The sequence below is a fragment of the Canis lupus genome, chromosome 9 (genome assembly GCF_048164855.1).
Source record: "Canis lupus baileyi chromosome 9, mCanLup2.hap1, whole genome shotgun sequence".
Taxonomy (NCBI): Eukaryota; Metazoa; Chordata; class Mammalia; order Carnivora; family Canidae; genus Canis; species Canis lupus.
In genome coordinates, this window is record NC_132846.1 from 3,029,111 (window position 1) to 3,311,701 (window position 282,591).

The window sequence follows — 282,591 nt, forward strand, 5'->3', positions numbered from 1 at the left end:
GAATAGGATTCCTGGAGCCCAGTTAACAACTGTGGTCTTGAAGCAGAAGCCGCCTGGCAAGGTGGTGGCCATGGGAGGACGCCGCTGCCATGGGGACTGCACCCAAAAGTAGGAGAGAGGGACCCTGGCCTTTCTCTGCAAGGTTTGTTTCTTCCAGAGTTGGTATTTCCTTAATGGCCCATCCTCACTACCACTTTGCTTTTGGTGTACTTCTGCCACCAATCAGTCACGTAGTCTCAAATTAATGAATGTCTATAAGAGACTCCAGAAAGGCTGTTTCCTAATCCTGCCTTAATAATCGAAGGCCATGTCCAGTCTTTTCTACCCAGCTAACCATTCCCCCAACCTAAGCCTCACATTTAACTGGTATTTATATCCTCTTGCTTTAATATGCAGGGATGTCAGACAGAGTTTTGGGTACACAGTGGATCACCTGAAGGTAATTAAGACTCAAGGAACTCAAAATCTAGAAGAGATGGACCATTAAGTGGCCAGAAGATGCATGCGAGGTTGGGGCCGAGGGCCATGAGAATATGAAGGAAGGCTTAGTCACGTCTGGTCCAAGGGAAGTCTTGGCCACAGGGGTCACATTGGACTTAGATCTTGAAGGATGAAGTAGGGGTTTTTCCAGGAAGGGGAAACAGCTTGAGCACAGAGCAGAAATTGGAATGTTTTGGAAAACAAGGGCCTAGAGGTGGGTGGAGGGGGGACAGAGCCGAGCTGACGGAGTGAGCTCAGTGCCTGGTGAGATTGGCAAGATGGGTGGCACTGGGTCGTGAGGGGTTCTACATGCCCTGCTGAGACAGCTGAATCTGGGTCCGAAGGTACAGCAGACTGAACACAGACAAATGACGATGGGTCCCCAGACCTTGAAGACTCAACTTTCACGTTAAAATTTAAAAACAACTTTTTTTTTCCCTCTAGAACACAGTTCCCTTGCCTTCTCTGCTCTGACAACAACCTCAGTATCAGCTTCAGCTATGGTGCAGACACAGACCTTGCCCTCACCAGCCTCCCATCCTGTTCAGCCTTTTTTTGTTTTTTGTTTTTTTTTCCCAACTGAACCTGTTCTTCCAAACAGTTAAATGTGAATTTTGGATCTCATTTCTCAATTTCCATTTATTACCAACTGTGGTTGTAAGATTTGCATGATGAGAAGTTGGAAGATGAAATTGTCTTCTCCTCGGAGAAATAATTTGCGCACCTGCCATTTAGAAATCATTCCAAGTTCATGCTTCACGAGGAATGTTACAAATTGCTCCCTGGAATGGAGCTAATGTACCCATGCACAAGTGACCACGCTGGCGTCCGGGGGTGTTGTTAGCTGGAACACCTTCTCGGTGTGGCCTGGGGGAAGCAAGTAAGAGTCATGGATCAAGGCCACCGTTGGGGCATTTATTCATTCACTTATTAAATATTTATTCACCACTGTTTAGGTGCGCAGCAGCGGGCAGGGCATGTGAGGAGGTACACCTACCTGTATGGCAAAGCTCAAGTCTTCCCCTGGAGCAGGGGCTTTGCTCACCTGGCTCACTTGCCAGCACAAAGTGGTGGCCAATCGATATTCACTGAATAAATGAATAAAGGAACAAAAGCATTTATGTTGTAATGGAAAGAAGACAAGACGCCTGGGTTTGAATCCTAGGATCCGATTATGAGCAAGCCAGTAAACTACAAAAATGACCTGCTTGACTTATGAAAAGTGACAGCTTTGATCCTAACGCTCCTGAACACGTATCAAGTCCCCATATATCTTTATCCTTCTGAATGGGAGAAACCAATCTAACAAAACATTACAAATGTCTTGGTTTCTAAAAAAAAAAAAATCATCATCCACTCTCTGGACCCCAGATAATACTAATGGATGCTGGAAATAGGGAAAATTGAGAATCCAGTGGAACAGAGACAGTAAAATATAGAATGAGTAACTGCTTTTTTTCTCCCTTTGTTGGCATGATTTTCAAGAGGCAGGGGAAGAACAGAAGCCCTACCGGTTCCTGCTCTGCCACAGACATACGATGCCAGCTGATGGAACTTTCTCGAGCCCCGCACCCCCCGCCCCGTTATACAATCAGCAAAGTGAGGTGATCAGCAGAGAGCTGGGCTCACCACCCCCACGCCCCTTTGCTTTTGGTCAAGTGAGTCCTGACGGTCAGCAAGCCTGCTCTTCCCGGGCAGCTATGGGCGCCCAGATAATAGGCCCACGGACGTCAGCCCTGCCTTTATCCGCTTACAATGGCTCAGTTCTGCACCACAGCAGTATTCGCAGCCACTTTGACACAGACGCGCCTTGAAACCCAGGCCGCTGGGCCCCTCCACCCCCACCTCTGCTGGGAGCTTGAACAGATACCTTGGGGTCTGTTGGAACCAAGGGGGGCTGCCGTGGGGAGGGGGTGTTCCTGGGGGGGGGGCTGCCGTGGGAAGGGGTGTTCCTGAGCATGAGCCGGCTGCAGAATCTTCATCAGGAAGCCCAGGTGCCAGAGGAGCTTCAGCTTCCCAGCAGCCCCCCCGGTCTCACCTGCTTGCGGAGGTCCCACTGCTCTGGCTTCCCCCAGAACTGCTGGCACCCTGAGGGGACAGGTGGTGGACCCCACATGGTGCTGGGCTCCAGGTCACATGAAATGGGCTCCGGGTCACATGAAAATGCTGTCTTCTTCCTGGCGATCTCCCTCCAGGCCCCTCTTTAGATGATGGAAGGCACAGGGCTCCTCCACCTTCTGTCAGAAGAAGCCTCCCGCTCCCTAGCCCCACCGCCCCCACCGCCCCCACTGCCCTTACAGCCCCTGCGCCCCCCTGGCCCCCCTGCCCCAGAGGTTTTGACTGTGTTGTCATCTGACCCTGGGGACACCCAAGAACCATATTTCTAAGGAGTGATTTCTAACAGGTCATGTTGCTTGGAACCACACCTGAAGAGTGGCGAGGCAGGAATACAAACCCGGGTTCTGATGTCTTTGTGGCACAGGGCTGCCCCAACCCCACCCCCCAGACAGGCCCCAAGACAACAGGAGGGAGAAATACATCTCTGTCTTAGGGTTTGCCAGATTTAACAAATTAAAATCTAGAATGCTCCGTTGAATTTCAGAGAATCAACAAATACTATCAAATATTGCATGAAATATATTTACACTAAAAAAATTCTTGTTTATCTGAAATCCAAATGTAACAGGGTGTTCTGTATGTTATCTGGTAACCCGGCTGTTTGTTCTGCATTCAGGCCAGTGTAGCTCGGAGGCTTCTCTGGCCCCGCAGAGCAGCTGTCTTGTCCACTCACACAGCACCATCAGTAGGGGCCTAGTGCTGGCTCTCACGTGGGGTCCCCAGCATCTCCCCCGCTTTAGTGTCCCCCTGGGTGGGTCACGCTTCTTGTTCTTAATTGTCCTGGGTCCCACATCTGACTCTGACCCTTGGGCTTGTGCTTTAGTCTGTGCCCACATCTTGCTGCAATAACTGCCTGGAAGCCCCAGTGCCTGGTGGGGCTGGAAGCATGATCGCCCCTTAGCACCATTCCTGGGGTGTTGAGGACCTGGCCCAGGCTCTGATTCGTTTTCTTTGGTTATTGTTTCTACCTTGTTTTCCTTCTGAGGCTCTCAACATCCCGAGGGTGGAAGCTGTGTCTTTCTAGCCTCTAGCTCTGCAGAGCCAGTCAAGACCTAGGATAGAATGAGTAGATGGCATTTGTTTAAGTTCAAAAGACTGGATTTTTGTGCCTCCGATACCTGCAAATTCGTATGTTGAAACCTAATCTCTGATGTCAGGATATTGGGGGTGATTTGGTTATAAGGGAGGAGGCTTCAGGAATGGGATCTCAGAGAGCTCCCTTGTCCCTTCCACAGAGCGAAGACACAACAATTAGATGTGTCTCAGCAGATGCCAAGTCTGCTGGCACCTTGATCTTGCATTTCCCAGCCTCCAAATAGGAGAAATAAACTTCTCTTGTTCAGAAGCCACTCAGCGCATGGTAATTATTTATTTATTTATTTATTTAGCAATCTCCACACCCAACACAGGGCTCAAATTCTCAACCCCGAGATCAAGAATCCCAGGCTCTCCCGACTAAGCCTGCTAGGTGCCCCAGTGTATGGTGTTTGTGTTAGAGCAGCTCAAACAAAGACGTGATGTAGGCAAATGCTACTTGGTGCCAAACAGGTCTCCCGCTGACAGCCCCTACTGGAGCTCTGGGTTTACCAAGACCGGTGACCTAACCCAGGCTTACATTCAGGCCCCAGGAGCAGGTGGTATTACACCGGCGAGGCCCTTATGTGGTCATCTTATGCCGAGCTTGGAAGTCCAGACAAACTGGGCAAGAAGCAGAGGCACCTCCGTAGAAGAAAGAGCCCTCACCCCTAACCCTCGCCTTTGGGGTGACTCTGATCAGGTGGCAGGCATGGCACAGTAGCCTCTGCCATTGAATTCTCCAAGAGGGTGGGTGGACACAGTGATAACAGGTTGACCCTTGACAAGGGTCGGAGGCCACACAGGAAGAGAAGTTCAAGGTCTGCAAGACAACTGTCCCAGTCAAACCACAAAGGATCTGTGCCCAAGGTTGTAGAAGTGGCTTTGCAGGAGCAGAAGGCCAGAGGCCTAGGCCAGCTCTGCAGTAACTCTGCAGGCCGAGCATCCCGCCTGAGTGCCCGGGGAGCTATGGTGGGCTGGGTGGTACCTGCCGCAGCCTGGCTGCAAGAAGCCCCGTGTGTCCCCAGCAGCCACATGGCTTCCTGGGGAGCCTGTGGGACCTCCAGGAGCCAGACCTCCCAGCTCTCCCGTCCTTTCCATCCTCAGTGTACAGATGGAGAAACTGAGGTGCTGCGGCTTTTCCAACCAGGCCCAGGCCCCTGCCAGGACAGAGCCCAGGGCTCCCATGTCTGGCCGCTTGTCACACCCTCTGGGGACATTTTTGAAAACGTCGATCTCTGAGCTTTATCCCTGACCTCGTAAATTGGAATTTCCAGAGCTGTGGCCCAGGAAGTTATTTTTTCCCAAGTCTCCAGGCTACGGTGCTGCAGCTGGCCCACGGCCCGGGTGGGGGACTGAAGACCTCCAGCACAGTGCCATGCCAAGTGGGCGGGGGCGGTGGCGGGAGACGGAGCCGTGGAGCTGCAGACACGCCGGCCTGGCTTCGCCAGCTCGTGAGTCCCAGTGACCTGCCGTCAAGAGAGGACCTCGGGGACGGACCCTCCCGAGACAAACACACCAACCCTTTCCCAGGCAAAGCCTTTCCGTGTCGCAGATCAAGGTTACCTGATAAAAGAGTCCAGAAGTTTCCTAATCTTCAGTGTTTATAAGGTGAAATGAGCCGTCCTAGCCCCAGCTGAGGACTCTAACTCATGTTCTACCAGGGGGTCTGGCAGCCGCCCAGCTCTTGGCAACAGAGAAGGCTGGGAGTCCTGTGAGCCTGGGGAGGGATGCCTGCTCCGGGCCCGGCGGCGCTGCCCTGCTGGCCGTGTCTCAGGTGTCGCCAGTGTCCATGGAGTTGGGGGCAGGCCGTGTGCTTAACCCCGCCGCGTGTGGCAGTGCCCGTCTGTGTCACCCATGTGAGGCGTCTCTAGTTTTCCAATAATGAGGGGCTAACACTTCAGGTACTATCATTCCTTTGCGAATCATCCGTGTTCCCTGTCTCGAGGGTGGGTGTGTCCGCGGACCCGTGTTTCCCTCCGATTTGCTTGGACCGCGCTATAGCAGGTTAGCACACGATTCCTTCCCTTGGAAATTAGGACAGGCTGTGCGGCAAGGGGACCACAGGATCTTTTATCCAAGCGGGTCCCTGGGCAACGAGGTTTGAGAGCCACTGGCCTAGAGGCACCAGCTCTTGGAGCTGGAAGGGATCCTGGCCCCAAATCAGGGAGCCTCAGAGTTTGCTACGGTTTCTTGAACACACTAGACCCAGGAGGTGGTTTCTCACGATTTCTAAGACAAAGGCTGGGCACATGGACAGCGGCTGCCTGCCCAGGAACATGATATTTAATTTACAGGAGCCCGAGAGCGTACCTTGTGCGTGTTAATATTGGATTATTTCTCTTCATAGTTAGCTGCCTTCTCGCTTCACCGTTTCCATGGCAACCCTTTGCAAACGCCGCTTCATACTCTGAATACACAATGTAAACAATCCACGGTTGAACATTTCCCAATTTAGGGGTTTGGAGTCAGAGCCAGCAGGCCCGCCATCAAGGATAAGGTTAGACAGCCATCCCAGGAAGCCACGAGGAGCTGCAGGGACAGCTCTGTCACTTGGCGGGGAGGGACCCGAGGCCTGCAGGAGGGAAGTGACTTTCTCATGGCCATGCGCCGTGCAACTGAGCCACGGTCAGAATGACGGCGTGTCTAGGACCTGCAGGCGCTCCCCCGCACGCACGCCGTGGGGGCACGGGGGTCCTCCCTGGTGCTCTGCCCCTCAAACCTACCCTTGCTTTTCCACATTTGGGCCCGGCGCCCTGGGAGGTCACTGCTGGGTGATCCAAAACAGCACGGAAGACCAAGTTTGGTTGCCATTCCAGCAGAACCAGCGCTAGATCCTGCACTACAAAGGGAATGGCGTGAGCGTGGGTCTCTCGTGGGCTCCAGAAGCCAGGAGATCCAGGAGATAAGAAGATAAAGTGGGAGGAAAGTGGCCCCGTGAGCCTCTTCTGTGTTCCAGGAGCAATGGAGGTTGGTGCTTCCATCTGCATGACCATGTCTCACGTTCGAAACTCAGCAAGTCCCCATTTGGGGGAGTCCGGGGCAGGCTCACGCCCAGGCAAGAACCAGCCAGAGGGGCAGAGCCAGGTGGAGGGCGTGAGGGAGAAGCTAGGTGTGGACAGAGCCAGAGGCCTGAGTCCAGGCAGCAGATGGGGAGCCAGACCCTCCAGTGAGCCTGCAGGACAGCAGTGGGGGCCCCAGCCCTGTGCTGGGGGCTGAGTGGGGCGGGGGGAGGACAGCAGGGTTGGGGGCTCAGTGGAGCCCCCCCGGGCTGCATCCCCAGTGCAGGTAGTAGTGTCCAGAGCTCGCCCTCTGGAGACAGAGGCTCCTACGAGATGCTCAGAGCTCAGTGGACAGCGACGGAGCTTTAAGGCAAGACCAACCCCATTGTTCACAGCCAGGAACTGAGGCACAGACAGATGAAGCGATGCTTTCAGCACCATCCAAACTGTGAGCCCTGTGTGAGGCTGGGCCTGGGCCTGCAGACCCTGAACCCTGCTCATTGAATCACTGCCTTGTCACAAGTGCTCCTCCTCTGGTTCAGAGTCATAAAAATAATAGGTGGGAGGGGTCAGCACGGAGGTAAATGGGGCATACGTAGGGTGCGGGCAGGGGAACAGCTGGTAGGCAGGAGTAGAGAGGCCAGCGTGCGGGGTACAGTAGCCTGGCAAGGGAGCCCCCATTTCTCCAGGGATGTGTGCCAGGGCCACAGTGATTGTCCAGAGTGGCCTGATATGGGACCTGGACCACAGGTGCTGGTGACAGTCTCTGAGTCTCTAGTTTTGAGAATCGCCCCCTCCTGACTTTGGGGCTGGGGGGGGTTTCCCGAGGCAGCCCAAAGCCATACCCCTCCTCTGCCTCCAGGGAAGGCACCAGTTCCTCCTGCCAGCCCAGAGGGTCAGCACTGACAGGTGCCATTGGGGCCTGGGAGGGCAGGGTCCCTGCCTGGGTAGCTCCCTCGGGGGCCTTGTCTCTACTCAAGGTAATAGGACACAGCCTGCTGTCCCACCAGCCGCCTAGGACCCTAGGGAAGCCACTGATAATTTTCTTTTTATCAAAGGAACTATTTTTACTTCCAGGCTCTGCCCACACATAATAATGCACATATTTTCCACAGAGTCATAAGCATGACAAGGAGGATTATTGGTTTGTTGTTTCTTTTTTAATAGAAAAACCTCAGACCCTTTCAACTTTGTAGCAATGCTTAGCATCTTCCGACTTCTGGTGAATGACCACATGGCTGCTGGGTCTCCAGCAATGAAGCAGAGGACGCTCCTGGCCTTGGGATGATGAGGAGAGGCTCAGCCAGCACATCTGGGGGGCCCTATGGATTCAGGCTGCTGTCCTTGAGGGTCGAGACATGGGGAAGTTACAGGAGGGGACCCCCCATTTAGCTGCCAAGCAGGCTTTGGAGCTGGCGGGGGGTACGGGCCATCATTTGTGTTTTTTAAACAAGCAAACAGAGAGGGAGGCTGGTTCCTAGTGCAGCCAGAGTAGTTTCTGCCCTTCTGCCTGCATCCCAGGCCTGGAGCAGCTCCACTGGCCCATTGGATCCCTGGCTGTTCTCTTGTGACCAAGGCATACTCTGCAGGTGGGGTTTGCCCATGGCCTGTACCCCTCGAGATGGCCCATCAGGTCCCCCTGATGAATCTGTAGGGTCACAGAACGTGCAAGTGTGTCCCCGAGAGTCAGGCTCGGCCTGCAGGCCCCAGTGTGCAGACTGTGATGAGCTGGTCCTGCCTGGGGCCCTGTCATGGGCAGTCCAGGCCCTTGGAATAGGACCGTAGAGAAAATCTACACATGCATCAGGGCTCTGGGCTGTAAACTGGGGGCCCTGACATTGCCTGTCTCTGCAAACCCTGCCCCTGCCCCCTTGGGGGCTTGGACATAGCTGTCTGCGCTCCTGCGGGGAATTGCCCGGTGCTTTCTGTCCTGAGGGAGGTCCTCTTTACTTATGGCAGCTTGCCACATGGAGATGGCCACAAGCCAGGACCCCAGTGTCTGGCTGCACCACAGACTCACGCTGCACCTCCATCTCCCCATCCGTAAGATGCAGGGATCAGGCTACATGTATTCCTCAAAACCTCAGTTCTACAGGAACATGAGTGGTCTTCGGAGCAAAACGTGTTCCAGGGACAAGGAAGTTGGGGAAATGTTGGATCTGGCAAAGTGAAGGATGCTCCATCGCTGCAGATCTTCTCAGAGCCTTTAATGCACCTTGTAGATCCCAAACGGAGATTTCAGCATAAGGAATTTTTGGAATTTATTTAAACATAGAGCATCTCCATCTTTTCAGCATGAGCATGAGAATTCTCTTTCTCTCCTTGGAGAGGCCAGGAGAAACTAATCTTCCCTTCTCTGAGCATCTACAGCTGTTTGGTCTTTAAGTTGAAAAGATTCTATTTATTTATTCATGAGAGACACAGAGAGAGAGGCAGAGACATAGGCAGAGGGAGAAGCAAGCTCCTCACAGGGAGCCCGATGTGGGATTTGATCCTGGGACCACAGGGTCACAACCTGAGCCGAAGGCAGACACTCAACCCCTGAGCCTCCCAGGGATCCCTCAGTTTATTTCTAAAATACAAACAGTCCTGGTAAGGTCTTGGGAGTAGGATGGGGGCTCTAGAGAGTCCTTAGAAGAAAAGTTTGGGGGAGGGTCCCAGTCCTCCAGAATTTGTGTTCAAATTGCCACGTGTGTTTGTACACCTTCCAGGGGCCCAGTGGGGGGAGGTGGGTAGAGTCTACCGCATTCAGCCAATTTCTGGAGGTTTCTGTACCCCAAAGATGGTGACCCCCTGCATTTAGACTCTTGGTGGAAGGAAGGCCCGACTGTGTAGGCGCTTGGATGTGGAACACACCAGGTGGGACTTGGTGTCTTACTGGGAGCAGGAAACAGAAATGACAGAGAAGTGGGCAGAAGACAAGGACAGGGGAAAGATAAGCAGACCTCCACCCTGTGCAGGCGCCGGCATCCCTAACTTCCCCCCTGGTTCCTGGGGTGCTCCTGAAACCCATCGCCTGGCTCCTATGTGTGCAGCCTGGCCGCTGAGTATTAATGTTTACGGCAAGGAGAGAATTATTGGTGCCTCAGAAAGGCTCCATCTTTACAGGTCACCGGAGCTCCCTTTATGAAATTGTTGCTCGAGGGCCCAAATGTCCTGAAAGTACGTGTCTCCGAAGGCCAGACACTTTCTCTCACTTCCTCAGAGACCCCAGGGCCTTTACCTTGGACTCTTTCTGGGCAAACCCGAGAGTGATGCCGGGAAGCTGAGAACTGGCGGCAGGACACCACCTCCCCGTTACGGAGCACAGTCTGCACACAGGGCCGTGTCCCCAGGCAGCGGGCATTCCTGAGGCGACCGAAGGAAGGTTCTGCTGGAACCAAGACCCAGAGGCGTGAGGTGGGGATCCGCAGAGGGAAGACCGTGAAGAGCTTATTCACAAGCTGAGTTCTAAAGTTCACCATTCTGGCCCGCTGCTGTCTTTTGATCACTGGCCTTCGTAACAGGATCCTAATCATAAGTTTATACATTATTATTTACCAGCAGCCTGAGGGATTAGTGTTCTCTGGGCTCCAAGGGCCTCATGACCGCTCACACGCATGACCCGGTGGAGGCTGGTTTCAGCAGCTGTCGGAGGGGAGAGCAAGACTGTGTGTTGGTCACAAAAGCTCTTTTCTTTCTTTTTCTTGGATATTTTCTGAGGTATCTGCACGTCCCTACCGGAAATATCTCCACCCTGCAGGTGAGAATTTGCTAGAGACTTTGCTTTCAGAACCCAGTGAAAAATGGGGAGAGAGAGAAAGGAGAGGCCCCAGAGCTAGCTAACAACATTCATTGGAAATCCTTTAAATTAATTTAAAACGCTGAGTCATACAGACCCATCCACATTGCATAACAGCCATTAAAGTATTAGTATTACTTTGGGGGGCACTTTATTATGCAATGCGGTGGTAAATCTCCTCTGGGAGTTTTTTGTTGTTTTGTTTTTTAATTCCCCCAAAGACTTGCAGTGTGCGTATTTTCAAATCGCTAAGTCTGTCGCCCTGGCCGTCTATTCAGCGTTCTGCCTCAAAGCAAAAGTGGTGGCCCCTGTGAAAGTTGGTATCTAATGTGAAAACCCTGCTTGATATTATAAAAACACGTTGAGCCACGTATGGAAGGAGAACCAGCAATCCATTCGTTTAACAAGTGTTTACCGATGGCTTATGCATGCGGGAGAGTGAGCACGGCACCCGAAACCCTGAGCCTCCATCTCTCTTTGTCCGTCTGGGTCTCAGTTTCCCCCTGTGTAAAAGGGAGGCTCAGATAGGAAGGCCTGTTCTTGAGGCAGGACCCAGAACGCCTGGCTCTGCATCCCACCCCTGTCACTTGGTAGCTGTGTGCCTTCTGGCAAGTTACTTAACCACTCAGAACCCTCAGGCTCCTTCGCCTGAAAACTAAAAAGCATAAAGGCAGCTACGTCCAAGAGTTGTTGGCAGGATGAAATGAGTCAGTAGACGGAAGGCTCTTTGACCACTGCGTGGCACCGACCCAAGGTAAGTGACTAGGAAATGTCGTCGTGATTGCGCTTGTCGAGGCCCTGCCAGGACATCTGCCCGTGCATGGCCTACACTATTTACCACACCCCTGCCCCTTCTCCCTGGGCACACAGCTGGGCCTCCTGTCCAGCTTCCCTCACCGCCGTGGCCGTGGGGCTGAATTCTAAGCCACAGGACATGGTGGGGGGTTGGAGTGGCCCCCTATGAAAACCAGGTCTGACTCATTAAAACCCCGTATTTGGGCTTCTCCATGTCTCCCTCCCCCTCCCCCCGCTGTCTCAGTGCCGACCCACTGGTCACCTCTGGGAGCCACATGCTGAAGACGCCACAGTCATGAGACAGAAGGGACCGCGACTCCTGGCCAAGCCCATGGAGAAGAGCTGCCTGCCCCTACATCCAATTGGACATCATTGGAGTGAAAAATAAATTTTAGGAATGCTAAGCCAGGGTGACATGGGGCAGTGGAGTTACTCCAGCAGGGCACTGGGCTAGGCTGGGAATTTGATGAAGTCGTAGGTGTTTTTCTGCGGGACCGAACCTAGTTGTGACTATTCAGTTGCTTGACTCTGAGTTTCTGATGCTATCCGGGTGACCAAACCAAAGGACATCCAGTTCTCTGGCTGGGGACGAGAGCTTGCATGCCCAGCAAGTGCTGGCCCTGCTATCTGGCAAGTTCCTTACAGACAGCTGCCCTGGCTGGCTGCCTGGGCTCACTCCTTGTGCTTTGTGGACCGTGCAGACGCCCCAGGGAGCTCCTCAGATTCGCCAGGCACACCACTGTGGTCCCTAGATCTTGGTCTTCTCCAATCTTTCCGGCCCTGCCTCTCCCTTGAGTGGGAATTAGCGGAAATGTTTGTGCAGGAGCCTCCAGAGTGGGCAAAGTGAGGCTTTCCCTCATTAAAACCCCAAAGCAGAGGCTAGAAGGATGCTTGCCGTGCGGAATTGGCTTAGGGTGGAGGGCGACTTGCTGAGACGCACCTGGATGGGAGACGCATCTGCACCAGCAATCAGGGAAGCCTTTAGTGACTCCCCTTGTGGCAGATCCACACTCCCTTTGACGAGACTCTCTGACACGCTGTCTGTCCTTCTCTCCCATTGCTTGTCGTTTTACTTCTGGCACAACCGTCATTTCTTCCTGGGGAATTCAGGCCCTCCCAGAGATACAGAGAGGCTGGGGCTTCTGAGGCCCAAGCCATTAGAGAGAAATGAATATATGTGAAAATAGGGCACATTCTCAGGAAAACAAAAACCCACACTGCTCTCGCCTTTGGCTGTGCAGGACGCGGATTGTAAAGGAAAATCTGTCTTTTGTGCAACATCATGGTTCACACTGAGCATGGAGAAGCCAGTCCAACAGCAGAAAATTAGCAAGGGTCTACACCAGAGGCACCTTATGAGCCATGTCCCTTGCCAAATAGCCCTTCCTAAAGTCTCTGTCTCCGACTGCCAGGAGCTGAGTGACCAGAGGGGCCATGAGTAGAGGGCACTCAGTCATCGGTGCCTTGGGGAGGAGGCTTGGACCTGGGGCACCTTGGACAAACTCCTTATTCTCCTTGAGTCCCCATTCCCCATCGGTGGTGGGGGCCCATAGCTGTCCACTGAAACCCCCTCCTCTGCTCTCACAGTCACAGAATTGTCCCGGGCACATGCTGCCCAGCTAAGCATTTTCTAGCCTTCCTCGGTTAGGTGTGGTCATGTGACTAAACTGTCACCAGCAGAATATGAGAAGGGAGATGGCCTGGGGCCTACGATCCTGGGCCTTCTCCCTCCGTCCCGTTGGCTGTGACCAGGTGCGGTGGTGAACCAGGTTCAACCATACAGCTGATGCTACTGCCCCAGGGGACGGCAGAGCCACAAGATGGCAAGAGCTTGGGTCCTCGCGTGGTGATGAATGTAGAGCCACCTTACAAACCTGGGCTGGTCTGTGGGAACTCCTGTACATGAGAAACTGCTTGTTCTGTAGGTCACCCTGGTGCTGGATTTCCTTGACATAGTAGCTTACTCTGCACTCTGACGTATTCTTTGTAGGCTTGCAGTGTACGGTTAGGTGCTCGGTAAATGTTCTCTTAACAGTGAACAAGGAAACTGGTTGTTTTCATATTCAAATCCAAGCAATCGGAGCAGCAGGCTTGCAAAGCATGTAGCAGCTACATAGCTTGATTTCAGGAAGCCCCGGGTCTAGCCTTGTTAGGTGTCTCTGCTCCTCTAATCAGCCTGGGCTGGCAGTGCCCACCGTGACCCTGGCCGTATACAGTGCCAGGACACCTAGCCTTCTGTCTCCACTTAGACCTGGCTTATCTGACTAGCTAGTTAGCATGCGTGTTGGGACGAGGGGCTGTGGCATGGTGTAGTGGGTGAAGAGCATGGCTCACGGGCAGGTCAGATCCCAGTCACACCCCTAACTCCTTGCTCCAGCTTGAGCAGGCCGCTTCAGTGCAAGGAAACTTATCCAACAGGGATGCTAATTCTGGCTGCGCCTGTTCCTCAGGATGGGGATCAAAAGAGGCAATGAGGGTGAAAGCACCGCGTAGGACAGATGCCAGTGTGAGCACTGTGACAGACCCAGCCACACATGCTGAGTGTGGGCTGGGTGTGCTTTCCCTTCCTTCCTCAAGGATTTATTGAGCACCTACTAAATCCTGGTAGTGAGCGTGGTAGATGTGGTTCTTGTTGCCACGGGGCTCAGAGTCTGGTGGAAACTCTACACAAGCAAATGGGTAATTATACTACAGCCGGATGAAATCTTCAGTAGAAGTACAAAGCACCATAAAAGCTCAGAACTCTGTGGCCCTGTAAGGCTTCTCAGAGGTCATGACAGCTTCCTCAGGACTGGAAGTGAAAGAAGTGGTCGGGCGTCTCAGTTTGGGCGGCCCTTACAATACCATAGGCCAAGCAGCTTATCAATAACGGACATCTATTTCTCATAGGTCTGGAGGCTGCAGTGTCTGAGATCCGGGTGCTGGCAGGTCTTGCGTCTGGTGAGGCCCGCTTCCTGGTTCATGGACAGCCATCCTCCATTGTGACCCCATGTGGCACACGGGGGCAGAGGCCTCTGAGCCCCTGGCAGAAGGGCACGAGCCTACTAATAAGGCTCCACCCACCACCAGATCACCTCTCAAAGGCCCCGCCTCCAGATGCCGTCACAGGGGGCAACAGAGTCCGACCTGCACATTTTGGCAGGGAACACAAACACTCAGCCCATAGTGCCAGGTGAAGGAGGTGAAGGGGGTTTTGGGGGTATGAAGGCATGTTCCAGAAAGATGGGACAAGGGTCACCTCTGAAGAACAAGAAAGGGATTCTGAACGGCTGGAGCCAGTAGTGAGAGGAAGGAATGACAAAGGATGGGGTTCGAGGGCCCGTGAGTGTCTGGAGCAGGGTTCACCACCCTGGCTGCAGCTTGGATAAAATATCGGCATCCAGTGCCTACCTCCCAGAGGCTGAAAAGCTCCCAGGTGAATGTGCAGCCAACTTGGAAAGCCCTGCGTAGCGCAGGATCCTGGGTCAGGCTCAAGAGCTGGAAGTCTCCACTGAGAGCAATAGGGAGTCTCTGAGGGTTTCATGGAAGAACAGGACATAATCGGATTTTTCTTTTTTGGTAAGATTATTCCAGCTGCCAAGTGGAGACAGGAATGTGACGGACAGGCTGGTCTTCAAGATGCTGGTTAAGAAGGCCACTGCAGGGGTGGAGCCCATGGTGTCAATGGTAAGGGCAGATATGGACCCATCTGAGGTCCTGGTGGTGACTGATGGGAGCAAGAGTGGAAGAAGTGGGAGGACCAGGATGAGGCCCAGATTCTCAATTAGGGTGATTCCCTGAACACACAGGCTCAAATTCCTCAGAAGGCCCTGGGCTTCTGAGTCGGCCGCAGAGGGCAGGCAATGCCATCCAGAGAACCCATGAGCTCCCCAGGGGAGGAGAGCAAAGAGTGAGAGGATGAGCCCAGGACTGGAGCCCAGGGGGCTGAGGGAAGAGCTGGCTGCAGAAGGATGAGAAAACCCAGAAGCACGCAGCGTCCAGAAAGCTACAGATGGACTACTTCTAGGAAGACGCGCTCAAGCATGCCAATGTCTCCTGAGATATGGCCTCAGGTCGCCTTGACAGTGTGGATGAGTGGAAACTTAGGGTGCACAGAAGAGCTCAACAGAGCAGGTCCCAACGGGGGCAACTATTCTTTATCTTCTTCACATTACAGCTGAAAATGTGGCTATTTTCTCATTCCCTAAGTATGTATTAAGCACCCAGAGTGCTGGGCACTGTGTTCAGGGCTGCGGATAAGACAGCAAGTCCTTGAGGCACTCGTTCGCCAGCAGGAGACGGACACTCGCTCATATCACAGACCGTGTGGTGGGGATGTGCAGCCCAGGGAGCGGGGAGGACGGGCAGGAGAGGTCCCATGCAGCAGGGGGAGAGGGACATGACGTTCCCGCTGTGCTTGTCCCTGGGGCCGCTGCCTGCCTATGACAGAGTTCAGGTCTCAGCCAGTGGGGAAACAGGGCACAACAGGACCTCAGGGGGGTGGGGTGGGACCCTGGCCCTGGCTTTGGCCAGTGAGTGCTGGGTGGTGGTGAGCAGGTCCCTTCCGGGCCGGCGATGTCCTGGCCCATGCAGGGTCCTCCGGAGGTCTCCCTCTGGCCTTGCCAGCAGCCACACTCCCAGGTACCCAAGGAACTGCCCCTCAGATGCGTACCTCTCTCTGGATACACAGCCTGGGGAAGAAACACTGTTTTCCCTTCACCCATTCTAGGTTCATTGGCTGGAGGCCTAAAAATTAGACCGCGAAAGACAGATTAACAAGAGAAAGACAAACAGAAGATTATTAACACGTGCGTATCATGTGCACATGCAAGAGTACTCGGTAATGAGTCACTCAAAGGGGTGATTATTACTTGGGCTTCTATAGCATCTGAATCAAAGACCAATATGTTTTTTAGCCAAGTGGTAAGACAAAGGAAAAAATGACTCTGAGCTTCTAGGGGTGGCAAATTGTGGGAAGGCAAATATATAGGGGACTAGTAATGGTAAGATAAGGCCTAGTTTTAGCACAATTTGTTAGCTAGGTCCCTCTGGCACAGTCTCTGAGCTGATAAGGATCTAGAGTTGTCATCCATGATTAGCTTCTGTTTTCCCTGGTGGTGGGGGTGGGGGGCTTGGGGGGTGGGAGCACCTTTACAAATTTATGTCTTGCTTTTCCTTAAATAGGGAAAAACACGTATCTTCTCACGTATCTTGCCTTCAACTCAAAATAATCCAAAGTGGCATATTATTTAGGGTTGCATATTTTGCCACCCTGAAGCAAACTTCTGTTGTTTGTCATAGTCACCATGTCCTAAGCTAGCGCAGTGGTCCTCAAAGTGGGGACCTTGGACCAGCAGCCTGAGTGCCACGTGGGAACTGATTAGAAATATAGATCATGGTGCACCCACCGCCTCACACTTACTGAACCTGACGCCCTGGGGTGGGGCTCAGCAATGGGAGTCTTAATATTCCTTCCAGGAGATTCTCAGGCACATCCAGAGTTGAGAACCACTGCCCTAGCTGGTGCTGACTGCGGCCTCCCATCACCTGAAAGGCAGAGCAAGAGGAATTAGAATTTATAGAGAAGGTCATTCTAGTAAGCTTGAAAAAAACAAGTAAGAAGAATTAAGTGTGAGCTTCTTCACATCACAGGAAAGAATTTTGAAGCAAAAAATATTGTATCTATCCCTACAGACTGAGCCTTCCTGTCAAAATGGCCCAAACCACTTGGCTTTGTGGCTGGTCTCCAATCAACGACGTCACATCAGAAGAAAAGCACTGTCACAGAGGGGATACTCCGAGTCAGTCCAGTGGCATTGAAGCCAGACCCGGGGCCTAAGATAAAGCCAGAAATGCGTATTCCGTTCATCCCCATGGCCTTGCTGTTTTAGAAAATGCTCCTGAATGCTTTGAATCTGAAAGGTACATAAAATCCTATTTTCTCTTCCGCAGGGGTGAGTCATTAGAGCTGGAGCGGAGGCTATTTGGTAATGGGTACTATTTAAATGAAGCAAAAAAGTACAATCCAAGTGAACTGCTTTATGAATTGTCAAATAGGAGGAATCCATTTGTGCCTGTGAAATTATTCCAAGGGTTCTAACTATTAACTGAAGGCAGGTGAAAGATGTCAAAGAAAACAAATGTTCTATGAAAGAGCTAGCTAAATGTTTAAAGGCAGACACCAGAGGACTCTTTGGCCTGTTTTGGATTCAAAAATTTGTTTTAAACAGCCTAAGTGAGTACCACGGACAGAAGTTTTAAGAAAACACCATATCCTAGTAAGCAGATGCCATTTTGTTTATTGGAGTTGTTTTAACCGATGTGACCCTGAGGCGGCCTGATGGACAGTACGACAGCTTCTTCACACTTGAACTTTTTCCTTTGGCTTCAGTTTGATGCCAAGGGCCTCTGGCTAGCTTTTCAAATGATATATTTAACACGTTCTATGGTTTTCTATTTGTTATTGATAAATGCATCCTTGTACAGCCTAGTTCAACGAGGAGAAAATGCTGCAATAGTATGAAAAAGTGCCTTTTTTTTTTTGGTCACTGGCAGGGATGCTGGGTTACGGTCAAGCCTTAATGGTAGTTAAGGATCTCTATAGGCAAAACACAGCCCTGCGTGGTTCTATAGGAGACCGACACTGGTCTTTTCCATTCCTTTCTTCTAGGGGTTCCACTGCAATTAGTCTTGTGTTCATGCCTTCAGTTATCTTTGTGGGCACTGAAACGGGGCTGCTGAAAAATAATTAGTGAACCTCCTCCCTCCCTTGGCCCTCTAGGTACCTCTTACTTGTGCTACGATGCCAGACTAAGACAAACACAATTATCCTTGCTTAGACCAAGAGGAACCATGCACATGGCGACCAGCTAGAGGCACTGGGCCAGGCTCAAAAGGGCTAGGCTTCTTACACTTGGATGTGCACACACATCTCCAGGTCTCGTTAAAACAATGCACAGTCTGACTCAGTAGGTCTGGGCTGGAGCCTTCGTACAGCCTGCATTTCTTGCAAGTTCCCAGGCAGTGTTCATGCTCATGCTCATGCTGGTGTGGACAGCATTTTGAGTAGTGAGGGAATCATGCAAGTTCTGCATAAGTGACTTGTAGAAGGACCTATTAAATAGAGGATTAGCTGAGGGTCTGGTTCCCCTTTGATTTAGGGTTCCTGGAAAGCAGGGACTAAATCTTACATATTTTTTTTTTTAGTTGTTTTGTTTTGTTCTCTGGCTGGCACTTGGCACAGGTCCCTGCACACGGTGGGTGTGTATTTATTTAATTAAACAGATCTGGCCTCCTTCCAAAAAGGATTTTAAGTGGACTTAACCCCTAGCAGGCCCTAACTCGGGGCATGCTGAACTGGCCAGGGAGGGTGCAGTTGCCAGGCCGCCCTGTGGGCTGAGGCCCTTCCCCGGCGCCCCCGCCCCGGCCCCTGCGTGCACCGAGATCCCGCTCCAGCTGCTGCTCCTCAGAGTGGCTCCCTCCTGCCCCCTGCCCCCTGCCCCCTGCCCAAGGCGGTTTACGCCAGAGAGCCGCTCGGAGACAAGGAGGACAAACAAAACCAAACCGACCAGGGAGCCCTGCGGAGCGGTACGGCTGCCGCCGAACATCAAAGGCTCCGCTTGGGGCCTCGGAACTCGGTTCCTCCCGCTGCCTGGTCTGGAGCCTTCTGCAGGTCGCGTGGCGCCCCCGCGGCTCCCCGCCCGCCCCAGGGCCCTGCAGGAGCGTCCCCGCGGGCCGGGCGTGGAGCCTGCCGTTAGCTCTGCCCCAGCAATTCGCCGTGTGGCGCTCTGCTGCCCCGGCTGGGGGGCGGGGGCGGCCGCGCGGCCCGAGCTTGTCCCCAGAGCCCCTTCGTGGCCAGAACCTGCGCGCCTCCGCAGCGGCCTCGGAGGGTGGGCAGGGCTGCTCCGGCCTCCCGTGGGAGGGGTGGTGTGGGTCAGCAGCTGAGCCTCGCGGGGGGAGGAGCGCGGGAGAGCGCCCCGGGGAGGCGCACACGTGCCGAGGGGGGGAGGCGAGGCGAGGCGAGGCGAGGCGAGGGCTGCGGGCGGGCGGCGCCACGGCCTCGCAGACGCAGGCGCCGGCAGCGCGAGAGAAAGTTCCCGCGGAGAGCTCGGCCCCGGGAGGGCTGACGTCGAGGCCGCCCGCCCGCCCATCGCGAGGGTCGCGGGCCCGTGGGGCAGCCTGCCCGTCCCGGCGCGCGGGGAAGCGGGAGCGTTGCCGGTGGGCGGCCGCCGCCAAACTTGGAGGGGGGATGCCGCGGGCGGGCGCGGCGGCGCGGGGCCTGGGGGCGCTCTGAGGGCTCCCCGCGGGCGTCCCCGGGCGCGCCGACGCCGAGCCGGCAGGTAGCAGGTAGCGCCGGGCGCCGGGGCCGCGCCACCCTACGAGCCGGGGCCGCCCGCGCCACGGTGCCGGCGTCGCCTCCCCGCCCCGGAGCCATGGTGCGCGGATCGTGCACGCCGCGCGCGGGACCCTGAGCTCCCGCCGCGCCGCGCGCCCCCCCCGCCCGGCCTCGCCGCCGCCCCTGCCCGCGGGCCATGCAGCTCGGGCCGGGAGCCCCTCGCCTCTGAGCTCCGCGCCGCCCGCTCCAGCCCGGCGCCGCGCCGCCCCGGGGAGCACCCGGCCGCCGCAGCTCCGCGTCCTCTCCCAGGCACGGCCCCGGGCGCTCCAGGATGGCCCCGCGCAAAGTTCGCAGGAAGCGAGAGATGCTGCCGCAGCAAGTTGGCTTCGTGTGCGCGGTGCTGGCCCTGGTGTGCTGCGCGACCGGCGTCCTTGGCAGCTTGGGTAGGTGCCGCCGCGGGCCGCCCCGGGAGTCGAGGGGCTCGGGCTGGGAAGCGGCCCCGCAGCTCCGAGAGGTCCCCCGTCCCGGCGGCCTGGCCCCGGGGTTCATCCAGTCCCGCCCCCCCCCCCCCACCCGCGGCAGAGCGCGCCCGGGAGGGCCGGTAGCGAGCTGGGCGCCGTGGCGCCGGCTGCCCGGAGCTTCGCGCGGCCCCTGGGGCTCGGCTGCTGGAGAGCCGGGAGGCCGGGCCCTCGGTGCCAGAGGCGTCCCCAGGGGGCGCGGGGGCGCAGGGGCGCGGGGGCGCGAGTTCTGGCGGCCGGGCGCACCCCCCCCTCCCCGGGCCGCTGTCCAGTTCTGCGGAGCCGAGACGCCGGTGCTCCGCGTTTCGTGTCTCGAAAACCCAGATGCCGAGGCTGGGAACCCAGGCGCAGCCCTCCCCTCGCCCCTGCCGGAGCAGCGCCCTGGGTGTCCTGGCATCCGCCCCAAACCCTGAAGGCATCGCAGCGGCCCCCGGAGGTCGCGGCCTTGTTTCAGGAGCGCGTAACCCGTCCCAGTCCCCGCGCGGCAGAACTCGGGTGTCTGGAGCCGCAGTTCGCACCCTTCACCCAGCACCCTGGGGTTGGGAGCCACCTAGGGTGTGCACGGTCGAGGTGGACAGAGAGAGAAACTTAGGGGGAAAATCTGTTTGGGGGTGAAGTGGGGGATGTGAGCCCATGTGGGATCTTCAGAAGACGTTCACTTGGTTAACACTCTCATTTTTACTTGGATGGGGACCTTTTACTTCTTCTTTTTTTTTTTTTTAATGAAAAATGCAATGGTTTAGCAACCTGGACATGGAGAAAAAGCAGGGGATGCCTTTCTGAACAGTTAGAGACAATCTAGAGAGGTTTACAGCAATAGGTAAAAATCAGGTGGAACTTGATGAAACTCAGGAAACTGCTTTTCAAAACCCCAACTTGTGATTTGAGGCTATAAGGTAAAAAAAAAAAAAAAAAAAGAATTGCACTTTGCAATAGAAACCCAGAAAGGTTATTTGGACATCTCAACCCAGTGCTTTGCAATTGGGCAAGTCAGTGTATTTTTTTTCCCCTCAGTTACATACCAGAAATAACAAAATGCTTAGAGACCCTTAGGTGTCAGCATTATACAAGAGGCATTATTACCCAGCAGAGGTAGACGGATACTTTGAAGGTCTTAAAGGGAGAATCCTTTGTATTTGCTCCATCTGGAATTACCTTTAGGAGTATAACTGTGTTTGGTCATGAGCCTCCACACCACTGATCTCCCTTGTTGCCCTGCAGCCCTTGGACTAGCAGAATTAGCATCACCTGGGAGCCTGGTAGTACAGACTCATGAGGCCCAGCCCAGACCAACCGAAACAGAATCTGCATTTTGGCAAAGTCCCCAGGTGATTTCTGTGCGTAGTCACGGAGGCTCTGGACCAGGCCCCATTGACCTTCTGCATCTTTCTGCTGACCTAATAGCCATTTGTAGCTCCCCTGGGGGCAGGAACACCTGAGCACGTGTTTACTGGACAAGAACTTCACGGTTACCTGTCTAAACACTCTTTGCACCTGTAAGGGGCAGAGCCCTGTCAGCCAAGGTCAGATCACAGGCTGATGCATCTGGGACTAGAAACAATGGAGCAGATCTAGAAAACAGATTACTGTGTGTTAAGCAGGTGTTATTGTGCCTCTAGTCATTGTATCACTCCCTACAGGTGGCTCTAAATAGTCCAACAGGGCTGTTGCTGGTGTTGCCAGATACAGACACGTAAGGTCATTGGAAGAACGCAATGAACGTAGGCACCAGCCTGACCTGATGGTGTTTGTGACTTATGTTCCAATACAGGACATAAAGCAGCGTCCGTCAGCAAACATGCTCTTCCAGACACATGGAAAAATAGAAAGCTGATGGCACCAGTGAATGGGACTCAGACAGCTAAGAACTGCACAGACCCTGGTAAGAGATCGATCTCCCCTTTGCCTCAAGGCATGTGGCCTGGAGGTACCTATGTGAACATTCTGGTAGGAGCTGAGGAAGGTGGTTTGATGAAGTGGGGAAGGGTGGCTGTAAGGCACGGAAGGTAACGTAAAGACATTCATCAGTAGTGCTGCTAAGCAACTCAGGCACTTTCTTTACTCTGCAATGGAAAAGGTCACATTGGAGAGTTTTAAAATTTCTTTTTTTGTTGTTCTCACGGTGCTCCTAAAGCCTCAGTGTTCCCCCGGCTGTCTTGATGTTGCTTGCCTGGGTGTCTTTGCCTGCTTTCCCTTTTGCTCATGGTATCCATCTGATGGTATGCTAGGGGCAGCCAGACCAGCTGCTCTGGTAGATGGCACTTCGGGATGACCCACCCACTGGGGTCACAACATGCCAGGCTGCTCTGCAGCACTGGGGTCCTTTGTCTGCGATGGGAGTTCCCAGGGTATACGGTGCCAGAGCCGGGGATGGATTCTGCTTGCTCCAGGGGGCAGTCTTGATGTTCCCCTTCAGGATTCTTTAGGGGGTCAGGGGCTGTAGGGACCCAGAGATGACCTCTTACCTATCCTGCCGTAGGCAGGTTCTGCCAAAATGGGTGAAGAAGGTTCTCGGAAGTGTGCCAGCAAGCGATGAGGCAAATGGAAGCTGCCCAGGCCTCAGGGAAGTCCTGGGCTTGAGCTGTGGCTTCAACACCAGGGGGTCTTTGTGGGAAGGATCCAGTGGGAGGAAGCATTCAAATGCCCATTGAGAACTTTGAGGTCTTACTGTAGATGGGCACCACTAGGCTCTTCCACCAAGGTTCTGGGCAAGTCACATCCTCTCTTTGCGTCTGCTTTCTAACCTGTGAAATGGACAGTATAGGACTCCCTGTTCTGGGGTGGTGGTTGGGGGAATCCGGTAAGAGCCTGTGTGGGCCGTGTGTACACGGGAATGGAAACTCAGGTTCGATGGCATTCTTCACCTGCTTTCATAGGCAGGTCTTATCTGCATCCTCCAGGTCAGGAGACCTAGGGAAAGGCAGGAGTTGCTCAAAGTCCTAATTCGGTGCATGGTGAAGCTGGAATGGGGACCTCGGCCCGTATGATTAAGATGTTTGGTTGGTTCTACGGGCACAGGGTCAAGGATGAGAAGCTCTGGACCTTATCTCAAAGCCTGTCTACTACACCATGACCCTCAACGGGCTCCGCCGCAAAGCCATGACCTTCAAAGGGCTCTCCCTCAAAGCCTGTCTACTAAACCATCACCCCCCTTCCCTCAGGATGCCCTTCTGAGAAGGCCAAGTGGGACATGGTGGGTAGGTGAGTACAGGCTTGCATAGGAAGCTCTGGGATTCCTTCTGAACTTGGACCATTCGTTCCTGAGAGATCCCTGGTGACCTGTAGGTGGTGGTGCCCACCCCATCATTGATCTCCCTCTGATAGCTCTCTTCATCACAAAAGGGGGAGGCATGGGCTGGACTCACGGGCCAACACGTATAAGGCCAGAGGCTAATGTTGGGGCCTGTGTCTTCCAAGGACCTGAGACACTAGGAGCAGCACCATCCTCGGGAGCTGGGGATGCTTTGTTGCTCTGGGTAAAGAACTGGGGTAGCACCTCCTTGGTTTCTGGCTTGCTGGTGCCCTCCTCTTGGGCAGGCTATGCCCTCTTCCTACAACTTCCATCACGTGTAGTCTGGCTACAGTGTCATAGGGTCTTGTTGAGTCTCGTGTGCCCCCGTGTTGTCCATGCATCTTCAGTGTACTGTCTTACCAAAAATTATCCTACTAACTGTGGAGTGGTCAGTCCTGTTTGGCAGGAAGGCCTGACCTAGGTCCCCCTTTCAGAGCCGGAGATGGAGGGACATTGGCAGTACCTTTAGCAAGAGTGAACACTGGGCTGTGCTTTTTTTTTTTTTTTTTTTTTTTTTTTTAAAAAGATTATTCACTAGAGAGCATGAGAGAACACAAGCGGAGAGGGGCAGGGGGAGAGGGAGCAACAGATGCCCTGCTGAGCAGGGAGCCAGACTTGGGACTTGATCCCAGGACCCTGGGATCACACCCTGGGCTGGAGGCAGATGCTCCACCGCTGAGCCCCCAGGCACCTCGAATCCACACTTTTTAAGAGCTCCCAGATGAGTCCAAGATGAAGCTGGGGTTGATGCTCCCTGGGCTAGAGTTGTGCTGTCCAGTGTGGTTGGCATCACCAGGCAGCTTGTTGGGAATGCACAGTGTTGGGCACACCCCAGGCCTTCTGGGTCAGAATTTGGGTCCTAATGAGGTCCTGGGGCAATGCATGTGTGTACCACGGGCTGCTGAGCCCTAGGCTTGGACCCTGCCTGGTACTTTTCAGTAAGTACTTGAATGGTGAATGAAGGTGAAGACTTGGTGTAACATAGAGATTTTCCCGAGAACCAAAACAAAAAACAACAACAACAACAAAAAAACCTTCATTTTTGACCTCTGAGGCCTTGGGGCAGTCATTAATTTATCTTCCCCCCGAGATCTGTGCCTCTAGGACTTGGATCTTTATTTCATGGTTTGTGAAGAGCAAGCGCTATGAAAGAGAAGTGGGTCCCTCCAAGTGAAATGCATGAAATAAGGACGAGAGGCCATAACTTTGAGTCTTTGGGGGTTTGTCTGCCCCAACATGATCCCAAAGATGGAACGGCTTCGATGACAGCCTCCCCGCATGCTCACAGGCAGAGAGAGAATTGGAGCTCTCGTCTCCCTTCCCCTTGTTACAAGGGCGCGAATCCAATCACGGGGACCCCACCTTCATGCACCACCAAAACTAATTCCCTCCTGAAGGCTGTGCCTCCTGGTCCCACTGCCCCAGCAGCATGGGACTTCAACACAGGGGTTTGGGGGAGATGTGGACTTTGAGGAACCAAAGCATTTCCGCATGTCAGTAGCGGCGGACACCTGGAATGTGGGAAGACAGGTGAGGGAGGAGCTGGGCTTCTGCCACTGAGAAAGCCCCGGGGGCTTTGAGGACCATAAATAGCTGGTGTGGGAGGTCAGAGCTGGTGGCCAGCAGGTGCCGCGGCGGACGCATGGAGCATCTGGGGGGACCATGCTGCTTCCACCATCTTCCAACATGGGCTTGTCACGGACCCTTCCCACGGGCCTCCCCTGACCCTCCTGCCTACAGGAGCCTTCCTGTCACGCCATCACCGTTCTCTTGTTGTAGGTCTTTGCAGGCATGACTATGTGTCATTGTGCGGACTGTGATCTGCCTCCCAACAAGGGTATGAAAGGTGAGCGTCGTGTATGCTTCAGGTTCTCCTTCTGGGAGAGTGAAGGGGGTGATGCTTGCATCCACCTTTGATGGCTGTTAGAAATAAATGAGTTAATACCCATGAAGCACTTACACACATGCTCAGACGGGAGCTTCTGTTTTCATTAACTTTTTTCTTATCTGTTTGCCCCAGACGTGATACAATGTGAGTCATACATACTGGAAAACTCTTTGCTACTTGCATTTTAGGAGGACGGGTTAAGAAGTAAGCATCTTGCCAAACATTAGGGTGTTTTTTTCTTTTCCGGAAACACGTTTTGTTTTGTTTAGTATTTTGAGGATTTGGGATGTTGGAAGATGGCCTACCTTGCAGAATGTGCCTCTGAATCAAAAAACTGTTGGGTTTTTTTTTTTTTTTTTTTTTTTTCCTCTTGACAATGAAGTGCTACTTTACAGGTTGGCTGTCAAGCTGAGGTGGGTCTGCCTCGCCCCTTCTCGTGCTGCCTTTCCCCCCACATTGGAGGCCAAACCAGTGGTCCTTCCTCCACGATGCCACATGTCTTCATTTGGGCTCCCAACATCCTGTGCCCATATTCAAAGAAATAGAAGGGAGCATTGTCCCCCTTCCCCCTACCCCATCGGTATTGGTGGGATTGAATTGTCATGTTTGGTTTTCTGCTTTTCACATGACTTTTGCAATGCCCATGGGCTGCGTGTCTGCCTTTGTTAAGGTTGGGGTGCCCGCCTGGCCAGATTCTGACGGGATCCCTCACTGGCTTGCGGACTGCCCTCATTTTGCTGCCTCCTCAACGTGGCCGGGAGGGAGAGTGAGTGAGAGCCAGCTCTCCGGGGTCCCTTCCTACAAGGCTCTGACTCTGTGGGACCCGAGCCCTGCCCTCGTGACCTGACCTAACCCACATCACCTCCCAAAGGCTCCTGAGGGGAGCAGGGCAGGCATTCCAGCCTGGGAGCAGGGATGGGGCAGAGAGAGAGCCAGCTGGCTTCTTGGGGCAGGTGTCACTGACCACTTTTTCTGTGAGTTGGGTTGTGTCCTCCTGCACATGTAAGTGAGGTCATACAGTATTCGACTGTTTGACTTATTTAGTACAATGCCTGCAAGGTCCAGCCACATTGTCCCAAAGTAGGATTCCCTCCTTTTTTTTGTGGCTGAATGGCATTCTGGTTTATATACCCCTTGTGTACCTGTCTACACAACTTTATCCATCCAGCCATGGATGGACACTTGGGTTGTTTCCATGTCTAGGCTCTTGTGAGTAGCACTGCTATGAACATGGGGGTGCAGATATCTCTTTGAGTCAGTGTTTTCATTTCCTTTGGATACATTCCCAGAAGTCGGCAGCCAGATTGTATGGTGGCTCTATTTTTAATTTTTTGAGGATCCTCCATAGTGGCCACACCAGTGTACATTCCCACCGACAGAGCACAGGCCCCCTTTCTCCACATCCTCGCAGATACTTGTTACCTCTTGTCTTCGGGATATGAGCCATTCTGACAGGTGTGAGGTGGTATCTCACTGTGGTTTTAATTTGCATTCCCCTGAGACTATGATGTTGAGTATCTGGTCATGGACTTGTTGGCCTTCTGTTTATCTTCTTTGCAGAAATGCCTATTCAGGTCCTTCACCATTTTTTTTTAATTGGATTAATTTTTGCTGTTGAGTTGTCCCGAGTTCTTTATGTACTTTGAATATTAACCCCTTATCAGCTCTATAGTTTGCAATTTTTTTTTTCTCCATCCTAGAGTTGTCTTTTCACTTTGTTGATGGTTTCTTTGGCTGTGTGGAAGCTGTTGAGTTTGATGTGGTCTCTTGTTTATGTTTGCTTTTGCTGCTTGTGTGGTTTAGATATTCTATCCAAAAAAATTGTTGCCAAGACCCATGTCTACGAGCTTTCCTTCTGTGTTTTCTTCTGGGAATTTCTCATGGTTTCAGGTCTTATCTTTTAAGTTTTTAATCCATTTTGAGTTGATTTTTGTGAGTGGTGTAAGATCCGGGTCCGGTTTTATCTGTTTACCTGTGAATATCCAATTACTGCAGCACTTACTAAAGTGCTCTTTTTATTGAAGACACTCTCTTCCTCACCAACTATTCTTGGCTCCTTTGGCAATGACTAGCTGACTGTATATATGCAGTTTACTTCTGAGTGCTTAATTCTGTTCCAAGGGTCAATTTGTTTCTGTGCAGTACCATACTGTTTTGGTGACTGTCACTTTATAGTTTAGCCTGAAATCAGGAAGCATGATGCCTTCTGCTTTATTCTTCTTCCTCAGGTTTTCTTTGGCTATTAAAAGTTTTTTTTTTCCCTTTATCCAAACTATTGGGGCCATCTGCTAGCACTCTCTCCTCCCTACTGGGCCATCTGCTACCCCCTGACTTCCAGATTCTCGGCTCTTGACGCCATGCGGCCCTCCAGCAATCCAGACAGCACCCACTCGGCTTCCTCTTGAACTCTGAGAAACGTTCCTCCCCGAGTTAAAAATGGAAATCATTAAGCATTGCCATGTGTTGCCTTGGGTAGGAGAGAGATAGTCCTTCAACTCAACAGAAAAGGTTTAAAAAAAATTTTTTTTTAATTAAACATTGCCCATTATTGAAGAGGACATTGCACATAGCATTTTACTAAAAAAGAAGAGAATGTGCTAGGACAGTTTTCAAAAGTTTCTCCTGAGAGGACAGTGGACGCCCCCTCGGGAAAGGAACAGAAGTCATCATGTGACTGAGAAGTGAGAATGCCCTCTGCCCCACAGATGTCCCCACCTGGACAGGACAGCACAGCCACTCCATTTCTGGGCCTGCAGCACCCTTTACTAATTCAGCATGGTGGCAGTGGCGGCACGGGGCTCCAGCCCTGGGTCTTTCTGTAATCACCTGAGGGAGGAATCAGATGCAGCGTGCATTCTGAGTGTCTACACGCTCTGTACCCTGCGGGGCTCTGAGGCTGGGAGGGACCCAGGGGCCTGTTGTCAGGGAGTGTGCAGCAGCAGAGGGAGTTGGGTTAGGGGGCACACATCACACAGAGCCACCCGTGGCTGTTCCCTGGGAGGGAAGGGCGCCCTCCCTGGAGATGACCTCTGACCCCAACCTCAAAGGATAAGGATGGCAGCAGCAGGATGTTCCAAGCAGGAGGCACAGTGTGTATGAAAATGCTGCCTGGGCGATCACAGCATTGCATCTGTACCTGGAGCTATGCTTGCTAGCAACCGCTGCTCCCTGGCTATCCGAGGGGATAGAGAGAACACCTCCTAAGATTACCACGCAGAACAATAAGTAATGAGGCTTTGGGGATTTAGCAGGAGTTGGTGCTCAGCTAGGGCTGAATCAGATTACTTTTTTTTTTAAACAGAAGGAGGGGGGCTGGGAAATGCACGGGGGCTGGTGGGGCGGGGAGAGCTTGGCAAACCGGTTCACAGTGGCCCTGTTGAGCTGCAGGTAGGACAGTACCTCAGTTCATGTCTGTGCTGGGCTCCATGACAGCTCAAGACAGATGGCGGAGATTCTTGCTAATGGAGATAGTTGCTAGTCTTTCCCCAGTGGCCTGTGAGCTCCTAGAGGGCAGGATTCTGTCCCTGCATCCCTGGCTCTCGGGCTGAGGCTGGAGTCGGCATCAATCGAGCCTGCAGCAAATAATGTCGGCCTGGACAGACCCCCTCAGTCTACCTGTCAGGAAGCTGTGCCCCACAAAAGTGGTTGCTGTCTCCTTGGCTGTCCCTTCCAGCCTGAGGCCCGGGGACAGATCAGGACAGGTAGCTAGGAGGGATTAAGGGGTAAGAATGTGGACTCTGGAGCCAAACTACCCATTTTCCAGGCCTGTATTTGTCTTTCCTAGTTTGGTGACCTTGAACTAGTTACTTTGCCCTTGCGTTCTAACCTCGGGGAAGCCACAGGCTTTGTTTTGTTCACTGATGTAGCCCAAGCTCTAAAACAGTGTGCGGTGGGTGTGTGGGCGTGTGTGTGTGTGTATGCGTGCATGTGCAGGAGGCCACCCAATACCATTAAACATGGTGTTAATCAGTGTAAACTGCTCACTGGAGTGCCTGGTGCAGAGCAAGTGCTATATGGATTTTTGCTGCTGAAATTATTTCTGAGACATAACTTGCATTGAGCTATAGCTGTACAGGATAAATTTTTAGAGCTAACCTCTGATGAAGGATTGAGGGTGAATTTTATAAACATAGCACTTGCTTTATTTCAACTTAAAAATGAACATCTGGGCTTAGGTTTGCTTGTTGTTAATTCTCTGAGGGCCGGAAGCTGTTGACTTTTGCGTGGCTGATGCCAAGAGGCTGCCCAACCCATGCAGGCTGCAGTGACTCTCCCGGAGTGAGTTCTAAATGTAGTCCCTCCTGTTGGTGATGCGGGATGTGCCCAACGAGGAATTTGGAGAACAGTCTGTGGTCTGGCTCCGATGCAACCTGTGAGGTTTCACGTAAGCCACTTTGCTGTGGGAGCCTGCGTGTCCTGCTTGTGAGATGGGCAGAAGGGTGATGCTCTTTATCCTACAAGCTTGTGAGGATTAGGGGCAAAGTGCTGTGCGAGTACTATTACCACTGTTCGCACAACAGTGGTGGATGCTTGGCCCTTTGAAGAATAGCCCTTCCTTGTGGAATGCAGAAAATCAGTCATGCAGGGCTTTTCAGGAAACCATAAAATCACAACCAGGGTTTGTTGAAAGCGTGGTGTTTGTCTCCGGTGAGGCAGTGGGCCTGTTGGGTAGGGTCTGGCTTGCACAGGTAGATGGGAGATCATTTTGATCATCCCCCACATACCAGCTCATGGGATGCTCTCATTGCTTTTTCCCATTTCATGCTGTAAGTGGTCTCACGTGGTCCAATTGTACACGCCAGCTTGAAGGACAAGCCTTTCCGCTGAGCTGATCTCACGCCACCTGGACCCTTACCTAAGCCGTGTTAAAATAATCACGTGTGTGCAAAATTAAGTAGGCCTCCTGAGGGCAGTGGCTCGGTGCTCGTGCAGGAAACCATCCTGTGCTCTAAGCTCTGCTTGCGGAGTGAGTGCTGACTGAGCAAGTCTGACTGCTAGGCCCGTGGGGAAATTAAAACCACCTAGGTGTGGACCCTGCCTCCAGGGAGCTTGCATTTCTAGTTTCGAGGATCTAAATCTGCAAAGCTAAGGCGCCATACGAGGGCGAGAGTGCTCCAATCCCAGTGTTGAGGACAGTGGGGGGACGGTCAGTCGGAGCATCTGGATCAGGAAGCCCCACGTCAAAGGGATCACAGAAGGTGGGTACGTTGGCCTTTGAAGGAGAACCATGGAGCTGACACATGGATCACACGTTCCCAGCGTTGTCTGCACCCCTGCCAGGAGGGTAGGTGCAATTCCCGTCATTGCTGCGATACCCGTTTTGCAAAAAATGTGAGTGGTGGGGACTTGGACTTGGCAGCCCGGCCCCAGAACCTGTGCTCTTTGGGGAAGGAAAGCGGAGGGTCCCTTGGCTGCGGGAGAGGAGGTGCCTGGTAAGTGTGGGGCACAAGGCACAGGGGCAGGTGTGGTTGGTGAGCCGTCCTGCTGGGAGCGTGTGTTGGACCAAGAGCCTTACGTACCCGAGGGCCTTTATAATCCTGTAAGCAAAGGGGGGGGGGGGCACTGTTTCTGAGCAGCTCTGTGATTTAGGAAGATGACCCTGCTGGCAATACGGCAAGTTCGCTTCAACTGAGCTATGTGAAAAAGTTCTTAGCATTATGCTCGGTAAGCTTCTGGGGACCCTGAACAACAAAAAAAAGCACAGACCGAGAAGATAACTGGAAGTGTTGCTCCAGTGTGTAGGCAAGATGTAGGCAAAAGTTATAGTCCCAGGGTGGAGTCGAGGGATAGATTGGGAGGCAGGGTCTCCCGATCTCAGTGCGCCTGGATTCGCAAGCTGCAAGGTGGGAGTTAGCTCTGCTCTCGGGTGCAGATGGATGCTCCCTGGTCCCACCATTGTCCAGGACGGCGGCACAGGCAGTGTGCCCTTCCTTCTTAGATGTAGACGCCTCTCTGGGATCACTTGTCCAGCACAGCGATGGTTTCTGGCCTGGTTCTCATTATCCCTAAATACACACCTGAGCCTCCTGGGACATCGCATGTGGGCAGTGGTTGGGTGTTGGGACTGCAGAGAGAGCTGCTGTCCTCAGCGAACTCCCAGGTCACAAGGAGAAGGGTAGACTCATAATTGGCCCGGGTGACCTGGAATGACCGCCCATGATGCCCAGAGTGGCTGGAAGATCGCATGAAGCATTGGAGCCGCACTCTGACGCAAGTGGGTATTTGCTGGACAGATGGGAGTGTGCGACGTTCCTGGCGGTGGATGTGGTGATTGTAGGAACAAGGTGGGAGGAGGGAGCTGGGCCGGATCAGGGATGGGGGTGGCATTCTCTGTGGGCCTTAGGTTTGGGGCCTCGGGGACGTGGCAGGCCCTGCCAGCTGCATCATGCCAAGCCTGGGCTGCACCACTTTGGGGCCTGGACCCCCTCTGGCTCACATAGGGTTTTAGGAGTGGGGAAAGATCACTCTTACGTCCCTGGTAAGAGCTTACCTTTTTCACCCACATGCAAGGGCTCCGCGTACCCACTGGGCAGGATGCTAAAGGATGCCTGGGTGTGGCTAATGCCTTCCAGGAGCAGGGCTAAGGGCGGCATGGGTCACTGCTCTCCTCATACTCCTGCACGTTGTCCCAAATGCTGAGTGTTGGAACACCCAGTTTATTACACTTTTTGTATCAGCGTGGCTGCATCCCAATAGGACTTTGCAGGGGCTGTTACCACACGCAACACACTGGCATCGACACAAAACCCAAGGGAAGAGTTTATAAGACCTAGAACATGGTTCATACATATGAAAGTGAGGCTGTGAGGTCCTTTCTCTTGGGGAAACAGCCTCCACTCATTGCCTTATCCTGGTTCCCTTTCCTGTCTCTTTCCACCGTCTGATGTACGGGAAGGGGGCTGCTGAGCGCTGGACCTGCAAGAGAACACCCCCCCCCCCCCCCCCCCCCCCCCCCCCCCCCCCCGACCACTGACAGGCCTGTGCTGTGCTCCGGGTGCTGAGGGAGCCTCCTGGTGGAGGCCCCTGAGAGTGTGGCTGCAGTGCTGGGGCCTGTGGGCCGGCAGGGCAGACAGAGCCAGGGGCAGTCCCTGCACTGAGGGTTGGTCTGCAGCTTGGAGAAATCCCGTACCCAAAACAGGTGCAAGTGTCCCAGAGGCCACTTGCACCTGTGGGAGTGTTGATAAAGGCGATTCATGGAGTAGATGGAAATGACTTACAGACAAGATGAGGGGGGCTAAGTGGCTCTGGCCAAGTAGCTGAGCCTGCGCCAAGGAGGGCTGCAGGAAGGGCTGGGGATGGCCTGCCCCTCCCCTACTTGCCCCCCAGGTATCTGCAGATGGGGGTTGATGGGGGGCGCTCGCCTCCCCTTGGTGCCTCTTAAAGGAAATCTTGGCTCTCTTGCCAACCTCCTCAGGAAAGTGGGGGGAAATCCCATGCCCTGGGGTATTTGGATTTGAGGCAGCAGGCTGGAGAGGGAGAGACCCCATGCTGGTGGTGAGGGGACCGGCACTGGTTCTCACGTCTCTTCCCTCTCATTTCTGGGTGACTCTGCTGTGGGCTGCAGGGAAGCCAGGCCCTCACAGGAATTGCTTTGAAATCATTTAAACCAAGCTCGTTTTTCCTGACTTGGCAAAAATCCTGCTGTCGTGTGGTGTGGCTGTGGCTTGTGGGCTTTGGGTGACCCGAATGCATTAGCAGAAAGGAAGGAAAGGGGGCAGGGGTGTGCAGCCCACGTGTCCTGGGGGGTGTGGCTGCGTATTCTACAGCTCCCCACCCCCAGGCTCTCAGTGGATGCTCAGAATTGCACTATCCCTTCAGAAGGGGCCCGAGGGGGAGCCAGCGTGTCCTGAGCTCCAGCTCCTGCCTCCTTGAGCGCCCATGATCACCTTGGGGTCTCACTAGCCTGCGGGTGCAGGCGGAGGTCTGTCAGGCGGGCTGGGCTCTGGGGTTACCAGTGCTGCTTCCCTGCTTCCCTGGAAGCCCCACTTTGGGCAGTGAGAATGTGGAGAGGGCCCCACCCGGCTGTGGGTCCTAGCCCTGATGGGGAGCCATGTGGCCTCGGGCAGGTTTCTGGCCTCGCTGAGCCTCCACTTTCCCCGTCAGCACAATGGGCATCCAGGCCCTTCCCTGGCAGGAGTCTTGGCGGAAATAAGAGGCCACGGGCCTGTGGGCTGCTTTGCTAGGTGCTGGGAGTGCTGCGCAGCCCAGGGTTGGTGATGCAGAGCGCGCGCTCTCAGAGCTTGATCCTGCGGTACCCAAGCTGCTTCCAGGGGCCCCAGTCGCCAGGAGGCCTGCCCCCTTGCCATCGTCTGCTCAAGAAGGCTTCCGTGATGAGATGGGTCTGGGGGAGACCGCAAGGGGTGCCTCTGGGGAGCACAGACTGGGCTGCCCTTGCACGTTCAAGGTCCTGAAATGCTCCTTGGCAGAGAAGCCTTTGCTCCTGCGAGCATTCGTTCCGTTGTGGTAAAATGCACAGAACATAAAATCTACGACCTTAAGCATTTAAAAAGTTAACAGACCCAGTAGGTGGTGTTGCTAAGTGCGATGTCATGCAGCCATCATCACCATCCATCTCTAGAACTTTGTCTTCCCTGACTGAAACTCTGTACCTGTTAAACAATGACTCCTTGTTTCCTCTCTACCCCTCCCCTCTACGCTCTGACTCTGATTTGACTGCCCTGAGTGCTGTGTTGTAAACGCAATCAGGTGGCATCTTTTCTGTCATGACTGGCTTATTTCCCATAGCGTGACGTCCCGAGGGTTCACCTCTATTGTAGCATGCTCCAGAATTTCTCTTTAAGACAAATATTTCATTTGACGTGTGTGACCTATTTTGTTTATCCATTCATCTCATCGGTGGACGCTTGATTGTTTCCACCTTTTTTTTTAAGATTTTATTTATTTATTCATGAGACTCACAGAGAGAGAGGCAGAGACACAGGCAGAGGGAGAAGCAGGCTCCTGGAGGGGAGGCCCATGTGGGACTTGATCCTGGGGCTCCAGGATCACGCCCTGAGCCGAAGGCAGATGCTCCACTACTGGGCCCCCCAGGTGTCCCTGTTCCACCTTTTAACTATGGTCAGTAATTTTGCTGTGAATGTGGGTGTGCAAGTGTCTGAGCTTTACAGTCTTTAAACCTAGCATTTTCCAAATATCTGGGTTGGGTGGGTGTGGATGGAGAAGTGCCTAATGGTTCAGCCCAGTCCCCCAAACCTTGTATGTTTTACAGTTTAAGTGGAACTCTCAGGTCTGTAGCAGGATGTTCAATCCTGGCTGTGCTTTAGATCTACCTAAGGAGCTTAAAAAATAAATGTACCCATGCCTGGTCTCCACCCTGAGCCGCTCAGGCTCCTGCCCTGGAGTTCCTGCCACGGGTCTGCAGGGCACAGGGTGGTGAGAATGGTGTGCCTAGGAGCAAGGGGTGATCTTGGGGTTAGCAGCTTCTCGGCCTGAGGCTCCCAGACATTGACCCGTGTCTGTCGTCTACCTCTGCTGGGCAGGCCAGAGAAGGTCCCATTCACAAGGAGCAAATCCAGTCACCCACACTTGCATGAAGTCACCCACGATGCTGCCGGGTGTGCTCCAGTGTGCGCTTGGCCTGGCCACGGAATGCAGAGCTAAATGCACATTGGGTGGGGCACGTCTGGTGTTAAGGTTTTGTTTACAAAGGGCACCAGAGCATCACACTCAGATACTCCTCATCCAGGAAGATCACCATCAATTCTCCTTGTTGCTTGGAGATGGAAAGATGGCCTTGGTGTGATTAGCCAGACGGCCCAGGCTGCTGAACGCTGCCCCTCCCTGAGACTGTGATTTGTCTCTGAGTTACGTGACCTCAGGAGCTACTCCTGTTCAGTGGCCTGCTGTCCCTCTGTAATTTCCAGGGTCTGCCAGTCTTACTTTGGTCTGATATGCAGTAATGCGGAGGAAAGACTTAAAGACATTTACATTATTATTTTTTAAACATATTACGGGTGTGGGAACACAAGCCACAAGTCCATTTTTTATTCCAGGTTCGATCTTTGGGGCTGCTCTCTTTTGGGGCTGGCTCTGGTTTCCAGGAATGTAGGATGCTGGGGTTTGCCTGAGAGGGTTTGTGGAGGCTCAGCTGTTCACTCACCTCTCTTTCTGGTCTAGAACTGTCTAGGAGCAGTACCTTTGGATGCAATCCTGTGTCTTAATTTGGAGTATCCGGCCGTGTTTTTCTGGTGATAGTTGGCAGACAAGATAAAAAGCAGTTCATAGACTTACCAGAAATTCCTTGTCACTCCATTTCAAGTGATCGTCCTTTGGAGTTGAGCTAATCCTTGAGGCCAGATGTCTCTCCCCCCCCCCCCCCCCCAGCTCCCTCTTGGCCTCTCACACTGATTGGGCTTCTCCACTCCTACATTCCTTGGCTCTGGGCTGGGGGTCTGCTGGGCTCTCTGCTCACTCCTGTATTGACCCATTTGTTCGTTTATCCAAGACACTCAAGAACCTCTGATGTGGGAATCACTTTGGCAAGTGTAGACAAATAAAACAGAGCTCACCCTAATACAGTGCAGGAGGGAGGAGGAAACATGAATCCAAATATCAGCAGGTTGTCATGAGGAAAGGAACTCTTTTTCTGCCAAGGAGAAAAAACAAAAACAACACAAAACCGAAAAAAAATCATAAAACCTCTGAAGCCAAATGTGAACCTAGCTCTCCATAAACCCATTCAGTGATGGAGTTCACTGCTTAAATACGTACTCAGTGCAGAACAGCCTGGGTCCGAAGGCTGATGCTACTTCCCAGGATCCTAAGTTTTTATCCAACAGGGAAGGTCCACTGTGAACTGCCAATAGTGGAAGTGTTCTCTGGGGCTTGAGGGGTGCTCACCTTTACACATGTTTAGCGGCTTGGGATCAGAGAAGCGACAGGTGTTTCCTTGTGGGTCTTCAAGGAGGAACTGGCCCTGAGAGCATTGGCAGCCTTTGACCCCATGGATGGAGGGACCATAGGGATGGACGCAGGGTTCGAGGTAGGGCTTTCTGTAACAGCTTGTGTGTCTGCACTTATCTGCCGCTCAGCCTTCCTGAATTGGTGGGGATGTGCCTTGCATTCTGGGGTGTTCAGTCCATTGACCTCAGATGTGGACGTGTGACCTGATTTTGCCACAGACATGTGAGCACACGTGGCTTAGACCATGTCTGAGTGGAAGTGTTAAAGCCGTGTGTGTTTCTTCTACCTCTTGTTCTTTACCCCCTCTTTCCCATGAGGATGGAGTGTCCTGGATGGGACTCATCCTTCTGCTTGGATTCTAGAATATGAACACACGAGAAGCCAACCCCCTGCCACTAATATGCAATTCGAGTAAGAACAATGTGCGTGTTGTATGCTGCTGGGATCCTGGGGGTTGTTAGCGACGGCACCATGACCAACATGAAGGCTGATGATATGGGGTCAGCAGAAGAATAGTGTGGTTTGCTGAGGAGCAGTTTAACTGGAGGGGGTGCTGGGGGAAGAGAGATCGTCTCCGGTCAGAGGACAGCTAGGAGGCTGGGGCTTCTTATAAGGTAGTGGGACAAGGACCAATCCGGTGAGGTCCATGCTTTGGGGAGATGATGCAGCCTCAGGGCAGAGGAGGGGACTGGTTCTGGGGGATGATTAATGCTGTTTTGAGTGCCCTTATGAGGAGAGGAGGGCCGTGGAGAGACGGCCCAGTTTCAGAGCCTAGATGGTGGTTGCGGGGAGGTGGCAGCTGCCTGAAGGTGAGTGAGGGCGGGGCAGGAGTGGGCTCTTGCCAGGCAAGAAAACTGGGCTGACATGGTATGTGCCCTCTGGCCGGCTTGCCCAGGACCCCCTGCAGTCTGTTTCCAGAGCGTCACAGTGAGGTATCTAGTGGGACAGGCCAGGCGTTGGGTGCACTTGAGGTTCTCTCCTGGCTTTGAGATGTCTTCGTATCTTGCTGCTGCCCCAACGTTGTGCAGACAGTAGGTGAAGTTTCGATATGCAGAAAGAGTGCTGGGGGACGGGGTCTCATCAGGGTGCACGGTGCCCCAGGGCAAGCCAATAAGTGCCCTGCTCCCCTCGTTGGCTCATGAATCCTCCATTCAGCAAAGCGAAGAGTGCAGATTCCAGAAGCTGGACTGCCTGGGTGTGAAACCCGGCTCTGCAGCTCCCTGGCAGTGACCTTAGGCAAGTTACTCATTAATGCTCGGTGCCTCGGTTTCCCCATCCATAGAATGGTGCTGATGACCCCAAGGGGAGTAGTCTTGGTGAGCAGTGCATTACCAGAAGAAAAGCCCTAGGAGCAGGATTTGATTCACAGCCAGGGCCATTGCAGCGGTTGGCACCAAGCACCTGCTATGCAGGGTGCTGGGTATAGAGCAGTGAACAGGGAAGTCCCTGCCCTCATGGAGTTTGCTCTCTTGCAGAGGGCAGAAAATAAATTTGTGAGTAAGTAGATGTATAATGCGAGGTGACAAATATCACGAGGAAAAAAGAAATTAGGATAAGTAGGTCGTGACCAGGATGGGTTTGAGGACCTAAGACCCCAGGGAAGGCCTCTTGAAGGCGAATCCTGCGTGTGGTGAGGGGACAGCCCATGGGGCCCTCTGCCAGAGGAGACCAAGTACTAGGAGCTGTGCTTCTGGCCAAGGGAACAGGAAGTGCAAAGGGCCTACAGAGGCTGTTTCCTGGGCAGCAAGGCTATTGTGGCTGGAGCAGAGGGTGCTCGCTAACGATTTCTTTTAGAGAAATCGAAGCTTTCTGCCTTCTGTTCCTACTTGAGATTTTAGAGCAAACGGGATAGAAAGTCACGCAGGAGTATGAAGGCCTGTTGTTCTCAAACCTTACACTGTTTTTGGAGCTTCTCTTTTTCCGTCTATGAAACGGTTGGCAGGTCCTCCCTGCCTCTCTGGATGGTTGTGAGGAACACACGGGGCCCCGTGTCCTCTGTCCCTGCAGACAGGAGGTGCTCAGTAAACACTCCTTATGGGAGAGTGAGATCTGAGGGCAAGGGTGGACATCCGTCTCGGATATCACACATTGGGCTGAAATCTGAGGTCACGGGGGATCATCGTTGTAACCATCTACTTAGAAAAATTAAAAGGGTTTTATGTTTAAGCTCTTGCACTCTTGCTCATATTGTGGTAATGGCTGCATGCAGAGGTTATTCCACTGGGGAAAGAGGAAAATGAGTGTGACATCGTAAAGTGGCGTTGAGCTAGGGCTGTGGTTTTCAGCTTTAGTTGCTCCTTACAGTCACCTGGGGAGATTTAAAGAGCTGACGCTGAGGCCAGACCCCAGACAGCTGAAGTCCGAATCTCTGGGTATGGACCTAGCCTGCAGTGGTTTTTTAAGGCTCCCCCAGGGATTCGAATGTGCGGCCACTATTAAAAACTACTGAGGTAGGGGCCCCTGGGTGGCTCAGCGGTTGAGCATCTGCCTTTGGCTCAGGACATGACCCCGAGGTCCTGGGATCAAGTCCCTAATCGGGCTCCCTGTAGGGAGCCTTCTTCTCCCTCTGCCTCTGTCTCTGCCTCTCTCTGTGTCTCTCAGGAATAAATAAATAAAATCTTAAAAAAAAAAAAAAAAAAACAAAACGAAACTATTAAGCTGAGTTGGGTGGGGATGTGGCCTCCCAGGCTCTGGAAGATTCCACAGGGAGACTCTAGGAGTGGGGGCTGTGGTTTGGGACTGGAGTCGGGGGTGGTGTTAGAATAAGAGTGAGTTCAAGAGTCAGGGTCCCACCAATGTGCTTCCTGTGCAATCCCCGACTGCCGGTGTGGCCCATTTATGTGGCTGATCATCACTTTGTGTTTAACCTTCTAAAAATTTGATAAAAGATGAGAATGCTTTACAGTGGGCTCTATGCTTCCTAAAAAATGTACAGGCTCCTCAGTAGGTTCCAATATCAATCTCCCAATTTCTTCCTCCTTGGGAGCCAGCATGGGGACGGGAACTATGGTCCATTCGGTGTCCCACACAGGCTCCTTCTGCCTCTCTTGTGCTGCAATGCCTCAGGTCTTCTGAGGAGACACAGGCACCGGGTCTCAGTGTATCACTGTGGCATGAGACCTCACTGATGGCAGAAGGCAGACTTGGGACACCAAAGCTTCAAGGTAAACTAGCAGCCAAGAAGGGTGATTTGTCTCACTGGGTAATGAGATCCTCATTGCTTACCTTGTTTCCTTTATTGCTTTGGCTGCCAGGAAATTTAAAAGTGTTTTATACTCACATATCTTGGATTCCCTTAGCATTTGTTTTTGTTTTTTTGTTTTTATAAAGAAAGACATGATCTATTTGGTCTTCACTGTTACTTCTGCATCCTGTTACTTGGCTTCCAGCCTTTCACTCTGATCTCCAGCCTTTCTTGGAAATTGTTGGGTCATAAAAATATTTTTGTCTTTGTTTTTTTTTCTAAGAAATTGATAACACAAGACAAATTTTATTTTGTGATGTAGACTATATATACCAGACAGGATGCAAAGAACTAGACTAACCTATTAAAAGTATCACAACTGTGAAAATTATTATAAAGAGGAGGAAATAGATTTCATCCAACCTAATTTTCTCCGAAAGTAACATGGTTTTCTAGTGAAAACAGCATTTGGTTCTTGCACGTAGCTTTTCTTTCATTACACTCATTCTCTTTTTGTTTGTTTAGTTGAAATAGAGTTGACATCCAATGTTAATTGATGTTTAGGTGTACAGAAAGTACTTTTAAAGAAAATGCTGCCAGTGTTGACCTTTTAGGGCATCACCCTGGTTCCTGATACCTGACAGGAGAAGAGTTACTCTCATTAAGCTTAAAGGAGTTGTGGGTGTTAGAGCTTTTTTTGTGACCTAGCATGGGGCACCAAATGGAGTCAGGAAGGCACCTCAGCAGCTGTTTTTGGGCAGGGTTTAACCTCCTTTGAACCGCTGTTTCCTTACTTAGGACGTGCAGATCCTCCTAGCTTTGCAGGCTCACCGTGTGGATCAGATGAGCCAAGGTGCACACAGTGGCTGGCAAGGTCCTCGGCACTTCAGAGCTCTAATAGGATAGCATTTTTAGGACGGTTCTTGCTCTGAGTCAGGGGCAGCAGACTGTTACTGTAAAGGGGCCAGACTATAAATATTTTTGGATTTGCTGTCACAGTGTCTGTGGCAGCTGCTCAGCTCCGCCTTTCTAGGGGGAATTGCCAAGGATGGTGTGTAGCTGTGTTGCAATAAAACTTTATTAACTCTGCTTGGCCCCCTCCCCCCACCCTTGCCGGCTCTCTGACCCCCAGCCTGGGTCACAGCATTAGTAGGTGCTTTCCTGATTCCCAGGCTCAGGGACCCAGCACAGGACACAAGAGAACTGGAGACTGTTCAGGCACTAGTTTTCTGTGGTCCATCACTTAGTTTTCTGGGTTCACGTTTTCTCCAAGATTGATGCTGAGGCAAAGTTTCATCCAGGGAGCTTGAAAGCGGGCTCAGCATGCCCGTGTATTTTGTCTGGGCCTCATCTGCTCCATGTGAGGAGAATCCTTCAGAAGCCTGGCATTCGAAGGCCTCCTCCTGGTAGTTTGGAATCCGGGGCCACCGAAGTGTGAAGCCAGGCCCTGTGAATGTAGGGTGGCGATTACTGAGAATGTCAGAAGTCACAGCCTAGGCTCAGGAAGGAGCCCAAACTCTGCACAGAGTTAGACCATTCACTGTGGCTTCTGACTGGAGTTCCCAGCCCTCAGAGGGGGCAGCAAGTTGCGCTGCAGGCCCTGGAAGGCTCATAAAATGAACCATTACAAAATCAGAGGTAAAGAGGAAGGATATCCCCAGTGCCGAGTATGAAGGCTGATGGAGTGACTGCTGTGACTCTCCTGCTTGCCAGTTCTCAATGCACTAAATAATAAAAGTGACAGAGTTGAGCCCCGAGCGGGTATAAGAAACAGTGCAGACAGATTCCTTGTACCATTTGCCTTGTTTTCCCCACTGGAGATATTTTGAGAAACTCTAGTGGGCATTATGGCCAGGATACTCACATGGACACAGGACGCGGGGTGTTTCCCTCCCTGCCAGGATCCCTCATGTGGCTGCAGGGCACTTAAAATACAAGCTTTTGTTGAATGTGGAGGTGGTCCAGTAGGGAGCTTCCCGCAGAGTGGTTCCCTTGTGTTAATGACCATGCAGCTGAGCAGATGTCTGAGCAGACAGGATCATTTAGGGCCCATCATGGAGGGAAGGTGCCTCTCGGGGTGATGCATGTATGAAGTTGGCTGCCAGCTCCCGGAGGCGCTGGACCCCGTTGAAGTCTGTGCGTCTGGAAGACGACAGGGAGTAGTGGCTGGTGCGTGGATCCCACCCGTTCCATCACCTGCAGCTCAGCTGGTTGCGGGAGCTCAAGGAGGCGGATGGGAGCACTCCTGAGCTCTGCCGAGAGCCTCATACAACCAGGTTATAAGGACAGCAAGTGGCGCATACCGTTCTGCCCCATGTCTCACCTTCAGAAAGCAGAATGAAGTCCTGGGCCTCTTTTTGGGTGTTCTGAGCACAACTTGCAGGAAGGGTTGGCTCAAGGGAGAATAGGTAACACGGAACAGTCAGCATTCAGTTACCCGGTAGTCAGGGCCAGACGGCCACCGTCCACCCAGGCCAGGAGCCAACGTGAGACCATCCAGGGATGATGAGGCCTGGGCAGCATCCCTAGGGACACAGGATACTGGCTTCTCTCCCTGGTCACTGGGGATGACCTCCAGGATCTCTTTAACTTTTCCACTCATCCCAAAGGCCATGGAGATTATCGGTGAGCATCCACTTCCAACACCCAGTGCACCAGTTACAGGGTCACTAAATTACCAGAGGGCCCGACTCATGATGCAGATTAGCAGAGCCCCTGGTGTCCATGGGAAACAGGCAGCTGAAGGGTTTGGGAACTTTGCCAATGACCCTGTTCCCTTAGGGCCCCTCTGGTAGGAACTCGGGTTCCAGCAGCTGACCTCCCCCAGGACTTAGCTGCAGTGACACATGCCCACATACCCCTCGTGCCACCCATGGAAAGCTCAGGACGTATTGCAGGTGTCCTGCAAGTGGTTAGAGCTGCCAGCTGGGCTCTGGAATCCGGTCTCCAACACGTATGCACTATGGGTTTGTTGTTGTTGTTGTTGTTTTAACTGTTCTATTGCCCTGTCCATGAAATGGGGTAACAGGACCTGTCTCAGAGGGTTGCTGTTGGGATTCAGTAAATGTTAGTTGCTCATATTAAGTGGGGGAAAAAGAAACATGTCTCAGCTTTCTTCTGCCCCCATGGGTATGAGCAAGACAGGAGTCCTTTGGAGTTCTTGCTGGATGCTCCTTCTCCTCCTGGAAAGTTCCAGGCTTGCATTTAGTTGGAGGTTGGGGTAAGAAGGGCAGGGGTGAGAGAAGTGGGGAAGGCAACTCAGGGGAGCCCCTGCTGTTTGGTCAGCTGTGTTGCAGGTGGCTGTGGGTAATAGCCCTGACCCCGTATGGAAGTGGAGGCTCTAGAGGGAGGAGGGACCTTGAACCCTGAGCCAAGAGTGAGATGAGCTGTGAACAAGTGCAGGAGGCAATCTGAGCCTGAATGGATGTTCGACCTAATAAGAGGAGATATTTAGGGTATAGATAAGCTATACCCCAAAGAGGAGATATTTAGCTCGAGACACACTAGACAAGTAGGAGTTACCCTCTTTGAGAGTGATAGAGGAAGAGGGGTGGCAGGTTTCAAGGCCCAGGGCAGGGAAGAGTGTGGTTACAGCAACACAGCTGAGTTTGCCAAGTTTGGAGTCCAGTGGTGGGGGCGGAGGTGCAGTGAGCAGGACCTTACAGGGCTAGGGGGGGTGAATTTGGACCCAGATGGAGGGCCCTCCCCTTCTAGGACTTTCCATTGTGACTTGCACACATCCTGATTTCAGAAATGGTGTCAGATGTGCGGTAGCTTCATTTTGCTGATGAGACGAAGCCAGGATGTGACATAGTTGGGAAGCCGGGGAGCTGCCCTAAGACTCATTCATTTCCTGGGCCTCCTTTCTCTGTCTGCCGAGGAAGAGGTGTAGCTGGGGTCTGAGGTGCATTCCAGCACAGCGAGAGTGTGTTGGACTTGCAAGGGGACTTACATGGTGGTCAGACCAAGGTCCCTGCTGGACTGGAGGCTGCCTGTTAGACAACAGTGAGGTCTACCCTTAGGGACGCCATCGGCTGTCTGTGAAAGTCAGTCCTACTGTAGTCTCTTCACGCTCTGCTGAAACCAGACCATAGACTGGGAAATTCGTTTCTCAGAGCTGCAGAGGCTGGAAGTCCAGGACCAGGGGCCAGCACAGTTGGGTTCTGGTGGAGGTCGTCTCCTGGGAAGACTGAGGACCTTTCATTGTGTCCTCACATGGCAGAAAGAGGACGAGACAGTGTTCTGGAGACCTTTCTTTTATTTTTTTTTTTTAAGATTTATTTATCTATTTATTTTTATGATAGACACAGAGAGAGAGAGAGAGAGAGAGGCAGAGAGAGAGAGAGACACAGGAGGAGGGAGAAGCAGGCTCCATGCTGGGAGCCCGACGTGGGACTCGATCCCGGGACTCCAGGATCACACCCTGGGCCAAAGGCAGGTGCCAAACCGCTGAGCCACCCAGGGATCCCCTGGAGACCCTTCTGTAGGGGTGAGGGTCTCCCTTGTGCAGGCTCCCCCCTCGTGACCTAATCTTCTGGAGGTCCTACCTGCTGATAACATCGCATTGGGGGGTAATATTTCCACCCCCCAGCACAATGTGCTGGGCGCGGGGGCTGAACGTTTAGTCCATGGTGGTCCTGTTGGTTGAGACTGTGATGTTGCAGAGCTTGGGAAATTCCAAATCAGAATCCTCAAAATTCTTATTAGGATTTCCTGCTGGTGCTTTTGAGACAACTTGGGAGAGTGACTTCAGTTTAGCAGAGGGAATTTTTAAAAACTTGGTCTTTGAGTAAATAATATATGATTCAAATTCAAAGAGGACAAAAGAGGATATAATAAAAATTCTCCCTCTCAGCTCCATCCCGAGGAGACCCAAATCTCTCCCCAAAAGGGACCCCATTCCCAGGCCTCGCCGTGTGTATCCCAGAACCTGGGACTGAGTCAGCTCCTCAGGTCTCACACGGCGAGAGGTGGAGGAGATACGCTGCTCTGTGCACATCCTTGCTGGCAGGCCAACCCCGGTCATCAGGAAATCAGCCTTTCTTCCTATGACATTCTGTTGTATGATGGGTGGTGACCTGTGTGATTGGCTCCCCACAACATGTCCCCCACGCAGGTTGTTGAAGCAGAAGGAGGAAGCAGTGTTGTGATGAGCATCTGCTGGGTGGAGCCCCTGGGCCGGAGGGTACGTGGATGTGTGATCTTGGTAAATGATGCTACGTGGACCCCGTGGAGCTCCACGCCAGCCCACAACCTCTGCCCCACAAGCCAAAGTGGAACATGCCTCCATGTCATCAGACCGCGGTTGCCAGTCTACAGAGAGTCCTGGTCTCTCCATGGAGTTTTTATTTCTGTTTCACTCCTGTGTGAGGTTGAGCACCGGTTCCCGTTTGCTCTGCCTGTGTCTCCCTCTTGCTTGCCATGGCCGGGGTCTTTCCTGTGCAGACTCCGTGTCCGGAGCACCCTCCCAAATGAGGTTCCTGCCCTTATCAGGGGTTCTCCGGGAGCCCTCCTGCACACTCCTTGGGCTGTGTTGTCAGAAAGGAAATTGTCACCATTGGGTTCCCTAAAAATAAGCCTTGAGAACCTCAAGATGAAGGGCCTGGCCCAGCACAGAGGGGAGAGGGGTCTTGAGCACTGGGTTTCTGAGGGCACCGCAACCCTATAGCAGGACATAGCCCCAATTCCACCTGTCCTGCCTGCGTCTCCCACAGGACAACTGGCCCGGGAGGGAGCTCACTCTGATGCGATGGCATAGCGTGGGCATTGCCCAGTCACTGGTTATGAGAAAACAAGCTAAATCACCTGCTTGTTTTGCATGTGCCTGCCAGCGGGCTTGGTTCTAGGGATCTGGCTGTCGGGGATGCAAGGCCAGGTCTCACGCCTTAGCGAGTCCGCTGCCCCTGGCGGACCCGCCAGGGATCACATTCTGCATTATCCCGACCTTCACCACCTTCAGATTATTCATTTATCCGTCATCTCTTAGCACATCTGCAGTGAGGCAGCTGCCTTTGCAGTTTGGGGTCCCGACGGCCACGTGCCTGCCCTGGCCCACACCCTGGCGGGGAGCAACAGGCATAAGAAAGAAGCGAAGCCTACAAAGCAAAGCTGGGATAGAATGTCTCACACTTGGTGTGCACACACGTCCCCTGGGGCGCCTTATGGAAATGCATGTCCTGATTTAGCGGGGCTGCGGTGGGGCCTGGGGTTCTACATTTCTCACAAGCTCCCTGGGGCTGCCACGGCTTCTGGTCGCCAGGCCACACTTGGAGTAGCAGGGCCGTGGGAGGCAGTAGCGGCAATTGGTGGGGGGAGAGCACAGTAAGGGGACACCGCCCTCAAATGGTGTTGGGGATGGGCAGCTGGAACATCCTACAGACTGGTGAGTCGTGGCCTCCCTGAGAACATGGTATGTGAGCATCTGTGAGGAGGAGGTGAGGAACAGGCTTGCAGACCCTGAGGGGGCAGCCAGCACGTGGGCTGCAGTGGGGCGTGCAGGGTCTGCAGAGCAGCATGGAGGTGGTCGGCATGGCTGGGGCTCGGTCGTGGGCAATAGGGGAGGGAGTCATGGGTGTGGGGGGGGCAGGCAGATGGGACCTGGTCCTTCTGCGCCATGGAGGCGTGTGTGGGCACTTGGTTGGGCAGTTGACAGCAGCCCACTGGGGATCCTCACGTGGCTCAGGTGGGAGCTGAGGCTGCGGAGATTGGACGGCTTGTTGGCTGCCAGTCCTGGGTCCTGGGCCTTGGACTGCGGGCTCCACACCGGGAAATCTGACCTCCAGTTCCCGAGGGAATCGCTCTGCCGTATAAAACACCCTGGAGCCAGGCCCAGGCCGGGAAGGGGTGCGGGGCCGAGCAGGGGGGGAAATTCAGGTTTGCTGGGCCCCGGAGCACTGCCTGCCTCAGGTTCAGGGGCATCTGGCCAGGCTCCAGCCCCACGCCCATGCCTTGAGGACCTGCTTCCATTCTCCAGCGGAGGCCTCCCGGAGAGGTGGGGAATGACCCTGGCCACGCATGCCATTGCCAAGGGCAATGTTCTGAGTGTGGCTTGCAGGAAGGCTTTGTACTTGGGGTTCGTGTCAGTGCCCCAGCTCTCCCGTCCCTGACTGGAGTCATGGGTACACTCACAGGTGGGAGACAGGACGGCTGCCCCACACTGTCTACCTGCGTCCCCTGCAGGGAGTGCAGATGGAAGCACAGGGCTCGGAGGGCCTCAGTGGGTCCCTCCCCTGCCTGCCCTTTTCAGCATCAGGCTGAGCCAGCCTCTGTGCCCCTAACAGGCTCCGTAGAGCATCACAAGGTAGTGAAGTTTTATGGTCACAACACAGGCCCTGAAGCCAGAACAGCCGGACGTGTACTCCAGACCATTGCTTACTAGCCATGTGACGTTGGCGGAGCTGTTTGACCTCTGTGTGTCTTCATTCCTCCAACGGAGATGTGGAGATGGCAATGCTGGGTCATGAGGATTATAGAAACTAATAGAATCGAACGAACAGAACGCACATCACGGGGCACAGTGCTGGGCATGTAGGGCGTGCCCAGGAGACTGTCATGGCACGGGCTGCATCCCCCTCTCGACGAGGCCTTGGTGGTCCCATGATATGGGGTGATGTCCAGACTCTGCAGCAGGACACGTTTCAGTTCTCTCTGGGATCGGACTCCTCTCCCCTCATGTCCATTGCCTCCCTGATGACCCAGGTGAGCTGGTCACTCACATGTGTTGGAGCTACTTGTTCTTGAGGACTGGACACTCAGTAGTGCAGAGAAAGCACTCTTGGTGCCGAATGGACCTTCCCCAGGCCATCTGCGGCTGCCTGCAACCAGTGTGGACGCTGACTCTAGGGGGAATCTCTACATGTTGGGCCCAGTGACATTGCTTCTTTTGGGTTTTACCCCCTCTTATTTCTCGCTTTGGTGAGTATCCATCGGATAACGACATTCTCCCTTCCAGATTGTTAGTACCTTTCTGTGTTTGAGACTTAGGGCCATCTCATCGACACAGCTGAACCAAATGTTACAGCCCAACTTGGGAGGTTAAGATCGTCTCCCACCCGATTGTCTCCCTGGACTGGGATCTCCAAGGAGCAGTTCTTCTAAGCTCAGTAAAGATCCACATAGAAAAGTTGGTTGTAAGAAGGAATCGAAAATCCTGGTGTAAAGCCGGAAATTGGTCAGCATGATTACATTTCACTTAGGAGGCACGCCCAGGTGGCTCAGTGGTTAAGCGTTTACCTCCGGCTCAGGGCGTGATCCCAGGGTCCTGGGATCAAGTCCCACATTGGGCCCCCTGCAGGAAGCCTGCTTCTTCCTCTGCCTGTGTCTCTGCCTCTCTCTCTCTTTCTCTTATGGATAAATAAATAAAATTAAAAAATAATAAATTTCATTTAGGAAATGATTCAGAATACTGTGTATTTCAGGCATCTAAGAGACCTCCCTATGCAGAGAAATGTGTATCTTATTGGGTTTTTAAAAAAGATGTATTTATTTTAGAGTGGGGAGAGGCGGGAGGGGTGGAGAGAATCTTTAGCAGATTCCTTGCTGAGCTCAGAGCCTGCACGAAGCTTGATGTCAAGACCCCGAGATCATGACTGGAGCTGGAACCAAAAGTTGGACGCTTTACCAACTGTGCCACTGAGGTGCCCCAGGAAACGTGTGCCTTTTGTCCTTGGGAGAAGCACAGCCCACCTTCAAATGGTAGAGAAATTCTGAGGCAGGAACTCTGTGCTGTTGACCACACCATTTCTATAAGCACCGCGCCCTGCCTGACCCATTGGTATAACTATGAACTGGTCGACCCATGACTAGTCTGCGGAGTGCATTTTAGGAAATAACACTTTGATAAGACAGTTCATATGTATTTTAAAAGTAAGAGGGAAAGCCATGTAAGCATAACTGATTCTTCCTAAAATTTTGGCATATCTCCTGTAATTTTATTATACATGAGGGTTTTTTTAGACAGCTGATTGAAGTTTTATAACTTGTTTTTTTTCCACTTAGCATTTAATTTGTGAATAAACTTTGACTTATGTTTTAAAAGAATATTAAAATTAAAAAAAAATTTTGACCATATTCACCTGTTTCCCTCATCCCTCATCCCCTGCCTCTGGCAGCCACCACCAGTCTGTTCTTTGTATCTGTGACCTTGTTTTTAAAATTCCACATGTAAATTAGACTATGAGGTATTTATCTTTCTCTATTTGATTTATTTCACTTGGCATAATGACCTAAAGGTCCATCTGGGTTGTCACAAATGGCAAGGTTTCATTCTTCCTTATGGCTGAGTAATACTCCATTGTATCTGTTATACTGCATTTTCCTATCCATTTATCCATTGATTGAGACTGGTGGTTTCCATGTCATGGCTATTGTAAACAATGCTGCTGTGAGAATGGGGTGCTGTGTCATGTAACATTCATGTTTTTGGGGCACCCGACTGAGGTCTGCCTTCGGTTCAGGTCATGATTTCAGAGTCCTGGGATCGAGCCCCACCCTGGGCTCCCTGCTCAGCTGGGCATCTGCTTCTCCCTCTCCCTCTGCCCTGCCCCCTGCTCGTTTTCTCTCTCCTTCTCTCTGTCTCTCTCGAATAAATAAATAATCTTCAAAAACAATGAACTTTGTGTTTTTACATTCTCTACATAAATACCCAGAAGTGAAATTGCTGGAGTATATGGTAGTTATTTTTTATTTAAGAACCTCTACACTGTTATCTAGAATGGTTGCACCACTTTACAGTGCCCCAGAGTTCTCTCTCCTCTGCATCTTTGCCAGCACTTATTTCTTGTCTACTAGCCATTCTCATGGATGGGAGGTGGTATCGCAGTGTGGTTTTGATTTGCATTTCCCTGATGATGAGTGATGTGGAGCATCTTTTCATGTGTCTGTTGGACATCTGTTGTCTTCTTCGGAGAATTGTCTATTCAGGTCCTTGCCCATTTTTTTTTATTTTATAAATTTATTTTTTATTGGTGTTCAATTTGCCAACATAGAGAATAACACCCGGTGCTCATCCCATCAAGTGCCTCCCTCAGTGCCCATCACCCAGTCACCCCCACGCCCCGCCCACCTCCCCTTCCACCACCCCTTGTTCGTTTCCCAGAGTTAGGAGTTTCTCATGTTCTGTCTCCCTTTCTGATATTTCCCAATCATTTTTTTCTCCTTTCCCCTTTATTGCCTTTCACTATTTTTTATATTCACCAAATGAATGAGAACATATAATGTTTGTCCTTCTCTGAGTAACTTATTTCACTCAGCATAATACCCTCCAGTTCCATCCACATTGAAGCAAATGGTGGGTATTTGTCATTTCTAATGGCTGAGGAATATTCCATTGTATACATAAACCACATCTTCTTGATCCATTCATCTTTCGATGGACACCGAGGCACCTTCCACAGTTTGGCTATTGTGGCCATTGCTGCTATAAACTTCGGGGTGCAGGTCTCCCCACGTTTCACTGCATCTGTATCTTTGGGGTAAATCCCCAACAGTGCAATTGCTGGGTCGTAGGGCAGGTCTATTTTTAACTCTTTGAGGAACCTCCACACAGTTTTCCAGAGTGGCTGCACCAGTTCACATTCCCACCAACAGTGTAAGAGGGTTCCCTTTTCTCCGCATCCTCTCCAACATTTGTGGTTTCCTGCCTTGTTAATGTTCCCCATTCTCACTGGTGTGAGGTGGGATTTCATTGTGGTTTTGATTTGTGTTTCCCTGATGGCAAGTGATGCGGAGCATTTTCTCATGTGCGTGTTGGCCATGTCTATGTCTTCCTCTGTGAGATTTCTGTTCATGTCTTTTTCCCATTTCATGATTGGATTGTTTGTTTCTTTGCTGTTGAGTTGAATAAGTTCTTTATAGATCTTGGAAACTAGCCCTTTATCTGATATGTCATTTGCAAATATCTTCTCCCATTCTGTAGGTTGTCTTTGAGTTTTGTTGACTGTTTCCTTTGCTGTGCAAAAGCTTCTTATCTTGATGAAGTCCCAATAGTTTGTATCTTGCAAGAAGTTACTGTGGCCAAGTTCAGAAAGGGTGTTGCCTGTGTTCTCCTCTAGGATTTTGATGGAATCTTGACTCACATTTAGATCTTTCATCCATTTTGAGTTTATCTTTGTGAATGGTCCTTGCCCATTTTTTAATCAGATTTTTTTTTTGCTACTGAGTTATGTGAATTATCTTATATATTTTGGATATTAACCCCTAATCAGATATATGATTTGCAGACACTTTCTCCTATTTGCTAGGCTGCCCTTTCATTTTGTTGATGGTTCCCTTTGCTGTGTAAAAGCTTTTTAGTTTGATATTGTCCCACTTATTTTGGCTTTTGCTGCCTTTGCTTTTGGTGTCAGATTCAAAAATTCATCCCCAAGACCAATGCCAAGGAGCTTACCACCTGTTTTCTTGTAGGAGTTTCATAGTTTCGAGTCTTAAATTAGGTCTTTTTTCTTTTAAGATTTTATTTATTTATTTGAGAGAGAGAGAGAGAGAGAGAACACAAGAAGGGGGAGGGGCAGAGGGAGAAGCTGACTCCCTGCCGAGCAGACTCCCTGCCGAGCTCCCTGGGAGCTGAACTGGAGATTCCATCCCAGGACCCTTGGGATCATGACCTGAGCCGAAAGATGATACTTAACCGACTGAGCCACCCAAGAGCCCCTTAAATTCAGATCTTTTATCTTGAATTAATTTCTTGTTCATGATATGAGATAGTGGTCTAGCGTCATTCTTTTGCATGTGAGGCCGTCCAGTTTTCCCGACACCATTCACTGAATTTTCCCGACACCATTGAAGAGAATGTCCTTTCCCCACTGGCTCCTTTGTCATAAATTAATTGGCCATATGTGTGGGTTTATTTCTGGGATCTCTGTTCTATTCAGTTGATCTCTGTCTGTTTTTCTGCCAAAGGTTGCTTTGTATAATTGCATTATATCCTGAAAAGTAGCTACAGCATCAAGTAAACTATTGACTTAAGTCGTTAGATTTTAGGTGGTTTCTAACAGTTGCTGTCGTAAATAAAATGTGGAGATAAATGTCTTCTGTGAAAATGCTTTAAAAAATATTTACAATTGTTCCTTAAGATACTTTCCTGAAAACAGAATTACTTGGGCAGACTACACACATTTTTAAGACTTTGATCTATTAAGCTGCTTTCCACAAGATGCCAGTTTGCCATCTGTAAGATATAAAATTCTTTGTTTTTAAACAAACTTTGGTGACCCACTGTTAATTAGAAAATTCTATTACAAGGTGACTAATTGGTGCTATGAATGTTTTATATCCTTAGCATTAAACTTGTCAAAGTAAGACTATTGTTCAAGAACCATCTCAAGGTGCCTGAGTGGCTCAGTTGGTTAGGCAATCGATTCTTGATTTTGACTCAGGTCATGGTCTCAGGGTATGAGATCCAGCCCCACGGCAGCTCTGGGCTCTGTGGGGTGTCTGCTTGAGATTCTTTCCCTCTCTCTCTCTGTCTGGCCCTCCCCCCGACTCATGTGCACATGTGCTTTCTGTCTCAAGTAAATAAATCTTAACAAACAACCATTCTTTCTCATTTCAAGGTTTGCAACTTTTCTGTGAAGTAAATAACTGATATTTGTTCCTTACCTGTCTGGAGATTTTGTGCCTGTACAACAAATGTGTATCATGTACTTAAACAGATTATGGAAAGGCCTGTCCAGATACTGAGATTCGGCACGGCTGCTGGGTGGTGGGGGGTTGGCTCAGGGTGAGAACCCATAAGGGCTGGACCCCGGTGTGGGGGTGTACTCAGTGTTGGGGTGCCAAGTCCAGTCTAGTGTCTGAGGCCCCCCCTCAAAGAGTCTGTACATAGCTCCTTTTCCTGATCATAGTTGAGCTGATGAGAATAAGAGTTTATTTTTTCCAAGGCATCTACTTTGTAATAACTTCTTGAGGACCCCCTACCCCTAAACCAGGACTCCAGTACATTTATTCTATTTTATCCTTGCCAATACCCTGTGAGGGAGAAAATAATTATCCCTGTCTCAGTTCACGGATAAACTGATGCCCCGCTGGATGGGTGAGAAGGTGGCTCGTGGAAAAGGTGAGTGCTCACTTTCTGGACCGTCCATCATCTCCACTAGATCTGTGACCTTTGGAGGCTGCCCATCCTTGTAAGTGTTATCCCAGCACACTGCCCATCCATCCAGTTCATGTCGTTTGCCATGGTGACCATCTAATGAGTGGAGTGGTAAGCTTGGCCCCGGGATCCGCTGTCCCTCCCTCCAACCTGCCCTGCTGCCGGATCAACGCGGACCCTCTTCATTTCTGTGGTACAAAGATCACCAGCGCCTGACGTGGCTGCGCAGTGTTCTCTTGCATGTCAGATGATAGGCCATTCTGTGTGTGAACGTAATTAGAATAAAGCAGTCGGGCCTTTTTAAGTACACATTTGAAGTGAAAGGGAACATTTTAATCTTCTAAAAAGACATGGTGTTGCCATGCTTCAGGCAAGCAGGCAAGCGCTGGCCTCAGCTTTCAGGTAGGAGGCGTCGAGATGGAAACAGCCACAAGTTCATGGCCAAAATCTGCCTGTGGCTGCTGAGTGGCCCAGGTTTTTCTACATTTGGCATCCTTCCCCACACACTTTCTCATCTTGGGGATGTTGACTGATTATGTAATAGAACATTTTTTGCTGAAGATAGCATTTGAAACTGCAAAAATGCTCCCTGTGCTATCTTAAAAATATTAAAAAAAAAAACAAAAAAAACCACCAACCCACCCAACGCAATGTTTGGCTTCTGACATTCTCCTTGGAAAATGTCAGGGGTAGAGGAGCAGGTGTGGGGCGGGAGGGGACTTGAGAAAGTAGAAGGAGAGGGCACAGCTTAATTTTTGTAAAACCTTGAGAATCTGAGCTGCGTGAATTTCTGGTTGTTAGGTCACTTTGTAAAAATAAAGCAAATGGAGGCTGAATCAAAAAGAAAAGAATGAAGGGCAAGACCTTTCAGAGGCAAGGGGAACTTGGATGTGTTCTCTCAACAAGTTTGGTCTTTGCCAGGTACTGGGGACAGCGATGAGCTCAGAGCCCTCGCCCTTGTGATGCTATGGTCTAGAGTGCAGAGGGAGAAAAACCATAGGCGGTGTGGTATTCAGTGGGAAAAATGAATCAGGGTGATAATTATTGGGGGGGTGGGCGGGGACTCAGAATGACACTTGAGTCAGGGGTGTCTGTAGTGGGGGTGGGCTTAGCTCAGTATTGACATGTGGTGTCCAAGTAGGAACAGGTGCCCAGCTGGTGGTTTGGTTGGAGATAGACCTGGAGAAATTGGGGCTGGGAGGTGGGGAGGGTTGTGGAGCAGGCAAAGACTAAGCCTTTGGGAAGTATCTTATTCTGAGGCCAGGAGGAGAACTGTGTGTAATTGCGGGCTCATAGGTGCTCGGGAAGAATTTGTTGAAGTAATGAATGCTGGTAATGGCCTGAAGCGTGGGGCAGTTAGAGCAGGTGTGCTTCCCTGACTGCGATTTGGGTGCAAGGCCTGGCACTTTCCTGTCCTTGCCTGGCTGGGCTGAACTGGAAGCCTCGGGGCCTCCACTTCCCCATCCAACACCAGCCTGATTCGGGTGGCCCTGGAGTCTGACCTCAGGAGCCCCAGCAGGTGGAATTGACTCCCCTGAAACAGGATCTGGTCAGTGAGCTGATATGTGCATGCAGCCACTACACAGGTAGTGGCTTGGGTGGCTCCTGGTAGAGATGGCTTCTAGCTTCCAGGTCGATGGCAGTTTCACCTTCAAAATAAGGATGCTGTTTGCTACCATTGTGGCGGCTGCCCCAGGGGTGAGCCCCATGCTGTACCGGCCTCTGCTCTGGGGTCGACATGTTCTGCACAAAACCTTGTGTGGAATCAGTGTGCAGAGAGAGGCAGCAGCTCTAAGCTGAATCCATGACACCACTGATAGTCAGCAACCACTGGATACCTACTGTATTCCAGATGCCGGCCCAGGGGCTCCTTTCTCTGCAAGGAGCTCACAGGAAGGGGCTGCCGGCCTCACTGAATTTTTCTTGGCCAAGTTAATGATACTTGGAGGGGACTGGTTTTTAAGAACCAATAACAAAGAGGAGGAGCGAAGGAAACATTTGGAAGGGGAAACTTTCGTCGTGTTAGTCACTTGCCATTGGCCCCCTGGGCGGGTGCTGCAGGCATGTGGGAGCGTGAAGTCAGATGGCGCAGCCCCTCTGGCCTGGAGGATGAGCCCATCCCTGTCCGAATCTCCCAGGTGACGGTTACGGCCCTGAGGACAGAGGACAGGGCCGGCGCGGGGCTGAGCGCAGGTGGGCTGATGGAGCTTACCGCTGGCCGTGCATCAGATCCTGGGGCTGGCTGCGCATCTGGGCCTGCGTGCTGCCACCCTGCGTGCCCCAGTCACTGGGCCGCCGGCTCCTGGCCTGTGGCTGCTGTTTGCCTGGGGCCTCAGCGCATGGGGCACGTGACGATTCCACCCGTGTCGATGGCACAGATGGCAGGCCGCATTGCCCTCTGGCCCGGCATCCCCGAGTCCGTGACCACTCTTCTGAGAGTGCCCATTGTCCACGCCCCTTCTTTGATTGAAGTTTCCAGAAATCCTCATGGCCAGTCAAGGAAAAGACTTCTCAGCCTGGCATGTGGAGGCCCTGGCCATCCGGCCCCTGCTGCCCGGGTTTCCTGGCTTCACCTGCATGGGAGGATGCCCCCTGAACCCTGATGGTGTCACTCCTGTGTCCCTGCTTTCTCCTCCCCAACACAGCGTCCTTCCCAGCATCCTGTCAGCTGGCTCTGACCTCGTTCTTCAACATCCAATTTATTATTTTTTTTAAAGATTTTATTTATTTGCGAGCAAGACAGGGAGAAGAGAGATTGAGATCAAGAGAAGATGGGGCAGGGGGCGAGGCAGGGGGAGAGGGAGACGCAGATGCCTCACTGAGCAGGGAGCCTGATGCGGGACTCGATCCCAGGACCCCAGGATTACATACGACCTGAGTCCCAAGGCAGACTCTGAGCTGCCCCTGACCCATCCATCCACATCCAACTTAAACAGCACTTCCCTGAATCTCTCCTGATGCCCTTGGGCAGAGTGAGTTACTCTGGTTTTTCACTACTGTGTTCATGACATAATTATTAACGGGTCACCTGTGTGTTACTATAAAGCTGCCTTTCTGGACACGTTGTGAGCTCCTTGGCTCCCCGCCCAGCACTGGCCAATGGTTGGTGGTTGGCAGGTGGTGGCCCCGCACTTCCACAGAATAGACTAGATCTGTGGCTGTCGGAGGGTACATCCTTAGGTGCCCCCGCTGCTGCCTCCGGGCACAGCTATCTGAGAGGCCGCTGGGGCCCGAGAGCAGTGGGGAGGATGAGGGGGACAGGCAGGGCAGACTCACAAAGTAAAGAGTGGGAATCACTGCCCTCTGGGAGGAAGGGGGGAGAGGCAGGGAAAGCACAAACACTTATCCATAAACATATGGCAGGAAACAGGTGTATATACAGGACACCTGCAGGGCTTAGCGAGGAGCTTGGGGGACAATGGCGGGGGGCATGAGGAGGTAACCCTGGAGCTCACAGCCCAGGGAAATATAGCGGACTCCTGGCTTCCAGAGGCCTCCCCGTCATGGAGGCTGGAATTGCAGAAGCTGGGAAGGTCCCCGTGTGCACTTGCTGTTCCCTCCCCGGGTACACTTTCCCCTGGTCTTCGTACAGCTGCTGCCTCCTCAGATCTCTTGTCCCTGATCGCCCAGAGCTCAGAGCCACTCCATCTGCCCCTCCAACCCCCGAATGACAAATTGGTGACCAAGATAGTCACGGTTCCTGCTTGAGTGTATCCAGCAGCACCTCGAACGTTACGGGGCACGTGCTTGTTAAACGTATGTTGGCTGTAGCTGTTTCCCACCTCCTCCCCTGTGGGGCAGGCAGCCCACATACATGCCCTGTGGAGCCCTTTGTTCCTGCCTGACACTTGCCTTATGCACGTGGGATGCACTGTTGTGCACTGTTTTCTTTTAAACTTGTCTGATTTCAGGGGTGCCCCGTGTGGCTCAGTCAGGTAAGCACTTGACTCGGTTTCAGAGCTGGTCATGATCTCAGGGTTGGGAGATCAAGCCCCACGTTGGCCCCACGTTGGCCTGGCCCCACGTTGGCCCTGTGTTGGGCGTGGAGTCTGCTTCAAGTTCTTTCTCCTCCTGCCCCTCCTCCCTGCCCCCTACTCTCTCTAAAAAAAAAACGAAAAACACAAAAAACTGGTCTGATTTAAGACTTGAGTGTAGGTAATAGGGGGTGAGTCCAGGGTGAATCTCCCCAAAGTCAAAGTTGCTATTTATATTCCTTTTATTTCTTAGTATCTGTCTAAATATGTTTAGCTGTTGTGTTGTTGTTTTTTTTTTTTTTACAGTTTTTAATAACGGGTATAACTGCTCTTGTTGGCAGGATTATGAGCTTGTAGTGATAATAAATCTCACTTTATACTTTCCTGTGAGCTTGCAGAAGCATCATCTTTTTAGGGTTTTAGAACAACCCTGCAGCAGGTAGGAAAGGGGTGATTAATTCCCCTTCTTTTTCAACCCAAGGCTCAGAGAGCCTGAGTCACTTGCCCAGGGTTGCACAGCTGGTGAGCACCACCCTGGGACTAGACCCAGACCATCTTGTGCTGGGTTCAGGGTTTTCTCGGCCACTCTGCAAAAACCTCTTGCCTAGCTGTGGTTGAAGAATGCACTTTCCATTTGGCTTTGAGGTGTGACACATTACCAGGAGTGGAGCAAGACAGCAGCTAGATGTCCAGGGTGCCAACCCAAAATTGTGGGAGCAGTCTCTGTGTGTCCCCTCAGTGCCTTCTGATGCGGCCAAAAGAAGGACAAGGCACACCCAGACACCCAGGCCTTGCTCAGATGGAGGCTGGGATGTCTGTCCTCCGACCCTGATCATGATGAAGCAAGAGTACAACCAGGTGACTGTGCTCCGTGCTGTTGGTGGCTTGAGAGGGGGGGATTTTCCCATCCAGGGGCTACTGAGTGCTTGCCGGGCTCCGGGCGCTGCTCTAACGGATGTTGTGTTAACTCACAGACTCCTCCCAACATGCTGGAAGATGAAGGCAGAGCAAGGTCAAGTTTGCCCTGTGCCTTGATCAGAACCTACCCTGCAGGGAATGTTCGAGGGCTCAGAGTGGCACCACGATGCTATGCTCCATTTCCTGGTGTTTGTAATACCAAGCCTGGAGTCACCGGCTGCCTTGAGGGCAGGCCTTGAGGGTTGGGGCGCTTTGGGGGATGAGAAAACAGAAGAGGTGATATCACAGCGCAGGGAAAGTGGAGAAGGGCTGGCGAGTGCTGCCTATGGGTTGCAGGGTAGAGATGGAGCATTTGAGAGAAACAGAAGCCCTTGGGGAACTGTTGGTATATTTTTGAAAAAAGTTAAACACCTAATTCTCATGCAAATAGACTGCGAGCATGTGTCAGAGACTTACTGAACTCATTAATGAGGGAACTGGCAGCATGGTCAGGCTCACCCCGGGAAAGATCCAGGAGACACACCTTATTAGTGAAAGGATGCTAGAATCCAATTCCGAAGTGAGATAGGAAACCTGCCAACATCCCACAGGGCGATGAAAACCACCAATAGACAGAAACAGGTGGCAGTCAACTCATTCCCAACAAGTTAACCGCAAACTTGACAAAGTCTGAGCCACGAGGAGGAGGGAATTGTCAACATGATCTTCCTGGAGACATCATGTGACCTTTTTCCTCGGCAGGTTGGCTGATGCTTGTGTGTGACATGGACAGGACAGCTGACAGTCCACCTGCCTTTCTTTGGAGTTCTGGATGGTTATTTGCCTGGGTCTTTGGAGATGTCTGGGGAGAGGTTCCTTTGAATTTCCTGTGGTCGGTGGTTTTGGGACTTTATCTGTTGCTTCGATATTAAAGGGTGCAGACCCACCATTAAGGGTGGTGGGTTGAAAATGCACACCATCTTGGCTCCTTCCTGTTATGAGCTCACCCAGAAGGGTTTTTTAAAAGCTAAAATTCAGAGAGACAAGAAAGAGAAATGGAGTGTCTTGGAAGCTGGAAAACAGACATGTGAACAGGAAGTAAGTTGTCTTGGTGGGATGTGCCACCGAATACAGGAGGGTCTAGAGGAGGTCGGGGAAGCAGTGCAGTATCCTCTCCACCCCTCTCCCGGATTTAGAACAGCCAGACTACCCTATCCTGTGGCAGAAAATCACTGTTTACTTCTTTGAAAGCATGACACTGTGTCCTTGGAGGAGAGGGATTAGGAGGAGGTTTGTATGCTGGATGGAGACCCACAGCTGGCCTCCCCTTCTGATTCAGATCCCCTTGGGGATTCAGATCAGTCCGAGAGGAAGCTTCTAAGGACCCTGACCTCTGTTTTTTTCCACATTTTTGCCAGCACTTGTTATTTCTTGTGTTTTTTATTTTAGCCACTCTGAAAGGTGTGGGGTGATATCTCATTGTGATTTTAATTTGCAATTCCCTAATGATGCGCGATGTAGAGCACCTTTTCATGTGTCTGTCGGCCATCTGGATGCCTGCTTTGGAACATGTCTATTCAGGTCCTTTGCCTATTTTTTTAATGGAATTATTTATTTATTTTGCTCTTGGGTTGTGTAAGTTGTCTATGTATTTTGGATATTACCAAAATACCCTTACCAGATGTATCATTTGCAAATATCTTCTCCAGTTGGTAGGTTGCCTTTTTGTTTTGTTGATGGATTCCTTTGCTGTGCAAAAGATTTTCACTTTGGTGTGGTCCCAAAGAAAACGAAAACATGAGCTTGAAAAGATGTATTCCCTGTTTGTGTTTACCGCAGCATCATTTACAATAGCTAAGATATGGAAGCAACCTGAGTGTCCGCTGATAGATGAGTGGATAAGGAAGGTGTGTATATACAATGGAATATTACTCAGAGCAGCCATAAAGAAGAATGAAATCTTGCCATGTGCAGCAACATGGATTGGGCTCGAGGGTATGATGCTAAGTGAAACAAGTGAGTCAAAGAAAGACAGATACCATATGATTTCACTCATATGTGGAATTTAAGAAACATAACAAATGAACAAACAAAAAAGCCAAAAAAAAAAACAAAAAACAGGCTCTGGAATACAGAGAGCAAAGTGGTGGCTGCCAGAGGGGAGACAGGTGGGGGGATGGGGAGATAAAGAGGATTAAGAGCACTCTTACCTTGATGAGCACTGAGAAAAATAAAGAATTGTTGAATCATAACACCTGACACTAATACAGCATTGTGTGTTAATTATACTTGAATGTTTAAAAATCACCCCAAAAAATAAAGACCGTGACCTCCAGAGGGTTGTGAGCCCAGGCAGCTGAGAATCACCCACCTCTCGGGGGAGCCTTGACTTTGCAAACTGAACAGAAGAAAAGCAATTTGGAGGCAACTGACCCTGTAAGGAGGGAGCCAGTGCATGTTCCTGGGATAAATGTAGACCTCACATTATCCATGTAGTATTCTTAGCAAGGTGTTGAGTGTCAGCATAAACACAAGGAAACCAACAGATCTCTTTGTGGAGTTAGTATATGAGAAACCAATGGGAGACTTCAAAGAGGTGAAGGAGGAAAAGGAAAACGTTGGTCCTCCCCCTCGGAGCAAAGGGGATGCGACCACTAAATGCAATGGTCGGGTCCAGGACTGGGAAAAAATATATTTGCAGAACACATTTTGGGGACAGCTTTGGAAATCCGAGTATGAGCCCTATGTGAGACAATGTTCTATCAAAAGATCAAATTCCTTAAGAGTCATAATGGTGTTGTGGGTATAGGAGCAGGGTCTCTCAACTTCGGTGTGGTTGAGGTTTTAGATAGATAATTATTTCCGGTGGAGGCTGAGCTGTTGTAGGTGTTTAGCAGCATCCCCGGTCTCTACCCACTGGATGCTGGCAGCACACCCTACGTCTTGTCTTGAGACATGCCTCAGGAATGTCTCCAGATGTTGTCAAATATCTCTTTGGTCAGGGAGGGGCTGAAATCACTCTTGGTAAGACCCCATGGAATGGAGGAGAATATTTTTGTTCTAAGGAAAAAGGTACTGGAGCATTTAGGGCAGAATTTTAGGGCATCTGTAATTTACTTGTAAATGGTTTAGCAAAACAAATGTGTAGTATGGAGAAAGTGAACATGGCAAATATGAATCGGTCAATAGGTGTAAAGGGAACATGGACATTCATTGTATGTGTTATTGAGGTATAGCTGGCACACAGGGTTATTAGTTTCAGGTGGACAGCGTAGTGGTTCCATAATTCTGTACATGGCTCAGTGTTCACCATGGGAAGTGGAGTTACCATCTGTCACCTCACAAGGCTGTTACATGATTATGGGCTATATTCCCTTTACATCCCCGTGACTTATTTATTTTATAACTGGAAGTGTGTACCTTTTAACCTCTGTCACCTGTTTTATTCATTCTCCCTGTACCACCACCCACCCACACACACCCTGCAACCGCATGTTCTTTGAATTTATGAGACTGTTTCTATTGGTTGTTTTGTTCATTTGTTTTTGAGATTCCACATAGAGGTGAAACCATATAAGTCTTTCTCTGACGTATTTTGTTTAGCATTTACCCTCTATGTCCATTTGTCCTGAATGGCAAGATTTCATTGTTTGTGGCTGAGTAATATTCCACTGTCTGTATGTACCACATCTTCTTTATCCATTCATCTTTTGGCGGGTTCTTAGGTTGCTTTCCTATCTTGGCTATTGTGAATAATGCTGCAGTAAACATAGGGGTGCATTTTTCTTTCCAAATTAGTATTTTGTATGTTTTTTGAGGAAATACTCAACATTAAAATTACTAAATCATATGGTATTTCTATTTTTAATTTTTAAGGAACCTCCATAGTGGCTGCAGCAACTTACATTCCCACCAACAGTGCACGAACATTCTTTTTTCTCTACCCCCTTGCTCATGCTTATTATTTCTTATCTTTTTGGTATTAGTTAACCATCCTGACTGGTGTGAGGTAGTATCTCATTGTTGTTTTGATTTGCATTTCCTTATGATGAGTGATGTTGAGCATCTTTCCATGTATCTGTTAGCCATCCATGAATCTCCTTTGGAAAAATGTCTATTCAGATTTTCTGCCTCTTTTTTTTCATTGAAATATTTGGGGTTATTTGGTGTTGAGTTGTATGAGTTCTTTATATAAAGGGCTATTAGCCCTTTATCAGTTACATTATTTGCAAATATCGTCTCCCATTTGGTAGGTTGCCTTTACATTTCATTGATTGTTTCTTTCACTGTGCAAAAGCATTTTAGTTTGATGTTGTTTCTCAGTAGTTTGTTTTTGCTTTTGTCTCCCTTGTGTGAGGAGACAGATCCAGAAAAAAAGTTGCTAAGGTTTATGTCTAAGAGATTACTACCTATATTTGCTTCTAGGAGTTTTATAGTTTCAGATCTTACATCTAAGTATTGAATTGATTTTGAGTTCATATTTTTGTAAGGTGTAGGAAAGTGACCCAGTTTCATTCTTTAGTGTATTGCTGTCCAGTTTTCCCAACATCATTTATTGAAGGGATGGTCTTTTCCCCATTGCATGTCCTTGCCTCCTTTGCCATAGATTAATTGACCTTATGTGTGTGTGGATTTATTTCTGGGCTATTTATTCTGTTCTGTTGATCTCTGTATCTATTTTTGTGCTATCCCATATTGTTTTGATTACTATAGCTTTGTAGTGTTGCTTGAAATCTTGGATTGTGATACCTGTAGCTTTGTTCTTCTTAAGATTGCTTCAGCTATTCAGGGTCTTTTGTGGTTCTATACAAATTTTAAAATTGTTCTATTTCTGTGAAAAATGCTATTGTGATTTTAAAAGGAATTGCATCAAATATTTGGATTGCTTTGAGGAGTATAGACATTTTGACAATATTCTTCCAGTCTGTGAGCACGGCATATCTTTTCATTTATTTATATAGTCTTCAGGTTTTCTTCATCAGTGTCATAGTTTAATTGAGTCCTTCATTGGATTTTATTATTAGGTATTTTATTCTTTCTATTCTTGATGGGATTTTTAAATTTTTTCTTATTAACATTCTAAAATACAATACTTTTCTGTATATTATATATCTTGCAACTTTACTGGATTAATATACTCTAATAGTTTTTTGGTGGGGTCCTTAGAGTTTTCTATATATAATATCATGTCATCTGCAAACGGTGACAGGTTTACTTTTTCCTTACCAGTTTAGATGTCTTTTCTTTCCTGTGTGATTGCTGTGGCTGGGATTTCCAGTACTATGTGGAATAAAAGTGGCAAGAAGTGGACATTATTGTCTTGTTCCCAATCTTAGAGGAAAGCTTTTAGTTTAACAATGAGTATGATGTTAGCTGTGGGTTTGTCGTATATAGCCTCTCTTATGTCGTATATAGCCCTCTCTTATGTTGAAGTATGTTCCCTCTAAACCCATATTTAGTTTTTATCATGAATGGATGTTAAATTTTGTCAAGTGCCCTTTCTGTATCAATTGAGATGAATCATATAATTTTTGTTCTCCATTTTGTTAATGTGGTATATCACATTAATTTGTGGATATTATGCATCCCTGGAATAAATCATACTTGATTGTGGTAAAAGATCCTTTTAATGTGTTAAAAGGATCATTGAAAATGATTGGCCAAAATTTTGTTGAGGATTTTTGTAACTGTGTTCATCGGAGATATTGGTCTGTACTGTTTTTGTTTTTGTAGTGTCTTTGTCTGGTTTTGCTATTGGGATAATGCTGGCCTCATAGGATGACTTTGGAAGTTTTCCTTTTTCTTGTATTAATAGTTTGGCAAGGATAGGTATTAAACATTTGGTAAAATTAAGCCGTGAATCCATCTGGTCCTGCACATCTGTTTCCTGGGAGTTTTTCCCATTACCAATTTCACTTAATTACTAGTAATCGGTCTGTTCAGAGTTTCTATTTTTTCCTGATTTAGTCTTAGAAGATTGTATGCTTCTAGAAATTTACCTGTTTCTTTTAGCTTGTTCACTTTGTTGGCATATAAGTTTTTCGTGGTAGTCTCTTGTAATCCTTCATAGTTCTGTGGTGTTGATTGTTACATCTCTTTCATTTCTCATTTTGAGACCTTTTTTGTTAATGAGTCTGGCTAAAAGTTCATTAATATTTGTCTTTTTAGAGAACCAATTCTTATTTTCATTTAACTTCTCTATTGTATTTTTAGTGTATTTTATTTCTACTCAAATATTTTCTATTTTTTTTCCTTCTGACTGGACTTTTTTTTTTTTTTTTTTGCTTGTTCCTTTAGGTGTACATTTAGACTGTGGGTTTGAGACTTTTCTTGTTTCTAGAAGTAGGCCAGCATTGCTATAAACTTCCCTCTTGGAACTGCTTTTGCTGCATCCCAAAGATTTTGAGCTATTGTTTCCATTTTTATTTGTTTCCAGCTGTTTTTCAATGTCCTTCTGGAGTTTTTTTGATGCCTCATTGATTTCTCAGTAGCATGTTGTTTAGCCTCCACATGTTTGTGCTTTTCCCAGTTTTTTGCTTGTAATTGATTTCTAGTTTCATACCGTTGTGGTCAGAAAAGATGCTTAACACATTTAAATCTCCTTAAGTTTATTGCAACTTGTTTTGTGGCCTAACATGGGATCTCTTTTGGGGATTGTTCCATCATTGCTTTCTTTTAGCTTCTCTTTAGCTTTGAAAAGTCTCAAAGTAAGTTAATATTAAAAAGCTTACAAAAGAGAACCCATAGATTCACGTGCAGGTGAGGTGAAGAACTCAAAACATGGTTAAAAGAGAAAATTGAGAAAGTCTCCCAGATACAGAGCAAAGAGAAATTTAAGACAGAAGATGCCTGAATCTGCCACATATTAGCTGTGTGACTTTGGGAAAGTCTCTTCACCTCTGTGGATTCCATTTCTTTGCCTAGAAATACTTCTAGGATAAAACATGATTTTATTATAAACCAAAAAAAAAAAAAAGTAATAAAACTAGAGAATAAGATCAGAATGTTAAAAAAAAAAAAAAGATCAGAATGTTAAACATCAGAATAATATTCTAGAAAGATGGGACAAGAAGGAGGCTGAAATCATTAAAAAATTACTTCAAGAGCTTCTTGGAACTGAATTTCCAAATGAAAAGTATATTTAGGTCTTCAAAATGGATGAAAAGGGCCTCACTAAGGCTTATCATTGTGAACTTGTCCCTGGTGTTTAGAAAAATGTCTAAAAGTTTCCTAATGAAGAAGAAAGAGGTCACATACAAAGGACCGAGACCAGAGCAGCTTCAGACTTGTTGCCAGCAGCACTGACTGCTAGAAGGCTGCAGAGGAATGCCTTGGAAATCCTGAAAGAGAGTTAATCTGGCCTGGAAATCTCTATCCTATGGAGCTCCTAATCAATTTTGAAGGCAGAATAAAGACATTTTCAGACATGCAGGGTCTCTTCCGTATCTCTGTTTCAGTGGATTTGCACACACACACTCTGAACTCAGGCCGTGTCTTATGAAGTGTACGTTTCAGGGGTCATGGCTATATCCTTAGACTGTTGCAGTCTGTGGCTGTGTGGATCCGGAACAGGCAGTGCTGTTGCAGAATCTGAGGATCCAGGGTGTAAGGATGACACGGAGGAAAACACAGGCCATGGTGTGTTTGTATAAATACATCATAGTAAAATAAAAATTTGAGGCTGTGGCAGCCAGGGCAGGCTCTCCAGGTTCTGAGCAGTATCTTGACATGAATTAGGAGCAGTAATTAGGCTGGCACAAGTCAGTATGGGAGAGAGGGTCATCACAGGGAGAAGGGTGATGGTTTCCCGTGAGCCCCTGTGACTGTCTCCGAGTGTGCACAGCTCACTAGACAGACCCCACTTCTCACGGCCAAATAAATGAAAATAGCAGTGTTCAGGGGGCCCGTGACCTGCCTGGCTCTGACCTTGAGCAGCCGACTGCTTGCAGGTGTCTGTGACCCACAGCCTGAGGCTGACACGAGAGCGAGGAGGGCATGGGGCCCCTGGCGCTTCCGAGAGAGGGGCGGCTGATGGGTGGAGCTGCTTTAGGACTGGACTGCCTGTGCTTGCACACCTGGCCCTGAGACTCCCCGTTGCTGAGCTGGGATGTGACAGTGTCATATAAGCAGGAGTCTTGGAGTCCCTGTTTTGCAGCAAAGTGCACCCAGGCTTCCAGCGTCTGAGGATCTGGCCCACTCCCTTGGACCTTCCTCAGGCTCTAGGCCTTTCTGAACTTGCATTTCTCATCTGTAGAGTGGGAATGATATTGATTTAGATATCTCCAGATTTCAGAGACATGCTGAAACGTTGCCCCGCACATCACATTTGCCAAGCCCTAGTGAAGAGAGGGGATCATGGGATCATTTATAAGAACAATAGACACTTGACAGGGAACAGAAGCTTTGGGAGACATGCCTTGCCTGGTTCCATAGCGTGCTAGAGTGAGTAGAGAGGGTACCCGGGGGATCTCTGGCTTCCATCTAGGGGTCAGTGCCCCCGCTGTGGGGGCTGCAGGCCTGCCTTGCCACATTCGCCCCTCAGGTACCCTCTGTAGTCACTTATCAAATACCCTGAGTGCAGGTGTTCGGAGGCTCTGTGATAGTTATTCTTTCTCTCGTCCTTTTGTATATCCGAAAAATTCACCACTAAGAACAAGGAGGGGGAAGATCTGTCTCCATACCCAGTGGACTTTTAGGATGGGGACAGGGAACTCTGGAAAGAACACCCTTCACTTAGCACTATGTTTGTACCTGTTTAACCATGTTTATTTAGCATTTTCTTATTTGTAAAAAATATTTCCTTATGGGAGTGTCTGGGTGGCTCAGTTGGCTAAATGTCTGCCTTCAATTCAAGTCATGATCTCGGGTGCTGGTATCAAGCCCCGCATTGGGCTCCCTGCTCAGCGGGGAGCCTGCTTTTACCCTCTGTTTGTTCCTCCCCCTGCTCATGCCCTCTCTCAAAAAAAAAAAAAAAATCTTTAAAAAAAATTTCATCATGGAAAATTTCAAAAATATAGAGATAATAGTATAACCCCTAATGTATCCCATCACTCAGATTCATGGCCAGTCCAGGAGGTTTTATCAGTACCCCTACCTTTCACCTCTTCCTTTTTTTTTTTTTTTTAAGATTTTTTTTTTAATTTTTTTTTTAATTTTTATTTATTTATGACAGTCACACACAGAGAGAGAGAGAGAGGCAGAGACACAGGCAGAGGGAGAAGCAGGCTCCATGCACCGGGAGCCCGATGTGGGATTCGATCCCGGGTCTCCAGAATCGCGCCCTAGGCCAAAGGCAGGCGCCAAACCGCTGCGCCACCCAGGGATCCCTTTTTTTAAGATTTTATTTATTTATTCATGAGAGACACAGAGGGAGAGAGGCAGAGACACAGGCAGAGGGAGAAGCAGGCTCCATGCAGGGAGCCTGACATGGGACTCGATCCCCGGTCTCCAGGATCACTCCCTGGGCTGAAGGCAGCACTAAACTGCTGAGTTACCTGGGCTACCCTCACCTCTTCCTATAGGATTATTTTGAAGCAAATTCCTTACATCATGTGAGATATCGTTCATAAATAATTCAGCACACATCTCTGAAAGATTTTTTAAAATGACATCACTGCTACTATTGCACCTGGGAAATGATCTGTTTTTATTCTTCGTTCAAACCAGACCTGGGAAAAAGAGGCCCCAGCCAAAAGGCAGAGAGAAGACCAGAAAGTTCATTGCTTCTGTTCTTTCCTGGGTGCGGGTCCTGGAGAGGGAGGAGTGGTTGCAGGGACAGTCAGAAGGGTCTTTGACCGTGTTTGACTTTGACCCCACCTTTCCTGACCCAGGGAGGGCCACTGTGCCACGGTGAGCTCAGGGCTTAACACCCAGAAGGCCAGAAGGAGTGCTGGTGTCAGCTGAGTCCCTCCTAGGGGAGGAGCGCCACACGCCATTCTCTTCCAGGGGGGCAGGTGGTGTGTGGTTCCTGTGGAACAGAGACGACGGAGGCTTGGAGGCTCCTCAGGCAGTGAGTAACCATCCAGGATCAAACCCACGACCATTTTGAAGGGCCTGAGTCTGTCACAGGTTTCTTGGACAGCAGCGTGAAATCACAAGCTAATCTCCGTAGACAGAGGTGGTTTTGTGCAGGTGGGCCTCCCATGCCCAGGGCTTCTCTCAAGGTTCATGCCAAGTCCCTTGTTCCCAGTTTGCAGAGAGCTCAGGCATTCCGGTGACAGATGTCTCCTGCAACAGTCCCCCAGTCCTGCCGTTTCTTCCTTGACTCTCTCCATTGCCAGCTCTGGCCATGTTTTCTCATTATGCTCAGCATCTGGGAGTTGAGTCAGAATTTTAAATTTGTGCTCTCAATATATAGAGCCTTAAAAAATAGGACATGCCAACATCCTATAAACCAGAGTTAGGGGACCTTTAAACATTGGATGCAGTGTTTCACAATTTGCTGGCTTGCCCTATTTTTGTTAATAGATCTTTAATTCTCTTTAAACATTTGCTCCTGTCTTTTGGTTTTATTAAATTTTGAAATGCACATGTATTTTTTGAGTCCTGTGGGTAACAAAATGTCAACAGATTATAGAGTACATTTTTGTTGTTGTTGTTGTTGTTGTTGTTGCCGGTCAGCCCGTAGAGTCCTAACAACCCAGATCTGATTAGAAATGAGGTTACAATCCCCCGGACCCTACCCTAGACCTTCTGAGAATAAGGCACGGTAATGAGGGAAATTAAACCAATGATGATGTTCTCCTCAAATAGTTACATTTTACCAAAGCCTGTTCTGGGAACTGGATTTGATAGGATGAAATGTACTCCAGCCTCCATCCTGCCATCAGTGTGCTGAGCACTAGAGTAAGGTACATTCATGTTTGATCAAGAGAGGGTTTGGGTGATGCTACTTTGAATCCCCGCGGGTGGCTGGCATTTTTTTTCTTCTTCTTCTTCTTCTTTTTTTTTTTTTATGTATTTATGATAGTCACAGAGAGAGAGAGAGAGGGGCAGAGACACAGGCAGAGGGAGAAGCAGGCTCCATGCACCGGGAGCCCGACGTGGGACTCGATCCCGGGTCTCCAGGATCGCACCCTGGGCCAAAGGCAGGCACCAAACAGCTGTGCCACCCAGGGATCCCCATTTTTTTTAAGTATTGAAGATGTGGCAAAATTGAAACCCCCATCCACTGCCAGTGGGAATCTCAAAGGAGGCAGCTGCTATGGAAAACAACTTGGGGGATTCTGAATAAGGTAAACTTCGAATTACCATGTCACCCAGTACCTGCCCAATGGCATCGAAAACAAAGGCTCAGAGACCTGTACGAGGATGTTCCCAGGATGTATTTTCTCTGTCAAAGCCAGAGGTGGAAATGCTCACAGGCTGATGAACGGATGAAGAAACAGTGGTTTGTCCACACAGCAAAGCGTTCCTCAGCCATAAGGAGGCACAGAGGAGATGCTGTCCCACGGAGAAGACTGGAAAATGTGGTGCCAAGTGAGAGAGGCCCCGTAGGGTAGGACTCCGTCATGTGGAGTTGTCCCTGATGGGCAACCCGTAGACCTCTAGACACTGTCAGCTGGTGGTTGTCGGAGGTTGTGAGGAGTAGCTGGTGAATAGGTAGGTGAGGAGTTTTATTTGGGAATGAGGAAACTGTTTTTGCAACTAGATGGGTAGGGGTGGCTGACAACCTTGTGAATGTGCTAAGTGCCAGCAAATCGTATGCTTTATTTTTATTATTTTTTTATTTTTAAAGTTTTGTTTATTCGTGAGACACACAGAGAGGCAGGAACACAGGCAGAGGGAGAAGCAGGCTCCCTGTGGGGACCTGATGGGGACTCGACCCCAGGACCCAAAGCCCAAGGCAGACACTCCACCACAGAGTCCCCAGGTGCCCCCGAATTGTGTGCTTTAGAACGGTGAACTTTCTGTTCTGTGTTTCACGTTATTTGAAGAGAGTGAGACGGTTTGTGTCCTTATAATGTACTTACTATTGTTTACTTGGCATGAGGCCAAGTAAGAAGGTCAGAGGGGATTTTTTTTAAATTTATTAATGAGAGACAGAGAGAGAGAGAGAGAGGCAGAGAAGCAGGCTCCATGCAGGGAGCCCGACGTGGGACTCATCCGGGGTGTCCAGGATCGCGCCCTGGGCTGCAGGCGGCGCTAACCCGCTGAGCCCCCCGCTGAGCCACCCGGGCTGCCCAGAGGGGATGTTTAAGGGCAGTGGTTCCAGCTGCTGTTTGGAGCCCTGCGGGAGACAATGGGCTCTGCGGGGCGGGGGGCTCAGGTCCTGCCCTCTGCAAGCTGCGTGGTCAGGTAGGTTCGCGCCCTCCCTCGGGCCCTCCGCAGTTACCCTCCTGTGCAGCCTGGAGCTCGGTAGTGCCCGCCCGCAGGGGCCCAGAGGACACGGAGCCTGGGTCGGCCCGGAGCCGGCTCGAGCGCAGGCTCGGGTTTTCTCTTGTGCAGAACGGGATGGCCGGGCCGGGACTTCTGCCGCAGGCGACAGCTCGACAGCTCGCTGGCGGCAGGTCCTCGGGCTGGGACCTGGGGTCCGGGGTGGCGAAGCCGCGACCGCCGGCCGCTCCCACCCGCCCCGGGACTCCCCCAGCCCCGGGGCCTCCCCCGCCTCTGCGCGGCCGCGCAGGAACCCCCGGCTGAGTCTGCCGCGCGCATCCGCATCCGCATCCGCATCCGCATCCGCATGGGGCCGCGTGGGGCTGCGGGGCTGCGGGGCTGCGGGGCTGCGGGGCGTGTCCTGAGCGGCCAGAGCCCCCTCCCCGGCCGGCCCGGGGGCGCGCTCCTGGCCGGGTGGGTGCTGGGTCGGCGCCCGGGGGACCCAGTTGGAGGGGGAGGCCGCACCCCCGCGCTGCTGCCGGCTGAGCTCCGCCGTGGGCTCGTGGGCGCAGCCCCACCGCTCGGAGCACGGGGCGGCTGCGGCGGGAGGCCTGCCCCGGGCGGACCCGCGGACCCCCGGACCCCCGGACCCCCCGGCGGACCCTGCTCCGCGGCCTCCCGGAGACGTGGGCGGGGCGGCAGGGCGGGCCGTTGGGCGACAGGCAGCAGGTGCCGCCGCAGCCGGTTTGCCCCGGGAAGGGCAGAGGGAGGGCATGTGCGGTCAACCCCGGGTGTCCAGCTCCAGGCAGGGGGGGTCCTACAAGTAGGACACCGAGGGAGGAGGTTCCAGTGTGACCTGCTGCAGGCCGGCTAGGGGGATCCACCTCAAGGGTTGGGTGGACCTGCCGCCTGGTGTCCCTCTAGCCCCCCACCCCTCCCCTGGCATGGCCCTGGGGCCCCCCCCCGTCCCCATCCCCCCTCCCCCCATTCCCCCCTGCCACCCTGCCACCCAGTCCCCCACCCCTGTCACCACCACCACCACCATGCCCCCTCCCTGTCCCCGGCATCCCCCCACCCCGCCGGCCCCTGTCCCTGTCCCCACCCTCCCACTGCCCCATCCCCCATCCCTGTCACCCCTCTCTTCATCCCTGTCCCCCCATCCCCCCACCCCTTCCCCGTCCCCATCCCTGGCACTCCCTGCCCCGATGCCCTGTCCCTGTTATATGAGACTCTTCCACGTTGTTGTGGGGCGTTGATTTTTTCCCTTTGCTCTGTCACATTCCGTGGACCAGTAGATACAGGACTGGCTGGTCGTCCGTTCCCGGTCTGCGGGCACTTAGGGGGTGTGGAGCCAACTGGACGGTGCTGCAGAGAGTCTGAGCGCCGCCTTGGGGGACCCAGGCCTTCACCTTGGTGCCTGCAGCGGGGTAGGACGCTGTGCCCACCACGCCCCCAGCATCGTTCAGCCGGTGGTTGCCAGTCCAGCCGCGTGGCCTCCGGGAGCAGCGGGGGGTCCTTGTTCCTTCGCATCCTCACCTCCTGAGGTCCCTCCGGGCCCCCGAAGACGGCCGGCCCTGAGCGGGACCTGAGCTGACCTCAGAGTTGTTCGCTGCTCTGCCAAGTGAGGCGTCTTTGTCTGGTTTTCTATTAGTTTCTTTTCCTGATTTGTATCTGGGCAAGTCCTTTTGTCAGATATGGACTGTATCCCATTTTCACCCTTTCTGCTGTGTTTTGGGTGGAAGTTTTTAATTTTAGCAAGTTGCAGTGATGATGGCAGTGAAGTCAGGTCTTTACTGAAAGCGAAGTGGAGTGGCCTCTTGGAGGGACGACGCCTGGTCCCGTGGCTACTGTGGTGTTTAAGGGACTGGAATGTTCTCTGGTTTCATGAGTGCAGAAGGGAAACCGTGGATGTTGAGTCTGAGAACTGCTGTTTGGCAGGCCCCCGGTTCAGGGTCTGTACAGGGGGGCTGCCAGCCCGGCCTCTTGGGGTGTCCATGTTGTGCTCAAGATTGCGAATCTGAGAAACCACCAGGGAGCTGACACCGATGCAAGCACATGAGGGTTTATTTACAAGCTCGAGCTTGGGTCCAAATATACTCCACACAGCGGAGCAGGGGCTTGGACCCCGAAGTGGGTTACGGCTGGGTTTTTTATGGGCTGTCTAGGGGATTTTCAGAAGGGGTGGAGGAATTTTTTTTTTCCCAATATGGGGGCAAGGGTGGGGGAGTTTATTAAGATCTGATATGGGATTCCCTGCCGAGGACATTCTGCAGCAGTTTTTCCTATAAAGTTCAGCTCTTATTCACAGGGGCCTAAGATGGCTGTACTTGTGCTAATGCTAAACTTGAGGTGGAATGGCCTTAATTTTCTCGGCCTTCACAGTCCACAGGGCCCAGGTTGCTCACGTGGGCGAGAGAGCTCCAAAGAGGGATGTGAGTGCTGTTCTGGGAGGTTCTGCTCAGAGCCTGAAGGCAGAGGGGAGGCCCCAGAGCGGCCAGGGCACAGGGGGTCTGGGGGGCTGCTGGAATCCTCGAGGAGGGGCATCTGGCCTGAGCCTGGGTCAGGCTGGGAACACCTCACGTCTCCCCACCTCTTCCCATCCATGCCTGTCAGCCCTTGGCTGGTGGCAGAGAACCGCAGAGGGAGGACAGGGCTGGCTAGCATGCCACATGGGCCATCTTGGTGCTGCTCAGTGATGGGTGGTTTCATCCCCCCCCCAACCAGCGGTCAGGCTGGAAGCCCATGTTCCCCACTTCCCACCACCTCCCCCACACATGCTCTGTGCCAACCACACTGACCTTCCCGTTCCAGGAGCACTTTGCCCATGCCAGCAGCTGAATGTCACTTGCCCGGCCCGCACGTGCTCTGGCCCCTCAGCTCTCCACTCACCCCCACACACACCATATGGTGGCCTCCTTCCCACCCTACCTTTGCCCACCTGTGTATTCCCTGAAGATCCCCCTGAAGCTGGGTTCCGTGGCTACTGGGGTCGGGCTCCCCCTTGGTCCTGCCAGCAAATGCTGGAGGCCACGAACCTTACCCTGTGTGCCAGAGATTGTCCCTGGCCCGTGATGGGGGCTCACAGACCCTGAAGGCAGGGGACACAAGAAGGTGGGGCCTCTGCAGCTGAAGGCGGAACACGTTGGCAGTGATGGAGCTCAGAGTGGGTTCCAGGGTCCGAGGAAGGAGCACCGTACCTCCCACCGCTGCCCTCTGTCCTCATTCACCACAGGTCTGGGAGGGGAATTTTCAGCTCCAGGGGCCAGGCATTTTCCTGGGAAGTGGCCGACTGTGCCTACTTATCCTTCCTCAGTTCTGGGCCTTGGCCAGGGACGGAGGACAGGGACCAGCATTGGTCACATCTCCAGGCCCCAGGCAGAAATTGGCCCAAGAAGGCTGCTTTCTGTACCCCATCCCCCTGCTTCCCCAAGCCTCATGCTGCCATAAAGGCCTCAGTCCTCTGAGGGGCCAGGGCAGGACAGGTGTCCTTGGCGAAGTGACATTGAAGGGTCTGGGCAGACGCTGCCCGCACCCCAGTTCCAGTATCTGCAGTTTTGTTTTTGGCTCCCACCTGGCACCAGTGGTGCTTCTCTGGACTAGTCAGAGCAGGAGATGCTGCTTTTCTAGAAGTGTGGGTTGCTGTGGTGCACATGGGTCCCAAAAGGAGCTTATGGCTTCTGCCCAGGGTCGCGCAGCACCTGGAAAGTGGCCTGCAGGCCGGGCTGGGTGTGGAGGCCTGATGGGCAGAACAGAGGAATTTCTGGGGGCATCAGGGGCTCCGGGTGCTGCCTCTGGTGAGCTGGGCACTGGGATGCGAGAGAGGTGGCTCTGCTGAGCGTCGTGTCTTTTGTGGAGAATGGGGCTGTTTCTTTCTCTGGGGCCTGTTGTGAGAGTTCTGTCAAAACCAGCAGCACTACCTGGGGGACTCAGGGGTCCGGCATCTGCCTTCAGTTCAGGTTGTGATCCTGGGGTCCTGGGATCAAGTCTGGCATCAGGCTCCCTCAGGGAACCTGCTTCTCCCTCTGCCTGTGTCTCTCTGCCTCTCTCTGTGTCTCTTGAACAAATAGATAAAATCTTTAAAACAAAAACAACAGCGCTGTGATGGATGAAGCCAGGGGTGGGTGGCCTCACAAGGAAGATGGCAGAGACGCCCACTGAGCCCCAGAACATGCTTTGATGGGCACATGAAGAATTTTCAGTTGGCTCATCCAGTGCACTTAAGTTCTTCGATTATTTTGTGATGTAATTTTGCTTTGTTTTTACCCTTTTAGGCTAGTGACCCTCAGCCAGGCCTGCATATTAGAATCATCTGGGGAGCTTTTATTTTATTTTTAAAAGGTTTTATTTATTTATTAGGGAGAGAGACTGAGATAGTAACAGAGAGGATGAATAGGGAGGGGAGGGAGAAGCAGACCCTTCACTGACCCGGGAGCCCAACACAGGGCTCCATCCCAGGACCCAGCATCGTGACCTGAGCCAAAGGCAGATGCTTAACCCACTGAGCCACTCAGGTGCTCTACCTTGGGAGCTTTTAAAAACATAAACTAAAAAAAGAATGCCCAGGTGACTTCCCCCAATATTATAATGTACTCATTTGGGGTGTGGCCCAGGCACCCAGATTTTTAAATGTCCCCAACTGATTCTGAGGCCAATAGCCCCTGTGTCAGGCAGCCACCTACTGTATCGTTCACCACCTCTCAGGAATCCATACGAAACCCAGGACAGGTTATTTGAAAATGCACATAAGTTCTTAAGAAAAAAATTTTTTTGGTCTTCTTGCATCACTTTAGACCTACCATCTGGTCTATTATTTGAAGTGTATCGATCAGCTCCCTAGTAAAAATCTCCACCGATTTTGAGTGCTCAAAACCCCTTCCTGCTTCAGGGCCTTCACACTCACTGTTGTCTCACACGCCTCCTGGGTCTGGGTATGGCAGGACCCTCAGACTCTATTTAGGGCCTGGCTTAAATGTCACCTCCAAGAAGTCTTCTCAGACTTTGTGGACTCGAGTTGCCCTCTCTCCAGTTGCACCCCATCCTATCACCCTTCACAGCCAGGGCTGCTGTGATTACCCTGGCTGCTTTGTGTGTACACATGAGCCCTTGAGGGTCTCATGCTGCCTTCCTGCTGGGTCCCCAGGCCTGGCACGCAGGAAGCACCCACTGAATGCTTCCTGAACATAAATGGGATTGAATGTGCATCTTCAGCATTTGCAAGCCCCTCGAGGAGAGGCCTGAGGACTATGCCCCTTTCAGGCCTCTTCCAGTGCCTAGTCCCGGGTAGAGGCCCGGGGGTGTGGGGGGCTGGTGTATAAAGTCTGCCCATCAACCTATTAAATAGGTAAGCGTCTCAGTAGACCAAGCTATCTTAGGAGTTGCTCTAGGTTGTGTTCAGGAAAGGAGACAGGAGTTAGATTACCCAAACTGCCATGCATGATTTTACCTTGGGGTTGTGTAAATACTCTATAATGGTATGTGAGGAGGTCGGCCAAAAGTTGAGTGGCAAGCTCTGGGTTGAAGGATGGCCAGCGGTTTCATTTTCTTCTTTATGGTGACTTGATGGTTTGAAAAATTTTTACAGTGAACACATTTTTCTGTAACTGGAAATGATAACTTTTAAAGGGGATATTTAGATTTTTCAATGCTTCTGGCACAGTGGTTTAAATACTCTGGCTTGCTATAGACAGAGAGAGAGGGAGGTGGATGGATGGATGGATGGATGGAAGGATAGAAGGACGGATGGATGGGTGGATGGACAGATGGACGGATGGATGGAGAAATGGAGGGAGGCAGGGATGGATGGACATGTGGGTGGATGGACGGATGGATAGATGGATGGATGGATAGATGGATAGGTGGATGGATGGGTGGGTAGATGGATAGATGGGTGGATGGATGGATGGGTAGATGGATGGATAGACAGGTAGATGGCTGGCTGGCTGGCTGGCTGGCTGGCTGGCTGGCTGGCTGGATAGATGGATAGGTGGATGGATGGACAGATGGATGGATGGATGGATAGATGTATGGATAGACGGGTGGATGGCTGGCTGGCTGGCTGGATAGATGGATAGGTGGGTGGATGGATGGATGGATGGATGGATGGATGGATGGATGGATAGATGGATGGATAGACGGGTGGATGGCTGGCTGGCTGGCTGGATAGATGGATGGATGGATGGGTGGATAGATGGATGGATGGATGGGTGGATAGATGGATGGATGGATAGATGGATGGATGGAAAGATGAATGGACGGATGGATGGACAAAGGGATGGATGGATGGAGGGATGGATGGATAATGTACATAAAGAAGACCATCTTCTGGCTCTGCAGCCTGCCAGCCAGCACTGTACAAGCTGCTAGCTCCAACTTAGGCACATGGAGTCCTCTGAACCATCTGTTACCACCATCGAGGTGCCGGGCGAGGCTCTCCTAGGGTCACTATCTCAGTTACCCTTTCATCCCCCAAGCCACCTTTGAGGTAGTGGGAGGGAGCAGAGGGAAGGGAAGCAGAGCATAACTTGCCTCTGTTGTTGTCATAGGTATGGGACGCAGGTCAGGCTCCCTCCTCAGGAGCTTGGGCACCGACCCTACACCCTACAGGGAAACAAAGGAATAAGTCCTGCAAAGTCAGTTCTAGAGTGGTTCTTAGAGAACCCTGTGCCCTGCAAGGGCCCCCCGGGGGAGGTTCTCCTGGCTGTGACTGCGAGGGCCCTGCCTTGGGCGCTCTGCTCTCTAGTGGCAGACTTGGGAAGTGCGTTTCTTCCAGGCACCGAGCCTCCTGGGGAGGGGCAGGGAGGATGGGGGAGGAGCCCGGGGTTCCCTCAGAAAGTCACTCAGTGGCACTGAGAGGCCAGGGGTTGAGGTTGCTCAGCCTGGTTTTGTGACACTCTGAGCAGACCCGGGCCCTCCCCACCGTGGCCCCCCTCCGCTGCGGTCGCCTCTTCTCCTTCCCTCCCTCCCACTTCCTAACCCCAGCAGGTAGGTCCTGTTGCTCTCGCCTGTAAAGACCCTGCGGGGCCTCGTGGCAGGGACAGACCTCACCTGGACGCTGGACGGATGACACACCCTGTCCCCCCACCCCCATCCCGCTTGCTGGCCTCATTTTGTGACTTTGTGCCCCTCTCCTGTTCACCTCTTGCATCCATGGGGGTGGGGGTAGGCACGAAGGGAAGTGGGACCTGGTTAGGGAAGGGGCAGCTGCCCAGGGGCCGGCATGTGGCCCAGAGGTGGGGGTGTGGGAGACTGCGAGCGCTGGGCCTTCCCAGAGTGCCCTCCTCCTGCAGACACCCACCCACCTGCACAGCCTTTGGGCACCGCCGGGTCACCCCTCCTCGGCAGCACTGCCCGGCGGCGCTCCAGGCAGCGGGCCCTGCCTTCTCCCCTCTGGTGACCACTCTGCTGACATCGCTGCCACCGGCCTCAGGGGTCATGACTGTGACCGTGCTCTTGCGTTTCCGCCTGGTCTCCCTTCCCCTGCCTCCCCTGAGCACCCCCAGGGCACCTGCCACATGGGCTGTGGGAAGCGCTCCCATTCCCCTACCCGGCACCGTAAGGGGAGTGCGAGGAGGAGGCCCACCCGGATGACCTGTGACCCCAGGCTCCGGGTGCTCGCACCCGCACCCGCTGCCTCTGGGCCCCAGTGGAGCCGCCCCTGCACCAACTGCGGACAGCAGGACAGCAGGACAGCAGGACAGCAGGCCGAGCGGCTGTGAGGTGTGAGCACGCTCGGGAACCAAGCACTTGTGACTGGGGCTGGACTCCAGCGAGGTGGGAACCCGGAACGCGGAGCCGCTTGGGCATGGTGAGCATTTCTGTCAGGCTCGCCCAGGGGGTGGTTTTTTCTGCCCCCGGAATGAGCATGACCTATGCCCTGCGCTTCCTCGGAAGAGCCTTTGGGGGAAAGTAATGCTGGAAATTCTTCGGGCAGAGGTTTTAGCATCTCTTCTGCGATCGCAATTCGCTCCGTATTTCAGGGCTGCATTTCTCAAGACCGAAGGGAGGCTTGTACACTACAGCATGATCGTGTGACTTCATTATTTTTTTCAGGGAAATTTAATGGAGGAGGCCGTTTTCAGCTCGATTCTGATTTTTAAAAACATTGTCAGCATGTGTGGACGGCAGTAGACGTGAACCTGCCGGCTGGCCGGGGTGGCAGGTGTCTGTTCCTCCCCCTGGGCTCATGAGCCGTTCGTGGGCTTGGTTACCGAGCGTCCCATCAGCAGGATGCAACAGCAACAGGACATCAGGCATCTGCTCGGCACGGCTGCGTCCCCCAGCCCCTGCATGATGCCTGAGCCCAGCTCCACCTGAGCCATGTCACAGGAACTCTGAGAGATCGCCGGTGGTGGGGCTCGCTGATGGCAGCCGAATTCCAGCTCTTGCTGGCGACAGCTGTGTGATTTCATGACTTAGCCCATCTGAGCTCCGACCCCCACCCGCGGGACAGCATAGCTGGCACAGCTCCTAAGCACCCAGATGTTGTGAGCAGTGCCTGACAAACTGTAAGTGCTTAATAAGTACAGGCGCCGCTGCTCTGCTCAGGTTACTCCTTGACTGCTCCTGCCTGGTGATGACTGTGCCTCAGCTCCTAGCCTCTCAGCCAGGACCCTTCCAGCTCCCAGGTGCTGTGTCTCATACCCAAATTGTTCCTGTCCCCAGACTAGGGCGCCGAGCCCAACAGGAGGGACGTGGTCAGTCACGCAGCCCCATTTAGATGTCCGTCCAGGCCCCTAAGGATGGTCGGCTCCCAAGGCTCCTCAGTGCAGACATGGGCCCTGGTCGCAGGTTCCAGGTGAGCGGACACCAGATGCTCTGGGTGTGGGTCTGTCTCCTGATGAGGCCAAGCTGGGGGGTCTCAAGGGCGGTGCCTGCCCATCCCTTGTGTCCTCTGCCCAGCCCTCTGTGATCTCCTTGAACTCGATGTACGGGAGATGGGAGGGGGCTGGGCATCCGCCTCTGCTGTAGGACAGGTGATCAGTTGTGGAGGTGGAGTTTCCAGGAGTGTGGGCTCTGGGTGCTCAGATCCCATCCCCCCATGGCTTCAGGGCAGCCACTCATGTGCCGAGGGTGCTGGGCCCTGCACAGATTTGGGGGCCCTGGCATTTAACAGACCTATGGGATCCTTCAGAAGGAGAAATTTCAGACTAACTTCTCAGAAGCTTGAGAGTAGGTGTGTTTCTCAAACTAGTTCCCACTTTCCCCTCCGTAGGTGTTTCTAGCCCAGTGGAAGGCATGTTTCAGGAGGCAGGGTGGCCACCTAGGGGATGCTGTGCATAGACTAGTTGTGGAAACAGCAGGAACTGGTGTTGGGAGGGGACAGGCCTGGCCTCAACTCACTGTGCAGCTTAACTGAATGGGTGTAAAACCCTTAATGTGTCTGCCCTATGCAATTCCCTGAGTGCCTAAACCCAGCAGGGCACATGGGGTGAACCACAAGCAAGAAAGGCCATGCCCCCAGCGTCTACTTGCTTGGGGGGCAAGGAAGCATTTAGCACAAAGCCCTCAAATGACACAGGATACCTGCTGCTAACCAGAATTCATATTACTGCAAGCCAGCCTCATTCCCCCTGTCACCCTGCCTCAAGAAAGAGAGTTAAATCAACAAAAGTCCAGAAGGATGCCCCCAATGGGCCCCAACGTGGCCCATTGTACTAAGGGGTTTGTTTGACACTTTCCTAAATTCAGAGAGACAGGGAGCGGAATGGTGGTGGCTCGGGGCCAGGGTCATGGGGCCGGGGTCGGGGTGCTGGGGTTGGGGGGCCGGGGTCGGGGGGCCAGGATCAGGGCGCTGGGGTGAGGGAGTCAGGGTGAAGGAGCCCGGGTCAGGACACCACGGTCAGGAGGCTGAGGTCAGGGAGCCAGGGTCGGGGGACCAGGGTCAGGGCGCCAGGGTGAGGGAGCTGGGGTTGGGGCAGCGTGGTCAGGGGTCTGGGGTGAGGGAGCTGGGGTCAGGGTGCCAGGGTCAGGCAGCTGGGGTCAGGGCGCTGTGGTCGGGGGTCCGAGGTCAGGGGGCTGGAGTCAGGGGGCCAGGGTCAGGGCGCTGGGGTGAGGGGGCTGGGGTGAGGGTGCTGGGATCAGGGGGGCCGGGGTTTATCATACACAGGTTACATGAGCAGAACTAGGATTCAGATGCGAATGCTTTGCCAGTCCCTGGCCTGGGCTGCCAGCCAGTGAGACAGCCTTGAGCCCCCGTCTAGTCCTTGTGTTGGGGAATATATCTAAGATAACACTCGCCACTTGGACCATTTTTAAGCATACAGTTTGGTGGTTGAGAAATTCACCAGCACCACTGTCCATCCCAGAACTGGCATCCCAGACGGAAACTACTCACTCCCCAGCCCCCTGACCCCAGCCCCTGACCTCAGCCCCCAGCCACCGCCGTTCTGCTTCCTGTCTCTCTGAATTTGGCTCTCTAGGGTACCTCGTGGAAGTGGAATGAAAGTATCTGTGTCTTTCAGATGTGCTGATGTCAGTGTGGTGCCCCAAGGTTCGCCTTGGGTGTCAGTATGTCATCCCTTCTCCAAGCTGAATGACCTGCCTCTAGTGTGTGCCATGTTGGGTTCTCCCCTTCGTTCGTAGGTGGATCCCTGGGGGGGGGGGGCGGGCTTCCACCTCTCAGCTCCTGGGAACCCTGCAGCCTTGGACACGGTGGACATGGGCACTCTCTGTTTCCTTGGGTGTCCGCCCAGATGTGGAATTCCTGGGTCAGGTGGGAAGCACATGGTTAACTTTGGGAGGAGCTGCCATATTGGTCGACCGTGTGGACAGTGCACCCCTTTATTGCCCACCCCTGAGGGGGGCACACTCAGCCCGTCATCCTGCACCATTGTCCTCTTGGTTGCCTGATGAAGCTGTCAGAGAGCTCAGGAGGACTTGTGTGTGTGACACTTAGGTCTAGAGATGTCCCCGTCATAAGAGATGGGCTTCCCCTGGACTCACTAGTGTGGCCTGTGGTCCTGCAGCTGCCAGCGCCCAGGCAGAGTACCCAGCTCTGTCCTCTTGGGTTCTTCGAAGCTTCTGATGGCCAACTTTCTTTGCATTGGGAGGAGGCCAACTGGCATGGATAGGGTACACCTGTCCTTAGGGTGGGCTTTGGCTGGCGGTCCAGGTTACCTCTCCCTCGGACAATTGTAGGCAGGGGTGTGCTGCCTCCCATCCCTTCCCACTGCCGAGGAAGAGGGTATACCAGAGGTGTCCTCTTCTGTCTGCTCGTGGGAGGGCAGGGACCAATTCCAAGTGATGCTTCCAGAGCTCTCATTGTTCACCTTGCGGGATGTCAAGGCTGCCAATGTGCTTCAGACCCAAACTGGGGCCCAGGAGACCTCCCTGCCTGCCCCTGGTCAGTCTCCATGTGAGTGGGCGGTGTCTCTGGGCGCCGGAAGACTCTATCCAGATTTTGTATTGAGTTTGCTTTGAAAAGGCAACTTAGCTCTGCACACTAGAGCATTTAAGGTAGAAATCCCGTGCCAACTGGGAGCTTCTTCACAGTAAACTGGCTGGGGAGATGGGGAGGCGGTGGGCTGGCGGGGGTAGGAGGTGGGACCCCAGGGCCCTGAGGAGGAGCCAGTGGCTGCTGAGGCGGATGCTGGCTACATGAGCACTCCTGTGCCGTTCTCCCCATTCCTATGTTTGCGTGACGTTTCCCAGAGTAAAAGTTAAGAAACATCCAGCCTTCCTCTCCACCCTGCTCCTGGAGGAAAACCTTCCTTGGGCACTCTTCATGGTTGAACGTGTCCCCTGCGTTCTCTAAATGTCCAACAGGCATGCAGTGGGTACTGGGACTCCCATTTTATGGGCACATGGAGGTGCTTTGACATTTCACCAGGTAAGGGGCTTAGCTGGGACCTGAACCAGGTCTGGGTCCCAGAGTGTTGCACTTACTCGAAGGGAGATCCCAGCCCTGCCTCGCCAGCTGGGAGTCTACACAGCTTGGGCCAGGGCTCAGCCACTGGAAACTCAGCGCCCCAGGGGACCCCTGGCCCTCGCCCTCTGCTCAGCCTTCCCCCACTCCTATCCCCACAAAGTGGGGCCTGGGAGGACCTGGAGCTTGGCCTGCAGAAGGGCAGAAGGGGTGAAGACTTAGCCCAGCCCCTCAGCTACTGACCTCCCACAAGCCTTCATGTCCTACTCATTAGCACACCTTGCTGCTTGCTCCTCCCCTCACCCTGGGGCTCCTGCTTCCCTGCCATCGTGCAGTCCTAAGCACCCTCTGCGACTTGTCTGTGGGGTTTCTTTTACACCCTCTTGAGCTCTGCTGGTCCATGGCCAGCTGGTCCCTCTGCAGGGGTATTTTGGTGTTTGATTCCCTCCTGTCTCCTTTGCAGTCTCATGTCACCTGTGCCACCCTGGGGCCCGCGTCTCCCCAGCCAGGTGTCTCCGCTGCTGTCCCCACTGGTCTCCAGGTCCCCACTGGTCTCCAGGCCTTGATTGGCAGTGCGGAGGGGGGGGACGGGGGGGGCTCCCCGCCCCTGCAAAGGGAGCACATGTCCCTTGGCCCTGCTGATGTGTGCCCGCACCACTTTGCCCCCTCCTGGAGAGGAGAGGACATGGTGCAGTCAAACAGAGCCTGATTCCTGGCCTCCCGCTTGGAATCATCAGCTTGTCAGCCCTCCTTACGTTGAGGGTATTTTTATTTTATTTTATTATTTTTTTTAATAAATTTATTTTTTATTGGTGTTCAACTTACCAACATACAGAATAACACCTAGTGCTCATCCCGTCAAGTGCCCCCCTCAGTGACCATCACCCATTCACCCCCAGCCCCGCCCTCCTCCCCTCCCACCACCCCTAGTTCATTTCCCAGAGTTAGCAGTCTTTACGTTCTGTCTCCCTTTCTGATATTTCCCACACATTTCTTCTCCCTTCCCTTCTATTCCCTTTCACTATTATTTATATTCCCCAAATGAATGAGACCATATAAGTTTGTCCTTCTCTGATTGACTTACTTCACTCAGCATAATACCCTCCAGTTCCATCCACATTGAAGCAAATGGTGGGTATTTGTCGTTTCTAATGGCTGAGGAATATTCCATTGTATACATAAACCACATCTTCTTTATCCATTCATCTTTCCATGGACACCGAGGCTCCTTCCACAGTTTGGCTATTGTGGCCATTGCTGCTAGAAGCATCGGGTGCAGGTGTCCCAGCGTTTCATTGCACCTGAATCTTTGGAGGGTATTATTTTTAAACACTCTTCACACTTTTTGCCTTAATGTGAACCACTCCCCTGGTTAAAATGTGGGTCTTCTTCCTGTTAATTTTCCCGCTTCATATCTGACAGTCTATTTTCTAGAAATGTTTTCAGAACCTTTATCTCTTCACTACCATAAGTTGGACGTAAGAAGAGTGACAAACATAATGAAATGTCCTCCGTGGCTGTCTTCTGTCCCCTGCCCTGGATAGGTCTGGGGGCTCCTCTGTGAGCCCCAGGAGCCTCCCTGGATCTCTGTACCCACGTGTGTCATCATGCTCATTTACCAGATGGGCCTGCCCGCACCTTGTTGCCAAAGTGTTTTGGGCACCGGGTCTGCAGAGAGACCTGCAGTTCCTCTTCCAGGAACCTCAAGTTGGCTGTGCGAGTGTGTGTGTGGGGGGGTGGGGGTGGGGGGGAGGATGTGTTGTATTAGGTAGGACACCAGCTAGTGTAGCAGACACTCTGAGCTCAGCTTCTTAGCATGACAAAGGCTCACTTCTCACTAATGTGCTGGCTTGTGGCACATCCTCTGTGTGGTCGCTCAGAGACCCAGACTCCTTTCCTCTGTGGCTCTGTCTCACTCAGGGTCTTGCACGTTCGCCCAGCGGAAGGGGAAAGAAAAGGGTGTCATAGACATGCCTGATGCTTGGCCTGGGAGGGCACGCGTCACTTCCACCAGCCAGGGCTGCTCACCATGCAGGGGAGTTGGGGAGGAGGGATCCTGGGCTGGATCGTTACTTCAGCAACTCCCCTGCTCTGGGACAGAGAGACACAGCCTTTGCAGGACAGCTAGGTGTGTCTGCCCACGTGAGAGTGGGGTGGGAAGTGAGTGGGAATGGGGGGATTTGGAAGAAACCCTTGCCATCCTCACTTTTAGTTTCACTAAAAAAAAAAAAAAAAATGCTGAGTCTTTCACTCAGTTTGATCTTCTGGTTTTGCTTACATCCCAGCCCAGCCCTTCTTGTACGCTGTGATCATGAGCCAAGGTCTTGATGGAGATCATTCCCATCTGTAATGCTGGTTTCCCCAGTCTGGCTGGGGACGCCTCACCACAGTGTTCCTGGGAGCAAGTGCTGTGTAGACAGTCATCTGAACCCTCCCAAGTGTCGGGAATGGTATGTGCTGCTTGGTAGGTGTGGTTGATTGCTGTGGCCATCAGGAGAATGGTGTCTCCTGGCCTGTGTGCTCCTCTGCCATGCGACCAATCAAGTCCTCTGCTCCTAAATCTGGGCTGAGCTTGGTGACTTTCTTGACCAGCAGAATGTGGCAGGAGAGACGTTCTGGACTTTTGAGAACAGAGCAGGGCAGCTAGGCCCTGCAGCTCTCGTTGGCATCTCCTGGGGCTCTCTGGTTTGGGACCCACCTGCCACGTTCTGAGGAACCCAAGTGACCTCGAGTGTTCCACTTCACACCCCCATGCTCCCAGCAAACGGCCCGTGTCACCTGCTGGCCATGTATGTGAGTGGGCATCCAGCCCGGCTGAGCCTTCAGAGGATGGCAGCTTCAGCCAGCATCGGCCTGCAACTGTGTGAGAGACCTCACGTGAGAGCAGCTTTCCCCTAACCCCAGCTCTCAAGCAGCTCTTTCCTCCTCCCCAGAGCCCTTCAGTCTTATTGACCCCCCTCCCACCCCCAACATCATCAGAAACTGGAATTTCCTAGAGGTGAGGCAGGATTTCTGGATGGAGGGATTAGCATATAGAAAATGAGCACATCCTGATCTGGAATATCCATTGGGTGGTCATCTTGTAGTTTTAGGACTGGAAGTAGAGACGTTAGCAAAAGGTGGTTTTCCTTTTCTTCCGGGTCTCCGGATTTTGTCAGTCTTGCTGGATTTCATCCTGATGTTCCCTCTGCCTGCTGCTTCCCTTCCGGGCTTCCAGTTACATTTGTATCCTGGGCCGCTTTCCTTCCTCATAAACAGCACCTTGGTTTGTGTATCATGGCAGCAGCTTTCCTCTTTGGGTCGTCGGGGGAAGTGGCCTGGTTTCCAACGAATGCTCCGAAGTGAGATACTCGGTGTTCAGTAGTTGCTTTGTGTGCCCTACTGGCTAGTTGAGGTTTGCTTTGAGGACCACCCACCAAATGGCACCTTGAAACAGCAGGTGGGCACCCAGATGCCTCAGCGATGGACTTGCAGAGCTCTGAGTTGGGGTCCAAGAAGAAGAGGGAGAAACAATCAGTGAGGATCGATTTTCCTTTTCCATCAGCCATGGAATCCACACTGTCAGCAAGCAGTTCCTCTGTTGGAGATTTCGAAGGAACAGGTGATGCTTGGAGGTTCAGACATCTCCTGCAGCACTGAGGGTATGGGGAGAGTGCGCCCCCTGCTCCCCGTGGATGTCCACACCTCCCGTCTGCTCCGTGGACACCTGTCCCCCGCTCCTATGGATGCCCGCTGTCTGCAGTAGAAGTTGGGTCAGGCACCAGTGGGAATGGTCATTGCTTCCAGTTCCATTCAAGACAGGCTCTTAAGAGAATAATGCTGTAATCTCTAATTTTCTCTCATCATCCTCATGTTTTGATGTTTGTCATTTCTAGATGTTTATTTCTCGGTTTGGGAGAATCCATTTGCAATAATTTTTATTTTTTTTAAAGATTTTATTTATTTATTCATGAGAGACATGGAAAGAGGGGCCAAGGCACAGGCGGACAGAGAAGCAGGCTCCATGCGGGGGGCCGATGTGGGACTCAATCCCAGGACTCCGGGATCATGACCTGAGCCAAAGGCAGATGCTCAAACACTGAGCCACGCAGGCACCCCTGAAATGATTTTTAAATGTAGAAATGCAGACTTATGCCAGCAATTAAAAATGGCCATCCAGATGAAAAATTACTACCATTGTAATATCACTGTTTTTGCCATAATATAGATTTTGTTCAAAACAGTCATAAAGGAGACTGGAAGCAGGTGATGTTATTTCAGCGGGAATTCAGATTGTCTTCCTATAACTTTTAAAACTCCTCTAAGCCATAAGTAGCTACTCAATACACACATCATGCAGAATAACAACAATGCCACTTACATGGTCTCTGTGAATTGTGTTCTATTTTAAATGATGGGTAGAGTGGGAAAGAAAGGAAATCCTACTCTATCAGTCCAGGTCCTTTTGCTTCAGGGCTTCCTGACTCCTCTCCCACACCTAAGAAAGTAAGGTGCTAGTTTAGAGATGCCGTGGGACATGAACTTGTAGTCACCTTCCCACTCAAAAGCCAGACAGCAGGAATGAAGAGGGATGCAGGTAAATGGGGAAGGGTCTGAGTGGCCTTCAGGATGGATGAGGCAGGATGGTAGTTATGAAATTGACCCCACATAGACATATAGATTGTTATCCTGTTCTATTTTTATTGATTGTTTTGTTTATAGAGAGAGTGAGAGACTGTGAGCAGGGTGGGAGGGGCAGAGGGAGACAGGGAGAGAGAATCTCAAGCAGACCTCATATGTCATGCCTGATGCAGGTCTCGATTTCACAACCCTGAGATCATGAACTGAGCCAAAATCAAGAGTCAGATGCTTCACTGACTGAGCCACCCAGGTGCCCCAGTGTCCTGTTCTCTTTAAAAGTGGTAAGAAAATGGGAGCCATCATTTTTGCCCGACTTTTACAGCCAGCTGTTTTTGCTAGGCAGGGGGCTCTGGTGTCTTGGATGAAGGATTAATCATGGCTGCATTCCATTTGCGTGAGTGGAAGCCAAGCCCTGCTGCCCATGACAATTCAGTGATGCAAAAGGTCTCTAGATCAGCAGTTCTCAGAGCAGGATCTGCCACTTGAGTGGAAGAGTTAGGGGCCCTCTTGAAAGGCCAGGATTTAAAAAAAAGAATCCTGTCTAGTTCTTGTAGGCAATGGTATATCTACAGCGACTCCCAAAACTTGCAGGTACAGAAATTACAAAAGGTTGCTGACCACTTGAGCTCGCTGTTAAGGATTTCTATTAAAAGACTGTATTTGTAAACTAAAATTTGTGGGGTTCTAGAGTCGGAGGGCCCTACAAGATTTTGTAAGAAGTTTGGATTCTACTCAGCAATGATCAAGAGAGCCCAGTTCCTACAGATGTGTATATGCTTAGAGAGCTGGAATTTCTTTGACTTAAAGGAAGTGTGTCTTACGAGTTTACTTTCTGTTCACCGTCTTGAGATGGTCACACTTTTTAATTGTTGCAATTCTTTTCATCTATAAGTAAATCACTATTGGTTTGGCTTCATCCCAGCTTAGTTTGTTGTGGGTTGCTTGCATCACAGGGTAAGGTCAACCACATCTGTGTAATCTGGCTTGTCATTTGTCAGTATTTAGACCGAGGTGTGTTTAAGTTTTAAACATTTAAAAAAATTTTAATTGAAGTATAGTTGGCCCGGAACATCATTGTCAGGTGTACCACGTTGTGATTCAACAGTTATATACATTACAGTATCCTCACCTCCATAAGTATAGTCGCCATCTGTCACCACACAGTTATTACGATATCTTTGACTTTATTCCTTATGCCAGACATTTCATCCCTGTGACTTATTTAAGAGACACGTGGTATATTTTCATCTGAATCCATCACACTCCCACCTCCCCTGCTGTCCATTTGCTGTTGAGTGATGCTTCTTTCTCATTGCGGAGGGAATTAGGACAGATGAGGTTGGGGGAGCCTCAGGCATTCCTTGCCTTCTCTGGGGGCCATGGTACAGAAGGATACAGAGTGAACAATGTGGGAACCTGTTCTCCTAACCAGACTAGAGAGCAGCAATTAGCACACAAAATAATGGGAACCATATGAGACACATGACTTTCTGCATCATTCAGCAGCCCTGGGTTGTATTTGAAGCTGGCCCTCAGTTTCCTTGCTGTGCTTCCTTCCGAGGCCTCTGTGGCTCTTTGTCTGTGATGGGGTGGTTTTATACACAGCAAGCATGCTTTTGCATTCCAATATTTTATTACCTCATCTGTCATTTTGTGTCTTTTTGGTAGTCAGATTTCTTCCTTTGTGGGACAGCGATCTGTTGAGTCACGATGCCATACTGACTGATGTCCTAGGGCATTTGAATGGCTTCTTGAATCTGTCCTCACCTCCCTCTGCTTGTGGCACCTCCTCCCACACACATACCCTCTTGCTACCAGTGTGGTGATAAAACTTGGGGACATGCTGTAAGAATGGGCTTATAGGGCACATTCAAAGTGCCAATACTGTGCTGCCCCCACATTCTGACAAGGATGAACCTCTGGAGGTCTAGACACCAATAGCGTTTTCTCTTCATCTGGTAAGAAACTGGAGGTAGAATCCATAAATGTTCTTAATGATCTCCAAGTTTTGATTGCGTACAGAGTCTCATATGTAGAAGTGTCATGGGGACAGGGATGTGCTACTGCCCTTTTTCTGCTGGTGTTTCATACCAGCGGTTGCTCTGAGGCTGGAGGATGGTGTGAAATATATCACAGTGGATAATCCCAAATTTGCAGTTCAAATGCAGTGGTATCTTTTCTCAGAATCCCATGGAAAACTAGCCTCCCTGTGTGCCCAGCTCCTTCTGCTCCTGCCTGGTTCTCCTGGCTGGGCGGCATTGGGATGAGTCCCTGAGTCACCATGTGGAGCGGCCATCTGTGACTGAGTGATCACAGTCTGGAGCTATTTGGGTGTCTGTCTTTGGCTTAGAAAGGAGTCTGAGATGAGCCCAGTACCACTTCCTCAACTCAGCGCAGTGCTCCTTCCCCCTGCTCTAGAAGGAGGAAAGAGCTTTTTGCATGAGAATAGTTGCACCCACCTGATGGAGGAAGGGGGTGCTCTGTCTGCAGGCTTAGTGTTCAGGGAGGGGTGGATGAGCAGAAGGGCAGAGGAGAGATCCAAATGGCCAGAAATTGTGCATAGGGCATGATCAGGCTAGAGTCAGGGTTGGGCGGGTGGCATCCTCCTGAGGAGAATGGCTGACAAGGTTCAAATTGTTGTCCAGAGCCAAGTTCTGGAAGGAATGAAGGATGTTTCTGGAAGTTCTGTTTGTAATTATCCAATGTGGCAAGCTGGAGCTTAATAGAAATAAATAAGAGCCAAGTTGGTGGGGGGGCTTTTCCTACCTATATATCCTTTTCGTCATCCTAAAAATAGAAACAAGTGATATATTTAGGATCCATAGAATAGGTTGGATTTGACCTCAAAGTGGTCCTAAATCAAAAAACGACTCAGGTCAACAGGAACCAAGCCTGACCCCTGACTCAGATGGTCCTTTTTGAGAACAAGTTTTACAATCCAAATAGGGGCCCACAGGACCAAACCCTGAACAAGGGGCTGCATTTGTGCCTCCTCTGTCCCAGGCCCTGGCTCGGGGGGCTAGACCCTGAGAAGGATGGGCCATTTTGGTTCCACACACACCCAATGTGGTGTTTTTTGTTTGTGTTTTTGTGTGTATGGTTTTGTGTGTGTGTGTTATGTCCCTGGAGTGTGTTTGCTTAAGTCAAAACCTACAGATGGGCCATTGTGGTTGGTAAATTGGCAGTTGGCAACCATGTGACAGCAGATGGGCAGTTTGGTGCGCACTGAGGATGGCCTCATCCCTGGGCAGTAGGGACCACTGAGAGTCTCTGAAAGATGGTCTGGCGCAGCCTCAGCAGGGCAAAGAAGGGGTGAGGATGGCAGCAGCATCACACAGAGCATCGCAGGAGTGGGCTCTGCGTGTTTTGGAGGAAGAGCTGATAAGGCTGTCCAGGCTGGGTAGGAGGCAGGGGAAAGAAGGCAAAGGGAGCTGGCCTCCAGGGCCCAATTTTACACACCCCTCCTCCTCCTTCCTGAAGCTCTTCAGTCCTCAGAAAAAAGCTGGTTAGCCTCAGCCCCTGGCTTCTCAGGACTGCCAACCAGCCCAGGCTGCTAGAATAGTTCCCCTCACATCATCTGTCTGTGCGTTCATACATACCCCTCCCAACATGAGCCAAAATGGGAGGAGGAAGTAGCGCCCTGGGTCACACACAGTGCCCAGAATCACCATGGAGAGGGGGCTGCCTTAGGTGGAGGAGCCTCATAAGGGATACTTGCCTCCTTCCCCACCACCCTACCTCCGTAGGGTGCCTCTTTCCGGTGGTCAAGGTCCTCTCAGGGCTGTGTCCATGTGAATCTGACAACACGACTCAGCACCTGTGCGGTGTTTGAGGATCATCAAGTGGCCTACTTCAGGGGGATTCCAGCAAGATTTAGGACCTTAATTAATAACCTTAACAACCTAATCTTGTTCAGCCTTGTTAGATGACATTTAAATACTCACACTCTCGCAAAATACCTGGAGAGAGCCCTGCTGAATTATTCAGACCTTAATTGATCTTAAAATGCATTTTCAGTAGGATACAGAGTTACCTAGACTCTGGTTCTCAGAAAACAGCGTGCTGTTGATTTCATGCGCACCAAGTTAAGAATGTCCCTCTGTGGGATCCAGATTGCCATAAACCTGCTCATGCAGCTGAGGCTCACCTTAATTTTGACACCTGCTACATAGGGGTTAAGATTTTGCATTTGGCATGATGAATACACACAGTTTAGATTAGCAGCAGCTTCTGGGGCCGATGTTTCTTTTCTCCAAGAAAGGGTAAAACACCTACATCTCAAATTAGGAGAAGGCCCTTGGATTTTCACAAAATTTGGATGGAAAATAACTTGATGTCACTGTTATTTGTACATGCAAGGTATTACCTAAGAAGGAAACCAATATTTATTTTGTGGCGTAATCTTTTATATGTTACCCTGTATTCCCACTGAAACCATTTTATTGCCTTCTGGGAGCGGCTGTGAAATCTGGAAGCATCTTCAGTTACTTCCTTCTGTCCCCCTTTCCCTTTCCCTTTCCTTTCCCAGCTATTGGGCTGGAACTCAGCTGGCTACTGGGGCTTTGCAATGTGATGAGAGTTAATCATTTCCTCCTCTGGTACCCTCCAGCATATTCTCCCAGTGAGAGTTTTTATCACATTGGTTAATTAAGACAATTACAGTAAAATTTGTGAACTGCAAAGGTAGTTAGAGAAGAGATGTAGCCTACAGAAAGCTTTGTAGAGAAGAACTTGCTTTGTCTGAGCTTTGGAGGGTGGGGGTGGGGGAGCAGTGGAAGATGGGCAAGTTGCAATTTTTTTTTAAAGATTTATTTATTCAGAGAGAGAGAGAGAGAGAGAGAGAGAGAGAGGCAGAGACACAGGCAGAGGGAGAAGCAGGCTCCATGCAGGGAGCCTGACGTGGGACTCGATCCCGGGTCTCCAGGATCACACCCTGGGCTGTAGGCGGCGCTAGACCTCTGCGCCACTGGGGCTGCCCAAGTTGCAATTTTAAATAAAGTGCTAGTATTTGGAAACTGGTGTTCTGTGAATGATCTATAATTATGATACGTTGATGGACTGGAAAAACCTGAAGATGTTGGCTTATGGTTGGGGGAAGCACACCCTAGGCATCTAGCACCACAGGGCAGGCAAATCAGGAGGGACGATTGCACTGAGCTTGACAAGGAGGCTCTGGCCATCGTCACCTCCTCTGGGTCATGCGGGACTGCAGTTCTTCTACTCTGGGCTTTGAATCCTGGTTCATTAGGGGTATCCCATCCCTCTCCCTACCTGGGCGAGGAGTGACCAGTATATAACTGAGCACGTAATCCGCTGTCATGATAACTTGTGATGATATGAAGCTAAGTCAGTGTGTTGCCTCTGACAGGCCTAAAGGCAGCCTGAGAACCTAGGATCCCTGGTGTCTGTCTTTTCCCATTTATTTCTCGGGGCTTTGGTGTTTAGCAGGAGATGCATACTTTGCAAATACCTTTTCTTTTGTCAGTACTCTTGATACCTGACATAAGAGTTTGAAGAGTTATTAAAGAAGGCAACGGATCTCAAATCTCCTTGGTACTTTGGCCAGTCTCCACTTGGGAAGTGAAACAGAAATGGGAAGGAAAGCCTTACATGGAAATGACTGCTTCAAAAGTAGTTCCCTTTCATAGAGAGAGGGGAACTCCTCCAAGGCACCCAGTGACTAGCAGTCCTTGTTTCTCCGCTGGCAGTGTAGGGGGAAACAATGAAAAGGGAACTCTGTGGCCTCAATCCTTGGCCTCATAAGGAAGAATCAGAAATTACCTGCCTCTCAGAGTTGGCTTAGCCAACAACCCTTGCAAATTAAGTCAACAAAAATCTATTTGACCTGATTGGGTGCCTGGTGCTGTGCTGGGAGGTTGCTACACCAAATGGAAGAGCACACAGTGTCTTCACAGAGTTGGTGCCCAAGGTGTGGTAATAGGTCACTGTTTATAGCTGTGCAGGTTGTCTCTTTATTATGACAGCATTCCAGTACACGGAAGCACAGTGTCTTGAGGAAGGAGCACCTTAACCTATGGGCTAATAGGGTCTGAATGTGGACACAGAGAAACCACTACAGTACAGTGCAATAGTGGACAGAGTGGACATGTGTGCAAAAGATGGAGGGACCCAGCAGATGAGCCCTCTGTGTGTCAGGGTTTGCAGAGGGCAAAGTCCTTTGGAAGATTATCCCCCTGCATAGAGAGGCAGTGGAGATCATGTTCAACATCCAGACTGCCTGGCTTCACATCCCAAATGCCCCCCTTACAGTATGACCTTGGGCAACATACCTAACCTCTCTGTGCCCTTCCTGGGTTGCTGCTAATTCTGCAGTAGCCCAGGATTTGCATCTGATCAGCCAGGCAGGTGGCTCAGGAGGCCTCTCAGCCCTGGCCAAGCAGAATGATCCACTCATGCAGCCACCCCTCAAAATACTCTAGTCTTTTCCTGAGGTGTGGACCACACAAAGGCCACATATGCATGCTAGTAACAAAACATTGTGTTTTCTTCTCAACAGCAATGCCTATAAAGGAGGGAAGTATGGACAAATATATTCAAATTCACCTAGGCTCATTGTCTGATTTCCTTGTGATGGGCTATATGGTCCCATAACATGTACACACTTTATAGTTGGCTGATTGTGGTCCTCAGATAACATTCATCAACTTATACCCTTGTTTCAAGGGACAAGGGCAAAGTTGAAGGAGATTAATGTGCACTGGGATAAGTAAACCATATGTCAAACACGAGACATAAAATTGGTTACCGTGGCTTCTAAAAATACCTCCACGAGGCAGGCAGAATTATTGAGTGCTCGGTGTAATCATGATTTAGGGTGCGCCCTCGCTTCCTAATTACAATGGTCCTGGAATATACTGAGTTTTATAGTCACAGCCTGAACTTTCTCCTCATTTGGGGGTGTCTCCCTGGTGACAACCACACAGAGTGTCCCCAATCCTTCACGTCTCTTTGCAGGGTCCACAGATGGCAGACCATGCCCCCAACCAGACAGTGTAGGCGGTGCTTGAAAAATCAGAAAATGGGATCCTTTTGGAGGTTCATTGAGAAATGATCACAAAGGTAACAGAGAAAATCTCAGTAGCTTCACCCAGTACAAGTCCACTCTTCTTCCCACAACAAACCAGTGTGCATGTTTAGCAGGGAAACTTCCCGAGTGGTAGTGACCCAGGGACTCAGGCTCCCTCTTGCTTTACCACCATCAACAGGTGGCCTCCACGGCCCAATGAAAGGTGAAGGAAGGTCAGGAAGACATGTTTGTTTCTGAAGCTCTCTTTGTGTCTCTCATGAACAAATAAATCTAAAAAAAAAAAAATGAATGAATGAAAGAAAAAGAAAGGGAAAAAAAGAAAAGAAAGAAAAGAAAAGAAAGCTCAAAGAGTGCTGGCTAGGTAGGATTTGAGGTTCTGGAAATGGGACCTTCTGACTCAAGGGGAATTGCCCCAAATGTTCTGGATGCAGTTAGGGCCAGCCTGTAACCAAGTTTCGAAGCAGCCACCTTCTCTTGTTTATTCCTTTTTTTTTTTTTTCAATGTTCTTCTAATGCTCTTCTCTGCAGACTCTGCTAAAAATTTCCACTTGGGCGCTGCACCCCCAGACCGTCCACATATGCTCTGTTCCTACATTACGCACCTAGCTTTCCTTTCAGCCAAAGTACTCATTCCTTCAGGGCTGCTGGTCCTCAGTATTAAGAGGTAAAGCTGATGGGGCTAATTTATACTAGTGTGGAGTTGACTGATAGCTCTTTTTCTCTGGGAAATAATGGCATTTTTTTAAAAAGATTTTATTTATTTATTCATGAGAGACACAGAGAGAGAGGCAGAGACACAGGCAGAGGGAAAAGCAGGCTCCCTGCAGGGAGCTTGATGCAGAACTCGATCCTAGGACCCTGGGGTCACAGCCTGAGCCAAAGGTAGATGCTCAACCACTGAACCACCCAGTCGTCCCAATAATGGCATTTTTTAAAAAAAGATGTTTGAATACACTTTGATCTACGTTGGCTGGAGCCTCAGTTCAATGACTATTAGGAAGGAGCAGGCTGTGTGAACTTGAACAGATGTAAACAAAAGGCTCCTTTTGTCTACTGTCTGTGCTGTGTGTCTGGTGCAGAGAGGAGTATAGTGTAGCGGTGAGCCGTTTGCGTGCAAACCGCTACTTTGTCACTTGCTGTGTGACTGTGGGCAAGTGAACAAGGCCTCTGTGCCCTGAGATCAGCTGTTGCAGAAGTGTGTGCCGTGTCCTCGGGAGTGGTATGTGTCCAGGTGGGCAGACCTGAGGTATCTCAGTTAGCCCTGTGCTGGAGGGCAGGTCCTGTCCAGAGAAAGGACAGCACTTGGGGGCAGGGCTCAGGGGCTGTGTGCACGGCAGACGGAGGCAGACCGTTTACAAGGCGATAAGCCAAGAGGTCCTCAGCTCGTGCCCCGGGGGGGTCTTGCATGAGGGGCCACCTGCAGCGGTGGCAGCAGGTCTCAGGGGTCAGGTACAGGTCCTGCACGGGGACGCACATAGTGTGTCAGGCGCAGGCTCATTCCCAGCGTGGAGTCAGCTGGGAGGGTTTCACATGAACCCGAGTGCAGAATTGTCTCGAGTACTCCTGTGCTTTCTGTGCACTTGTTGCAGGAGCTCATGGGTGCTCCTGTGCTTTCCATGCACTTGTTGCAAGAGCTCATTCCGCATCCATTGGGGGGATGAGTCAGGATAGAAGGAGAAGAGGGCATGGGTGGGGGTGACTGAACCGACCCAGAATTCAAGCCTGTTACTGTGTGTGGTGGTTCCATGGGCTTCTAGGTTGGTTTGTTTAAGCGGGGAGCTTGCTCCATGATCTACGTGAGGAGCCCAGAACAGCAGGTGCCTGTGTGTGGGGAACCGGGTGTAGGTGTGCGGAGTCCAGGACTGTGATCTCCGCAAGGGAGTGACCTTGTGTTACTTTGGGAAGCCTTCCACGTGGCCAGCCCTTTTATGGTGGCTGTCAGACAGAAGCCCAGGTGGAAAAACCCCAGACCTTGGAGCCAGGCCCACTCTGCTCGGGAGCAACTCCGGGTCCCCTGCTGCCTGGCTGGGTGGCTTCAGGCAGGTCCCTGAGCCGTTCTGGCCCTGGTCTTCTCATCTACCACATGCAGACAATGGGCCCTCCCTGTCAGCTGGTAGTTGGAAGCTAAGTAAGATCACGACTAAGAAAGGTGGTTCCTTTATTTCTCTGCTTGAGTTTTGTTTTTTTAAAGATTTTATTTATTTATTCACGAGAGACAACATAGAGAGAGGCAGAAACACAGGCAGAAGGAGAAGCAGGCTCCCTGCGGGGAGCCTGATAGGCGACTCGATCCTAGGACCCTGGGGTCATAGCCTGAGCCGAAGGCAGACGCCCGATCCCTGAGCCCCCTGGGTGCCTCTGTGCTGGTTTAACCACGATGTGTTTTACTCTTCCCTTGTCCTGGACCAAGTTAAGCTATGCCTCTTCTCCCAACAGGGAGCTACCCCACAGGAAAATTTAGTTCATGCAGATGTCTGCATGGCTTTTCCTCAGGGTGAAAAGGGGGCTCGAGTTCCCGGGTCTGTGAATCACAGGTCACTGCTATCAGGACTACACACACAGGGGCTGTGTTTCCTGAGAGACGGGAGGCTGCAGGTAAAGGCAGTGGCTCTAGGACCATCTGGCTGAGGCCTGGGGTAAAGGGGGGTGTGGAGGGGCTTTGGCTGGGGTTACTGCAGACACAGGTGGGGCTGGGCAGGACAGCTGGCGGGAAAGAGCTCCATGCTGTGTGGAGGTCCGGTCCCAGGGCTCCAGCTACCTCAGTGGTTCCACTGCCCCAGGTCACTCAGATGCGGAGAGGTCCAGCAAGCTGACATCAGCAGCCCTTGGAGGGGGCGATGCTGGATGTGGGATGTGAAGGGATAGGGCTGGGGGCGGGGGGTGGTGGCTGGGGTTGGGGCCAGGGCTGTGGCTGCTGCTCTCTGTCCTGGTCTCTGCAGAGCAGACCACGCTGTGAGGCAAATGCGGTGCGGTAGTGAAGGATGGAAGGGAGCAAGGGATGGGAAATGCAAATGCATGAAATACTATAACAGGGAGCACTTGGCTGCCATGGACATTCATCTTTTTTTGTTTGAGAGTGCCTGGGCTTTAGGAGTTTTTATTGAAGGGTGACATACATCCAGGAAGGTGAACTTTGTAAATCTTCACAAACTGAACACGTCACCAGCAGCCTCGATCAAGACACAATTCTTACCTCCTGGTCCCTTGCCAGTCATCCTGCCCTCCGCCCCCCAAAGGGGACCCCTTTCCTGACTTGTGACAGCAAGGTCCATTTTATAAGGGCAGTTTTTTTTTTAGAGAAAGTTCCATGGATGCCCACAAGGGAGTGTCCCTGCTTTGGTATTACCGATGGCACAGAACGGCGACTGTGTACCAAGCCCTCGCTGTCCGTTGGGCCTCATCCACACCTCATGTACATCGTGTCACTCCGTCCTCCACCCGAGTCTAACAGGTAGGGGCTACTGTGATGCCTGTTCTACAGACAGGAAACCGAGACCCAGGATGGCCGAGATCCTTGTTTGTCAAGGCCACGCCACCAGTAGGAGGTAGAGCAAGAACTTAAAAGCAGTGAGGACCTACCTTGCCGTGCACCTCTGGGTGGACACGGAGGCTGCGTGTCGTCAATACATGGGGGATTGCATGCTAAGAAAACAGAATGGCCCAAAGTGATGGTGGTTTTAGTAATTCACTTTAGAAAACCTAAGGCCTCCAACAGCGAGCATCCATGCATGGCCAGTGCCGGTGCACATGGGAGGCTCTTCCATTCTGTGCTCACTCGTGGGTTAAACACCCTTGGATGAGCTCCTCCGAGTTTTCCCCCTGCTGAAGACCCTCTTCTCTGGTCCAGCTCCCTTATTTACAGATGGGAGAATCGAGTCTCAGAGGGCGGAACTGCCTTGCCAAGGGTCAGGCATTCCAATTCCATAAGCATCTGGGCCGGGACTCGACGTAGACTCTGCCTTCCACCATGCAGTCCCCTCTTTATCAGCTTCTGCACACACATGTTTTGTGGACAGTCACAGCTGAGTTGAACATTCTAGAGCCTCTGTAGGGGCACAGGCCTGACATCCCCGGAGGTCTGCCCACGTCCCCAAGTCTAGCCTTGGAGTCAGGCTTCACCAGACTCCACTACCCATGTGCCCTGCTTGCCTGGTGAGCTGCTACTCAGAGTCAGCATTTCCCTCCAGCTGGAGGCCCGCCCCCTTCCTGAGGCCAGGTGATTCCTCCTTTCATTTAGGCTCTTACCCAGCATGCATTCAGAGCTGGTACCCCTTGAGCCTCTTCTCTCCCAGAGGTGACCTGTCTGCATTGTTTGTATGAGGCAAGACCATGTCCCTGAAGGTCATGGGTTCTCTGAACTCTTGGCTGGTGGAGAAGGAAGAGAAATCCTGCACTACCTGCTTCATTCTTACACTAGCAACTCTCGAGCACCTACTGTGCATACAAGGCACTGTCTAGAGGTAAAGATGACAGAGGCAAATGCTTTGGATGAGGTCATTTGTCAGTCCTGTCCGGCACTTTATCTCATGTGATTCCAAGATCAGGGCCTCTGTCCTCTGCAGTCTCTTTCTAACAGGAGCTCCATGTTTTAGGACTTCGGTTACAAGTGAGCCAAACCCAGCCTGCACTAGCGTGATTGGCTCCTGAACTGGAAAGTCTGGGCTAGCTTTAGGCATGGCTGGATCTAGGGCTCAGCAAGAGGCAACAGAATTGATTCCTTCCATAGTGGCTTTCTTTATAGCAGGTCTCCTCACACAGAGGCCCTGGGAAGTCCTGGCCTGCATTTTTACCATTTTACCAGGCTTAAATAGAAAACCTTTTCTTTTCCCAAATTCCTGAAATTGACTCTTGTGGGACCATTCACTTATCTACTGAACCAATCCTGTGGCCCTGGGGCAGAAGCCCCCCTTAAATCTTTTTTTTTTTTATTTAAATTTAATTAGCCAGCATATAGTAATCATTAGTTTGAGATGTAGTGTTCAGTAATTTATTAGTTGCATGTAACACCCGGTGCTCATCCCATCACACACTTACCCCATCCCCCCACCCCCTCCCCTCCAGCAACCCTCAGTGTGTTTCCTAGAGCTTAGAATCTCATGGTTTATCTCCCTCCTTGATGACTCCCCTTCATCTTTCCCTCCATTCCCCTATGAGTCTCTGTACTATTTCTTATACTCCCCGTATGAGTGAAACCATATAATAATTGTCCTTCTCTGATTGACTTACTTCACTCAGCATAATTACCCTCCAGTTCTATCCACATTGAAGCAAATGGTGGATATTTGTCATTTCTAATGGCTGAGGAATATCCCATTGTATATACAGACCACATCTTCTTTATCCATTCATCTGTCGATGGACACCGAGGCTCCTTCCACAGTTTGGCTGTTGTGGACATTGCTGCTAGAAACATCGGGGTGCAGGTGTCCTGCCATTTCACTGCATCTCTACCTTCGGGGTAAATCCCCAGCAGTGCAATTGCTGGGTCGTAGGGTAGCTCTATTTTTAACTCTTTGAGGAACCTCCACACAGTTTCCTAGAGTGGCTGCACCAGATCACATTCCCACCAACAGTGCAGGAGGGTTCCCCTTTCTCCACATCCTCTCCAGCATTTGTTGTTTCCTGTCTTGTTAATTTTCACCATTTGTGGTATCTCACTGTGGTTTTGATTTGTATTTCCCTGATGGCCAGTGATGCAGAGCATTTTCTCATGTGCTTGTTGGCCATGTCTATGTCTTCTCTGTGAGATTTCTGTTCATGTCTTCTGCCCATTTCATGACTGGATTATTTGTTTTTTGGGTGTGGAGTTTAATAAGTTCTTTATAGATCTTAATAAGTTCTTTATAGATACTAGCCCTTAATCTGATACGCCGTTTGCAAATATCTTCTCTCATTCTGTAGGTTGTCTTTTAGCTTTGTTGACTGTATCCTTTGCTGTGCAAAAGCTTCTTATCTGGATGAAGTCCCAATAGTTCATTTTTGCTTTTGTTTTTTTTTTTTTGCCTTCATGGATGTATCTTGCAAGAAGTTACTGTGGCTGAGTTCAAAAAGGGTGTTGCCTGTGTTCTCCTCTAGGATTTTGATGGATTCTTGCCTCACGTTAGTTATTTCATCCATTTTGAGTGTATCTTTGTGTATGGTGTAAGAGAATGGTCCAATTTCATTGTTCTGCATGTGGCTGTCCAATTTTCCCAGCACCATTTATTGTCCTTTTCCCAGTGGATATTCTTTTCTGCTTTGTTGAAGATGAGTTGACCATAGAGTTGAGGGTCCACTTCTGGGTTCTCTATTCTGTTCCATTGATCTATGTGTCTGTTTTTGTGCCAGGACCACACTGTCTTGATGACCACAGCTTTGTAGTACAACCTGAAATCTGGCATTATGATGCCCCCAGCTTCGGATTTCTTTTTCAACATTCCTCTGGCTATTCGGGGTCTCTTCTGGTTCCATTCAAATCTTAGGATAATTTGTTCCGGCTCTGTGAAAAATGTCAATGGTATTTTGATAAGGATTGCTTTGAATGTATAGATTGCCCTAGGTAGCAGAGACATTTTCACAGTATTTGTTCTTCCAATCCATGAGCAGGGAATGTTTTTCCAACTCTTTGTGTTTTCCTCAATTTTTTTCATATATGTTCTGTAGTTTTTAGGGTATAGATCCTTTACCTCTTTGGTTAGGTTTATTCCTAGGTATCTCATGCTTTTGGGTGCAGTTGTAAATGGGATTGACTCCTTATTTGTCTCATTGTCAGGTAGAGAAATGCCACTGATTTCTGTACAGTGACTTTATATCCTGACTCGTTGCTGAATTCCCATATGAATTCTAGCAATCTTGGAGTGGAGTCCTTTGAGTTTTCCACATAAAGTATCACATCTTCTGCAAAGAGGGAGAGTTTGACTTCTTTGCCGATTTGGATGCCTTTTATTTCTTTCTGTTGTCTGATTCCTGAGGCTAGGACTTCCAGTACTGTGGTGAACAGCAGTGGTGAGAGTCAGCCCCACTCAAATCTTGGGGACAAGAACAAGGGAAGGAACAGTCCCCCAGGGAGAACCAGGGTTACAGGATGCTGGGCAGGCAAACAACAGAGGTCAACTCGGTCCACTGCTGCAGTGCTCTGAGTAGCTGAGTGTGGTAAAACTGGGGTGTATATCTGAGACACGCTGATCCACATTTGGGTCAGGCACTTCTGTCCTTTTGGGTCAGCCTTTCTGACCCATGCCACCCCCATGTTATCGTCCATCGAGCTTGATGGCATCACTATGCCTCTCATCCCTCTAGCTGAACACCATAGGTATGTCCCTTTGGCCTCTCTTCACCCTCCACCCTGCGTGGTTGTCTGGTTGTCCCTTTCTCACCATCCCCCGGTTACCCTTGTAGTTTCTGTTGAGGTCTCTATCTCTCCCTATCCCCCAAATGATGTTTCTAAAACAGGCATCAGCAAACCACAGCCCCGGGCCAAGTCCAGCTCATTGCCTGTTTGTAGGTAGCCCAGAGGCTTAAAATGGTTTCTACTTTTTTAAGGGTTCAGGAAAAAAAGAGAAATAACAATAGTTTGTAGTATATGAAAATTACGTGATACTCAAATTTCAGTGAACCATAAATAAAGTTTTATTGGAACACAGCCATGCTCATTTGTTTATGTATCATATACAGTTGCTGCTGCTCCATAGCAGCAGATTGAGTAGTTGCGACACAGACCATATGGCCCGCAAAGCCTAAAATACTTACTATGTGGCCCTTTACAGAAATCAGTCTGCCAGTTTTCAGCTTAAAATACCCCTTGTCACTCCTGAGCTCAGAAATCTTCTAGTGCTCCCTGGTATCATTGAGACAGTTAGGTTCCCATCCAGGCACTCGAGGTCCTATGATCTGGTTCAACCCCATGTTCCAGGATCTCTTCCCATTGTCAGGTCCTCTTCCTCCCAGAGGCCTTGGGTCCTGATGGCACAGAATTCCCAGCTCCTGGGCCCCTGCCCCCTTCCTGCCTCAGCACCCAGTTCATTCCTCTGCCCAGAAATTCTCTCCCCGCTTTCCTGGGATGCCCCGGAAATCCTCCAGAGCTCAGCTCTCCCGTCTCCTGCCCTTCCGTGGGTCACCTTCTCTGAGTTGGAGTTAATTGTTTTTTCTTCCATGTCCCACTGAAGCTCCATGTACACTTGTCCCGGTGACATTTGCCTTGTTAGGGCCCCATGGGCTCCGGCCACCCCCTCTGCAGTAGACCGCAGGCCCTGCCTGCCTTACCCTTGCTCCCTCGCAGCGCAGGGCACAGACCTCCTGGTATATCTGTTCCGTGCTGGTTGAAAGGAGCGTGAGCCAAAATCTGGGCTGGGGCAGTTTCTGCTCCAGGGCAAGACCTGCTGGTGGCCTGCATGTAGGAGAGCTGCTGCTGGTGGAATGAAGGTCCTCAACTGTGGCCAGAGGAGCAGGGAAGTCCATTCCTACCGTCTGTGGGTGGAAAGAGACGGGAGAAGTGCCACCGCTAAAAAATGTGGATTTGGGACTTAATGGGACCATAAGGAGAGGGTGGGGCGAGCGGAAAGGGGTGAGAATAGGAATTTTCTGGCAGGTTCTTGTTTACTCAAGTTGGGTGGAGAATATTGTGCACGGGGAGGATGGTGCGTGGGCAGCACGTGGGCTGGTGTAGACACACCATGTGTGAGAGGCAGGGGGTGGGCAGGTCTTACTGACACAGAGGCAGAGAGAAGCAGGCTTGGGTGGTCAGTGGTTAACAGCAGCTATGGCTTCATCTGAGGTGAGTAGAGTCGACACGCGGTGCTGTTACTTTCTTTCTTTTTTTTTTAAAATTTTTTAAATATTTATTTATTCATTCATTCAGAGAGAGCGAAGAGAGAGGCAGAGACACAGGCAGAGGGAGAAGCAGGCTCCATGCAGGAAGCCCGATGTGGGGCTCGATCCCGGGGCTCCAGGATCACACCCCAGGCTGCAGGCGGCGCTAAACTGCTGTGCCACCAGGGCTGCCCGTGCTGTTACTTTCAAGGGCATAATTTAGTGATCCCACGACTCTGCACCCCCCACAGGTACAGCTGCCATCGGCCCCCCGGGCAGTGCTGTTGGCACCTCCCGCCGCATTCCCTACGCTGTGCCTGTCATCTCCGTGGCTTCCTCATCCCCCTACCGGGACCCCGGAGCCCGGCATCTCCCAATCCCCTCACCCATCCCCTTCCTCCCCTCTCCTCTGGCAACCGTCACTTCTCAGTATTTATCTTTTTGTTTGTTTATTCATTTGTTTGGTTTTTAGATTCCACATATAAGTAAAATCATATAGTATTTGTCTTTCTCTGTTTGACTGTTTTCACTTAGCCTAATGCCTTCTGGAACGTGGTCTGGGAACTTCTATTACCCACCTGTGACAGGAACAGAACAGACTGAGAAGAAGCATTTACACACTTTTAAGCAATTTGACGTGGTGACAACCATGTACATGATCATTTCCTAGTGACTCCTTTTTCTAGCATTTACAAGGGGGTCAGTCAAATATAGAAACATGTTCTTTTTGTTTTGTTTTGTTTTGTTTTGTTTTTACTGCAGAAAGTATGAGAGTCATCTGGGGAAGTGATTATCAACAGGGGGGTGACTGTGTCTCCCCACGCACCCCACCTAGGTGACCTCTAGAGACACAGTTGGCAAAACTGGGGGCAGATGGTGGTACTGGTGTCTAATGGGTAGAAACCAGGGATGCTGAATAGCCTACAATGCGCAATACATCCCCCGGACAAAGAATCATATAGCCCCAAACATCAGTAGTGTCCAGGTTGAGAAACACTAACCTACAGAACAAAATCCATTAAAAATGGTGGCTGCTGACATTTTCATAGATCTGTCCTCTGAGGCAAGAGAAACAAAAGAAAAACTAAATTGTCAGAACTGTATCAAAATAAGAAGTTTTTGCACAGTGAGGGAAACCACCGATAAAATGAAAACACGACCTACTGAATGGGAAAGGATACTTGCAAATGATCTAATAAGGGCTTAATATCCACAATATGTCAAGAACTTATATCATTCAACACAAAAAATCCCAAATAATCCAATTAAAAACAGGAAGCAGCAAGCTTAATTTAGAGACATTTTCCTGAAGGCACTCAGATGGCCGACAGACACACAAAAATATGCTCAGCATCACTCATCCTCAGGGAAACGCACATCAAACACACACTGAGATATCCCCTCGCACCTGTCAGAATGATAACAATCAAAACAGCAGAAACAAGTGTTGGCGAGGACATGGACAAAAAGGGAGCCCATGCACCATTGGTGGGAATGCAAACTGGCGCAGCCACCGTGGAAGATAGAGTGGAGGTCCCCCCCAAAAAATTCAAAACAGAGTTACTACTGTATGATCCAGTAATTCCGCTCCTGGGTGTCTACTCCAGAAGACAATGAAAGCACCAGTGTGTCAGAGAACATTCTCTGCTCGTGTAGAATTCACTGTGTGCCAGGATGTTGTCACTCGCGGGCCCTTGATGGGCTGTTTGTCCTTCCTCTCGTACGATGACCTACCCCTGAAGAGCACATGGGAGGGCACTGACCACACTCACCCTTGAAAGTGATGTTCATCTGGCATCGGGACAGATTCCCTGGCCACTTGCTGCAGTACACCCCTCTGCGGAGACGGCGGTGCTTGGAACCCTCCTGGGGAGGGTATTTATCCAAAGGATACAAAATAGTGATCTGAAGGGGCACCTGCACCCCAGTGTTCACAGCAGCCATGTCCAAAATAGCCAAACTGTGGAAGGAGCCATGATGTCCATTGATTGATGAATGGAAAAAGAAGATACAGTATATACACACTAGAGTATTACTCAGCCATCAAAAAGAATGAAAATCTTGCCATTTGCAGTGACATGGATGGAACTAGCGTGTATTATGCTCAGTGAAATAAATTAGTCTGAGAAAGACCAATACCATATGGTCTCATTCATAGGTGGGATTTAATAAAGAAAACAGATGAACGTGGGGGAAGGGAATGAGAAATAAAATAAGACAAAAACAGAGGGAGGCAAGTCATTAAGAGACTCCTAACTACAGAGAGTACCCTGAGAGTTGATGGAGGGAGGTGGGTGAGGGGTGGGATCACTGGGTGACAGGCGTAAAGGAGGGCACATGATGGGATGAGCACTGGGTGTTGTATGTAAGTGATGAATCACCAAAGCCTACTTCTGGAACCAATACTACACTATACGTTAACTAACCTGAATTAAAAAGGAAAAAAGAAGCGTAAACATTTACAAAGACCACATAGTTGCTCAGCCAGTGCTCATTGAAGAACTGCCTTCAGTGTACAAGCGACCTTGAGAGAGAAAATGCCATTCTGTTCTTTCTGGGAGGGTCTCACTGTGCCTCTTCCAAGATGGGACTGAGAACTCAGCCCATGTGCTGAATCCTGGCCTGACACTTCCTGCCTTGAGGCCACTTGGGAGAGAGACAGGATTGTGCCAAGGAGAAAGATGGCCCAATGAGGAATCACAGGGGGTGGGGTCGGGAGACAGGGTGGGACCTGAGGGTACCAAGGGGGTGACCTGGACCTACAGCCGTGGGGTCTCACCTGGTGAGAATAGCTGGCAGGTCCCTTGTGGGTTCTGTGTGCCTGTCTCATCACCCGGCACTCACTTCTGCCTCATGTAGGGCACAGGGATGGCTCCTTCTCTGCTCCCCGAACCTAATTGGACAAGGTCTAGTCTGTCAGTCAGAATTCTCCAGAGAAAAAGGACCAATAAGAGGCACATGTACACACAGACACCTGTGAAGGGATGTTGGTCACAGAATTATGTGATGACAGGGACTGGTCAATCGGAAATCTGTGATGGACACGCAGGCTGGAAACTCAAGGCCAGTGCCAATGCTTTGGTCTTGAGGCAGCAGTTCTCTCTAAAGGCCTTCAGTGGATTAGGTGAGGCCCACCATGTTCTCAAGGTAAATCTCCTTTACTTAAAGTCAGTCAAAAGTAGATGGTGAGAATGTGACCGTGGCAACACCTGGATTTGTGTCTGATTAAATGACTGGCTACTATAGCCTAGACACGTGGCCACATGGGACGAACCGTTTTGTGCATGGGGTCAGCTCAGGACCAGGTAGAGGTAATTGGGGTGGGGGGCATTCCAGCCTCCCTCCGGGTCCACCATGGTTAGTGAGGACCTGGGACCACTCGCTCTTGGCAAGTCATCCCTCTTCGCCTAGATCAGAGTGTCCCTGGCAGGAGGTGCTCCAGCATCTGCCTCCCCTAGGAGGTGTCCACTCACCTCATTGAATGTGAGACTGACAAGGACAAGGCCACACCGACTGTCCGTGTTGGGGATGATGGAAGACTCCTGGCGTGTCAGCACAGACCAGCTCACAGTCTCTTGGCTAAGTGTTAGCGGTTCTTACTTGAGGTCACTGCCCTCCTCATGTGCAGAGTGGCCATGAAATTCATCCCCCAAACTGGGGCCCTGCGGATCGTTCTGGACGGCAGATGCAAATCTGCATCGTCATGGGAGAACCAGAGCATATAAAAGACTTCATCACGGCTGTTGCTGGGTTTTCTTTTTCTTTCTTTCTTTCTTTCTTTTTTTTTTTTTAAGATTTTATTTATTTATTTATCCATGAGAAAAAGAGAGACAGAGAGGTAGAGACACAGGCAGATGGACAAACAGGCTCCATGCAGGTTCCATTGCCCAATGTAGGACTCAATCTCAGGTCTCCAGGATAATGTCCTAGGCCAAAGGTGGTGCTAAACCACTGAGCCACCCGGGCTGCCCTGTTGTTGGGTTTTCTTAAGAGCTAGCCTCATGGGGAGCTATTTTCTGTGCCCATGTTCAGTGGATCAGGAGCTAAACCAGTAAAAAATATGAGCGTTATTTTGGGTTGAATTGTGTCCCCCTGGAAGACAGGTTGAGGTCCTAATCCCTTCTATCTCTGAATATGACCCTGTTTGGAAATAAAGTCTTTGCATAATTAGGATGAGGTCGGCTGGGGAGGCAGCTGTGCAAGAAGAGGCTGTTTAGGATTCTTCCACCTGCTTCCATCCCTGGATTAGTCTTGGGGTTCTTTCTTTCCACAGTTCTGTTGATTCGCTTATTTGTTCAAACAAATAAGCTGCAAAAAAACCACAGAATTTTGTGTTGTTTTCATTAATGCTTAGATTTATTTCCACATCCAATGTCTTTTTTTTTTTTTTTAAATGACGCTTGATCTAAGATGTGCTGCAAGGGCAGGGGCTTACCTGCCTCATTCATGGATGTATTTATTCCCAGGATACAGAATAGTGCTGGGACACCGCAGGTGCCAGTGAACATTTCCCGAAGACTGGAGGAATGTGTCCCAACCACAAAGCTGTCTCCCTTTTCCTGGATAATGGGTGACTTGCAGTGTTTTTACCATTTGAGTTAACGGACATCTTTGCTTCTACTGTTTCCCCTTATGTTTTGAAAGACACACAGAACACAAACTGAATGCTGAGTTGTGTCAAAGGGAAGAAACATTTTCTGGCTCTTGAAACACAGTCAAATGCTACTTAGAGTTGAATTACCAAGGCATCAGTCTTGGCTCTGATGCTTGCTGTGAGTCCTTGGGCAACTTCCTTAACCTTTCTGTGCCCTAGTTTGCCCATCTGTAAAATGAGACTAATGATAATATTTCACAGGCTCATTGTAAGGGTTAAATGGAATGAATATGTAAAGTATTTAGAGTGCCTAGTATACAGTAGGTCCTTTATATGTCTTTACTATTTATGGTTTATATGTAAAACTTACTGCTCTGGGACACCTGGGCAGCTCAGGGGTTGAGTGTCTGCCTTCGGCTCAGGTTGTGACCCCGGGGTCCTGGGATCGAATCCCACATCAGGCTCCCTGCAGGGAACCTGCTTCTCCCTCTGCCTGGGTCTCTGCCCCTCTCTGTGTGTCTCTCATGAATAAATAAAATCTTAGAAAGAAAAACAGCTTACCATGCTAATATAAAGTTATATCCGTGTTCCCAAACAGAAATCATTTACCTTAATAATCACTGTCCTTTTGGTAAATTCATCATTTCTGTGGTTCCCAATGGTGAGCAGCTCAGAGGTTATTGTCATACCATGTATGAGGACCTTAGTTACGGATTCACCGGAGGTATTTGGTAGCCATTCTCTGTCCGGTCTTGTAGCTGGACGTGGTCTGGTAGAGGGTGGGTCAGGACAGGAATGGACAAATTGTCCCCCGGCACTACAAGACCATGCAACCTGGTGTGGGAGAAATACACGTAGACACGGCCAGTGGCTGTTGGAATTGTGGTAATGAACTAAGGCCGCCCACGGGAGAACACATCCCCAATGCTGGCTCAGTTTCCCACAACGGGGGAGTCCGGACCATTGCTTGTCTTTGGTAGAGATGCAAAGGCTGGTAGGGGAGCAGAGAAGCTTTAGCGTGAGAACCGGAAGCTTGGGTACGCCTGGTGGGAGATGGCTGAGGTGGGGCGTCTAGAAGCAGGACATGTTAGACCATCAGTTTGGGGTGTATATTTGTGTCCTGGGGCTGTTGTAATGAATGACCACAAGCTGGGTGACTTAAAACGACAAATTTCTTTCTTCTGATTCTGGAGGCTGGAAGTCTGAGATCAAGGTATCGGCAGGGCTGGTTCCCCCTGGAGGCTCTGGGAAGAATCTGTTCATTCCCCTGGCATCTGGTGGCTGCCAGCAATCCTGCCATTCCCTTGGCTCGTAGGCACATCACTGTGGTCTCCGAGGTCATCATCACAAACCTTTGTTGTGTCTCTGTGTGTCCTGGCCTCCTATAAGGACATCAGTCTATGAGCTGGGGGGCCTTCCTAATCCTGATCTCATGTTAATTTAAATAATTTCATCCACAAAGACCCTATAGACAAGATTATGCCTCCGCCCCCCTCGCCGTGCCACATGCCACCCTCCAGTCCATATGTTGAAGCCCTAACCCAATATGACAATATTTGGAGACAGCACCTTAGTAGGTAGTTAAGCTTAAATGAGGTGATAAGGTGGACCCTTAGAAGTGGGAATAATGCCAGAGCTCACAGTCCGCACATACACAAAGGAGGCCAAATGAGGATACAGCGAGAAGACAATGGTCTCCAAGCTGGGAAGAGGGGCCTGACCACAAACCAACCCTGTGGGCAATTTGATCTTGGACACCCAGCCTCCAGAACTATGAGAAAACAAATTTCTCATCTATGGTGTTTTGTTGTGGCATCCCTAGTAGGGTAATATACCTAATTTATTTTTTCTTTTTTTCTAATTTAAAATCAATTTAAGTAACATAGAGTGTATCGTTAGTTTCAGAGGTAGAACTCAGTGATTCAGCAGTTGCATACAATACGGAGGTCTCATCACATCATTTGCCCTCCTTAACGTCCATCCCCTGGTTACCCCATCACCCACCTCCTTCCTTTCAGAAACCCTCAGTGTTTCCTAGAGTTAGTGTCTCTTATGGTTTGTCTCCCTCTCTGATTTTGTCTTATTTTAAATTTTTTTTCTTTTTTTTTTTTTAATTTATTTTTGATAGTCACACAGAGAGAGAGAGAGAGGCAGAGACACAGGCAGAGGGAGAAGCAGGCTCCATGCACCGGGAGCCCGACGTGGGATTCGATCCCGGGTCTCCAGGATCGCGCCCTGGGCCAAAGGCAGGCGCTAAACCGCTGCGCCACCCAGGGATCCCCTTATTTTATTTTTCTTTCCCTTCTCCCATGATCCCATTTTGTTTCTTAAATTCCACATATGAGTGAAATCATATGGTATTGGTCTTTCTCTGACTGACTTATTTTGCTGAGCATAATATCCTCTAGTTCCATCCCACATCATTGCAAGTGGCAAGATTTTGTTCTTTTTGACAGCTGAGTAATATTGCAGTGTGTGTGTGTGTGTGTGTGTGTGTGTGTGTGTGTGTGTCACATCTTCTTTACCCATTTATCTAACTTCTAAATAAGCTTCCTGGTAGACATGAGTTTTATTTAACCCATTATAGGGAACATATTTAGCTTTCTCTGGCTGGCCTGGAGTTGAAAGTGGGGACAAGCAGTAGGGAAGCTGGCCCTCGCTGACCAAGCCATGACCCTCTGGACCGGTCGTGGTTGGGCTTCTTGGATTGGCTTAATGGAGACACATGGATCAGGGTTCTGTTGTCCTGTATGGTATGGCCATTGTTCATTTGTATATTTGGGCTCTTAATTCTGTTGCTAAGTAACTGTGACGCTGAGTAAAACACTTGATCTCTCTGGACTTTACCTTTTCTCCCCTTTAAAATGGGGAGTGATGTGGCTCTGGTGGACAGGACAAGGATGTTTAGCATCAGGCCAGGGAAGGAGGTATGAATGGCAGCTTAGATTGATTGGTTGGCTTAGATTTTGCCCCTGTGATTTTGATAATCCCATGCCCTGTCCCAGGTAAAAGACAACTGGGCCAGGTAGCATCTAGAGCCTCTTCCAGCCCTAAAATTCCATGGTGGTTGCTCCTGGAGAGAGTAATCCTGCAGCTAGATCTTCTGATCATATTTTATTTTTCCTGGTGCATAATTTCTTTTGGAATATGCTGGGGGGTGGGGGAAGATAGGATTTTAAACTCCTTTTCATGTTGTTTAGGCCAATGATTTAATTATTTTTGCTTCTGTTTGAGACATGAGAGTGATGGTATAAAACCTAGACATTTCAACTATTGCCCATGAAAGGTATAAAATTCTTAGTAAAGTTATTTTAAACCAGAAAATTGAGGGAAAATCACGATTTTTTTGCTTTTGGTTTCTGGCACTTGGTGGTTTCTAAAACACAGAAGTTGAAATGATGGAAGTTTGAAGCTATTTAAATTACTTCTCAGCCTTACAGTCTAGCTTACATAGTTTCAGAATAAACGTCAGGGCTTAGAACATGGGGCTATTTTTAACCAAGGTTAAAAGCAGAGAGAGAATGGCGTGTTTTGAGGCAATTTTTTTCTGTTTTGAAAAATTCACTTCGCAGTTTATATTCCCTAAAGAGAATCGACTAATTGAAAGGTTGAAGAAAGATCAGCATCTAATGGAGGCACATCTCTGTCAAACACTTTCCTTATGGGAAAGGTCATGGCTCAGCATCCAAGCAGTGCTTTGGAAGCTCAGAGCTGAGAAAGCAGGGCTGGCCAGCCCATCTCTTGGACATCTTTTGGGCAGAGCTCATTCTAGCAACTCTTGAGTTCGTGTCAGAAGGACGGTTGATGACCAAATACTCATTCACTCCCTGGATGGTTCCTGAACACCCCCGTTGTTCCGGAACCCAGCAGCTCACAAGCTTGTCCAGAGCAGAGCCAGCGTGGGAGGGCAGGTGGCAGGAGCTGATGAGAGATTGTCAGGGCCACACTATGTGGGTTTGAGCATTGATCCTAAGAGCAAGTGGGAACCATCGAAGGGTTTCAGGCCATCCACGCATGTGGAGGAGCTGGACTGGCTGCGTGTGGAACCCAGAAAGGGGCAGATCAAGAGAAGACACGAGGAGGCTGGTGGAGATGGTGGGGGGGTGGACTCTAGCCGTGTAGGAAGTGAAATTACCAGGATGCTGTGGAGCATTGGCTAAAAGGGGGTGGAGGTATCAGCATTCAGCATGGGAAACAGAAGCCATTCTCCATGTTTTAAACAGAAAGGAATTTGATTCAGGGAACTATGTGTTTACAAAATTACAAGAAGGACTAAAGGAACTGGAGCTGGAAATAGGATGATCGAATTCAAAGATGATTTGTGGGGGATTAAGGGAGTGGTGGCTGTTGCCAGGAAGCCTCTCGGCACTTCCATCTTTGTAACCTGGGCTGGCAGAGGCAAACCTCTCTGCCTCTTTTCTTCCCTCCCAATCCCTTAGGTTGGCAGAGTCCCCCCGTCATTCAGAACCCTAGCTTCAAGGTCATCCAGACTACACAAAACAGGGAATAGGGCTGGTGCCTGTGCAGTGCACAGCCTCATGCACTGTATGTAGTGTCCCCGATGGGAAAGCTCATGGAAGGAGGTTGAATTGGAAGCTGGTTGTTAGTTGGCCCTGTCCACCTGTTACAGAGCATGGAAGGAGGATGGACCAGCACCAGGATTTCTTTCATGTAGATCAACATGGATGGTGAACTGCTCACCAGGGACAGGTGTAAGGTACTTATAGGATGGTGATGCTTAAGGTGTGATGTTCAGTTGGTAGCTGGGCGTGTCAGGTCTTGAGGCCTGGGATTGGCATCTGGGAGAAGCCTGCAGGGATGAGGAAGTCAGAGCCATGATCACCTGGGGAAGGTGTGTACATGGGGAGAGAAGAGGGCTCAAGGAAGAGCTCCAAGAACCACAGTATTTGGGGCACCATGGAGCGGGGTCCTCTAGAGGACGCTGGGCAAGTGAGGAGGTGGGGGAGTCAAAGGAGCTAATAAGCAGAAACATTGAGTGGAGGTGGGACCATCCTCCAGTGTGGGTGGATCCTGGTGCATTTTGTCAAGTGAAAGAAGCCAGACCACGGGGTTAGAGGAACCAGGAGGGAGGGCTGCGCGCTGTATGACCCCACTGAGGCGACATTCTGAGAAAGGCTATCTGTAGGGAGGGAAACACCCCAGCGGTTGCCAGGAGCAGGGCTGTGGCGGGGGGGGTGGGGTGTGTGTCAACGACAGAAAGTCAACGCAAGGGAATTTGGGCTGATGGAAGTCTGCCCCTCAGGGTGTGGTGGTAGAGCTCAAGACCCATGGAGTGCATGCCCCAGAGTGAATTCTGTGTGCAACATGGGCCAGTGGGTGCATAGATCATTCATTCATTCATTCATATGTTCATACGTCCATAAATAGTGATCGGTTGTACAAAAGGTTTCAAGTAGATCGAAATAGGTCAAGTGGGTCCACTTCCCTGGACCCATGGAGTGACAGACAAGACCTCTGCAGGGGCAGGTCATGCACTACCAGGGCTGGCCTGCAGCATGCCGTGTGCAGGCTTCTTTTTAAGAGCATGACTCCTTGCCTGGCCCTTAGAGCCTGTCCGTGGGTGAAGGACATCTCAGTCCCCTTGTGCACCTGTCGCAGGTAGAATGCTCTGGTGATGAGCCTGGTGTGGACTAGGGTCCTGCCTGGCCTTCCTCTCCTCACCTGGGCCAAACCCTGGTTGTGTGACTGATGGGAAATCTAGCTTCTCAGATCCCCCACTTTCTCATCAAGAAAATGAAGATATGCCTTCTCAGGACTGGTGTGGCAGATGGGAGGGCCTTGGAAGGCTTGTAACGCAGCCTTGGGAACTCGACGTCGGTGCCCAGCTCTCCATGGACTTGCTGCCTGTGCTCCCCGCCCACCGCCCGTCAGTAACCCGCCAGGCTTGGCTCACTTCCCACCATCCCTGCAAGCTGCCCACTGTCTCCCAGTCGTTTGTTTACCCCTGCCCCTGCCCCTTTATGGGTACACTTGCAAGGCTCAGTACATGCGCTTGCCTGGCGCATGGTGATGCTCAAGGGCTTTGTTGACCTGTACGCACTCAGGATCAGGGGATGGGCCGTCTCGACCACCTGCCTCTTTCTGGATATCTCTGGCCCTCTCTGAAAGTCAAGTCACCCTCCAGGATGAGGAGCAGCCGGGCCCACAGGTGCATCGGGATCCCATCTGCCCTTTCCCAGAAGGTCCCACACCAATGAGCACGTACTTGCTGAACAAATTAATACATTCTGAAAACAAGCAGCAGTGTTGGCAAAAGTACAGAGCCTTGGGAGGGAATACTCTAGCCCGGGGTTTCTGAAATATAATGGCATCATCCAGGTACATTCATCAACAAAGAAGGGCAGGTATGCCTGGGGGGCCTCGTTTATAGGGTTAGCTGGGTAGCTGGTGGTGGCGAGGGGGGTCACACACATCTTTGTCCCCAGGGGCCTTACAGTTTCCCCCTGATGTTCAGAAAGGCACTTGGTGGGAAAGGACACCCTCCCCCAGCTCCTACCGGCCTTGTACACCATGGGGGTGGGCGGGGATGTGGGGAACAGATGCCAACACCTGAGGCATAAGGGTGTCCAGAACCAAAGGTAATGGAGAAGCCAGTTCTGGGCACCAGAGTCCAAAGGAGATAATCCTAACAGGGTGGTGGGCAGAAGCTGCTGGGTTTTTGGCAGCTTCCCCTTCCTGCCTGTTCCTCGGGCCCCCGCTCCCACCACCCAGAGTCAGGGTGCTGGCATCATCCCTGGTTTCCAGAGCAGGGCTCTACCTGCACACACATCGCTTCCCTTTCCCCACACCCACCCCTGCCAGATTCCTGTAGCTTAAAGGCTTAGGCATCACCTCCAAAGCCATGTGTGCCTGCCCTCTTGATTCCCTCCTGCTCCCTGGTGGAGATTTGAGCAGGTGGGGCTGCTCGGTGCCCACCCCCCCACCCCCCACAGATATGCAAGCATCCTGTGCTTGAACATGACTGGGGTGGGGTTGCTGATCCCAGCAAGTCCAGGAGGAGGGTTTTCTCAGGAAGTGGGATTCAGCAGCACCGGCACCCTGATCCTGGTGTGGGGGCCCTGATCCCCTGCTCTTCCCCACTCAGCTGGTTCGGTCTTTCCTCTTGCTTTTTCACAAACCCGGGCCTCATCCTGTGGAACCATGGAGACAGACTTGGGTCAGGGCAGAGCCTGTAAGTTACCCGCCATGGGTGACAGGTGCCTACTGGGTGGAGCTGCTCATGGTGTGACCCTCCCGGCAGCCTGGTGGGCAGGTGCGGTGGTGAGACCCCCACTGCGCAGTGAGGGAGTGGCCCTGAATAGTCAGCAACTTGCTGAGGCCGAACAAGCAATAACTGAAGGGCAGAAACCCTTCCTGAGACCTGCTGTCCACTTCCAGAGCCCGTGACCCCAGCGGCTGCTGGAGACAGAGCTGGGATAGACAGAGTTCCTGCCTCGCAGGCTCCATGGCCCATCTGCACCCCAGAGGCCTATTTCTGGAAGATATGAGTCCTAAACCGGGGAGCAGACTGGTCCCAGCCACCAGTTGTGACCGGGGAGGGCAGGCTGACCGTCCACCTGCTTGCAGCCTCATGCAGGTTCTCCCACCACGTGTGTCCTGGGTGATCCCCAAGAACAGGGAAGGACAGACTCAGTCAGGGCCCCACAAGTATGGGTAGCTGCATCAGGACTGCAATTCAGGTGTCCCCTCCCACTTCACTTGAGATTTCCCTCCGTGCTAGATGCAGCCCCCAACCCCAGGTAAGGAACTCGGGGTCCCCCCAGGAGTCCTGGCTCATATGGCTGGGACCCCCACACCGGTCACTCTCCCCTCCGAGCATCAGCTGGGACCAGGGAGGGACACTGACGGCTGTGGGGCCTTTATCATGGGGTCAGAACATGTCCAGAGGACCTGGAGGGTCCGGACAGCTGTGTATCACGAGTGGCTGGAGGCTCTGCTGGTCATTGTGTCTGCACACCACAGTTCTGGCAGGGACGGCACGGCCTTCCCTCAGCCACCGGCCAGCTTGCATGTGGGCGGCGGAGCAAGCCAGGCCCTGTTCCTACCATGGACACAGCCACTTGTAACCCGTGTGTCCCCTGCTGGAGCCCAGACACGGCGTCCGCGCAGCAGAAAGACACATTGCTTTATTCTAGTTTTTGAAGAATTCCTGGGATTGAATAAATCAGCAGCTCTCAGCACATTAACTCAGAGAATCAGGAACTGTCTCGAATTTTCACAGCAGAAACGTCTACTGATCCGCGCTGACACAGCCCAGGCCATGACGTTTCTCCTGGAAAGAGATGCTCCCGGCCACAGGAATGCCAAGCCCCTTCCTCTGATAACCATCCCCGAGCTGACAGGCTGGGGAAGCAGACCTCCCCCTTGACATGACAGCAGCAGTTCTGTTCAAGAATTTTGATTATGAGGGGAAAAATGAGTGAAAGAATCTGTATTTCATTAAAGGCTGCAGGTTTTAGAGTGGGACCATTTTCTGGGTGTCCAGGGAGCCGGTGTTTTCCATGTCTTGTGGGAGACTCTGAGAAAAGATTTTCACAGAAGAGAGAAATCAAGACTTTCAGAGCCTAAGGTCAAATTGCATTTACAGAGAAGGGATTTTTGTCGTGAAAGTTCTGTGCAGCTTTATGGAGCACGTGGCACGAAGCTGGCATCCTTCGGGGTTTAAGTGGGTACTGAGGGGACTGAGAGCATTCCGATGGGACGGGAAGGTGTGGGTGGGCATTTGTATCAGTACTTACCATCTTTTGATTCAGTCAACTGCTAAAGTGTTCTGGGAACCCGCTTTGTGCCAGGCCTGGCTCAGGTGCAGAGAAGGGGATTCAGGACAAGGGGCATCCCCGCCTTCTGGAAGCTTCCAGCCCTGCTGGGGAAGATGTGGGGCTGCGGGAGTGTCCAGCCCAGGACCTGCACACATGATATTCACCAGCTGCTCACCCACTGGCCATCGGTCCCCTTGGATGGGGCAGTAGGGCGGAGGAGTTACTCCTTCGTCACCTGAAACCCTTCTGAGCCCCAAGAGGCACATTAGTTGCTCAGATCCCTTGGGAGGGTCAAGGCAGTGCCCCGAAGGCTGGATATCTGATTCCCTGAAGCAGCAAGTTCTTGGATCACGGGCTGCCCACCACCCAGGATGATGAGAGCCCATGACAAGAAGAGGGGCCCACTGCAGTGGGGGTTGTGGCACGGTGACTCGGTGACCCCAGATGGCAGTGTGTGGTAGACGCATACCTGAATCTGATGGGGTGTGAGGGCCAGGGGCCAAGGGCACAGGGACCGCTGCTCTCAGCCCTCGTTCCCTCCGCTGCTGTGCCTCAGCTGAGGGTCCCGCTGCAGGACTCCCAGAGCCTCAGCCGCGGCAATCGTGGCCCGTGGTAGGGGGATGTGGGGGTACATAGCTGATAACCACAGCAGTCTCCTCCTCGTGCCTGCACTGCCATCCCCAGCCCGGTGTCGCTGGACCTCCCTGGGGTCTTGGCTTCCCCATGTGGAGGGACAGATCTACCGTGGGGGAGGTGGGGAGGAGGGGCCGGGGGCCTTGCACCGCTGGGGGGTGGGCCAGGCTCAGACAGGACCCCGGTGGGAGAGGACGCTTCTGGGCTCTGGCCTGGATGCAGCAAGGCAGCCCTGTGCCAGGATCCTGAGGGGCACCTCTGACATTCCCGTGGGCCCCATGTGTGTAGAACGTATTGTTAGAAGCAGCTTCCCTGCTTTACCAGAGGTGCGACCAAGGGCTCAAGGGCTGTCCCTGCAGACATCCGAGGCAGGATCTGAACCTGGCCGGGACCACAGCGAGCTCCCAGCCTCAGCCCGTGGGAGGGACGGCATTTCCCCACGGCACCGCGGTGGGGGAAGCCACTTGGGACCCGTGTGGGAATGCTATCAGTGTCCTCCGAGACCATGAGGAGCATCCCCTGACTTCTCTCCTTGGCCTCTCTAAACTTCTCTCTACTTTCTTTTCCCAGTAGCCTCTTTTTTGAGCTGTGACTCGCAGACTGTGCACGGTCTGCACGGTCAACGAACTGCACGGTTTACCTGTGCAGTTTAAGATACCCAGCTGATGGGATCCCTGGGTGGCTCAGCGGTTTAGCGCCTGCCTTTGGCCCAGGGCACGATCCTGGGGTCCTGGGATCGAGTCCCACGTTGGGCTTCCGGCATGGAGCCTGCTTCTCCCTCTGCCTGTGTCTCTGCCTCTCTCTCTCTTTCTATGTCTATCATAAATAAATGAATACATCTTAAAAAAAAAAAAAAGGATACCTAGCTGATGGCCTACAGCATGTCCACCCTGTGCAGACATCACCACGGTTGTAGAACCATTTCATTTACCCCCAAAGAAACCGTGCTGCGCCCTCCCACATCACCCCCAGGCCTCCGGGCCACCAGGCCTCCAGCCCTGGGCAGCCGCTTGCCTGCCTCTGTCTTGTGTGATTCGCCCGTTAGGGACTTTTATATTAATGGGGCCTTACAATGTGCAGCCCTGCGGAACTGGTCCTCTCAGCGCCGTGTTTTCAGGGTTGGTCCACGCCGTAGCACATGTCAGTGCTTTGCTTGCTTTTTATTGCCAAACGTTCCTGTATATGGAAAGACCATGTTTTACTGATCCATTCACTAGCTTTAGGTGTGTGGGTTGTTTCTATGTTTAGCCTCTGTGTGTCGTCCCGCTATGAACATTCTCACATGCGAGGTCTGAGTGGTCGTGTTCTCGTTTCTCTTGGGATCTCTGTGTCATGTTAGTGACCGCATGTTTAACCTTTTGGGGAACTGCCGGACTGTGTCCCCTGGGGTGGGGGGGTACCCAGCCAGGGAGGAGGGCTCCCACTTGTCCGTGTCCTTGCTGGTAACGCTGGTGAGCATCTGTCACTGCTGTCCTAATGGGTAGGAAGTGTTTCGTGCTTAAAAAACACTGCAAGGGACGCGTGAAACTGGGCCATCCTAGTTTCTGAGGATGTCGGTGGCTAATCCAGCGTTCGGCAGCGTTTTCTGAAGAGTGCAGGTGAGCTGAGCACAAAGGCACTGCAGCTGGCCAGCCCCCTGCCAGGGTTGCCCACAGCCGGCAGGCTCCCTGGTCCCATGGGGAACTGTCACGCTGCATGCAAGGCCCGCAGGAGGCCTGCTGACCACTGACACCTTGCCGTGTCTTCTTGTCTTCCAGCGATTCATGAGTTCCCCACGGACCTGTTCTCCAACAAGGAGCGACAGCATGGAGCTGTCCTGCTGCATATCCTCGGTGTAAGTGGGCCTGGTGGGCGGGGTGACCCCAAGCTGCCGGCGGGGGCCACAGCGTGACAAAGCTGTGCCATCTTTGTAGGGGAGGACCTAGGAGGGCCAGTACAGGGCCCATTTTAACCACAAAAAGGCCCCCAAAAAAACAGAATCCTAGGTGTTGGAGGACGTGCTCAGTGTTGCATGGCTAATCACCCCAGAGCCGAGACAAGATCTCAGATCTCCTTGTGCCTCATTTTCTGCTTTTGTGAAGCAGACGGCATCTTCCCCGAGTGTGAACACGCGAGAGCATGAACAAAGCACACCAGGTGTTGCACAGCCCGAGAGAAGGGCTCTGTGCACGCTCACTGTCGTGATTCCCATGATGCCGCCACTGCCACGTCTCAGCACCATGACATGCTTCTACCTTAACCGTGGTGCGCTGCCTCTTGGGCTTCCCCGTGTCCCTGGGTGAGCCTTGATGGTGGAAGTGGGGTCCAGATAACGATTCAAAAAGGAGTCGCAGGTCCAGACCTGAATTACGGGTAGAAGTCCTCGCCAGCAAACTGAGCCTGAAGCCACTGCCTGGTCTTTACCAATCAAGCTTTATGGGAACGCAGCCATTCCCAGCGTCTCTGCGTCATCATGCTTCCATCAGAGTAGGCGTAACACAGGTCATGTGATCCACAAACCCAATACCATGTCCCATCTGTCCCTGGGCGGAAGACTTTCGCCAGCCCTGTGGTGTCGTGTGCAGAGGCGAAAGTGCTCACGATTTGCTTGTCTACTGGGGACACAGTGAATCGCCCTCTAATCAGGGTCTCCAACCGCCTGGCCCCTCCGGCCCCTCGAGAGCCCTGCTGGGGTTAGTCTCCGCAAGAGAGAATCAGAAAGCCAAAGCTGGGCCCGTGGCAGAGGTGGTGGCTTCCTGAGGATGAGCAATGAGTGAGGCTGCCACAAACATGATAAACCACTGACGAAGTGAAGATGGGGGGCCAACCCCGGGTGACAGGCCCCTGCATCCCAGCGGAGGGGCTGGTCTTCCTGGCATTGCTGGCTTTCCCTTGCACTCCTCTTTCAGTAAGAGGCCATGGGTGTGGCGGGTTGGGACCCCCCCTTCTGCTGCTCCCACTTCAGAGTTGTGGCGTCACTAAGATGACACCTCATGTCGGGAACCTGAGAGTCCCTCGGGAGTTGTGCAGGGACTGTAGCCGACCTATGGCCACAGGGGCCCAACTAGCCCACCTCCCAGGCTTATAAGTAAAGTCTTATTGGCACTCAGCCACGCGCTACAATCCCTCGTCCAGCAGCAGAGCCCTCGCAACAGGGCCTGTGTGACCGACTGGTCGACACTGAAATATGTACTTTCCGATCATTCAGAACAGCTTTACTGACCCTTCCCCCTTTTTTAAAATTTTTTTTATCCATGAGAGACACACAGAGAGAGGCAGAGACACAGGTAGAGGGAGAAGCAGGCTCCCTGCAGGGACCCCGATGTGGGACTCGATCCTAGGACCCCAGGGTCACACCTTGAGCACCCCTGACCCTGTTCTTTAAGAGCAAGCCAAGGCCTGGGCCTGGCAGCAGGTTCCTATGTGCAGCCCTGGGAGGCCCATGGAGCTGCCCGGCTCTGAGCGCGGGGCCATCCTGGCCCGTTTTCTGAGGTGTGTCCGGGGTATCAGGGAGCCGCGGCCTCGCAGATGTCCCTCCACCTGGGAGATGGCATCGGGGGCGTTTCTGGGTGAGAACCCAAGTCTGCATCCTTGAGATGCCCATCGCGGGCTCTGTCTCCTGTGCTGTCTCCTTGGCCCGTGATCCCTGGTGTTGGTCCCGCCCCCAAGACAGCGAGTTGGACCCAGGGCCCGCGGGGACTGCAGTGCCCCCCACTGCCTCAGAGGCCGTGGCCACAGCTGGTGCAGCTCCCAGGTGATGTGGTCACCACTAATTCATGTGCCCTTCCCACCACCTCACAGTTGTTTTTCCTGAAGCAGCCCAGCCTTGCCCATTCTTGTGAACAGTGTCCATGTCACCTTGTCTTTAAAGATAGGAATGCTTCCCTTGGCGTTTAGCACAAAGTTCCTCACCTCCTGTCCACGGGGCCTGGTCCCTGCAACCTCACCTCCTCTGTTTTCCACTTCCATCCCACTCTGCTCCAACCTGCCTTGTCGACCATGTTCTTCTCACGTACATCAAGCATATGCCTACCTCAGGACCTTTGCACTTGCCTTTTCCCAACAGTTATACTTTATTTTTGCCTATTTGTCCCACTAAGGTCAGTTACGGGAGGCAGAGGCATTTCCTGGCAAGGTAGCCATGTATCCATGATGCCTAGGATGGCTCCTGGCCCGTCAGATGAGCTCAGGGAAGCCATGTTGGATGCACAGGACACAATGGGGTCTGTCTGTAAAACCGTTTGAAAACTAGCAATCTGCTCTTACTGGGTCACCAAGCAGATGAAGAGCCTGAGACCTGGATGCGTAACGTATCCCAAGTCCTGTGGCAAACAAATCCCCGAGTCACACTGGAGTCTGGGTTTGTTTCCGGAGCCCCCGCGAGGGCGGCTGCTATACCCTGACCTCTGCCAACATGGTGGCAGCCTGGGACCTGTGGGCCCTCCTAGCGGCCATTGGCTCCAGGCAGGGTGGCCGTCGGTAGGAAGGACATGCGCCCCCAGTGAAGGTGAGGGGGTAAGGTCGGGCTCGTTACTTCAGGCCTGTGGTGCTGATTCCACGTGCTCCCCTCGGCCCTGAGGGCCACCGTTGCCTCTGGAGAGCTCTGGGGCCGGAAGACCGCTGCTGCTTAGAGATGCAAGGAAGGAACCCGAGACCCTGCGGCCTGAGTTCTCTTCCCCCTGTGCTGCCGGCATGTCCTGTCCCCTCCCTGGGACTCAGTTTCTCCATCTGCTAGTAAGGGCGCTGAGGGAGCATGTCTCTGTGGCGCTAGAACCTTCCTCAGCGTGTCTCTGTCCGTGAGGCCCCAGGTGTGGGGCATGACGGCCGCCTAGCAGCAGGTGCCTTTGCTCACAATCTTCCCCGTTTCCTCTGCAGGCTCTGTACATGTTCTACGCCTTGGCCATAGTGTGCGATGACTTTTTTGTGCCGTCTCTAGAGAAGATCTGTGAGGTACGCAGAGCAGGCTGGGCAGGGCGGGCGCCAGGGCGATCAGGCGATCAGGACAAGGGCACGGTGGTGCCGGCCGGGCGGCGAGACCGCAGGGAAGCCTGGAAACCACCCCCCAGCTCTGTCCCTGTGACGTCTCCATGCTGCCCCAGGCCGTGTTGCAGTGACACCTGCAGCAGCTTCTGAGGACAGGTGCTTCCCTGCTGCTGAGCCCAGAACCGGGACTTTCTGACCTGGGCTTCTGAAGAGCAAGTACATGACACGGAGGGTGTGCGGAGGCCTCCCCCGGCTGCCCCTTGCTCACCCGTGCACCCCCCCACCCTGACCAGGCTGTGGGTCAGGGAACATGTTAAGCCAGAGAAGGAGCGTGAGGAGAGGATCAGGAAATGGCCTGGGATGTTGGGGCAGGAGGCGCCCCCTCAGTGCCCTGGAGCAGCATTCTGAGGGTGAGCAGAGGCGGCCCCCGGGAAAATCACAGTCAGCTGGACCTTAGGGGTCGTGCCCTGGGGTCATGCGCTGACATGAGAACCTAGGGGGACCGCAGCCAAGGGGTTGGGCATCCTGCCTTTCTGGGGGTGACTCAGGCCTGTGGAAGATGGGTGACCAGTGGCACAGGACAACCCCCAGTGAATGTGCCCTATAGGTCACCTGTGTCCGTGAGGACACAGAGGTGGGCGAGGGGGATGGTCCTGTAGCACTAAGGGCAAATCCAGTATGAGGGAATCCATAAAAGCCATTAAAGGACTGAAGGGCCAAGAAGAGGGACAGAATGTCTGCTGGGGAGAAGCCTGGGAGGGCTTCATGGAGAAGGTGGTATTCGGTCCAAACTTCTGAAGTGGAAAGGATTTCTCCACACAAGGAGGGAAAGGAAGGGCATTCCAGGAGGAAGGAATGGCCCCAGCAAGGGCAGGACAGGACACAGCTGGATGTGTTCTGCTGGAAGGTGATGCAGATGCTTCGATGGTGCAGCATCTCCTGTAAGGTGAGGTGGGGGTCAGTGCTTGACAGAAGCCTGGAGCTCCAACCCCTTGGATGGACCCCTCAAAGCAGAATCAGCAGGGAGGCTGTGCTCACCCCGGGCTGCCTGAGGCCCAGGGAGGCCGAGCCCTGTCCGGAGGCCTTTGCGTTTCACGGGGTGGGCATGTGCAGGCTGCCACTCGGGGAGACCCAGAATGTCCGTGGTTCCTTCAGCATCCAAGGCCCCCAGCGCTACATTCCTGATGCAAGGACAGGCCTCTGCGGCCAGAGCATGGCCTTGCCGAGCATCCCTCATGCTGCCTCATGCCCAGGGACTGGGCATCTGGGTCCTTGTCTCCGTGAGCCTCCAGCCCTCAGGCCTCCATGCACAAGGCCTTCCAGAACACAAGAGCCACCCTGTGTGGGGGGACGTCCTGCTGCCCGTTTGTGTGGGAGTGTACATGGCACCCACGGTCCACGTGGACAGTGGTGGCGGCCCCCACCCAGCACTGCTGCGGACCAGACTCCGAGGCCGACTGTCCAGGGTGAAAAGGACCAGCCGTGTACACATCATCCCATGGGGAGGCAATAGGATGGTCCTCAGACTTGTGTTGGGGTCACTGGGAGCCAAGCTTTCACACTTGTCCCAGGGGGAACAGCTGGCTCCCCTCCTAGAAAGGTGACCTCAGGGGCGTGGAGGCTGAGCAGAGGGGACTGGGGTGGGGGAGGCGGACAGGGGACTCGGGCTGAGCGGCCCATGGAGTGGCCAGAGGCCTGTGCTTGGCACAGGGAGGGGACACTGGCTACCGGGTGTCCCCCCATCACAGCCTGAGTGCCTGAGGTCCCTTCTGTTCCAGAGACTCCATCTGAGTGAAGATGTGGCCGGAGCCACCTTCATGGCTGCAGGAAGTTCGACACCCGAGCTCTTCGCCTCTGTTATTGGTAAGAAATCCCACCGGCTGGGGCCGCAGAGGTCCAGGGAGAGCCCAGGTTTGCCACCCCGACCACAAGGGCATGGGTCAGTCCCCACGTTCTCACAGGTAAAGGGAGGGCTGGGGACAGAAAGTGAATCCATGGTTTCCTGCCACATGTGATGCACCCAAGAGCGGGTGGCACACGGTGATAAGTGATAAAAACGTTCTCAAGTGGGATTGCGGCGACCACACACAAAGCTGTGGCTGTGCTGAAACCCTGGATTATGTCGTTGATGAGGGCGAGTTTCATGGCAGGGGGAGCACCACTCAATGAAGCGTTAGGAAACGGGAGGCGTGGAGCAGCTGGTCCCCGCAGCATGGAAATGTAGGCCTCACAGCAGCCCAGGTCTGAGGCAGAGCAGGCACAGGACGATTCCTGCCTTTCCTGTTGCAGGTGTGTTCATCACCCATGGAGACGTCGGCGTCGGGACCATTGTGGGCTCTGCTGTGTTCAACATCCTGTGTATAATCGGCGTGTGTGGATTATTCGCGGGGCAGGTCAGTGGCTTTCCTCCCCTCATGGGGGGATGTAGGGGTCAGCAGTGGGGGGACCGTGGGCCTCCCTTACCTGCACCCCTAACTGACCGAGGCTCCGTCTGTGAGCCTGGGTCCACGTGGCTACGAGCATCTGGGGCTGCTCCTGTGTCCAGCGTCGGGGGTCCGAGGGCAGGGCTGGTGTCTGCTCTCTGTCTGAGGGTGGGCTTCTGCTCAGCAGTAGTAGGTAGTGGGGAGGTACCTCCTTGAACCCTGACCCCGAGCTAGATCCTGGACACGTGTGAGGCCTGCATTTGATCTGCTTAGCAAGGAGCATGGAGCTGCCTGTGGCTGACACCCCAGCATCTTCCAGGTCCTCAGGGCCACGGGGGCATTAGTCTCCATCCCTGAGAAGTCAGGCATATGGGCAGCCCCTACATGGCCAAGGGGGGTAGAGGTGGGCCGCTTGCCTGCCACCAGAAGGTTCCCGCATCAGAGGGGGAAGCAGGTGCCTATGGCCTTGACCCTGGGTTCTGCTAGAAACGTGAGATGCTGTGACCACGGAGGAGCAGGGGCAGCTCTGTGTCACCTGCAGATGTCCCTGCTTCCCCAAATACAGCGAAAATCACAGGGTGGCCTTGAGCAGCCCCGGGGGGTTTGTTCCTGGTGCAGTTAGGAGGAGCTCCATGGACACGTCCCTGCTCCCGTAGGGGCCGGGGGCAGTGAGAAGGCCACCCCATACCGGCACCTCTGTGTCCCCAGCCAGCAGCAGCTGACAGCCCTTCATTCGGCAGGTGGTCCGTCTGACATGGTGGGCCGTGTGCCGGGACTCCGTGTACTACACTCTCTCTGTCATCGTGCTCATTGCTGTGAGTTACCCCCCGACCTGGGTGTGGGCACAGACCCCCGCCCATCGCCATCCCCAGCACTGTGACCAGAGAACCCACAGCACCCCGACCACGGGGTGTGCTGACTGCACCATGCAGTCACATTGACCAGTCCCCTCACCACTGCGTCTCCTTGTGCTAACACCCCGGTTATGGAGCAAATCCAGGGACCCCCGCAAATGGAGAAGGCAAAGCATGTGTCATGTGGTCCACACGGTCATGTGCAAGCACTTTGCTTGTCGGGCACCCTCAGGGTTTCACTTAAAGCCCTTTTCCCGAGGATCACAGTTTCTGGATTTACAGCCAAGTGCAGAGCAGGAAAGAGAAGCTGACATGGTGTCCAAGTGGGCAGCCGGGGGACAGGGTGAGAGTCAGAAGGGCTGGGTCTGTTAGTGGGGGAGGTGAGGGGACTTATCCCCATCCCCCCAGGGCCAGGGTGACCTCATGGCCATGACATGGAAGCACCTGACCAGGCTACTGCTGAGCTGAGCGCCGTGCCATCCCTGGGGGGCATTCAGTCCAAGAGGTGGCATGAGGAAGGCCTCACCAGGCAGGTACACAAGGTGTGCCCAGATTTCAGGGATGTGCTCCAGAGGGCCCGTTCTCAGACTGGCAAGACCTAGAGCCAGCCATATAGGACAGTCCCATCCCTTGTATCCCATCTATTGCTGTATAACAAGTATCCCCCAGCGGCTTAGAATAGCGAGCCTTTGTCACTCTTGTTTGCGGATCAGAACCTTGGGGGTGGCTTACTTGGGCCTCTGCTTCAGGGTCTCTCATGCACGTTGGCCGGGCTCCTAGGCCCCCTTGGGTGAGGAGCCCCTTTTGGGGTCCCTCGTGTGGCTGCCGATGGGCCTCTGACCCTTCCTGGCTGGCTGCCCAGCCATGCCGCACACACCACACCAACCGGCTTCCGTGAGAGCGAGGGTAAGGAGGTACCAGCATGGAAGCCACAGTCTGTAGTCTGTGACCTCATCTCAGAGGCGATGACCCATCACTTTTGCCATCTTCTGTGTGTTAGGAGCCAGTCCCTAGGTCTGGGGGCAGTGGCGTGATGTCAGACCGGGACTATGGGAGACCACTGGGGCCCCAGCCTACCTCAACCCCAAAAATGAAAGTTACATATGAGATAAGTTACCTGTACAGTTTCCAAAATTAAAAAATCAACATGGTGCCCAAACTACCAAAGACCAAGATAATTTATGTAAGAGGACACAACTTTCAGCATGTAAGCGTTTTGCACAAAGATGCTACAACACCTGCTGGTGTCATGTGTTGCCCCCTGTATAGAAGATCTCTGAGCCCTAAAACCACTCACACACACTGAGGCCAGATGCTGCGGGCACCTTGGGCCCCATGAATGGGGCCGACGTTGATGACGTGATTTTCCAGAGTTAGGAAACCCTCCTGATAAAATCCCAGGCAGAGCCACGTACAGTTGTCCTTCGATTCCCATGAGAGCCGCCACTCCAGGAAATTAAATATGTACTAAAACCACATAAAAGTACTTTGATTTATAAAATGGGGTTAAGTTCTGGGCCCAGGCCTTCCCTCCCCTCCCTGCCCCACTTGCCTGAATGTTTAACAAGACATTTAAATAAGACGTGTGTCCAGTGTGGACAAACTCTCCTGATACAAGGAGCTCACGTGCCCAGGTGGTCAGTGCCTGGCCTTGGCTGCCTCTCAATGCTGGCAGCCCTCCACTGGGTCATAAAAACTAAAATATCCCCTGTAGATGTCCTCAAGTTCCCTGGGGCCGGGGATGGGGGGCAGGCACTAGGTGCCGCTCTATTGTGGGCACCTTCCTCAGAGCCTGGAGTCTGGGGAGCCTCACAGCCGTGCCTGGCCAGGATGGCCCCCCGCAGCAGCTCCTGTGCGCTGCTCACTGTGGTGGCCAGCAGACAGGCACAGCAGGGCCCCTTAGTCTCCAGCATAGTGGGGAGATACAGCCCTTCCATCTTTCCGCATGCACAGGGCCTGGCTGGGGTGGCCCCAGGATTCCCCCCTGGGTCCACAGGGGCATCAGTTGAGGATGGCATCTGTGCCAGGGATGTGAGGTGTGGTTGTGGGACCAAGTTGGGGCCCCCTGCAGAAACCCTGGTGTCCCCACATCAGCCCTGGCCTCCCTTCAGATGCTGCAAGTGGGTCCTTTGCCCTTGAGAATCTCCTAAGGGGTTACCTTCTATTTTATCATTCTTCTCCCTCCTTTATGCACAGGGACCACAGGTGGGTAGGTAGGCAGGTGCGTAGGGACACAGGCAGATGGGCAGCTTTTCAGTTGCTGAGAGTGTTGATTTCAGCAAGTCTGTTCCCTGACTCACGGCGGGGGAGCCCTGCCCGGCTGGCCCCACACACTACACGGGCCCCAGTGAGGGCTGGGTCCTTGGGAGGCGCGCACGGAGCTGGAGCCACGGCTGTAGCACCTGCAGCCAAGGAACCCGGATCTGGACAGAGGAGCCTGGCCTTGTGTGGAAACCGCAGGGCAAGGAGTGTGAGCTCTGGGGGCTTCAAGGGTCTGTGTGTTTCTCTTGGGTTCAATCGGTCCCCCACCCTTTGTTCCTTTTTCTTTCCAGTTCATATACGATGAAGAAATTGTGTGGTAAGTCTCACACATTTGTTTTTTGTTCCTTTTCAGTTCCTGTCCTTCCTCACTGGGTGGTATTTAGTCTTTTTTGAGATCATTTTTTACAAACGTGAACTTATGAACGCGTGAGCGTACAGAGGCATCATTCTAAGCAGTCATGCCTTTATTGTTTCTGAGTGACACAGATGGTTTCCTCAGTGCTCCTGCTCTCTAAACAACAAAACGTATTGTGAAGCTAAGATAATGAAAACAGTACATTTTCCATCGGGTTAAATAGAGGCCAGAGTGCACCATGGGACCGAGAACCCGACCATGGGCCCATTTCTTGACCGGGGGATGTGACCGGTGTCATGCCAGGCAGTGAGTTGGGGAGAGGGTCTCAGACAGGGGTCCCTAGGGACCTCTACAGACCAGATTAGTGTCTGATCCCTTCCTCACACTGTATACCAGAACGGATTTCAGATGAATCAAAGATCTCACTGTAGATGCCTGTGGCCTCAGTCAGTGGAGCATCTGCCTTCAGCTCAAGTCCTGATCCTGGGGTCCTGGGGTTGAGCCCCAGGTCAGGCTCCCTGCTCAGCGGGGACTCTGCATGCCCCTCTCCATCTGCTCCACTCTCATGCTCGCTCTCTCAAATCAATGAAATATTTTCTTTAAAAAAGCACTAAAGATTTCAGTGTCCCATAGCAAAGTTAAGCAGAATGAAATGTAGGGACTGCCCTTCATGACATTGAGGTGGGAAGTGATTCCTTCACTCAGATGCATAGCACAGACATGTTAAAGGAGAGATTGGTGCAGGTGCCATCTAGGGTGTGGATGGACCATCCATCAGCCACAGAAATGTTCCCCTCGTGACAGGGACTCGGGGCCAGCATCCCATAGGCGTCTGTTCCTGGGAACATGCTGAGGAGGCCTCGCCGAGGCCTTGAGCAGCCCAGGTGCTGTGGGCCCCTGCCTGGCCCCTGACCCTCCACGTGGGCCAGGCAGCTGCGCACCACCCAGGGGGAGGGCTCCTTCTCTCCGATGGAGTTGGGGGTGGCGGCAGCAAGGTCGTCAGCACAGAGGGAGGTCCTGAGACCCAGCACATAGTGGGCCTCAGGTCCATGTTTGTCAGAGCACCAAACACATGGAGCGTGTGCTCCCAGACCCCCGTGGGTGGGGCACAGTGAGGCGCATCCCAGGGAGGCCCGGCCCGGAGGCTGCTCTCTAGGCAGCTCAGGGCCCATCCCACCTGTCCCCACAGCCTTTCCAGTCCCTGGCCAGAGGGTTTCTTAGGATCAAGTTGCATGACTACAGGCCCCTCCCCTCTGCAGGTCCTGGGACGAGGTGGCCCGGTCCCTCTGTCGTCTAGGTAGCTGGGGGACGCTGCCTGAGCCCTGCAGACGTCCTGGAGCTGAGAGGAACCCCCCCCCAGCCCTCTCTGTCCCCACGAGGGCTTCAGATGGCAGGATGGCCTCAGGCTGGGGGACCCCCGCATGCCCGGGTCTTGGGTGGGGAGGGAAGCAGGATCTCCTGTGTCGCTCCACCTTGCCCCTACCCCCCATCACCCTGGGGCCGCACCTACACCCTAACTACCATCTCCTTTCTCTCCGAGGTGGGAAGGACTGGTGCTCATCGTCTTATACGTGTTTTACATTCTGATCATGAAGTGAGTATCTCTTCTCACCTCCCACTGGGCACACTGCCACCTTGTTCCACTTCCTCTCCAGCCTCCATTGGTGCCCCAGCCCTGGGGGGCTCCCTCCAGGGCCTTCCCACACTGCAAGGGGGTGCCGTCCCCACCTGGGCTGGGGGCATCAGGGCCGGAGGCTGCAGGATGCAGCTGCTCCAAGACCGGGAACAAGCATGGCATCTGTCCTTCTGTGGTCCGGGCCGTGCCTCCCCACCCCAGGTGACCGCTCCATGTCACTGTCGCCATACATCCTCTGATAAGGTGATACTGCTCTTCTCAAAGAGCCAGGCTGCCTTGCGTCTGCTCCAAGCTTCCATACAGTGTCACCGGCTGGGGCTGCCACCACGCATACCTGTGGGGTGCTCCACCTGGTGGAACGACGGTGAAGGCCTGGGTCGGGGATGCTGCACCCTCGCAGCTCCTCGGAGGCTGCCGGGGCCACACTGAGAAATATTATTCAGCCATAAAAAGAGAAAGGGATTCTGTCCCTTGCTGCAACATGGACGGACCTCGAAAACACACTGAGCGAAGGGAGTCAGACACCAAAGAACAAAGCTTTTATGATTCCACGTGGGCAAGGGACCCAGGAGGTCCACAGAGACAGAGATGAGCCAGGGCGTGGGGAGGGCGGACTATGGCTTAGTCAACCTCCGGGCACAGAGCTTCTTGGGTCGCTGAACTGCTTCTGGAAGTCCTCACCCGATGGCCCCCAGCACTCTGTGCCTGCAGTCACTGCCAGGAATTATTCCCTTGAGAATGGAAAGCAGCTAAAATAGTAAATTTTATACCAAAAAAGTGTTTCCACGTTTAAAAACTGAGGGAGAGGGGACTCCCATGAGCTGGTCCTCTTCAGGTTTTGCCATCCTGTTCACACCGCCAGCAAGAATTAAAAACAACCCCGAGTTTTAGGAGAGATTGTGTTGTAGGAGACTCTGAATCCCCGCATCAACGTCCGACATGTATAGTGTCATGTGCAAATGAGTGACCGGCTGTCCCAGTGCAGGAGCTTGTCCTCACAGGACCCCTCGCTCCCTGAGCGCCTGTCGGGGCAAGCACCTGGCTGCGAGCAGAGCAGTGCTTGCCTGGCCCACCTGGGCAGCCCTCAGGGCAGGAACTCCCTTCCTGCTGGAGGGAAGGGAGCAGCCTGTGATGCCTCCCTGAGCCTGTCCTTGCCACTGGCCTGAACTTGTATTAGGGCAGGCTTGGGACACGGGTAAGGAGGCACCAGTCAGGCTCCTAGACCAGAGGATCCTTCTGCCCCAGGGAAGCCATGAACAACTCAGGGCGCAGGGCTTGGGACCCCACCTCTTCCTGGGGTCCTGTTGGAGCCGGCAGCTCAGCTAAGAGCTCTCCCCTACACCTGCTGCCACGGACCACCCTGGGGCCTCTGACCGTGTGCTCCGGGGGGGGGGCAGCCCCACTTGACCCGCCGGCTGTCTCCCGCCATGCTGACCCCCTGCCTTGACTTCCAGGTACAACGTGAAGATGCAGGCCTTTTTCACCATCAAACAAAAGACTGTTGCAAACGGCAACACGGTCAACAGTGAGCTGGAGGATGGTAATGATTACTGTGATAGTAGCTCTGATGACCCCTCCGTGCCATTGCTGGGGCCAGGTAAGGCTGAGCAGACAGGAGGGCCCACAGCATCCCACGTCCTCACTCTCACCTGCCATCCCTGGGCCCTATACGAGAGGAGGCTCAGATTTGCATTTGCGTAGGAGGGACAAGGACGAGGAGGGCCAACAGTGTTGCCCAGGGACTTGCCCCAGCATCCAGAGGGAGGCCCCCGGCCCATGGGCTTTCCTGAAATGCAGTGAATGAGCTCTCTGAGCTGTCTGACCCATGTACCTGGCAGGGGGCAGGAGGCTTGGAGGACTGGGGAGGCAGAGAGGGAGCAGGCCTCCCTGTGACGTCTCATGCGCCAGTCCCATCCTGGTGGAGGCCCCCATTCTCGGGAAGACCCCTGGCCCATCAGCCGGAGGGGCAGCAAGGTCTGGGAGGGCGGCCACAGGGCTGAGCAGGCGGTCCCAGCCCCAGAGGGCCCTGCTCAGGAACCTCGTGTCTGCGACATCCCTTTGGCCCCTTCCTGAGGCTCTGGGCCTCCTGCCATGTCCCCCACAGCCTCCTTGAGCTGGCCGGCTGCTGCTTTAGAAACCATGCCCCAGTCTTCGGTTTACTAAGTGGTTCCCCCTGTGGGGCAGCCACCAGCAGGACAAGGGCCTTCCTGTGCTTCCCGCCAGGTCCCAGTGAATGTCACGGCTTGAAGAGTTTCCTATAATGACGGTCATGGGAAAAAGGATGAGGCTGGCTTCACCAGTGTGACTGGGGCCATGCCACCCAAGGGTCCTGGGCGAGCCGCGTCTCTCCCAAGGCGACTTTGACTCCTTCATTGTGTCTGACAGGCCCCTTTGCCTGTGTCTGGGACACGCGGGAGCCAAGTCCACCCTCCCGGCCCCTCACTAGTCTTCCCCCTACAGTGATGGAGGCTGGGGCTCCTTCCCCAGGACGTCAGGCAACTTTGTTCTGTCCAATCTCAGGAACCCCTGAGGGAGGAATCTGTGGCAGGTGCTAGAGGGAGGAAGTATTCCCCCGTAGGGAGGAGGAGGAGGAAACCCTTGGCATGCGGTGCTGACCTGTTGCGGCCCGGCTGCCAGGGGCCCGTGCGGATGCTCAGAGAAGGGAGGCCCGGAGAGCCCGGGCTGCATCCAGGACAGCGGCCCAGGGGAGGGGCCTAGGGGCTGCTGGTCTGCACAATGGCTCCACAGATACGGGGCTGAGGTCCCCACACATGGTTTCTCAGGACAGAGGCCAATTCCTGCTGGGCTTGTAGGTGGAGACTGGTGCTCCCGAGCCCAGGGGCCTTCCTGGAGAAGGTCCAGGTGGGGGTCATTCAGCCGGCAGGAAAACCCCAGTTCCTCAGGTGCCCCGAGAGAGATCCCCGCCTGTGTGGCCGCGGGGGAAGCCCCTTCTCACCAGTGCAGCCTTGAGTCCTGGCCCGTCGCCAGCCAAGGCAGGGGGATCACAGTGTAGGCCTGCAGGGGAGAGGTAGGAGGCCCCAGGGTATGTCATTGTGGGGTGCTGTCCCCCAGGGAGACTTAGGCAGGAGCCCTGCAGGGATGGACAAGGGGGGGCTCAGCAGTTTGCCCTTTCCAGTGGGCTCCTTGTGAATCCTTGTGGCCCAGAGCTCCCCTCCCCGTACTCAGCCTGCAGTGGGCCCCGCCTGCCTCCACCCAGGGAGCCCAAGTTTGCAGCCCTGGACTGTCACAGGCCCATGGACCCCACACAGCTCTGGCTTTCCTGTTACTGCCTTTGGGATGTTTCCCGTATCAAATCTAAATACCCTGACCCCGTCACAGGTTCTTGGCCGCATGATGACCACTCTGTAAAATGCCCTCTTGCACCTCTGTGCTCTTCAAAGGTCATGTGGTCCTTTTTACCAAATTCTCGGGCCAGTTGTCTCTCCTCTTTTTTTTTTTTTTTTTTTTTTTTTAGAAGAGGGGAGGGAAATAACATCCCGAAGCTTTGTCCTTCATTTAGATGTTTGGGTTTTTCTAAAACCTTACACATTTTTCGCATCATGCCTCAATTCTGCTCGAGACAGCAGAGGAGCTGATGCACCAAGGGAAGGTCTGTGGGACAGAAGAAGGCACCCCCTCCTCTGGGGCTCCCACAGCTGCTGGGAATCCAGCATCATTGTCAGGTGGCCTGCACATGGTCCGACAGCCAGGGCCGCTGTAGCACGCGGCCAGGCTTCCCTAGCCTGGGCACATCTTAGGCTTGGAGCCGGGAGGAAGGAGGCGGCCCCCCCGGGGCTGGGGCTGAGTGAAGCGCCAGAGAAACAGTCCAAAGGGGGTTTCTCTCTGGGCAGCCGCCCATGGCTTGGCCGAGGCACTTTATGCTGCCACATGGTGACAGCACCAGGACGAGAGGCCCCCGGGCAGCAGTTATCGAGGCTTTTGCTTCAGCGACCAGGGCCCCCAGGCTTCCCATGTTCCCCCCGGGCCCCGTGTCGGGGCTGGCCCTGTGGCCTGGATGGAGCCTGGAGCCTGCAGCTGGGTCTCTGCTGTCCACCCCCCTTGGAGACAGAGGCACCCGGGAGGAAGGGGTTCTGGCCCGCAGTGGCGAGGGGGGCCCAGGGGTCCTGTGGAAACTGGCCAGGAGAGGGGCCGTCCCCAAGGCCGGGGCCCTGAGTGTTGGAGCCCCTGTGGCAGGAGCCCGTCTACTAACTCCTTCTTCCAATAACCCCCGGCGGCACCTTGGCCACCCCGAGAAGGTGGCCCTGGCCCTCAGCGTCCACCGCAAGCTAATCCCCTCTGGCAAACCTCTGTTGGCCTTTGTCTCCTTAACTCTTCTCTTCTAAATTGTAAGTAATCTGCTTTCCTTGGAGCGGTAACACCTGCATCACAAAGCCAACCCAGGACCTCCACGCCACATCTTCTCGGGGCGGTGGGCGTCTGCCTCTGACACCTGCACCTGCAAGTCCTCCCGGCTTCTCTAACCCCACACCTCCTGTCTGCTGAGCCTTGCTGCCTGTCTGGTGAGGGTGTGGTTTCTGGTGTGCGTTTGTTCATGTGGGTGCCGTTAACTCGTGTAAGGGTTTGCTCTTGACCACTCCTGCCCGGGAAGACCCCTGACCAGGACCCATGTGAAGGGGTTGGGGGCGGGACTGTCTGCTGTGACGGCCCCTGGACAGGAAGGCTCCACCTGCCTCGGTGGGCTGTGCTCCGCAGTGGTTTCCCTCACTGCCCCCTGGGGCTCCTGACGTAGATGCCCCTGGATGCTGGCCCTGAGCGAGTCTGTGAAGGCTGTGAAGGGGACTGAGATCTGGAGACATTGACTCCTCAGCCTTGTGAGAGGAAAGTGAAGGGCCGGAGAGAGCAGCCTCCCTGCCTAGGGTGTGTGTCTTACCGGAGATGCCAGATTCGGCCAGCAGCTGGCTGCACGCCGTCAGCAAGCAGGCTATCCTCTGGGGTCCCTGGTCTTGTCCAGGGCCTGTGAGCCGCAGGTCTGCCCTCACTGCCACCTCAGGGAGGGCTGACACATCCTCCCCTGCCGGGTGGAGATGGTAGTTCAAACAGAGCGGATGGCCTTCTGGGAAGTTGGGAGCCAGCGCCGGCTGGTGCTTTCTAGCGTTTTCCATCCCTGAGGGCCCTTGCTGAGCCTCCGCCAGCAGACGGAAAGAAGGGGCCCCTCACAGCCATGGGCAGGGAGGCGGCAGGGGCCCTATGTGAATTTTAGCCAGGCTTTCCTGGGAGGTGAGGACGAGGAGCTGAGTCAGGATGGGCTCAGCAAGAGGGGCACCCGCCCACTGGAGGGCTACATGCAGAGTGTGTGCTGGTGGGTGGTCCCAGCCCGGGACCCCGGGCCTCGGCTCTCACCCCAGCATCAGTAGGGGTCTGCTGGGACTGATTTGGGCTCCCTAGCAGCTGCCCAGACCCCAGCCGAGGAGGCCTGCGGTATGCGGGGAGGTGCGTTGGCCCAGTGCTGGGGTGTTGTCCAGGAGGGATGGCCGCACTAACCGTGGCCTTGTGTTCGATACAGTGAAGGAGGAGCCGCAGTACAGCAAGAACCCAGTGGTGATGGTGGACGAGGTCATGAGCTCCAGCCCTCCCAAGTTCAGCTTCCCGGAGGCAGGCTTACGCGTGATGATCACCAATAAGTTTGGTCCCAGGACCCGACTGCGGATGGCCAGCAGGATCATCATTAACGAGGTGAGTGTGTGCAAAGGGCGTGGAGAGCCAGTAGCCTTGCACATGTGGTGGGGCTTGTAGGACACTCCCCGGTGCTGCCACCACGGTGTCCTGGGCCAGGCTGACCTTTCTTGCCACAGCTGTTCAAGGAAGAAGGCCCAGCATCACTGCGGGCAAAAGTGGTCCTATCTGCAGGTGCGTTATGGGGCAGGCCTCAATCCAGTCCTGCCCCCGATGGGCCACCTGGCATTCCCTTGGGAGCTAAAAGAGAGCTAGTTGGAGAAAGGCCACTTGGAAATACGGATTATTTCCTAAAGGTGTTGTTTAGGGGGCGCCTGGGGCGCTTAGCAGGTTGAGCGTCTGCCTTGGGCTTAGGTCATGACCCCGGGGTCCTGGGATCAAGCCCTGTGTTGGGCTCCCTGCTCAGGGGGAAGCCTGCTTCTGCCTCCCTCTGTTGCTCCCCTTCTTGCACATACACACGTGGGCACGGGCGCCCTCTTTCTCTCTCAAATAAAATCTTTACAGAATAATAAAGTGTTATTTAGAACAAAAAATGAGCACACATCTATTTCCTATGGATAGAACAATTCTAGAAGAAAACCATGAACATGTGGGGATTCCTTTTTGCTCTGTGCCCTCACATTCTGCTTGACATCTGTGCCCTTCTTTCTCACTTGGAAAACAAATAAGTTTTAATGTCACTTAACGTGCAGACAGTGTAGGCAGAGCTCTAAGGGCTTTTACCAACTTCTCTCCCATCTTTGGCACCTGTGTGCACCCAGGGGTCTGAAGTCCTCATCCTCACACCCAGGTCGTTTGCAGAGAGCTCGAAACTTTGATGACTAATCATCAGTCATTAGCACATCAGATGTATATGGAAAAGATGATGCAGGCCCTAAAAGGCCTGTATTTTGGACATTTGAGGGTGTTGGTGTTGGGCAGGATGCTCACAGCACTGAAACCTTGAGGGACACAAAACCCCCAAGGTGCATGCCTGTGGGCTGGCAGTGTCTGGGGCAAGTTCATCAGGGAATGCGAGGTGTGTGTGGGGGGATAAATAAAACAAAACCCCCAAATGCCCAGTTTCACAGTTGTTTCTTAAGACCCTGAGTCTCGTTAAAACATTCAGTCACTTCAACCCCTGAATGTTGGAGATATTTCCAAAGCCACAGTGGGCTCGCACTCGAGGGACGGCTGCTGTCATTTGTTCATCAGAGAGGATGTGGCAGCTGTGAGGGGCTTACAGGGGGTGTGAGGAGGGAGGCGCCCCTCTGCTGTAGGGCTGTGCCCACTGCCCTCACCCGCGGCGAGGACACAGGGCGAGCTGCCGCAGGGCACAGGGTATCAGCCCCTCATCCCCAGTCTCACACCTGACCCGGTTGTTGAGCTGGTCAGCCCGGCTGCTGAGTGTAGGCAGGAGTGGGGTGTCCTGCCTGTCACATAGTGGGAGCTCCCTGATGACCTTGTGAAGCCCAGTGTGTCATAGACGCACAGGGATCTGCCCAAAGTCACATGGCTCCCAGACGGCAGGACAGGGATTCCCACCCAACCTGAGTCTGACTACAGCAGTGGGATCAGGCTCATTGTTAGGGCTCGCCGAGGCCGCCCCCTTCTTTCTGTATTTCTGTGCCCTCTGTGACAGCCAGCCCCTGCTTGCATCACTTTGAGTGGCCTCATCCAAGTGGCGATCCTCTGAGCGGCAGGTGGCAGCCGCCAACCCCCCTCCCCCCCCCCCCGGCCAGTCTTTCTCCTTGAACCTAAACCTGCATAGAACCTCTCACCCTCCCTGATGTAACCAGGGTTCCAGTCCTCACCGTCTTCCAGTTTGTCTTGCTCAGCGTATGAACCACACCTCCTTTGTGTTATAATCTGTGCCCTTTTAATAGAACCCCAGGTAGCTGTGGATGGTTTCCCAGGTACAATTCTCAGTTGATTCCTATTAAGCCAGAATCACAACCTCTTCCCGTGGCTGTCATTCGTGTTGCCATCAAGTCATGCCTCCCTCCTTAAGGTCTGTCCTCACATAGCTAGATCTTCCTGCTTGACTGCAGGGGTGACCTGTCCTTTCGTAATCCTTGGGTTTGCATTCAGTTCACAAAATACTGTGCCTCCACATCCGAGTTTGAATCTCAGGCATAGACCTCCTTGCCTTTTTTGGTGGGTTAAGTGTGGGGGCCATGGTTGTAGGAAAAGAATGTTTAGATTTTCAGCACATCCGGGACCTCATGATGTAGGAGCCCCTGCCTGACACCAGCACCAAGGCAGTTAAATGGTCAGTTCTTTTTTTTCTTTTTAAGAGAAAGAAGATGTATCCATTTTAATCATGACTGATTTTATTTCCAGTCCTGCGTGGGCAGGCGTGGGGGATACCTTCACGCACACTTGGTCCCCCGGTGAGGAGCCAGGCGGGCACGTGGGACAGCCATCACCCCCAAGGCCACATGCAGGCAGACCTACAGGTGTCCGCAGTCAGAGCTGGGAAGGGGAGCTGCGCACACATAAGGAAAGGGGAAGCCTGCCGGTTTCCTGTCGCGTGGCCTCTGCCTGGCCCTGGAGAGTAGGAGCCCACAGATCTGGCGAGGAAAGTCGGCTTCCATGTGCATGGGAAGGAAGTGGCCTGGTTGGTTTTGCTTCAGGGTGGGATGGGGAAGAGGACAGGAGGGTTCGGGGCACAGCCATTCCTGAGACGGCAGAGGCCATGCTGCCCATGTCAGAGGGAGATGCACACACAGGGTGGTCAGCAGGACGATTCAGGTGGGAGGACCACCCCAGCCACGTGTCCGCAGGGACGAGAGCCCATCGAGCTTCTGATCCGGATCCGCCTCTGATGCCAGTAGGAAGTGGCTCGCATGCACCTTCTCTGTGACCCAGAAACTTCCCTCCTAAATACCCAAGACCCATGGGCGTGTTTGTCCAGAAAAAGACCCGGGCGCCAGTGTTCATCGCCACGCTCGTCATAGCAACCGGAGGAGAGCAGCTTGGCAGCGCGTGTGGGTCATTCATACAAGGGACGTGCTACCGCCGCGAAGAGTGGCCGTGACCAGGTGGTGCAGCACCACGTACGGACCCACGGACCTGGAGAGGGAGGGCCCACAGGCACAATAATACACTTTGTTTGCATTCGTTTATGTGCAGTTCAGGTTCAGGAGCAGCTAACGGAATGTTTATGAATGTCAGAGTGGTGGTCACCTGGATCACCTAGGGGAGAAGGGGCGGGTGAACCTGGGAGGGGCATTAGGGGGGCCTCCCGAGGGGCCATGGCTGTGGAACATCACTGAACTGACGCTTCTTCTAAGTGTCCTTTTTTGCACAATAGCCTGTTTAAAAAATTAAATATCTAAAAAAGTGTTCAGGACCTTTCCCGTGACTACGTTCAGGCAGCTTGTAAATGTCCACCAAAGGGGTCAGAGTGACCTCTGTCACCCGGGGTCGTAGGCTGTATGGCCTGGTCAGCCCCAGAAGGGGGGCCTGGGCCTCTGACCCACCCCAGAGGCTCCCCAGCATCAGTCCCCCTGCAAACAAGCAAACTTAGAGGGATGGTGAGGTTCTTGGGCTGTTCCTTGGGTGGGCTGATTGCCAGGGAGGCTTCTAGAAGTCCTAAGGGCTGCATTCCTCCGCACGACACTTTGTCCCCTGTTCCAGCGTCTGACTTGCCTTCTGTCCATACAGCGGCAGAGGCTGATCAACTCGGCAAATGGTGTGAGCAGCAAGCCGCTTCAAAATGGGAGACACGACAACATTGAGAACGGAAACGTCCCTGTGGAAAACCCTGAAGACCCTCCGCGGGAGCAGGAGCAACAGCCCCCGCCACTGCCACCACCCCCGGAGCCAGAGCCGGTCGAGGTTGCCTTCCTGTCCCCCTTCTCTGTGCCCGGTGAGTTCTGGGAGGGGGAACAGGTCTTTAGGATGCAGATCTGGGCCGGCAGGGCAAGGGTGGTCATTGGGTCGCTGGCATTCTTTGCAGCCGGTGGACAAATAGGTGGTAAGTGCTGAACTGTGGGCTTGCACGGCCGTCAGGGTGTCAGGGAGCCAGACAGTGGGCCAGCTGGAGACTCAGGGAGGCCCCGCACTCCTGAGGACCCAGCACCCTGATGTTGGCCGACAGGCTGTTCTAAGGCCACACATCACCCGTAGTTTGATGTTTTCTCCCCGTAACCGTCAGCTTTCTGCATCTCACTGGAGCGTGCCCTCTGAAGCCCAGTGCCCTCCGACTGCTGGCGCCTTGGTGACCTCAGCTTCTGCTCTTCCCTTTCCCTCCTCACCGTCCCTCTTAGAACACACCCGGTATGCCTTGCCTCAGGACCTTTGCACTTGCCAACTGCCCAACTGCTGTTCCCAGTGGTCCTTAGGGCTCACTCCTTCACCTTCTGCAGATCTCTGCTTGAATGTCACCTTCTCAGTGTGGCCTTTCCTGACTACCCTGTTTGAAGTATTATGTATATATATATATATCTTTTTAATTTTCTCTCGTGTGCCTCCCTCAACCAAAATACCCCCTCCACCAAGACAGAGATCTTCGTCCACTGTGCTCCTGCCTGCCACATGGTAGGTGGTTAGCAGGCATCTGTCCAGTGAGTTCCCGCTACAGGAACCCAAGCACACCTGCTGTACCTCCCTCTTTAGCCCACTTTCCAGGAGGCACTTTGAGTCCTTGGTGGGGGATGAAGACCCGGTTTCTGCCGGGGTTTCTGCCTTTGGTGTCCTGCCACCCAGAGGGCAGCAAAAATTTCGGATGTTCAAGTCCAAGCCTTGATGTTTTTCTGGAAAGACTTCTCTGTTCAACATCAGGCTCCTCACGTAAGGGACAGCTCTGCGGAAGAGGGGCCTCTCTGACCCTTGGGCCCAGGGTACAGGGACTCCTGCCCCGGGTACCCGGCGGGGCTGCCCCAGCCGGGGTCTCTGCTGCCAGGCTTCCTGGGATCACAGGGTAGCCTAGGGGTCCCAGATGAGGGTCTCCAGGACCCAGCTCCCTGGCTCTTCCGGGAACGCAGGGTCTGGTTGTAGGACACGACATTTCGAGGGCTGGCGCGGGATGGTGGGGGTGGTGGGGGTACGCAGGGGAGGACCGGCACGGGGCGCAGTGTGAGGGTGGACGCAGGGTGCGGGCATCGACATTTCCAGACCTTCTCTGGACAATTCCTGGGAACTGGGCCAGGGCTGGCGCAGTGCCCCCAGTGAGTACCTCCCACCCCAGCCTCCTTTTGAACTGAAATTCCCTCCCCCCCGGGGTCACAGGGGCCCAGCCCTGGGATTCAGCTCCCCTCCGGCCCCCGGGTCCCCTCTGTGACCAGAAGACTGAGGAGAGCTGTGTCTACGAGTCCCCACCAACCCAACAGCCTGGCTGCTGGAAGACTGGCTCAAGTAGCTCGGTGTGGGCTGCAGGGTCCAGGGCATGCAGGCGGGGGCGTGGCCCCAGGGGCAGGGTCTGGGCCATGAGAGGAGAGGGTCTTCCAGACTCTGGGAGTCTGGGTCAGGTCTGATTCGGATATGCAGGGAGGGAAGGTGTCGGTGCAGCAACGTCCCGGGGGGCAGCGTGTCCAAGGAGCCAGGATGGGGCCTACCTAGTGCTTTTCCCTCTGCGTTCTTGAGAGTCCAGACCCGGGTCCAGAACTGGAACCCCAGGTACCCCCACACAGCCATGCGTCATCACACACTGGCTCGCTTCCCCTCCCACGTCCACACAGGGCGACAGGGGTGTGGGGCTGCGGGCACCCAGAAGCTTCAGTTCCTCGGGGGCAGGGTGTGGAGAGACAGGCAGCCGGGCCCCCCCCCGCCCAGGCTTTCCGGGGATGAGCGGCCATGCCATGAGCTGTCCCCTCCAGTCCCCGGGGCAGCGGTTGGCAGAGTCCCCATTTTGCGGACATGGGACCCTATGAGGCCATGGCCCTGCCCTTCACCAGCCACTTCACAGGAGCCCTCCAGCCCAGCATTGATCGCCATCTGGGGCCCTACAGCAAACCCGGTGGGGTGGGGGTCCTGCCCTGCTGGCCCCTGCTGCACACACAGCCGCGGGTGAGGACCACACAGCCTTCTGTGTCCTGGGAACCTTGAGTTTGGCAGCATGGGGGTGGTGGACCCCAGGGCTTGCCCTGCCTCCCTCATCCTTGTTCCTGGGACCTGGCCTCCTGGTAGAGGTGGCTATGGGGGATGGGGTGTTGCTCCCTGCAGGCCTGGGGGCGGTCCTCCAGAACGTTCCTCAGGGCTCAGCTCAGAGCAGTGCCAAGTGCTGGGAGTTGCTGTCCAGGGCTGCCTCCTCGTGGCCTTGGGAAGAGGCCGGGTTTCCTGTGTGCCTCGGTAAAGCTCTGTCCCCCTAGGTGTTCCTATGGCTCTGTCCATGTATTGCCACAGCTCAGTCCTTCCCCCTTCCCTGTCCTGGCCTCCTTGGAGGACCCAGCCATGCATGGGACACCATGGGGTTGCTGCCCTGGCAGTGTGGACAGTGGCCACAGTGTGGACGGTGGCCCTGGCAGTGTGGATGGTGTGGGCAGAGCTGTACGGGAACATAGACAGGGGACGCAGTGCCCGTGACAGAGTGCGCAGCTCTGGCTCCAAGCCCTGGACGGCCTACTCGTGCTTACCTGGTCCTTCTGGTTCCTCTCTGGTGCTGGCGTCACAGTGATCTGGGGCTGGCGGGTGGCCCCTGGGCACATGGGGGGCAGAGGGAGCTGGGTCCCAAGCTAGGCCCAGGGAGGAGTCCCGGGCTAAGGTACTGGTAGTAGGGGTGGAGATGGGTGGAGGGAGGGAGCCATCCCCCGGTGGACCTGGAACCAGCCGCGGTGGGGGGACTGACTGGGGGCGGGTGGGTCTGGGTGCAGATCTGTGACCTGGGGGAGGCAGGCAGCCTGGGAGGCAGGCCTGGAGTCTGAAAGTCCTGGGTTTAGGTTGGGGGTCTGCCTGTAAGCAGCAGGTGGCCCCGGGGACGCGAATTCTCCCTAAACCTCTGCTCTTCATCCACATGATGGGAGCCACGAAGCCCAGGTCCCGGGGCTGTTGTAGGCAGTAAGTGAGATCTTTAGTCGCAGTCTCTGGGCACCGACTGGGTGGTGGGTGGGCAGGAAATGTTAATTTGGACTACTTTAATCACGTTGTTTTCTGCTACATCCGGCTTCTCATGTCTCTCCTTGTGTGGACATCAGGCTATGTTCTAGAAGGGTCACAGGTGCCAGGTCCCCGGAGGCCTGGAGTGGTGGTCGCCCTGAGGGCAGGGAGAACCTGCTGTGTGCCATGGACCCAGCTCTGGGCACTTTGCAGACAGGATGGTTCTTTTCAGGAAATATGTGGGTATGAGACCATGGTGGGCTTCAGGGACACAGGCGGGAACACCTCAGCCACAGTCCCTGTCCTTTGAGAGCTTGCAGGTGGGCTGGGGAAGCCACGCAGCCAACCACAGGATGCGTCACCTTCCTTTATAGCACTGCTGACAGGTGGAGGAAGTGGGCCCATCCCATGCCCCCTGAGCTGTGAGCACCATCGCAGGCTGATCTCCTGGGGAGCCCCAGGCTGTCCTCCGGGGGCAGGTGGCCCCAGGTGTTTCTGTATTGGGATCTACAAAGCAGTGCAGCTCCCATCAGGGGACAGACTGGGGTGAACGTTCGTTTTTCCTGAGTCCAGACCCCTGGAGGTGTTTGGACAGTAACAGGAGGTAACCCTGACCAAGCACTTGCTGTGGGCCAGGAGGGGGCTTACATGGAGCGCCTTGTTGAGTCTACATGACAGCCCTGGGAGGTGAGTGTTCTCCCGTTTCGTCTGTGAAGACACCGAGGCACAGATAGGTCCTGCAGGGGGAAGGGGCAGAGCCAGGGTGTGCACACTGGCCCCAGACGTGCGTGGGCCCAGCACTGTGGTCCACCCAGGGGATGGCAGACACTGTACGCGGTGAGCAGACTAATGAAGTCTGGGCCTTTGGGGTCTGATGTGCTCCCAGTGGGCCTTGGGTGGCGCAGCTGGACCTTCTCTTCCTCTATTCTAATAAAGCTCGGCACAGGCAGTCTGGAGACCCGGGGATGCTCTGAGGCCTTGCTCTCCCTACCCCACCCCATCTTCCCACATCTATGTGGCTCGGCTCTCAGAAGAGCCTTTTTAAAACCCTGTGCAGGGGCGAGGGGTGGTGCTGCAGAAATGGAGCTCTAGAAACCCGTGGGCATATTCTTGCCCCCGAGCCCCTCGGAGCATCTGTGGCAGCGGTGGAGATGCCAGGTGCCAGGGCCCCGGGGACTCATAGGCCTGGGTGCAGGAAACAGGCTCAGATGCCAGTCAGGACTTCCCAGGAGTGTCCTGGTCTTCACTGTGGAGCATGGGAGTCAGTGCACAGCCCAGTCAGAACACGTGCAGGTGGAGTGGTTTGTGTGTGATTTATTTTTTTTAATGTAATGGCTTTATTTATTTATTTTTTCATTTTAATTCCAGTATCATTAACATGTGGTATTCCAGGAGTTTCAGGCGCCCCACATAGGGATTCAGCAATTCTCTGCATTGCCCAGGCCTACTCATGCTAAGTGTGCCCTGCATCCCCTGTAACAGCTTTGATATGGAATTCACTTTCTGGAATATTCGTACCTGTAAAGTATATAGCTGCCGGGTTTAGTATATTCACAAAGCTGTGCAGCCGTCACCGCAATCAATCTTAGAATATCTTTACCAACCGCCTCCAAAAATAAAAAAAAACCTTCCCCGTTAGCAATTTATGCCCATCCTTCCTCCCTACCCCCATCTCCTGGCAACCACTACCCTGTCTCTTCAGATTTATCCATTCTGGGTGTTTCATAAGAATGGGATCACATCCCATGTGGCCTTCTGTGACTGGCTGCTCTTACTCAGTGTGGTGTCAAGGTTTAGCCATGTGGTGGCCTGTCAACACTTCATTCTTTTATATGGCTGGGTAATCCCTTGTGTGGACACGCCACATTTACCCACTGTTGCGACACATTTGTATTATTTTCACTTCCTGGCTGTGGTTGGTTTACAAGAACATAATAGAGAATAGTGAAGATAGGAGCTCAATTTTTTTTTTTTTTAATCTAAATGGAAGCAATTTCCCTCCAGGTCTCTGTGGTTAGTGACAAATTATGGGAAGGGATGGTAGGAATTTAAGACCTGCTGCCTCCTTCTGTAACGTGGGAAACCGAGTCCCAGAGAGGGGCCCAGGCTTCCCCCACGGGGCAGAAAGGCCAAGCCAGCTGCCCTGGACGCTGCTCCATGGTGTCCCTGCAGCCAAGCCAGCAAAGTGCAGGGGGAGTGGGAGGGGGGTAAGGCTCCTCACGTGCCAGCAGCACGAAGCCCACAGAAGTTCCCCTGAACTGAAAGGGGGACCTTATTTAAAACTGAGGCTATAGGGATGTGTTGCAGATCCCAAGAGCACAGAAACAGCTGGAGTCATCGGGGCGGGCCTTGGGGCCTCGTGGGTGCCCCTTGATGATCCTTGTCTTGGTTTTCCACGTATGCCTGTCACACTGGCTTTCACAGATTCAGTCCACACAGCAGGCCGTGTCCTTGCATGGACCCCACGCTGGCCGTGACTATTCCGGCCTCCCTCATGTAGCTCACTGGTGCGGCACCTGAATTCTAGAGTCTCTGGAGAAAGAGAGAATGCTGTTGGCCCAGAGGCTGGGAGTCCACCCCCGGTCAGCCCGTGGTGCCAGCCAACATGGCTTTGGTGGCCCCTAAGAGGGTGGCTCTGGGAGACAAGGGCCTGAGCACCTGCACACCTGCATCTCTGGTAGGATCCCTGACCACCGCCTCTGCATCATCAGGAGATGGTATGGGTAGCCCATTGCTGGCACAGGAAAAACAAAATTAACGCAGAGGTGTAAGTGTCTGATGTGATCACGGGAAGGACACTAGTCTGGGCACTGGCGGTGACTGCAGAGCCTACCCCCTGACCTGCTTGCTCTGCTGTCACACCAGGATCAGGGCAGTGGGAGCCAGGAGGCCACAGAACTGTTGAGGTCAGGGTCTCCCTGTCAGAGCTGTGAGCCAGGATCCAGGAGGCTGCTGCCGCAGCGACACAGACTAGGCACTGGGATGGTGACTGGGCCTCCAGACGGTCTCTGACGCCCACTTGCCAGCACCTGGGCGTAGACAGCCTACAGCAAATCCCAGGGTCCCCAGGGCCCTGCTTGACAGGAATGCATCCAGATCAGTAGACAGGCATTCCAGCCCACCTCAGTTCTTCTCAAAATTGAGAAGTTCTTTTGAGTGCAGACCTGGAGCTGGAACTCCAAGGGAGTCTGGGAGATGCCTCTGCAGATGCCTGACCGAGGGTGGACTGGGAACTGAGGGCCAGCTCAGCACATCCCCTTCCACGGGAGCCATAGCTCAGCAGGGAGAAATCCTCTCCTGCTGAGAGGACCTGCTAAGGGACCTGCGTGGCACTGCCTCAGGGAGATGGAGGAGAGACGGAGCCCCAGCATCCGGCCTCATCAGGACTTGCCCCGGCCCTGGCACTGTGCCCAGCACCTTATACTGGGAACTTGGGGTCCTGCCCAGCAGCCCTACTGAGTGGTTGGTAATGCTGTTGCCCCTTCTCAGAGGGGCAAACTGAGCCTTAGGAGGCTGCACACAGGTGAGTAGGTGCCATGGCTGGGGCTGGCCCCCAGGTCTCCCAACTCCAACGTGCTCTTCTTTGGCACCATGGTTGATTTGGGCCGGAAGAGCCCTCTGCTCGGCTGGCACGTTGGCTCTAGGACACAGAGGGCAACAGGAAGGAAAGGGAGGGAAGAGGCCCCATGCTGAGACTGTGTGGTGTTTAAGCACTGGGAACCCAGCAACCCCACCTGTGTGGAATGTGTGAGGCCAGAGGGGATGCCAGAGGGGATGCCGGCAGGCTGGGGGCCGGTGGGCCTTCTTGACTTTCTGGGTGTTCCGCGGATTTGCAGTCTCTCATTTTGTGCTCCCCAGGGCCTCCAAATTCAGACAAGACCCTCAGAGGCTGGGCAGTGAGCTCAGTACTTTCTGCTGTACTGTGGTCTCCCCTCAGTTCCTTGAGGTGGGTGAGGAGGGACGGTTACCCACCACCTCACAGAGGAGGACGTGAAGGCTCAGGGAGGAATACCCACTGCCACACAGCAGAGACCGCAGACAGAACTGCCCTTTATGCTGAAGCCTTGAGATCCCTGACCTGGGGTCCAGAGCTAGCTGTAACTTGGGGTATTCAGAATGAAGGCATTGATGCACCAACCCCAGATGACCTCCCAGCTCTGGGACCCATGTATATCAGACAGAGTCTGTGGGGGCCATGGGCACGTCTACAGGGTTGAGGTGGGGCCCCAACCCTGGGAGCTCAGCCCCCTTCGGTATTACCTGGTAGGTCTTGGTCTGTGGGTTAGATCTGTGTCCTCTTCCCTGTGATGACAGCCTCTGCTGTGGGGAAGCATGACCAAGGTCCCAGGGGCCAAATAATGTTCCCTGACTGTTCTAGTGCATGGGGGAGACCAGGCCAAGGGCTCCCCCTTGGAGAAGGCCTGCAGACCTACAGACCCCAGAAGGCCTGCAGGCCTCTACCCTGGATGGCCAGCAACATCTCCCAGACCTTGAGTCCTCACACCCAGCCCTGCCTTCCTCATGTCAACCTCCAGCAGGGCCTGCCCCTGACTTTGCTGAAGCCTGGTGTTTACTTTTTCATCCTCCTTTCCGTTCTTATCCTCCCTCCCAAGCCTCAGCCTGGCAGCTCAGCATGTCCTGGCCTCCTCTGCTTCCTGTGGGGCCTCTGCTCACCCTTCTGGTGCCCTCAGGATCAAAACCCACCCTCCAGAATTCAGGATGGGATCATTAAAAGGCTTTGGTATCGGACTTCTGGGTCTGCCGGTTCCTACCTTCCTGATCTGAGACTGTTCTTTGTAAAACCACCCAACCAAGTGCTTGATAATAGTGCCTGTTAAGTGGAGTTAATGTGGTCGTTAACATCAACAATAGCTAGAATTGAGTGTTCACTCTGCACCAAGTGTTACTCTAAACATAGCACATGTGTGGGCTCATTTGCAGTGTTCTAGTAGCACTGTGAGGCAGGAGTCATAGTTCTCCCATTTTACAGATGAGAACACAGAGATAGAAAGTTTCTATACTTTCCCAAGTCCATACAGGTAGCATATGTCAGTTAACCATGGAGCTTCTGGCCACTTGGAAGGCGATCCATTTAATGGCAAGTCTACATTTAAGGATAAAACAAAAATGTATTGAGAACTAAACATTATTCCAAAGTTCATTTGCCCCATAGAATAAGAACACTTTAATGGTTTCCTTTCTCAAGAGGATTTTTCTGTTTAGCTCACAGCCATGAACTAATAGTATGAGGCTCTAGTTGGACCGTTGTCGCCTCTGCCAGCTGGTAGATAGCAAAAGGACTTCCATGGGCCTTAAAATCATGGGACTCAGAGGGCAGGCAAGCAATACAGCACAAAGGACTCAGGATTTTTAAACTTTGGAGACCTGCATTCAGGTCCTGGCACTACCTTTCAATTTCTGAGATATTTAAGTCCCTGAATTTCACCAAACCTCGGTTTACTTACCTATGAAACAGGGGAAATGTCCCCTAAAAGTTGACATGAGGTACAGAGCTTTTGTGAAAACCACTCCCAAGATGTGAAGCATGACACAAGCGTTGGGTAATCATCAATCTTGCCCTGACAGCGCTCTACCTCATAGGCATTCCCCTGCCTCCCCCCAAAGGCCAGCCTGGAGGCCGCTGACTAGCAAAGCAAGGTCTGTTTGTGGCTCTACGTCTAATTTTCTGTGGGACTTGGCACAGTTCATTAACCATGAATCGTGTTTTTCTCTTTATGAAATGGAGTTAACCAAATGAAACCTATTCCAGGAATGCAGGGTTGGTTCAACATGCAAAGAACAATACACCCCATTGCTAATGAAACCACATGATCATCTCAATAGAGAAAAAGCACCTGACAAAATCCAACAATGTTTCTTGATGAAAACCCCCCTACAACAAACTTGGGAATAGAAGCAAACTTCCTTAATCTGATAAAGGGCATCTACAGCAAACATCATACTTCATGGTAAGAGACTGAAAGCTTTTCCCTCCAGACCAGGAACAAGAAAAAGATACCAGTCCCACTACTTCTGGTCAACATTGTGCCAGAGGCTCTAGCCAGGGCAAATAGGCAAGAAAAAAAAATAAAAGGAATAAAAAGCATCCAGATTGGAAAGGAAATATAAAACTATTCATAGATAACATGATCTTGCATCTAGAAAATCCTAAGGAATCTACAAAAGACTGTAAGACTAAACTTGCAGGATACAAGAGTGTACGAATTTAAGTTGTATTTCTGTACATTAGTAATTAATCTGAAAATGAAATTAAAACAATTTATTATAGCATCAAACAGAACAAAATACTTACGAATGACTTAACAAAGGTGATACAAGACATGCACACTGAAAACTACAAAATACTGTTGAAAGATAATAAAGATCTAAATGGAAAGACATCCCATGTTTATGGATGGGAAGACTTGAAAATCTTTTAAATGATACAAGTACCCAAATTGATCTTCATATTCTGAGCAATCAAAATCACTGCTAGCTTTTTTTTTTTTTTTTCCGCAAGAGATTGTTGGGCTAATCCTAAAATTCATATGGGAATGGGGAAAACCCCCAATAGCCAAAGCAATCTTGAGAAAGAACAAAGATGGACTCATCCTGATTTTGATGTGGTAATAAAGATTGGTTCTGGATTAAGAACAGAAGTGTGGATCAATGGGATGGAATTGAGAGTCTTGAAACACACCTGTGCATTTAAGGTAAAGTAATTTTTGGCAAGAGTGCCAAGACCATTTGGTGGGGAAAGAATAGTCCCCCAATGATTATGATTGCCACATTAAAAAAAAAAAGTTGGATCCTAAACTCACACCATACACAAAAGTGAATTCAATATGAAACAGAGACCTCAGTGTAATAGCTAAAAATATGAAACTCGTAGAGGAAAACAAGTGTCTGTATTCATGACTTTGGATTTGACCATGGATTCTTAAATATAACAAAATCATCAGTGGCCGAAGGAAAGCTTAAATTGCACTTCATCAAAATTTAAAATGGAATGTGAGAGGACAGCTGATAGAGTGGAATAAAACATTTGTAAATCATATTTCTGATAAGGGTCTAGTATCCTGATTACACACAGAACTCGTAGAACTCAACACTGAAAAGACAACCTAATTTTAAAAATCGGTAGATGATTTGAATCAATGGTTCTCCAAAGAAAATATACAAATAGTCCATGAGCAAGTGCTTAACATTATTGGTCATCAGGGAAATGCAGATCAAAACTGCAATGAGATATCACTTCAGGAGAATGAGTAGATTCAAAAGAGACAGCCCAGTGTTGGCAAGGATTTTGACATATTGGGACCCTCAAACACTGCTGTTGGAAATGTAACATGATACGCCTTTTGGGAAACGGTCTTCCAGTTCCTCAGAGTTAAGCATGGAGTTACCATATAATGTAGCAATCCCACCCTCGCTCTGTGCCCAGGAGAAATGAGAGCATATGTCTACACAAAAACTTGCACATGAACATTCATAGCATCAACCATGGTTGCCAAGAAGTAGAAAAAATCCAAACATCCCATCAGGGGATGAACGGGATGGGCAGACCAGTGTATCCATACAATGCAAGGTTACTCATCCACACCGAGGAATGAAGGACTGCTGTGTGCAGCAACGTGGATGAACTTTGAAGACACATGTAAGTGCAAGACCCATATGGGAGGCTGCCGACTATGGTTCCACTTAGAATGTCCGAGATAGGTGAATCTTCTAGAGACAGGTTAGTGGTTGCCAGAGCTTGAGAGAGGAAGGGAATGGGGCATGGTTTCTAGTGGGTACAGGTTTGTCCCTTCGATAGCTCAGCTGGTAGAGCGGAGGACTGTAGTGGGTACAGGTTTTCTTTAGGAGGTGATGAACACCGTGTGGAATTATGTGGTGGTGACTGACTACACAGCTTTGTAATATGTGAAAACCCACTGATTGTGTATTTAAATGGGTGACTTTATGTTAATTTTATCTCCATTCCTTTAAATACAGAGTCCATCAGAAGTGGTGTTGCCCAACGTGTGACCCCATTCCAGACCTGCCAAACCATTAGCTCTAGGGAGGGATCTAACAGGCTCTCCAGGCAATCCAGGTTTACACTCACGTTTGAGGACCACTGGTCTAGAGCTATAATCCCTAGATTGTGCAGATGCCATGGGGTCTATGAATATCTGGATTGTGCAGTGACACAGCCCCACGTGCCACAAGTTAACCATTCCCTTAGCCGAGTGTCTAGGTGACTGTCCAAATTAACCTGAAATTTGTTTTTTATCAACAACTGCATCCGATCTTAATTTTTGTCTCCAGCACAATTAGCCATCTGTTCTGTTACAGTTCGTTTTAAAGATTTTTTTCATGTAATTATATTGTAATTTTCTACTTCAAAAGGAAAACCTCACAGCTTAGTGACACAAACAACTACAGCCCTTCTTTCTCTTGCTTGTGTTTGCACATCAGTGGGCCTCTGTGAGGAGCATCTCCTCTGAGCTGGAAGGAAAGGCAGTGGGTGCCAGCAGGGGCTCCTGGTGGTTGGGAGGGGGGAGATGTCCTTAGGTATAGACATCTGTAGCTATGCCCTCCCAAAATTGTTTTACCCATGAATGAGTCCAGACTTTTTTTTAAAAGGGGGTGCACACACAGTGGGGGAAGGGGCATAGGGAGAAGAAGAGGGGATCTTAAGCAGGCTCCATGCCCAGCGCAGAGCCTGATGTGGAGGTCAGTCCCATAACCCCAAGATCATGGCCTGAGCTGAAATCGAGAGTTGGACACCCAACTGACTGAGCCACCCAGGCACCCCAGTCTGGACTCTTTTAATTTCAGAGGAACCCATTTTGGGCTGATTTAAGCCAAAAAGGCCATAGTGGCAAGTTCACTGGGAGAATCTGCCTTCTGGCAATGTTGGCTCAGAGGTTACAGGACACTGTCCATGTCTCAGCTCTGCTTTCCCTGGGTTGGCGTTGTCCTTGGGCAGCTCGTCCCACTGGGTTGTTCAGTGTGCACATGCCTCTGAGGGTTGCATTCAGCTGCAAGTAACAGGGAGTTTGAGTGATAGAACCTTTGCCTCAAGGAATTTTTGTCACCTAACAAGGAGTCCCAAAATTAGGGAGTCTTGCAGCTCTATTATATCACCAGTGTCCATTTCTGTCCTCAGTGGGTGGCACTTGTCTTCAGGGTGGCCAGTTGGTCCTACAGCTCCAGTGTACCCATGTCCCAGCCAGGAACAAAGAAGAGGGAGGACAAAGGGCAGGAGACACATGTCACCAAAGTTTGTCTCTTAAGAGTTTATTTGAGAGCAAGAGAGGGAGCATGAGTGGAGGGTGAGGGGAAGAGGGAGAAGCAGCTCCTCAGTGAGCAGGGAAGCCCGATGTGAGGTCTGATCCTGGGACCCAAGCATCACGATCTGAACCAAAGACAGCCACTTAACCAACTGAGCCATCCCCAAGGCACCCCTGAGTCTTGTCTCTTACCAGGAAAATATTCCCCTTCCTGGAAAGCCCACGTGTAGACAGGCACTTACATCTGTTAGAGTGGTAACCACCCCTGCCTGCAAGGAAGCCTAGGAATTAGGATTTTTGGCTGGAAAACGTTGTAAGCAAAATAGGGTTCCTCTAGTAAGAAAGGGACGAGGGGTCTTAGAGGCCGTAATTCCCAGCAAAATCCCCAGAGTTGACTCTCGTCATGCACCCAACCCCACACCTGCGTAAACTCCTCAGCGGCAAGGGTAGTTGTCTCGTCCCGTGGAGGCTCCCGGTGCCTGTCCTGGTGCCAAGCCCGGAGAATTCGCACAGGTATTTATGGGGCACATGATGAGCCAAGCTCGCATCGCGTGCCTGCCCGTAGAGCTAGGACATGGAGTCAGCCCTGCAAAGCGCACAGGCCCATGTGGAATGAGGGTGGGCTCCCCGAAGGCACATTTGCTTGCTGTCACCAGGAAAGGACCAGATGCTGACAAAAGCAGCGCGTGTCCGGGACGACCCCGAAGCGTTCAGAGATCTCAAACTACTCACTCCTCCAGGAGCTCAGTCAACCAGTCCGATCGCCATACTTTCCACCCACCTCCTCTGTCTGCTTCTCCCAGTCCAGGAGGTGGTTTCCTCTGCCCCCATCACCCTGGGTCAAGTACCAGATAACTAGAGGTGGCCTCTCCACCCCAGAGCCTGCTGAAAGTATTCAAAAACCCGGAAGCCTTCCAACTGGGCCTTGTCTCCTCCCATGGGAATCACACCAATGGCTCTTGCCCGCCACCCCCACCCCCCAATGCCTCAGCAGGCCACACCTTGCCTCCTGTTCCTAGGGATCTGAGACCGAAAGAAGTTTTTCCATGACAATCGTGTTTGTCTGTGTGTCTTACCACAGCCCGATCAAAACCAGTGCTAGTTCCATTTTAAACTCACTACATGTTTGGGAGGATAACATTTTTCAGGCACAGCCTCAGGACCGGAGTGGGGGGAGGGGGGGAGAGGCATCAAAACCGAGCCTTCAGAACCTTGGCAGGGCTCAGGAATCTGGATGGTAACAGTCCCCTCATCCAGGGAGGTGGGTGCGCAGCAAGACGTGAGAACAGATGATGTAGTCTCACCCTCACACTTTACACATGGGAGGTCTGTGGCCCAGCCTGGTGGGCTTGTCAGGGGCAGGATGTTGTGTGGTGAGCACAGAATTAAAACTAGGAGCTCGAAGCGCCTGGGGGGCTCAGTTGGTTGACGGACTGCCTTCATCTCAGGTCATGATCCCTGGGTCCTGGGATGGAGTCCTGTGTCAGGGGCCCCCCGCTTGGCGGAGGGGTCTATTCCCTCTCCCTCTGCCCTTCCCTGCTGCTTGTGCTCGATCTCAAATCAATACAATTTAAAAAAAAAATGAGATGCTTCTGGCTAGGATGGCAGGATGGAAAGCCCCTCCTCTACCAGTCAGCCATGCAAGCTGTCCTTGGTCCCCAGCCCAGCGTCCTGGGAAATAGACTGTGCGAATCTGGTCTGCCTGGAACCACCCCTGGGCCAGTCACAGGCAGGAGGGCTGGTGACTCCAAGACATCTTCACCTCCTTTCCCTGGCCAGGGGTGACTGGATTCTCGATTTCTGCTCAGGTAACACATCCTCGTGATGTGCTCTGTTCTCTCGGAGAAGTCCAGGAAATTTCTCATTTCATTGGCAAGATACAGAACAGTCCCCTCCCAGGAATAGGCTTTCCAATGGCAATTCTCACATCTGCTGTGTGAGATTTTTTTTTTTTTAGATCCGTTTTTGTTTCTGAGGGTCCTTTCCTGTTGTCACCCCTATGTCCTGGGTGGTCCTTGGCCTCCCGTTCATGTCACACGTGTGGGGGCTCTGCCAACAGCACCAGCCTATAAGGATCCAGCCAGTCCCTGCCTGTGAGCAGCTTGCACTCTGGCTTCACACCTCGTCCCAGTGATGGTGTGACCCTACCCGGCATCAAGAGCCATGCTCCAGTAGCTCCCTACGTTGTCTGCGACTGGCTCACTCCTAACAGCCCTGTGGCGGCAGTGGGCTGCACACTGGCAAACACTGGCTTGGTCCCACACCACCAATTTGCTATTATCACTCCCGATCTCAGGTGAGGGAAAGAGGTTTGGGGTCTGCTTGCCCTATGACCTGTGGCTGCTGAGTTACCAGCGGGATTGGAACCCATGTCAGAGGCCAGAGCCCTGAGTGCTACCTGTCTTGTCCCTGGCCTTTCATCACTTCAGCATACACAGCCATCAGGGAGCCAGACAGTAAGTGATATGCTGAGTCACACAGGGCAGGCCATTAGCGAATAGGACCTCGTGTCCCCTCCTGCTGAGTGCGCCTCAGACCAGTGCAAAAGGTACCCGTGCTTACCAGCTGTGTCTGTACCCCATCCTGGGAGGAGTTCACCCCGTCCCAGGAAAGTGTGGGTTGGGGGATTCAGGCAGGGAGGCCATCAGTCAGCTTGGATCGTTCCAGTAGTTCATAAATACTCTTAAAATTCGAAGCAGTTTCAGAAGAAAGAGATTACCATGGATGGAGTTAATGACGAGAAGATTCCCAGAGGAGTCAGAACAATGGGGAGGCTGCAGCCGAGTAGGGGAGTTGGGAGGGGGAGGCTGGAGCATAACATGAGCACTGTGTGCTTTCCACATTTAAAAAAAGTTTTTATTCATTTATTCATGAGAGAGACACAGAGAGAGAGAGAGAGAGGCAGAGACACAAGCGGAGAGAAGCAGGCTCCCTGTGGAGAGCCCTATGTGAGACTTGATCCCAGGACTCCAGGATCGCGCCCTGAGCCAAAGGCAAACACTCAATCCCTGACCCACCCAGGCACCCTGGTTTTCCACATTTTGACCATGATCCACAGCAATAAGTATTTTACTGATATCTATAAAGGGGAAATAGACGTCTCAGGATAGTATTTAACTCTTACTATTCACCAAAATGCTAATATTTACCTCTTTTAAAGAAAATACTAATCACCATCCACTGAATTGTACTCCCAATCCGTTCATGGATCGCATCCAGCAGTTGAAGGACACAGCAGTGTGACAGGTCTGATGGAGTGTTGTTTCATGGAAAACATTGGCAGGCCGAGAGGCCAGCCAGCTAGGCAGGGCCCCGTTGGGTAGATGTCCTAACCAGGTGTGAAAACAGGCAAAAACAATGCAATTTTGTGATGTGAAAATAAGAAAATGATCTTTCCGTGGTGGCGTTTGTGTGTCTCCAGACATGCCCCTAGGCATGTAACTGTTCAGGGTCATGATTCCCCATAGCAAATTCTTCCCATGTATATGGAGCTTTAGTCAACTCTGGGGAGGCGTGGCAGCCCTGATGGGTTGGGGTCTGGGCCGACAAGGGAAAAGCCCGGAATCTGGGACAAACCAATCAGGCAGGAAATTGTTCTGCCCCTTGTGCAAGGATTTCAGGCACAGAACAATATATGTAGAAAAAGATCTGGGAAGACAGATGTTTTCCTGATGACGTCTCTGGGATGAATCCACGAATGGATTTGCTGATGTTGAGCCGACCATATTCTGTGGGTTTATTATCGTAAGCAGGCTGGGGTTTTTTGTTGCTTTTGCTTTTTAGTAAATATGGTTTTAATGGTGTAGGAAGATTCAAGCATAGAAGTACAGAGCTAAAACAGCTACTGCCAGGCTACTTTGTGGTTTCTTTTTCTATTGAACTATAATTCATATATCATGGAATTCACCCTTATGAAGCACACGGTGGTTTTTAGTGTATTCACAAGGTTGTTCAACCATTACCACTATATAGTTCCGGAAAGTTTTATTTTTTAAAGATGTATTTATTTTTGGAGAGTTTGCACAAATGCACGTGAGCTGGAGGGGTGGGGGAGAGAGAATCCCGAGCCGACTCTGTGCTGAGCATGGAGCCCGATGTGGGCCTCCCTCTCATAACCCTGAGATCACGACCTGAGCTGAAATCAAGAGTCAGACACTTAACTAACCGTGCCACCCAGGTGCCCCAGTTCCAGAAAATTTTCATTTCTCAGCCCCCAGAACCCCACACCCATAAACAATCACTCCCATCCTCCCCTCCCCACAACCATTAATCTCTCTGCCTCTGTTGGATTCACCTCTTCTAGACATTTCATACACAGGGAATCATAAATGTGGCCTTTGGTGTCTGGCCTCGTTCATTTTGCAGGTTTCTGGGTTCATCCATGTTGTAACATGAGTCAGTACATCATTCCTTTTTATGGATAAACAACATTCCATTGTGTTTATGTGCTGCATTTTGTTCATTTGGTACTTGATGGACATTTGGATTGTTCCTACTTTCTGGCTGTTGTAAGTATTGCTGCTATCAGCATTTGCATCAGGTTTTTCTGTGGGCAGAGTGCGGAACTGCCCAGCTATTTCCCAAGAGGCTGTGTGCACCATTCTGCATTCTCACCAGCAGTGTATGAGGGGCCGCACTTTCCCACATCTTTGCCCATATTATTATCTGCCTTTTTTGGTATAGTCGTACTTGTAGGTACAAAGTAGTATTATTTGCCATTTCCTAATGACTAAAGACATTGAGCTTCTTCTCACATACTTATTGGCTACTTTTGTACTTTCTTTGGTGAACTGTTTATTCAAATCCTATGCCTGTTTTTCAGATGGGGATTTTACTTTTTATTATCAAGTGATAAGTTCTTTATATATTCTGCAAACTAGACCTTTATGTGATTTCCAAATACCTTCTTCTATTGTGTGGATTGTCTTTCACTTCCTTGAGAGTGTCCTTTGAAGCTCAAAAGTTGTAAATTTTGGTAAAATTCAGTGTATCCATTTTGTTTGTTTGTTTGTTTGTGTTTTTGTTGTCTTTTAAGAAACCATTGCCTGATCCGGTGTCATGAAGAGTTACGTCTTGTTTCCACTAAATGTTTTATAGTTTCACCTCATATTTAGATCTTCAGTCCTTTTTGAGTTAGTTTTTGTGTGTGATATGAGGGAGGGGCCTAATTCATCCTTTTGCATGTGGACAGTTGTCCCAGCACCATTTGTTTAAAAAGACTGTTCTTGGGACGCCTGGGTGGCTCAGCGGTTGAGCGCCTGCCTTTTGCCCAGGGCGTGATCCTGGAGGCCTGGGATAGAGTCCTGCATCGGGCTCCCGGCATGGAGTCTGCTTCTCCCTCTGCCTGTGTCTCTGCCTCTGTCTCTGTGTGTCTCTCATGAATAAATAAATAAAATCTTAAAAAAATAAAAAGACTGTTCTTTCCCCATTGGATAGTCTTGACACTTTTTTCAAATATCAATTCACCTTAAATTGATCCGTTTATTTCTGGACTCAAAATTCTGTTCTATTGATTTATAAACCCTTAGGCCAGTAGTAACACACTCTTGATTGCTTGTAGCTTTGTAGTAAATTTTCAAGTGAGGGCATGTAAGTCCTCCAACTTTGTTCTTCTTCTAAGATTGGTTTGGCTATTCTGGGTCCATATGAGTATTGGAAACAGCTTGCCAATTTCTATAAAAAGGTCAGCTAGGATTTAACAGAGATTGCTTTGAATCTATAAATCAGTTTGGGGGGAGCATTTCCATTTTAAATATTAAATCTTCTGATCCACATGCAGAGTATCTTTCCATTTATTTAAGGCTTTCTAAATTAACTTCAATGCTGTTTGGTAGTTTTCAGCATATAAATCTTGTACTTCTTTTGTTACATTTATTCCTAATTTTTTTTTTTTTTTTTTGGCTGCTATCGTAAATGGAACTGGTTTTCTCAATTTCATTTTTGGATTGTTCATTGTTAGCATGTAGAAATGCAACCTTATGTTGTATATTAGTCTTATATCTTGCAACTTTGCTAAATTATTTACTGTAACAGTTCTGTGTATGTGTGTGAACCTCCAAGATCATGCCATGTACAAGTAAGGCGAGTTTTACTTTCTCTTTCTAAGCTGAATGACTTCTTTTTCTTGCCTGGTATTCCTGGCTAACACCAGCAGTGCAGGGTAGAAATGATCAGAGCACACATCCTCATTAGGTTGAAAGCTTTCGGTCTTCCAATGTTAACTATGATGTTAGCTGTGGTGTTTTTGTACATGCCTTTTATCAGGATGAGGAAATTCTCTTCTCTTCCTAGTTTGCTAAATGTTTTATCCTGAAAAAGTGTTGAATTTTGTCAAATGCTTACTTTTTTTTCCCCTCCCTCAGTGAACATGATTCTGCAGGGTTTTGTTTTTTTTTTTTCCTTTATTCTATTGACATGTTGTATGCTGGATTGATTGAATTTCATATTTGAACCAAGCCTACATTCCTGGAATAAATCCCACTCGGTCATCCTTTTTATGTTTGCTGGATTCAGTGTCCCAGAATTTTGTTAAAGATTTTTGCATCTATATTCATAAGGAATGTTGTTCTGTGTTTCTTTTCTCTTGATATCTGGCTTTGCTACCAGGGTACTACTGGCTTCATGGAGTGAACTGGAAACTATTCCTTTCTCTTCTACCTTTTGGAAGAGTTTTGAAGGATTCAGGATAATTTTTTTTTTTTAATATCTGGTAGGAGTTACAATGAAGACATCTGGTCCTGGCCTGATTCTGTTTGTTTGCTTGTTTATTATGTCAAGCTCTGGTTATAAATCTTCTTGGACTTCCTGGACAGCTTCTTCTTTGGCCAGCTTTGGTGTTTCTATCTTTGTAGGATTTTGTCTGTTTCACCTCAGTTTTGTTGTTGTTGTTGTTGTTGTTGTTGTTGTTGTTGTTGTTTTGGCACACTGTTTTTCATAATATTCCTTTAATACCTCATTTCTGTGAAGAACATCACCATCACCCTCTTTCATTCCTGATTATAGTAATTTGAGTCTTCTCTCTTTTTTTTCACAGTCAGTTTAGGTAACAGTTTGTCGATTTCATTGATTTTTTTTAATTTTTTTTATTGGTGTTCAATTTACTAACATACAGAATAACCCCCAGTGCCCGTCACCCATTCACTCCCACCCCCCGCCCTCCTCCCCTTCTACCACCCCTAGTTCATTTCCCAGAGTTAGCAGTCTTTACGTTCTGTCTCCCTTTCTGATATTTCCCACATATTTCTTCCCCCTTCCCTTATATTCCCTTTCACTATTATTTATATTCCCCAAATGAATGAGAACATATAATGTTTGTCCTTCTCCGACTGGCTTACTTCACTCAGCATAATACCCTCCAGTTCCATCCACGTTGAAGCAAATGGTGGGTATTTGTCATTTCTAATAGCTGAGTAATATTCCATTGTATACATAAACCACATCTTCTTTATCCATTCATCTTTCGTTGGACACCGAGGCTCCTTCCACAGTTTGGCTATCGTGGCCATTGCTGCTATAAACATCAGGGTGCAGGTGTCCCGGCGTTTCATTGCATTTGTATCTTTGGGGTAAATCCCCAACAGTGCAATTGCTGGGTCTAGGGCAGGTATATTTTTAACTGTTTGAGGAACCTCCACACAGTTTTCCAGAGTGGCTGCACCAGTTCACATTCCCATCAACAGTGTATGAGGGTTCCCTTTTCTCCGCATCCTCTCCAACATTTGTGGTTTCCTGCCTTGTTAATTTGCCCCATTCTCACTGGTGTGAGGTGGTATCTCATTGTGGTTTTGATTTGTATTTCCCTGATGGCAAGTGATGCAGAGCATTTTCTCATGTGCATGTTGGCCATGTCTATGTCTTCCTCTGCTAGATTTCTGTTCATGTCTTTGCCCATTTCATGATTGGATTGTTTGTTTCTTTGGTGTTGAGTTTAATAAGTTCTTTATAGATCTTGGAAACTAGCCCTTTATCTGATATGTCATTTGCAAATATCTTCTCCCATTCTGTAGGTTGTCTTTGAGTTTTGTTGACTGTATCCTTTGCTGTGCAAAAGCTTCTTATCTTGATGAAGTCCCAATAGTTCATTTTTGCTTTTGTTTCTTTTGCCTTTGTGGATGTATCTTGCAAGAAGTTACTATGGCCGAGTTCAAAAAGGGTGTTGCCTGTGTTCTTCTCTAGGATTTTGATGGAATCTTGTCTCACATTTAGATCTTTCATCCATTTTGAGTTTATCTTTGTGTATGGTGAAAGAGAGTGGTCTAGTTTCATTCTTCTGCATGTGGATGTCCAATTTTCCCAGCACCATTTATTGAAGAGACTGTCTTTCTTCCAATGGGTAGTCTTTCCTCCTTTATCGAATATTAGTTGCCCATAAAGTTCAGGGTCCACTTCTGGATTCTCTATTCTGTTCCACTGATCTATGTGTCTGTTTTTGTGCCAGTACCACACTGTCTTGATGACCACAGCTTTGTAGTACAACCTGAAATCTGGCATTGTGATGCCCCCAGATATGGTTTTCTTTTTTAAAATTCCCCTGGCTATTCGGGGTCTTTTCTGATTCCACACAAATCTTCAAATAATTTGTTCTAACTCTCTGAAGAAAGTCCATGGTATTTTGATAGGGATTGCATTAAACGTGTATATTGCCCTGGGTAACATTGACATTTTCACGATATTAATTCTGCCAATCCATGAGCATGGAATATTTTTCCATCTCTTTGTGTCTTCCTCAATTTCTTTCAGAAGTGTTCTATAGTTTTGAGGGTATAGATCCTTTACATCTTTGGTTAGGTTTATTCCTAGGTATCTTATGCTTTTGGGTGAAATTGTAAATGGGATTGACTCCTTAATTTCTCTTTCTTCAGTCTCATTGTTAGTGTATAGAAATGCCACTGACTTCTGGGCATTGATTTTGTATCCTGCCACGCTACCAAATTGCTGTATGAGTTCTAGCAATCTTGGGGTGGAGACTTTTGGGTTTTCTATGTAGAGTATCATGTCATCGGCGAAGAGGGAGAGTTTGACTTCTTCTTTGCCAATTTGAATGCCTTTAATGTCTTTTTGTTGTCTGATTGCTGAGGCTAGGACTTCCAGTACTATGTTGAACAGCAGTGGTGAGAGTGGACATCCCTGTCTTGTTCCTGATCTTAGGGGAAAGGCTCCCAGTGCTTCCCCATTGAGAATGATATTTGCTGTGGGCTTTTCATAGATGGCTTTTAAGATGTCGAGGAATGTTCCCTCTATCCCTACACTCTGAAGAGTTTTGATCAGGAATGGATGCTGTATTTTGTCAAATGCTTTCTCTGCATCCAATGAGAGGATCATATGGTTCTTGGTTTTTCTCTTGCTGATATGATGAATCACATTGATTGTTTTACGGGTGTTGAACCAGCCTTGTGTCCCAGGGATAAATCCTACTTGGTCATGGTGAATAATTTTTTTAATGTACTGTTGGATCCTATTGGCCAGTATCTTGTTGAGAATTTTTGCATCCATGTTCATCAGGGATATTGGTCTGTAATTCTCCTTTTTGGTGGGGTCTTTGGTTTTGGAATTAAGGTGATGCTGGCCTCATAGAACGAATTTGGAAGTACTCCATCTCTTTCTATCTTTCCAAACAGCTTTAGGAGAATAGGTATGGTTTCTTCTTTAAACGTTTGATAAAATTCCCCTGGGAAGCCATCTGGCCCTGGACTCTTGTGTCTTGGGAGGTTTTTGATGACTGCTTCAATTTCCTCCCTGGTTATTGGCCTGTTCAGGTTTTCTATTTCTTCCTGTTCCAGTTTTGGTAGTTTGTGGCTTTCCAGGAATGCGTCCATTTCTTCTAGATTGCCTAATTTATTGGCGTATAGCTGTTCATAATATGTTTTTAAAATCGTTTGTATTTCCTTGGTGTTGGTAGTGATCTCTCCTTTCTCATTCATGATTTTATTAATTTGAGTCTTCTCTCTCTTCTTTTTAATAAGGCTGGCTAATGGTTTATCTATCTTATTAATTCTTTCAAAGAACCAACTCCTGGTTCTGTTGATCTGTTCCACAGTTCTTCTGGTCTCGATTTCGTTGAGTTCTGCTCGAATCTTTATTAACTGCCTTCTTCTCTTGGGTGTAGGATCTATTTGCTGTTTTTTCTCTAGCTCCTTTATGTGTAAGGTTAGCTTTTGTATTTGAGTTCTTTCCAGTTTTTGAATGGATGCTTGTATTGCGATGTATTTCCCCCTTAGGACTGCTTTTGCTAAAAAAAAAAAAAAAAAAAAAAAAAAAAAAAAAAAAAAAAGACTGCTTTTGCTGCATCCCAAAGATTTTGAACGGTTGTATCTTCATTCTCATTAGTTTCCATGAATCTTTTTAATTCTTCCTTAATTTCCTGGTTGACCCTTTTATCTTTTAGCAGGATGGTCCTTAACCTCCACGTGTTTGAAGTCCTTCCAAACTTCTTGTTGTGATTTAGTTCTAATTTCAAGGCATTATGGTCTGAGAATATGCAGGGGACAATCCCAATCTTTTGGTATAGGTTCAGACCCGATTTGTGACCCAATATGTGGTCTATTCTGGAGAAGGTTCCATGTGCGCTTGAGAAGAATGTGTATTCAGTTGAGTTTGGATGTAAAGTTCTGTAGATATCTGTGAAATCCATCTGGTCCAGTGTATCATTTAAAGCTCTCGTTTCTTTGGAGATGTTGTGCTTAGAAGACCTATCGAGTATAGAAAGAGCTAGATTGAAGTCACCAAGTATAAGTGTATTATTATCTAAGTATTTCTTCACTTTGGTTAATAATTGATTGATGTATTTGGCAGCTCCCACATTCGGGGCATATATATTGAGGATTGTTAAGTCCTCTTGTTGAATAGATCCTTTAAGTATGATATAGTGTCCCTCTTCATCTCTCACTACAGTCTTTGGGGTAAATTTTAGTTTATCTGATATAAGGATGGCTACCCCTGCTTTCTTTTGAGGACCATTCGAATGGTAAATGGTTCTCCAACCTTTTATTTTCAGGCTGTAGGTGTCCTTCTGTCTAAAATGAGTCTCTTGTAGACAGCAAATAGATGGGTCCTGCTTTTTTATCCAGTCTGAAACCCTGTGCCTTTTGATGGGGTCATTAAGCCCGTTCACATTCAGAGTTACTATTGACAGATATGAGTTTAGTGTCATCATGATATCTATTCAGTCCTTGTTTTTGTGGACTGTTCCACTGAACTTCTTCTTAAAGGGGAATTTTAAGAGTCCCCCTTAAAATTTCTTGCAGAGCTGGTTTGGAGGTCACATATTCTTTTAGTTGCTGCCTGTCTTGGAAGCTCTTTATCTCTCCTTCCATTTTGAATGAGAGCCTTGCTGGATAAAGTATTCTTGGTTGCATGTTCTTCTCATTTAGGACCCTGAATATATCCTGCCAGCCCTTTCTGGCCTGCCAGCTCTCTGTGGAGAGGTCTGCTGTTACCCTAATACTCCTCCCCATAAAAGTCAGGGATTTCTTGTCTCTTGCTGCTTTAAGGATCTTCTCTTTATCTTTGGAATTTGCAAGCTTCACTATTAAATGTCGAGGTGTTGAACGGTTTTTATTGATTTTAGGGGGGGATCTCTCTATTTCCTGGATCTGAATGCCTGTTTCCCTTCCCAGATTAGGAAAGTTTTCAGCTAGAATTTGTTCAAATACATATTCTGGCCCTCTGTCCCTTTCGGCGCCCTCGGGAACCCCAATTAAACGTAGGTTTTTCTTCCTCAGGCTGTCGTTTATTTCCCTTAATCTATCTTCATGGTCTTTTAATTGTTTGTCTCTTTTTTCCTCAGTTTCCCTCTTTGCTATCAACTTGTCTTCTATGTCACTCACTCGTTCTTCCACCTCGTTAACCCTCGTCGTTAGGACTTCTAGTTTGGATTGCATCTCATTCAATTGATTTTTAATTTCTGCCTGATTGGATCTAAATTCTGCAGTCATGAAGTCTCTTGAGTCCTTTATGGTTTTTCTAGAGCCACCAGTAGCTGTATAATAGTGCTTCTGAATTGGCTTTCTGACATTGAATTGTAATTCAGATTTTGTAACTCTGTGGGAGAGAGGACTGTTTCTGATTCTTTCTTTTGAGGTGAGGTTTTCCTTCTAGTCATTTTGCTCAGTGCAGAGTGGCCAAAAGCAAGTTGTATTGGGAAAAAGAGAAAAAGAGAGGAGAGAAAGAAGGAAAGAAAAGAGAAAGAAAAAAAAAGGGAAGAAAAAAAAGAAGAAAAAGAGAAAAAGAAAGGAGAAAAAAAAGGGGGTGGGGGAAGGAAACAAATCAAAAAGCAAAACAAAACAAAACAAAACAAAAAAAAGAACCACGGGGGAGTATCTTCTGATTCTGTGTACTTTAAGTCCCTTGGCTTCTCCTGGAAGTTGTCCGTCTAGCTGGTCTTCTGGGGGAGGGGCCTGTTGTGCTGATTTTCAGGTGTTAGCACTTGGGGGAGCTGCTGTGCCCCTGCCTGGTGCAGGGCTCAGTGGGGGTTGTTTACCCCGTGAGGCCGCAGGAGGAACAGCCCCAGTGGCGGGGCAGCTCTGGAAACCTGGATTCACCTCCGGCAGGAACTCCGTCTGCAGGGCCTGGAGGCTCCGGGGCGGGGCCGCTGCTCTGCTCAGCTGGGGCAGGAGCGTCCTCGCTGTCCTGGGCCCTCCCGGCCTCTGCCTGTCCCGGGGGAGGCGGGATCCTGGGCTGTGTCCCGGCGCCCTGTGCTCCGGGGCCTGCGCTGTTGGATTCGCGCTCCCGACCCGCAGCCCCCTCCGCGGAGCCGCCGCCCGAGCCCCTCCGAGCTGCTCCTGGAACCGCGCAGCGCCCTCTGCACGGAGCCTCTTCCTCTGCCCGAGCCCCTCCGAGCTGCTCCGGGCCCCGCCGGGTCCCGCCGTGCGCGCTGCAGCCCTTAGGGAGCTCGGCGCACTCTCCCGGGGCGCAGGTGCCTGTCAGTGTCCCCGGGAGCCCGAGGGCATCCCCGCCCTCCTGGGTCCTGCTCCAGCTCCCTGCGGGCCCCTTTCCGCCCGGGAAGGTCGGTGCAGCTCCTGCTTCTCCGGGACGGGGCTCTCCTGTCCTGGGGACACTCGCCCCGGCCTCAGCCCGGCTCCTCGCGGGGCCCCTCCCCCTTGGACGCCTTTTGTTTCTTTATTTCTTTTCCCCGTCTTCCTACCCTGATAGAAGCGCGAACTCTTCTCACTGTAGCATTCCAGGTGTTCTCTCTTTAATTCTCAGGCCGAATTCATAGATTTTCAGGATGATTTGAAGGTTATCTAGGTAATTTGGTGGGGACAGGTGATTTGGAGACCCTACTCCTCCGCCATCTTGCTCCTCCCTGATTTTTTTTTTTAAGATTTTATTTATTGAGAGAGAAAGAGAATGAGCAGAAGGGCAGGGGCAGAGAGAGAAGGAGAAACAGACTGCCCACAGAGCAGGAACCCGACCACAGGGCTCCATCCCAGGACCCTGGGATAACGACCTGAACCAAAGGCAGACTCTTTTTTTTTTTTAATATATTTTTTAAAGATTTTATTTATTTAGTCATGAGAAACAGAGAGAAGAGAGAGAGACACAGGCAGAGGGAGAAGCAGGCTCCATGCAGGGAGCCTGACGTGGGACTCGATCCCCGGTCTCCAGGATCACGCCCTGGGCTGAAGGAGGCGCTAAACCGCTGAGCCACCCGGGCTGCCCCAAAGGCAGACTCTTAACTGGCTGAGCCACCCAGACACCCCATTGATCTTTCTAAAGAACCAACTTTTAGTTTCATTGATTCTCTTTTTTAAAAATTTTCTATTTTATTCCACTTTAATCTTGGTTATTTCTTTCTTCTGCTTTCTTTAGGCTCAACTTGCTCTTTTTGTTTGTTTCTTAAGGAGGAAGGTTAGGTCATTGATTTAAGATCTTTCCTCTTTTTTTAATATGGTCATTTATAGCTATAAATTCCTAAGCACTGTTTAGTGTTTTTCCTGTATCCCATAAGTTTTGATATGTTGTATTTTCATTTTCATTCATTTCAAAGGATTTTCTAATTTCACTAATGATTTATTTTTTGCCCTGTTGGCTATTTAGGAGCATGTTGTTTAATTTCCAGATATTTGTGAACTTCCAGTTTTCCTTCTGTTACTAAGTTGCAAGTTCTTTCTTTTGCAGAGTGGTTGTAGGACATGCTTCACATGATTTAAATCCTTCTAAATGGGGGATCCCTGAGTGGCTCAGTGGTTTAATGCCTGCTTTCAGCCCAAAGCAAGATCTTGGAGTCTCAGAATCGAGTCCCATGTCAGGCTCCCTACATGGAGCCTGTATCTCCCTCTCTCTATGTCTCTGCCTCTCTCTGTGTGTCTCTCATGAATAAATAAATAAAATCTTTTTAAAAAAACCTTCTAAATGTATCGATGCTTGTTTTATGACCTACTATGTTGTTTGTCGGGAAGAATGCTTTATGTGAACTTGAGAAGAATATGTATCCTTCTTGAATGTATATGTTAATGTTTTTCATCAGGTTTGGGAGCTCTTTGAATATGAGTTCTACGAAATACTCTTCCTGCCTTTTTCCCCTTTTTCTTTCTGCTTCTGAGATGAGATCATCTAAGCTGGCCTCTCTTCAAGGTCATTGATTTCTTCTTCCTGCTCAAATCTGCTTTTGAGCCTCAAGAGTGAATTTCTCATTTTAGATATTTTACTTTTCAACTCCAGAATTTCTCTTGGTTCTTTTTTAATGGTTTTTACTTTTTTATTGATACTCCCTGATGAGAAACCATCCTCTTACTTCTCTTTAATTTTTTAGACATTTTGAAAACTCCTTTGTGAATATTGTAAAACAGCTGATTTAAAGTCTTTGTCCAGAGGCCTCTGGCTGGCTCAGTCAGAAGAGCATGCTACTCTTGATCTCAAGATTATGAATTTGAGCCCCATGTTGGGTGTAGAGATTATTAAAATGAATAAACAAACAAACAAACTCTAAAAGAATAATAAAAAATAAAGTTGTTTTTACATCTAGTAAGTCCAATGTTTGGAATTCCTCAGAGATAGTTTCTATAGACTGATTTTTTTCCCCCTCTGTATGGGCCATACTTTGTTTCTTTGTGTGTCTTATAATTTATTATTGGAAACTGGGCATTTAAAATAATCTGACAATGCTAGAAATCAAGTCTTTGTCCCTTCCCAGGGTTGCTTCTTGCTGCTATTTATTGTTTTTGTTTAGTGAGTTTTCTCAGATGATTCTGTAAAACCTGTATCTTCATTGTGTGTGGCTGCTGAAATATTTGCTAGGTTCTTTTAAGGCCATCTAATAATTGCACAGAGATTTCCTTAGATGCCTGGATCAAATTAAGTTTTCCAGTTTTTGCCAGTAAGTTCTGCATGTGTTTGGGGGCATGTCTTTAACACTGAGGCAGACAGTTTACAAATGTACTTTAGTCTTTATTTGGGTGTTCAGTCCCCCAACATTAGGCAGAGATGAAAGCTTAGGGCATTCTCAAATCTTTACTGAGCATGCAAATATCGGTGGGCACAGCCCTATGCATACTTATGGTCTTTTAGATTCCCAAATATGTGAGAGCTTCTCAAAACCCTCTATAAATAACCCATTTCCCCAATTTTTCCTTTTAAACTGGTCAGTTTATTGTTTGTCTCAACTGTTATCCACCACCTTGGACAGTGTGATGCTCAACAGTTGCCTCTGATTGTTTTCAACAAATGCCCCTAAGGAAAAGGCTATTTACACTGGTTGAGCTCTGATTTGTGAAAAATAAAGACAGCCTTGAAAGTGGACTCGTCCAGGAAATCTCTGAGAATGGACTTGGAAGGAGCTCCAGTCCTGCCCCCGATGGACACCAGGATGTTGGTTTTCAAGGCTACTCCAGAGCTGGTCTAAAGGAATAGGAAATAGAGCAAGTTAAAACTCCACAAAGCTCACTCTTCTCACTGAGATCAAGCCAATATTTTTAAAGTTTTTTTTAAGAATTTATTTATTCATGAGAGACACAGAGAGAGAGAGAGAGAATGAGAGAGAGAGAGAGAGAGAGAGAGGCAGAGACATAGGCAGAAGTAGAAGCAGGCTCCATGCAGGGAGCCCGATGTGGGACTTGATCCTGGGACTCCAGGATCATACCCGGGGCTGAAGGTGGCGCTAAACTGCAGAGCCACCCAGGCTGCCCTCAAGCCAATATTCTTAAGTAAACTCAGCCAGTTTTACTACACACCTTTGGTTAATTTCCAGAGTTCTGAAAAAGGCTGATTCTGACCATTTTTTGCCAGTGTTCTCATTGCTTTTGTGGAGGAGAGAATCCTCAGAAGTCTGTCTTCCACTACTTGGTTGACATGTCAAAAGCTAATTTTGAGTCTGAGTGTATACACTGTACTCAGTGGCTAGTTAAGGACACTACACTTGCACTCGGTGGCTTAGTGAAGCCACTTTTCCTTGGTTAATTTATTTGTGGATTCTGTTGGTAGGGGCCAGTGAGGTAACACCTGCCAGCCAGGGACACCTGCATTTTAGTCTTATATCTGCAACAAGCTGAGTATATGACCTGGGAACAAAAGAGCTGAGATTTCCAGAGTACCAACTATGTGCTGCAGTGTGTGCCGAGCTTTTTATGTACATGTATCCTGTCATTCTTGCAACAACCAAGAGAGAGAAAATGTTTGTGTTTAACAGATGAAGAAATCACTAAAATGCAAAGTGCTTATAGCACTGTGCCTGCTCGCACAGCAAATATTCCATACAGTGATTATGGCATTGCTGTTAGACAACAGTTACTGTCAGAGGAGGAAGTGGAGTTGATGGGATTGCTCAAGATCATTTGAACACCAACCCAGGTCTGTCTGATTACAGAGCCCACCCATGTTTCACATCCTCACCCCAGCTCTCCTGGGCAAATCCATTCCTGCTCTGGGTGTTGCTTTCCTTATTCTGACAAATGAAGGATCTGGACTGATTAAAGTTATTCAGTCAGCAGACCCTGGATTGTCTTGTTTAAATCATTTCCAGGGTGACATTATGGAGGTGTGTGATTCCAAGTTCAAGTGCTCAGAGCCACATTAGTAGCATTGTCTTGTTTGGCTTGAAAAAATGAACAGGTAGACTGGCCAGTGTATAACCCAGTATGTGTTTCTCTCCTTCCCCTCGGGCTCCACCCCATCCCACTGCAGAGGCAAGAGGGGACAAAGCCAAGTGGGTGTTCACCTGGCCACTCATCTTCCTCCTGTGCATCACCATCCCCAACTGCAGCAAGCCCCGCTGGGAGAAGTACTTCATGGTCACGTTCATCACGGCCACACTGTGGATCGCTGTCTTCTCCTACCTAATGGTGTGGCTGGTGAGTGGTGGAAGCAGGGTGGTCTGTGCAGCCAGCCCCCACCCAGCACGCGCTGGAGGTGGGAGAGCTGGATTCAAGAGCGACCTCAGACACTGCTGTGCCACCTGTAGCAAGTCGCCTACCTTCACAGATGTTGGCTTATTTCTCAGGGAAAGGGGTTTCAGCAGAGGTGTGTGGGGCTGTGTAGGCACAGGGGATATGCGGGTAGACACAGCATGGCACTTGCCTTCCGGGCAAGAGTGGGGCAGGAGACGAGGTTCTGAGACATGCAGCTCAGGTGTGATGGGAAGAGGACCATGGCAGGGTGATGGGGATGCTTTGTGAAGGTCTCTGCGGGGCTAGTCGCTCATTCCCCTTCCTTTCCAGGGTCCTTGGGGAATGCAGGGGGAGACTGGAGTCAATGGGAGAGGAACACAGGCAGCCCTCATGTAACCCCTGCCAGTAAAGTCTTCTAGCCCTCATAACACCCATTCTACAGATTCCTCAAACTGAGGCATCCATTCAGATTGAGCAATTGGCCCAATTGCACAGTCATCAGCTATTATACCATTAGTTACATAATCAGTAGGTTCTAGAGCTGGGCTCCTGAGTCCATGATCTCAACCACTCTCCTGAACTGCCCTTCAGTTTCTTACTGGAGTTTTCAGACACCATTTGGACCAAAGTTTTACAGATGGAGAGGCACTGGCTTGGCTCTGTGGAAGCTCCTCTGGCCACGTGTGACAGCCCCCGTACAGAGCCTGAGCTGGCTGGAGAGGTGCCAAGCAGGACCCCGAGGCCTCACTCCATGTCCCACCCTGTGGGCCCCTCCCTCGCCCTCCCACGTGGGGCGCCCAGGGACGGGGAGAAACCGTGACAGGCACCTGTGCTTCTGTCATAAGGCTTGCCCGTCAGCAGCCTCCAGCTTCATTGTGAGCGAGTGGACGTCTCAGTCCTCCTGACGCCTGGTGCCAGCTGCAGCGGGCAGTGAGTCTTCGTGTGAGAAGCATGGGCCCACCTGTCCCTTAGCCCCAGGGGAGCAGTTTGGTGGGAGAGAGTGATGTGGGGTCATGTGGGGATGCACTTGGAGCCTAGATCTCCCACTTACAGTCTGAGACCTTGGCAGCTTCCATGAGCCATGTCACCACCTCCCCACGAAAGGGGGATGATCACCCCATCTCAGAAGGTCAATGGGAGGACGGAAGTCTCTGTCCAGGCACCGTGGTCTGGGCTGGCAGCACGAGGACAGCCCCCTAACTGGAGAGAACAACTATTTCCCCTGTGACATGTAGCCAGTGCTACTTCCATGCTTTGTTCAGATCAGGGTTAAAATCCTCCTAGATGCCTGGGGGTGTATGTGCGTGAGCATCAGGATGCAGGAGGAGGTGAAAATAGCTACTATCCAAACCCCCAAGAAAAGGAGGACAATCAAGGATCATGGAAACAATGCCTTATGTGAATCATTCTTATAAATTCACATTTTTCTGAGTAATGTTAACCCCAGCCTGTCTCTATATGTGATAAAACGATCCAGTGATTTCTCTTACTAAAGTGCTTTCCCACATAAGATGAGTGCTGGGTGTTATACTCTATGTTGGCAAATTGAATTCAATAAAATGAAAAAGTGCATTCCCCAAAACACTGCAAGGGGGGAAAAAGTATTATTTCATGACGTTTGAGGAGGGATGAGGATTAGGGAAGATCAAATTAATGAAGTGGTGAGACTTCTTCTCTGATTACGGAAAACAACAATATTAGGACATCCACTTCATGGTGAACACCCGCAGCCCCGCCACTCTGGCTGTGCTCCCCAGAGCAGTCATGGCACAGCACAGCGGGGCCCAGGGACCACTCTGCTGGGGCACCCTTCCTGGACTTCGAACCTCACCCGCCTCAGTGTTAGGGGAACAGAACGAGCCTCACAGGAGAAGTTGGTCCAGACAGCAGCACCCCGTGGCAGCTGTCCCTTCTACCGAAGCAAGATGTGCTGGCCAGAGGGCGCTGCGCTCACTCCCTCATGCCCCGACGGGGGCTGCCAAGGGGGGGCAGCGAGGTCCCTCCTGTTTCTCCTGCCAGCTTTTATGGCTCTCCCCCCTCAGGTTCCAGGGAAAACGATCCTTGTATGTCAGGGTGAAGAGAGAGGAACCTTTGACAACGGCGTTCTATCTAGCACCTTTGCACCACTGGGAAAACTGAAGACCAGAGGGGAGCCGTGGCCTCCAGAAGGTGCACAGTCAGCCCGGGGCTGGGCTCTGCCTCCCTCTCTGAGGCCTAAGTATCAGCTGGACTTACGGGGCCCAGAGCTGGAGACCAGGCGGTGCAACACTCGGGCAGCCTCCCAAGTCCAAAGCACCCTGGGGGGGCACATAGTCACACGCACATGCATGCAAACACATGCATACACACACGCATATACACACACATGCATACACATGCACACATACACGTGCACGCATATGCACACATACACATGTACCCACATGCACAAACGCATACACGTGCACACACACACATACACACATATGAATACACATGCACATATGCAGGCATAACATAATGCACACATGCACACATACATGCACACACATATGCGCATACACACGCGTGCACACATGCAAGACCTTCCTTTGATTCTTCCATCCTCCAGCTTCTTAGCCTTGTAGTTCGGTGACTTAGGAGGAAAATGGCAGCAACCCCAATAATGCCAAAACAACCCAGGACATGCGGCATCCCCCACTGGAAGCATGGCGGCCACAGCTCAGTTGTGCTTGTGGAGATGTCGTTCAGGGCCTGGGCGATCTGAACGTTGAGGGCTCAGTGGTTCGTGTCCCCTCCCATGCCTGTGCTGCCCCCACCAGGGTCGCTTCTTGCAGAGACTATGGCGGGCCTGTGTGCACCTGGCACCTGCAGCCGCTGCACTGAGCACTGCCTGCCAGGGGGCCCTGGGACCGGGAGTGTTTCTGTCCACAGGCTCCGGCTATGGGCCAGGCCGAACTCTGCTCAGAGCATGCTCCACCGGGGCCTCCCTGAGCTCTGTGAATCTGAACACCCCCACACTTTCTGCCCCCATGGATCGTAAGACCAGGGCCCCAAGAGAAGGAAGGCCTGCATCTGCTAACGTCTCGCATACGTCAGGCACTGTCCCCTCACATTTTCTCATTTAGTCTTTATTAACAAACCCATTTCACATATGAGGAAACTGAGGCTTACAGAAGCAAACCAGCTTGTTCTAAATCACACGACCATTCGCTGGGATTGGAGCTTTCAGTAAAAATGTGAACAACCCTAAGAGGTGCCACTGTTCCCATTGTATAGACGAGGAGGCAAGCCAGAGCTAGTGAGTATTTTTTTTTTATTTTTATTTATTTATCCATGAGAGACATGGAGAGCAGCAGAGACACAGCAGAGAGAGAAGCAGGCTCCCCATAGGGAGCCCAATGCGGGACTGGATCCCACGACTCCGGGGTCACGCCCTGAGCCAAAGGCAGATGCTCAACCACGCAGCCACCCAGGCATCCCACTAATGAGTATTTTGAATAGAGTTAACCACATGCTTCTAGGGCTTTCCATCTGGCTGCTACCCAGGGCCCAGCTATGTCTCAAGTGTTGGGCGTTTATCAGCAGAGGGTATGACTGTCATCAGTATCCTTAAATCCTTCCATCCGGCCGTTCTGTTTCTCAGAGCTCATCCTAAGGAAGCTGTAAGATATAAGAACCCAAAGAGCTACATGAGGTTGAGGTAGGAGCATGACCTTTAGAGTCAGAAAGACCTGGCCCACAATCTCCGATCATCTGCTCACCAGCTTCATGCTCACAGGCAGAGTTGCTTAAGCTCTCTGAGCCTCAGTTTCCCTGGGTGTAAAATGAGTGTAACTGCAGTGCCCCCTCACCGGTGGGTGGTGATAATAGAGCACCTGAGGTTGCATGTGCGGCTCACCTGTAGAACCCTTGGTATACAGTCAGTGCTCGGGAAATACTGCCCATGCAGTGAGGTCATAAGAGCACAGAGAGATCTCCTCAGTGTCCAGTGGTGAGGGATTGGCCTAGACTCTACCACTCAGTGAAAGGTGTGCATCCATTTAAAGTAGTGTCATAGATGACGACATAGGTGGACAGGTATCCACGGTATGTCGTTGTATGAAACACATAGCTGCAAAATATATGTTGCTAGTATAATCTGGTTCTGTTTTCTTCTAACACACCAAAAAATGGCCAAGGCTACACCCTAAAGTGATAGTTTTCAAGTGTGGTTTCCCAGACCCGTTGACGGACAGTCCCAGCCACCTGGTGACAGGATAGGAGCATAAACTCTGGGGCATCACCACAGCTGTCCTGAATCAGAACCTGGTGGGAGGGACTGGGGCCCACAGCCCACACTGTCACCAGGCCACCAGAGGATTCTCCACGTGCACAAGTTTGAGAACCCTTGGCCAACAAAAAGTGGTGACAGTGGTCGTCTGTCGGTCTTGTTTTCAGTTTATGTCACTTTCTAATTGTTACTAAACAGCAACACCACGTTCAAGTTAGAAACACTCGGAGTACACAGGGGTCCTAGGTGTTTCTCCGCAAGCTCATGTCCCTCCTAACTCTTCGGCAGGTGACTATCATTGGGTACACACTGGGAATCCCCGATGTCATCATGGGCATTACGTTCCTGGCAGCAGGCACGAGCGTCCCGGACTGCATGGCCAGCTTAATCGTGGCGAGACAAGGTAAGAACGGCATCTTGGCCCCTCCAGCCATGAGCCTCACCATGCGGGCCCCTCGGCCCCTGCCCAGCCCATAGTTTGTGGCTCTCCTGACCAGTAGCTGTGAGCTCACCAATGACGGGAGAGCATCAGGGTCAAATTCCACCGTGGAGAGGGCTCTACCAAGATGAACACCTGCAGACTCTGGAAGCCCTCAGTCTGGGCTCACGCAGGCTCGGATCAAATGAACTTATTCTGAAATCACCAGTGTGACATTGAACAAAGCTGAGCCGCGACCTCTTACAACAAATACAGTGGTAATGAGGCATGTTCAGCACCCAGGAGGGCAAAAAGGGAAGGGTATCTTGTCCTCCCAACTGTTTTCCTAAAGTTCTAGAACATGTAAATGGGTTTGGTGGCTTGGTTGGTTGGTTGTTTGGTTGTTTGGTTATGGGTTTTGTTTTGGGCTCACTCCATGACACGGGCTAAGCAAGGTCAGGAGAACCCATGTGCTCTTCAATGGCAGAACCAAAGACCATCAAGGGCTGTCCTTCACTTACTGTGGTATTTCTGCTGGTGAGGTAACCCCGTGTAGACCTCCGCAGATGAATACACAAAAGTATGGGGGTGGGGGCTGCGGTCCCATCATAGAATGACGCTCAAGGAAGGTGGGAGAGGAAAGAACTGCCCAAGGGAAAGTTGGCTCTGGAAAGCGAGGAATGACATTTTATTCCTCCAAGTTTGGAGAAAGGGTTGATTTGGAAGGGGCGGGGCGACAGCTGGTCCCGAGAAGGCACGAGGGGAGAGACATGTAGGCATGTGGTTGGCCTAGGCTGGAAGCTTGCAGGGAGTAGGGGCAGGGAGGGGAACAGGGTTTAATCGACTGACCTCTAAGGTGAGTGTATCCGTCTCCCGGGGCCGTCGTAACAGAACTACCATGACTGGGTGGTTTAGGACAAGAGCTGGTCGTCGCAGGGTTCTGGAGACAAGTCCAAACTCGAGGTGGCGACCGGGCCATGCTCCATCCAGAGGCTGTAGGCAGGGGTGTGCTCTGGGTCTGCATCACGGTCGTGTCTGCCTCTGTCCACACGGGGTGTTCTTCCCTCTGCAAGGACACTGGCTGCTGCGCTAGGGCCCACCCTAACTCCATGTGACCCCGTGTTCACTGGACTGCATCTGCAGAGACCCTATTTGTGAGTAGGGTCCCGCGCACAGGTGCCAGGTAGCACAAGCTGTGGGGAGGAGCTTGCTCAGCGGGGACTGGGAAAGCAGCTGGGCACCAAGGGCCTGGCCAATGTGCGGTGGCGTGACCTTGGCCACGGGGATTCAGTCGTGCCAGCTTCAATGAGACATGCAGGAGAGAGGACAGGTTTGCCCAGAGCTAGGGCTGCTGGGTAGGTCCGGGGAAGTCCAAGGGAGCGGGAGAATGTGCGTTTGAAACAGCCGAGCCCGGAGTCCACAGGGTCGGGGCTGAGGGGACGATACCAGCAGGCTGGGGGTCTGGCGGGGGGTGAGATCAAGAAGGGGCTCCATCTGACACAGGGCTACATGGGGTTCTGAGGGGGACGTCCTGTCAGAGCGACTCCTGGGGAAAGTGAGGGGCGAGACACAGGGGGCAACCATCAGGGAAGTGACCGTGATGTCCCCGGCTGGACCCACACACACATGATCAAGGCCGGAACAGTTCCCTCGTGGCCAAGAGGACAGAACCCCTGCCCAAACCTGCTCAGTCGGAGTCTGCATTTAGCCAGGACCCCAAGGGAGTCCTATGCTCCTGAAGTTTGAGAAGCGGTGCCCTGTGCGGAGAGTGGGTGGCGGCAGGGGGGGTGGTGCGTCCGCCAAACCCAGGAACCCTCATGTCTCCTGTGAGCTTCGGGTGTAGGTGTATGTCCTGACTCACCACGCGAGCACTGCATCCTCCCCAGAGGCGGCCCACATCCCTGTGACGGCCCAGCGGCCCCGACACGGAGAGCCCGGCCCCTCAGAGTGAGCACCCCAACAGCAGCAAGCAGCCAGAGTCGCAGGTCACTCAGGAAGGAGGAACCTGAGGCCGTGGGGGAGGCCCGCAGGCAGGCAACAGCCACGGGGCAGCAGGAGGGGCTGACCCAGCGGACCCCAGCAGGCCAGGGAGTCAGCGTCCAGCCTGGTGGCTGCAAGCACCTCAGGGACCAGAGTACCCCATGGCTGCAGACGTTTGTGTTGCACACACACTCATCCCACACAGGTTTGTGAGCGCCAGGTGCTGACAGCGTGTCACAGGACAGCCAAGGGGCCAGGCAGGAGCACAGGTCCGCCAGCATGAGTCGTCTTTGTGAATATTTATTGTCTGACTTTGTAACGCCCCTCGAGGTGTCAAGTACTTCAGTGGCATGGCTGCCCTTATCCTGGCCAGTCAGGCAGGAAGCCAGGGCCGCTCAGCCACTGCGTGACCTTGGGCTTGTCCCATGCCTCGGATCCATCGTGTGCTGCACGAGGACAACGCCCCTCCTCCGGGGTAACCGGGAAGCACCCAGTGGGTCCTCGCAGAACATCAGCCCCAGACCCGGCAGGAGGAAAAGTGAGGGCCTGTGTCCGTCTCCAGGGCCACCATGCTCTGGGACGCGGAACCTATGGGCCCGGGCGGTCTCATGGGCAGGGAAGCTGGAAGCCCAAGGCGAAGTGTTGGCCGAGTTGGCTCCTCCTGAGGCCTGTGGGGAGAGTCTTCTCCAGGCCTGTCTCCTTAGCTTGCCAGTGGCCATCTTCTTGTTCCCTTGGGGCTTTGTCCATGTGTCCCCCTTGTAAGAACGCCAGTCATCCTGGGTTAGGGTTGACCCTAATGACTCATTCTAACCTGATTTTCCCTGTAAAGACATTAGTACCAAACAATGCCACACTCTGAGCTATTGGGGGTCAGGGCTCCAACATAGGAATCTTGAGGGTTAGGGCACTGGGGGGTCTGTGGGTGAAGCACCTGCTCACATCATGATCCTGGGTCCTGGGATCGAGCCCCATATGGGGCTCCCTGCTCAGCAGGGTGTCTGTCTCTCCCTCTCCCTCCACCCCTCCCCACCATTCATACTCTCCTTCTTTCTCTTGCTCTCTCTTTCCATCCAGTAAAATCTTAAAAAAAAAAAATCTTAAAGGTCATGACTGAGCCTCTGGGAGGCCCTGAGACTTCATGAGAGGTTTCTGAAGTATGGGGTACATGAAGAAGGAAGTCCTCTGTGGAGAGCAGCGCCAGTGGGACACTAGTAGGGTCTCTGAAACCTAGTCTGGTGATTGACATTTGTCAACTGTCTGCCCTAGGCCTTGGTGACATGGCGGTGTCCAACACCATAGGAAGCAACGTGTTCGACATCCTGGTGGGACTCGGCATACCATGGGGCCTGCAGACCATGGTCATTAACTATGGGTCCACGGTGAGTTCCTCAAGCCTCCTGAGCCACATGCATGCCAGACATGCGCTCTGTGGGTTTGGCTGCTGGGCCTGTGCCAGCAGTGAGCTCCAGGGGGACACATGGTCCCCAGCTCCCCAGCTCCCTGGCTTCTGCCTCCCACGAAGGCCTTGGAACAGTCTGGGGCGCCTGCAGGGGGAGCCCCTGTGTGCAGTCCCCGCACCTCAGCCCACAGGCATGCGTCTTTCTCATCCTCTTTGCTCACTGCAGGGTCAGGACTGACCTCCCTGCTCTGCCCAGCCCCCCACCCAGGGGAGCACCCACCCGTGCTTTCCAGGCCTGGAAGGGCCACACTGGGGGCACTAGGCTCTGAGAACACTGCCCCCTCCCCTGCAATGCCCCGACCCCCTCCCATGGATCCTCTCCCCATCCCTAGGCCCTGCATCTCCCCACCCCCACCTCCTGCATCCCCTCTCCCACCCTCACCCCTGCATTGCCCCCACCCCCACCCCAAGCAGCACAGAGATTCAGAGCTCCTGTGTTTATTTCTCCAGGTAAAGATCAACAGCCGGGGCCTGGTCTACTCGGTGGTGTTGCTGCTGGGCTCTGTCGCCCTCACTGTGAGTCTTGATGGTTCCAGAATTGGAATCTTTTCTTCTGATCCCATATAGTCACTTGCAGGGCCTCTCTCTCTCTCTCTCTCTCTCTCTCTCTCACACACACACACACACACACACACACCACAGCAACGAGGGTTAAAACAGAGAAACACAAGTTCTCGGATCCCTCCAGACACAATTCGTGCCAAGAGTGTCGGCACCGACCCGTCCATTGTTCCCTGAGTGGCTAAAAACCCACCGGAGCAACTGGACTACGTGCCTGTGTCCCCGCTGCCCCGTCTGCCTCCCCTCACCAGCTCTGGGTAGGGGAGAGATTCCTCCCCTGACTGGCAGGCCTCAAGCCAGGCCAGCACCGCAGAGCTGGATCCTTAGGCTGCCCTACTCCACACGCCCGGGGCCTCTGCGTGTTTCCTGCAACCCTTATGGCCCCGGTGAGGCCATTCCCATTGTGCACAGGAGATCAAGACTCGGGGGGGCAGTAGCTTGCCCAGGATCACAGGGCAGGAAATGGCAGTGCTGTGATTGGAGCTCAGAACCACTGTCTGCACAGAACCGGTGGTGCTTCCTGGTGGTCCAACCCCAGGAAGTCTCCATTCGGGGGTGAGAAAGGCAGGCATGAAGTACAGGAGAGTCTAGAAGGAATGTAGAGTGAGGGTGTGCTCCAAGCCCGTCTACACACACACACACAGAAGAAGGGGGTCCAGGGATGCCTGGGGGCTCAGCGGTCGAGCGCCTGCCTTCGGCTCAGGATGTGACCCTGGGGTCCCAGAATCGAGTCCCCCATCAGGCTCCCCCAGGGAGCCTGCTTCTCCCTCTGCCTGTGTCTCATAAATAAAAAATAAAAGAAGAAGGAGGAGGAGGAGGAGGTCCAAGCTGAAGTGTGCCGGGCTGTGAGCCAGAGAATACCGTGGGAGTTTTGCCTGAGAGGTTGGAGGACACCAGGCTCTGCAGCCGGGGGAGGGCTGGGGCAGGTTCCTGTTGTCGCGAGAGGAAGTCCTGGCCTTGAGGACTGGGGCGCCAGAAGTGCTCCCATGGGGGCAGCAGCCATGTGTCCTGGGGCCAGGGCTCACCTGCCATCAGCAGGCGTGGAAGCCCGAAGGGTCCCAGGGAGCAGGCTCACCGCCGGCGGCAAGCACCACCCCACCCGGGAGAGCCTCCGCGTTCCTGCGTCCCCGCGCCCCGAGGCCACGCCCCGTGCTCTGTCCCCGCAGGTCCTCGGCATCCACGTGAACAAGTGGAGGCTCGACCGGAAGCTGGGCATGTGCGTGCTGGCCCTGTACGCCGTCTTCCTCTGCTTCTCCATCATGATCGAGTTTAACGTCTTCACCTTCGTCAACTTGCCCATGTGCCGAGAGGACGACTAGAGCCGAGCCACCCTGAGCTGCCCTGGGCCCCGCTGACCTCCCTTCCACCCGCCCCAGCGTGAGTGTCTCCTGCCTCCGTGGTCCCGGCCGCTCTTCACGCGCGGACGGAAGAGCCATGGTGGTCGCCGACTGGGCGCGAGCCGGGGCCTCCTCCCCCTCCTCGTCCTCGTCGTCGTCGTCCTCCTCCTCCTCCTCCTCCTCCTCCTCCTCCTCCTCCTCCTCTGTGTCCTCGGAGCCCTGCCCTCCCCACACAAGCAAGTTCCGGGGCTGCCGTCTGAGCATCCTGGCAGGTCCCTGAGCTGGCGGCCCGGGGAGGCCCCTCGTGACACGTCAGTGAGGACTTCCTGTCACTGGGTGGCCATCGGAGCTTGTGAGGTCCCGGGGCAGGTGCAAAGTGGGAATGTGGTTCCGCAGCGTCGCCCCCAGGCTGGCGGGTACGGGTCCCTTAGACCGCGTGTCCTTCGTGGACCCTCCTGCCTCTGACCTCGGCAGGCAGCGCTGGGCCTCAACCTGCAGGCGAGAGGGCCCAAGGGCACAACACTCCACCCCTTTCTCTGGAGAAACTAAAATGCAAATAGCGTCTCAGCAGGAAAGAGAGAGCTTTCTCACCACTTTTATCAATGCGTTCAGAGAATGAACAGTGAAATGTTAAAAATAAGATGTCCTGGAGATCATCATACTTGAAAAAGAATCATCCCAAATGGAAAGGCTACGCTGGGCACCGAAGGAGAGCCCTCTTGGACACAAAATCCCACATGTATCGTCGCGTTGCTCTGACGCTGAGCTCCTGGTTTGGGATCCAGGAGAGCGTGCGCAACTCTCCCTGGATGCTGATTCAGGGACACGGTGGGGGTGGCAGGTGACAGCCGTCCCAGCCCTTCCCTGGGAGGCGGTGCAGTGTCCTGTGGGGCCTGTCTTTCCTCTATTAAACGCTGTCCTCTCTAAACCGCTGTTGTGAGGCCCAGTTGTCCCAGTACCCAGCAGTGTTGTGGCCTGCCGGACTGACTGCAGGCCACAGGGTCGTGGTGGACGATGAGAGATGTTTCCTGAAAGGCAAACAGCTGCTCTCTGTTACCTGGAGGCGGGTCTGAGAACTGGAACTTGGCACTTTTAGAGCTAAACTTCTCGAGCCTTAGAGTTGGCTCCGTGTGAAGAGCCCAGCATGGGAGGCAGAATCAAAAAAGAGAGAGAAAAATATCCAACAATTTTTCACCTGCTTCGTAGCTCTCAAATCAATATTAAAAAGATTTATGAACACAAACCATCCGTGGTTTCTAAAAAAGGAAGCACAATTAGTTTTATATAGAGGTGGGGTTTTTTAATTTTTTAAATATTTCTATTGCAAAAGTCTATTGGATTTGATGCACTTTTAATAACTGGGATATTTTGCACAGAAGAATGTACGGGAGAAGCCCCAGGTAGCGTGAGGGAAGAGAGCGTTGGCCGATTGGCTGGTCATGAATGGTATGTGAGGAGCAGGAATGCAATCGCTTTTTCCTTCCTGAAACAAAGGTCGTGACCCGAGGTGGGATGCAGGCTGCGCTTGCCGAGGGCCTCCTGAATTCAGAAGGAGGAAGTGATCGCATCCGAGGCAGGCGGCCTGGTCACCAGGCTTCCGCTCGGGATCCACGTCAGTGTTAGTGGCTCCACCACACGGAGGCCCCTCTTGTTTCTCTATCTGGACCAAGCTCAGTGGTCCCCCAGGTGGAGGCAGAGGTGATGTTCCTGAGAAATCAGCGAGGTGAGCGGGAGGCCAGGCCACCAGTGGGGCCATCAGTGCAGAGTGGACACACGGGGACATCAGAGCCCGGGCCTCGGCCTGGTCTCCCAGGCCCACTGGGGTTCCAAGCTGTGTCTGCTCCTCCTCAATTCTCAGAATGGCCCTGTGGTGTGAGGAGGGGTGATCCTCCCTGTTTAACAGAAAGCACAGTCTTGACTAAGAGGAGGTGACCCCGGGTTAATTGTCCGTGAGGTGCGGCACAAAAGCCAAGCCGCCAGCCGTCCCCCTCCCGGTCACCCAGGGCTGGGCCGTCCTCGGTGGGGGGGCGGGCGGGGACAGAGCTCTGCCCCGTGGGTGGTTCTCATGGTTCAGGTCAAAACTGTGGTAGATCTTACCTGACCCCTCGTGCCCTGGTGTGTGTCCTAATGGCTGTCCCTCCCCAGCGCCCCTGGGGTTTTCCTGGTAAAGACCAAAAGATGTTTTTGTCCTCTGAGCATGGGCCGTGTGGTCCCCTGACGTCATCCTTGCCGGGCGGGGTTCACTTCTCTGAGTCCTTGCAGAGCTTTTAGAGAACACCGAATCCTGGCTCTTCCTCGGGAGAGTCTGTCCGAGGTGACACAGCGTCCTGCACCTGCAGTTTGAGGCTACAAAGTCGTGTTTCTAGTCCACGGAGCTCTCCTGCTGGCTGCTTCTCTTTTGACTGTGATGTGCCAATGCGACTTCCTTAAAGGGTCTATGTATTCATTGTATCCAGGAAACTCCATAAACGCTGTAGGTGGATGATCCTCTTTTTAAACTAAACATTTTTCCATCACAAGTTGCAAGAATTGCTTGATTAATTAGACCTTCATTTTAAAATAATGGTTTTATCACTACATAGAATTACTCCCTTTATTTTATTCCCAAGGCTGATTAACATGGGGCAATCACTCTGCTTCAAAAATAGGCAATAAAAAAACATAAGTAAGTCTAGCTCTTGCAATTGGGAGCAAGAAAGAAACACGAAGAGCTGCATGATCAACAGTGTCTACAGAGTCGGGAGCAGGTGCTTCCTGTCCGTCCCTAGGTTGGAGTCGCCCTCAGCAGCTCGGGCACAGACTGGGCCATTAGGTGCGTGGTGTCTGGAAACATGGCCCTGGAGGCAGGTTCTGGGTCGATGAGGGGAAGAACAGATGGCCAGGGCACGGTGGGCAGGGCAGGGGACCGATCCTGCCAATGTCCGCGCATCCCCCTGGTGCGCAACTCCCAGCTCATTGATGTTCCGCCCGGGTCTCGCTGCCACTGTCCCTCCACTGCTGTTACAGACCCAAAGAGGCCATAGGGCATAGCCCTCCCTGGTGCAGCGGGCACCTGGGGCGGTCCTGCAGATCCCCACCCGGGGGCCTCCGGGCTGCCCAGGAGCCTGGGTCCCCAAGGAGAGGCTGCTGCTCTTGCCTTTTGATGAGCTGCAGCTGGACCCCACTCAGGAGCACGGCCCCCGGGATGCCCTCGGGATGCCAGGTCCGCCCCGAACCATGGTCTTGGAGGTGAGGGCAGCCCCTCACTACGCCCTTGCACCCTCCGGGCACTTCTCTCTCTCCTTGGGGCGGACAAGGAGTGGGTCTGCTCTGTGCCCCCCTGGGAAGGTAGGAGACCCTAGCACCCGCCGCAGATGCTGCGCCCAAGCTCCCCTCCTTCCCCAGTGGTGTTCAGGCCGGAGGGGCACTGCCTGTGCTTGGGGACAGCCCCCTGCGGGTGGCAGGAGGGACACGGGGGCCCCCGCGGCTTGGGCTGCTGCTGGTCAGCAGCCGTGGGGTTCATACGGGCTGAGGCCCCGACCCTGAGGGGGCACGGAGCCCGGGATCCCTTCCATCCCACCCCACACCCCCTCCTCCCCTCTGGCTGGACAGACGGCTGTGCTGCATCCGTGACAGGCTCTCGAACAGTGCGGGAACTTGCCTGTCAGGGTGAGAATCGTCAGGATATTGTCGTGATTAAACACTCCCGGGTCTAAGGCCCCCTGAGCACGACTTCTGTGTGTCCCTCTCCGCTTGGGTCAGCAGCACATGAGTCCAGGGCACCTGACAGGGTTGTGCCCCTAGAAACTTCCAGAAATTTCTGAAAATGCTCTGTGGGCAGTTCTCAGGTGGCAGGAAGTCCATCAGCTCCCCCAGCACACCCCCGAAGGGCTGCCCCCCCGACCCCACTCTCCCCATGTGGATTCGGAGTGTCTGGACCCCCAGCAACTGTGGACATGTGCTCCTGGGCCCTGTGGCTGGCCTTGGTGGGTCAGCGCCCAGAGAGGGGCTCCTGCGCGCCACACAGCTGCCCCCGGCATGGGTCTTGCAAGGAGTGGGGCTGGAGGGCCTGCGGGGAATCCACCCCTCCAACGCAGAGAGCAGCTGAACCAGGAGTCAGTGAGGGGGCTGGTGCAGGGTCCCCTCGTCCTGCTGTAGGAGACGTTCCCTGGGGGCACAGACCAGGGGCGTGGGTGTGGCTGCACTTGCTTCTGACCAGGGATGCCTGACTGGGGTGCCTGATGGCGACGGGCGGGGGGGGGGGGGAGACCCCAGCCTGTCCCAATACCGCCTAGCTGCCAAGAAACAGGTGTCCACAGAAAACGGGGAGGATGGGACCTTTCCTCCCGTCCTGCCCCGTGGGTGGAGCTGCTTGGGCCATGACCGCCAGGGAGCCAGCCAGCTGGCTGGTGTTAAAGCTTTTTTAAACAATTCTTGTGTTTGAATGACAAATTCCCTCTGTCTCTGTGGAACCCCCACATGCGGCCAGGGGCTGGTGGCCCTGCTTTGGGTCACCTTTTATCTTCTCGTTCCCAGGGTCTCCCCTCACCTCGTGCAGGTATCCGTGTCCAGGGTCAGGGTCAGGTGTCCCACACAGGCTCCGCAACAGAGCCGAGGACAACGTCCCTTCCAGTCTGTGGAAATGTCTGTGGTCTGAATACCCTGACACAGACCCGGGGGCGATGGAGGGCAGCTCCAAGAGCTGAAAATACCCCCGTGCCTCCGTGAGAGTCTGCCCCTGGGTGTGGAGCTTCTCCGCCATTAGATTTGTGGGGCTGGGATCGGTTGCTCCTTGGTTAAAGGCCTGATGACAGACGTGGGCATGACCCGCACCTGCTCCCACTGTTGCCAGAATTTAAACAGTTGCTTTTTATGTAACATGTTGGTTGGGACTTTTCCATGGTCAAGGCCAACAAAACCCTTCATCCTGGAGAAGGTACGAGCCCTCCCTACCACACCCCTGGAAAACAAGCTTTGTAAGCTGTCAAGAGACAGTAAGGGCAGTCTGAGGTCTCTGGCTGCGCAGTCAGCTTTGTGCACAGAGGGAACGTCCCGGGCAAGGGCCCTCCCTGCTCCCACTCCAGAGTTCCCAGGATGGGAATTCCTAGCGATCCACACGGACAGTCTTCCTTAGGAGCAGGAGCAAGGCCTTCCCTTGCTGCACCGTCAGCCAGGCAGCTCTGCTTTTCCAACTCAAATGTTCTAGTGGGGTTTTTTCCTGGCCCTGGGGGCATCCCTGTCACCCCCAGAGGCCCCTTCTGAGCTGTTAAACACGTCCCAGGGCTTCTTCCACGTGCTTGGAGCAAAGATATGGGGGGTACCCAGCAGGACGAGCTGAGGCTGAGCCTCTGCCAGCAGCTTCTTGGGAGCTTCTGCTGGTTCCGAGCAAGGTGCCCCCTGGTCCGCTGCTGCCCGCCTGGAGTACTTGCTGGGTGAACACAAAAAGAGCCTGATGGCCAGAGAGGAAAGGGCTGCCGGCCAGGTGGGGCCAGGCCTGTGGGCAGAGGGAGGAGCGGCCAAGAGAAGGGCCCAGCGAGGCGAGGCCGGGAACATCCCGGATGCCGGGGGGCCGACTGGGCAGAGGTCCCGCAGGGCCGCAGGGTATTCCTGGGGTCCGGCCACGACCTCCCAAACAGCAGATAGAATCGGACTCTCACGTCCAGGAAGCACCCCCTTGAAAACGACCAAAACCAAGGACTTCCGGGGCTTTTAGAGTCCCTGGAGTCCCCCACCCCACCCCACCCTGAGACGTTTCTGGCATGTGGAGCCAAATGCTGCGTCCTTGTTCATTCCAACAGGCAAAGCAGGAGCGATGAGCTGAAAGTTGTAAAGAATAAATATATTTATCTCTATTTATTTTTTCAATAACTGTGACCTCCCGCACTGTGAATGCTCTGTGATATGACGCTCTTAGTTTAATAAAACTGTCATTAAATTTGAATGAGTTGATATTCATGGTTACTAAACCCTGGCATGAGTTCATTTTTATTGTGAAGAAAAATCTAGAGTCAATATGAACTAAATCTTTATAAGAAATCTAGCAGTCAGTATTGTGATGCAATATATCAGAATCTGTACACCGTCAATAAAATACCTGGGCACAAGCTGTCGTTCCCTATATAGAGCTTCCATTCATGGTCTAGCAGACACACACACACACACACACACACACACACACACACTTGTATTTTGGGGAAGGACCCTTTACATTGGAATAACAACCACTTAAGACCATTTCTGTTGGCATATGGAGAAAAAACAAACTTCAGAAAGGATGAAGGATGGAGCTTTTTCATGATAATGATGGGTAATGGATAAAACAAAGCAAAATTTTGTGACTGATCTTGTTGTGTCCAGAATGGCCCAAGCAGAATGGCCCAAGTGTCCAGAATGGCCCAAGCATTTCCTACCTTGTCAGCAGGGCCCCTCGATGGTCAGGGGACCCCACAAAGTCACAAAGGGCCTCACACTCAGGAGGGCCCCAGGCTCTGCGGTCACCATTTTGGATTCCTTAATAGCTTTTTGAAAAAGGAGCTCCATATTCTCATTTCTTGCACAAGGCCCTGCAAATTATGTAGCTGGTCCTGCTCACCTGGAATAAGTTGGGCCAGCAGCTCCTGTGTTAATGAAAAATTGAGATGAGGAGGAGAGGTCCTGCTTAATTCCTCCGTTTAGTAAGTGTCCTGAGACCCGGCTCCCTCGGGGCACTCCCACGTGCCCATGAGTCACCTGCGCATCTGGTTAAAAAGCAGATTCTGGCTCAGCAGGCATGGGATGGGGCCAAAGATGCATTTCCAGCAAGTTCCCAGGTGATGCCAGTGCTGCTGGGCTCCTGGGAGAAGTGAGGATACACAGCAGTCCCCCTCAGCATACGACGGGGGCACCTGTGCAGGCTCCCAGACGGTCACCGACCTGCAACAGGGTGAGCGCAGGAGCAGAATATAAGTATTTTATACTTATAGCAATATGATGGATGATTTTATGTCTTAATCTGCTTTTTCATTACATTTTTCTATTGACTATAAAATATCCACCCACTGTGGATCACAATTTAAAAACCCTTGCGGGGGCCTGGCCCCAGCCAACAGCCACCCCTGGGTCTCCACTCCCCCTCCCCGACTCAGCAGCCAGGGGACCTTCGCCAGCAAGAATTCAGATCTGCCCATCTCCTGCTGGCAAACAGTTAGTGACTCCCAGTTGCCCTAAAGGGCCGCTTCAGTCCCCCACCATCATCACCTCTCTGTCTGCCTGTCCTCAGGCTGTTTCCTCTGCTCCCAGGGGGTCCTGCAGCAGCCAGGAACCTCCACCTCTGCCTCCAAGGCCTCCCTAGACCTCCAGGCCAAAAGGAACCACCTGCCTTTGTTTGTTTTTGTTTTTGTTTTTTTGTTTTTTTCATCATCTTTTATTGGTGAGACTGCTTTGTTATTATTTGGCAACTATGCAGTTTTCTAAAATAGTCTCCATTTGATACGCATTCACCCACGGCCCCCACCAACCATAGAAGGGCACCAAGTCGGGGCTGTCTAAACTTCATCTCCCAGAGGAGCCCTTAAAGCTGAGGGCACATTTTGTCACTCGTTGGTTTACTCATCAGATGCATGTTGAAGGCCTGCCCTGTGCCAAGCATCAAGCCAACTGCTGGTTGCAGAGATGCAGAGCCCACCTCCAGCTGCTCCAAGGAGCCCCCAGGTTCCAGGAGGGAGGGAGCTCAGTAGGCAGGAGCCCAGAGAAGGGCACCCAATCATACTGGGCAGCAGGGAAGACATAATTCATGCTGGGGCTCAGGCGACCAGGGGAGCCGGGGGTGGTGGTGACATACACTTACGTACAAGACAAGAGTCACGTTAAGTCACGCCCAGTAGTTCTGATTTAAAAAGAGATGGTGAACAAGGGAAAAATAGGAATTGGAGATGCTCAAATATCCCCAAATAACTCAAGCTGGAAAACTCACAGGGCCCCCAAAGACGTCCATGTCCTAGTGCCCGGAACCCGTGCGTGTGGCACCTTGTGTGGCACAGTGGACATTGCCGACAGGATCAAGTGAAGGGCCCTGGGCCCCAAAGCCCTCCGGGATTGCACAGGTGACTGATGCAGCCACAGGGTCCTCATCAGAGGGAGGCAGGGGGGTCCGAGGGGAGCAGGGATATGATGACAGAACAGAGGTCAGAGGGACGTGGGGCCATGAGCCAGGGAATTCCAGCAGCCTCCAGAAGCTGGAAGAGAGATGACACAGTGTCCCTGGGGCCTCCAGAAGGAACTGGGCAGCTGGCGCCTTGGTTATCGCCCGTAGAGACCCAGTTTGGCTTCCCAACCGCCAGGACTGCTGGCTGACACGCCCGGGGTGCTCGGGGCCACGGACCTTGCAGTTGTTGCTCCAGCAGCTGTAGGAAACTCGAGCAAAGCCTGGGTCTGCCAGGGCCCTGGGGGTCACAGGGGTCATGGGGTCATGCTATGTGGAGCCACCAGGCTGCCAATCAGAACAGAGGCTGCTTTGCTTTCCCTGCAGATGGAAGGGTGCTGGGACGGGGCCTGGGGCAAAGGGCATCGGAAACCCAGGAAAGAAGTGACTAATGCTGACTGGGGGCGGGGCTATGTGCAGGTGCTGGGGCTCGCTGGGTGACCTAACCCCCAGGCCCCGGAGCCCATGGGCAAGAGAAAGGAGACATCGGGAGGGGAAGACGGGAAGCCCAGGGGAGGAGCAGGTGTGGAGTCCCACATCAGCCTCCCGGAGACCCACCCCCTCCTCCCCCTGCACATCACATGGGGCTGCTGAGCCCCCGGGTGATGCAGTGGGTCCTGGCCCATGTCCAGTGACTGCCAGGAAGGCAGCTGGTGGTACGGGTGGAACAGACATCTCGCTGTCCTGGGGACCTGCATCTGGAGTCCTTCCCCATAGCTCGTTCTCTAGGACACACGCTTGACCTGGCAGAGACACAGGCAGAGAGAGAAGGAGGCTCCCTGCAGGGAGCCCGATGTGGGACTCGATCCCAGGACGCCATACACCCTGAGCCGAAGGGAGAAGCTCAACCACTGAGCCACCCAGGTGCCCCCACGCTTGACCTGTGAAGGTGAAATGCAGGCTCGAGAGTGCTGAAGAGTGGCAGAGTCCAGTTAGGACAAGGAGAATTGAGGCAGGGATGAGGTTTCTCCCACAGCAGGGAGATGACGGGCTCCTCTGGAGTCTTGGCCCTGGGGCGGGGAGGGACTCCAGCTGCTTTCTTGGGGATCCCTGCCCAGGAGGGAAAGCACCCCAGGGGAATGCTCTTGGGTACAAAGAGGGCTGAGGACTTTGGGGACAGCCTCTCTCTGGCCAAGCCCTGGTCAGGCTCCTCTGAATCCTCTTCTCCACGAGGCCCCAGCCTTTGGGCCTCCATGGGGACCTCTACCTTGTCCTATTGTAGGAGGAACCAGCTACATCAGACAGCAGCGTCCCACACCCCCACACGTCACCCTCCACTTGTGATCGGGCTCCTTGGACCCCTGACCCTGGGTGACGCTGACACCCCTACCTGCCTCCAGCAAGAACCCCGATGGGTCAGTTTAGTTGGAATCCCCCATCCCCCTGACGTTTCCACCTGCCTGTTTCCCTGCTGCAGTGGTTGTCGCACTCAATCTCCCCCTTCCATGGTGATGAAGAATATAAGCACCCACGGGATTGGCTATGACCCTCCTTGAATAACGTCTACCTTGTTCCTTAGCAAATGTCATGAGTAATTTTGTCTTTAAAGCTTGCCATACTCCACCCTGGGGGCCTCTGGGAGGAGAAGCATGTGCTCAGTGGTCAGGGCCAGCCGGGCCGGCCAGCGAGAGTCCAAGGGCAGGCAGCCCAGCCAGGCCTGGAGAGATGCTGCTGGCAGGTGCAGGCCCCACACCGCCTCCTGCAGGGCTGCTGACCTGGCCATTGGGCCAGGGAGCCAGGAGGTACTGGAGCCTCTGAGGCCACTGTAGGGCTGGGGCAGCTGGGGGGCCGGGACCCTCCGGGTGGCACTGAAAGCCCTGGTAAACCCAGTGGGCTGTGGCAAAGTGCAACCCTGTCACTCCGGGTCACTGTGCAGCCATGGAGGTCATGCCTTGAGCGTCCTGTTCTGCTGCTGCCGCCTTGAAACCTGCAGGACTCTTTGAGCAAAGGGATCACATGTCATTTTGCAGCGGGCCTCACATGTCACGTACCTTCCCTGCCCTGAGCCGAGAGCTCCGTGAGGCCATGGCCTGCAAGGCCCACATCTGCGGCAAGAGCACCTAGGCGCATAGATGCTGCTCTTCCCTCTGGGTCCTTGGAGGGAGGACCATCCATCTCAGGCGGCTTTCATTACTGGCGGTCGGATGGAACCCAGACTTCCCAGATGCACCTGCCTCTCGGCACCCCTGTTGTGTGCAGGGCACAAGGTGGAAGGCCCTGCACAGCCCGGAGCAGGGTGTCTGTTCTGCTTTTATATAAAACCAATAAAGGAAAACTTTTTTTCTTTTTTTTTTTTTTAAGGAAAACATTTTTAAAAATACAGCAATGGAGGGAAACCGGATTCAACACAAGCCTACTAAACAGATGCATTGGGCACGTTCCATGTCAAGTACACCAGTGGAGTGACATGGGTTGGCCTCCAGCCACCTTGCAGAAGAGGAAGTGGGGCCCAGGGGTAAGAGTCTGGTCCTAGGTCCCAGGGAGGTGAGTGAGCCAACCCGATGACACTGCAGGGTCCGTGGTAGCTGGAGCGTCATCGTTGTCTGACCCCCTGCCCCAAGACCCCTGCCAGGCCGCCCGGTGCAGCATCCACCTGCTGTGGCGGCAGGAGCCAGGCCCGGAGGACCCAGGAATACCGGCGCCTGCTCACACAAGGGTCCCTGTGGCTGACCCTCCCACTGCTACCCCGGGGTCTTAAAGGAGTCCCCCCGCCCCAGGGTCTTCACGCAGGAAGGAGGCCTGGGACACCACACTCAGTGTTCACAGGAAGTGAGGAGCCCCCAAAGGGAGAAGTGAGACAGAAACAAATCACAGCCTCGCCCTGAAGGGGAAGGAACGTAGTGTCTTCGGGCGACCACACTGCAAAACGAGCAAAGGTTCAGCCCTTGTCGCCAACACAGACAATATACGAGGAGGGTCAGTGCTATTGGCAAGGCGGCAGCCCTCGAAGATGGACACTCAACTTTGCTGGGCTGCAGCTGGTCTTCCCTCCGTCATCCTCCAGAGCCAACCAGCGTCTCCCCAGGCCTCTGCCCACACACTCCCCTCCCCTTACGTCTGCCTGTTGGGGTCCAACTCCAAGAGAAGGCCCAAGAACGGTGGCTTAAACAGGATAGGATCTTACTCTCTGTCACACAGAAGACAAAGGCACTTAGTCCACGCTGCTGCGGTGGCGGTGACCCAGCTGCCTCTGGTTTTGCCCTGTCTTCTGTAGCATGTAGCCTCACGGCACAACACGGCTGCCTACATTCATCTTGACTGTAACCTCATGAGAGATCCGACTCAGACCCAACCAGGTAAACTGCTCCAGAGTTCCTGAGCCACGGAAACTGTGAGATTATTAAAAGAGAGAGAGAGAGAGAGAGAGAGAGAAGAAAGAAAGAAAGAAAGAAAGAAAGAAAGAAAGAAAGAAAGAAAGAGAAAGAAAGAAAGAAAGAAAGAAAGAAAGAAAGAAAGAAAGAAAGAAAGAAAGAAAGAAAGAAAAGAAAGAAAGAAAGAGAAAGAAAGAAAGAAAGAAAGAAAGAAAGAAAGAAAGAAAGAAAGAAAGAGGGATCCCTGGGTGGCGCAGCAGTTTGGCGCCTGCCTTTGGCCCAGGGCGCGATCCTGGAGACCCTGGATCGAATCCCACGTCGGGCTCCCGGTGCATGGAGCCTGCTTCTCCCTCTGCCTGTGTCTCTGCCTCTCCCTCTCTCTGTGTGACTATCATAAATAAATAAAAATTAAAAAAAAAAAAAAAGAAAGAAAGAAAGAAAGAAAGAAAGAAAGAAAGAAAGAAAGAAAGGAAGAAAGAAAGGAAGAAAGAAAGAAGAAAGGAAGGAAGGAAGGAAGGAAGGAAGGAAGGAGAAAGCAAGCACTTCTTGTGTTTAAAGCTGTTAAATCTGGGGTAATTTCTTAGGCATCAATGGATGGGTAGTAAAGCCTGAACATGGGTTTCGCCTATTTATCCAAGTGACCTGATTCCCTGGTCTGGGTACATGCACGTGAGCGGACGCAGTGAGGGGTCTCCTGCCACAGCACCAGTGCACGGGGAGGGGCAGCAGTCAGGGCTCCCTCCCCCGCGACACCCAGGGTGGCCCCAGACCCTCGCCAACCTCTGGTAGATGAGTCAGCTTAGCTCTGACAAGCAGTGACTGGCCGTCCTCTGGCCTCTGGTCAAAAACGTGGATCCATTTCCCTGACGTTGCTGGGTCAAAGGCTCTCCGATCCCGCCGGCCCGGTGCTGTCAAGGCAGACATGGTCACAAGGCCAAGGAGTCTCTCCAGGGCCAGCTGCCCTTCCCATCTCCGCAGCCATGTGAGGGGCCGAGTCTTTGCAGGCCCAGTGGGGCCACCTCCTCCCCGAGGCCTCCTGGTCATCACCCAGGGGGATGGAGCCAAGAACGACATCTGATCACGACCCCCTGCTGCAGAATTTAGGGACCATGTCATAGGAGTAAGTTGAGTGACACGATTCATGGCCTTGTTTGCTCATGTGATAAAAGGTATGATGCTCAACTGTGGATTCCATAGTCTGTCAATGCTCACAGAACATCCTCACTCATCTCTGCCAAACTCTGGCGTCTCTAACCAATCTCCAGTTGCCACCAATGAATGCAGTAAACTTCTGCGTTTTTGTTGACAGCAGTGGGTACAAGCAGAACAACACAATGAAGACCTAAGTGGGAAATTTGCTCGTTTATCGCCGACGCAAAGAGCTCCTCTGCAGAATCAGATAGTAGTTTCTGGAAACTGGAAGGACTGTTGCTTAATTTTTTTGTGCTCTTCACAACATGATGACTAAAGGTATGACATGCTTTTCAAAGCAGCTTTTTCGAAGTAAAGCGGACTACAATCATCGTGCACATTTAAAGTGTATGATTTGATGTTTTTTATGTCTGTAAATATCCATGAAACATCCACTGCCTTCAGAATCATGAATAGAGCAAGCAACCCCAAATATTTCCTCATGTACGCCTTGTCTTTCTGGTCATTTCTGTACAGATGTTGTGGACACTGTTGGCTGTCTACCCCACATCCATTCTCTCCTTTCCTCCTCAATTTTAATCAGGTTTCAGCCCCTTCCCACCATGGTGTGAGGGAAGTCACCTCCACTTGGCCCAGGACCGAGTATGGACCCCGGTTAAGCCCGTGAGGGCATGACGTTCTCTATGACTGGCCTCAGATGGCCAATCACACCACGTGGGCTTCTGTCCTAGGCTAGGAGAGAGGCTTCTCCCCTTCTCTGTAGGATGAATCTGGGGGCCTGAACCCGAAGGCCATTGAAAGCTGCCTTGTAGCCACAGGAGAGCCAGTATAAGGATGAAGTCAGTGCCAAGGAGGTCAAAGCAGAGAATGGGACCAAAGTTGACTAATGACGGAAGCACTGAGTCTCTGACCATTTGGCACACAGAACTGCACGTACTACATCGCTTCTAAAATGGCCCTGACAACCTCTGCCTCTGCTCTTCACACCTCCATGGAGTCCCCTCCCCTCAAATGTAGAGTTTCTTTCTAACATAATGGGTCCAAAATGACGGGATGCCACTTCCATGGTTAAGTTATAAGACAGCGGTGTTTCCATCTTGCCCACATATTCACTCTATTGTCTTCTCGGCCTCACACTTTGATGAGGTGAAGAGCATGTTCAGTGGCGTAGGGCACAGAGGAGGGCTTCCAGCCAGCAGCCTGCAAGAAACTGAGGCCCCTTGAGGAGCTGAACCCCACCAAGCCATCTTAGTTTGGAAGCAGAGCCTCCCCTAGTCGAGCCTTCGGATGAGACCCCAGCCCAGGCCAATAGCTTGGGTGCAGCCTTGTGAGATCCAGAAGCAGGACCAACCATCAAAATCGTGCCAGGACACCCAACCCTCACATTATCTGTGACATAATAAATGTGTGTTGTTTTAAGCTGCTATACCTGGGGGTCATTCGCTATGCAGCAAAATACCTGGTACACGCCCTTATATCTACACTTCCAGGCATACGAGACAACCCACTTCCTTGTACTGGGTCCACCTAGATTCAGAATTTTCTATCTATGGCTTGCCTCGTCCTACCAGAGTGAAAAGTCCTCAAGTGTAGGACGTCCACACCCTCCTGGGACCTCACTGGTGTCGTAGCTGTGTAGACTGCATGAATCAAGGGCATTCTGGCCCTGGTTTTAGCTCACCTTCTGACAGCACGAAGCAGGGATAGCTAATCCTCACAATAGCACAGAACTCAGAAACAGAGGAGCCTTTCTCCTTGGTAACAAATCATTTTTATTCAGTCAATTTGGGCTTTTTTTTTAAGATTTGATTTATTTATTCATGAGAAACACAGAGAGGAGAGAGAGGCAGAGACACAGGCAGAGGGAGAAGCAGGCTCCTGCAGGGAGCCTGACGGAGGACTTGATCCCAGGTCTCCAGGATCATGCCCTGGGCTGAAGGCGGCACTAAACCACTGAGTCACCTGGGCTGCCCCAATTCGGGCTTCTTAAGCACTTAATGCTTTCAGGGTCCTCCACCAGATATCGGTAGGGTGGAGTGTAGAAAAAAATTTTAAAGAAGGTGTACTCCTGGCTCCCAAGGAGTCTATCCTCATACTAAGGATAATCGAAGCATGAGAACATTCTAGTGTGTGGAGTCCGTAACACGTGCAGGTGAAGAGGGCATTCAGCTGGGGGCAGACCAGCTTTGGGGCAGATCCTGAGTCAGATGAACAAATACAGCCGGTTGTCTGGATGGGAAACGGGGTCCCTGAGGGAGGCCTTAGCAGCCTCTCCTCTCTGCCTCCAGGATGAATGGGAGCGGGTGGGTGGGTGGGGGACACCAGGCTAGAAGCTGTCTCAATACTCCACGCTGAGGGCTGCTTTAAAAGCCTTCTGGGGGGACACCCAGGGGGCTCTGCGGTGGAGCATCTGCCTTGGGCTCAGGTGTGATCCTAGGGTCCCGGGATCGAGTCCCACATTGGGCTCTCTGCATGGAGCCTGCTTCTCCCTCTCTCTGTGTCTCTGCCTCTGTGTGTGTGTGTGTCTCTCATGAATAAATAAAATCCTTATAAAAATAAAAAATAAAGGATTTCCCCAAAGTAGCAGGGAATGAGGTGAGGAGGCTTATTGGGGTCAGATGGCAGAAAAAGCCACAGAAAGAGCTGCTTTTTGTATCTGTTTTTGTACAAGCTATCCCAAACAGCCACCATTTCATCATATGTCACCACTTTAGCGGGCCGGAGTCGAGGCAGGCTTGCCCGGTGAATCTCCTGTCCCGCAGGACACCGACCGGGGCACCGCAGGGTCTTCAGCTGGCAGAAGGCTGGTGTGGAGAACCCAAAACAGCTTCACACACACGTCTGGGGCCTTGGCTGGTTTGCCCGTGTTCCCAGCCGGAGATGGAGTAGGACTCGGAGCACTCAGTCGGGGTGCCCAGCTGTGCCCTCGTAGTCCTGCCCCATCCCCAGCACATCCTCATGCTCCAGGGCTGATCCTCAGGGACGCTGCACCCACAGGGCCTGCCCAATGGGCCCCCAAGGCCTCTCTGGAGCCCCCGCCCTGCACCTGTCACAGGAGGTGGAGGGACAGAGAAGAGTCAGTGTGTTTGCTTTCCCAGGGCCCTCCTGAGGCCAGCGGGCAGCATCTGTCTGTGAGGTCCCTGCTCCTACCCCCTGCGGGCTTTCTACAGGACAGGACGTCTTACTTCTGGGTCTGCTGACCACCCCTTCAGGCTCAGGAAGTTACCGGGTCTGAGGCTGATGGCATCCTCCCTGGGACCTCCTCACCTACAAATTTACGTAAACCTCCTCAAATTATCCGGATCAGATACCCCATTTGTTTCTGGCGAGATCCGACTGGCACAGTAAAGGCCGTCATCATTGTACATACAGTATAGCTAACGTGCACTGAGCATGTACTATCCGCAGGCCCTGTTCGCAGCCCCTGACCTGTGGAAGCTCAGGCGACACTCACGGCAGCCCTAGGAGGTAGGCGCTAGTGCACCCGTGTCACAGGTGAGGATGCTGAAAGAGGCACAGGGAGGCTGAGCAGCTTGCCTGAGGTCACACAGCCACTAAGTGACAGCGCTGGGATTTGAACCCTGGCAGCCTGCTCTCATTGACCCTTCTAGGTAGAAGGAGGATTTCTGTGGCAACAACACACTGTTTCCTCGAAGTCTCTTATCCAACTCAGAAGCAAGGTTTGGGGACATTTTAAAAGGCAAGACTCCACTGTGAGACTTTTTTCTTTCCTATGAGTCCCCGGAAACTCCAGCAAGGCTCGAAGGCGACCTCCTGAGGGTGACCATCCCCTGAAAATTCCCACAGTGTTCCTTGGGACCCAGTCTGTTTTCCCTCACCTGGAGGGGGAGGGGGCTGGAGCAGGTGCACATGAGAGCTCCCCCCACCCCCACCCCCACACACAAGCAAACCAGCCTCTTACATTCGGGGGTTTGTGTGTCATTCCTATGGTTCTGCTGCCACGACTGGATGTCCCCCAGGCCCAGCAGGAGCTCCAACTGGGTTTGGGAATTTTCAAAAAGGAAAGGAAGATAAAAGGGACCGTATTCGTTCTTGCAATGGGGATGTTGAACGGAGCAGCGGCGTTAGCATGTTGGAATCTTGACCTCGAAGGGTGTTGCTAGGGCAGGCATGGTCTCCACCCTGGCTCCTTCCTGGGAACCACTTTGCCACACGGTGGCCCCGATGGCAAGTGCACTACCCTCAGCTTCCACTGTCCTAGCTCAGCCAGCCCGGGAGGGGAGGGGCGGCTGGCTTGCCCTGCGGTGCCAACGACAAGTCCCAGGGCAGGATTTTTTTTTTTTTTAAGATTTTATTTATTTATTCATGAGACACACAGAGAGAGAGAGAGAGAGAGAGAGAGAGACGGCAGAGACACAGGCAGAGGGAGAAGCAGGCTCCATGCACCCAGAGCCCGACATGGGACTCGATCCCCGGTCTCCAGGATCGCGCCCTGGGCCAAAGGCAGGCACTAAACCGCTGAGCCACCCAGGGATCCCCCAGGGCAGGATCTTACTGGCCCAACTTGGGTCGTGAGTTTGTCCACGAACTACTCACTGTGCCCGGCGAACAGAGGGCTGGGCTAGGCCAGACTAGAGCACGTGTTCCCTCGCAACTAGGACAGAAAGTTGTCAGCCTCTCCTGGAGCCACTGGGAGGAGTAGCTCCCTGGAGGGAGATCGGGCCCGGGGTGCTATGGACATGTGCGGACATGGGCACGGCTCTGGGGAAGGTGCCTGCAAGCTCCACAGCAGCACGACTCCTGAGATGTGTGTCCTGGGACAGAGGAGGGATGTGTGAGGACCAGATGGGTCAAAGGGGGCCCAGGAAGGACCCAGGGGGCAAACTTGGCCCAGGCCAGGTTTGGACCGGTAGAAGCTGCTCGGGTTTCTGGTATCTTGGCCACTTCCTTTTCCATCGGCGAGCAGCGCGGAAGCAGAGTGGGAGTCCATCTGGTGTCTTCCTGAGGAATTGTCTTCACAGAGCGGGGAAGCGGCAGGCCTTGCGGGGGTGAGGACCTTGGGGCTGTGCACATGGAACCCAGGCTTTGAGGGGCTTGTCCTGCCTCAGCAGAGGCCTGGGAAGCTGACGGAAGCCTTCACTGGGGGGTGGGGGGAGGCATGGAAGAGGGGGTGACTCGTAGGTCAGGCTGGCATCGCCTGCCCCTGAAAAGCTGCTGCAGGTGGGACAGCTGGATTGGCCTGTCCCCTGGTGCAGGGAGGCCAGTGAGTAGCCCGTGGCTTGTTGGAGCAGCAGCAAAAGGCCAGGAGTAGTGGCCCCTGGGCCATGCATGTCTACAGCGTCACTCCATGGCTCCTAAGGACCGTGCGGTGAGGCACTTGAGAGTGGCTTGCCTGGGCCTTCCCAGCCAGGGGCCCTGGGGCGGGACTGGAACACAAGTCCGTCCCCAAAGCTCAGGTCTTCAAATGGGGGCTACAGTTCCTGTCCAGGGAGACGCGGGAGAGTGTCCTCCATGGAGGAGGCAGTCAGCCTCCGGAGGAGAGGCTCTCACGACTGGGCCATAGAGACCTGGTTGGAGGCCACAGAGACGTGGCCCGAGCGGTCAGCATAGCCTCCTGGAGGCCGTATGTTTAAAAAAGAAAAACAGCTTAACTGAGATGGACGTCATGGACCATACAACTAACCCATTTCAAGTGTACAAATCACTGGGTTAGTGTGACCACAGGGTTGTGCAACCATCACCACAGTCTAGGTCAGGGCATTTTCTTCACTGCCCCCTCTCCCCTAAAAATCCCCTGTAGCCACTAGCGCGCTCGTTCCCTGTGCCCCGCCCCCAGCCTCTAGCAACCACCGGTTGACTTTCTGTCTCCGTGGATTTGCCTGTCCTGGACACTCTGTGCGAATAGAATCTGACAGGAGGCGGCCCCCTGAAGGGTCGCAGGGCTCTTCTCATGTCCCAGCGCCTAAGAGTGAATCTCGTGGACACAAAAGAATGAAATGAAGTGAAAGTTTATTAGGCGAGGGTGAGAGCCAAAAGGAGAGGAGAGAGCTCTCTAGAGGGAGGGGGGTCCCCGGGGATTGCCCAGGTGGGGTGGGGGTGAGGGGGCTTGCTGGCCACCTCCCACTGCGAGCTGACCAGGAGGCCTGTGGCCCTGAGACGCCTGCGCCACGTCGGGTTGAGCGAGGACTGCTGATAACACCCTTGCTGGCTCACTCCTCTGCGGTCTCGTCGCTTTGTGACTACAGTGTAGCGGCCCCCGAGATATGCTCCCCGACACCCAGGGCCAGGCTGTCCACTTTGCTCTCTTGTCTGCGGTTTTCTTGGTTTTGTCCGCCTCAGCACTTGCCCCCAGTTGGGGTCCTGTGGGCAGGGTCCTCAGGGGGTCTGGGGCTTCCCTCTCTCCCCGCCTCCACCTTCATTAACCCTTTCCTTACTCAGTCCTCCTGCTTCTTCCTTGGAGTGTCTTTGCCAGGTGCCTCCAGGCTGAAGCCTGTGTCAGCGCCACATTCCTGTTCATGGCCCAGTCACCTACTGTTGCACGGAGTGCCCGTGTTGTGTTGATCCGCTCATGGGCTGGTGGACACTGGGACTGTTCCCACCTTTTCATCAACGTAAGCAGTACTGCTACGGACACTCAGGCATGAGCATGTGTGAACATGTGTGTGTGTTTCCAGGCAGTGCATCCCTGAGAGGGGGCCTACTGTGTCACGCACTAACTCCATGCTTCACCTTCTGAGGAGTGGCCAGGTGGTCTCCTGAAGCGGCTGCACGGTCTTCTAGTCCCTCCTCCAGGCTGTGCTGCCTTGATGCACAGGGATCCTCTCCTCTCTCACCTCCACCAGGTGGACTGGGCCAAGGCAGGCGTGTGGGGAGCAGGGCCGAGGCATGGAGGGCAGGGTCTGGATGCGTGGACTCGGGCCTGGTTCTGTCTGTGCTCAGCCCGTGTGTGGCCTCGGGCGAGGCTCCTTCTCTCCTTTATGGTTCCGTTTTCTCCTCTGTGAAACGAAGGCCTCAGGCCAGTGGGTCTTGGGGGGGACACGGGGCAGAGGCTGGAGACACTTTGGGTGGGGATGCTCCAGGTATCTGGTGTGAGGAGGTCAGGGTGCTGCCAGACCCCCCATGGGACCGGGGCAGCCCCCACAGCAGTTACCTGGCCCCAAATGTCGGCATGCCGGGGCTGAGGAGCCCAGTGTGATACTTGGGGGGACCTGTGGAGATGGAGACTGGTCCTGTCCAGTCGCTGTGAAAGGCTGTGAGGGCAGCAGGCTCAGGAGGCATTTTGAGGGCCAGGCACTTAGAAGACAGGCCTCCTGGTCCCACAGGAGTGGCCTGGCTGCTGTATTTGCATGATCTCGAGGGCTCCCTGGCCCTGACCCCACCTGGGTGCATTGCACGCCTCCCTCGGACTACCTTGTAAAGTAGTGAGTTCCTTGTTAGCGGAGGCATGCAAGGCCACCTGTCAGGGATGTGGAGGCGGCCGCCTGCCTCTGGTCTGGGGCTGCCCCTGGCTGAGTGCTGGGCTCCTTGAGGCAGGAGGCGAGGCTGAGGCTCGTGGCTCTCGCTTCCCCACCCGCCAGTGGGTGCAGCCCTCGGCGCCTTCCCGCCCTCGGGCTCTTCCCCCTAGGAGGGTGGGAGACTTTCCCTGAGTTTCCCTCTGGGCACCTGGCTGCGGGAGCCTCCGGCGCCCCCCCCTCCCCGCCCCGCCTGCAGGCTCGCGGGCTTCCGTGTGCCCGGCTCGGGCTGGGCTGGGGCTCGGCCGCCGCGTCCGCAGACAGCCCTTGACCACCAAGGCCAGCCTCTTCCTGAAAGCCCCGCTCGCCCCGATACAGGAAGTGGAAGCGAGCGAGGCCCGGGGCGCGGCGGCGGCTCCCACTCGGCGGCGGGGCGGCCCTTGCGAGGGCCCGGCGGGGCCATGCGGGCGCCCGGGACACGGCGGCCCGCGCCGCCCGCCGCCTGAGCCCCCGAGCAGCGGCCGGAGCCCCCGAGCAGCGGTGCGAGCCCCCGAGCAGCGGTGCGAGCCCCGGAGCAGCGGCCCGAGCCCCCCGAGCAGCCGCCTGAGCCCCCGAGCAGCGGCGCGAGCCCCCGAGCAGCGGCCGGAGCCCCCCGAGCAGCGGCCCGAGCCCCCGAGCAGCGGCCCGAGCCCCCCAGCAGCGGCCGGAGCCCCCGAGCAGCGGTGCGAGCCCCCGAGCAGCGGTGCGAGCCCCGGAGCAGCGGCCCGAGCCCCCCGAGCAGCCGCCTGAGCCCCCGAGCAGCGGTGCGAGCCCCCGAGCAGCGGCCCGAGCCCCCCAGCAGCGGCCGGAGCCCCCGAGCAGCGGCGCGAGCCCCCGAGCAGCGGCGCGAGCCCCCGAGCAGCGGCCCGAGCCCCCCGAGCAGCCGCCTGAGCCCCCGAGCAGCGGTGCGAGCCCCCGAGCAGCGGCCGGAGCCCCCCGAGCAGCGGTGCGAGCCCCCGAGCAGCGGCCCGAGCCCCCGAGCAGCGGTGCGAGCCCCCGAGCAGCGGCCGGAGCCCCCCGAGCAGCGGCCGGAGCCGGCGGCATGATCCGACGGGCCGGGGCGGCCGCGCGCGGGGGCCCCGCGGGGTAAGTCCGGGGAGCGCCCGTCTGCCTGCGGCCCGGGGCGGGGGGCGGGGGGCGGGGGGCGGCGTCGGGGCGGGACCCGGGCGGCGGCGGGACCCGGACGCGTGGCCGGCGGGGAAGCCTGGACGGCCCGGCTCGCGCACGGGGGCGGCTGGGAGGGCGCCCCGACCCCGGCCCCGACCCCGGCCCCGACCCCGGCCCCGGCCCCGCCCCGAGCCGCCGAGCCGCAGAAGCCGCCCCCCGGGGCCGCGTCCCGCCAGCCCCCGGCACCGCCGCGCCCGCGCCCCGCGGGATCCCCGCCCTCGGGCCGCCCGGGGACGCCCACCCGCGGGGACGCCGGGGTCGGGGCGCGGGGGCCCTCGGGAGCGCGAGGCCGCGGCCCTGCGCCTGAAGCCCCACTCGCTCGGGAACCGGCTTTCGGGAGGGGCTCGGGGCCGCGGCTTGGGGCGAGCCCCCGGCCCGGAACCCGAACTCGCTTCTGGGCGAGGCTCAGGGCTGCGCCCCCCGCCCCGCGCCCCGCGCCCCGCGCCCCGCCCCGCGCCGGGAGAGCTTCCCCAGGTGCCGGCCGCCCCCGTTCTGCAGGCGGACTCTCGGGAAAGCCTCGGAGAGCCCTTCTGGGTGCCAAGGCCTAGGGGCGCCCCCCCCCCGCCCGGCTGCCGTCCCCGGCTTTCTGGCTTAAAAACCCCGGGGGCCTCCTCCCGCCGCCGCCCGGCCTAGCCGGCCCCTCCCCGCCCCGGCCGAGCTCTCCTCTCCTAAAACAAGGGGAATGGGCAGATCTGCGCTGCGCGACGGGAGGGGGTGACCGGTTCCCACCCCGGTGGGAGGATGGGTCCGAGGGGCCCTTAACCCTTCTGCATCTGAATGCCCCCCTGAATGCCCCCCTCCTCCCATCGAGGCCCCTCCTGGGAAATTCTGCCTGGATGCTTTCCCTTGGAAGTGACCGCTGCAAAGACAAACGTCATCCGGTGGGAAGAATTGGACATTATGTAGGGGAAGGGGCCCCTTCCGCTGGTTTCTACCACACCCAGTATTTCAAGGTGGAGCAGGGAGGAGTTTCCCACGGAGAAAGGAGAGGGTGGGGGGGCCAGGGTCCTGACCTCTCCGCGCCCCTCCACCTTAGGAATGACACCAGAATGACATCACCTTCCCCATTTCCTTTTGTCTTTGTTCCCTACTGGGTCAGTTACTTAACCTCTCTGTGCCTCAGTTTACTTACATCTGCCCTCACACAGTTGTTTTGAGGGTTAAATGAGATGATGCATAAGGAGTTTTGCACAACGGGGCCCCTGGGTGGCTCAATCAGCAGAGCATCTGATTCTTGATTTGGGTTCAGGTCATGATCTCAGGGTCCCAGGATCCAGCCCTGGGTCAGCCAGGGGTGGGGCTCCCTGCTGAGCAGGGAGTCTGCTTGAGATTCTTTCCACCCCCTGGGAAAGGGAGATGCTCCTCCCCCTGCTCATACATTCCCTTACTCTCTTTCTCTAAAAATAAACAAATCTTTAAAAAAAAAAAAAAAAAAAAGCTTTGCACATTCACCCATAAACTCTTAATACTTATCGTTGATAACAGTAGTTATCTCTGTTTACCATCTATTTAACCTTGGACGGGAGACCTGGCCTTTGCCTCATGTGTAAACTGGGAGGTCACAGTAACACTCACTTCATCGGATTGTTATGAGGTTTGGATGAATTGATATTTAAGCAGCTGCCTACAGGCAGTTAAGGGTTAACACACCAGTCCAGGCCTGCTCAGAACAGTCCTGGCACATTGAATATTGGCTTGTTGCTAAAAACATCACTTTATTTAAGAGGACCTTTTGTGTGGGAGGGTTCCTAAAGAGTACCTCACCAAACCTTGGGCCTGGTACAGGCGGGGATCCCTTTGAGAACATTCCTGGAAGGTACTTGCATACCTCCAGGGACCCAGAGCTTGTTCCTGTGGCAGCTCTTTGACGGGTGCACACCTAAGGAATTCCTGAATGTGAGCTGCCCCCTGCCCTCCCCTAGCTTCTGCTGCAGGAGACCCAGTCCTTCTCGACCTTCAGGCACTATAAGGCAGTTCTCGGGTGCACTCCCATGCATCACCTGTTCCTGGGCTGCACCTCCACCTGTGTTGCAGCCCAAAGATGATGATGAGGGGTGATCATCTACAACTCCAACCCCCAGGCCACCCCCAGGCCACCCCCAGGCCCTGCTGACCCTCAGGAGGACTCTTCTTTCCACTTGGCTCCCCAAAACCCCCTCCTCGCAGCCAGGAGATGATGTTCGGACAGCCAGTGAGCATGCCTGTCTCCCTCACCCCGCGGGAGCTAGGATAGTGTCAGGTGGGTGTCAGCCCGCTGGAAGAGGAGTGGGAGGATTTGGCAAAAGCAAGCTCCATCTACTTCTTGTTGAGAGTGTCAGCTAGAGAGAAAGAAAAAGCAGACAGGCTGTCCAGGGAGGTGGTGTTTGGGAGAGGCCTGAAGGAAGTGGGAGAGCAAACAAGTCCCTGGAGGATGCTGCTGGCATGTCAGGAGCCTGGAGGCCAGGGGCCCTGGAGTAGAGAGTGTGGGAGATGAGGACAGAAGGTGGTCTCGTCGGGTAACGGCTTTGGAGAGTGCTGGGTGCCACTGATAGGGTTTGCACAGAGAGGTGGTCTCATTGGCACTGGGCCATGGTGCACATAGACTGTTGGGGGAACAGAAGCTGGGACAGGGAAATCTGCAGGGAAAGAGGCTTTTGGGGAGGCAGGAGGGAGGGCTGCGGGCTAGGGTGCTGGGCTGGTGACTTGGAGGTGAGGTAGGAGAGGACGGGGCATTGAGGATGAGCCTGGTGACTCTGTGACCTGCCAAGAGGCCAGCGGCCAAGCTGTGCAGGGGTCACTGAGGACGTGGACACGCAGAGCTCCTACCTTTATATGTCTGATCAATTGAGAGTCTGCTTGAGATTTTATTTGAAAAAGGATTTCACTCTTGGATCTAATTCAGTGAGGGAAAGGCAACCCAGAAAGAGGAAGTGACTTAGCCAAGGTCTTAGGAGCCGGAGGAGGGACTGGGCTCAGAAATCGGGTCTCCTGGGCCCTGGGCCTGCAAGGAGCTGCCTGGGCCAAATCCCCAGGGTTTGGGAGAGGCTGACATGGTGCAGGGGTCCTGCTGAACCCCTTGAGATGGGTCCCCCAAGCACTACAGGAGCTATGACTGGGAGCTCTTCTGGGCTGGGGCCCACCCAGACCTGGGATGAATTCAGGGTCCCAGGTCCCAAGTCCCAGCTCCAGCTCTGTCTGTGGACCTGGCCTTCCTGGCTTTCAGGGGCTCAGGTTCCCAGGTGGTCCTGGTGGGTGCTCAGCTGGGAGACCCAGCCCCTTCCAGGCCCTAAAAGAGGCTCTGGCCCATGGGCTGTGAAGGGTTACCTGAGCAGCTAGGGCCTGTACTTCCGGGCCACACACCACCTAGGAAGCGCGTTGGGGAGGAGGGGGTTGGCCCAGGGTCTGCTTGGGTTGGGGGAGTCTCAGCACATTTGTCCCCAGGGCCCTCCCCCTCATCTCCCCTACCACTTGCAAGGACCTATCCTAGGTCTGGGCCCCTGTGTGGGGATCTTTACTGAGGTTGAAAGTATTAAAAGCTTCAAATCCTATAAAGACACCTGCATTTTAATCCAGGAGATCAAAAAATAAAAGACAGAAAGGAACCCAGGATAGTTATGCTCTGTGAAGGGGGCCCCAGGGGTGCCTCGCAGCCAGGGGTCGGAGCGGGGGTGGGGTGTGGACAGGCAGGCACCAGCTCCGTCCTCTCTATCCCATCACAGAGGCCATCGGTCCCTTCAGTGGAGGTCACCCCAGTGGCACCCAGGCAGGGATGAATGAGCAGAGCTGTGTAGGCAGCAGCATTGAGGAGTGAGGACAGGACTGGAGGGGAGAAGCTTCTGAGCGAAGCCCGGGGATGGGGAAGCATAGAGTGGGGTTTCGGCAGGGAGAGTCTGCCCTTGGGTCATCAGAGCAGGGGAGGTGAGTCTTGGCTGGACGTGCTGAGGGAAACAGCCTATGTGGGAAGGAAGCCCATCCTCAGCGTCCGGGTTGCTGTAGGGTTTTGAAGAGCCTGTGTCCCCAGAAAGAGCCCCCACCAGGGGAGGGTGACTCAGGAAAGTCTCGGGCTTCCTGTGCACCCCTAGCTGTCTGCCCCCAGAAGGGACTGAGTGCCCGGCGTCCACTTGTTCTTGGCAAGTTGGCTTGGGGACCGTGAGCACTACTCTGGCGGCCACAGCTTAGAGCTTCTGGCCACGTAATGACTGTCACCCTGGACCTGCCATTTATCCCACCCCACGGGTGTCCAAAACACATGTTTTCAGAAGCTAAAGATGAGAACTGGGATCTTAATGACTCTTATTTATTCTTCTGCTTTTTTAAGATATTTATTTATTTATTTAAGAGAGAGAGAGCGCGTGCAAGCGTGCACATGAGGGCAGGGAAGGGGAGGGACAGAGAGTCTGAGGCTGACTCTGTGCTGAGCACAGAGCCCAACGTGGGGCTTGATCACAACCAGGAGATTGTGACCTGAGTGGAGACCAAGAGCCGGATGCTTACCCCCCTGAGCCCTCGGGCGCCCTGACACCATCCTGCCACCACCCCTCACGCCCCCTGCTCAGATGAGCCTTTCTGGTGATGGCTCCTGCTCCTGGAGACAGAAGATAGCCGTCCAGCCCCCGCCGAGGTCCCACAGGCTGGGTGGAAAGGACAGCGTGACCCCCTAGAGCCCCTAATCATCTTAGGTGCCACGATGTGCTCCTGGAAAGGCCCTCAGGGACCCCCTGTCCTCTGTAACCCTTTCCAGTCCTGCACGAAGCTGGTGCACAGCTTTACTTTCTCTGCCCTCCCTGGCATGTACAGCTGCCGTAGCCTCCCGCCTCTGCCCACAGAGGTCCTTCCAGCTGGGAGGCTGCCACCTCCTCCATGAAGCCTTCCGTCCACACAGCTCTTGGACCTTTCTCCTCTGTGGATACTCAAAAAAGCTTTTTGCATGAACCACTTATCTACGTAGCAAGACACTAAAACCCCTTTGATATCACGTCTTCCTGTTTACACTCTAAACTTTCAAATGAAAGGGATCAGATCTTTCACCTGCACATCTTTCTGCCCTGCACACAGCTGGCACTCAATAAATGCTGGAGGACAACGATTTCCTAAACGGGATTCTAAAGCTTGCCTCGCAGCCTTCTCTTTTGCGTCCTAAAGCACCTGAACTGCTGGAACTATTTGTAGGACACCCCAGGCCTCAGGGTGGGGCCCAGGACGGGGTTGGGGTAGTGGTGGTGGTGGATGGGGGTCAGGAACCCAACTCCCCTTGTGCAGCAGGTGGTGACCTCCCGGGGCCACCATACCCTCCCCCAGCCTGGAGCAGGAGGGTAGGGTCCCTGTGTCGCCCCCAATCCCTTCATTTTACTGTCCTCAGTTGCATTTCCTCGCTTCTCTGGGAGGAGACCAGGGGAGGGGGAGGCCAGCCCTGGAGCCGCGATACGAGAGGCTCCATGGCCCCAGCAAAGAATGGGGGTAGCTGAGTGTGCAGGTTCTGGGGGAGCCCAGGCTGGGCCCCAAGGGCAGGTGTGTGGTCCACTGAGAAATGAGGAAGATAGTGTGGTGATTCTGGTGGTGGCGCTCAGTGTACGTCAGCCAGAGTCGTGGAACCATCCCTTCCCGGGCAGAGCTGCCTTTTGTTCTGAGGTTGGGGTCGGTCCCTGTGTTTTTGCTACGTGAGGCCTCCTTTCTTCCATGGAGTGACTGGGTGAATTGTGGTGGTCGCTAGTTCTCCATGTCTTCTTGGCAAAATAATGTGAATAAAATGCTGCCCCGGCCGCTCCAGCGCCCCTGGTGATCACCGGGGACCTACCTGTGCCTTCCTTGGCTGACCGGGAGGGGCTTGCAGGCTCCCAGGCTGGGGCGTCGGTGGGGCTGGCGGATGTGAAGGCTCCCGTCACATGGGGATGCGGGAGTGTCTGTAGGAGGCAAGTCTCTGATGGTCTCTGGGCCTCAGTCTCCCATCTGAGAAATGAGCCCGGGCCCCCACCTGGTCTGACATTCGGTGACCCCCTGAATCCTGGGCCAAGAGGCAGCAGAAGCCGGTTTGCGGAGTGATGCTGGCGCCCAGGGGACTGCGTGCCAGCTGCGGATCACCTCGCCCTTCTTCCTCCTGACAGCCTATGGAACAGTCTGGACCATATGCGAATGCTTGCATAAGAGCCAGGGATCCCGAGGGACGGCTTCCGGTCATCACCCTGACCTGGTGCCTGGAAGGAAATGCTTTTTCACTGCTCTGGGTTTATTTTTGAAAGAAGTGCATTGGTTTTAGAAGGCTGCTGTGGGGCCGGCCCCGAGCACCCGGGTAGAGCTTGCTGCCCGGACGGTGGGCCAGGAAGGCCACGTTGCTGTGGCGCCACTGAATGAGACCGTAGTTGCAAGGGGACACTGCTCAGGCCATGGTGTGTGGGAGCCGGGGAGTCGCTGGGGAGTCGCAGAGCCATGTGTTCCGGAGCTCCTGGTGGGAGGCATGAGGCCTGAGACAGGGGGCTCCCGCACAGGCCCGGTGCTGCCCTGAGGTAGCCAGCCTATCCCCATGCAGGCCATGGATGACACAGGGTGCCCCCCGCCCCCCAGGGTTATATGGTGAGCCCAGGCCCTTTCCTCCTGTCAGCATGGCCTGGGAGGACAAAACAGCGATGGGTGGGTGCAGGGGAGCCCTCCTTGTCCCTAGGTGTCCATGGGGCGGGGGGCCTACGAAGTCCCTAACTGGGCAGCTGTCAGCCCCTGTCTCCCATAGAAGAGTCTGGAAGGCACCGTCATGGCCACCACCGTGGCTCTCCCTCCTGCCAGCCCCCCTGCTGCCCAAGGCTGACCCAGTGGTCCAGGAGTAGCTCTGGTGACCCATGGAGCCCCTGCCCGCGTCTGCCTATAACTCCTGGGAGTGCTTCTGCCCAGGCCGTACTTGTCGGAAAGAATGAGCCAGCCGCCATGAAGTGTCAGTTCCCTTTTAGAAGAAACGGCCCAGCAAGCGGTTGTGGTCAAGGCCCGTTGCTGCCGTGTGCACCACGGTGCACGCTCAGGCCACATCCTGTGGTCTGATGGCCCCGGCCCGGCCCCGCCCCCTCCGTCCTGGCACTGGGCGGACACACAGTGCCCCCAGAAAGGTTCAGGAGGGCCGCGGGGGCGGGGACCTTGGAGCCCATCAGTGACAGGCTGCCCCAGAGGAGCCCATCCTAGGGCACACTGCCCCCCCACGAGGGGGCCCCCACCTTCATCACTGACACTGAGACCTCTGTCGAAGCCAAGAACCCATTCCCCCCAAGGTAAGAGATGGGATGTCAGCTGTCCACACCGGCCCAACTCTGTGGCTGACATTCGGTAGGTGAAAATAGGCCTGATGAAAAAGCCTGCTTTCTGAAGGTGGATAGAGGACGGGGGTTGTAGGGGCAGCCCAGGAGAAGGAGGGACCACGCAGTGCACATGGGCCTTCTTCTTCTGCACAGGCCGTTCCAGAGCTAAACTGTTCCCTCTAAGTGCACATCCCCCCCTCCCCCCCCCGCCCCCCGCCCCCCGCCTCCGGGACCAGAGGAGTGAAGGACTCTGTGTCGGACGTTCACAATCTCATGATCTCTGGCTAAGGAGCAAGCTGTCATGATGGAATTCACCAGGGACCCTTCTCCCTGGCCTCCTTGTCTCCAGCTCCTTTAATCCCAATCACTGTCACAGACACATACTGGAAATTTCTCTAGGGATGTTGCAATTCAAAGCAAGGACTCAGCTTCCTACAGATGGCACCTGATGATGGCATTTATTATGCTCGCTGCTTTCTGTTCTTGACATTTTCAACACAGCATCCATCTAAAATATATTCATAGATTCTTTTCTCTACTAATTAAGTTCTTTATCCATCCTCACCCATCTATCCATCCATCCATCTATCCTCCTATCCAGACTCCAGTCTGTCTATCCATCCATCCTCTCTCTATCCTCTCATCCTTATGCTCATCCACCATCCATCCTCCCATCCAGATACCAGTCCATCCCTGCATCCATGCATGCATGCACGCATGCATCATCCATCCATCCTCTCTCCATCCTCCCATCCAGCCACCAGTCCATCCATTCATCCATCCATCCATTTACTGAACATTTATTAAACATTGAGAAGCTTCCAGTTTCTCTATCAGAGAAAGTAAGAGAAATATGCACATAGTGAAAGGACAGGGCACAATGTAAGATCCTGCCCATGTCCTACTACCCCTGCCTGTGCTGAGCGGGCAGGACCTAGCAGAGATGGCACCTGGATGCGTCTTGAAGAATGAGGTTCTAACAGCCGAAATCAGGCAAATGCAGCTGAGGGCGTCCTGCGTAGATGGGAAGCACAGGGCAGGAGGTGGGAAGGGCCAGTGTATAGAGCAACAGTCCATGTGCTGAATCCCGGAAGTGGGTGGGCCTCAGCCACAGGTTGGGGAATTTGGAGTTAATTCCGTGGCAGAGACCACAGGTCTGTCCCCACTTAGCGCGGGCCAGCCAGGGCAAGTCACTACACCTGTCCCGTCCAGAACGCCCTTCTCTGCAGCACAGAGCGAGGAGGATCGCTGCTGGCAGGGGTGTTGTCCCTGTCACACAGGAAGATGTTGGTTCCTGGGTCTCTAGGCTGAGATCACATGGTTGCTGTTCCCTGTGTGTGAGGGCGTGTGGGCCTGCATGTGCATCCGTGTGCTGTTGATTCCCCTCCAGAGTGCACCGCATGCCTGAAGGGCACACAGGGACACGCAAAGATGGTGACAACATTCACGGCATCAAACCATTCACGTCTTTGGGGCCACCCCTGGTCTGAGTGCGTGTCTACCCGGCCACCGTGTTCGGTCTGTGTGGGCATGTTGATCCCGTCCTCTGTCCGCTGTGTGAGGCTGTGCTGGGGGCATATGTTACCCACCTCTCATCTTTGATGACACTTGGTCTTCGTCAAATTATGATCATTTTTGTGGTTGGGGTGAACATGTGTCGATCTCTTTGTAATCCCAAAATCCGCACCCCCCCCCCTCTGTTTTCAATGCGGCTCCTGAAAACTTAGGAGTGTGTAGGGTTTGAGGACCATTTCCTTAAGATGTATCACCATCTGGGAGTATTTGAATTCAAGGATAGAGCAGAGCCTGTTGATCGACCCCTGAATTTTAATGGGGTGAAGATGTTTACTGAGTGCTTCCCAGTTTCCTTGAAGCTAAGTGTGGCCGTGTGATTCAGTCCAGGATGGTGACATATAAGGGGAGTGCCGTTGGCTTGGAGGTGTCCTTAAGAGAAGGGGAATACCTTTCTCTCCTTTCCTCTTTCCTGTTGGCTGGAACACAGACGTGATGGTTGGAGTTGAAGCTGCCATCTTGGAGTCCGAGGTGAATTTGGAGGCGCTGCCGGGTGGAGCAGCACTATTATAAGCATCCTACACGTGTTGGAGCATCATCCCACCCCTGGGCTACTTGGACTTTTATACGATAGAAGAATACACATCAATCTTACTCAAATCACTGTTATTTTAGGTTTTCTGACACAAACTTGATCCTAACTGATGTAAGACATTTCCTGTCTTGTCACATGGCACCAGATTATGTCAACAATGACAAAGTTGCTTGTAGGGCTGCCTGCAAGTCTTCACCCCCAAGGGGCAGTGGAAGGAGGAAGGGGAGGAAAGAGAAAAGGCTGTTTTGTGTCGACCAAGGCTCTTATTTCAAAGATTAGACTGCACACGCTTTCTCCACCTTGGGTGCTTGTGAGTTTTAGATTTCTCCAGAAGCTGCAGACTTGTTATTCTGGTTTGAGTTCTGCCTCCCAGTTCTGGGCCTTGACGGGACTAAGGATCACTGAGCAGCCACGTCTCTTCTTTTAGCGTCCGTCTCCCCATCTCTGCTGTGGACAGAGAATGCCCATTAGGCGAGCCCTTCCTGTGCTGCACCTCTGCATCTCCTCGTGGCCTCCTGTTGCCCAAGCTCCAGAAAGGCCAGGCCCAGTCTGAGCAGTGTCCATGTCCTTGCTGGCTGCCATGGTCCATCCATCCGTCTGTCCATCCATTCATTAATTCACTGCCTCTTTTTTTTTAAGATGTATTTATTCACTTTAGAGAGAGAGAGAGAGCGAGCTAGCAGGGGGAGGGGCAAAGGGGGAGGGAGACAAGCAGATGCCCTGCTGAGAAGGGAGCCTGACACAGGCACGGTCCCAGGACCCTGACCTCATGACTTGAGCTGAGATCAAGAGTCAGATGCAGAACCGTCTGGGCCACCCGGCACCCCATTCTCTGCTTCCTTGCTGGGCACAGGCCGGGTGCCAGGCTGCGCTTGTGCTGAACCCTGGCTGCTGGGGGTCTTCAGTGATCTCCTTACCTGTGTACTTGGCCTTGGGAGAGGTTCGTCCTCAAACGGCTGGGCCTGACTTCCTCTCTCGAGGACACAGCACAGGTGTATTTGGGGTCGGGAAGTGCCTGCTCTGACCTGCCCTGCATGGCCCCAGCTTGCTTCCTGGGCATGAGGAGGCCCTTGGGGCTGCATCTGGGAGGCCCTTGTGCGTGGCCTGGGATTGAGTGGGGTGGGCTGCCTTGACAGGCTGAGCAAGTGTCCCTGGAAGGGGTTTGAAACAGCCCACAGCAGCCTGCATCCCTGGCGTGAGCATCATCAGAGGTCAGAGCTCAGTATGGCACAGAGAGGGGAAGTGACTGACCCCGCGTCTCACAGCGCTTTCCAAGACTCCATGAAGTGCACAGGCCATTCCTATTCACGAGGCCTTGGAGATGGGGGCAGGGTGTGTTGTCTTCACTGGCCGTGTCTCCTCCAGCCTCTGGAAAATGTGAGCTCTTTCCTGCCTCAGAGACTAAGCACACGTGCCCCACCTCCTCCTGCAAAAAAGCCTTCTCGGCTCTCCAGCTCCGTGCACAACTTGCACACAGCTGTGCAGGCTGCTCACGGCACAGAGGCACCTGCTAAGATCGAAGCCAGTGGGGGCTGAAACTTCATTCTCCTGCCAAGCTATGTGTGACGTCAAGCGGTGGAGGTGGGGGCCGGGGGTCACCTGCATTCATGGGGAGGAAGGGCACCTCGTTCTGATGCACACAGAGGGACCACATGGCTAGCAGGGCCCCGGGCAGCAGAAGGCCTGTCAGCAGCCTCAAAGTCACGCTCCCTGCACCTGTCACAGTGTCCTCTCTGTCCATGGACGCTCTCGGTTGTGAGCTCCGAGGGCAGACAGGACGGGCCGTGCGTCGGGGCCTGTGGGCTGCAGCCTGAAGGCCGTGCACATGGAGACGGGTCTGTTGCCTTGTAAAGACCGCGGTGCCTTGTCTCCTGGCACTGCTGCAACACAGTAGCGCAGACTCCAGGGTTTAAAGCAAGAGAAGTGAATTGTGTCAGGTTCCGGTTCCGGAGGCCAGGAGTGGGACAGGGAGGTATCCCGGGGCTGCATGCCCTCGGAGATGGGGTGGACTCCTCCTTGCTCTCCCCAGCTTCTGGGGCCTGGGCCGTCTGCTGGGTTCCCAGCCTATATCTGTGCCCCCACCTTGGCCTCCTGGTGTCACGGCCGTCTGCCCCATGTGTGTGCGTCTGTCTGTTCTCTTGAGGAGGCCGGTCACACTAGATTCAGGCCCATCCTGCTCCAGAATGACCTCATCTCAATTCATCACATCCACAACAGCCCCCTTTCCAAATAACATTGCATTCTGAGGTGCTGAAGTTAGGGCTTCACCATGTCTTCTTGGGGGACTCAGTGTGACCCTTAACAGGTTAGAATTTCCATAGAGAAAAAAAATCCTCCCTCTGCCCTTGCCCCTCCTCCCTCTTCTCTCTTAAAACACACACACACACACACATGAAGGTGACCTGTGGGGAGGCCCAGTGAGTGGCCTTTGGGGCACCTCTGGGTTTGGGGCTTCAGAGGCTCCCCTGTAGTTGCCATGAACATCATCCTCCCCTTTGCCTCCCAAATGCACCCCTCCTCTGACAAGAGCTGGCAGAGGGGCAGCCCCGCAGCCACAGCCATCCCTCTGGAGGTGTGCTGGTTCTGGTTTGGGCTCCCCAGGGGCAGGTGCTGCGGTGGCTCCCGAGGTGCACTGGAGGGCTGTGCTCGGTGCCCGCCACACGTTGGCAGCCATCTCCTCACCCAGTGAGTCCCCATCTGCACATAGTCCTACTAGTGCAGTGATCCGGAGGCCCAGGTCGGAGCACCCGGGGTGGGGGGGCTCACAGCCATGTGCGCGGCGGTGAAAAGCGGGGGGCCCTGCGACGCACACCTGCACCCCGAGGCCAGTGGATGCCAGGCCCTGCCTCCTGGTCTCAGTTCTTGCCCTTCACACAGGGGACTCATCGTGGCCTGGTGGGTGCCACGTGTTTTGCAGTGCGTGGCCTTGGTGATTTCACTGTTTAAAATGTCCCCAGCCACCAAGCCCTCGTGCTTTCTTGAGCCCCCAAAGGCAAGAACACTGCGGCGAAGGCCTTGCAAGGAAGCACGAGCATTTGGGAAGCTCCTTCGGGCCAGCTACATGTGCCACACGGGCCGGGCCGTGAGCTCAGAATTCGTGCATCAGGAACATGTATTAAGAGAAATGCAGGGGATCCCTGGGTGGCTCAGCAGTTTAACGCCTGCCTTCGGCCCAGGGTGTGATCCTGGAGTCCTGGGATTGAGTCCCACGTCGGGCTCCCTGCATGGAGCCTGCTTCTCTCTCTGCTCTGTGCCTCTGCCTTTCTCTCTCTCTCTCTCTGTCTCTCATGAATAAGTAAATAAAAATCTTAAAAAAAAAAAAAAAAAAGAGAGAAATGCACCTGAAGAGGGTTATGGACTGACGAGCTGCCGAGAATGTGTGAGCAGCGGCTCCCGGGAACCTGAGCCCCATGCTTCCCCTGCACGTCGCGGTTCAGCCTTGGCTCAGCCTGTGTTCACGGTGACTTCACAGAGCGTGACAACCACAGAAATGAGACTCGGCTGTAGGTGCGTCGTGTAGACGTGTTGGCCCCCCTGCACTGTCCGTGCTTCTGCTGCTTGCACTTCATGCCTCTGACCAAGAAGTGCTATTCCACGCGTGCTCTGTCTTCGTGGCACTCAAGGCCCTGGGACATGCACTGTCCCTCTGGCTCCAGGCCATGGCCCTCCCCCCTCTGGTGACATTCAGGCCTGGGGCAGTCTCCACAAAGGGGAGGGGTCCGTGCTATTTCATGTTCTGTGATTCGAGGAGAAGAGTCTGTGCAGGGGTGCCTGGTGGCTCCGTCTGTTGAGCGTTGACTCTGGGTTTCCGCTCAGGCTGCGATCTTAGGGTCGTGAGACAGACCCGGGTCAGGATCCACGCTGGGCACTGAGTCCACTTGAGGTCCTCTCTCCATCGGCTTCTGCCCCTCACGTGTGCGCATGCACACCCACCCTCCCACTCGCTCTCTTGCACGCTCTCTATAAAATCAATAGGTGAATCATTTTAAAGGAGAATCTTTGTGGGGAGCAGCATGGTAATCAAGGCAAGTGAGAAGCAAGGCTCCTTGGTGGTCGCGGTATAAGTAGTAATCACGGCGCTTACGCCCGCAGGCTCTACATCAGGCCCTTCGCTGAGAGCTTTTTTGAGTTAATTGTCCCAATCCCAGGGGGCTGGGGTCACAATGCCCAGTTCACAGCTCACAGATAAGGAAACGGAGGCCCAGCGAGTGACTGAATCTGAGCTCTCGGCAGAGGAGCCAGCACCTGGGTCCAGCTTTGTCTGAGCCCTCAGCCCCGAGCCCCGGTCCCTGCATCCCAAGGACCTAGAGCCTGCTGGGCCTGGATCCTTGAGGGAACGCTGCCCCCCCCAGCCTTCTAGACCCCCTCGCCTCCCACACCCCCTACCCCGCGGTTTGGCCCAGTGGAGTGGGCCAGGTGGACAACCCATCTGTGCCTTGTCACCCGCTAGCAGGGCCCGCCCCGTAACCCAGGCCTGGGGTTGCAGGGACATAGCTTAGCCAGGCTGGGCTGCCGTGTGCCTGTCCTGTCTTGGGGCTTCGCTCTGCCCGCCACAGCGCCCCCGACGGCCCCAAAGGGAAGGAGCCAGCATCCATGGCTTCCTGCAGCTCCAGGTCTTGACCACTCGGCACTGGGGACCTTGTCCACATCAGGTCGGGCACAGTGTGCACCGCGGGTGTGACAGGGACCAGTGGGCAGCGGGGGACGCGGACCCACAGGAGACGCAGCCCTAAGGGTGGGATTTCCCGCAGTGACTGGGACATCCCTTTTGTTCCTTGGGGGAGGGGGTACCAGTTGGGAGCTGGTGGCTGCCCAGAAGTACCGGCGGGCTGGGCTGCAGCGTCCACGTGACTGCTGATCCCCCAGGAGAGGAAATGTGGTCACAACTGTTGGGTGGGTTGCCGCGTGACTCAGTGTCACCAGGGGTGGGAGGAACGGGATGCGGCGATCATTTCCTGCAAGGTGCTCGGGGCACGGCCCCACACAGCCCCCGGCAGAGCCTGAGGGGAGGTGGCCACGGTAGTCAGCGCAGCATTTGGCCCCGAGCCCTGGGCCCAGCTGTGCCCGCCCCCCTGCAGCTTAGAAACGGGGTTTGCCTTGTCAGAGCACACCCCATACTATGGTCATGTTTCACCTTGCAGCCACCCTCCAACATCGTTGGGTCGGAGAACGAGGCCCAGAGAAGGAGGGAGACCTGTCCAAGGACACACAGCAAGCCTATGGCACAGGGTGGAACAGGCCCTGGCTCCCACTTCCCATACCCCTGAGGAGCCCTCGTTGAGCTCCATGCCAAGTCGAGTCCGTCTTGTCCCCACTATGCGCCATGGGGTCAGTGTTCCCCTCACTCGCATCTTCCAGGTGGTGAGAAGCCAGGTTCCATGTGAGATTGGGTCGGAGGCTCAGGGCGAGGATAGAGCACTCCCAGCAGAGGCCCTCAGGGGCCCAAGGGCACAGAGGGCCCCGTCTGTCTGCCAGGGGCCTCATGACCCCCAGGGCTGGGCTCCTCCCGCCCTGCCCCACTGCCTCTCCCTCCCCAGCCTCGGGGCAGGTGGGGAAGGGAGCACCGTGCCCTCCCTTCTTCCCCAGATGATGGAGACTCAGTGAGCAAGTGGGAAGCAGGGGCAGAGGCTGGGGTCACGAGGCTGGCGCTCCCGGAGGTAAGGAGCTGCCAAGAGCAAGGGACGCTTCCTCCCAGGACCCAGCGAGCTCTTCCCAGGGCCACCCTGGGAAGGACCAGGCATCAGCAAGGTGAGCAGGGACCACAGGGGCTTCCCGGAAGCCGAGGAAGGGGTGGGCTGGGATCCGTGAGCACATCCGGACCCAGGGCAGCCTCCTGGGAAGGGGCCCTCAGTGCTGCCACCTGTGATCTGGAGCACAGTTTTGCCCTCCAAGAGCTTTCCCAACACAGTAACGACAAATGACAGTGACGCTGAACATGCATATAATTTCCTTTTCATCTTCTTTCTCTCCTCTTTCTGAGGAAAAACAAATCCCCCACATAGTGCTCGAATTCACACACAATGGTGTAAAGCTGTAGACCTGTGGTGTCCAGGGCCTTGGCCACCATGTAGCTGCTTTACAAGTTACATTAATTAAAATGAAGTAACAGGGGCACCTGGGTGGCTCGTGCCTTAAGTGCTCGACTCTTGGTTTCAGCTCAGGTCATGACCTCAGTGTTGTGGGATCAAGCCCTGCATGGGGCTCCATGCTCAGCATGGAGTCTTCTTGACTCTCTCTCTCTCTCTGCCCCTCCCCCTGGCACTTTCTCTCTCTCCAAATTAATCTTTAAAAAATAAATACATAAATAAATAAATAAATAAATAAATAAATAAATAAATAAATAAATAAATAAATAAAATTCAGAAACAGTCGCACCAGCCGTAATTCAAATGCCTGGAGCCACCGGCAGCAAATGGCGAGTGCACTGCATAGGGCAGACAGAGAACATTCCATCATCGCCCACCATCCTCTGGGGCAGCATTGTTTTCCCTGTAAGCTGGGAAAACTCGACTGGCTGAGAGATAATTTTTGGGATTGGGTTGGTCCCTTTGGACCTGTTTTGTGCTAAGTGTGTCTGTCTGGCCTGCCTGGCGAGTCGGCCCTGTGGGTATGAGGATGGTAGTTCCCGTTCTTTACAGATGAGAAGGTGAGAGAGCCTCAGGTGAGGGTGGGGCTGAGTTGGGTCCATCCCCAGGGCAGAGGCCCTGCCCTTTGGCTCGTACCTGGTGGCTGAGGGATGGCCAGGCAGGGGCCGCAGCGACCCAGCCACGTTCCTGCTTGTGTGCCGTAGTGTCTGTGACAGGGCGATGCGGATGAGCGTCACACTGGTGCCCCCTCTGCAGACTCACAGTTAGAGGGTCAGTGGCCACTCACGGTGGCCTCCAGGAGGGCTTGCTCACAGGCATCCACGCCTCCGTTTTCATTATTCCCCTGAGGTCCTCGCTAACTGTTTTCTGCCTTCCATAAAAGTGTAGGGCAAAGGGTAAAGCAGGAGAAAGAAGTCACTTAATCCCAGGATCAACCACCACGGCGGGAGCAGTCGATGCTTGTGCTGCAAGGAGCAGGAAGGGCCTGGCTCTCCACATCCCCCCGTGGCCTGGTAAAGCAGCCTCCCCCCTGCAGCCCCTTGTGGGCTCTGGGGGCCTGCATTTCGGACTCCGGGTCACCCTCCGTGTGAATTCCGGCGTCTGGCTCCTTTTCCCATTTGCCTCTGTCTGCCTTGTCTTGTCCTTACTGACATGCACGAGCCCTGTGTTAGCCCAGGCAGCGGCCTCTCGCAGGTTCTGGGGTGAACTAGGGCCTTCTCGCCCTGAGGGCATGACTTTACTCTCTGAGTGGTGTCCGGATGAACCGCAAAGTCTCCATTTTAATGCGGTCACAAGTATCAATTTATTTAAGGTTGGCATGTGTGTGCTGCTTTACACGTCTATTCATCAGCTTGTGAAGATACAGTTTTCTTCTGGGAGCTTTTTGTTTTGCTTTCCACATTTAGGTCAGGACAGAGTCTCCCTGGAGCTGATTTTTGTGTGTGGTGAACAAGAATCGAGTTTCTTTTCTGCCCACATGGATACCCCATTGTCTCAGCACGTTTTGTTGCAGAGATGGCCCTTTCCTCAGTGCCCTACTGTGGCTGTGGAGGAATCGGGACTGTGCCACGTGTCTGTGTGTTTTTGGACTATTGTGGTCTGCTGACCTACACGTTCGTCCTGCACCGAGACTGCACCTTCTCAGTAACTGTAGTTCTAGAATAAGCCTTGGTACCCGGCAAACAAAATGCTACCCCGTTCTTCAGGTGTGTTGGGGGGACCCTTGGCCCTCGGCCTCTCTGCATCCCTTCTCACAGAACACCTTTGGGAGTCCATCTGGAATTGCAGTGATTGTTTTGATCAGTCTGTGTAGAATTCATACCTAGACGCCCCATGGACAGGATCTGTCCTTCCCTCACTTCTCATCTTGTATATTTATAATGTTCACTGTTTCATCTTATACCATAAGCAGGAATCTGGAGGGATTTGGCAGGGTGGGTCAAGAACGTGGACCGTAGACTCGGAGACCACCAGGGTTCAAGTCCCAGCTCGGCTGCTTACTAATTCCATGGCCTTAGTGCATTGCTTGACTTCTCGGTCTCAGTTTCCTCCTCTGTAAAGTGGGAATGATAATCAGAGTTATTTTATGGGGTTATTTTAAAGGTTAACTCTAGCTAACCTAGAGCAATGCCTGGTGGACAGAAATGTCCAGGAACATTATTAGTTCACATGTGAGTACGTAGTATATTCACAGGATTCAAAATATATATTTTTGAGAGGACCCTGGGTGGCCCAGCAGTTTAGCGCCTGCTTTCGACCCAGGGTGTGATCCTGGAGTCCCGGGATCGAGTCCCACATCGGGCTCCCTGCATGGAGCCTGCTTCTCCCTCTGCCTGTGTCTCTGCCTCTGTGTGTGTGTGTCTCTCTCATGAATAAATAAATAAAATCTTTTAAAAAATATGTATATATAAATTTTTTTGAAAAGAGTTATGGTGAAAAATCCTTCCCACTTTTGTTCCCTATGTGCCCATGCCCATCCTTGCCCAACTAGTTATTAGTTCCTCATATCTTCTTCCAGAGTTTCTTTATTCAAATACAAATAATCTTTTTTTTTTTTTCTCCAACCAAGGAACACAGTATACATACTATGCTGCAATTTGCTTTTGTCGTTCGACCACACGTCCTGGAGACCTTTCCAGATCAGGATATAGAGGGCATCTTCATTCTTTTTTTAACCATTGCCTCGTGTCCATCTCCTTCCCTTGCCCCTTCATCATGGGCATTTAGCTTGTTTTCAGTCTTTTCCCCATTGCAGACAATGCCACACTGGACCAGGGAGCATCTTGTCTGTGTGTCGTTTTGCACACATGCAGCTCTATCTTTGTAGACAGATGTCCGTCTGCATCAACTCCTCAGTCCTGTTGGTGGCGTTCTGAGAGAACGTGGTGCCGTGCCGCCATCCTTGCTAATACAGCTTTGTGAGGATTTACTAAGGAAGTGCTGATGTGAAAAAAGAAAATTTCATCTAGCACCTATTCTGTGCTGAGCATGGGCACACAGCAGATACGACCAATGCTGGAACGCGGGGTGGGGGTGGGTGGGCGGGGAGCCGGGTAGCGGCGGGCAGTGTCGTTCACCATTTGATTCCACGTCTGTATGTCACAATGTAGTAAACATCTTTGTCCATGGAGCTTCTTCATGACTTTTTTTAAAAAGACTTTTAAAAATGTATTATTTATTTGAGAGAGAGGGAGAGAAAGGGAGAGAGGGAGCAGGAAGCCTGCTGCTCTGCAGGCTCCATTCCAGGACCCCGGGATCACGACCTGAGCTGAAAGCAGACACTTAACAGCCTGAGCCACCCAGGTGCCCTTATTGTACTTTTAAAATATCTCTGAGCTCTAGAAGGGAAAGGGCCTACAATGCACCATCTTAGCCAAAACAAGGAAGCAGGTCCCTAGCTCTGCTTGTGCAGAACCCAACTCAGCTCAACATCTGAAATACCCTTAATGAGAACTTTTCCTGTTTTCAAAGTTACAAAATATTTAAATTATTTTTTGAATAGGTGATATTATCACATGGTTCGGTTTGAAAAGGTACACAAGGTGTGCAGTGATCACCCCCCACCGCAGCCTCCCAGCCTCCACCCAGGGCACCACTGGATCTCCCCCACGTGTCTTTACAAAGAGAGGCCGGCCTCAGCCCATCTCAGCATACATGTCACAGATGCACACGGGCCTGCCCACAGCCCTTGGGGACCTGGGTTCTGTGTCCCCACTGCCTCCAGCTTCAGTTCCAGGCGGGAACTTTGTCCCCCAAATCCTATCTTCTCCAGCAGCCATCTCCATGTTCAGTGACGTTTCTAAGAAGGGGGGGGGGCGGGAAGGGAGGGAAGTATCAGCTGCTCTTTCACTGTGTGTGATTATTCTTGTGATTGTTATTATGGTAAGGCTGGAATTGTGTCTGGTCTGTGGCAGATGCTCAGTAAATACTCATTGGATAAATGAAGGGATGCTAATAACATCATTGAACGTTTGCCGCACGCTCGGTACCATCCTGAATTCTTTATGGCAATCTCACAAGGTAATAATGCTTATATTTCCCATCTTAAATGTAGGAAAATTGAGGCAGAGAGAGCCTTAGTCACTTGTCAAGGTCTCCAAGCTGGAACTCGAATCCAGGCTGTCTGGTTCCCTGAGCCTAGGCTTAACCACTTGTCAACATAGCCCTTGTCATCATGCAAAACCTAACTGTACACAGCGCTGTGAAAGAATTGGTGTTATCACCTACGGGCTGCGTCCTGATGGGAGTGAACAGTCCTAGCCCAGGGCTGGCGTGGGGGAGGCAGTCCACAAGGCCAGCAGGCTGAGTCAGGTTTGGCTGCATTCAGTGGGCCGGCTGGCATGGGGACAGGGGCTGGACCCGTGAGCCAGAGCAAGTTACAGAAGGAGGCTGGACGGTCTTGGCCCCAGTGCCCAGGAGGCTGTGGGTGTCCAGGGCCCTCAAGAGCCCGGATGCCGGGTGACTGTGAGCCAGCAGGCAGAGCTTCTGAGAAACAGGGTCTAGGGGCAGGCCTGGTACAAGGGGAGCTGCCCCCAGGGGCTGCAGCGCTGGGCCGGGTGCCCCCACGGCTTGTCCAGGGCCCAGTAGCAGCTAGTCCGAGCAGGTGGAAGCCCGAGGGGTCAGCCCAGAAGGCAGGGCTGGGAGCTGCTGGGGCCTGATGCACCCCAGGCGACAGAGGTCTCCAATACACACAGGTGTGGAAAGTTCGAAGGCCTTTGACCTGCTAGACCCCTTGATGTGGGCTGTGACGTGCGAACTCAGACAGCCTGACCCGTTCTCAGCACTTCCGGGGTCCGGAAGACCTGCTCAGGCTGACTTCCCCTCTGAGAGGCTGTGGGCAGGGGCCCGCAGAGCTCCGACCCCCAGGACCCAGCTCTGAAGCTGCGCTCCATGCCCCCCTCACCCTGGAAGGCCTTTGGGTATCCCGGTAGACAGAAACCCGGGAACTTTCTCACGACACAGTTTTCCAAACACTGTCCTTGGGGCCCCAGGCGGCAGCGGGAACACGCAAGAGCCTCATGTAGTTATTTAGCTTGTGAAACCGGGCTAGTGGCACTGCCGTGTGTTTGCACGTTACGTGTGTGAGACATCACGATTCTGAAACTGGCTACTTCTCCTCCACCCCCACGGGGTGGCTGTGGCCGGCCTGGAGCTGCGTTTCTGTCCCGTGTGCACCCAAGGCTGTGCCAGAGGTGGAAATCCGGCAGCAGCTGTGGCTCAACTTCCACACGTCGAGGGAAAGGCATCTGGCAGAAAGAAAGCCACAGAGAAGCCAGGCCGGCCACCTGCTTTCTCTCAGGCTGTCTACTGGGGCAGAGCCAGCCCGGCAGGAGCAGAAGCCTTCAAATGGCACCTAGCCAAGAGTCAGCTGCGTCCAACCGTGGGATTCATAGTGCTGGAAGGAGCTTTGGTCCCGGGTCTGATCCATGTCAGTAACCACACAGCCCAGCTGCTGCCTGTCTCCAGTAGAGTCCGTGGCAGACATCACAGTGGGTCCCAGCATTCTTTCTCTGCTGAGCCTTCAGCCCAGCAGTCTAGGCAGTTGTTGCCAATCGACTGGGGTCGTGTGGACATCCAACCCGCGTTGCCATCCCAGACCTTGTTCATCCTTCTCATTTGCCTGAAGCGGCTGCTGAGCTTAAAAAAGGGAAGTGAGTGACCCAAGATCACATAGTGAACAACAGAACGAGAATGAGGTCTCCTTGAGTGTGAGCTCAGTGCCGCTTCCTTTGGATCATACCTGATGAACACAGCATTTGTCATGTCGCTGCTCATCTCATAAACTAGTTCCCTCCCTTCATTTCCACAATGTGATCCCAACCTCACAACACACACACAAAAGTTCCCACCATTTCCCCAGATGGCTGCATATGTCGCTGGAGAAAAGCTGGTACCATCTCCAGTCATGTTAATACAGTAGAATGTCGGGGATCCCTGGGTGGCGCAGCGGTTTCCCGCCTGCCTTTGGCTCAGGGCGCAATCCTGGAGTCCCGGGATCGAGTCCCACATCAGGCTCCCTGCATGGAGCCTGCTTCTCCCTCTGCCTGCGTCTCTGCCTCTCTCTCTCCCTATGTCTCTCATAAATAAATAAATAAATAAATAAATAAATAAATAAATAAATAAAAATAAATCTTTTAAAAAAATAGAGTAGAATGTCTATATTGAGGGAAACGGTGGTGATGCTTCTTTCTTTGCTGCTCAGGGCACACCTGGGGAATCACTTCCCTGTTTAGGACGCCACATTTCAAAAATACAAAGACAGAGGAGACTCCGAATGCTGAGAAGGATAAAAACAGTGCGATGAGGGGGCTCAAAACCTCTCTGTAATTTACAGTCATTGATTTGTTGAAAGTTCAATGGGGAAAGAATAATCTTTTGGCAAATGGTGCTGGGACAACAGGATATCCAAATCTGAAGAAAGGAGGTTAGGCCTCTACCCTCACTCCAGAGACAAAAATTAATTCAAAATGGGACAAAGACCTGAGTATAAGAGGTGAAACTATAAAACTCTTAGAAGACAAACTCATGGTCTTGCATTAGGTCATGGGTTTCTTAGATACAAAACGAAAAGTATAAGTAACAAAAGAAAACACAGATAAATTGGACTTCGCCAAAATTTAAAAACTTTCATGTTCCAAAGGACACCTTTAGCTTTTCGCTAAAAGGAAAGACGGTCACAGAATGGAAGAAAACATTTGCAGACATCTTATAAGGGAGTTGTATCGAGCATATATAAAGAACTTATAGCTCAATAATAAAAAGACAGCCTATTTCTGAAACAGGCAAAGGATCTGAAGACATTTTTCTGGAGAATATATATATATATGTATACATATATATAGTCAGTAACTAAAAAGGATGCTCAACATAATTATACAGCAAGGAATGCAAATGCAAAGCACACTGAGATACCACTGCATACCCATTAGGGCGGCTATAAAATAAAGACGGGCAATGACAAGTGTTGATGAGCATGTGGGGAAATGGGGACCCTCCCAGGCTGCCGCTGGGAATGTGAACTAGTGTAGCCGTTTGGAAAAACAGCCTGGCTGTTCAAGATGCTGCATGTAGAGTGGCCCTTTGTCCTGGCAATGTCTTTCCTAGACATACAAGAGGATTGAAAACAATGTCCAGACAGAAACTTGCACGTGAGAATTAGCAGCATTACTCATGATGGCCCCAAACTGGAAGCAACCCAAATGTCCGTCGACTGGTGGATAAGTACAATGTGGTGTGTTCATGCAGTGGAATGTTACATGCCAAGAAAAAAGAAGTGAAGTGCATATATACCCTGTGAGCTGTAGTAAAATGGTTGGATGCTAAACACTATCCCAGGTGGGAAAAAAACCTTAAAACTGAAGACAAATGGGGAAACAGACTTAACTGTAGAGAAGACACAGAAGATCAGCAGTGGGGAGCTGGTTGGCCAATGGGTGAGACAGGTGACAGGGACTGGGAGTGTGCTTATCTCGATGAGCACTGAGTGTAGGCAGGGGTGTAGAACCGCTCTCTTGTGTGCCTGGAACTACAACAACACTGTGTGTGAACCAGATAGGATTATCCGGAAGGCAAATCTCTAAAGATGGTAAGTAGACTAGTGGCTGCCAGCGGCCAGGGTATTGGGAGGAAATAATGACTGCGTCATGGGTACAGCATTCCTTTGGGGTGATGAAAATGTCCTAAAATTGTACTGATGATCATTCCAAAAACCGTTGAATTGTATACGTTAAGATGTTGTTAAAAAAAACCAGATTGCTCCGTATGCAACACACGGAGACTGTGTGCGTGAAACGCACAGCTCAGTGCCCGCCAAGGAGCACAGCTGATCCAAGTTCTGGAGTGGCCTCGTGCTGGAGTGGGGCTTTACCCCAGTGTGGGAGGCCTGGGGGGGCCGTGGGCAGCCTTGTCCCTGTGGCTGAGGGTTTCCATGGGGGCAGGTGACAGGTCCCCAAGGCCCGGCACAGGGTGGGGAGCAACAGGAGACGAGACTTCAGGGGAGCACGTCTCATCTCTGTAGAGATTGAGAACTGCTTCCCTGCGTGGCTTGTCCGGTGAGGTCCTGATGGCCCTGCCAGGAGGCGGCTTCACACCCATGGTACCCATCTAGTGGGACGCGACAGAGGGAGCTCCGTGTTAGGGACCGGTCGAGGCAGAGGGCAGTGGCTCGGGAGCTCGCAGGGCCTGCGGGGGGATCACTCGTCATCACCTCAGGTCTGCCTCACTGTCCCGGAACGCCCCTGGGCCTGACCTGGGTGACCTGGTGCTCAGGGGCGGGGTGTCTCCGCATTGCCTCAGCCCCGCCCTCAGCTTCCAGAGCCGACTTTAGCACACACACGCACATGCACGCACGTGCACACGACTGGAGTTTCCCGTATTCGAGGCTCTGGCAGAAGGACCAGGCTCGGGGCCTGGAGACCTTGCAGCCCGCGTGGCTTCGGCTCGGGACAGGTGCTGGCATCCTGGGGGAAGGGGCGTCGCCGTGCTGTGTGTGTTTTGGACACGTGGGAACCTGGGGACATAACAATGCCCTGAGTCCCCATAATTGAGCTGGGTCAGATCCTGTCATTTCCCCATGTTGCTTCAGACCTCCTAGAACAAATCTCCGCATACTACAGAGGGCTGAGCCCCTCCACAGCCCTCCCTGGTCCCGTTGTCTTCCCTCCCTTGGGTGGTGACCACCTTCTGAGGTTGGCGTGTGTGCATCCAGCGACCGCACACGTCACTGTCACATCTGTTCTTACATCCGAGTCCTTCTGTTCCTTCTGTAATGTGCTTACTTTACTCAACATCGGGTTTGTAGGATTTTAAAGCCTCTTCTTTTAATGTGATTTCAGACCCCCAGAAACGTTGCGGGGTCAGTGCAGCACATTCCTCTATGTGCACTCCTCACCCAGAGCCACCAGTTCTTGACCTTTTGTCACATCTGCTTGTTCCCGCTCATTGCTTCCCCCAAACCTTCTGAGATCAGGCTGCAGACACTGTGACTCTTGAACCCCCTGTATTTTAGTGGGTGTTTCACAAACACGAAGATGTTGTCTTACCTAACCTCAGCACAGGGCCCCAAATCAGGGAACAGACAGGATTCTAATTTAACCCCGTAGCCCTGGTTCCTGCCATTTAGCAGCTGCATGACAGTTGCGGGGGGATGGACTCACAACCTCTGGACCCATTCTCTTATGGATGATGTGGGTCGGTCCCGTCCTCTGGTCGTTGCAGACGCCACAGCACACTGTCCTCATTGTCCCCGTGTGCCTCCTGGGGGGTTGCCGGGCCTAGGCCATGGCATCCCCAACTCTCTGGGCTTTTGCCAGTCACTTTCAGAGCAGGGCCCCATCTGCCTTCCTGCCTCCCTTCACCCTCTTAGTGCTCTGGCAGCTTTCAGGGGGCTGAGCCATGGATTCCTACCTATCTCAGGCCATCTTGCACCTTGCTGCTGTAGCAACAGGTGTCCCAGAGACAAGCAGGGCATGACTGCATACTGGTTACCGCAACTAGAACAAAAACCCATTTGAAGTGTCACCACGCAGCCAGGTGCCGCACACTTGCACACAGCAGGTGTCACCAGCTCCGAGGCACAGAGAAGGAAACCAAGGCCCGCAGGGGTCCAGTGCCTGCTCTTGGTCCCTTGGCCAGGCAATGGCAGGGGGTGGGACAGACACTGCAGGAGTCCGGTTGCCTATGCTGTGCGGGGCATGTGAGTGGCCACTGACCCTCTAACCGTGAGTCTGCAGAGGGGGCACCAGTGTGAGGTTGATGTTCCTTCCTGCAACATCTCACCTCCTCCCACACACCTGCCCTTGGGTTTCTGGTCCCTTCCCGTCTGTGCAGGATTCATTTCCCCGAGGGACAGTCGGCACAGAGGACAAAGAAAAAGATGGGGTGTTGGGGGCAGCAAGGAGCGGCCGTCTTGTCTCACCCTGGGGTGTGAGGTGCAGCTGGCACTCAAGCCCACCAGAGTCCCAGGCAGGGCACCTGCCCTCCATGACCTCTGGACAATCCTGTCCCAGCTGCAGAGACAGGTACCAGCTTGAAAGGGAGGAAAGGGGGATCCCTGGGTGGCTTAGTGGTTTGGCGCCTGCCTTTGGCCCAGGGCGCGATCCTGGAGTCCCGGGATTGAGTCCCACGTTGGGCTCCCGGCATGGAGCCTGCTTCTCCCGCTCCTGTTTCTCTGCCTCTCTCTCTCTCTCTATGTCTATCATAAATAAATAAATCTTTAAAAAAAAAAAAAAAGAAAAAGAAAGGGAGGAAAGGAGCTTCAGACTTCAGAAATTGAGGCTGGGTCCTGGAATTCACCCCACAATTCAGCTACGGCTTTGAGAGGTCATGTTTTGTTTTGTTTTGTTTTTAAGATTTTATTTGCTTATTAATGAGAGACACAGAGAGAGGCAGAGACCCAGGCGGAGGGAGAAGCAGGCTCCATGCAGGGAGCCCAGTGCAGGACTCGATCCCAGAACCCCAAGTTCATGCCCTGAGCTGAAGGCAAACGCTCAACTCCTGAGCCCCCTAGGGGCCCCTTGAGAGGTTGACTCATAAGGACCCCATCATAATCGTCATGCAGGGAGCCCTCTTCATACCACCTGTCTGCCCACCTCACCCTTGCTCCCCAGAGGGATCCTCCCATGAGCTGCTAATACTTACTCCTGACTTTCCAGAAGAAGACACTGGAGGTCACAGTGGTCGGCTAGGTAGGGCATCCCAGCCCCACCACCGAGTGGGTGGCACAACCGGGATCTGAGCCAGGCTTGGGAGACCCCAAAGCCAACAGCTCTCCGGCTGTCTGCATTCATCTGTGTGACACGCAGGGTTATTGTCACACATTTGTTTAAGATGGATTTTAATCATGTAAGTATGGCTCAGTTAGTGTGAAAAATGGAAACAAACTCCCTGCATGATGCAGAGGACTGTCTCTAACAATTCCTTACATGCCTTCTGGAGGTTATCTCTCTGTGTATTTGGATGTGTGTGTATGTTTGTTCATACTCCGAAGGGTACAGCAGACATCATCACACACTTTCTTTGCTATGTGCTACAAGGTGTTAAGTACACAGGGAAATTCTAAAATTTCTTCAAGAGCTAGCCGACTGTCATGGTCTGAAGCCACATTACCTGGGGTTGGGGTTCGAATCCCAGCTCAGCCTCTTGCTGGCTGTGTGACCCTGCGTGGGGCCGTCCTTGGGGCTGTGCCTCACTGTCCTCATCTCTGCCTGGGGTGGTTGGGTGACTGGGGTTAATTTCTCAGGACTGGGGCAGTTTTCTAAAACGTCACAGCTTAAAACAGCAGAAGTGTATTGTCTCACCATCCTAGAGGCCAGAGGTCCAGCATCAAGGGGTCGGCAGAGCTGGTCCACCTGCAGGCTCTGAGACTTGTCCGCTCCCTCTCTTGTCGCTCCTGGCAAGCGGGGGCATGAGCCCCGACGCTCCCCGGCTGGGGCGTCCTCACCCAGTGTCTTCCCCTGCCGTCACGCGACCCCTCTAGCACCTCTCCACGACATTCCCTCTGCTTGTGAGGACACCTTCACTGGTTTTAGGGCCCATCCAACATGCTGGGGCGATCTCATCCTTCCATCAAATAAAGTCACATTTTTAGGTACCAGGGGTTAGAATTTGGACAAAGCATTTTGGGGGACACAGTGCCACCTGGGCAGGTAGAGGTAAGGTCAACTAAGTGAAGGGCATGCATGGACAGACCCCCACAGAGCTGTGCCCTGGGCATCACATGGGCAGGCTGCTGCCCTGACGGGCTTTACCAGGGCCCCCTCCCACCCAGCCTGTGTCACCTGTGTGCCCACGCACCTTGGACACAGTGACTGCACTATCCCGTGATGTCTTCCACTGAAGCCACACCTGGCCCCTGCAGACCTGAGAGCCGGCGAGGGCGTCTCCATCTTGATGGACCCCCCTTGGTCTTGACGCTGCTTGGGGTTGGGATCATGGGTGGGACTGAGATGCCCTTTGCCGGTCCTGTCCTTCCATCCCACAGTCCACTCGAGCCCTGGCTGAGTCCCCTTCAGGGAGGCTCACGCTGAGGCATCGCCAAGCTGCCTCCCTGGGGCTGGGGCCCTCATGGCCTGGGAAACGTCTTCACGCCTTCCAAAACGGGCAGCGTCAAGCCAGGCCCTCCACCTGAGCGGTCACGCAGCTCGCTGAGCCCACACGCCCTTGGCCAGCCTCTCCGCCCAGACCAGAGCTCTCCTCCTGGCCCCTGTGACGGGGACCCAGGCCAGGCCAGGGCTGTTGGATGTGCCAATTCACCCGTTCTCCGGGGGGCTGGTGAGAAAGTACTCCAGAAACCCTGGCCGCTGCCTCTGGGCAGGTCCCTGCAGCGCGGGGTGAGGGTCTCCCAAGTGTGACCGCTCTGCCTCTGGGCGGGCAGCCCGGGGTCCAGGGCCAGCCAGCCTGGTTGGAGCTCGTGAACAGCCCCTCTGTCCCCTAGAGCTGCTCTAAAGCCTCCGAAGCGCACTGCTTTTCGCCGACCGTGCTGTTTGTTACCCCGGCTCCTGTGGCTGCCCTTGCAGGGCCTTCAGCTGGAGTTTGGCCGCCGACGGGGAGGGCATGAGTGCCCAGGTCAGCTGCTCTGCCAGCAGGTACCAGTCAGACAAGGAGCAGCTGAGGCTGGGCGAGCTTTGGGCCTTGCTCCGAGTCACAAGAGCACTAGACCCTGAAGGAACAAGGTGATGGAGGAGCACACCTGCTCTGACCGGGCCCAAGAAGGGCGGCAGGGCCAGCCCCTCTGACCCCTGAATCCTTGCCAACTCCAGGCCCTGGGTCACGTGAGCTCCCTGGGAGCCCACCTGCAAAGTGCCCAGGCTGGTGACAGAGCTCAAGCAGAGGTACAAGTGCCCAGAACCGACACTGTGTCCGACTTTGTCCCGGGGCTGCCGTGACTGGCCTGCCTGGACATGTCAGCTCTAACTGCCAGGAACTGTCGCCGGACCCACATGGCATGTGAGCTTGCAGGTTACCTCTGGGGCCAGGGGCTGACTCGGCCATAATCCAAGTGCAACGTACAGACGCCTGCCTGGTCACCCTAGTCTAATGTGCTAAGTCCCAAAATCAGCACTACAAAGTGGAGGAGTTGTGGTGAGAAGAATCCCAACAGGAGGATTGGAAGGATAGAAAAACAAGAGTTAACACGTGTGGAGCTATGCCGAGCACTCAACCCTCCTCTGTCTCGCTGAATTTTATAACAACCCTATCAGGTGAGGGTTCTTATTACCCTTTTACAGACGCTTAAACTGAAGCCCAGAGAAGTACCGTAAGTGGCCAGAGATCACATGGTCTGGGCTCAGACTCCAGGCTTCTGAACAGGTCTTGAAGGATGGGGGTGACTTCCTGTAAAAGATTTTAACCATGCAGAAGATTGAAAGAATTTTGCAGTGAACACCCACCTACCCACTACTTACCCTGAATGCTTTTGCATATTCAATATATTACATATCTACCTGCCCCTCTATCTTTCTGTGAATCCATCCTTCTTTTCTTTTCTTTTTTTTTTTAAAGATTTTATCTATTTTTTCCTGAGAGACACAGAGAGAGGCAGAGACACAGGCAGAGGGAAAAGCAGGCTCCATGCAGGGACCCCAATGTAGGACTCGATCCCCGGACCCTGGGATCAAGCCCTGAGCCAAAGGCAGACACTCAACCATGGAGCCACCCAGGCGTCCCCATCTTTCTTTTTTATTTTTTTATTTTTTTTCTTTAAAGATTTTATTTATTTATTCATGAGAGACACAGAGAGAGAGACAGAGAGGCAGAGACACAGGCAGAGGGAGAAGCAGGCTCCACGCAGGGAGCCCGACATGGGACTCGATCCTGGGACTCCAGAATCATGCCCTGGGCTGAAGGCAGGCGCCCAACCGCTGAGCCACCCAGGGATCCCCCCATTTTTCTTTTTGAATGCATTTCAAAGACTGGGCACCCACGACTATTTTATTATAGATATCATTGACTATGTCCAGTATTTATTTAAACAGTTAAAACAGTTCGGTATTTACTTACTATTCTTTTTATGGTTTCAGTGTAAATTTACATGCGATAAAATGTACACTCACACGTCTCACGGTACCACTTGAGCATCACCCGCATGGACTCACACAGTATGTATTTCCGTGCACCTGGCTGCTTTCACTTGGCTTCTGAGGTCCACCCATACAGTTGTGCGGATCCGCGCTTCCTCTTCTACTGGGGACGCACCGCTGTCTGTGGTCCATTCTCCCCGATGGACTCCTGGACCAGGTTCAGGCTGTGATGAGTAAAGCTGCTGGAATATTCACGCACAGGTCTTTGCGTGGACATACACCCTCATTTCTCTAGGGTAGGTTCCCAGGAGCAGGATTGGCTGGGCCTACGGCAGGTGTATGCTTACATTCCTAAAAAATGCCCCTTTCCCCAAGTGGTCGTGCCAGTTTACATTCTCTCTGGTAATGCGCCAGTTCTACTTACTGCCCATCCTTTACCAACACGTGATTTTGTCAGTCTTTTTTAATTTCAGCCATTCTGGAGTTTGCATCGAGGTATCTCATTGTGGTTTTAATTTGCATGTCCTTAGTGACTAATGATGTCGTTCACCTGCTTACTGGTCACTGATACGTCTTCGTGGAGGTGTTCTCAAACCTTTTGCCCATTTTTAAACATGAACTTATTTGTTCTCCGTTAGATGTACGCTTCGCATGTATTTTCTCCCAGTCTGGTTCGAGTGTTCCTTTTCTTCATGAGGAGTTTTGATGGGTACAGATTTAATTAGTTTAAATCACCCATCTTTCCTTTTATGGTACTTGCTTTCTTGGTCCAATCCACTAAACGTGTGCCTGCCCATTGGACAAAATGTCAGGAGGAGGGAACAGGGAACCTGAAGGTATCAGAGGTGGACAGGGCCGCTGGCCGGAGCGCCAGGTGGGCACGTGCAGGTTCTACTGAGGTGGTGGAGGGCAGCCTCTTGTCGGGGAGCTTACGATGTGGGGGGAGGGCTCAGAAAGTGAATGTTTTTCCATCTTAGGAGACCAGATGGGATACTTTAGGCAGTGGGAGACATGGAAAGTTTTAGAGCAGGAGGGGACGTGATCCCAAGGGAGGTGGTACAGTCCACGTGACACCAGAGCCTGGACAGGGTTTCTCCTTGGTTGTCCTGTCCCCAGGATGCAGGGGGGACTTCCAGGGAGCTGGGGGCAGGGAGCAGCTTCATATCTGTGGATCTTTGCAGACTTTCCGTGGCTCAGGAGCCACCCAGGCCCCACAAGGTCTTGGTGGGCCCATTTCCTGCTGAGGAAGCTTGCGTGTTCTTGTGGTCCGGTCCCTCCCTGGAAGCCCAGGGAAGCTCTTCATACATGGATTTAGGATCGACGCTGTCAGGGGCTCCAGAATCCCTAGAGGGATCCCCACCCTGCCCCTTCCAGCCTCCCCTCGCCCCCACCCCCACCCCCACCCTCAGCCCCAGCCCCATCCCCAACACCTGCCAGCCCCCAGGCTTCCTCGAGGTTGCCCCAGGTGGGGTAGTTCAAAGTCCTCTGCTCTTTCCCAGATGGCTGCATCCTTGCTACGGCTCAGCACAACCCAACCTGCTCTAGTTCACTCGTTCCGTCTGTTATCTGACCCCTCTCCTAGAGATGAGGTTTGTTGTCTTGGTTTGGTTCAGTTTGGTTCTTACTCTTGTTCTCTGCTCTAAGCCTGTTCCTAGAACAATATCTGCAGGAAATGTTCATATTGTGAGTGAATAAGAGACAGACCCCCACCTTCCCCCAAGAGCCTGTTGGTCTGTTTGATCATGGCCTTAATCCTAAGGAGAAAATGAGGACCTTTGTCCCCAGGACCCAGGCTGTGCCTAGGGCTACCCAGTGAACGGAGGGATCTTCCAGGCCACCCCCTGGCCGTTGCACAGATGAGAAAGGACTCACCGAGGGCTGAACCTGGTTGGGCAGAGAGGAAATGGGAGCTGTCACTCCCAGCTGCCCCAAGAATCCAGGCTGCTCCTGGGAGAGACCCCCCACCAGGTGGGAGGTTTAAAGATTCTCAGGAAGCCTTCTGGTGCCGCATGGCTAGTGGCTACATCCTTGGACAGCACATGTCCACCTGGTTGGCAGTTATGCGGGTATAGACATATCTAAGAGTCTGTCTAGATGTGTGTACTAACAGCTCGTACATCTCACTGTAAATTGCACTTCAATTTAAAAGTTTTTTTAAAAAATCCTCCCCAGAGCTCTGCCCAAATGCCCCCTGTGTTTCCCTGAAGACACCTTGGGGTAGAATTGACCACTTCTGGTTAATTCTTATTATCTTAACAATCCTTATTATGTTTTATTTCAGCCTGTGCCTCAGCTGGTTGTTTCTGTGTGTATCCAACCCATTCCATCATAAGCACCCTATGGTTGCATATGTTTTAATTCCAGAGGGCCTCTGGCTTCACAGATGCTAAATGAACAAACACGGTTGAATTGACTCTCCGCTGCATGTGCACGGCAGTCAGGCTGCCTGCAGGACAGGCTGATCATTTGATTTTGTTGTCAGTCCTGTTCCAGGTGTTGGCAAAGAAGAGGGAGAGGAAGAGGAGGAGGAGGATGTCATGGGGCCTTGTCTGCCAGTCAGCCCGAAGAACTGCCTTCCCCTGCGAGGTATTAGTGTCCTGGAGAAGCTCATCAAAACATGCCCGGTGTGGCTGCAACTGGGTCTGGGCCGGATGGAGGCAGCCAGGATCCTGCAGCAAGAGGCGGCTGGGGTGAGTTGGGGTCTTTTTATTTCATAGCCGATATAGGGCAGGCACAGCTGCAAGGGGCTGCCAGGCTTCCACCCCACCAGTGCCCATTGGCTTTCCTTTCTTGGGTTTGTCAGCTTTTTGACTGGGGTGTATTTTCCAGAACTCGGGAGTGAGAGACAGGTGAGATGTCTGGTTCCTGCTCTGGAGAGAACAGCGGACCGCGCAGCCGGCGTGGCCAGTCTGGGCACTGGGGCACCTGAGAGGCAGGATTGACACTTGGAGACGTCAGCCAGGCGTCAGGGAGCAGAGGGCATCAGAGCCAGAGGGGCCTGAGAAATTATTTGACACCCTTCCATTTGACATATGAGAACAAGGGGCTCTTGCATTGAGCCAAGGGGGTTTAGAGTTTCTGAGGCTCACTTTTCTCACTTTGAAATGGGGCTGTTAAGGAAAGTGGTTTGGTCCAGGCTGTCTGAGCAGTACGGGGGAAGAAGGGTAGGTAGATAGTGAAATGTGAGTCAGAGCGCATCAGATGCCACCCACCCCCACCCCACCCTGCGCATCTTCTCTTACATGCCACTTCCTTTTTTAAAAATGTTTAATTGGTCTAATTATAAAAGCGATAAACATATATAGTGACTGTAAAAAAAAAAAATCAAGCTGGACAAAAGAGTCTTCTCAGAGTGTTTGCCACCTAACCTACTTCCCAGAAGCCTTTTTCTGGTTTGGTTTTGCGTTGAGGTGAACTTCACATCACAGAGAATGAGCCGTGTTGGAGCCCAGCGTTCAGGCTGTCTCAGTGCTGTGCACACAGCACCTCTGCTTTCAGGAACATCTGCCACCCCAACATGAGCCTGGCGCCCGTTGAAGCAGCAAGTGTCCATCTCCCCACCCCCCACCCTACCCCCGGCCACACCGCCTGCCACAGGAGCCAGGTCAGATGCACAGCATGTCCCCAGGCCCGACCTGCTGAATGCCAGGCTGGCGGCAGCCGTGTCCCCAGGCCCACGGCGGGCTCTCCCCGAGGGCTCGCGCAGGGGTTGGCACCACTGCCCCCAGCACCCGCCGAGGTGGGCCTTCCAACCAGGCCCAGCGTACAGAAGATATAACTGAGGCACAGAGAGGTCGAGTGGCTGCCCCCAGGTGACTCAGTGAGCAGGTGCCCGGGTTGGATTTAGAGCCCAGGCCACCCACTGCTGCTGCGCTGGGTCATACCTGTTCGAGCACCCAGGTCCTACCTGTCTGCCCTCTGCCAGGGCCCCTGCTGTACAGCGTGTCAGGCTGTGTGCACTGTGCTGGGGAACAGTCCAGGCTCCCAAACACATGGGGCTCAGCTGGCCAGGGGCTTCGCTGACCTTGGACAGGATAAAATCCATCACGTGCTGATCACGTGCTGCAGAACCTGCGAATCACCTCCAGCAGAGTTCTGGCCTCGCTGTCCCACGGGGGCCCCACCACAGGGCGTGGGGACCACAGAGGCTGGGCCAAGACCCAAGGGGGGATCTCCTGTGCATAGGGTGCCAGGGGCCGCCCCCCAGTCTGTGGGTCCCTCTGCAGGGATAAGCAGGGAGGGGGCTTCAGGGGAGGCCAGCTGGCCACAGTCCTCAAGGAAATAAGGTCTGTTGTTTCGTCCCCCGCCCCACCCCCGAAAAGCTCTTCTGTTTTGAGTGGACAGGGCTTCAGAGCAGATGATGAAACATGTGGAAAATAAAATCGGGACTCAGGCCATCAGGCCAGCGGGTGTCCTGGCAGGTGATCCAGGCTTGCAGCACCAGCGTGCCACCCACCTCCCTGCTAGGTTCTCAGGGCATCTGCTTCCCCCCACGTCGGGGGTACAGCTCAGAAACAGACCCGCGTGCAAGCTTGTGATGCGAGGGTGGCCATTCTCTGGGCCTTTCCTGGCCACCTGGAGGGTGTGGCCTGGACATGGGCGTGAATGTGGGTGGGCCTCTCGGGGGAGGCAAGTGCATCTCCAGGGCAGGCTGGGCCGGCTGAGTCCTCAACCGCTCTGCCCTCTTCAGAGAGTTGAATGTAAGCCCCCCCTAAACTGTGCCTCTCTGTGAGAATGCCGGGTGATGCCTGGGGTCACCCCCCGAGTCCTTGTGAGAATCCTGAGGCTGACGGCGCTCTTGCCCCCAGCTCACAGGTAATGAGGCTGAGGCCAGGAGGTGTGCCCTCAAAGCGGACCCCAGATGAGGATTTGAGTTCACGTGGTTTATTTGGGAGGTGAGCCCAGGAAGCTGGCAGGGGAAGTAAGACAGGGAGTGGAGGCAGCTAGTAAACGCTTGTGACCATGCAGGCTGCCCCAGGTGCGAGTGGAGCCGGGTGCTCTGGGAGCCAGCGAGGAGCATGCATCTCCAGGCCATCCCACCCCCAAGGCTAGAAAGACGGTTCAAGGCTGTGGATTGTGAGGACTCTCGTTGTCATCCCTTGTCTCTACCCTGAGTGTGAGAAGATCTGACTCTGGCCCGAGAGATGCCGAGTTCTGGGGTGATGTGGGCAGACTTCCTGGAGGAGGCAGATGATGAGCTGGGTCCTGTAGCTTGGGGCAGGGGTGGGGGCAGGACTGGGATGAGGGAGCTGAGAGGATCTATTGGGGGGTGGATGGGGGCGGGCCAAGCCCCAGAGGTGGGCCGAGCTGGGCTGGGCACATGGGGCTGGAAGGCAGCGTGACGGGGATACTGGAGTTGCTGGAGGGCAGAGCCACTGCATGTGTGTGTCTGGGGATGCAACGGGTCTGAGGATGTGGAGGGTCTGGGGACACAGCAGGTCTGGGGACGCGGCAGGTCAGGGACCCAGCAGGTCAGGGACGTCACAGGCGCGGGGATGCAGCGGGCCTGGCTCCGATGGCCCCTTAGAACAAATGAAGGGTGGCAGGGAGCATAGGGCTGCTTCTGGGGAGCACAGGAAGCGGGTCCCCACCACCTGGGAGCTGAGCATGGCCAATAGGAAGCTTCCTTAAAGTGACACCTGTGTTCTGGGAGCGAGAGCAGCTCTGCGGCTCTGAGGGGCCGGGCCACCCTTAGGAGCAGGGGACCCAGCACCACGGCAGACAAACCCTGTGTGGCCTTCCCTGCCCTCTGCCCTCACCCCGACTCCTCACGCCTGTTTTCAGGCAGAAACAGAGCCTTCCGTGCCCGCTCTGCTGAGAACAGTTGGCCAGCGTCCACCCAGAGCTGTACTTGTGGTCTTCTCCACCCGCAGCGATTTCTGTCAGGTGGTGGGTGTTGCTCGGGTCCTCACAGACGGCCGAGGACGCAGAGGTACAGAGAGGCTCACTCCCTTGCCAGCGAGAGCAGTGCCCGCAGGCTGTGCCCCTGGGGGGGCCCTTAGCCGGCAGCCTCGTCCCGCACAGCCAGCGGCCTGAAGCTCAGCCAGTGCCCTGCTGGTCTCGCTTCTCAAGTTGCACACGCTGCGGCGGCCCCCGGGCTGGAAGAGCTGCGAGGCCTTCACCTTGGACGCCCTTGGCCTGGACAGCCCCCGCCCCGCCGGATGGGGAGGCAAATGGTCAGGGGACCAGGCGTCCAGCTCCTTTGTCCCCCTAGTATCTCTGTGACCAACCCCATCCCACCTCCCTCCCTGCAGCCTGCTTCTCTGATAAGGTTTGGGAACATACTGGCCCACGTTTGATCTTTGTGTGTCCAGAAGCAAGGCAGTCAAACAGCCACCTTTATTCATTCCGCACCGAAACGGTGGGGTTTTGTTTTGTTTTTGTTTTTAAAGTTTGATTGTAGAAACGTTAGATTTACAGCAAAGTTGCAAAGATAATTGAGGGAGTTCCCAGACACCCCTCACCTGATTCTGGCTGCGGGCACCTCACGCTGGTAGGATACGTTTGTCACAGTCACTGAGGCCACGGTGACGCACCTGTGTCAAGGAGAACCCGTAGCTCCTCCCTCATGGCCTCTCCCTGTGGCTGCCTCTCATGCAGGGCACATCTTGCATGTCGTCATCGCGGCCCCTCGGGCCCCTCCTGACTGTGACAGTTTCTCAGACTTGTTTTGTGTTTCGATGGCCTTGACGGTTTGGAGGAATAGAGGTATTGTGAGGTACTTTTGTCGGGGGGAGGGGTCCTTCAGTGGGATTTATTGATGGTTAGACCAGAGTTCGCAGTTTGGGGGAGGAAGACCCCAGCAGTAAAGTGCTGTGCTCATCACCTGGCATCAGAGGTGCCGACTACCTGTGTGACTTACTGCTCCACGCTCATGTTGACTTGGGGCCCCTGGCCGACCCCCTGCCTGCCAGGTTCCCCCTGTGCCCCCATCTTATACGGCACAGCCCACCCTCAGGGAGTGGAGCATCCTCGATGATCTGCGTCCATTATTTGGAGTTCTTCTGCACAAGAGATTTGTCTGTCCATTTATTTATTCGTGCCACTCTTTACTTGTAGCAGCAGGGTAGGGCCGCATGGATACTGCTTTTCTGCTTTGGGTTGTGATCCAGCAGTACCTTAATTATCGGGTTACTCACGTTGTTCCAGCTTTGGCCATCGGGTGCTCGTTGGGACCCTCTGACACCTGCCCATCGTTGCATGGGTGTGAGTGTGGTTTTTGGAGCGCTTCCTTACTTACTGACACTGCATGCTCCAGGATTGTCTTGTTTCTGGCCCTGGTCCTGGGTCAGCCATTTCTCCAAGGAGCCCTGGTTCCTCTTATTAGAGAATAACATGAGAAAGCAAGAGAAATGGTGTCAAATGTGTTCATCACTGCTGTAAAGCCACAGCGTGGAGGACAAAAGATAGCTGAGAATGGAAGAAGTCTCCTGTAAGATCCCTTTTTGTAGCAGGGGCTAGCTCAGGAGCTGGGGTAGCCTGTGTGGTGATACAGACCCACTGGGTAAGTGGTTCCAGACACTTTCCCCAGGTGTGAGCCCAGGGAATGCCAATCCCGTTTGAGATGAGTTGGGCAAAAGCATCAGCGCAGCCCCTCTCTTGCCCCTTCAAGGACTGGGGTCAGGGAGAAGGGCGCAGCCTACAGCTCCCTGGTCCACTGCATTGGGCACCATCTCTCATCTTGCCAATAGCCCTGCAGAACAGGGGGCCGGCTTCCTATTTTATCGGCGAGGAAACTCAGCTACGATGGTAAGGAGCCTGCCCCACGTGGAACGGCTGCTAAACACTAGAGTGTGACTTGAACTCACCAACTGACTGTCTTCAAAGGCTTGAAAAAATATGTACATACCATGTCTCGGCCTCATTCCCAGAAATGCTATTTGTGGGTTTTTTTGGCTTGGAGAAGGCATAGGCAGCAGTGGCATGTTTTAAAGACTCCCTTGGTGGTGGCGACACTTCACCCTGTGCCATGCTACAGTCATGGGAAAGGTGGGCCACACGGGTCCGGAGGGGGCTCTCCACGGGGCCGCCAGACCCCTGCCTCCAGCAGCATGGCAGCCTCTGAGCTTGTGGCTTCTGAGAAGCAGCAGCCACTTCTGTTCCAGCTCCGATGGGCATGATTGGAAAGTTTCCCTCCTCGAGGAGCTGGAAAATAGTCCTAACATAACCAAAATAGACAAGCAGACAGCTCTAGATCATCCCACCCAAAAATGGGTAGTAAAAGTAAAATCATTTCTCGTGCGCTGAGCTCTGGGTTTCTATATATTTACTTGGAGAGGAGGAGGGGCATGCAGAGGCTGCATAACTCTCTCCCTAAGCATATTCTGGCCCAACTGTTGTGGGACTCAGTTGGTCTCCCCCACCACCACCCTCGACCACAGCCAGAGGTAGACAGGGCGAGGCTCCTACAGCCGGCTGCTCCAGCCTCGGGGACTGCACGCATTTCCCCGGGAAACTCAATGCCAGCCTCTCGGGGGCTGCGAAAGACCCTGGGGCACTGATCTGGGAGAGAATCTTCTAGAAAAAAGGAGTCCTGGGACCCTGCCCCCCGCCGCCCTCACTAGACTGGAAAAGCCAGCTCAGAGAGGGGAAGTGACCTGCCAAGGACACAGTGAGTCAGGGTGGGAACCAGGAGGGACGCCGCGTGTCCTGCTGTGCCACCCAGCGCTCTGACCTCCACCCCACGGTCGTTGTGGGGGGCGCAGGCAGGACAATCCTAGCTCCAAGGAAACCTGGACCCCCCAGAGTGGGCATCTCCGGTTGGTTTGTCCAGTGGGGCAGGCATTCTTCTGCTTTCTGGGAGTTCCTGAAGCAGGCTACTGGGGAGGCGCACGGGGCGGGGGTGGGGGGAAGGGGGAATAGCAGCGGGCTGACTCAGGGGTCGGCTCCCCAGGGCGCCAGGCGGTGCTGGTCCCACGGAGGAGGGAGGCTGAGTGAGGGCCCTGGGGCATGGCGAGGCATGTCGATGGCCTGGTTCACCAGGGAACACTTAGGAGCTGTGGTGGAGGGAGGGTGGCACAGGGGGCATGGCTGTGGGCTCTTCTGCTGTCAGCCTGGCCGGGCCACAGGCAGGTACCAGAAAGGCCCCCGGGGGCTGCCTGTCACCTCACGTTCCCTCACTGCCCACCTCGGGCCTCTCCCTTCCCTCTGGCTGAGGCCTGGAGTCTGGAGCTGCTGACGCGGGTGCCTGGTGTGTCGTCACACTCCCCCGACTCAGGGAGCCATCCGTGAACCCCGTGGTGGGGGCTTCTGTCCTCAGGACTCAAGGCAGGTAGAGGGGCCCTGGGGAAGGGAGACCCCATGTCCCAAGGGCTTACTATGTAGCAGGCATTCTACTCAAGGCACCTGTGCGGTTCTTCTAATAATCCTTTGAGGTCCTGGGTCAGCTGGGAATCCTTTCGGCGTTAAGCCACAGCAAACCTAGCCTATGGCAGCTTCAGCCAGAGAGCTCCTTTTGCTCCCCTAATGAGAAATCTGGACGGTGGGGCCCAGGGTTAGGTTCGCAGCTGAGTGATGTCTGTGGAACCCAGGGTCTTTTCACTGTTCTGTCCTCCATCTTCAAAGTGTTGGCTTTCTGTCCTCCTGATTTGTCACTTTGTGGTGACAAAACGGCAGCTGCAGTTCCAGCCATCTTGCCCATTCAAAGGCAGGAGGTCACAGGCAAAAGGCTTTCTTCTCCTAGGTTCAGTCTTTTCATCAGGGAACAGCTATTTTTTCAGATCCTTTTTGGTCACCCCTAGCTGCAAGGGAGGCTGGGAAAGGGGGTGAATGGCAAGAAGGAGAACAGCCTGATTGGCTTTGATGAAATCCTCCTGAGGCTGATACATCAGCACCCAGACTAGAACTGGGGTCAGTTGGCAAGAAATGGAAAAGACTAGTCCTTGGGGAGCTGACTGACAGCGACCGTCTGTGGCAGGAGCTACAAGGATCCCCTTTCCCAGAGGAAGAAGCAGCCCCAGGGTGACCGCACAGCTCAGCGTCGCCAAGCTGAGGCCTGAACTCAGAGTGTCCGGCTCCAGAGACTTGGGCTGAAGTTGTCTGAGGAGGGGCCCCAAGGCCCACCACTCTGAATGTTCCCCTCTCCCTCTCCCCCTGCTTTTCTTATCTGTACATTGGGTAAAACCCTTTAAGTCTCCGGGAGGTGGCTGCTGTAAGGTACCTACATCCTCTTGCCTGACGCCTGGCAGACACACGCTTGGGTGGCGCTCGACGGGCCGGGTGGGTTGGAAGCCGTGTATGGTGGCGCTCATAACCCTGGCCTGAAGGTCACGGCCTTACGTTCTTGTCCTAGCTCTGCAGCTCACAATTGATGTGACCTGGGAGGTCTTTCATCTCTGGGTCTTGGTTCCTCTGGCTGGAGAGCGGGACACTGGGTGCATCGCCAGCCTTCCAAGTCCCCGCCCCTGAGCTCTGGGGATCCCTACTCAGCACCTCATAGAAGGAGGGGGGTCCCCAATGGATCAGGCCCACGTCCATCCTGATGGCTGTATCATCAGCTACGGTGCATAACAAATCACTTCAAAATTCAGTGGCTTCAGATGGTCACCATTGGATGTGCTTGCGATTCCGTGGGTTAGCAGCTGGGGCTGAGTTCTGCTGAGCAGTTCCACTGCTGGTCTCACTGGGGTCAGCTGCACAGCCACAGTCCACTGGCAGCTCACGGGGCTGCCTGCCCTTGGGGCTGTGCCACGTGACCCCAGCAGACTCACTCTGGTGGCCTCACGTGACACCCATGGTCCCAAAACTGGCCTGGAGCACTCAGGGGAGCTGACCCGCCTCAAAGCCTAGGCTTGCAACCCCACAGGGCTATGTCTGTCACTTTCTTTTGGTGGAAACAAGACTGAAGGCCACCCCATCCAGGGCTGGGGAAGTTGGATGAGAGGTGCTGCAAAGGATTTGTGGCTATTTTTAATCTAGCACCTAGCGGAACGGCCTGTGAGTCCCTCTTTCCCATCTCTGACTTGGGGGAAAGATACATAATAATCACCTCACTAATAATTATCTAGCAAATGAGATAACGCCTATAAACATGTTAGCCTGTGGCTTTGTGCTCAGTAGATGGTAGCAGTCTACTGGAACAATGAAGATTATCAGTGTTTGTTATTCAAGGCACACTTGGCATCAGGTGCTTTCCGTACACAGTCAGCAGTTCTCACAGGCAGCTCTGGGAGGTGGATATTATCACACTCATGCTCACACGAGGAAACTGAGACTTGGAGAACGAAAGGCTGCTTGTCCATGATCCACGGCTGGCGTGTAGCGGAGCTGGGATTTGGCTCCCACTGCAGCTCCCAAAAGCTACAGCTGCACAAGGGAGAAAGAGAAGTCAAGGTGGCTTGAGGAACTGGTACACGGAATCCCCCAAGGGTGTAGGAGCCAAGCTCCCCTGCAGCCCCTGCCACCCCCATCAGGCCCCACCTCTCCTTAGGTGATGAGCCGTGGCCCCTGGGAGTGGGGGCAAGGGGCCCATGGGCAGGTCACACAGGGGGCGAGGGGCTCACAGGCAGGTCACACGGGGAGCGAGGGGCTCACGGGCAGGTCACATGGGTGGGGGGGTGAGGGTCTCACCGGCAGGTCATACAGGTGGTCTTGTTCTGGCTGGACTCGGGCTGGACTGTCAAGTGAAGCAGAGGTGATTCGCCACAACGAGGAGGCCCGCGGGTCACTGCATTAGTCCTCTTTGCTGCACAGTGACACCGCGTCTGGGGTGCTGAGGGCAGATGTTTCCCAAATGTGACTGTGTGACCGGCTGGGCAGCTAACCCTCCCCCAGGGGAACACAGAACTGACCCACTTGTTCCATAGGACTGTGGCCGGGCAGACCGTTGGGGGTCAGCACCCCCTTCCCCCCACTACGTGGGCAGGTGGGATCAGGGGTCTCCTCCAGCTTCCACCTGCCCCCACTAGCTCGCAGCCTCCCCTCACTGCACCCCCTCATCCCCCCAGTGCCTTATCTTGCTTTGGAGGTAAGAGCCCCAGGCCTTAGCCATAGCACAAGGAAGTGCTCCGGGTGGCTCTGTGGCCACAGGACAGGGGTTAGGCGGGGCCAGGCACCTGTCAGCACCCTGCCTGGTGGGCTTCCCTCCCCCCGTGTACACCCCTGCCCCCCAGTGAGTAGATGACACAGACATGACAGCGGTACAGGAGCGAGTTGCTCGCAGTGGCACCCGGGCCCGTGTCCCATGTGCACGGCCCTGGGTGATCTAGCTTCCCCATGCCCCGCGTCTTCACCTGTCAAGGATGGAGAGTGAGGAGGGAGGTGGTGGGAGGGCGGGAGGCCACAGAGAGCACAGGTGTGAGGCACTGTTCTGTCCCAGCTCCTCCCATCGTTGAACCACTGCCCAGGAGATCCCCGGTAACCCCATGCATGTGGCACACTGACCCCCAGTTCCCCGTGGAACCTGAGACCCGGAGACTGACAGACAGCCCGGCTGTGGGGGGTGGGGGGCACACGGAGAATGATTCTTGAGGGGGCATCTGTTTGGACCTGATTATCCCACCGGGGGCTTCCTGTGTGGTGTTGCAATTACTTCCTTTCTTGTGTCTGCTGGGTGGTCTGGTGACAAATGAGAGCAGAAGGCTCAGGGAGGCCCCACAGTGACCCAGGGCCGAGGAGCTCCCAGCTGGCTGCCCAGGGCCCTCTGGGAGCCCGAGAGAAATACAGGTTGTGACAGGCCACAGGTCCTGCCAGCTGGAGAGGGCCCTGCCCGCAGGCTCCCGCCTCCTCTCCTTTCTCTCAGTGGCACGCGAGGGCCGACATGTCAGCAGAGTGAGGAAACCCAGAAATCAGCGCGTGGGGCTGTGAGAGGGCCCATCAGTTTGCAGGACGGCGTCCAGGAGGCCCCTGCCCGGGCCAGTGAGTGCTCATCGCTGCCCGTCGGGGAGAGCAGTGCGGCTCCGACGGTGGAGGGAGGAGGCCCCGCCAGTGGAGTAAGAAATAAGACACTTACTCATTAGACTGGGGCCCAGGCCCTTCGTAGGTCTCTGTCTCCCTCTCCTTTCCTCTCTGACAGAGTCCGTCCGTCCCGCAGGCATCCTTCTTCTCTTCTGTTCTCTTACATTTTAGTCTGAAAGAATAAACCTAGTCGGAGGCATTCGCATTCATGGGTCATGACCTGTAGTTTGAAAACTGTGCCATTCCTGACACCAGAGAATGGAGAAAGGCAGCTCTGGGCCACTTGAGGACCTCTGCACTGGGACCCGCCCGGGCACGTGGCCCCCCACACGCACCACAACGTGTAAAGGGGGTGCTTTCCCTACAAAGGCAGAAACCGCCCAATTTTGGTTGCAGTTTGGAGCACTGGCCTCAGCGCCCATCCTGGCTCAGGATCAGGGGTCTGGGTCTGCTCTGTTGGCCTTCCTGGGACGCCACTGGCTCCCGTTCAGGCCTCCCCCAGGCCCTGCTCCCAGAGTTCCAGGTGGGACCGCAGATCTCCCGACCCCATTATTCTGAAGGACCGAGCCACAGAGCTGACAAATAGGGGGGATGAGGGGGGTCCGGTGGCGAGGGGAGCAGGCCCCCACATCCTGCACTGCGGAGTGCAGGCACCTCCAGGGGCTCACCACCCAGGCATCTCCAAGCACACTGAGCCCCAGCTTCCACTGAGGCCCCCTCCTGACGCAGCAGACCTACATGGTGGCATCCCACGTGCATGGCTCTCCCGGCCCCAAGGCCGAGGTAGAGCTGGCAGTCCAACCCTCTTGTGTGTTCCCGGTCCCCCCTTTGCTGTGGCCACCCCCCATGAGTCATAGCAGGCCCCCCATGAGTCATAGCAGTGTGAACCCAGGTATGGTCTAAAGCAACTCATTATAAATAATAAAAAACACTTATCGCTCAGGAAATTCCAAGGATTTCTGAAGCTCTGTGCCAGGAACCGGGGACAAAAACCACATCTTTTCATGACACCGCACTCACCCCCCCCCCCATGCCCAGATGCGCCCTCTCCTGGCCTCACACGCTGCTAGTTCCCAGCAGCCTGGTGGGCAGCAGGCAGCCTGACCTTGCACCTCCGAGGAAGAGGCCAGGTGACCTCTTTTCCTTTGGAGGACAGCATGTTCCTGGGGTCAGACCGGGTTTGGGTGAACGTGTCAGTTCAGTGATGGCCACAGCTTGGGGTAGGGCCAGCTGGGCCGAGGCCTCAGGCATCCTCTCTGTGGGCAGGGGCCAAGGAGGCTTCTAGAGGTGAGCTGGCCTCCTGTCGGGTCCCCTAGGGAGGGCCACCTTCCAGGTGGGGATGTATCTGTAGGCAGCATCGCACCTGCATTTCCACCCCCAGAAACCTACCCCTCCCCTTTGCCCCGTGCTCCCTCGTCCTCCTATCTGCTCTAGGTTCTCACACCCTCTCCACCCTGCCCTGCTCCAGGAGGGGGGGGGCTGTAAACTTTCAACCACAGCTCAGTGACCAATGGGCTCAAGATGTCACTGCGCTCCAAGGAGATGTGGTCTTTCAGGGCTGAGCAGAGCACCGGGGGTCTGGGGGTGATGGAGGGCCCGGATCCGGGTCACAGGGTCTGAGCTCAAATCCCAGCTCCAGCACTTACTAACTAGCCTAGTGACCTTGGGTGTTACTGCCTCTCTCTACATATAAAATGGGGATAATAATATCCCCCCATAGCTTTAATAAAAGAACTACGTGAGATCACGGGATCTATCATCACCCAGGGTTAAGGCAGGAGGCAGACAAGGGAGGCAATAATGTTATTATGTTGTATTAACAACTCTAATAATGTAGCCACGTGATAATAACAGTCCTCAGGAACAATGGCAGAGAACAGGAAGCATCACTGGGAGGGCAGTGTGCTATGGGGGGGGGGGGGAACCAAGGGCCACCGCGGTGCTTCTCCAGAGCCTCTCATGCCCGGGCCACATCAGTGGGGCTGCCCTAGTGGCTCCCCAGCCTCACCTCAGAAGTTTGGGCAGAGCCCCGGTTTTCCAAGCTCTGGCCAGGCACTAGGGGCCTGAGTGGGAGAGGCTTAGATCCCAGGTTGGGACGAGGGTGGAGGTAAGCATACGTGCTGGGGTGCAAGTGGAAAATCAATATGACTCCCTGTGCCTTAGAGCTTTTCTAAGAGCAGAGGCAGGACCACCGCCCGTATCAGAATCCCCTGATCCTGGGGCCCCACCAACCCACCCAGCATCCCAGGGGTGGGGCCCAGGAACCCGCGTTTTAAACACTCCTCCAAACTCTGTGTCTGCAACACAGAATTCTTTGGGAAGCATTGATTTAAGTGGACCCCTCTGTAGCCAGATGAGAAACTGGGACTCAGGAGCCAGGGGGGACATGGGCCAGGTGACACAGGACTCTTAGGCAGAATGCCGTTCCCCACCCTGCCTCCTTGTTTCTGGAACGTTCTGGATGACTTCCAACCCACTGCTGTCTTTCTAACCTCCACCCAAATCTTTGGTTCATGGAGCTCCCCCGCCCTTCTTCCGTTGCAGACATTCCTGGTCTGTCAGGATAGCAGCTTGAAGCATCTGGTGCTCTGTGTCCACTTCCCTTCCCCGAATGAGAGCTCGTCCAAAGTGCTCGAATACACGGTTAAAGAAGAAAAATCAAGTAAGTACCTGTCTTCCTGTGGTGGCCCTGACCACACAGTAGCAGCAGCAGCAGCTGCTACACCCTGTAACCACAGACACTCCCATCAGGCCAGAGGGGTTTAAAATTAGAAGAGGGACAAATGTTCAGTCCCCTGAAGTTATCTGGCCAGGTCTGTTGTAAACTCAGTTTACCAGTCAAGTCGGTGCGAGCTTCCATCACCTGCCATGTCCCGGCGTGTTGGCCTGGCTTCCTGTTGGTCTCTGTGAGGTGTCTTTTTGTTAGCTCAGGCTGGAGAAAGGGGGGAGAACGAGAGGAATTGTCTGGGTCCTTGGTCCTAGAGACAGCCCAGCACACACGCAAGCACAAGTTGGTCACCTTCCCTGAGCCTCTTTTCTTGTGGGTTACGTGCACATAGTGACTATCACTGTCCTGCCTGAGTCACGGGGCCTTTGCAAAGGTCAAACGGGCAAGCGCTTTGGAAGACAGAAACCCTGGGTGTGCACAGGGCTGCCAGGAGCAGGCCTGGGCACTGGTGGGAAAATGTTGTGAGGCCTCCGGTCAAGGGCAGATTTGTACTGATGCACAATGAAAGGGTCCAGGCCCCTTACGGGTATTAAGGTGTTAAGATCCAAGAAGCCTAGAAGTTAGGAGAACCTACAGATCAATCCAGGCATCAGCTTAGGCCCTCTGATAAACCCATGGGGTTGTGGGAAGCTTTTTATCCTTAGTTAGAAGTAGAGCGGGGTCGCCTGGGTGGCTCAGAGGTTGAGCGCCGCCTTCAGCCCAGGGCGCGGTCCTGGAGTCCCGGGATCAGGTCCCACATGGGGCTCCCCACAGGGAGCTTCTCCCTCGGCCCGTGTCTCTGCCTCTCGCTGTGTCTCTCATGAATAAATAGATAAAATCTTTAAAAAGAATGGAGCGAAAAGAGTTAAAGAAGACAACAAAACACGTATTCAGCATTTCATAAATATTATGTATTTGTAGAACATGATATAATGTCATAGATGCTTTAGAGACATTTATGAAGTATCTTGGAGCAGCTGTTTCTAGGAAGCACCTGTGCCCGACGCCGCCGGGAGGACGCGCAGAGGAAGCAGCCCCGGCCCGAGGCTGCCCGTGGAGCCGGGCAGGGGTCAGGGGTCAGGGGTCACGGGTCAGGGGTCACGGTGGAGGTGGAGGTGGAGGCGGAGGCGGAGGTGGAGGCGGAGGTGGGAGGGACCCGGGCCACGCCGACCGGCGGGCAGGACCACGGGGGGCGTCAGGAGAGGGAGACGGAGAGGGCTCGGGCTGGTCCCGTGGGCGAGCAGTGGGCATCAGAGCCCCGAGTGGAGGGTCCCTGCGGCACAAACGGGGGACGGGGGCTTGGCTTCCCTGCCGTCAGGGCCCCGCGGCCCCGCCCCGCCCCGCCCCGCGGCCCCGCCCCCACCCCCGCCCCGCGGCCCCGCCCCGCGCCCCGAGCTCACCTCCCGGGGCGGGGCGGACAACGAGCAGTCGCGGTGCCGGGCGACCCGGCGTGGAGAGCCGCGCGGTGCGAGCTGGAGCGGGACCACGAGCCGGCGGCCACAGCAGCGAGAGTGCCAGGGCTCAAGCCCAGGGGAGGCTCGCGCCCCGCTCCTGTGCGGGCCCCTCGGCCCTCGGCCCTCGGCCCTCGGCAGCACGGAGCCCCCCGGCCCGGCCGGCGCAGGCGCCCAGCGGCGAGCAGGCGACGCCCGCTTCCGAGGGGAGGCCGGCCGACGGCAGGCCGGAAGTCTGAGGGCGGGTCTCACCGCGGCCTGCCCGGAAGTGAGCGTGTCGCCCGTGCTTGCATGCCATTGGCTCGAGCCCTGTCGCGTGGCCACGCCCAGCTGCAGGGGAGACTGGGAAATGTAGTCCAGGCGTGTGCGCGGGCAGAAGCGGAGGACTCGGATGCTGGTGACCCACTGGGAGGCCAGAGGGGAAGCGTGTGTGGGGTTAGATGGCAAACGCCATCAACCTCTGTCCTGCAGCGTCCAGCGGGGAAGAGCATGTAGGGATCTCAACGAAGGAGGAGGGTTATAGGTTTCCGAAACCAATAGACAGCGCCCTCCAATGACTGCAGGGGGGATTCTGTAGGGCGCCTCCTGCTCTCCAAGAACCTGGACGCTTTCTCAGGCATGCTTACCAGGTGCATGGTTGGCCATCAGCCGGATTCACAGGTCTGCCTGCCCAGGGCCTAGCTACCTACAGTCCATTCAGAAACCCGAGGGCCAACTGTGCTCTTAAATTTCAACACCAGGGATCCCTGGGTGGCGCAGCGGTTTGGCGCCTGCCTTTAGCCCAGGGCACGATCCTGGAGACCCGGGATCGAATCCCACGTCGGGCTCCCGGTGCATGGAGCCTGCTTCTCCCTCTGCCTGTGTCTCTGCCTCTCTCTCTGTGACTATCATAAATAAATAAAAATTTTAAAAAAATAATTTCTTCACAAACAAAAAAAATTTCAACACCAGCTTCAGGCAAATAGCTAAAGGTGAGCGGTGGTGACGTGCTGAGCACATTGCACATCAACAGGTGCTCTAGAAGTGCAAAGAGAGAGCTTTGTTCAAGGGCAGGCTGATATGGGAGGCTTCTTGGAAGAAACCGGAACCAGGCTGGACAGGGAGGATGTCTACAAGATCTGCTTTCTTTTGCCCCCATGCTTCTTTCCCACTTCCCCATCTTAGATGTCAGGGTAATCACTTCTACGTCTTTCCAACCCAGTTACACCCCCTGGCCTTTTGGGATTGGTCAGAAAGCATGCACAACTCCTACCCGGTGAAACCAGGATATTTTTTTTTATTTTTATTTATTTGTGATAGTCACACACACAGAGAGAGAGAGGCAGAGACATAGGCAGAGGGAGAAGCAAGCTCCATGCACCAGGAGCCCGACGTGAGATTCGATCCCGGGTCTCCAGGATCGCACCCTGGGCCAAGGGCAGGCACTAAACCACTGCGCCGCCCAGGGATCCCTGAAGCCAGGATATTGTGTTTGGTTGCCGTGTCTCATTTCCAATCAGGAGCCCAAGTGACAGACCAGGACACTCGGGAATGGAGGTAGCTCGCTTCCTCCGGTTCATGTCTACCTCCCAGGACCACATGGTCAAATCTCATTTTCCACTTTTAAACTTTTAAACACGCAGTGCTCAGCTTGCTGAGAAGACCATGAAAACTCAAACCAAAATTCTTCGCCTGCTGTAACTCTTCCAGTCATGATTCCTGTCCCGTTGGCTGTGACTACAGAGATGTCACTTATAAGTTTGCATGTTTTTTACTTTGCTCTTTCTTTATATTACTCCACTGCTCCCCAGACCTCAGACCCCTGAACCTAGAACACCAAGAAAGTACCAGCTAAGGTGTTTCTTTGCCATGTCGATTTGCTGCTCTGATCTTTTTGCTCACTCTTCCTCATTCTGTACCTGCCTCCTTGACGTGGTGGTTGAACACAGGCTATGGAGGTCAAACCACCTGTGTCTGAATCTTGCTCTGCCTTCTACTACCTGTGTGACCTCTCTAGGCCTCGCTTAGCCTCTCCAGGCCTCTACGGTGGGGAGGATCATGGTGTCTCTCATGGGCCTAAAGTATTTAGGGCAGTACCTGGAACACAAGAGAGGGTTATAATCACGTTTATAATAATAATAATATAATAATAATAATAATTATTATTATTATTATTAATCCTCCTGCAAGATTAAGCCAAACAGAAGAGTGAAATGGGCCTACCCAGAGGGTTCCAGGCTCTGGGTAAATCCCATCTGACATAGATGCCCTCCTTGCAGTCCCTGAAGGGAGGAAGGAACCACCGATCTTCTGAGGCCCCCTGTGGCTGTGGTGGCTGCAGCAGGGGTCAGCTTGCAAGGAAGTGGGCAAGGGGAAGGCCCAGACCTGGAACTGTGGCCTTTTGATGGGATTCCCCACATGCTCAGACAAAGGAGGGAGATGAGGGGATCCCCTGAACCCGGGTGGTCAGCCCCATCTGTGGCCTGGCTCCATTTGCTTCGAGTGAGAAAGGCTCACGTCAGCCACATCTGTGTTTCTGTGTGCTTGGGTTGCCCTCTGGTTCCTCGTTAAGGGTTTCTTTGCAAAGCACGGAACCGATAGCTCAGACTGGTCATGCCATGAGGACAGACAGCCCTGAACTGCAAGCCTGCCCTCTGTTGAGTATGGGAACTGCATGGAGGGGCAGCCACCACTCTGAACGAGCATGACCACCTGCCACATCCTCCCCTTGCTGCCGGGAGTGCAAAGAAGGCTTTGCAGTGTCTGGTTGCCATGTAGCTTCCCAGGGACCCTCAGAGGCCAGATGTGTGTGGCAGGGGGTGCAGAGAACCAGCAGAAGAGACACTGGGTGCCTTTATGGTGCCAGTTAGACACCTGGGAACTCTGGCTACTGTTTCACTCATTTGCACCTTTTGAAGGTGGTGACGCTGACACATGTATGTGATGGCGTTTTTTTTCTGCTGGCTGCCAAAGAAAGAGAGAGAGAGAGAAAGAAAAGGGAAAGGGAAAGGGAAAGGGAGGAAAGAAAAGGAAAGGAAAGGAAAGGAAAGGAAAGGAAAGGAAAGGAAAGGAAAGGAAAGGAAAGGAAAGGAGGAAAGGAAAGAAGGAAAGGAAAGGGAAAAAGAAAAGGAAAAGGAGCCATCAGACAGTGGTGAATGATATGGCCTGGCCCCCACAGAGAGTGACCTTCTGGCACATTTCAGGGGCAGCTCCACCCCACTTCCTGCCTGTCCCCGACCACCTGGGCCAACCCCCTGGCTTTCTAGAGGCTGGCCTGTTGAGCTCGGTTAGGGTTTCTTCTTGCCCAAGCAGATCTCCCACTCTGAGGTCTGTGGTTTTAGGCCCCGTAGTGGAAGCTGATAGATCCACTTGTGATTAAGAAACAGAGCCCCACCTCATGGGTTAGCACGGTGAGTCTGGTTGGCGCAGAGGGTCATTGCCACTGGACTGGGGGAACTTTAACACCAAAGAGGAAAGATGAGTTGACCTGGGCAGTACATGTCTGTATATAGGAGCAGGTTGCAGTCATCCAGGTTGCTTCTGAGGGCCACACGGGACATTTGCAGTGCTACTCTTGGGTATGACCTGCTCACCAACTGACTAGAATGAGACTTAACCTGTCTTTGGACCACAGTGTGTTAAGTCCACAAAAAGGTGAGGAACGGTTGTTATTATTAATGTCAAGGTTGGGATGGGCAAAGCGAACTGTTGCTGTCATACCAGGGAGACAGTACTGGGTTGTGGTGAGCCTTCTGTGCTGGTCACAGCAAACCTGTCCTGAGAGCATGTGCTTCGGAAGGCGGGTTGTCCTACAGCGCTCTTCTGTGTCCATCACTTTGCACGTCACACAAGCTACTGAACTTCTCTGTGCTTCGGTTTCTTTGTGTGCAAAATGGGAACAGCTGTTGCACAATTGCTGGAGGATTGAGGAGTGAATATGTGCAGGGCAGGGGACAGTGTGGCCTGTGCATGGAAAGCACTCAACAGCATCGTAACTGTGTTAATCATGATTTCTAGTAAGAAATACACGTTTGGTCTCCATCCCAGTTCCAGGCACAGAGCTCCCCAAACTCATGGGATGTCCTGATACTCACAATGAGCCCCTTTCAACCACACCAGAGTTTATACAGGACTTGGGGGGGGGGCTGGTTGCCAGGGGAACCAACCACGTCAGGCCGAGGGGTGGTGGGGAGGGGGGCTGGAGGGTGAATCAGTCACCATGAAGATTTAATCAATCATACCCACTGGTGATGCCTCCATAAAGACCCAAAGGACAGGGTTCAGAGAGCTCTTGGGTTGGTAAGCACGTGGAGTTTGAGGGAGAGTGAGGTACGCAAACAGGGTGGGCAGGCTCTCCCCTCCCTGCCTCTCCCCATACCTTGTGCTGTGCGCCTCTTCCATCTGGCTGTCCCCGACTTCTATCATTTTCTATGAAATTGGTGACCTTCTATGTAAGATGTTTGCCTCTTACTCTGCGAGCCACTCCAGCAAGTTAACAGAGCCCAAGAAGCGTTCTGGGAGCAGCCCACCTCCATCCCCACTGGGTCACCAGCCTCGGGGACCACCTGGACATGCAGGTGGCATCTAAAGGGTGGGGTGGGGGCGACCTGGGGAACCGAGGCTTTAGCCCATGGGGTCCAACGCTACGTCCAGGGGGCCGCTGTCAGAATAGGCTTGACCGGAGGGCGCCCGGCTGCTGGAGGAGGACTGCTCAGGGTTGTTGGGGAGAAGCCAGGTGGGAGCCGCTATCAGAGTGGGAGTCGTAGTGTTGCCTGCTGACAGAAGGGGGTATTTCTGGGGCAGAGCCATCACTGCGTCCAGATAGAAAAAGCACTGGGTAAAGACCGACAGTTATAATTTGCTACAGGGATTGAGTGACATCAACTCACAAGTCAGAACCATTGTTTTCTGCAACCCCTCGCTCCCAGAGAACTCTGCTAAGAAGCTGATTCATTCTTCTTATCAGTAGTGGCTGTTGCCCTGGGGAAGGACGAACAGACCTGGAGCAGGAAGTGAAGGGACCGCGCTGGTGGGTGAGGGATGCGGCTATCCAGCCTGCCAGGAGGACGGAGGCCTTGAGACACCTGCCCAAGGTCAGGGCCTTGATAATGCGGCGACCTGGGACAGGCCAGCGAGGCCAAGGAAAGGGAAAGAGGGGGACTCCTTTTCCTGAGGAGGTGGAGGTACTGTGCTGCCTCTCCGGCACACAGGAGCACACAGGGCGGGCCTGCCTGTGGGAAGGGGACACAGGAGCACACAGGGGAAGTGGGACTAGGGGAGAAGTGTTGACAGAGATGGGGGAAAGATTTAAAACACAGGGTGTTGGAGGCAGGAGAAGGGGAAGATGAAGGAAATGGGTGTGTAGGGGTGAGGGCATCACGCCAGCATCAGGCCCGAGCGAGTGGCCTCTGTGTGTACAGTGACCACCACCTGCAGGGCTTTTACAGCTTCCGCAAGTACGTCTAAGGGAAGCCAGGCAACTCAAGTGTTTCAGAGAACCAGGGGCCTCTTTGCAGCCACCCATCTTTTAGGAGTGACTTCAGAAGTGTCAGGGGTCAGGGTCCAGGCCCCAGCGCTTCCTGGGCTTTCTGTCACTCCAGAGCAGTGGGTGTGGATTAGCTTCACTCGACATTTGCATCCGGGGCATCTACCTTACGTTCTAGCTGTTTCTGCCTCCCCCGCCACCTTCCATGAAAACTTGCTGTCTGGAAGTTCTCTAGCCGGTAAAGAGATTTCTACTAACAGGTGAAACACTAACGCCATCGTAGCACTACTTTACATGTGCATCTCAGTTCTTAGTAGGAGTAAAAGTGCGAGGACGGACGCGACAGTGGTGGAATGTCAGGCATTGGCCAGGAAGGACTGAGTTAGTTTGTCCTGAAATAGCAGAGGAGGGGGCGCCCACCTGCCCGTCAACATCCTCCCCCGTCCCACCACTCACTGGGCCTCTACTTGGGTGGACAGTGAAGTTTCCCTGTGTGCCCTTGCCTGATCATTGTCTGTTCCGTGTTTTCCTATCTCCTTTCCCACCTGCTGACTGGAAGCTTCCAGGGTAGAGCTTGTGTGATACGGGATCTGTGGTCCCCATAGCCTGGCACAGGGCAGGGCTGAAACAAGTGTTCAGCAAACACCTGGCCATTCATCGCTACTTTGTAACACCTCATACTTGAGCAGACAGATGGCTTGGTCCCAAAGGGCCAAGGGGGTGGACTTTGGAACCCAGTGGACCCAGACTCAAGTCCCACCCCTTTGCTTCCATCAGCTGTGAGGTCTTTTCAATGCTGCTCAATACCCAGCCTCACTAAGCCTTGGTTCTCTCAACTGTGAAATGGACTCGCAGTGATGGTGAACTGGAACCATGCACAGGACATGTCCACAAGAAGTTAATAGCCCTCCCCCTGCCCACCTGCCCACCTGCCCGCCTTTCCTGTTGGCCTGGGTCTGAGGGTGAGAATATCTGGGTTTGCATTCACTTCTCCCACCTAACCAGCTCTGTGAACTAAAGATGTTTGACTCCTGGGCCTCACTTTAACCACAAATGGAGTGAATTAGGCTTCTAAAGGAAATTAAGATGAGGAACAGACAAGAAAATACATGTGAACATACTGAACACCGGGCAGGAAAGCAAGAGTGACTCTCTGCCCACCCGTCCACCCACCCACCCACTCTTCCATCCCATCCCTCCATTCATCCACCCCTCCATCCACCCCTCCATCCCTTCATCCATCCCTCCACCCATCCATCCATCCCTCCATTCATCTATCCCTCCATCCATCCCTCCCTCCACCCACCCATCCACTCACCCATCCATCCCTCCATCCATCCATCCCTCCCTCCATCTATCCCTTCATCCATCCCTCCCTCCACCCACCCATCCACTCACCTATCCATCCATCCATCCATATATACATGGAGCTGGCACCTACTGAGGGGCATGATAAGACCAGATTCTGCTCTTAAAATGAGGGTCATTGGGGAAGCTGAGTAAGTTAGGGCAAGAGTGGAAGAAACAAAGCAAAGTACTTTTACAAGCCCTTCCTGCTCTCCTGGTGGCTCTGTGTGGAGGTTCGGCTTGCTTTGGAGGTTTACCCCACGTTTAGGACTCACCAGGAAATGTTCTTACAAGCTTCAGGGTTTTCTCCTGGAAGAGAAAGCCAATTGTCCCCTCTGAACACCTCTGAAGCACCCCCCAGATTTGCTTTGCTCTGGAGGTTCCCAGGCGGCCTCACCTCTAGGAAAAGGGACAGCGTTAGGGCCGGTGTGAGCTTGTGCAAAGTCATGGGCGGGTGTCAGGGAACCAGATTCTAATCTGGCTCCCTCAGTAACCTGCTGTGTGACCTTAAGCAAGTCACTCAGTGTCTCTGGGCCCCCTCACCTTGCATGGCAAGAGATAGATGCACAAAATGCCTTGGGAGGGCAAAGCCACACACAGAGAGGAGGTGCTACTGTTTGTCTTCCTGACCCCAGACACCCTGAGCACCTGGGCCTCACCATGGCCGAGGCAGATAAGTGCTGCTCCGTGTCTAGGCAGCCGGGCTGGCCTTTGGGAAGCCACGTTATTATGCCTGTCCCACCAACTTCTTCTTTCTGCCCGAACTATTTAAGGAAGAAACCAGGGGTGGGACCTTTTGGAAAGTTCGGTACAAATGGACTGGTGTCCGCCATGGCTCTTTGTGTCCGTCTCTCTTTATCTGTCGAGAATCATTCAACAGCTTGCCCTACTTTATCAGCAGTCTTGCTGCGATCACATATGTTTTGTGGTGCTTATTGTTTGTCTTGGTCTCAGTTTTCACAGTGGAAACTTCTAAGGAACTTGGCCCAACAGAACTTCCCCTGCTGGAATATTCTTTAGTGTAGTCATTGTTCCCAGTCCAGGACTGCTCTGAGCAGCCCCCAGTGAGACCCAGTTCCCCAGTAACTAGGCCCTACCCAGGACATTTTATATGGTCTTGAGCACCCAGTTATTAGGGACTCGCCATGTGCCAGCCCACCCAAGAATGCTCTCCATGTGCCTCTTCCTCCACGTGATCTCATGTCCCTTTTAAACAGAAGCCCCTTGGGGCACGTGGCTGTCTCAGGAGGTGGAGCATACAACTCTTGATCTTGCGGTGATGGATTCGAGCCCCATGTTGGGTGTAGAGAGTACTTAAAAGTAGAATCTTTAGATGGACGGATTGACAGACAGATGGCCGTCACTGCAGGGGGGCAGTGTGGAGGCTGGAGTGCAGGGGAGACCCCTCAGAGTAAAGACCAGAGGGGACTTGGCAGTGGCCCAGCGGCAGCACGGTGCACATGCATCCGGCTCCTACAGCAGGTATGGGAGGAGGAGACACACCCCAGGGACATGTAGGAGGAGAACGGACAGCACAGATCTGCAGCACGGCTGAAGGAGGAGAAGGGAACCAGTGGGCTTCAGGGGTTGGGGACCTGTGGCAGCGTCACCCTAGGTCCGGGGAGAGAGTGGTTGGCGGGGCGACAGCAAGGAACACGGGGAGCCGCCATCTCCCTGGTGCTCGGAGCAGGGCCTGGCACCAAGTAGGTGCTCAGCAAATATGTGCTGAATGAAAATTGAACCAAGCCTTGGGTCCAGGGCTCAGGGGGCAGGGCAGAGCCCCAGGCAGAGGTGAGGTGCTGAGTCTCACCTCAGCACCTCTGGGGTGCCTCTGGGGTGGTCACATCCTTTGGGGTCCAGACATCCATTTCCATCTCTGTTCTAAATGGTAGAAGTACCACCTGGTTGAATCAGGTGTCAGACTAGAGGAACTGCGTGAGAGTTTGGCACCTTGACCCCTGGGCGGTTGTGGGACCTTCCCCATGTCAGCAGAGGCGCTTTCTCTGTACAGTAGGAGTGTGTCCCTTTTCCCGCCCAAGGGCATTCATGGTGATTCAGGAGGGCTCCCGGCCCTGTGGGGGCGGGGGGGCGGGGACAAGGGATGCAGAGGTCTATACGTAACACACCTTTCTTCCGCTGCCACATTCAGACCCAGTGAGGAGCTAGAGAACAGGTCAGAGCACCCCTTGCCCACTGATGGGCTGATCTAGGAGTGCCGTTTGCCCCACAGCCACCTGGTTCCTTATCCCCGCCCTGAATTTGCTCCCCAGAGCTGTAGTCCCTCCCAAGGGCTGAGTCTGCCCTGGATGCTTCCAGCAAGGGCAGCAGAGGAGAGGGCTGCATCCTGAGGCTTGGGATTGGTGTTTACCAGCAGGTGTGACCTCTGGAATCCAGGGACACGTCCCCAGTTCTTGACCCCGGGGCTCAGCTCGTGGTGCTGCTGAGGGACAGGGGCAGGAAGATCCCAGGACCCGCCATCCTGGGGGGCCCTCCGACATCCATTCAGCTCTAGCCCGAGCTGTGGTGTCGAGCGAGGGACATGCTGGGCACCACGGCACCCCTGGGCCCCCCACCAGCCCCGGGAGCACATGCTGCCTCTCCTCCTGCCACAGGGTCTCTGACATGCGGCCCACTTGATGTGAGTTTGCCGTGTGGCGTGGGGGTCCGCAGCCTGCCGGGGCCTCCCCCACTAGCTGTCAGGGTGCCCCCAGCACGCAACCACGCAGACCAGCCCCTGGGTGACAACACTGCTCTGGGCTCTGCTGCCCATGGGGCAGTGGGCAGGACTCGGAGATGAGGCGAGTTGGACTGGAGACAGCTATCAGTTAACATCCACACGGGATTTTGAATATTTAGTATGAAAAAACAGGTAAAATAGTGACTTGTTATGGTTTGTCGGACTGATCATATTTTGGCTATTTGGATTGAATAGGATATTTTATCAGGATCAATTTGGCCTGGTTCTGTTTACCACTCCTAATGTGACTGTGGGAAACCTTAAAACTGCAAATGTAGTTTGCCTCGTGTTTCTCCTGGGCGGCGAGGCCTGGAACCAGCTGCGCTCCGTGAAAGCGTGCTCCGCGGGGTCAGTCCTGGTAGCACTTCCTAGCTCTGTGACCTTGGCGAGCCACTGAACCTCTCTGGGCCTCCCTGCTTCCGTGAGCAAGAGTCACCTTTCCTCTAGACCTGAGATGAAATTTTGCACACTCCAGGGTAAGGTCCTGAAGCCAAAGCCAGGTTGTTTTCTGAGCCAAGCTGTTTCTTGATGGGTCCTCCTCTGGAACTCGGGGCTGTTCCTGCCAACTGCAGCCCACGAAGGTGGCCATGGCTCATAACCCGCGCTGCCGTGGACAGTTGGACAGCTTGTGCACTGCCCAGAAGTGCTTCATTGGTGACCTGAATGGGGGTTGAAATCCAGCTGGTGTTCTGCTCATCAAGCCATGTGGTTTGCAGGGCTGCAGCCAGGGAGAAGAGGGAGCACTTCTCTGTGGCCCAAGAAGTGCTATAGCCAAGCATCAGGAGCAGTCCCCTGCTTGGACCTCTGATCGTGGCCAGCAGGTCATCCCTGCTTCTCTCCCTTTCAGCCTCCCTGTAGCTCGTGCCACCCCCCTCCCCGGGCCTGGGATTGGTGGAAGAGGTGGGGGTGCAGCTAAGAGAGGACACGGAGGAGCCTCAGGGCCGGGGTGGGGGCTTCACAGAGGGCGCTCGGGTGGGCTGGCAAGGAGGCAGGGAAGGGGCTCAGGCCAGCCAGCGAGCAGAGGCCGAGGTGTTTACCCTGGACATCACTGCCAGGCAGGGAGATAGAAGGGGTCTGTCTGCAGCATGTCCTCAAGTGGCCGTCCTCCCCCAGGTCCACCTACCCGCAGACCTTCAGGCTTCAGTCATCTGTGCTGCAGGGGCTGCCCCTGGGCGGTACCACTTGAACCTGTGCCTGAGGAGCCGGGGGTGCTCTTGTCCTCACTTGGCAGTTGGAGGAAGCAGGTGTCCAAGGGTGAGGCTTCAGGACTAGGGCATGTGGCCAGGGGAGCTGGCTGCCCACACCTGGCCACTCTGTCCATGCTTGGGCTTTGTGTATGGCAGGACGAGAGCCCGCCCCTCTGTGAGTGCCAGTCCTTGTAGGGGCGGCCAGCAGCTGCCCAGTGGGCACAGCTCTGCCGCCCGGCGCAGGACGGTCTGCTCTCTCATCAGGAGCCTTGCCTCTGCTGGAACCAGCGGCTCCAGGGGCCCCTTTCACTGGAGAGGCAGCTGTCCTGCAGCATCGTATTGAAGCAGGTGGAGGCCAGTGCTGGGCCTAGAAGCACAGGGTCCCCTGGACTCCAGAGAAGTTGCTGGTTCCCCCGCTTTCACCTCCCGGGAATAGGGGAAATAATTTTCATTGCAGAAAATTGAACCTTTGGACAGAAGAAAGTCCTCTTCCCACCTCAGCCACAAATGGCCAGCTGGGGGTTCCCAGGGCAGCCAGAGGGGAAGGGGCCCGGCTGCACCTGCTAGGCCTGCAGCTGACTGCCCGCTGCTCCCCAGACTCTTGGCACAGTGGCTCCAGATTCCAGGTTCAGCACCTCTGGCCTCCCCTGTCAGGGACCCCATTGGGCAATCTTTTGTGCCTTTTAGGAAACAGGATGAGAATCCATTAGGATCGGCCTTCTCACCCTTTCCAGGTGATAGGTTTCAGGGAAGGTTGGCTCAGCAGTGTCACCACGACCCTGGAGGACAGCCACTTCTGTGACGACCTCTTAAGAAGGCAGTTAAGGAAAAAAAAAAAAAAGAAGTCAGTTAAGGGCAGCCCTGGTGGCACAGTGGTTTAGTGCCGCCTGCAGCCTGGGGTGTGATCCTGGAGACCCAGGATCCAGTCCCACGTTGGGCTTCCTGCATGGAGCCTGCTTCTCCCTCTGCCTGTGTCTCTGCCTCTCTTTCGCTCTAAATAAATAAATAAATAAATAAATAAATAAATAAATAAATAAATATTTAAAAAAAAAAAGAAGGCAGTTAAAAACAAACCCTCCACGTTTAAAAAAGAAAACAAACAAACAAACAAAACCCCCCGTCAAATTAGAAAATGGGCAAAACACATGAATAGACATTTCACCAAAGGGTATACAGGCCAGCAAGTAATCACACGTAAGGGTGTTTCATGTGTTTTTGAAACTCAAATTGAAATGGTGGTAAGGTCTCATTCTACACCCCTTGGAACTGCTAAAATAAAAAAGTGAAAACACCAAACCAACCAGCATGGGGAAAAATCGGGTGGGTCCGGCACTGCTGGTGGGTGCCGGTGGGATTGTGAAGTGGTTCAAACACTCAGGGAAACAGTTTGGCGCCACCTCCAAAACCTGGTGAGGGACGTGCCGCAGTCCCAGCAACCGTGGTGTTGCAGAGCCCAAGAGAAAGGAGGGTGCACGCCTGTGTAGACTCGTTCGTCACAGAGGTCTACAGCATCCCCTATGCATCCTGACTAAAAACGGGGGCGGGGGGCTCCCGGGAGGCTCAGTGGTGATGCCTCTACCTTCGGCTGTGGACGTGATCCCGGGGTCCTGGGGTGGAGCCCATATCAGGGGTGGGGCAGGTCCCTGCTCAGCAGGGGGTCTGCCTCTCCCTCTCCCTCCACCCCTGCCCCCCTCCGCTCGTGCCCCCTCTCTCCCTCTCCCTTTCTGTTTCTCAAATAAATAAAATGTTTTTTAAAAAATGAAAACTGGAAACTGCCCTGATGCCTTTTCGTGGGTGAACAGCAAAGCAAACTGGTCCTCCGGGCCTAAAACATGGTCCTCAGTGGTGAAAGGGAGCAGCTGTGGACCCACTTAGCAACCTGAGGCCCCCGGAGGAAGGGACACTAGGTGGAAAAAGGCAATCTCAAATGGACGGAATCCCTTGTAAAAACCAATCCACTCCTGTTTTCTGGTCTCCATGACTGTCTCACTGCAACGTGGAAGTTGTAAACGCCAGAAGCCGTGAGCAAGGGCCTGGCACCTCTGTCCTGTCCCCTCGCAGCCCTGGTGACAACTCGTAGATAACGGGTTTCCTTCTGTAAGCAGACACGGAGCGTGGCCTCTGTCATTGGTTGTCGCTTCTGGATGTGCCAGTGTGACTGCCTGGACGCCTTCCCCGCTTCCCCTTCACTGGAGAACTGCCTCAGTCGGGGCCTGGAGTGTGCCCTAGGGACCCCGGGGACCGTGCACGGAGGCCGGCCCCACTCCGGCTGGGCTCCTGGCTTCCACTGCTGTGGAGGCCAGAGGCTTGCCAGGTCCCCCTGGGGCTGCTTCTGACGCCCGTGGGGTAGGGGCACGGGGGCACTCCAGCAGTGGGGACACCTGCCTTGTTGGCTGTGCCCAGAGGGCTGCGAGTACCACGGATGCACCATCCGCTGAGAGGACACTGGAAACCAGTCTGCTTTGGAGAAGAGCTTACAGAGAATTGTATTTTCTTTTTTTTTTTTAAAGATTTTATTTATTTATTCATGAGACACACACAGAGAGAGAGAGAGAGGCAGACAGGCAGAGGGAGAAGCAGGCTCCATGCAGGGAGCCTGACATGGGACTCGATCCCAGGTCTCCAGGATCATGACCTGGGCTGAAGGTGGCAGTAAACCACCGGGCCACTGGGGCTGCCCTGTATTTTCTTTTTTTTTAAAGATTTTACTTGTTTATTTGAGAGAGGGAGAGAGAGAGAGAGATCACACAAGCAGATGGAGGGGGAGGCAGAGGGGAGGGAGACGCAGGCTCCCTGCCAAGGACCCTAGGACCCCGGGATCATGACCTGAGCCACCCAGATGCCCCCCAATTTACAGAGAATTTTGGAAGAATAGAGAAAAATGTAGACACTTCACAGTTTCTCTGCTTACTGAAGTCATACATGCATGTCATAAAAATCCCAGAAAACATAAGTGAAATTCAGTCCAATCTTTGTGTATGGGTTTCTTTTTGTTAAAATAATGGCTTTATTGGGATGCCTGGGGGCTCAGAGGTTGAGCATCTGCCTTTGACTCAGGGCGTGATCTTGGAGTCCGGGATTGAGTCCCACATCAGGCTCCCTGCATAGAGCCTGCTTCTCCCTCTGCCTGTGTCTGCCCCTCTCTTATTCTCATGAATAAATAAAAAATCTTAAAGAAAATAGTGGCTTTATTTAGAGAGGTACTTATATATCCAATATCGTCCAGTTCAGCCTCTGAGTGTGCTCCACGCAGTGGCTTTTGGCACGTTCATGCTGGTGTGGCACTCACCTCACTGCTATAAGTTCAAGAACGCTTCATCACTTGGAACAAGAGGCCTCGTGCTATACAAGGTAAATGTACTCAGTGCAACTGAATTGTACCCTCACGATGCTTAAATAGCTAAATTGTGAGTTTTTATAGTTTAACACAGTAAAGAAGCAGAAAGCCACACCACTGATGTCACGTCCCTGCCCCCTGCCCGCCCCACGCTGAGCCGCCACTGACCCACCCTTGCCTCTGTGAATTTGGTCCACCCTTGGTGCGGGCGCCTGAGGGCCTGGCCAGCCCCACCGCCCCTTTTGGAGTTGTCAGGTGTGCCCGGCACAGGGCAGGGTACAGGGCGGGCCACCATGCATGGCGGCCCGTGGGCCACAGCCTCCCAGCTCCAGGTCACAGGGTTAGCCCCTCGCTGGGAAGACAAGTGTTTGCAGAGCACCTGTTGTGTGTGGCTTTCCCCTGGGGGAGGTCGGAACACTCCAGAAGGCTCTGGGGCTGAATCCTGAGGGCAGTGAAGGGCAAAGTTGGATCCTTGCCCACGAGGAAAGAGCCAGGAGCAAACGCCCTGGCTGGCGTTCCACCCGGATGGACCTGGCACCGTCCCTTCCTCAGCTGTGCCGCCGAATCCTCCGTGTGCCTGCGGCCCGCGTCCTTACGTGTTGTTATAAGGACACCACCCCTGCGGTTCTGGCTTCACCCCAATCAGTCTGCGCGTTAACTCGATGGCCTCCGCAGAGACCCTGTTTCCAAGAAGGTCACATCTGCGCATACCGGGACTTAGGGCTTCATCATATATGTACAGGGGACGCGATTCGACCGTAACAGGTGGATGCTTTATTATCCCTGATTTGAGCTGAGGAAACTGAGGCACGTTTAGGGTAAGCGACAGGATGACGGATGCATGTTCACATTCAGGCATCGGGCCCCCCCCCAGGCCAGCGGGCGGGCACGGCACAGACTTGGGGCAGTCCTGGGAGCGAAGCCCGGCCACTGCTCGTGGGGCACGGGCTGGTCTCGCTTGCCTGACGCGCGTGAGCCGTGCTCTAGGACGTGGACGCTGTCTGGGAGGCTTCCCTTCAGGCTCCCGCAGGGCAGGGCGGGGGATCCGTGCAGCAGGAGGCCTAAGGTCCCCGCCACGTGCCCCCAGGCCTCGGGCCCCTGGGCTCTCCCTCCCAGATGGTATTTCATAAACATTTATTGATCTCCCAAGTTGTGCGCCCTACTGTGCTGGGTCCTGGGGAGACTGAGGATTGGGCCATGCCCTGGGCCTGGCATGCGCGGGCTCCCGAGCTGCGTCCGTGCCGTGAGCAGATGCCATCCGTGGATGTGTCAGATGGAGGGATGTGGCAGGGTCCCAGGGCTGCGGCAGAACAGGTCAGATTACAAACCAACAAGAGCTTTTACAGATTGACGATTTTAACAGTAAAAGGGTGTCTGGGCCACTATGCCTGGACCCGTGCTGGGCCCTGGTGCCTGAGGGCACAGAGGAGGGACTGGCTGACTCCGTCCTAAAGGTTGCTTCTTTAAAAAAAAAAAAAAAAAAAAAAAATTATACCTGAGAGACCCAGAGGGAGGCAGAGACACAGGCTGAGGGGGAAGCAGGCTCCCTGCAGGGACCCTGATGGGGAACTTGATCCTGGGACCCAGGATCACACCCTGAGCCACCCGGGCATCCCATCTTAAAGGTTTCATGTGTGTTCTGCAAAAGACATGTGGCCCATGTGCCCGTGGGAAGGCAGAGCCACTGTGGAGCCACCCCCCTCCCAGGGTGCCAGGCTGGGAATGCCTGCATCACTACGATCCCCCCTTGAGGGATTTGCAAGCTTGATCTTGTCCTGAGGTTAAGGGAGGTCGTTGGGGCCCTGGCACCCTCCTCTGGTCTGACCTCTGAGGACAGTCAGTGCTGCCCCCACTGCCAGCAGCAGGTGGCGCTGTGGCCACCCCCGGCTCCGTTCCCTGGCCCTGACGTCTCTGATTTTCCCAAGGGCTGCTGGGCCTGGAACCAACGCAGTATTTTTCTTTAAACTCCCGTTTGAAGCATTTATAGCTATCCTAATGGGGAACCGTTATCTCTTCGCCATAAACCAATGATGAATGTAAACTTCTGTTAAAAAGTCACGTTAGCCATTGGGAACAGCATCCAGGATGTTGAAGGAAGGCGAATGTAAAAGTAGAGCCGTTGGAACAAAGCACGGTGGTCCGCGTGTGGCCATCCCGCTGCTGCCGGGTACTGTCCTGGGCTTGGAGGGCAGGACCGCCTGCTGCCCCCCCGCCCAACACCATGCATGCGGGCTTGGGCCCAGAACGGCTCCTTCCTCTTGCAGGTGGAGGGGCTGAGCCCACGGCGGGAGCCAGGCCTAGGAGCCCAACCCTACCCCCCACCACCACTCGGACACAAGGACAACCTTAGGAAGCTGGACTCGAGTACAGCCACTTGGTGTCCTGGTGCTTCTGACACTTGAGGAAGCTCCCTGTGGTGGCTTGAAGCCGACAGAGCACCCCCTGGGGCAGACACAGCCTGGGATGGCAGCCAGGAGTTGAGAGGGTGGACGGCAGCCACCACGGGCAGTGGGCCTCGGCCAAAGCACTTAGCTTCTCTGGGCGCCGTGCCTGGAGGGTCCGAAGCAGGATGAGGGACGGTGCTGTGTTCCCCTTTGGTCAGCCCTCCCACTTAACTGAAGGCACAACCCTGCAACCTTGCACCTCCCAGGGGGCCCATCCACCATGGGACAAGGTCTTGGGCAAATGCTTTGGTACCTCTTTGTCATCAGCACTGGACAACACTGGGTCACCCTCAGTCTTGGGTTGCCTGTGTGCCATACCAAGCAAGGTTCTCATAGGCCCCAGGTTCTTGGGTGAAGGGCCCGTGGCCCTGGTCCCGCCTCCCTAAGGCTGAGACAGATCTGGGGAGCTTGCCTCAGCTCCCTGTCATGCTGGGATAACCCTGGTCAATTAAATGTCTGATTCGGCATCTACAGCCCAGAGTCTCCCATGTCATTTTGCCTCAGATGCTGACTGTACATTAGAGATAACACCAGCTGCCGTAATAACCCCTGCAGTCCCCACGGATTGACAGCAGAGTAGCTCAGTTCCCCTGAAGGCCTCAGCAGGTGCTGGGCACTGCCGTGGGGCCAGGCCCCCGTGGGGATGGCAGGCGCGGCCCCCACCCTCAGAGAGCCTCGTCCTGCCTGACAGGGATGCTCATCCAAGGCCTTTGTCTCTCTCCTCAGTACTGTACCTGGAAGGCTCTGTTCTTGTGTTTGAGGACATCTTCAGACTGATTGCATTCTACTGTGTCAGTAGGTGAGTAGAACTGCCCCACGGAGGGGCACCTGCATGCGGTCAACACTCATGTACCCTGGGTGGGGCGAGGGCCCTGGGGAGGCCCCCAGAGGGGAAGGTCCAGCCTGGAGCCCACACAGAGAGGCGACAGCCCCTGGCTTGGCCCTGGTGACCTTGAGGGTGGTGTTGGCTGTGCTGCTGTGTTGGTCTGGCTTGTCAGGACCCCTCCCTCGTCACCTCCTGCCCCCAGTCCACTGCCCCCACCCCTGCTTCCTGCGCTACAGCTCCAGGACACCGGGAGTCCCTTGTGGGCCTGACCTGCCCTGTCCCAGGGATTACAGAGGACACTCCCTGTGGGGATGGCAGGAAAGGCTGATGCCCCACAGTGACACAGAGCCTGAGATGATGAAGATGATCAGTGGCTGCCAGGTAGGGTGGGGACTGGCCACCGCCCTCAGAGCCTGAACTGGTTTTAGATCCATGGGGATGTACAGATACCTCTGGACCGTAGTGACACCAGCTGCAGGAGCTTGACAAGGGCAGGCCAGGGTGGCCTGGGGGTCGGGCCCATGACCCATCTTTGCTGCCTCCAGTGAAAACCGCGCCTGGCCTTTCGGCCAGAACCACCATCTTCCAGTAATTCGTCAAAATGACCAACACAAAGGGAAAGAGGAGAGGTACCCGCTATATGTTCTCTAGGCCTTTTAGAAAACATGGAGTTGTTCCTTTGGCCACATACATGCGAATCTATAAGAAAGGTGATATCGTGGACATCAAGGGAATGGGCACTGTTCAAAAAGGAATGCCCCACGAATGTTACCATGGCAAAACTGGAAGAGTCTACAGTGTTACTCAGCATGCTGTTGGCATTGTTGTAAACAAACAAGTTAAGGGCAAGATTCCTGCCAAGAGATTAATGTCCACATTGAGCATATTAAACACTCAAAGAGCCGAGATAGCTTCCTGAAGCGTGTGAAGGAAAATGATCAAAAAAAGAAGGAAGCCAAAGAGAAAGGTACTTGGGTCCAACTGAAGCACCTGCCTGCCCCACCCAGAGAAGCACACTTTGTGAGAACCAATGGAAAGGAGCCTGAACTGCTGGAACCCATTCCCTATGAATTCCTGGCGTGATAACTGTAAAGAAAATAAAAGACCTCAGGAAAGAAAGAAAGAAAGAAAAGAAAGAAAAGAAAGAAAGGAAAGAAAGGAAAGAAAGAAAGAAAAGAAAGAAAGAAAGAAAGAAAGAAAGAAAGAAAGAAAGAAAGAAAGAAAGAAAGAAAGAAAGAAAGAAAGAAAACAAAATAAAACGCGGAGCAGCCCCCAACCTGGCCAGCCCCTGCTGGGCCCCGACGGGCAGCACAGGTGACGCGGTGACCGCGGCGCCTGCCAAGGGCTCTCAGGCGCCCTGTTCCCTTGTAAACTGCCCCCAGCTCCCGAGAGACATTCCCGTTGCGCAGGTGAGGCAGTGGAGACGAGGAGGAGGAGGTGGCTCAGTCACAGTGGGGTAATGGCAGGTGGACAGTCGAAGTAGGTGGAAGCCCCAGGCCCGCGCCCTTTGTGCAGCCGCCCTGCCAGGTACCGCCCGCGCCGCTCAGGCGACCTGCGCGGCACAGCGCCGAGGCCCCAGGCCCTCCCTGCCCCGCGAAGCTGTCGTCTCCAGAGGGGGGCCGCCTGGGGAGACCCCACGCTCCGCGGGAGAAGGGCCGCAGCGCCCAGATCCTGGCCGCTTTCCTATCTCTCTGAGGCTCCACGAGCACCTCTGTGAGAAGGGGAATGACGGTGCTGGTCGCGGCCGCGGAGAAGGGGGGGACGCAGCGCGCTGGCTGTGCGCCCGGGGGTGTCTGCGCCCGTTTCTGCAGGGCGCTCCAGGGCCTGGTCCCCAAGCTCACGCCGTCATCTCCCACCTTCCCGACTCGGCTGCTGCTTCTCTATGTGGCAGCAAGGCGGGTGACTGTTTACCCACCCTCCACGGCTCTGGGAAGCGATGGGCGATCACAGGGCCCAGCGTCAGGTCAGCAGACCGTGTCAGCGCCAAGGCCCCCTGTAAGGGGTGGGCTGTGGGGGGAGATCCCTGGGAGCCGGAGGCCATTATCCAGCTGCCACTCCACCTCCCCTGGCTCTGCTTACCTCATCCAAGGAGGTAGCCAGGGTGGAGCGATGCAGCGCCAGGGGGCTCCTTTGGAAGCATGCGGTCCCCCCCTCCCACCCCCAGGCCCCCCATCCTCCCACCAGGCCCACCATCCCCCCAGGCTTCCCACGGCCCCCCCCAGGCCTTCCCATCCCCCCAGGCCTCCCAGGCCTCCCATCCACCCCACCCCCAGGTCCCCCCAGGCCTCCCACGCCCCCCCCAGGCCTCCCCATTCCACTGCCCCCAGGCCTCCCCAGGACCCCCATCCCCACCCTGGTGTGAGAAGGCAGGGCTCTGCTTCAGCACGCTCACTCCAATGCTCCAGGCAGAACGGTGGCCTGGGGTGAGGACTGCAGAGGCTTCCCACACCCAGCTGGACCCCCAGTTGCCCAGGGAGCTGGTGAAGACTATGGATCCTGGGGTCCACCCCCCAGACAGGCTCCCAGCTCTGGGTGGGTGGGCTCCATCAGAGCTGAGCCCGGCACTCCCAGAGGCAGGAGTTAAGGGGACTTGCCCCCAAGGAGAGAGCAGGGGCAGGGAAGGGGAGCAGAGAAAGAGCCTGGCAGGAATGCCATTGATCGCAGATGCAGATGCCATCCCAGCCTTAGCAGGATCCCTGGGAGCTTTCAGGAACACAGGAGTGACCTTGGGGTCACCCACCTTAAAGCCAAGGTTGCTGGGCCTTTGCACCCCCAAGCCCACCCCTCCCTAGGGGGCAGAGGCATTTGTGGCTCTCCGTAGGGGGGCCATGGGGCAGGCATGAGGCTCCAGCAGCCAGGACAAGCCTCTGGGGGTTACTGGTGGGAGGATCCGGGCATTCTCATAGGAGAGGGAACACTGGAGACCAGGCTACAAAGGGCAGGAGGAGAATTCTAGGCAGAGCAAACACCACAGGCAGAAACCTGGTGGTGGGAGGTTCCGCAAACTGCTGCCCTGGGAGAAGCAGACACCGGGGTGGAGATGAGAAGGGATGCCTCATATGCGGTGCCCAGGAGCCACGGGGACATCCTTCCTTGGCTGCCGGGAGCCACACAGCTGCTCCCTGTCAGCATGCAGTCCAGCGGAGCCACACAGCTGCAGCAGGTGGTGGGCTCACAGCAAGGGGAGACCAGCCCGAGGCCACAGCAGCCGGCCTCATCACAGCGAGGCCTGAACAATCAGTTGTTGAGGGGTGGGGAACAGAGGAGTCAGGCAGGTGCCGGGCCCCTTTCCTGAGCACCAGCAGCCATGAGGACAAACCCTCAGCCCACCCAGGCCCTGGGCCCTTGCCCTGTGAGGTGGGTGTGCTCAGCATCTGGGCAGGCTTGCTGAGCCCACGTGGGGAGACAGGTGATGGGATGGTGCACTGGGTTTGCCCATGGGGGCAGCATCCCCTTGGGAGGCTGTGCCATCCAACACCAGAATGTTGGGTTTGTTCTTCACCCCCGTTCCTGATGTGAGGCCCCTACAGCCCTTGGGATTTCCTGAGTGATAGGGTATGTTTTGTTTAGTGCCAAGAGCTGACACAGGCAATGCCCCTCGGTGGCCTCAGGATGGACTGGTCCCAACAGACCAGTCGTTTAGAGGCTGGAACATTCAGCCTCACCCACTACCGTCACCATGGTGAACACACGTCGAAGTGCCAGGAGGCCTGCGGGTCCATGGGTGCACTTCCCCTAGACCTGCCCCATGTGCCTCTTCGGGCTGTTCCTAACTTGTATCCTTCACAGTAAACCTGGGGAGGAGGCTGTGGGGACTGCCAAGCTCTGGCAGGTTTGTAGGGGCTGTCCAGGTGGCCTGGGACTTGCATCCGGCATCCGACAGTGGGATGGAGTCCTAGCCTGCGGGGTGTGAGTGCAGAACTGAAGTAACTGGTGAGACCCCTGTTGGTGTGTGGACAGTTGGGGAGTTGGTGGCCAGTGTTGGAAAACACCCTGGAGGGGTTATGACATGGGTCTAGGGTATCATGACTGCCTTCCTTTCAGATAAAAAATTAAACCACACTGGTAAATATCAGCAGGGGTCTTGTGTAACTTGGAATAAGTCTCGTTTTGCTCAAGTCTTGCCATCAATTGTATGGTTGTTAGAGTGTGAGTGTGCACCCTGCATCATGGTGCCAGACACACTCTCTTGGGCCGTCCCTCATGCTCAGGGAAAGAAAGTTACAAGAACACTGGCTGGAAACTGAGGCCTCTTAGGGAGGGAGCATGTCCCACCCTGGGGTGCTCGAGCTGACTCGCTGGGGGAGGCGGGTGTAGAATTGGAACATTATTGGAGCATTATTAGGGCATTATTCCATTTTTCAGATTTCTATTTTTGTGAGTGCTTTTCAATGGACTTAATAGTCTATTATGAAAGGAAAAAATATATATGTTCTCCTATACACATGCACACACCTGCAGAGATGCTTGATTTTTATTTTTCTTGTGAGCCCTGCTTAGGGGGCTGTGGCTCCCACTCCAGGCTGTCCATCAGGATCTCCCTGAGAGCTGGTTAAAAATATGGATTCCTGGCCCAGCCCCCGGACCAACTCTGGAAACCCTCATGCATATTCTGGGGATCTGCATCTTTAGCTGCTCCCCCATGGGATTCTGATCCAGAATTAAGTCATACAAAGATATTAGTGCCTGCCTGTTGGGTTGTGACCATCATCACAAAAATTGTAATAATATCGGGGTGCCGGGGTAGCTCAGGCGGTTGAGTGTCCCGACTCTTGCCTTCGGCTCAGGTCATGGTGTCAGAGTCCTGGAATTGAGCCTGTGTCGGAGCCCCCGCTCTGTGGGGAATCTGCTCCTCCCTCTCCCCCTGCCCTCCGCCCACTCACACTTCCTGTCTCTAAACAAATAAATAAATCTTTTTAAAAAGTAGTGATAATATCATAGCCATAAAGCCTGCAGACACCCAGCCCCAGTACCTGGCACATAATAGTTGTTCAGCAAACGGTCCTCCTGTGGCGACTTTTCTTCGGATAAGAAGCAGCGGCCCCTGGATGAAGGTGTCAGGGAGCAGAGCCAGGAGATGCTCACCATCCCCAGGCCATGGGGGCGGAGGAGGTCCCTGGCGCAGCCTCTGGGATGGAGATGCAGCCAGAGTGGATGGAGGCCCTTCCGTCCACAAAGAGCTCAGAGGCGGGAATGAGCAGGGCACATGCACTCGGGAAATGAGTGTGTGGCTCAAGGAGGCGCCAGAAGGCCTGCGGGGACAGAAGTGAGGAGCTGGCGGGAGACGCAGGGCAGGGGCCAGGCCAGGAGGGCCCGGGGGCAGCGGTCTCAGGCTGGATGGATGGGCCGTCCAATGAACCGAGTGACCATGCAACATACAGGGTGGCCGAGGAGCCATCGGGAACCCGGCTGGCAGGCCAGACACCTCCCAGGTAAACTGAGGAACACAGGCATGGATGAGCACTGAGGGCGCCATCTGGGTCAGGCCTGACCTGTCTGGCAGGGCTGACCAAAGCCTACACCGGGATGTCTGGCTATGTCCCTGCCCGTGTCGCCATCCCGTTAGCCACAGGAAGGGGATGGCTATATCCGGGTGGCACAGGAAGCTGCCCACAGGCCCGTCGACCAGGGAGAGGCAGTGATGCCCCCACCCCCTGGAACAGGTGCCCACTTCTCCGGGCCCCTCAGGGCTGGCACAGGGCTAGATGGGACTGCTTGCTGCCTGGGCCCCAGGGACGTTTCTGGGCTGCTTGGAGACGGTGGCAGCCATCAGGGCTGGGGTCCTCCTCCGTGGGCTGTGGGGCCAGACATGGACACAGGGTGCCCTCCGCTGCTGACCTCTGGCCTTTCCTATTTCCACAGAGATTTGCTGCCCTTCACGCTGAGGCTGCCCCAGGCCATCCTTGAAGCCAGCAGCTTCACAGACCTCGAGACCATCTCCAACCTGGGCCTGGGTAAGTCCCCTCCAAGACTCAGGAGAGGCGGCAGGGCTGGAGGACGTGGGGCTTCAGGGCTGCTGGCCGCCAGCACTGGGGTCCTCTCCCTCCCCAGGCTTCCGAGCCCCGGGAGCCCTGAAGAATCTCTCAGCTCTCTAAGTGACAGGTACCCAGAGGGTCTGACACAGCCCTGTGGGGCCTGGGGCAGCCGAGGCCGGTCAGAATGCAGGCTGACCTACCGCCAGGACGTGGCCTGGGAAGGGCTGAGCCACACGCCCGGACCTCCATCTGCTGTCCGCACCACCCCTGCCCTGGTGCCTGTGCCAGCCTCGTCAGAAGAAAGAGCAGCATGAACATGATGGCAAACAGATGAGGGATGGGTGACAGCCTTGTAACTTGCACAACCCGAGGGACTTGTCCTCTGAGGTCTCACGTGGCCCTGAGGACTCCCAGGGCTTCGTACCTGCTTCGCATTGTCTCGTGTGATCCCCGTATCCCCACGTTAAAGGTACAAAATCCAGCCTGAGCAAGGCTAAGGAGTGTGTGTCCCAGGTGGGCCAGGCAGGGAAGGATGGAGCTGGGACATGCACTTGGGGCTTTCTGATGCCTGGACCCCTCGGCTACACTCTGTGACCTTCTTGCCTGTTTTGCCATGGTCAGGGGCAAATGTGAGGCCAAGTCAGCAGGGAAAGTGAGACGCATGGGCTGGGTCCAGGGGTGGGGGGATTCACTTCTAGCAGGAGAGGTCTGTGGGCATCAGTCCACGGCCCTGCTGTGTGGTTGGGGTCGTCTGCTGTGCTGATCTCAGCCTAGCAAGTCCCAGCGCCGTGGTGGGACCAGCCCTCATGGCTCTTGTGCCGTCTGCAAGATGCCCTGTGTTTGCAACAGCCGTCAGGAGACTGAAAATATAATGGTTCGTTGCTTACCCGACCTGGAGAAGACACAGCCTGCCTGGAGTCCGCTGGTGAGGTCATGGGGGAGGAAGCACACGTGTAGCATTGGAGTGCTGCTGAGGCCTGAGCCCACAGCCAAGAAGGAATTCTTGGAAGGTCTTTAGTGCAACAGGCTTGTTTTCTGAAGCCTGGGGACAGGACCCATGGGCAGAAAGGTCTGTGAGGGGTGTGACTGTACACCCGGGAGCTGGGGGAGCTCAGGACCAAGGGAGGCACCACCAAGGATGTTCCTAAGTGAAAGAAGAGTCTCAGGGTCATGGAGGCCTGGCCCTTGTCAAGCAGCCATTGCTTTTCCTTCTAGGACGGCATCATGTTGAGACAGTCAGGAGCTTCCCATGTCACACTCTGCCCATATCAGGTCCTTGCCAGTGTGCGGCAGATCACAAAGAAACTCAGTTTCGCTTACTTTCCCTTCTGCCTGTTTCCCACATGGTTCATGGAAGGGAGGGACTGTTAGGGCTCCAGGAAATCATGTGTGTGGGGCTCTGGAAGTTCGACTGTTGATAAGAATGCTCGTTCCTTGTCCATCACAAAGACACTGGTCAACCGATGGAGGCTCCTTTCTGCAGGGCTGCAAGCTCTGTCGAGTTAACCGTTTGTTTCTCCCATCCCCTGTTTTGGGGCAGCCAGGGGTGCCTGGGGAATATCACCCACATCCCACCTGGGGTTGCAGAGTGGGGCTGGGATTCGTGGGTGTCAGCTTGCCTCTCTGCTCCCTTGTCACTGGGACAGGGGGTTCTGCTTTAGTTGCGCTGACTGATGGCAGGGACCAAGGGTTTCACAGGCTCACTCTTAAGTGGTGAATTGAAAACACGAGAGGGGAACTGAATGGGCTGGAAGAGGGAAAAACGAACAAACAAACAAGTGGCCCAAATAGTCCGTTAGCTGAATCGACCAAGACCTGTAAAAGCAGAGGAGCCTTAGTGGAGGATGGCGGCCTGGCTGGCGAGCTGGCCTTGTGACCAGCAACACGTTTATTCAAGATTTTGAAGGTTGAGAATGCCTCAGCAATCGGAGCTTGAGTCAGCACTTGCTTCACAAAAAGGAAAAAAAAAAAAAAATCACACACCAGGCAGGTGTCCTGGACTGTACTTCACCCACAGCAATCATATGAAACATGCAGGATGAAGGAATTGTGTCAAGGACCCCAGACACACTAGGCATTGTGCCCTGAGCATCTCCAGCTGTCTAGACAGGCATTCTCCTGACGAGGAGCTGAAACCCACTCACACTGGGGTAGATGAGGGGGACTTGGTGAAAGGACACTGGGGACTCTCCAAGAAACACAGCAAAAGGTCAGCCAGGCTTTGCAGCCTTGCTGAGAACTGCTGGTCCCTGCACCCACCGCCTCCTACCATGGGGCCCATGCCAGCCCCACCCCACCCACTGACCTTGCCCTTGGATACATCGTGAAGCTCTGAGTTCCTATCTGAAGTGTCTGCAGTTCAACTTTTCTGGAATTCTCACTTTTTACAAAATAAGCAGAATGTGATAAATGTCCGAGTCACTGCAAAGCCCCAGTGCTCAGGCAGGAATGATGTTGCTGAAACAGAGATATTTATTTGCAGGGTCAGCAGCATGTGATAGATAACTTGGAGGGGTTGCTCATTGCTCATGAGCTGACCTCAGAAGGTCCAGGATGGGCCGTGGAAAGGCCAAGGATACCAAAGAAGTAGCATCTTGGGACCCAAAAACTAATACAGCAAGAAATCCAGGATTAAACCACATGCATTCGATTCCAAGTGCAAGAGGAATGTGGAGAAAGCAATAGGAGGTAACAGTTAGAGGTGTAGAGGGTCTCACACATGTTTGGGGCATATTTCTTTATGTGCTTAGTATGTTTAAAATGTGTCTGGAGAAAGCACATGCTCTACAGCTCTTGCAAGTTGGCATATAATTTGCTTTTTCCTTTACATTTCACAATGAGAAAAACTCCATCAGCAGCCCCAGTGTGAATGACAGCTTAGTATCCAACAGCCTTTCATACCATGAAAATACTTACTCACTGAACTCACTGGACTTTCAAGCTGTTTCTGTGGCAGCCGGAACATCTTGCTACATTACTCATCTCCTGTCTGTCCCGCCACTCCCCCGGGCTCCCTAGGCATGAAGCCTTTGCCTTTGGAGCCTTTGGCCTGGTGTTGGCCTGGCCCAGGCAGGAATGATGTTGCTTGTGAATGATGTTGCTCCCTCTTGTGGGAGCAGATGCCTGGCAGGAGGCATCCCCGGCCGAGTGACAGGATGCTGCAGGGCCTGCAGAATGTCCACCTCAGTCTGGGACAGCGACAGCCCAGAGGTGTGAGGACACAGGTGCCTGGGGATGTCCACCTCGGTCCAGGTGCGGCCCAGAGGCATGGGGACACGGGTGCCTGGGGATGTCTGGCCACTGAGCCGAGGGCACCCCAGCTCTGCCAACTGTAGCGTTGGGTGGCTGTTCCGCTCCCCCCCGCACCCCAGCCTTGGCATCCTACAGAGAAAGTCACCTGCTTCTCTTATATTTTTGCACAAAGGCCTCCTCTGCCCCTATGGCTCCCCACAGCCCCCAGGTCCTGGGATGCAGCTCCTTGATCCCCAACCCCATGCCTGCCCCCACATACCCGCAGTGGCCTCAGCATTGAAGCTGCCCAAGCAGAAAACTTATGCCAGAGCATAAGCCCAGGCCTGTGTCAGGGCCTGGAGCAGTTCCGAGCCACCTGGGCTGCAGGCCTCTTGCTTGAAGCCCCAGGTCCGTGCTGGTCCTACCAGGACCCACAGGCGAGCCCTGGAAGGTGGGTTCTTTTATTCTGCAAGATGGACCCGCTCTACTGAGGCTGGCTGGCACTCCTCAGCCTCCTCTGTGCCCTCCTCCTCTTTTCCTCTCCTCCCTTGGCTTGGGTCATCCCCGAGTTACCATCATAAGGGAACATTGCCTGCGCTCCATGCCTGGGAGCCCTGCCTATCACTCTGGGGAAGCCACTGCACACGTGCAAGCCGCGGGGCTGAGCCAAGGGTACCTTGGGTGCTGCAGATCCCCAGGGATGGAGCGTTGTTGCCACCCTAGGGAGGCTCACAGTATGGAGGGGGTGGAGACAACTGGACAGGATCTAGGCTGTCCTGTCCCTGTGCTGGTCACTCGGGTCGGGGTGCACAGCAGCGCCGGGGGACCAGGGAAGCATATGTGAGGTCCAAATGTGCCAGAAGTCTCCACCCAACAGGTGACATTTGACTGAAGTCACGAAAGCAAGAATGAGCCATGTAGGGAGGGTCAGAGGAGTCCCAGCACAGGACCCAGGACTGGCCAAGCCTGTAAGTGGGACAGACCCCTGAGTGCTCAGGAAGGAGTGAGGGGGTGAGGCTGGGCGGGACGTCGGGGCAGATTCCACAGGTGTTGGCAGCAGGGGCCTGCCAAAGTGCCCAGCCTTGTGTCCCAGGGAAGAGAAGGAGGAGGGTAGCCATGGTCACCGTCTCGGTGAGCAGTGAGGATGTGCAGGCGTCGGTGGGCAAGGCTGTCCATCATCTGCCTCGTGGCTTCTATCTTGGCCCACAGGACGGTCCTAGGACTTAGGGGTGAGCCTCAGGGGGCTCAGCTCACACGCGGGGCTCTGGCCAGCTCCACATGGAGTCGGACTGGCCCTCCTTGCTGGGAGCACGTCCCAGGACACAGCTGGTCCCACATGGACAGGGCTGGTGCTTCAGACACAGACCCTCGAGGCCAGATGGCTACATGCCTGGTGCAACCACCTGGGAGAGTGTGGCCGTGAATGGCTGTCATCCCTGCTCTCGTCCCTGCTACCGTGGAGACCGCGGCCATGACCCCGGCCACCCCACACAGCACCTCTGCCCAGGGCAGGGCTGAGGGGAGCTGGGCCCATGCTCCCTCCTGGTGAGGTTCACGCACACTCTGGGTCCATGTCCCAGCAGCACCGTGGTCCTCTGACCTTGGGTAGCACCCCCACACCCTGGCTGGTGAGGGGCAGCAGCCCCCATCCCCGGGGCACCCCATCTCAGGGCAGGCACACAGGGCTGAGGTTCCCCTTCTGTCATTGTCTAGAGCCCACGGTACTCTTACCACATCCCCGCTGTGGGGCACACAGCACGCTGTCCCTCTGACCCTGGACGGTAACTCCGATGGGAAGTGTTGCAAGTTCCTGGGGGAGGAAGACACTAACCCCAGAGGCTGAGCAACGGGCATTACAACAAGCCTGACCCAGTTCAAATCCTGGTTCTTCCACGCCACCCACCTGTGACCTTGGCACCTTGTTTCATCTACCTGGGTTTCTATCTCCATGTCTTATGGGGACATCATGGGGACTGACACTGAAGGCCTGCGGTCAGGAGGCGATAACCTGACTCGGGTCAGCCAAGTGACCCACAGAGCTGGACCCACCACATGGAGGCTCCTATGTCGGTCCTTGTGGATACTTCCAGCAGAAGCATGGAGCTCTGGATGGGGGGGATGGCCCTCAGCCCATAGAGACCCTGCACTATTGGGGCCTGTGATGGGGGCCCCACCACCCACGAGGACCCTGCACTATCAGGGTCTGTAAGGTTGACAGGCTGAACAGGCTGGAGTCTCAGCTGCTCCCTGGGAGGGAGGAGGTGCTCATGAGCCTCATGTGGCCTGTGCGGTGTCTGAAGTTGTGCCCAACACTTTGTACCCTTTTTGGAGGATCCTGAGCTATTCTCCACGGGGCTCAGTACCCAGAGGCCAGGAACCCCTGAGCCACCTGGGCCCTTCCCACTGGGGTATCCCGGGCCAGCCTGGTGCTGACCAGCCTCATCTGGATGGGGTCAGGCCTGGTCGGCGGCCACAGCCCCAGGTGTCTGTGAGTTAGGCAGGACGGGAGACCCAGCAAGGCAGGGCCACTGCTGTGGACCCAGCGCCCTTAGCCACACGGACACACAGACACACACAGACACACAGAAGGTGGAGCCTTCTCTGTTAACATGGAGGTTCTGCAGCAGGACCAGTGTTCCCTGTGTGCTCATGGCCGCTGCACACCTCATTCTCCCTGCACACAACTGCTCTGGTGGCCAGGGCAGGCCCCAAGCACCTTCCAGGGGAACCCCATTCCTGAGATGACTGGACAGAGGCCTAAAAAGGTCAAGGCACCTGCCAGGGGCATCCAGCCGGCAGCAGCCGAACCCCTTGCCCTCTGCACCCTGAGCCACAGGTGCCCCATGGTGGCTCTCCAGCCCAGGGGCGGAGCTGGGAGCTGGAGGGCAGCCCTGCCCCCCACCGCCCCAACGGGGCCCCACCCCCAGCGCCCGGGAGGATCCTACGGGGCTTCCCCCTCTAGAGGCAGGAAGTGGCGGGCGAGGTTTAAACCGCCCAAGAAGGAAAGAGCCCCAGGGTGAAGCCTGCGCCCAGCAGCCCTGCCCCCTCCCGCCACGGATGCCACCCACAGGCAGGGGCCTGGCCTCCACACTGAGCAGCTTCTCCCTGTCTCTACAGGCTTCTGGGACTCATCGCTGAACCCCCGGCGAGGCAGTGGGAGCTCCGCGGAGCCCCCGAGGGACCCGGCACCCAGAGCACCCCCGGCCTGCGGCCTCAGGCCCACCGCCCGGCCCGGGAACTGCTCGTGTGAAATCGAGCTGTCCGTAGGAAACGACCGCCTGTGGTTTGTGAATCCCATCTTCATCGAGGACTGTGGTGGCGGCGGTGCCCTGCCTGTCGCCCCGCCGAGCCCCGGAAGCTGCCCCACACGCCCGCTGCCCCCCGCCTCCTGCGCTACCTCACCCACCTCTAGGTGGGCCCCGCGCCGCCCGGCACCCCCTCCCCCGGCGCCCCCTCCCCCAGCACCCCCTCTGCAGCCCAGCGGCCCCCAGCGGCCCCCTCCACCCCCAGCTCTGGTTCCCGCTTGTCCTTTGCCCAGTTCCCCCCCAGCAGCTGCTCCCCCGCCTCCAGAGGCCCTTCCTCCCACACCCCCGGCATCTGCCCCCCACCTTGCCCCCCATGCCCCAGGCCCCCCAGACCTTCCAAGCCAAGCACCCATGGCAGCCTGCGAGAGGCTCTCACGGCCCCCGACAGGCCTGGGCCCCCTCAGGGAGGAAGAGATGAAGCCTGGGCCGGCCCCCGGCCCCTTGCCGCAGCCCCCTGCCCCTCTTATCCCCGTGAAGAGCCTCCCGGCTGCACCGCCCAGACGCCGCATCTCTGAGAAGGTCTCCCTGGAGGACCAGGCTGCTGGGAGGGTGGACAGGACGCTGCCTGCCGTGGGGGAGCAGCCGGGGCTTCCCAGGGCGCCCGTGCTCAGCCCACCTCCCCCGGGGACATCGGAGCAAGGTCAGGAAGTGGTGGCCCGAGCTGGTGACCCGGGGAGTGTGCCAGAGCCACCGAGGAAGGTCCGGCAGCCCCCAGTCCCGCCCCCCAGGAGGAAACGGATCTCCCGGCAGCTGGCCTCGGGCCTTCCCGGTCCTGTGGAGAGCACCGAGTCCTCCTCCATGAAGGACGAGGCCCCCCAGAAACCCACACCGGGTGCGCCCGGGGAAGGCCGTGGCCCTGCGTCCTGTGCCAGGACTCAGAGCCCACAGGCCCAGGCCGGCAGCCGGCCCCAGAGCTCTGCAGAGTTCAAGGGCTCCCTGGCCTCCCTGTCCGACAGCCTGGGAGCGTCGGCCTTGGCCGCGGACCAGGATTCCTACTCCACCAGCAGCACGGAGGAGGAGCCCGAGCACCTGGGCGGTGCTGGCAAGAAGAAGCCCTCCGTGATCCTGGGCAAGGCACGGCACCGCCTGAGCTTCGTCAGCTTCACCAACGTGTTCCACGCGTTCCTGTCCAATGACCGTAAGCTGTACAAGAAGGTGGTGGAGCTGGCGCAGGACAAGGCCTCCTACTTCGGCAACCTGGTGCAGGACTACAAGGTGTACAGCCTGGAGATGATGGCACGCCAGACCTCCAGCACGGAGATGCTGCAGGAGATCCGCACCATGATGACACAACTCAAGAGCTACCTGCTGCAGAGCACCGAGCTCAAGGCCCTGGTGGACCCCGCGCTACACCCTGAAGAGGAGCTAGGTCAGTCCTGGGTGCACTGGGTGGGGGCAGGAGCGGGGCATCCTTCTGGGCACTCAGCCTTGCCGGGAGCCACTCCCTCTGTGGTCCGGCCTCTTTCTCCAAGTCCTGCCCTGGTACCACTTAGATGGTAGAAGGATGCGAGCCGAGCGAGGCTGTGGGCCCCACCCCCATCCCCACCTGCCCAGGGTGCTGCGGTTTCATTAGGGACCCGCATGCAAGGAGCAGTGAGAGGCAGAGGAAGGACTAACATGTGTGGCCGCTGAGGGCCAGGCCCGGCCTGGCCTGTGGGTCTGGGAGGCACCGGCACCCAGAAGCCCCCTTGCCCTGTGCATGAGGACTCAGCCAAGGTCACAGCAGAGCCAGAGGCTCAGGGACGGCGAACACAGGGCCCTGCCAGGGGTCACCACAGCTCTGGCCACAGAGGCTCCTAGGGCAGCAGGGTCAGGACGCCGGCCTGGATGGATGGGCAGGAGCAGGCTCAGGGCTTGAGGCAGCCGCTTGTGCCCTGCCGTTGAGGCTGGAGACGCACACGGGGAGGATAAGGACTTGGGGCAGTGGCAAGGCCGGCCCCAGGCCCGCACAGAGGGGAGACCCAGCCCCCCGGGGGAGGGGGCGGAGCCACAGAGGCTTCCCAGGACTTTCCGTGCTGTCCGCCTAGGCCCCGAGGATCACCGTGCGTCAGTAGGTGGGTGCAGACCCTGGCTCAGCCCCTCTACCTGTGACCCCACCATCAGAGCCATAGTCGGTCTGTCTGTACACGGGCATCCGGGGCGTGTATGTGGCACGGTTGCTGTGAGATCAAAGCCGAGTCAGTCGCATTCCACTCGTGGATCAGGATGCCTCTCAGAAAAGATGACATTTGAATAGTGAAGGAAAAAGTCATGTCTGTAGTTGTGCAGTGGCTTCCCCGGGCTAAGGGAATAGCAGATGCAAAGGCCCTGAGGCAGGAGCAGGCGTGGCCAGGCAGCAGAGGCCAGGGTGGCTGGAGCAGCATGAATGCAGGGAGCAGGCCAGTGATAAGTGAACACAGCTTCTGGGGTGGGGGCTGACAAGCTGCGGGCAGACTCTGGCTTCTGCTGTGCACAACATGGGGGTCCTGGAAAGCCGCACCAGGCCCTGTGAAGCATTGGGATACCAAGTACCGGGCCCCGAAGGCTCGTGAGCCATGTCTGTGCCGTGTGCTTTGTGCGGCAGTACCTCCCTGCCACAGGTGCTGGGCACACCACGCTGGGTGTGCAGCGTGGCCTCGGGCGGTGGGGTGGCACGCCCTGTAGGGCACGGAAGCCTGGGGCGGCATCCCGGCTGCGGGGTCCTTCACGCTCCCCTCTTGCCCCACAGAGGCCATCGTGGAGTCGGCCTTGTATAAGTGTGTGCTGAAGCCCCTGAAGGAGGCCATCAACGCATGCCTGCGGGAGATCCACAGCAAGGACGGCTCGCTGCAGCAGCTCAAGGAGAACCAGCTGGTGGTCCTGGCCACCACCACCACGGACCTGGGCGTGACCACCAGCGTGCCTGAGGCGCCCGTCATGGAGAAGATCCTGCAGAAGTTCACCAGCATGCACAAGGCCTACTCGCCCGAGAAGAAGATCGCCATCCTGCTCAAGACCTGTAAGCTCATCTATGACTCCATGGCCCTCGGCAACCCAGGTAGGCAGCAGCTGGGGAGCTGCGGTGACCCTCACACACTACAGGGCTTCGGGAGTGCACAGGGAAGCCCTTGGGTGTCCAGGGCCTGTTGGGGTGGGAGTCCTGCGCACCGGCGAGGGCTACCTGGGGGTCAGGAGGGTGGCAATTGGCCGCCGCGCTGCAGGAGGCAGGGAGGCCCCATGTACCGCACACGTGTGCTGATCTGATGAGGACAAGATGCTCTGTGGGTGTCCTGGGGCCGCAACCAAGAGCCCCTTGCCGGGCGCCCGGCACATGCGCGTTGCTCGTCTCACAGTCTGGAGGCTGGAAGTCTGAGGCCAAGGAGTTGCGGTGTCACACTCCCCCTGGAACTTGGGGCAGGGATGCATTCCAGGCGTCTCCCAGCTTCTGGTAGCTCCTCAGCTGGCCGCCGTTCTCCCTGCGCACACACACCCGTGTCCAAACTTCCGCATTTTATGAGGACATTAGGGTCATCCCTCCTTCGCTGTGACCTCATCCAAGCTGATGTCATTCACATTCCCAGAAACTGAGGGTTAGGACTTGTGAATTCCGGGGGGGACACCATGCAGCACATGACAGCTGCGTACATCTGTCACGTGTAGGCTTGGCAACAGCCGGTTGGGGTAGGCACATGGGTCGTCGGCCCGGGGTGCAGGTCTGGAGGCTGGCTGGCCAGGGATGGCCTCGCTCAGATGTGGGGCAGTTGCTGGGCAGTTGACCGGCCAGGAATGCGGGCTCCTGGGCCGCACATTTCTGTCTCTGTGGCAGGTGGGCCTGGGCTGGACCGTGGCTGCAGTTGGGTCACCTGGGAGCAAGGCCTGGCAGGGGTCTCAGGCCCGGGGCATGACAGGCATGATGCCACCCCGACCTTGGCACTGACATGCTGGCTCATGGGGCAGCGCAGAGCCAAGGGCCTTGGTGGGAGGAGCTGCAGACGTCGTGTGGGCCCAGATGGAGGGAGCAAAGTCACGGGGGCTGTGTCGTACCGGTTTAACCAGGGCATCCCTCTAGACAGGCAAGAACAGGCTGCACCATGGTTACCCCTTAGTGAGCAGAGGATCAGAGGTTCTGACCCATGATCACCCTGGCGGCTGGATGCCCTTGTTTAGTGAGCAACCTGCGTGAGTTTACCTGGTCACGAGGAGAAGGATGGCAACCTCTGTCACCACACAGACCTGGATTTAAATTCTTGCTCTGTCGCTTACTCTGTGTGACCCTGAATGATCTGCTTAACCCCTTTACATGTCCTTTCCACACGAAGGAAGACATGTCACACAGGGGACACTGGGGAGTGTCATGAGAAGCCGTGCTCAGTCACTTGTGAATATCAGAAGGGATGTATGTAAAATGTCAACCTTGGTGCCCAGGATGCCACAGGCTCCAGCCATGGCTGCTGTCTTAGGACAGGGCTCTCTCCATCTGGCCGTGGGCCAGCAAGGGTGGTGCAGGGTCCCCTCGCCCAGGAGAGCGCCCACACAGCCAGGTCCCAGCCCTGTCCGAGGTTGGAGTCACTCATCTGAGGTAAACTAACCTGGGTCCAACTGCGGTCCGAGGATGCACATTGTTCCCTGAAATCAGGTGCTGCGCTCAGAACTTCCAGCTGCTGCATAGCCTGACGTGGATCAGACAGTGAGGTGCACGTCCTGGTGTCATGGGGTGGGCGTCAGGCCGTGGACCCGCCGTCTTATGCACGTGGGACCCCAGAGGGCAGTGAAGCTTGTGAACTAGCAACCAAGGTGTTTCAATGTGTAGATTTTCCCCTAAAAGTCCCCAGGGCGGTAAGAGGAGGGGCTCAAGCAGCCTGTAGAAGGCCAGCATGCCCAGTCCCAGAGGTGGCACGTCTCATCACAGCAGCGTGACGCTCAGGGCTGAGACCCCATTGTGGCAGGTGGCAAAGGGCTGGCCAGGACCTCTTGGAAGTCCTCAGAGCAAGGCAGCCCAGATGGACAGAACGGAAGAGGGGGCCGGGGGCATCTGCAGGGTGCAGAGAGGGAGCGGCAGTGCAGCTGGATGGCCCCAGAGTGGACACAGAGCCTCCCAGGGAGAATGGACAGGCTGGCCTGGGACCTCAGAGGGACATGGAAGAGACAGGTGCAGGCCTCCTTCCCAGCCTGACTGTATTCCGGGTTCTGAGGTGCTTGGAGCCTCAGTTTCCCCCTGGGGTAAGCAGGCACAGCCATACCCCTCACGGGGCTGCGGTGACAGTGGATGCAGTCTGCAAATCTGCATCTAGCCCAGAGGCTGGTGCTTAATCAGCACAGTCACCGTCCCTATCAGAACCTCCAATTCGGAGAATCTTTTCCTCTTAGGCAGTGCCAAGTCTTGGGGTAAAATCAGGTCAAAGGGCTCTGTGGGCCCTGAGACATTATCAGAGACATGGTTTGGGGCCTGAAGAGGGCATTCTCGGTGAGCCCTAGTTGGCTCAGGAAGCCTTGGGCTTCCTGCAATTACATTTTTTTTTTTTAAGATTTATTTATCTCCTTGAGAGAAAGTGCATGCCTGTGAGTCCGGCAGGGGCGGGGACGGGGAGACAGCCATCAGGGTGACTCTGCACTGAGTGTGGAGCCCACGCGGGCTCGGCCGCACCCTGAGGCCATGCCCGGAGCCGGACCCACGAGGCGGACGGTTAACCCACTGAGCCCCCCGGGCGCCCCCACGGTGCTTTTAAACATCATGTCTGAGAGGTGGCTTCAGCTGCCAGGATGCTTGGGACGGGAGCTGACTTACTGGAAACCTCCACCTCCGGGAGAGCAGGGAGCGGGGAGGGAGTGGCTGGTCTTGAGGGAGCGGATGAGCCCACACAAAGCCCAGGAAGGGACCGAGGCTCACGGGGCAGCAGAGGCCCAGGGCCTCACGGAGGACGGCAGGACTCTGCTGGTTCACACGCAGCAGCGGCCACGGGCAAGGAAACGGCCAGGCATTCGGGCCAGGCCAGGGCTCGGTGCAAGGGCCCCCCACCACGCCCCCCGCCGGAGCGAATGCGTGTTCCCCTCCCATGGCGAAGGACCCCAGCGCTTCCAAGCCACCCCCCTTCCTGCCCAGCCTCCGCTCCTTCTTCTGGGGGTCAGAGGCTCCCGCCAAGGGGAGCAGGGCTGTGGGCCGTGGGAACCTGAGCTTCGGAGGTGCGCGCCACTGTCGTGACTCACGGGTCCTCCGCAGAAGCGTAGGGTGCGGGTGGTCGGGCTGCCGTGCAGGACGCGGGAGGGCTCAGGCTGGAGGCAGACATGCCGCCTGGCCTGGGCCCTGAGGGGTCTCACCTCCCAAATCTGGTCCTCTCGCTTCCAACGTGGGCCTGCGAGCGCATCGGGATCCAGACCGCGTAGGGCATCAGGTGCAGCCAAGAGTACGTGTGTGTCCGACACGTGTGAGGTGCAGGAAGGGCTGCCTTGCCGCCACTCAGCAGCTTCCATGCCGGGTCCCCGGAGGTACCCCGAGGCCGCCCAAGGGGCATGGTGCCGGTGGGGCCACAGCCCGGCTCGTCCCCATCCTCCTCGTGGAGTTCCACGTGGGATCTTATTTGAAATGACCAGTTCTGCTGCTAGATATTCTAGCTTTTAATTGATTGATAATTAATTAATAGAAAGGGGTGGGGGAAGAGCCAAGACAGGGAAAGAGAGAGAATCTAAAACAGGCTCCACACCCAGCTCAGGGCTCGATCTCACAACCCCAAAATCACAGCCTGAGCCAGAACCAAGAGTCGGATGCTCAACCGACTGAGCCTCCCGGGTGCCCCATAAATATTTTAGCTTTTAAACCTTCCAGGGCACCTGGGTGGCTCAGCAGGTGAGCGTCTGCCTTCAGCTCAGGTCGTGACCCCAGGGTCCTGGGATCGAGTCCCACATCAGGCTCCCTGCATGGAGCCTGCTTCTCCCTCTGCCAATGCCTCTGCCTCTCTCTGTGTGTCTCTCATGAATAAATAAATAAAATCTTTTATTTTTTAAGATTATTTATTTATTTATGTATTTATTCATGATAGACATAGAGAGAGAGAGAGGCAGAGACACAGGCAGAGGGAGAAGCAGGCTCCATGCCAGGAGCCCGAAGCGGGACTCAATCCTGGGACTCCAGGATCGCGCCCTGGGCAGGTGCCAAACCGCTGAGCCACCCAGGGATCCCCTAAATAAATAAAATATTTTTAAAAATAAAAATAAACCTTCCATTTGTAAATGACTTCAACTTCACAGACAT

At 53.6% G+C, this 282,591-nt stretch overlaps 2 protein-coding genes, 3 long non-coding RNA genes and 1 pseudogene across 8 annotated transcripts in view; 4 read left to right on the top strand and 2 right to left on the bottom strand.

The window, feature by feature from the left end:
• Nucleotides 1-14,296: 14,296 nt before the first annotated feature.
• Nucleotides 14,297-16,037, top strand: LOC140639332 (uncharacterized). The gene is made up of 3 exons (XR_012036075.1): nt 14,297-14,422; nt 14,814-14,916; nt 15,959-16,037. It is a non-coding gene; the product is annotated as an uncharacterized lncRNA (long non-coding RNA).
• A 3,811-nt stretch (nt 16,038-19,848) lies between these two features.
• On the top strand, nt 19,849-179,022 carry SLC24A4 (solute carrier family 24 member 4). Of its 3 annotated transcripts, none has more exons than XM_072837795.1 (17): nt 19,849-20,007; nt 21,854-21,964; nt 117,728-117,804; nt 120,825-120,899; nt 122,711-122,795; nt 123,222-123,325; nt 124,096-124,170; nt 126,762-126,787; nt 128,367-128,420; nt 129,917-130,059; nt 133,987-134,156; nt 137,805-138,009; nt 167,570-167,736; nt 172,313-172,427; nt 175,689-175,801; nt 176,332-176,397; nt 177,609-179,022. In XM_072837795.1, exons 1-17 carry the CDS (start codon nt 19,896-19,898, stop codon nt 177,759-177,761), a joined length of 1,851 nt encoding a protein of 616 aa, XP_072693896.1. In that variant the 5' UTR covers nt 19,849-19,895; the 3' UTR covers nt 177,762-179,022. The 3 variants fall into 3 exon arrangements, with proteins under 3 accessions (XP_072693896.1, XP_072693897.1, XP_072693898.1); XM_072837796.1 differs by having other exon boundaries at nt 19,850-20,007; nt 129,917-130,002; XM_072837797.1 differs by lacking the exons at nt 19,849-20,007; nt 21,854-21,964 and adding an exon at nt 69,380-69,627.
• On the bottom strand, nt 176,304-180,172 carry LOC140639610 (uncharacterized). Its single transcript, XR_012036270.1, has 2 exons — nt 179,877-180,172; nt 176,304-179,671 (listed from the first exon to the last, which is right to left on the bottom strand). It is a non-coding gene; the product is annotated as an uncharacterized lncRNA (long non-coding RNA).
• Nucleotides 180,173-198,784: 18,612 nt separating this feature from the next.
• Nucleotides 198,785-282,591, top strand: part of RIN3 (Ras and Rab interactor 3) — a 104,219-nt gene continuing 20,412 nt past the window's right edge. The window contains exons 1-7 of one of the 2 annotated variants that reach the window (XM_072837826.1): nt 198,785-198,937; nt 230,965-231,172; nt 243,921-244,038; nt 262,777-262,849; nt 268,739-268,830; nt 275,200-276,756; nt 278,095-278,403. In XM_072837826.1, coding sequence (XP_072693927.1) covers nt 198,894-198,937; nt 230,965-231,172; nt 243,921-244,038; nt 262,777-262,849; nt 268,739-268,830; nt 275,200-276,756; nt 278,095-278,403 — 2,401 coding nt within the window. In that variant the 5' untranslated portion in view covers nt 198,785-198,893. Of the gene's footprint in view, nt 198,938-230,964; nt 231,173-243,920; nt 244,039-262,776; nt 262,850-268,738; nt 268,831-275,199; nt 276,757-278,094; nt 278,404-282,591 lie in introns of those variants that run through there. The other variant, XM_072837827.1, reaches the window with a different exon arrangement.
• Nucleotides 244,973-245,784, bottom strand: LOC140639626 (uncharacterized). The gene is made up of 2 exons (XR_012036279.1): nt 245,484-245,784; nt 244,973-245,356 (listed from the first exon to the last, which is right to left on the bottom strand). It is a non-coding gene; the product is annotated as an uncharacterized lncRNA (long non-coding RNA).
• LOC140639625 (large ribosomal subunit protein eL21-like) lies at nt 262,858-264,004 on the top strand (annotated as a pseudogene).

Coding starts and splice junctions, on each gene's coding strand:
- SLC24A4 (XM_072837795.1), top strand. CDS start 19,896: ATGGCCCCGCGCAAAGTTCGCAGGAAGCGAGAGATGCTGCCGCAGCAA. Junction 117,805..120,824: donor TCCTGCTGCATATCCTCGGT/GTAAGTGGGCCT, acceptor TTTCCTCTGCAG/GCTCTGTACATGTTCTACGC. Junction 130,060..133,986: donor CGTGCCATTGCTGGGGCCAG/GTAAGGCTGAGC, acceptor TGTTCGATACAG/TGAAGGAGGAGCCGCAGTAC.